This window comes from Hemitrygon akajei, chromosome 1 (genome assembly GCF_048418815.1).
Source record: "Hemitrygon akajei chromosome 1, sHemAka1.3, whole genome shotgun sequence".
NCBI classification, from domain to species: domain Eukaryota; kingdom Metazoa; phylum Chordata; class Chondrichthyes; order Myliobatiformes; family Dasyatidae; genus Hemitrygon; species Hemitrygon akajei.
Genome location: NC_133124.1, coordinates 152272701 through 152561058, shown reverse-complemented (window position 1 = coordinate 152561058; position 288358 = coordinate 152272701). Strand labels below are relative to the sequence as shown.

At 40.9% G+C, this 288358-nt stretch overlaps 1 protein-coding gene and 1 long non-coding RNA gene across 15 annotated transcripts; one reads left to right on the top strand and one right to left on the bottom strand.

The window, feature by feature from the left end:
• Nucleotides 1-74775: 74775 nt before the first annotated feature.
• Nucleotides 74776-283501, top strand: fam49bb (family with sequence similarity 49 member Bb). Of its 14 annotated transcripts, none has more exons than XM_073052946.1 (14): nucleotides 74782-74858; nucleotides 121826-121899; nucleotides 195696-195731; nucleotides 214004-214116; nucleotides 225073-225155; nucleotides 240457-240578; nucleotides 241275-241380; nucleotides 255765-255901; nucleotides 258581-258658; nucleotides 262607-262723; nucleotides 262810-262889; nucleotides 263678-263804; nucleotides 270634-270704; nucleotides 282752-283501. In XM_073052946.1, exons 5-14 carry the CDS (start codon nucleotides 225083-225085, stop codon nucleotides 282813-282815), a joined length of 975 nt encoding a protein of 324 aa, XP_072909047.1. In that variant the 5' UTR covers nucleotides 74782-74858; nucleotides 121826-121899; nucleotides 195696-195731; nucleotides 214004-214116; nucleotides 225073-225082; the 3' UTR covers nucleotides 282816-283501. The 14 variants fall into 14 exon arrangements, with proteins under 14 accessions (XP_072909010.1, XP_072909040.1, XP_072909047.1 ...); XM_073052892.1 differs by lacking the exon at nucleotides 225073-225155 and adding an exon at nucleotides 225707-225789 and having other exon boundaries at nucleotides 74787-74858; XM_073052896.1 differs by lacking the exons at nucleotides 74782-74858; nucleotides 225073-225155 and adding exons at nucleotides 101500-101628; nucleotides 225707-225789.
• Nucleotides 74801-101383, bottom strand: LOC140731469 (uncharacterized). The gene is made up of 4 exons (XR_012099846.1): nucleotides 101076-101383; nucleotides 80641-80779; nucleotides 76921-76994; nucleotides 74801-74995 (listed from the first exon to the last, which is right to left on the bottom strand). It is a non-coding gene; the product is annotated as an uncharacterized lncRNA (long non-coding RNA).
• Nucleotides 283502-288358: the final 4857 nt, after the last annotated feature.

Here is a 288358-nt window from a genome sequence, read left to right as displayed (position 1 = left end):
CCGGCTATGCTGTCCCTGGGTCACCTCTCGACCTCATGCTTGAATCTACTTGAACCCAATCTCAGAAGGAGAATGCAGGACAAACAGCTGAGGCAAATTGAGAGCTCCTCAAAGAAGGAGGTTCAATGTTTCACTCCTGGACTAGCAGTCCTGGCGAGGGACTACAGAGGTGATCAAATGTGGGTACTTGGAAAGATTAAGGACAGAACTCTCCTACGCAGTGGAGATTGTGTCCGATGTCAACTGGAGACAACACATAGATAGATAGATAGATACTTTATTCATCCCCATGGGGAAATTCAACTTTTTTTCCAATGTCCCATACACTTGTTGTAGCAAAACTAATAACATACAATACTTAACTCAGTAAAAAATATGATATGCATCTAAATCACTATCTCAAAAAGCATTAATAATAGCTTTTAAAAAGTTCTTAAGTCCTGGCGGTTGAATTGTAAAGCCTAATGGCATTGGGGAGTATTGACCTCTTCATCCTGTCTGAGGAGCATTGCATCGACAGTAACCTGTCGCTGAAACTGCTTCTCTGTCTCTGGATGGTGCTATGTAGAGGATGTTCAGAGTTTTCCATAATTGACCGTAGCCTACTCAGCGCCCTTCGCTCAGCTACCGATGTTAAACTCTCCAGTACTTTGCCCACGACAGAGCCCGCCTTCCTTACCAGCTTATTAAGACGTGAGGTGTCCCTCTTCTTAATGCTTCCTCCCCAACACGCCACCACAAAGAAGAGGGCGCTCTCCACAACTGACCTATAGAACATCTTCAGCATCTCACTACAGACATTGAATGACGCCAACCTTCTAAGGAAGTACAGTCGACTTCCTTCATCGATCAGTTTAGGAGAGCAGAGTAAATTATCAGAGACAAAAAGTGTCCAGAGCTGTCAGAACCACTTCCTGCAGCCCCCAGAGTCAACTCCTACAAGCACCACAGAGCAGGCCCCAGAACCTAAGATAGTTTCACCTGACAAGCAGAGTGATTTCCCCCTTGTCAGAAAAAATGTTATCCCACATGAATAAGAAATCCTTCACAGTGATTAAATCTTTAGGCCTGAATAAGACAATTTAAAATTTACTATGCTGTGGATGTCTATTTAGTAGTTTTATTACGGTGTATATAGTTGAGAAGCTTTCAATATTAAATTGGAGTTTATGGCTAAGCAGGGAGTTTATAGCTACAGGAATATTGTAGATGTATTGATTGATTAGGCATCCATTGTCTTTTACATGATTCATTATGTAAAAAGCACATGAGTGGTACACGTCTATTGCATGCCTCACTAATGAAAAAACTGCAGATCCGTGTTTCTGGCTCCCGTGGTTATCTTTTGATTAGTTTATGGAGTTAAAATCGTAAGAGATAGCTGTAGAGAAATGCCTGGTTAACATTTTCTGCCCCAGTTTATTCTTTATTCAGACTCCATAAAAGATTGTTTATAAAATGCATGATGTTGTTTTAACAAAGGCACTACACTTTCGGATTAGCCAAATGTACGACAAACAGTTTCTGCAGTTTCATGGAGTTGAAATAACCCCAGTTACAATCAGTACAAATCAGCTTCATTGATCGGTCCATGGAGACCTTTCCTAACATCTGAAAAGTTACGGTTTTAATAGAATTAAACAATTGATGTCTAAGTGTTTCTGAGAAATTCTGGTAAATCCACATTAAAGTGGCAGCATCTCCCCACAGAGAAAGTAAAAGAGCTCCATAAACACAAGAGATTCTGCAGATGCTGGACATCCAGAGCAACACACACACAATGCTGGAAGTAATCAGTAGGTCAAGCAGCATCTACAGAAAGGAATAAAGAGTTGACATTTTGGGCCAAGACTCTTCATCAGGACTACTAATTTGTGTGTGTTATTCTGGATTTCCAGGATCTGTAGAATCTCTTGTGCCTATGGCTGTCAATTTGTCTCAGCTATGTTCTCACGTTGATACTGACCATCTGTCAGTCACAGATCTTCCATCACAGTGCCTCTTTGCTCGAGGTTCCTTTCTAGCCAGCAGAGTGTCCTGCCGGAGTCTGATGGGATAATTAACACTTCTCTCTGGCTAATGCACAATATTTTATTTTAACTTAGAGATACAGCACAGTAACATGTTCTTCAGACCCAACGAGCCCACGCTGCCCAATTACACCCTGGAGACCAATGAACTCACATTTTTGCAATGTGGGAGGAAATCAGAGCACTTGGAGAAAACCTATCTGCTCACAGGAAACTACTTTAGAACAGAGATTAGGAGGGATTTCTTTATCCAGAGGGTGGAGAATCTGTGGAATTCATTGCCACAGGTGCCTATGGAGGCTAAGAGAAATCCCTCCATAAAAACTAAAATTAAAGCAAAAATTAAAGTAAACTTAATCTGCCATGTGGGAGAAAACTGCAGCATCTGGAGTTCCTAATAAAATCACAGGGAAACCGTGAAAACTCCACATGAACAGCAGAGAAGTTAGGGTTGAAACCCAGACCATTAGATCTGTGACTCGACAGCAATTCTGACAGGAGAAGTATTGATACGTACATGGATTTGGAGGGGAATGAAAGACTACGGTTCAGGTGCAAGTTGATGGGACTGGGCAGACTATCAGTTTGGTACAGACTAGATGGGCCAAAAAACCTCTTTCTGTGTTGTAATGCTCTATGACTCTGTACTGGTTGCACAGAATGCTAGTAGACGATTGTAGTAATGATTGATCACAGAAAGCTAGTAGGCGATCGTAATGATTGATCGCAGAATGCTAGTAGGCGATCATAATGATTGATCGCAGAATGCTAGTAGGCGATCATAATTAGGATTGATAAAAGAAGATGCTCTAGAAGGCAGAATCTGGAGCAAACTAAAATTGAAGTGCTGGAAGAAATCAACAGGTCAGGCAGCATCTGTGGAGGGAAATGGACAGTCAATGTTTTGGATGGAGACCTTTCATTTGGACTGAAAGAGTTCAGGAGTGGTACCAGAGTATGTTTGGACCAAAAATTGGTCCGTATAGCCAGTGAAGAGACAGGCCCATATCAGATAGGCCCAAAGGCCCATTTGAGTACCTGTGACTAGGTTTTGATTTGTAGAAAGTGAATTGTACATTGTGTTTTATAAGATTGTTTTAATATTTATATTTACTGTGTATTTTTATTGTGTTCACTGTTGTTTCTGTGTTTTTTTTGCTGCATTGGATCTGGAGTAACAATCATTTTGTTCTTCATTAAACATGTATACCGAAGAATGAGAATAAATGATTTTGAATCTTAAATCTAAAGCAAAGTTGTTCAGGGTAAGCACAGGGTCTGCCAAATAAATTGAAAATAAATATTTCCTCTTAATTAGGTAATTGAAAGATTTAAAAAGCCTTGCATTTGCACTGCTTTTATGTATGAGAGTGTTCCACAGCCAGTGATGAATCTCTGAAACATCACCATTATTATAACAGTCTAGTTCCTGCATACTTTGACAGATTTTCCAAAGGGAACCTCTTCCCAGTTGATCCCATTCTGAACAAACACTGACTTGCTGTATGCCTGGGACTTGATGCTGGCACGTGTCACTGTGTTCCATCACCGTACTTCTTATGGAGTTCAATGGCAGAACTCAAATATCCTGGGATGTCCCAGCAGGCTGTCTATTCAACTATTGCAAGAGAAGTTCAAAGCTTAGAATTTATTTCTGACCTTGCACTTTAATAAAAATGCAGGCACAGTGACTAGTAGACTAAATTTTTATCTGGATATGGGCAGAAATTTCAATAGTTGGCTACTTTCCTTTGGCTCAGACTTGTGCAGAGCTCTTGTTAAAGGCATCAGTTGACAAGCTACCCAGAGACTTTGTTAATTAACAACAGTGGTACTTAAACAAATTTAATATTCTTGTCAGCCAGTCAGCTGTCACTCATGGGAATTTAGAACACCACCAACTGCTGAACTGAGGGTGTCTCAGAATTTATGAGGGCAACCTGCAGGAGCATTTGTGGTCGGATGGTTGGCATATTTCTGTATATCTGTTGTTGGATATTATCCATCCAACTGAAGAAAATGTGGGTTGTAGCCAGATAGCTCTTTTTGGAATAATTCAATACTGTGTTCTCCTTTCGCCATTGCTGGCATATTGCAGACAGGCATTCAGGCATGGGAGAAAAACAGTGGTCACACTTGGGGAAGAACTGCACCCAAAACCACAATCGTCTAGGAAATTGAAAAAAAAACATTAAATGGTCTCCTTGATGCTGTTTTCTGAAATAGTCTGGTTATATTTTATCAATAAAATTTTAACACCCTCCCAAATCTCATGCAGACATGTATAAGGTGTTGCTTTTTGGGAGGACAGACTCAGCGAATGGCAGGGAATGGATGAACGTGGTCTAATAGAGAGACCTGGAAAGACAGATACATAATTCCTTGTAGGTGACGATACAAGTAGATAGGGTCTTAAAGAGAGCTTTTGCCATATTGAACTTATTAAAAATCAGAGTACTGAGCATGAGGGGTGATTGATAAGTTCATGGCCTAAGGTAGAAGGAGTCAATTTTAGAAAATCTAGCACATTTATTTTTCAACATAGTTCCGTCCTACATTTACACACTTAGTCCAGCAGTCATGGAGCACACGGATCTTGGGCCTCCAGAAAGTGTCCACAGATGGGTGATTGATAAGTTCATTATTAACTTCAAACTTTCTGCATCATCACTCAAAGAGTTGAACTGCACGTGCATGTAACGAGAGCTGTATAACTCATCTCCTTCTACCTTAGGCCATGAACTTATCAATCATCCCTGATGAGTTATTAACTCATGAGATTGATTAACAAGATCAGTGCCCATGGTGTTACAGGAAAGCTGTTAGCATGGATAGAGTGGCTGACTGGCAGGAGGCAAAGAGTGGGAATAAAGTGGGCCTATTCTGTAGGATTGGTGTTGGGACTGCTTCTTTTCTTGTTATATGTCAATGATTTGGATGAAGGAATTGGTGGCTTTGTGGCCAAGTTTGTGGATGATACAAAGATTCAATGAAGGGGAAGGTAGTGTTGAAGAAGCACGGTATTATGCATTTGGTGAAAGGATTAAAGGAACGTATTATTTTCTCAATGGATAGAACATTCAAAAATCAGAGATGCAAGGGGATTTGAGTTGAAATGGTGGTGAGGAAGGCAAAAGCAATGTTAGCATTCATTCTGAGAGGACTGGAATACAAAAGCAAGGATGTAAGGCTTGGTCAGACCACACCTGGAGTTTTGTGTCTAAAAAAAGGTGTGCTGGCATTGGAGAGGTTCCAGATGAAGTTCACAAGAGATATCCCAGGATTGAAAGGGTTAACATATGAGAGCATTTGATGGCTCCAGGCCTGTACTCACCGGAGTTTAAAAGAATGAACGGGGATCTTATTGAGACCTATCAAATATTGAAAGGCCTAGATAGAGTGTATGTGGAGGTGATGTTTCCTGTAGCAGAGGAGACTAAGACCAGATGGCATAGTCTTATAATAGAAGGATGTCCATTTAGAACAGAGATGAGGAAAAATTTCTTTAGCCAGAGAGTGGTAAACCTATGGGATTCAGACAGTGGTAAATCTATGTGATTCATTGTATCTATGGGAATATTTGGGATTCAGAGAGTGGTGAATCTGTAGGATTCAGAGAGTGGTAAATCTATAGGCCAAGTTATTGAGTATACTTAAGGCAGAAGTTGATAGGTTCTTGATTAATCAGGGCATCAAAGTATACAGGGAGAAGGCAGGAGAATGGGGTTGAGAGGGATATGAATCAGCCATGGTGGAATGGTGGAGCAGGCTCGATGGGCCAAATGGCCTAATTCTGCTCCTATGTTTGAAGGTCTTATGGTCTAAGGTGTTGGTGAAGCCTAAGTTTTGTGTATTGAGTGCAGATCTGGTCACCTACCTAAAGGAAAGATATCACTAAAATTGAAAGAATACAGAGAAAATTTACAAAGATGCTGCCAGGACTTGAGCACTTAGTTATAGGGAAAAGTTGAAAAGGTTAGGACTTTATTCCCTAGAGCATAGAAGAACAAGGGAAGATTTGATAGAGACATGCAAAACTCTGAATGGTGTAGATAAGATAAATGCAAGCAGGTGTTCTCCACTGGGGTTGGGTGATACTAGAACTAGAGGTCATAGGGTTAGGGTGAAAGGAGAAATATTTAAGGGGAACGTGAGGGAAACTCCTTCACTCAGAGGCTGGTGAGATGTGTCAGTGGAAGTGATGGATGTGGATCTGACTGCAACATTTAAGAGATGTTTGGATAAGTACATGGATGGGAGGGGTACGGAAGCTTGGAAGCTTTGGTTTGAGTGCAAGTTGATTGAAATAGGTGGAATAACAGTTCAGCATGATCTAGATGGGCTGAAGGGTCTGTTTCTATGCTGTACTGCTCATGACTCTAATATTTTTAAACTACAGATAAAATACTTTCTAGTTCAGCTAGTTCCACTGCTTCATTTAGGAAGGCTCAAGACAACTGATGGTCAACACTTGTTGGACAAGAATTGACAGCAAATAGTGAAAGCTTACTATTGCTAGCAAAAAAAACCCATTTTATTTAGATTTAACGTTCGTAGTGAAGATTAAATAGAGAAAAATGTTTTCTTCTATTCAGCTCAGCAGTTCAGCAAATTAAAGGTGGTTACAGTTCTTACACCTAGTCGGCCAAAGGATAATTTTCAGAAACACTTAGTTTGAAACAATGAAACAGTGAAAAATACTGAAAGTAAACCTACGTTCGAAGTAAACCACAAAAGAGAATTTGTGTTTACCAAGCTGATAAAAAGCTGCAGCCATTAACATTCTAAACTCAAATATCTGTCCTTATTTGTGGACATACCACACAGTGCCCAGATCCTTCAGTCTCCATTATGGATTCTGGGCCTATTAATATGTCTCACCACAGCTGATGCTGCACAAGGAATTCTTCAGTCATTGAAAACTTGCATGCAAGCAGGTGCTGGATTCAGGTCTTGGTGTCCACTAAGCAAAATAGTTAGCATGGTTTATTTCTGGCCTTCTTTTTGCTAACCAGTCAGATATTTTGCTTGTAATACCAGCCAAGTCTGCTGGGAACTAAGTATGATAGCCCCAAAACCAGAGGTGAGGTATTTAGTCTGATATAGGCAACATGCCAACATGTCTGCTAATTAAAATGATTATTGTAAAAGCCAGCAGGAGTTTGCTGTTGACGGGCAGCAAGTGGAACTAAAACTGTGAGGGTCCAGCGTCATTTCAAAACTAGCTATGCAACTTAAAGCTGACCTGCACCTCTTAAAGAGGAAGTGTACTGTGGCTGCAGCTGATGGTAGGAGTCACTGTGAACCCTGTGGAAAAAATAGTAATGCAACAATAGCACAAGAGATTCTGCAGATGCTGCAAATCCAAAGTCACACACACAAAATGCTGGAGGAACTCAGCAGGTCAGGCAGCATCTATGGCGATGAATAAACTGTCAACTTTTGGGTGAAACCCTTAAGTAGTGTAAAATGAGAGCAAAAAGAGTGAGGTAGTGTTCATGGGTTTATTGTCCATTCAGAAATATGATGTGGCTGACTCTGGATCTGGGTCATAAAATGTTGAGTGGGTGTCTTTGGGCTCCTCCCTGATGGAAGTACTGAGAAGAGTCATAGACTACTAAAGCTCAGAAACAGGCCCTTCAGCCCATCTAGTCTGTGCCAAACTATTAGTCTACATAGTCCTGTCGACCTGCATCTGGACCATAACCCTCCATACTTGTCCCATCCACGTACTTATCCAAACCCACTTCAACCCACAGCTCATTCCACATTCTCAGCACTCTCTGAGTGAAGAAACTCCCCTTCATGTTCCTCTTAAACATTTCACCTTTCACCCTTAACCCATGAGTTCGAGTTGTAATCCCACCCAATCTCAGTGGAAAACGCCTGCTTGCATTTACTCTATAATAATTTGATAATCATAATCATAACCCCCTCATAATTTAATAATCAAATGTCTCCTCATTCTCCTACACTCCAGTGAATAAAGTACTAACCAATTCAACCTTTCCTTATAACTCAGGTCCTTAAGTCCCAGCAACATATTTGTAAATATTCTCTGAACTCTTTCAATCTTATTGATATCTTTCCTGTAGGTAAGAGACCAGACCCACACACAGTACCCCAATTAAGAGGGCATGTCCTGGCTGATGGAGGTCCTTAATAAGAGATGCAGCCTTTTGAAGATGTTGTTGTTATTGGGGAGCTTAGTGCCCATGATGGAGCTGGCTGTGATTGCAACTCTCTGCAGCTTTTCCTGATCCTGTGCAGTGGACCCGCCACACCAGACAGTAATGCAATGAGTTAGAATCCTGAATGATGAATGGTGGAGCCAAATAGCCTACTTCGACCATCAGGCTCCTGAACAGATGTGGAGAAGTTCACTCACCTCAACAATTAACTAATTTCACAACCTATAGACTCACTTTCAAGGACTCTACAACTCATGTTCTCAATAATGTTTATTACTTCCAGATTCAGATTCAGAGTCAGAATCAGGTTTATTATCATGTGACGAGAAATTTGTTAACTTAGCAGCAGCAGTTCAATGTAATATATAATCTAGAAGGAAAAAACTAAAATAATAATAAATAAACAAGTCAATCTTATTCAGTATACTTTATGCAATACACATAAAACTAGATTAAAATTTGCGCAAAAAACAGAAATACTATATATTTTTAAAAAGTGAGGTAGTGTTCAATGTCCATTTAGGAATCAGCTGGCAAAGAGGAAGAAGCTGTTCCCGAATCAGTGAGTGTGTGCCTTCAGGCTTCTGTACCTCCTACCTGATGGTAACAGTGAGAAAAGGGCATGCCTTGGGTGCTGGAGGTCCTTAATAATGGGCACTGCCTTTCTGAGATGCCCCTCCTTGAAGATGTCTTGGGTACTGTGTAGGATAGTGCCCAAGATGGAGCTGACAAAATTTACAACCCTTTGCAGCTTCTTTTGGTCCTGTGCAGTAGCACCCCCGCCCCATATCAGACAGTGATGCAGCCTGTCAGAATGCTCTCCACGGTACATCTATCAAAGTTTTTGAGTGTATTTGTTGACATGCTAAATCTTTTCAAACTCCTGATAAAGTATAGCCGCTGTCTTTCCTTCTTTATGACTACATCGGTATGTTGGGACCAGGTTAGATCCTCAGATATATTGACACCCAGGAACTTGAAGCTGCTCACTCTCTCCACTTCTGATCCCTCTATGAGGATTGGTATGTATTCCTTCATCTTACCCTTCCTGAAGTCCACAATTAGCTCTTTCGTCTTACTGACGTTGATTGCCAGGTTGTTGCTGGGGCACCACTCCACTAGTTGGCATATCTCACTCCTGTACCCCCTCTCATCTCCATCTCAAATTCTACCAACAATGGTTGTATCATCAGTAAATTTATAGATGGTATTTGAGCTATGCCTAGCCACACAGTCATGGGCATAGAGAGAGTAGAGCAGTGGGCTAAGCACACACCCCTGAGGTGCACCAGTGTTGATCATCAGCAAGGAGGAGTTATTATCACCAATCTGCATAGATTGTGGTCTTCCGGTTAGGAAGTCAAGGATCCAATTGCAGAGGGAGGTACAGAGGTCCAGGTTCTGCAACATTTCAATCAGGATTGTGGGAATGATGGTATTAAATGCTCAGCTATAGTCAATGAACAACATCCTGACATAGGTGCTTGTGTTGTCCAGGTGGTCTAAAGCCTTGTGAAGAGCCATCAAGATTGTGTCTGCCATTGACCTATTGTGGCGATAGGCAAATTGTAGTGGGTCCGGGTCCTTGCTGAGGCAGAAATTCAGTCTAGTCATGACCACCCTCTCAAAGCATTTCATCACTGTCGACGTGAGTGCTACCAGGCGACAGTCATTAAGGCAGCCCACATTATTCTTCTTTGGCACTGGTATAATTGTTGCCTTTTTGAAGCAAGTGGGAACTTCCATCCGTAGCAGTGAGAGGTTGAAAATGTCCTTGAATACTCCCACCAGTTGGTTGGCACAGTTTTCAGAACCTTACCAGGTACTCCATCGGGACTTTCTGCCTTGCGAGGGTTCACTCTCTTTAAAGACAGTCTAACATCGGCCTTTGAGACAGAGATCACAGGGTCATCAGGTGCAGCAGGGATCTTCACAGTTGTAGTTATGTTCTCCCTTTCAAGGCGTGCATAGAAGGCATTGAGTTCATCTGGTAGTGAAGCATCACTGCCATTCATACTATTGGGTTTCACTTTGTAGGAAGCAATGTCTTGTAGACGCTACCAGAGTTGCCGTGCATCCGATGTCGCTTCCTCCAACCTCATTCGAAATTGTCTCTTCACTCTTGAAATAGCCCTCCGCAAATCATACCTGGTTTTCTGGTACAGGCCTGGGTTTCCAGACTTGAATGCCACAGATCTAGCCTTCAGCTGATGACGTTCCTGGTTCATCCATGGCTTTTGGTTTGGGAATGTACAGTAAGTCTTTGTAGGCACACACTCATCCACACAGGTTTTAATGAAGTCAGTAACAACTGCAGCATATTCATCCAGGTTCGAAGATGAATCCCTGAATACAGTCCACTCCACCGATTCAAAGCAGTCCTGTAGGCCCTCCTGTGCTTCCCTTGTCCAAACCTTCTGGTCCTCACTACCAGTGCAGCAGTCTTCAGTCTCTGCCTATACTCAGGGAGTAGAAGTACAGCCAGGTGATCAGACTTCCCAAAGTGAGGGCGTGGAATAGCACAGTAGGCATCCTTGATGGTGGTGTAACAATGGTCCAGTGTGTTGTTTCCTCTGGTATTGCAAGCGATCTGTTGATGGTAGTTGCTTAGTGAGTTTTTCAGACTGGCCTGGTTAAAATCTCCCAAAATGATGGTGAAGGCATTAGGATGCGTTGTTTCGTGCATGTTGATTCCACTGCTCAGATCGTCTAAAGCCTGACTGACATTGGCCTGAGGTGGAATGTAAACTGTTACCAGAATGACTCCAGAGAACTCCTGTGGTAGGTAAAAAGGACGGCACTTTACTGCTAGATATTCTAGGTCTGGTGAGCAGAATTGGGACAGCACTGATATATTTGTGCACCAAGAAGAGTTGATCATGAGGCATACTCCCCCACCTCTGCATTTGAGAGACTCTATAGATCTACCCTGATGGTGTATAGTAGACCCATCAATCTGAATTGCTGCATCTGGTATGGAAGGAGTTAACTAGGATTCCCTGAAACAAAGGACACATGGTCCTACTGTCCCTCCGATTCAGCACCCTGGCTCTGAGATCATCGATTATATTCACCAGAGACTGCACGTTTACTTGCAAGATAGTCGGTACTGAGAGTTTAAAACCCCATTTCCTTAAACACACTTGTAAACCCCAATCTACAGCCACGTTTCCTCCGTGGGTGTTTCTGTCCACAGTCAGAGTTGTTTCCATCAATTTTAAGCATCAATAGTTCATTTTAATGCATTAAGACATCTTTGTTGACTGTACTGACCTTGGAAGCAGTTGAGCTTTTTAGCTGTATCAAGCTGAAACGGGAATATTTAATCGTATCCATTGAGAGTACCGCTGCTACTCAAGTCGCCCCTAGGCGTAATTAGGAAGTAATTTTGTATTAATATAATTTTATGCTTTTCTCAGCTCAGGTTGGTAAAACCTGAGGTACAGGCATAGCCAAGCACACTCACTTCTCAATTGCTAGGAATTTTTGGACTATTCTAGTGGTGTTTACTATTGTGGCTTTCTGGAGATTTACATAGATATCACTGTGTAGGCCTAATTGTTTAATGCTATTGTGTAGTGACTTTGGGATGGTACTGGTTGTAGATATTGCTGTTGGGACAATGTATACCTTGTGCTGTAGAGTGGAGATATGGTTCTACCAAAGAAGGTGTAGGGTGCTCCTTCCCAACTCTAGCCTGACCCCTTGGGCGAAGTGTAACATCTGCTTAGCCCCTCAATAGGCACATGTGAAGCCATGGGAGCAGGTGGTGGCTGGTCGTATGAGCAGCCGGTGCCTATCACAAGACCAGGTTATGCAACCACTGGTGCCAGGCAGACAATCTCTGAAGAGTGTCGATAATGTCTGGGGTTACCCATCTTGTAAAGACACTGCCCAGAAGAAGGCAATGGCAAACCACCTCTGTAGAAACATTTGACAAGAACAACCATGTTCACCATGATCTCCTACGCCATACGAAATGGCACATGACAATAACACCCTGTTCATGTTCTATAGTCTTTCAATTCTCGCTTTTAATTCAGCATATTTTTGGTGTTTTTCACTTCATTGATTTCTGTATGTTCTGTGTGTTTGGAAAGGCGATATCTATTAAGTAAGTTGTTCTTGCTTGTTTACCCTGTAACTTTATATCCGGATGGTTATTTTGGAGTGTCCTATCTGTAACAATGAATCAGTCACAATATAATTTGTGGGAGTCGGACTCTAAAACCAGATCAGGCTTGTATTTATAGTAAGGTATGATGTCTTTTATAAATTTGTATTTTAAAGCAAGATTTGGTGAATGAAGCCTGCCATCTGATTGTGGCTGTGGAAGTAATCAGACTGCGTTAAACTGCTGCAGGATCCTGTAACGTGTTGGATGATTTCTTGTTTCTCTTGGCATTTTCTGTGTTTATCATCTTGACTTTTTTGGTCTTTTATTATGTATTCTGATTTTTTTGGTGTTGTTTTCCGGTCCTCTATTGCCGGAAAGAACCATTCTGTTTCTGGGAAGAAGTCTCCAGCTCTGAGCCAGGTGATTCTTCCTTGTCAATATCTAGCCTGCTCAGACCATGGGGATGTTTCCATGGAGGGTCATGCTCTTCCACTGGTTAACCTTTTCTTCAATAGTGATAATGTCTTCATTTCTCTGGGTTGTGCTTTCATCTAAGTTTGGTGGTATGTACTTCCTATCAGAATTGCATCTGCTCCCCTGGATCCTGTTTTCATTGATAAAAATATATCCTTACAAGTTTTATCTGATTTGTGTAAATTTTTTATGTATGTTATTCCGTCCTGATTCTGTCATAGCTAAGTGTTAACCTAAGTGTGTTCAAGTGTACATAAAGTTTTAAAATTGTTTTGAAAATTTGTCATTTCAGTTCTTATTTCTATTTGTAAATCTACCAGTTTGGTTTCGGATCAAGGTATCATGCCAAAAGAATATGTTAATATAGGTATAGCAAAAGTGTTTATTGTCTTTGTTATATTTTTACTATTGAACTCTGGAGCCTTGAAGTAAATTCTGTCGGAAGTTTCCCTTTATGATTTATTTTGTTTGTCTGTTGATATCCCAGATACTTACACGCTGCATGGGTTATATTGTGTTCTGTCGCTCTGCTTTTCACTCTATAGCACCTTCCTTTATGTTTACTATTCTGCACTTATTTAGTTCAAGGTTCATGTCTATATCTAATTAGTTTGACTATTTGAATTAATTGCTTTAGCATTACTAATGAAGGAGTGTATAATTTCAAATTGTCTATGTGTAACAGGTGTGATGGTATAATTCATTTGGTTGTTTCTGATTTGAAAGCCGATTTTTGTCTGATGCAGTAACTTAGAGAGTGGGTTTAAAGCTAGACAGAACCATAGTGGGTAGGGAAATTAGCCCCTGGCAATGCCTTGGTGCATTTTGAATATGGTGGTCATTCCTTTTTGGTTGTGGGTGATTATAGTTCACCAATGCTTCATCAGGTGTTGCAGATATTTCACAAGTATTGGGTGTAGTTTACATATATTAAGAACTTTGGGACAGAATCAAGTGTTTCATGATAACCAATGTAACAACATGAAGGATTTCTGCTTTTCCACTAGGCTTGATTTAGAATTACAGAATCTATTATCAGTTGTCCGTTACATCCCTTCATACCCTTACGGCACCCTCTCTGCTCTTCTGTAGGTATATTGTGGTTATCTCAGTGAGTGGTGATTAGTTATGAGATGCATGGTGTTACAATTTTATATATAGTTTGTAAGCAAGTGATAGAACAATAGTTTGGTGATTTCCTCTTTGGGTAAGAGACATGTTTTACATTGTCAAAAAATCAGGCACTTTTTTAGGATTTAAGAAAATTTTTGATAGGTATTAATAAGCACAGATAAAGGTAAATAAATTTTATATATCAGTGATTATGAATATTATCACTGACAGTCCTTTTTCAGTTGTGGGTATCTTTTATAACTATTTTAATCAAATCCATTGTAACTTCAGGTGTCTGCATTTTTTCAATTGTGTGAGTAAGTTCTTTTCTCTCCCTAATCCAGCTTGCTTCTCGATTGTGCATCTGTTTGACCAGATATTAGACCAAATGTTCATTATCTCTGTGTTTGTTGGTAATTCTGTGCTCAGATTGCTGACATTTTGCTGCAACAAATTTAATTTTAATGTCCTGTATAAATCTTTTACATTGTTTCTGAACTGATAATTCTCTTTCCTCAGGCCTTTTGGGTTGCTATTTAGTCTGGCTTTGTATGACCAAGGTTTTGGTTTAGTGTATCTTTTGTTAGTTTGATCATATCTTGTATGGACCTTTTATTTCCCTAGTGTCTCCCTAACTTTCCTCTTAACCTTCTTGTTTGGGTTATCTGTTTTATACTCCATTAGGTGGGCTACTTCTGCTCTTAAGTCTTCAGTTTTGCTTCTTAATCTCTTCTACCATTTCAATGTTCTCATTTCATTACTCAGTTTTGGGTTTATATTAGTGAGTGTCTTTATTTTGGTGCAATTGCACTGGACTGCTGTAAATGCTGCACAGTATGTTATTGTGTGTAGTTCTTCAAATGTTTCAAGTTTTCCTGAATATTGTGGTAATATAATATTGTTGACAGTATTAACAATTTTTGCAAATATTGATGATGTTTTGGTATGTAGGGTCTTTTTGTTGGTTCAATACCCATATATTCTGTTAGTGTGCTGTTAAATGTTTGTTTAATTTTGTCTGTGTTCAGCTTTGTCATCTGTATTCTACAGAGGCTCTAGCTCTGTGTTGTTGCTATTACTGTCAGGTTGTGGAGCAGTTGTTAAAGTAATTCTATTTTCATCAGCGCTTCAGGGGGTTACATCTTCATATTTTCTTGCATAGCATTGTTGTGGTTTTTAGGTTGGTATCTTTCTAGCTCTTGTGCAACTTCATGTTTAACTTGGTTTAACATGTCCTGAGGGATTAAGTTATTTTTTTACTATCACTTCACATTGGTCAGCTATTCATTGTGCATTTACTTACATGAAGGGATATTGTGCTATAAACTGTTGATGAAGTTCGTTCTTGTATCCTGTCATATCAGTCTCAAGTTCTGTTACTTGGTAAATTACATACATTTTGAATGTGTTAACTTCTAGTGGCCATTTCATGTGACCACTGCTTGAGTGGTCTCGGTTGTAAGTGGACTGCTTCCCTGACAAGCCCTTGCAGCAGTCACAGCTTGAGGAGTTGGTGGGCTCCTTTGGATGTTGGCTTTCTTATTTTCAGGCTTTCCAGTACCTGCCATCCTATTCACCCTAGCAGCATGAGCTCCAGGTATGTTCTGGCAATCCCCAGGCAGTGGCCGTATCATGGGCCTCCCTCCATTTCAAAAACGAAAGGGTATAGATTTTTATGTGTAGAGCTAAGTTTTGGTTTCAGCCACCCCCTAACATAGAGAAATGCTGACCAGAACACCGCCCCATCTGGGTACAGATGTGCCTGGATTTGTTTCCGTTTTGGTCACAGCTGGTATTTTATTTCCCACCTGCCCTGCATATCTGCAGAGTTTTTCCCAATTCACCACCTGGAAATACACATGACAGGAGATGGAAAACCACTCACGGGAAATAACGTTATTAATAATAATGTAATTATACTTTGTATTATTATTTATCATTATTTTTATTCTTTGTATTTGCATAGTTGTCTCCTTTTGCATATTAGTTTTTTGTCAATCTTTGTGTGTAGTTTTTGCATCAATTCTATTGTACTTCTTTGCATCCATTGTGAATGCCTGCAAGAACATGAATCTCAGGGTAGTGTCTGGTGAAACTCCAAAGTGGAGTTTCAATTATCTGATGCATGGTCCAGGTCAGGGAATATATTTTTAGATGCCTTTTCGCCAAACTCACACACCACAATATACTAGTCAGTCCGTCGCTCAGTTAGCAACCATTTCACTCACATGCATATACTTAGCACGGCTGCAACCTCACACCCACATTTCACAGCTGCACTAGCTCTGAACTTTCAGCCATGAAAACTTATCATCATATCAGGTTGCAGGACATATTTGCTTTTGTCTTGCAGGCAAAGTGACAGCAGATAATTTCCCCGGAACATACTGATGCAATTCTACACTGCCATCGTGGAGAACGTCCTCACATTACACATTACTGTCTGAATTGTTGCAGCACCCTCTCACAATATATGAAAATGTCTGTGAAAGGTCATTGGCTGCAGTCTACCCTCTTCCCACAGGACCTATATGTGTCCAGGACAGAGAAGGGGCAAGAAGATCATTCTATCTACCCAGCAAACTCCATCTTCAAAATCACCCTGTTGAAAAGTGCTTTATGGCTATTTAAACAAAATTTCACACCATCTTAATAGTTTCTTCCCCATTCTTGATAGCCCTCCCCACCCATTGCCTCAGTCACTGCTCTGTAAACATTTTAAACCACTTTATATAATGCTGCTTACATTGTAAATACATGCTAGTATGTATGTACTTATGCATATATTTCCAAATCCATGCCTCAATTGCTAACTTAATTTTATTTAATTCTGTCAGTCCTGATGAAGAGCCTCAGCCAGAAAGGTTTACTCTTCATTCCTCTCCATAGATGCTGCCTCATCTGCTCACTTCCCCCAGCATTTTGTGTGTATTACTCTGGATTACTGACATAAGCAGAATCTTTTGTGATTTAAACACAGTGCCAATAAAAAGTATTCACCCCCTAGGAAGTTATCATCTTTTATAGTTTTACAAGACTGAATCACAACGAATTTAATTTGACCTTTTTGACACTGATCAACAGAAAAGATTCTTTCAGGTCTAAGTGAAAACAAGTTTCTATTAATTGGCCTAAATTTATTACATATATTAAACACAAAATAATTGATTGCATAATTACTCTCCCCCTTCAAGTCAGTATTTAGTAGATGCATCTTTGGCAGCAATTACAGCCTGTCTCTATCAGCTTTGCACATCTGGACACTGCAATTTTTCCCCATTCTTCTTTACAAAACTGCTCAAACTCTGTCAGATTGCATGGAGATCACGAGTAAACAGCCTTTTTTAAGTCCAGTCTCAAATTCTCAATTGGTTTGAGGTCTGGACTCTGACTTGCACACTCCAGGACATTAACTTTGTTGTTTTTAAGCCATTCCTGTGTAGCTTTGGGTCATTTTCTTGTTGGGTCATTGTTATGCTAGGGGTCATTGTCTTGCTGGAAAACAAATCTTCTCCCAAGTCACAGTTCTCTTGCAGAATGCATCAGGTTTTCCTCCAGGATTTCCTTGTATTTTGTTGCATTCATTTTACCCTCTACCTTCACAAGCCATCCAGGGCTTGCTGCAGTGAAGCATCCCCACAGCATGATGCAGCCACCACCATGCTTCACAGTAGGGACGGTGTGTTTTTGATGGTGTTGATGCACCATCAATAACTCACTCTGAGACGTAAGAAGCGAGGTATCGGCTTTTATTGACTGGAAGAATGAACAACACTACACCCCGGAGAATGAGGCCAGGCATCAGGCCTCAATCGCCTTTATACAGGGGTCTGTGGGAGGAGCCACAGAAGCAGTCAGCAGGGGTCTGTGGGAGGAGCCACAGAAGCAGTCAGCAGGGGTCTGTGGGAGGAGCCACAGGAGCAGTCAGACAGGTATATGTAGTTCACCACAGATGTGCAGTCCTTGGCTTATGCCAGACTTAGCATTTAGTCTGATGGCCAAAAAGCTCAATTTTGGTTTCATCAGACCTTAGAACCTTCTTCCAGCTGACTTCAGAGTCTCCCACGTGCCTTCTGGAAAACTCTAGACCAGATTTCATGTGAGTTTTTTTCAACAGTGGCTTTTTCTTTGCCACTCTCCCATAAAGCTGCGACTGGTGAATCACCCGGGCAACAGTTGTATGTGCAGTCTCTTCCATCTCAGCCACTGAAGCTTGTAACTCCTCCAGAATTGTCATAGGTCTCTTGGTGACCTCCCTCACTAGTCCCCTTCTTGCACAGTCACTCAGTTTTTGAGGACAGCCTGCTTAAGGCAGATTTACAGCTGTGCCATATTCTTTCAATTTCTTGATGGTTGACTTAACTACTCCAAGATATATTCAGTGACCTGGAAATTCCCTTGTATCCAAATCCTGACTTGTGCTTTTTAATAACCTTTTTGCAGAGATGCTTGGGGTGTTCTTTTGTCCTCATGGTGTAGTTTTTGCCGGGATACTGACTCACCAGCAGTTGAACCTTCCAGATACAGGTGTATTTTTACTACAATCAATTGAAACACCTTGCCTGCACACAGGAGATCTCCATTTAACTAATTATGTGACTTGTAAAACCAAATAGCTGCACCAGTGATGATTTGGTGTGTCCTATTAAGGGGGGGGGGGGTGAATACATGCAATAAATGTGTTTTATATTTGTAATTAATTTAGATCACTTTGCAGACATCTGTTTTCACTTTGGCACAAAATAAGTACTTTTCTGTTGATCGGTGTCCTAAAAAGCTAAATTAAATCCACTGTAATTCAAAGGTATAAAACAATAAAACATGAAAACTTCTAAGGGGGGGGGTGTGAATTCTTTTTGTAGGCACTGTATAGTTGAGAGGCATTCTTTATTGAATTGTAGTTTGTAGCTAAGCAGGGAAGAGTGCTGTACATTAAATATTACATTAATATTTGCATAATCTTGTATATATTGTTTGATTAAGCATTCTTGATTGTTTAAATCATTACAAGTGATCCACGCACATCTCACTAAAAGCAACATGAAGTTAGACTCACATTTTGGACTTCCTTTAAATTAGTTTAATGTATTGAAGTTACAAAATATAACTATAACCTCCTTCATAATTGCATCAATATATTGGGCCCAGGATAGACCTTGAAGACAATGACACCCAGGAACCTAAAACTGCTCACTCTTTCTGCTCACTCAGGATAGGGAGTTTGTAGAGTGCCTAAGGGATGCATTCTTGGAACAGCTTGTACGAGAGCCGACCAGGGACAAGGCTATTCTGGATTTAGTGTTGTGTAATGAACAGGATTTGATAAGCGACCTTGAAGTAAAGGAGCCATTAGGAGGTAGTGATCATAATATGGTAAGTTTTTATCTGCAATTTGAGAAGGATAAGGGCAGCTTGGAGGTGTCAGTGTTGCAGTTGAACAAAGGAAACTATGGAGCCATGAGGGAGGAACTGGCCAGTTAACTGGACGGATATCCTAGCAGAAAAGACAGTGGAACAGCAATGGTAGGTATTCTTGGGAATAGTGCACAAGGTGCAAAATCAGTTCATCCCCCGGAGAAGGAAGGATTCAAAGGGGGGAAAGGGGCCACAGTGGTTGACAAAGGAAGTCAGAGATTGCATAGCATTAAAAAAAAGGAAGTATGACAGAGCTAAGGTGAGTGGGAGGACAGATGATTGGGAAATTTTTAAGGAACAACAGAACTTAACTAAAAAGGCAATACAGGGAGAAAAAATGAGGTACGAACACAAGCTAGCCAGGAATATAAAGGAGGATAGCAAAAGCTTTTTTAGGTATGTGAAGAGAAAGAAGATAGTTAAGAACAATGTTGGGCCCTTGAAGAATGAATTGGGTGAAATTGTTATGGGAAACAGAGAAATGGCAGAAGAATTTAATAAGTACTTTAGATCTGTCTTCACTAAGGAAGACACAGGCAATCTCCCAGATGTATGGATGAGCCAAGGACATAGGGTAACAGAGGAAATGAAACAGATTGACATCAGGAAGGAAACGTTGTTGAGTAGACATGGGAATGAAGGCTGACAAATCCCCAGGTCCAGATGGTCTGCACCCTAGGGTACTAAAGGAGGTGGCCCTGGAAATTGCGGGTGCATTGGTAATCATTTTCCAATGTTCCTTAGATTCAGGATCAGTTCCTGAGGATTGGAGAATGGCTAATGTTATCCCACTTTTTAAGAAAGGAGGGAGGGAGAAAACAGAGAACTATTGACCTGTCAGCCTAACATCAGTAATGGGGAAGATGCTAGCAGTGATAGGATTGGGCCGAGCCAGCATGGATTAACCAAGGGCAAATCATGCTTGACTAATCTATTGGAGTTTTTCGAGGATGTAACCAGGAAGTTAGACAAGGGAGATCCAGTGGATGTAGTGTACCTCGATTTTCAGAAGGCATTTGATAAGGTCCCACATAGGAGATTGGTGGGTAAAATCAAAGCTCATGGCATTGGGGGGAAGACATTGACATGGATAGAAAACTGGTTGGCAGATAGAAAGCAAAGGGTAGCGGTGAATGGGTGTTTCTCGGAATGGCAGGTGGTGACTAGTGGGGTGCCACAGGGCTCGGTATTGGGACCACAGCTGTTTACGATTTACGTCAACGATTTAGATGAAGGCATTGAGAATAACATCAGCAAGTTTGCTGATGATACTAAGCTGGGTGGCAGTGTGACATGTGATGAGGATGTTAGGAGAATTCAGGGTGACTTGGATAGGCTGGGTGAGTGGGCAGATACTTGGCAGATGACGTTTAATGTGAATAAGTGTGAGGTTATCCACTTTGGGAGGAAGAACAGGAAGGCAAATTATTATCTGAACGGTGTAAAGTTAGGTAAGGGAGAAATACAAAGAGATCTAGGAGTCCTTGTTCATCAGTCACTGAAGGTGAATGAGCAAGTGCAGCAGGCAGTGAAGAAGGCTAATGGAATGTTGGCCTTTATTACAAAGGGAATTGAGTACAAGAGCAAGGAAATCCTCTTGCATTTGTACAGGGCCCTGGTGAGACCACACCTGGAGTATTGTGTACAGTTTTGGTCTCCAGGGTTAAGGAAGGACATCCTGGCTGTAGAGGAAGTGCAGCGTAGATTCATAAGGTTAATTCCTGGGATGTCAGGACTGTCTTACGCAGAGAGGTTAGAGAGACTGGGCTTGTACATGCTGGAATTAAGGAGATTGAGAGGGGATCTGATTGCAAGATTATTAAGATTATTAAGGGATTGGACAAGATAGAGGCAGGAAAAATGCTGACTACTCCTAATCATATTATCCCTCTCCAAATGTTCATAAATCCTGTCTCTCAGGAACTTCTCCATCAACTTACCAACCACTGAGGTAAGACTCACTAGTCTATAATTTCCTGGGCTATCTCTACTCCCTTTCTTGAATAAGGGAACAACATTCGCAAACCTCCAATCCTCTAGAACCTCTCCTGTCCTCTTTGACAATGCAAAAATCATTGCCAGAGGCTCAGCAATCTTCTCCCTTGCTTCCCACAGCAGCCTATGGTACATCTTGTCTGGTCCCGGTGACTTATCCAACTTGATGCTTTCCAAAAGCTCCAGCACATCCTCTTTCTTAATATCTACATGCTCAAACTTTTCAGTCCGCTGTCTGTCATCCCTACAATGGCCAATATCCTTTTTTGTATTCAATACTGAAGCAAAGTACTCATTATGAACCTCTGCTATCTCCTCCGGTTCCATGCACACTTTTCCAACTGTCACGCTTGATTGGTCCTATTCTCTCATGTCTTATCCTCTTGCTCTTCACATACTTGTAGAATGTCTTAGGGTTTTCCTTAATCCTGTCCGCCAAGGCCTTCTCATGGCCTCTTCTGGCTCTCCTAATTTCTTTCTTAAGCTCCTTCCTGCTAGCCTTATAATCTTCTAGATCTCTATCATTACCTAGTTTTTTGAACCTTTCGTAAGCTCTTCTTTTCTTCTTGACTAGATTTACAACAGCCTTTGTACACCACAGTCCCCGTACACTACCTTAACTTCCCTGTCTCATTGGAACGTACCTATGCAGAACTCCACACAAATATCCGCTGAACATTTGCCACATTTCTTCCATACATTTCCCTGAGAACATTTGTTCCCAATTTATGCTTCCAAGTTCCTGCCTGATAGCTTCATATTTCTCCTTACTCCAATTAAACACTGTCCTAACTTGTCTGTTCCTATCCCTCTCCAATGCTATGGTAAAGGAGATAGAATTGTGATCACTATCTCCAAAATGCTCTCCCACTGAGAGATCTGACACCTGACCAGGTTCATTTCCCAATACCAAATCAAGTACAGCCTCTCCTCTTGTAGGCTTATCTACATATTGTGTCAAGAAACCTTCCTGAACACACCTAACAAACTCTACCCCATCTAAACCCCTCACTCTAGGGAGATGCCAATCAATATTTGGGAAATTAAAATCTCCCACCATGACAACCCTGTTATTATTACACTTTTGCAGAATCTGCCTCCCTATCTGGTCCTCGATGTCCCTGTTACTATTGGGAGGTCTGTAGAAACACCCAGTAGAGTTATTGACCCCTTCCTGTTCCTAACTTCCACCCACAGAGACTCGGTAGACAATCCCTCCATGACTTCCTCCTTTTCTGCAGCCATGACACTATCTCTGATCAGCAGTGCCACGCCCCCACCTCTTTTGCCTCCCTCCCTGTCCTTTCTGAAACATCTATAGCCTGGCACTCGAAGTAACCATTCTTGCCCCTGAGCCATCCAAGTCTCTGTAATGGCCACAACATCATAGCTCCAAGTACTGATCCATGCTCTAAGCTCATCTGCTTTGTTCATAATACTTCTTGCATTAAAATAGACACATCTCAAACCATCGGTCTGAGCGCATCCCTTCTCTATCACCTGCCGATCCTCCCTCACGCACTGTCTCCAAGCTTTCTCTATTTGTGAGCCAACCTCCTCTTCCCCAGTCTCTTCAGTTCAGTTCCCACACCCCAGCAATCCTAGTTTAAACTCTCCCCATTAGCCTTAGCAAACCTCCCCGCCAGGATATTGGTCCCCCTGGAATTCAAGTGCAACCCGTCCTTTTTTTTTACAGGTGACACCTGCCACAGAAGAGGTCCTAATGATCCAGAAATCTGAATCCCTGTCCCCTGCTCCAATACCTCAGCCACGCATTTATCCTCCACCTCATCCTATTCCATACTCACTGTCACGTGGCACAGGCAGTAATCCCAAGATAACTACCTTTGAGGTCCTGCTTTACAACTTCCTTCCTAACTCCCTGGAGTCTGTTTTCAGGACATCCTCCTTTTTCCTGCATATGTTATTTGTACCTAAATGTACCACGACTTCTGGCTGTTCTCCTTCCCACTTCAGGATATCGTGAACACGATCAGAAACATCCCGGACCCTGGCACCTGGGAGGCAAACTACTATCCGTGCTTCTTTCCTGCATCCACAGACTCACCTGTCTGACCCCCTAACTATCGAGTCCCCTATTACTGCTGCCTTCTTCCTTTCCCTGCCCTTCTGAGCCCCAAGGACAGACTCTGTGCACTGTTGCTTCCCCCAGATAGGCCACCTCCCCCAACAGTACTCAAGCAGGAGTACTTATTGTCAATGAGTACAGCCACAGAGGTACTCTCTAGTACCTGACTATCATGACTGTTACCCACTTATCTGTGTCCTGAGACCCTGGAGTGACTACCTGCCTATAGCTCCTCTCTATCACCTCCTCACTCTCCCTGACCAGACGAAGGTCATCGAGCTGCATCTCCAGTTCCCTAACGCGGTCCCTAAGGAGCTGCAGCTCGACACACCTGGTTCAGATGTGGCCGTTGGGGAGGCTGGGAGTCTCCTGGACTTCTCACATCTGACACCGAACACAGAAAACTGTCCTCACACACATACTTCCTGTCTGTAATCTACACGGATAACCTACCTCACCTCGACCGCTAATGCTGAAGTCCCATTGAGCCAAAGTCTTCCTACTCTGCCTCCCTCTATTCAATGCCCGCTCTATAAAGCTGTCCCTTTTTAAACTCGTCTCGCTGTTCTCACTGGCTGACGTCCATGTGCTTATGCAGTCGTGCCCCTATCAAACAGCTGAAGAAATAACCGTCTCCTTTTAAACTCTTCATTAGGCGATGTCCATGCGCATGCGCAGACATGCCCCGATCTCCTTTAATGAACTGCTGATTTCTGCACTTGTATGGGTTTTAATGGAGCTCAGTCATTTCAGGTCAAATGAAGTAGTGATCCGGTAAGGTGGATAGATCAGTAACACATCCTGCTCTGGTCTCTTCCCCCATTTAGCTACTGGCGACAGATGTTGATTGTTGAGTTGAGTACGATGGAGGGATTGCATATTGATGGGTTCTCGGACGGGCTGTGGTCGCTTATGCAGGATCCAAATCCTCTAGTGCATTGTGGGCAAGAGTTAAGTTATGGGTGACTCTGACTTCTTTTATTTATATATATTTTTTATTAAATATTTAAGAGAATTGCATACAATGAATAGAATGATAGAATAATGAAAATTAATATTAGCCCTCCCCCTCCCCTTAACATCCCTATCTAAAAAAAAGAAAAAAAAAGAAAGAAAGAAAGAAAGAAGAAACAAAGAAGAATTGCCTGGATATCGGAGGATCCCCACATGCACCATGGAGTTCAAAATAACTTTAGTATATATCTTTATTTTTTCCCCCCAAATAACTAATAGTTTTATCTTCAAAGGACCTATATATTTAATCCTATCTTTTGTAGATAGGGGTGCCAAATTTTCAAAAATATATCATATTCATTTCTTCAATTATAAGTAATTTTTTCAAGTGGAATGCAGCTATATATTTCATTATTCCAATGGTCCATAGTTAAGTATGAATCTGATTTCCAAGTAACTGCAATAGCTTTTTTGGCTACTGCCAATGCAATTTTTGTAATTTTTTTCTGATATTTATTCAATATAGGTTTCAGTATTATCCCTTCAATATTGCCTAATAAAAATAATGTTGGGCTATGTGGAAGCTGTATTCCAATAATTTGTTCCAGTACAAGTCTTAGATTTATCCAAAAAGTTTGAATTTTAAAACAAGACCAAGTAGAGTGTAAAAAAGTACCGATTTCTTGATTACATTGGAAACATTGGTCAGATAAATTTGGATTTAATCTATTTATTTTTTGTGGTGTAATATATAATTGATGTAAAAAATTGTATTGTACTAATCTAAGTCAGACATTTATTGTATTTGTCATACTATCAAGACATAGTCTTGACCAATTTTTTTCATCAATTTTAATATTCAAATCAGTTTCCCATTTTTGTCTTGACTTATGAATTCCTGGTTTAATTGTCTGTTTTTGAATCAAATTATACATACAAGATGTAAATTTTTTAATTTTTGAATTAAAGCTTCTATTTCATTAGGTTTTGGCATTAACATTGTTTGACCCAGTTTTTCTCTTAAATAGGCCTTTAATTGAAAATAACAGAAAAGAGTGTTATTTGATATTTTATATTTATTCTTTAATTGATCAAATGACATCAATATACCTCCTTCAAAACAGTCACCTATATATCTGATCCCTTTTTGAAACCAGTTATATAAAAGTTGATTATCCATTGTAAAAGGAATGTCTATTTTGAATTAGGGTTCTCTTTGCTAATAAAGATTTCTTTATCTCATCATCCACATTTACCTTATTCCATAAATCGATCAAATGTCTTAATATAAGAGATTCTTTCTTTTCCCGTATCCATTTGGATTCCCATTTATATATAAAATCTTCTGATATATTTTCTCTTATCTTATCTAACTCTATTCTAATCCATGCTGGTTTTTCTTCATCAAAAAAAGATGCAATAAATCTAAGTTGATTTGCTTTATAATAATTCTTAAAATTTGGGAGTTGTAACCCTCCTAGGTCAAATCTACATGTCAATTTTTCCAACAATATTCTTGACATCTTACCTTTCCAAAGAAACTTCCTCACACATTTATTCAACTTGAAAAAACTCCTGGGGCAGTTGTATTGGTAATGTTTGGAATAAATATTGTAATCTGGGAAATATATTCATTTTTACAGCATTAACTCTACCTACTAATGTTATTGGTAACATCATCCATTTATCAAGATCCTCTTGAATTTGTTTCAATAATGGCAAATAATTTAATTTATATAAATTCTTTATATCATTATCGACTTTTATACCTAAATATTTTATACCATTTATTGGCCATCTAAATTGAGATACTAATCAACATTGACTATAATCTCCTTTAGTAAGGGGTAAAATTTCACTTTTATCCCAGTTTACTTTATACCCTGATATTTTCCCATATTCTTCCAATCTAAAAGATAGTTTATGCAATGAATGCAATGGGTTTGTTAGATAAATCAGAACATCATCAGCAAATAAATTAATCTTATATTCCTCCTGGTTAACTCTGAAGCCCATAATATCTGAATCGGTTCTAATTAATTCAGCTAATGGTTCTATCGCCAATACAAATAGGGCAGGTGATAATGGACAGCCTTGTCTAGTTGACCTTGTTAACTGGAATGATGTTGAAATTTGACCATTTGTCACTACTTTAGCTTTGGAACTAGTATTTAAGGTTTTAATCCAGTTTATAAAAGATTTTCCTAACCCATATTTTTCCAGTACCTTAAATAAAAAGTTCCATTCCAATCTATCAAATGCTTTTTCTGCATCCAAAGCAACTGCCACACTCATTTCCTCCTTCTTTTGTGCCAAATGAATTATGCTAAGTAACCGAGTTACATTATCTGCCAATTGTCTATTTTTAATAAAGCCTGTTTGATCCATTTGTATTAATTTTGGTAAATATTTAGATAATCTATTAGATAAAATTTTTGCTATTATTTTATAATCCGTATTCAACAAAGAGATAGGTCTATATGATGTTGGTTTTAAAGGATCTCTATCTTTTTTTGGCAATACTATTAAGATCGCTGTCGAAAAAGATTGTGGAAGTTTATGTGTTCTCTCTGCTTGATATGTTAACTCCATAAAGGGAGGGATTAATAAATCTTTAAATTTTTTATAAAATTCAGGCGGAAAACCATCTTCTCCTGGAGATTTATTACTCTGGAGTGATCCTAGAACTTCTTCAATCTCTTTTAATGTAAAGAACATATCTAATCCTTTCTGTTCTTCCGAATTCAATTTTGGAAGAGTTATTTGTGATAAAACATTTTCTATCTCAGCAACCTCATTTTGTGATTCCGATTGATATAATTCAGAATAAAATTTTTTAAAGGTTTCATTAATTTCTAAAGGTTTATAAGTAATTTTATTTGCACTTGTTCTAATTGCATTTATTGTTTTGGAAGCCTGTTCTGTTTTCAACTGCCAAGCAAGAATCTTGTGTGATCTTTCACCTAATTCATAATATCTCTGTTTAGTTCTCATAATTGCTTTTTCTGTTCGGAATGTCTGGAGCGTATTATATTGTAACTTCTTATTGACAAGTTGAATTCGTTTTTCTTTTGTCATATATCTTTGAGATTCTTTTTCTAATTTTGTAATCTCTTTTTCTAATTGATCTATTTCTACCATATATTTCTTCTTAATTTTAGAAATATAACTTATTATCTGGCCCCTCAAATATGCTTTCATCGCTTCCCATAATATAAATTTATCTTAAACTGAATGTGAGTTTGTATCCAAAAAAAATTGGATCTGTTTTTCCATAAAATCACAAAAATCTTGACGTTTTAATAAAATTGAATTAAATCTCCATCTGTAAATCAGTTCCTCCTTATCCATCATTATCATTGTCATTATCAAGGGGGAATGATCTGACAGTATTCTCGCTTTATATTCCACACTTTTCACTCTATCCTGAATATTCATTGATAATAGGAAAAAATCAATCCTTGAATAAGTTTTATGTCTATTTGAATAAAATGAATAATCTCTTTCTCTTGGATTAATTCTTCTCCATATATCAATCAAATTTAAGTCTTTCATCAATGATAAAATTAGCTTTATTACTTTTGATTTTGTAGCAACCTTAGTTGACCTATCTAGAACTGGGTCTAGACAAAAGTTAAAGTCTCCACCTATTAATATTTTATCGTGTGCGTTGGCCAAATTCAAAAAAGCTTCTTGTATGAATTTTGCATCATTTTCATTTGGTGCATAAATATTCATAAGAGTCCATAATTCTGAAAAGATTTGACAATGTATAATCACATATCTCCCCGCAGAATCAATTAGTACATTTTGTATTTTAATTGGTAAGGTTTTATTAACCAAAATTGCAACTCCCCTCGACTTTGAATTAAATGAAGCTGCAATAACACTTCCAACCCAATCTCTCTTTAATTTCTGATGTTCTATCTCTGTTAAATGTGTTTCCAGCAAAAAAGCTATATCTACTTTCATTTTCTTAATATATGTTAAAACTCTTTTTCTTTTCACCAGTCCATTAAGCCCATTAACATTAAAACTTTAAAAAATGAGTAAATTAGTCATTTCATAATACCTTGGGGAATCTCTTTAAAATTCTCCATGTTGCTATGTGTCTCCCCCCCCCCCCCCCCAATCATCCAGGCAAAAAAAGAAAAATAGAAGAACGATAGATAGTAAAGAAAAAGATAGCAAAATACCCCCCTACTAATGTTGTGAATGAATAGAAACACAGCATTACCCCTCTCCGTTTTACGGGTCATGGCAATCACCATGATTACACACGTGAATCCCGCAGCAATCGATCAGAAGCTCCTCCAGCTCCCCCGTAACAAAAAAAGATATATATAAGTGAAGAAAAAGATAATTAATATCTCTACTCCCAATTAATATTCCTCAACTTTTTTTTATCTTTCTCCCCTTCTATCATATACTTAAAGTATATTTGTATATTCTTCTACTCTTAAATATACATCAAATCTGATTCCTATCTCAGTCTTCATCTTTAATCCATTTCACTTCCATAATTCTTTACCGCGTCTCGCGAATATTAAGAAGTTCATGTACAAACTCCTCCGCTTTCCGATGATCAGTAAAAAATCTTTCTCCGTCATCCAAAAAGATTATCAGTGTTGCTGGGTAGCTCAGTATAAATCTACAACCCTTTTCCCATAAGATTTTTTTCACTGGGTTAAATTCCTTCCTCGTCTTCAAAAGGTTGTAACTTATATCAGGATAGAAAAGAACTCTTTTCCCTTCTATCATCAATGGCTTATTTCTCTTTCTGGCACCTTGAGCAGCTGCCTTCAAGATCGTTTCTTTATCTTGATATCTTAAGCATTTTATCAAGATTGATTGTGAATTTTGATCTTGTTGGGGCTTTGGTCTTAAAGCTCTATGAACCCTTTCAATTTCAATTAACTGACTTCCTTCTTCCATTTCCAAGATTTCCGGGATCCATTTTTGAAAGAATTTTATTGGATCTTCTTCCTCTATACCTTCTTTAAGACCAACAATCTTAATATTGTTTCGTCTGCTAAAATTTACAAGTACATCTACTTTTTCCAACAACCGTTTTCATTCTGATGTCCAGGCAAGGATATTATCTTCCATCTTGTCCACTCTTTCAGTAGTGTCTCCCGTTTTTTCTTCCAACTTTTTAACTTTCTTATCTGTTTTCTTTTGTTTTTCCACCACCTTATCAAGCGTAATCTTCATATTTTTAACATCTGTTTTTATTACTTTTAATGCTTTTAATTCATGCATTATTTGTATCAGGGCTTTTCTTATGTCTCCAGAAAGTCTTCCACCTTTAATTTCTTCCTGTTCTTCTTCTCCTTCATCTATTTCCTCATCTGTGTTTTCCAGGGAGTCTGATTCTACTTCCGGTTCACTTTCACTTTCACTTCCAGTCGCAGCTGGAACTTGTAGTTTTGTTTGCACCTGTTTGCACATACCCGTTTCTTCACGCATGTGCAGTTCCTGTTGTTTCTTCGTAGAGACTGTTGATGCTGCCGCAGTTTCCTGTTCTGCATCGTCGGAGGCGACGTGTACTTCACCGGGAAGAGATCCAACTTGAGTACGAGGTTCCATCATAATGGTCAGGCTCCTTTCTTTACCAGCTTGCACTGTCTTCAAAGTAGTAGTTCTCTTCTGTTTCTGTTTAGGAGACATATCTAAAGATAGTCCCGAGTTGTTTATAAGTAGTTTTTAGAAAGTATTTATTAACTCTTCTTCACTTAAACTTTATTTTACTAGTTTTTACGGGAAAGCTGGATTTCCACATCTCGATCCTACATCATCACGTGACGTCCCCCCGACTCTGACTTCTCATCTGTTTTTCTCCAGTCCTGCTGACGGATGTTGGCCTGAAACGTCGACTGTGCTCTTTTCCATAGATGCTGCCTGACCCGCTGAGCTCCCCCGCACTGTGTGTGTCCTGGGCTAGGGTTAGTGGTTGGGTCTTTTGGATGGGTGTTCTTCCCTTTGGCAGCGAGTACATGTTCTCTGCAGCACAGCAGAGGTTGTTCTCAAACAGAACAGCTCCTTCTTGAACAAATTTCCTCCAGATGTATCTATTGAGATCAATGTCCTTCTAGTTTTTGGATGTAATGTTGAATTTCTTCAGGCTCATTTTGATGTTATCATTGAAGTGTTTCCTTTTCCCACAAGGGGCTCGTAGATCTTCCTTCATCTGGGATTGAAGGAACTGTTTGCGGAGAAGTGAGTTCAGCATCTGGATGATATGTTCATAAAACACAGGAACAGAATTAGGCCATTTGGCCCATTGCGTCTACTTCATCATTCCATCATAGCTGATTTATTATCCTTCTCAACTCCATACCCTTGCCTTCTGCCCATAACCTTTGACACCATTACTAACCAGTACCTATCAATCTCTGCTTTAAATACACTCAGTGACTTGGCCTCCACTGGCAATAAATTCCACAGATTCACCACCCTCTAGTGACCTATCCATTGAAGTTGGTGTTGCTTTATCGTGGTGGGAATGCTGCCCATGTTAGCCTCCTCCTGTACTCTGGTCTTCCTGGCTGAACAGTACAAGATGATGATATCCTTACAGTACTCCTCCTGCTTGCACCTCATTTCTCTCCAACCCGCAAAATGACCCTGCAGCAATTGTGAAAAAGGTTCTCTGCCTGCAACGTCAACTCTTTATTCCTTTTCTTAGATGCTGCCTGATCTGCTGGGGCTCCTTCACCATTTTCTATGTTTTGCTCCGGATTTCCCACACCTTGTGTTTATAATGAGCAAAGTAATCCTTCCTTTGCTTTTGGAGTGCTATTGTGGTCTAGCAATGGTGGATTTTAGTGTCAACTTCCCTTAATGAGCCACAGACAGTTCACACTTTGTTCCTCGTGCAAGTTCAATCAGAATTTCTCTTTGTATTCACTGCCTCTACGAGGCTTCCCATTGAGAGCACTCATCACCCAACCACCACCCCCCTCCACCTTCCTCATTGAAAAAACTCATTCTCCCGGCCATAAAGGGTATGTGTATGAATGCCACTTGTCTGTGAGCTTTGTACAGAAACTTGGAATTAAGACAAAATTGCTAAACATCTGTCACTCGACTACCAATGGATGTTCACGCTTTTAAAACACAAATCAAAGCACTAGATCCTTTTTCCCACAAATCATTTGTATAAAGTCAGTTTAGTTGACGTGAAATCCAGTTGGCACTTCCTTTAAACAATGCTGGCTGGTTGCTGAAGACATAGTTAGCTTAATGTACTTAAGAGAGAGTAATATTTTATATTATTTAGAGATACAGTGCAGTAACTGGCACAGAATTACATGTGACCAGTTAACCTGCTAACCGGTACGTCTTTGGAACACCAAAGGAAACCCATGTGGTCACGGAGAACATGCAGACAGTCGCTAGGGAGTTAACATCAAAAGTAGCAGAGTAGCTCTCATCTCCTCCGTTTCCCAATCAGCCGTTCACACCCGTCTTCCCGCCACTTTAACAGTGATAGAGTTCCTCATGTCCTTATCTACCACCCCATGAGCCTCCATATTCAACACATTATCCTCCGCAATTTCCGCCATCTTTAAAGGGATCCTCCCACTAAACGTATCTTTACCTCCCCCTCTCTTTCCGCTTTCCGCAGAGATAATTTCCTCTGTAATTCCCTTGTCCATTCATCCCTCCCCACTAACCTTCCTTCCGACACGTAGACCTGCTCCTCCGTCATGTCCATTCAGGGCCCCAAACAGTCCTTCCAGGTGAGGCAACACTTTACCTGCCAATCTGCTGGAGTTGTCTATTGTTTCTGGTGCTCTCAATGTGGCCTCCTCTACATTGGTGAGACCTGTCATAAATTGAAAAACTGCTTCGTTGAGCACCTCTTCTCCTTCCACCAAAAGTGGAATTTCTGGTGGTCAAACATTTTAACTCCAATTCTCACTCCCATTCCAATATGTTGGTCCATGGCCTCCTCTTGTGCCAAGATAAGACCACATAGGGTGAAGGAGCAACACCTTTTATTCTATCTGCGTAGCCTCCAATCTGATGGCATGAATATCAATTTCTCCTTCTAGTAAAAAAAATTCTCTTCTCCTTGCTTCTTCCATTCTCCACTCTGGCCTTTTATGTCTTCTCACTTGCCTATCACTTCCCCCTAGGTCCCCTCTTCCTTTTCTTCTCCTGTGATCCACTCTCCTCTCCTGTCAGACTCCTTCTTCTCCAGTCCATTACCTTTTCAACCAGCCTGGGTTCACCTGTTACCTTCCAGTCATCCTCCTTTCCCTCTCCCCACCTTTTTATTCTGTCATCTTCCCCCTTCATTTTCAGTGCTGAAGAAGGGTCCCAGCCTGAAGTATTGACTGCCTAACCTGCTGAGTTTCTCCAGCAGTTTGTGTGTTTGCTCCAGAGTTTTCTCAAATTGGCAGTGAATGCTGATTTACAACACAACCTATCTACTCTCTATGCTTCTGTCAGCTTCGCATTCAGATTTAGATTTTTTATCACAGGTGAAATGTGCCGTTTGCGTTAACAACCAACAACAAAGGATGTGCTGGGGCTCTGCCCTCAAATGTCACTGCACACGCTCTGGTCCAATGTAGCATGCCCACAGTGTTTGGTGGAACAACACAGAACAAGTCCCTTTCCTCCCTCCCACACTAGCCAGGCACAGACAGTTCTCCAAGTCCAGGAGAGGCCTTCTGGCCTCCTGATCTCCTATCTCCAGTTCTCAGGCTTCAGCCATCAGGCTCTGACGTCCAGACTTCAAATCGATCTTCGGACTTCAATCTTCAGAATCAACCTCTTGACTAGTTGATGACAGGACCATGAACTCTAGGCCTTGGAATGCAGGCTCACTGATGCATCAGCCCTTGTGCCTTCTGCTTGCACATATATCCAATCCCAGGAAGCACCAAACTGGACAGCTATGGATGTCCTTTGTCACATGTCAATCTTGCTGGCTTTTGAGCACAGGGCAGAGGTCTGTCCTTCGTCCCATATCCACGTTACTAGCCTTCAAGCAAACTGGAGGCTGCGACTACAGATATCCTTCATCACCATCCATGTCACTAGTTATCAAGTGTGGAGCGAAGGCCCAGATACCAGCCTGACCTTCAACTCCTCCATATTCCTGGACCTTAAACCTAACCTGATTCCTAACTACCCTCTCTGTCCCCAAAGCCATGCCTGCCAACGTAAAATACAACCTTGCTGAACCACAGTCCTGACAGATACCAGAGCTTGACACCATCTACACTGGAAGACCATCAGCCATCAGACAATGACCGTCACCAAGTGCAATTTGCACTTGCTAGTGTTTATAAGTATATCAGTTGCTATTTTATGGCTGGAATTCCATAATAATGGCCAAATTATGATCCTGATTTTTACATTCAAATATTTCATGAAGATTAGTGGGAGCAGGTTAGGAAAATAAACCTGTCTTTGTCTATGGGTTTTTATCTTCTGGTAAGCAGTGGACTCCATTGAGATTGACCATAAGACCATAAAATATAGGAGCAGGATTAGGCCATTCAGCATATCGAATCTGCTCTGCCATTTCATGGGTTGTAAATTTAGTCAGCTCCATTTTGGTCAGCCTATAAGGTACCCAGGACATCTTCAGGGAGCAGTGTCTCAGAAAGGCAGCGTCCATTATTAAGGCCCTCCAGCACCCAGGACATGCCCTTTTTCACTGCTACCATCAGGTAGGAGGTACAGAAGCCTGAAGGCACACACTCAGCGATTCAGGAACAGCTTCCTCCCCTCTGCCATCCAATTCCTAAATAAATATTGAACCCTTGGACTCTACCTCACTTTAATATACAGTGTTTCTGTTTTTTGCACGATTTTTAATCTATTCAATATATGTATACTGAATAAGATTTATTTATTTATTATTTTTCTTTCTTCTGTATCATGTACTGCATCGAACTGCTGCTGCTAAGTTAACAAATTTCACGTCACATGCTGGTGATAATAAACCTGATTCTGATTCATGGCTGATCCATTTTCCCTGTCAGCCACATTTTCCTGCCTTCTCTCTATAACCTTTCATGCCCTGACTAGTCTCGTGCCAATTAACCTCCACGTTATATAGATTGACCTGGACTCCACAACCACCTGTGGCAGTAATTCCATAGGTTCACCACCCTCTGGCTGAAATACTTCCTCCTTATCTCCCTTCTAAATGGACACCCTCTATTCTGAGGCTGTGCTCTCTGTTCCAAGATTCCCTGACTATAGGAAGCATCCTTTCCACATCCACTCTATCTAAGTCTTTCAACATTCAATAGGTCTTAATAAGATCCTTCCTCAATCTTTTAAATTCTAGCGAGTGCAGGCCCAGAGCCATCAAAAGCTCCTCATACGATAGCCTTTTGATTCCCAGAATTTTTCTCATGAACCTCCTTTGAACTCTCTCCAATGTCAGCCCATCCTTATTTAGATAAGGGGCCCATAACTGCTCACAATATCCAAGTGAGGCCTCACCAGTGCCTTATAAAACATCAGTATTACATCTGCAAACACAAGTAAGTCTGCAGATGCTGGAAATTCAAGCAACACACACAAAATGCTGGTGGAACTCAGCAGGCCAGGCAGCATCTATAGGGAGAAGCACTGTCGACGTTTTGGGCCGAGACCCTTCATTAGTCCTGACAAAGGGTCTCGGCCCGAAACATCGACAGTGCTTCTTCCTATAGGTGCTGCCTGGCCTGCTGTGTTAAATCAGCATTTTGTGTGTGTTGTCAGTATTACATCCTTGCTTTTATATTCTAGTCCTCTCAAAATGAATGCTAACCTCGCATTTGCCTTCCTCACCTCTGACCGAATCTGCAATTTAATCTTCAGGGAATCATGCAGAACTCTGAAGTACCCTGAGACCTCAACCTTTGCAATTGAATCCCAACCACTGAAGTTGGGCTAATGGGCCCATAATTTCCTTTCTTCTGCATCCCTCCCTACTTGAAGAGTGGAGTGACATTTGCAATTTTCCAGTCCTCCAGAACCATGCCAGACTATTGAACGTTGAAAGATCGTTATCAATGCCTCCACAATCTCCCCAGCCACCTTTTTCAGAACCCTGGGATGTGGTGCATCTGGTCCAAATGACTTCTCTACCTTCAGACCTTTTAGTTTCCCAAGCACCTTCTCTCCAGTAATAGCAACTACTCTCACTTCTGCCCCTTGGCTCTCTTGAACTAGTATACTAGTACACTGCTAGTGTCCTCCACAGTGAAGACAGGTGCAAAGTACTTTAGTTCGTCACCATTTCCTTGTCCCCGTTACTACCTCTCCAGCACTGCCAACCAGCCAGTGCTCTATCCATGCTAATATCTTTCCTATAATACAATAGGCTCTTATCTTGCTAAGCAGTTTGTGAACTCTATCCACAAGGATTCTACATCTTCTAATCCTATTTCACCTCTTTCTAAGGATTTGACTTGTTTTTAACCAAGAGTCACCCTTTCAATACAATCTGTATCCTTGGATGTTAAGTTCCCAAATATGACCTTCTTTTAGGTATGACTCAACGATGCTGATATCGTACCTGTTTTTCTCTAACTGCACTGCAAGATCATCTACTTTATTCTGTATACTGTGTGCATTCAAATGCAATGCTTTCAGTCCTGTTTTCATTGCCCTTTTAGTTTTTGTCCCGTTACACTGTAGCTCATCTCACAGACTACAATTTTAGAACATAGAACATGGAGTAGTACAGTATAGGAATACTATTGTGCCAAACCAGCTAAAAAATAAATTTTAAAAACCTGAAAACTAATCACTCCTACCAACTCTATATCCCTCCATCTTCCTCATATACATGTGCCTGTTTAAACGTCTCTTAAATGCCTCTAATGTATTGATGCTTTGCTGCACACTTAAGCGCTCGGTAGAGGGGTGCAGATGTTTTTTTGCTAGGGGGGGTCATTGCTTTGCAGTTGCTTTGCATGGGAGGGGGAGCAGGGGGGCTTTGGGGTTCTAACATTTAACTATCATTCATTCTTTGGGGCACTCCTCTGTTTTCATGGATGGTTGTGAAGAAAAGGAATTTCAGGATGTATATTGTATACATAATTCTGACATTAAATGTACCTTTGAAACCTATTGTAGTTGCCTCCACCACCATACGAGGCACAGCATTCCAGGCATCCACTACTCTTTGAGTAAAAAACTCACCCGTCTCATTCCCCTTGAACCTCCCCCTCTCACCTTCAATGCAACCCCTCTGGTTTGAGGCATTCCAACCCTGGGAAAAGGATACTCCCTGTCTGCTCTCTCCATGCTACTCATAACCTTATAGATAGATCGATAGATACTTCATTGATCCCAAAAGAAATTACAGTAGCATTACAAGTGCACACATGTACAAACATTTTGAGAGAAGTATAGAATAAAAATAAGTTAACTTAAAAGTAAGATCTACAAGATTACAAGAGCACTTCATGGCAATGGGTTACCTCATTACTGAGCCTGATGGCTGAGGGTGAGAATGACTACATACAGCGCTCTTTGGAGCAGCACAGTTGTCTCAGTCTATTACTGAAAGTGCCTCTCTGTTCAGCCAAGGTAACATGCAGAGGGTGAGAAACATCGCCCAGAATTGCCAGGATTTTCTGTGGTGTTCTTTGTTCTACCACAGACTCCAGTGAGTCCAGTTTGACTCCTATGACAGAGCCAGCCTTTCTAATCAGTTCATTGAGCCTGTTGGCATCACCCATGTTGATGCCATTGCCGCAGCACATCACCTTGTAGAAGATTGTCCTGGTGACAACTGACTGGTAGAACATGTGAAGGAGAGGCCTGCATACTCCAAAGGACCTCAGTCTCCTCAGGAAGTTGAGGTGACTCTGGTGTCTATCATCCTCTATCAGATCTCCCTTCAGGTTCTGCCACTCCAGAGAAAACAATCCAAGTTTTTCCAGCTTCTCCTCCTAGCACGTGCCCGCTAAGCCAGGCAGCATCCTGGTAAACCTCTTCTATACCCTTTCCAAACCCTCCACATCCTTCCTACAATGGTGCGACCAGAACTATACGTAATACTCTAGATATGCCTAACCAGAGTTCTATAAAGTTTCAACATAACCTCTTGACATTTGAACTCTGTGCTTCGACTAATAAAAGCAAGCATTCCATAAGCCTTCTTCACCACCCTATCGGCCAGTGTGGCCACTCTTAAGGAGCTTGGACCCCAAAATCTCTCTGCTCAGCAACGCTGTCTCCTCGCATTTGCCCTACCACGGTGCGCACCTCACATTAAACTAAGTTAAATTCCACCTGCCATTTCTCTACCCGTACCTCCAACTGGTGCAAAGCGATTTAGGAGTCTTCATGCAAGATTCCCAGATAATTAATCTATAGGTTGAGTCTGTGGTTAAGAAGGCAAGTGCAAAGTTGGTATTTATTTCAAGGGAAATGGAATATAAAAACAAGGAGATAATGCTCAGTCTTTGTAAGACACTAGTCAGGCAGCACTTGGAGTATTGTCAACATCTTTGGGCCCCAGATCTCAGAAAGGATGTGTTGTCATTGGAGAGAGTCTAGAGGAGGATCACAAGGATGATTCCAGGAATGAAGAGGTTAACAAATGAGGAACACTTGGCAGCTTTGGGCCTGTACTCACTGGAATTTAGGAGAGTGAGGTGGGGGTCTCGATAGGGTGGATGTGGAGAGGATGTATCCTATGATCGAGGTGTCCAAAACTAGAGAGCACAGCCTCAAAATTGAGGGGCAACACTTTAGAACAGAGGTAAGGAGGAATTCTTTTTTTAGTCAGAGAGTGGTGAATCTGTGGAATGCTCTGCCACAGACTGCAGTGGAGGCCATGTCCATGGGTATACTTAAAGCGAAAATTGATAGTTTCTTGATTGTCACGGCATCAAAGGATATGGCGAGAAGGCAGGGTTGAGTGGGATTCAGGGTCAACCATGATGGAATAGTGGAGCAGACTCAATGGGCTGAATGGCTTAATTTTGCTCCTATGTCTTATGCTCTAACTGATCTACATTATGCTGTATTCTTTGCCAGTCTTCTACACTATCCACAACTCCATCAATCTTGGTATCATCCGCAGACTTACTAACCCATCCATCTACATTTTCATCCCGGTGTTTTATATACCTCACAAACAGCAGAGGTCCCATCACAGATCCCTGTGGAACATCACCAATTACAGACCTCCAACTTGAGTAAGTCCCAGCGACCACTGCCCTCTGCCTTCTGTGTGCAAGCCAGTTCTGAATCCAAACAGCCAGCTCAAAGCAGACCCTTGCAACTTAATCATCTGAATTAGCCTCCCATGAAGGATTTTGTCCAACACCTTACTAAAGTCCACGTAGACAACATCCACTGCTTTATCTTCATCAATCACCTTGTCAAAACACTCAATCATGTCTTGCCCTGCATTTAGCCATGCTAGCTCTCCTTAAATAGGCCTTAGGGTTTCAAATGCTCATATGTCCTATCCCTCAAGAATTTTCTCCAGCAATTTCCCTACAACTGATGTGAGATTTACATCCAGGGTTTTCCCTTGTTCCCTTCTTAAATGGAGGCATGACATTAGCACTTGCCAGTCCTTCGGGACCTCTCCTGTGCCTAGAGAGTACACAAAAATACTGGTCAAGGGCCCAGCAATCTCATCTCTTGCCTCCCTCAATAACCTGGAGTAAATCTCATCAGACCCTGGGAACTTATCGACTTTAATACTCATTAGGAGACTCAAAACTTCCTCCTCCTTGACCTCTAAATACCCTAATATATTTATGCACACGGCACCGATCTCCTGGTCCTCCATATTCTTTTCCTTGGTAAATACTGAAGCAAAGTACCCATTAAGTACCTCACTCACACTCTCTGCAACCAAGCAAATGTTCCTCTCTTTATCACTGAGTGGTTCTACCCTCTCCCTAGTTATCTCTACTCTTGGTATACATAGAGAATGCCTTGGGATTCACCTCAATCCTACTTGCTAAGGACTTTTCATGGCCTCTCCTGGCTTTCCTAATTCCCTTCTTTAGTTCTTTTCTGGCTTCTTTATACTCCTCATGTGTTTTGTTTGATCCTAACTTCCAAAGCTTTGTGTACTTTTCCTCAACACCTCTCCAGACGTTCAAGTTTCTCTCATCTTTCCATCTCCATTCTTCCTTCTAACAGGAACATACCTTTCATGTACTCTGTGCAATTGATCTTTAAACACCCTCCATATATCTGATGTGGAGTTACCAGAGAAAAAGGTGCTCCCAATTAACTTTCCTTAGTTCCTACCTAATGCCGTCGTAATTTTCCCTACTCCAGTTTAAAACTCTCCCACAAGCATCATGCCTATCCTTATCTATAACTATCCTGAAAGTTAAGGAGTTGTAGTCTCTGTTCCATAACTGTTCACCCACTGAAATGTCAGTCACCTGGCCAGGCTCATTACCCAACACCAGGTCCAGTACGTCCCCTCCTCTCATTGGATCATCTGCATACCGATTTAATAGACCCTCCTGGATACACTTAACAAATTCTGTCCCACCTAAACCCCTTACACTAACTAAGAAGGTCCCAGTTTATATTAGGGAAGGTGAAATCCCCCATGACAACAACCCTATTAATTTTATACATTTCCTTGCTGTGCTTACATATCTGTTTCTCAATGTCCTGGTGGTTATTTGGGGGTCTGTAGTACAATCTCATCAGTGTGATTGCACCCTTCCTATTCCTGAGTTTCACATGAATGGACTCAGCATCCGACCCTCCATTATGTCTTCCCTGAGTGCAGGATTACGTCCATTATCTCCATTATGTCCCGGATTAGTAGTGCAAATCCACGCCCCGTCCCCCACCAACTTTTACCTCCTCCTCCATCTTTTCATTAATCACCCATTTAGAAACATAGAAACACAGAAAACCTACAGCACAATACAGGCCCTTCGGCCCACAGAGTTGTGCTGAACATGTCCCTACTTAGAAATTACAAGGATTTTCTAAGCTCCATGTACCTATCCAAAAGTCTCTTAAAAGACCCTATCGTATCCGCCTCCACCACCATTGCCAGCAGCCCATTCTATGCACTCACCACTCTCTGAGTAAAAAACTTACCCCTGACATCTCCTCTGTACCTACTCCCCAGCACCTTAAACCTGTGTCCTCTTGTGGCAACCATTTCAGCCCTGGGAAGAAGCCTCTGACTATCCACACGATCCCCTCTCTCAACCAAGTTTCAGTAATGGCCACAACATCACAGTTCCACGTACTGATCCATGCTCTAAGTTCATCATCTTTACCCATAATACTCCCAGCATTAAAATACACACACTTCAAACTATCTGACCCATCTTACATGTTATTTTGATTTTACCTATCAATACTTTCTCTAACATCTACCTTTCTGTCTCATCCCTCACTTACTGACCTGATGCTCTGGTTCCCAGCTCCCTGAAAAACTCGTTTAAATTTTCCCGAGTAGCACCAGCAAACCTCCTGGCCAGGATATTGGTTTCCCTCCGTTAAGGAGCAAGCTGTCCCTCTTGTACAAGTCACCCCTTCCCTAAAAAAGGTTCCGATGATCAAAGAACTTGAAAAGCTGCCCCCTGCACCAGCTTCTCAGAGACTCATTCATATGCACTATTAGCCCATTCCTGCCTGCATGAGCCAGTGGCACAGGGAGAAATCTACAGATTGCTTCCTCGGCAGTCCTTCTCTTCAGCCTTTTACCTAACTCTATATACTCAGTACACAGGACCTCTTCCCCTTTCCTGCCCATGTCATTGGTGCCAATATGCACCACGACCCCTGGCAGTCCACCTTTCCACTTGAGAATATCCTGCAGCCACTCTGATACGTCCTGACCATAGCACTGGGGAGGCAACACACCTTCCTGCCTGTCCCCCTATTGAATCCCCTACAAGTACTGCACAGCCTGAGTTTAGCCTCAGAGCCACCAGCCTGGCTGCTGACATGCCCTGAGGGGTCATCCCCACCCCCAGCAGTATCCAAAGGGGTATACTTGTTGCTGAGGAGAATGGCCACAGGGTAACCCTGCACTGACTGTCTAATCCCCTTAGCTGTCCCGGTGGTCACCCATCTACTGTCCGAAGGGTGTGACCACCTCTTCAAAAGTCTCATCTATAAAGTCTTTAACCTCTTAGATGATCCAGAGTACATCCAACTTTTGTCCTATCATTTGCCAGTCTGACTGCACTCTGCATCTTGTTGTATAGCAACTATCCCATCCTCAGCCCCAGTGCTCTGGTTCCCATCCCCCTGCCAATTCAGTTTAAACCCTCCCCAAGAGCTCGAGCACAACTGCCCACAAAGATATTGGTTCCCTCTTGTGTTCAGGTGTAAGTTTGACAGTTTATAGTGATTGTTTGGGGCAGAAAAGTGAGTTAGGGCTCAGACGATGGTCTAGGGCCAGGGACCTGGTGTAGTTTTCCTGTCACTAAACCCGAACCTGACCCCAGCTGGCCTCTCTGTCTCCAAAACCATCCTTACAAACATAAAAAAACTGAATCTGCCATTACAACAACCCAGTCCATCACAGGCAAAGACCTCCCCACCACTGAGCACATTTACAAGTGAATAAAGTCCTAACCTATTCCCTCCATTGTTTTACCAGTGATAGAGTGGGAGGGATTAAAGAGGGACGGGTGGCATTACGAATTAGGAAAATGTCACAAGAAAGAACCAACCATCATTAAGGACCTCAACCGTCCAGGCCATGCTCTCTTCTCACTGCTGCCCTTGGGCAGGAGATACAGAAGCCTTGGGTCCACATCATTAGGTTCAGGAACAGTTATTACCCTACACCCTGAACAGGCGTGGATAGCTTCACTCACCTCCACACTGAAATGATTCCACAATCTATGGACTCACATTCGAGGATTCTACAACTCATATTCCCAATACTACTTATTATCTATTTGCACAATTCGTCTTCTTTTGGACGTTGGTTGTTTGCCAGTTGTTGTGTATGTATAGTTTTTCATAAATTCTATTACATTTATTTATGTTGCTGTAAATGTCTGCAAGAAAATGAATCTCAATGTGGTGTATAGTACAATACATTGAGTGGCCACTTCATTATGTAAACTTCCTTGTTAATCCAAATATCTAATCAGCCAATCATGTGGCAGCAACTCAACGGATGCAGACATGGTCAAGCAGTTCAGTTACTGTTCAGACCAAACATCAGATCGGGAAAGAAATGTAATCTAAGAGTGTTTGATCGTACAATACTGATGCCACACAAGGTGGTCTGAGATCTCAGAAAAGGTTGAGCTCCTGGGATTTTCACATACAACAGACTCTAGAATTTACAGGGAATAGTGCAAAAACCAAAATATAACATCCAGTGAGCAGCAGTTCTGTGGGTGAAAACACCTTGTTCATGGGAGAGGTCAGAGGAGAAAGGCCGGAGCTGACAGGAAGGTGACGGTAACTCAAATAATCACATGTTACAACATAAAAGTATGAGATATAATTAAAGAAGTGGGTTCTTCAGCCTTTCAAGTCTGAAACAGAATTCTGGCTGGTTGCATTACTGTCTGGTGTGCTGGGGACAATAAACAGCCACGGAAAAAGCTATAGAGAATTGTAAATTCAGCCAGCTCCATACTGGGCACCTGTCTCCCCGTCATCGAGGACACCTTCACCAGGCAGAGCCCACCTTCACCACTGAGACCACGCGCTCTCCTCGTCACTACCATTACGACAGAGATATGAGTCTGCCACCGTCACCACTGAGGGCACGCGCTCTCCTCGTCACTACCATTACGACAGAGATAGTGTGAGGACACGCACTCACAAAGGAAGGTCAGCTACACCCATCCACCATCAGATTTCTGAACAGACAATGAATCCTTCAACACCACCTCACTCTTTTTGAAATACTTGTTTAATTTATATATTTTATTTATATTTATAATCAATAATATATTTTATGTATAGCACTGCTGCAGAAAAACAAATTTCACAACATATGTCACTGAAGGTTTACAAGATGGCAGGTACAGAGTTATGTCTGGGGCAGCCAGAAAGCACCAACATCAATTCCAAAGAACAGCCATTGCTATGAACTAGATATTGGAGATGGAATCAAATGAACAGCCAGCCTGGCAGAAAGCAACAGACTACACAGGTCACAATGAGAGAGGGTGTCCTATATTATATAAACAGATGTGACCTCAGGAAAACTATTGAAGAGGCTTTCTTAACCAGAAGCAGTTGTGCAGATATTGAGCCCAGGAGAAGCCACACCAGCACAGCAGTTATCATGATGTTGTTACAGCTTGGGGCGTTGCAGAGTTCAGAGTTCGGTTCTGGTGCCATTCTGTAAGGAGTCTCTGTACGTCCTCCCCGTGGAAAGTGTGGGTTTCTCCAGGTCCTCTAGTTTCCTCCCACACTCCAAAGGTGAACTGGTCATTGTAAATTGTCCTGTGATTAGGTTAGGGTTAATTGGATTTGTCAGATGTTGCTTGGGTGGGGCAGCTTGAAGGGTCAAAGGGGACTGCATCGCTAAATAAATGAATAGGAGGAGCACTCCCAGTTGGTGCCAGAGGCAGGAGTGTGCTCCATCGACTTAAGTACACAGAAAGCTCTGAGAATGTAGAGATATTTTTATTTTCTGTTCCTTTTTATTTTCATCATTAAGGTAGGTATGTCACATATAATTTGTGTAATGTTGTACTACATCCCTTTAAGGATCATAGCATGTGACCAAGTGCCCAATGTCTGTGGCAACAATTGCATCAGTGTAGAACTGTGTGGAACAAAGCCAGAGAAGGGATAATGTCCCTCACTGTAGACTTTTTTTCCACTTAATAGAGTGCCCTTAGTGTTGGATTGAATCACTGACTGTTTTTCAATCTCTTAAAGAGAACTATTGAGACAAATTATTTCATCAATAAACTTTCGTCCATCACTAGGACAGAAGTGGGAATGTTCAGTGATTATTGAACAGGGTTCAATTTCATTCACAACTCAGATTATGTAGCAGTCCCTTGACAACATTTTGGTAAGTGGTATTTAACTCTTGTGACACACCAATGCTGGCCATTGACTATCACCCACCAAGTCTCACCATTTCCCTTTAACTGCCTGGAGAACTGAATTTCAGAGCTGTATACTTTGATAATGAATTAACCTTTGAAACTTTAAACTATCAAAGATAATACCATCAATAAAGTTTCCCATTATCAAAGTCCTCCCTTGTAAGCAGGGCAAATACTCAGCCCTGTGTTGCTTTAGGGAAGAAAGCATCAATGGTTGCAAAAGGGGCACACAGTGTTCACAAGTACACTGTACTTGAGACCCTTCACATTTCAGATTCCGACATATTTATCACATGTAAATTCGAATCTACTGTACAGTGAAATGAGCCGTTTGTATTAACAAACAACACAATGGGGGCATTCCTCAATTGTCAACACACATTTGTGGCAACATGCCATGCCCACAATGCTCAGCACAACAACACAGAACACAACAAGCAACAAAAAAACAGCAGTGAAACAAACAGCCCTCCTACACAGCCACCCAGGCCTCCGACCCCAGGACAGGCGAGCTCCGGCCTCAGACTCACAGACACTGGCCTTCGACTTCCCCATGGACAGGGATCCTGCCATCAAGCCCCAACAACTTGACTTCCAATTGGCCTTCGGGCTTGGATCCTTGGTATCAACCCCAGGACAGACTGATTATGACAAATAAGGATCCTGGATGAGAACCCCAAACACAATCATCGGACTCATCAATAACAGAGCCTGAAACACCAGGCCTTGAATCCATTCTCGCTGATTTGCATACCTTGGGGGGGAGGGGTCACTAGCCTTCGTTCCTCCTACCCGCACAGAGCTTCGATCCCAGTACCCATTAACAACTTGCTGACCCTGGGATGAGGTGGGCACCAGCTCTGACCCTCACTGGTCTGCCAGCCCGACATCCAACTGTGGACACATCAAACACGGAGGGTCAGACTCCAGTCAGGCCGTTAATTCCCCCACATCCCCATCCCTAAATCCTAACCTGGCCTTCAGTATCCCACTGTCCTCAAAGCCATCGTTTTGGATGGACGCTGCAGCTCAGCGCCATTGCGACCGGACAATTGACCGTTTTAAATTGACATTGGTAACTATGATTTATTTGCACAATGCTTCTTTGATTTTATAGAAATAGGATTTTGTTTAAGTATAGACACAAAAGATTCTGCAGATGCTGGAAGTCTTGAGGAAGACAGGAGGTCCGGCAGCATCTGTGAAAAAGAACTAACAGTCGATGTTTCGGGCCCAGACCCTTCATCAGTACTGGAGAGGAGGTGAGGGCGAAGGTGAGTGGGCAGGGGAGGGGAGAGAAGCTGGGAGAGAATAGGTGAAAGAGCTAAAGGGCTGGAGAGGGACGAATCTGATACGAGAGGAAAGTGGAGGAGGAGGGGCACCAGAGGGAAATGATAGGCGGTTGAGGAGAAGAGAATGGAAAAAGAGAGAACATGGAGGGGGAGAAATTACTGTAAGTTAGAGAAATCTATGTTTTGTTGAAGTATCCATCCCTGTAATTGTAGTGCACATTACACTGAATTCAGAGAATCCTTCACAAAGGAGGCTCTTGCTACTAACCAGGGGTTAACTCAGTGACAAGCATACAGGTTCAATTAAAATGAGCATAAGCAGTTTCTGGAGAACAATTTCATCACCCAGAAACAATTAATTCCTCAAACAACTGGACATATGGGGAGGCAGTTACACCTAAGGTGCAGGATGCAGATAACTGGGTGACCATCAGGAGGGGGAATGGGGGATAAGCAACCAGAGCAGGGTTGAAAATCCTCACTTCACTTACTCCTGGATTTTCAATATCCTCATTAGTATTATTCCAGTCAATAACTTAGCCTCAAGTCAAGTGGTAGTATATTTTTCTCTCTAGGAGAGCCTACAGTCACGGTAGTTGTTGATTTGTGGTGGACGAGCTGGGGAGAAGGGTCTGTTTCGGTGCCGTGTTTTTCAATGACTGCAAGAGAACATGGCCTGGGTAATGGATGCCACTTCATATAGATGTGAGGGTTTTCCCCGTGATGGACTGGGCTGTATCCACTGCATTTTGTTGGCTTTTCTGTTTCCACGTCAGGCTGTGATGTATCCAACCAGGATACTCTCCACCGTGCATTTATAGAAGCTTGTAAAAGTTTAGGGGATATGATGAATCTGCACAGAAAGTAGAGGCACTGCCACGCCTTCTCTATAACGATACTTGTCTGCTGCTCCCAGGACAGGTCCTCGGAATGTGACGTTTCTGACCCCTCCTCCTATAGCGTTTCGTTTGCTGACATTGAGTGAACTAGGGTGTTTCTCTTTAGATCAAAGGAGACGAGAAGCGCTTGAACAGAGATGTTCAAGATGACAAGAGGCATAGATTGAGTGGATAGCCAGAGACTTCTTCCTGGGCAAAAATGAAGGGGCAAAATTTTAAGGTCAAAAACAAGAGAAAATCTGCAGATGCTGGAAATCTGAGCAACACACACAAAATGCTAGAGGAACTCAGCAGGCCAGGCAGTATCTATGGAAAAAAGTACCGTTGACATTTTGTTAAGGTAACTGGAGGGATGTATGGGGGGGGGGGGGAATCAAAGTTAACTTTTTTATTACACAGAGAGTGGTGGGTGCATCGAATGGCCTACTAGAGGTGGTGATAGGGCATTTGAGAGACTCCTAGATAGGCATATGAATGATAGAAAAATAGAGGGCTATGTAGGAGAGAAGGGTTAGATTAATCTTAGAGCAGGTTAAAAGATTGGCACAGCATCTTGGACAAAAGGGTCTGCACTGTGCTGTAATGTTCTAAGTTCTATTTACTGCTTGAACACTTCATATTCCTTATCTATAATCCTTTATTCAAAACTAATTCATTATTCTTTGCTTTTAACTTTTATAGTCTTTTGTTTTGTTCATATTTCCTTCGACATACAGGGTCCCAAAAAAATTGCATGATCCATCCGGGTAACCTCCAATCTGATGGTATCAATTTCTCTAATTTCTGATAATTTCCCCCCCTTCTCAGTTTTTCTATTCCCCATTCTGCCTCTTCTCTTCCCCTTTCACATGTCTTCAACTGCCCATAACCTTCCTCTGGTGCCCCTCCCCCTTCCCTTTCTGTCATGGTCCACTCTCCTCCCTATCAGATTCCTCCATCAGCCCTCTACCTATCACCTCCCAGTTTCTCACCGCATTCCTCTCCCCTGCAGTTATACCTTCCCTGTCACCTGGTTTCACCAATTACCTGCTGGCTTGTACTTCCTCCACTTTCGTATTCTGGCATCTTCCCCCTTCCTTTCGCGTCCTGGTGAAGGGTCTCAGCCCAAAAGGCTGACTGTTTATTCCTACAGCATAGTTACTGCCTGATCTTCTGAGTTCCTCCAGCACTTTCTATGTGTGTGACTCAGGATTTTCCACATCTGCAGAATCACTTGTCTTGATAAAATGTGACGAACTGCAGTGAGAGGGGAGTTGCCGAGCCTAATCCAGCCTCAATGTGTAATTCCATTTTAGGATGTGTATGAAACCATAAGGGGCAGAGATGAGGGCAAATGTGGGCAGCACGATAGTGTAGTGCTGAGCATTCTATTACACACTGCCTGTGACCCGCTGTCAATTCCTGTCGCTGTCTCTAACAAGTTCCCCAGGACTGTGCAGGTTACCTTTGGGTGCTTTGGTTCCCTACCATCTTCCAAAGATGTGCAGATGGAATGGGAATGGGAAGTGGAATTAAAATGGGTGGCCACCGGGAGCCAAGCAACTACGCTCCGTCAGTCAGAAAAAGAGGGACCTCCCAGTGGTCACCCATTTTAATTCCACTTCCCATTCCCACTGCAACATGTCGGTCCATGGCCTCCTCTACTGTCGTGATGAGGCCACACTTAGGTTGGAGGAGCAACACCTTATATTCCGTCTGGGTAGCCTCCAACCAGGTGGTGTGAACCTCGATTTATCAGACTTCTGGTAATGCCCCCCACCCTTCCTTCTCTATTCCCCATTCCCATTTCCCTCTCTCATCTTATCTCCTTACCTGCCTATCACCCCCTCAGGTGCTTCACCCCCTTTTCTTTCTTCCATGACTTCTGTCAGATTCCCTCTTCTCCAGCCCTGTATCTCTTTCACCAATCTACTTCCTTACCCCACCCCAGGTTTCACCTATCACCTCATGCTTCTCCCTCCCCTCCCCCCCACCCTTTTACTCTGACTCCTCATCTTTTACCTCCAGTCCTGATGAAGGGTCCCAGCCCGAAACGTCGACTGTGCTCTTTTCCATAGCTGCTGCCCGGGCTTGCCATCTTCTTGCTGCTACTATCAGGTACGAAGTACACAAGGGTTGAAGTTCAAAAACAGCTATTTCCCTCAACCATTTGGTTATTAAACTAATTGGCATATTTATGTTTCCCCAGTGAATCTTACTTATATGATTATATGAAGACAATGCCCAGAAGAAGGCAATGGCAAACCACTTCTGTAGAAAAATTTGCCAAGAACAATCATGGTCAAGGAAAGATCATGATCACCCACATCATATGACATGGCACACTATGAATGAACCATATCATCTATATACAGGTGATTGATCAGTGAGTTTTCCAGTAATTATGGTACAGTTGCTTTTGCGTTTTTCTGGAAGCTTCTTAGTTTGCTGTAACAGTTGTCATGCCACTTGAACCTGGCTATTTTACAGGTTAATTATTATCACTGGAATTTTGTTATCTCCAGTCAGAGTATGAGACAACCATCACTGCTTTTTCATTTGCTTTTCTTTGTTCTCTCAGCTCTCCCTTTGTTCATTCTTCGTTCTTATAACATTTAATAAAATTGCATATTTCTACAGATGTACCATGGAGAGTATTCTAACTGGTTGCATCACCATCTAGTATGGAGGTGCAAATAAACAGGATCAGAAAAAGCTGTTGAGGGAGATAAACTCGCCAGCTCCATCATGGGCCCCAGCATTGAGGACATCTTCAAAAGGTGATGCCTCAAAAAGGCAGTGTAATGAAAGACCTTGCAAGGATGGTTAGGACCCAAATGCTGGAGTATCTGAGGCAAGGATCGAGACATGGTACAAAACTGGAACAAGAAATGAGCACTAAACAAGATGCTAGATGACATCTCTAGTTCAACTTATGATTGAGCACTGAGCCTCCATCAGGTGCTCCTTAAATACCAAAATCCTGGCTCCAAAACATGGTAGCCAGTTTGTGGAATGGTCCTGAATCCTTAAAGGGGCTATTCCAGCTATCCATACTCCAGAGGGTCAGAGCGTCGACATTCCAGAAGCTGGCTGGTTGGGTGCCTATCGCAACCCTACGGTCAACTCCTAACAGCCTGGCTGCTTGAAGAGATGGTGTTGTTAGCCATGGATGAGTGCCAGATGCAAGAATTCATGTTCAGGAACACAGTGCCTCTCTTCGGATCGGTATCCTTCTCGGTCTGCGAGGTACTGGCGAACACCCTGAACTGTTCGTGAGTCCAAAATACTTCTTACTGTGAAGATCTGTTCCCCATTGATAAACCTGAGTGGTGGCAGGGCTTATCATGGTCGAGCTAAGAGGCTGCTGCCGACAGGTTTTAACTTGGAGCTATGGAAAGTGGGATTAATCTGCAGGGTTTTGGGGAGCTGCAGGATGAAAGCAACCAGGTTTACATTTTTGAGGACTTTGAAGGGTTCAATGAACTTAGGTGCCAACTTTCTAGACTCTACCCAGAGAGGCAAATTCTGAGTGGACAACCAGGCCTGTTGCCCAGGCAGCAACGCATGCCCCGTCTTCTCCCTTGGTTAGCCTTGATTTCCGCCATTCAGGTAGAGGCTAGCAAAATCTAGTCCATCTCTGCTTGCAGCTTCAGCTGCAGGAACCCCAGCCTCTGCTTCCTGCTCCTGAAAGAGTGCCGGAGAATACCCAGACTGGCATTTGAACTGTGTGCCGATTGCTGTAAGGTGCTGTGGGCAACTTCTGCCCGTGTCAAATGGTCGCACCAATCATCAGGTCAGTACGTTCATTCCAAATCTTGGTTGATCTGTCTGACCATTGGATGAAACCCAGACAAAAAACTCACTGTTGCCCCAATCCTCTTACAGAATGCCCTCCAGAAACGTGATGCGAATTGTCAACCACAATCCATGGCAATCTCAATCAGGAATCCATGGGTCCTGAAGACCTGGTACGAGACAATCTTGGGCATCTCCGTCGCAGATGGTAGCCTGTCCAAGGCAGTGAGTTTGCAGGCATTCAAAAACCAATTGACAATTACCATGATGATGGTCTTCCTCTTGGATGGTAGAAGAACCATGACAAGGTCCATGGAGGTGTGTGCCCATGGTCCATCTGTAACCAGTAGAGGGTGGAGGAATCCTTGAAGTTGGGTACAGGGCTCTTGTTCTGAGTGCACACCTCACATGCCTGCAGATTGTTGAACCTCTTTTGCCATTCCAGGCCACCAATATCTTCTCTTGATGAACATAATGGTTCTGGCAATTCTCAGGGGAGCAATCACTTTCGATGTTGGAGTACCTGTGGCCTGATGGAACCTGGGATAAACAGACATGCTGGAGGACAGTTCACAGGAGTACCTGGGCCTTGTAAACACGTTTGTTGATTCCCCAATGGATTGGTGCTATCACCTTGGCCTGGGCAAAATGTGCAGCGACCTCGACTCTAACACTGGAACCTCTCATTGGCGGAGAGTCTAGTACAGCCAACTTTCATGGGCTTGACAGGATCTTGAGCTGAAGATGGGCTGATCATGGTCCAAGGTCAGGAAGTGAAACTGCTATGCATTGAGACTAGGCTGGTGCTAGCCCTCCTTGACGTCATGGAGTAGTCCCATTTTCGCTCTGCCAGATGATTATCGAGATGAATGGACTGGTCGATCAGAACCTCTTAGTCCTCTGCTGGCTCTCCCAAGGTGAGGATGTCCTTCCGAGGCTCGGCTGGCTGTTCTCCTGGCTCTCCCAAGGCGAGGTATCCTGCCGAGGCTCAGCTGGCTGTTGTCCTGGCTCTCCCAGGGCGAGGTATCCTGCTGAGGCTCAGCTGGCTGTTGTCCTGGCTCTCCCAGGGCGAGGTATCCTGCTGAGGCTCAGCTGGCTGTTGTCCTGGCTCTCCCAGGGCGAGGTATCCTGCTGAGGCTCAGCTGGCTGTTGTCCTGGCTCTCCCAGGGCGAGGTATCCTGCCGAGGCTCAGCTGGCTGTTCTCCTGGCTCTCCCAGGGCGAGGTATCCTGCTGAGGCTCAGCTGGCTGTTGTCCTGGCTCTCCCAGGGCGAGGTATCCTGCTGAGGCTCAGCTGGCTGTTGTCCTGGCTCTCCCAGGGCGAGGTATCCTGCCGAGGCTCAGCTGGCTGTTCTCCTGGCTCTCCCAAGGTGAGGGTGTCCTTCTGAGGCTCAGCTGGCTGTTCTCCTGGCTCTCCCAAGGCGAGGTATCCTGCTGAGGCTCGGCTGGCTGTTCTCCTGGCTCTCCCAAGGTGAGGGTGTCCTTCTGAGGCTCGGCTGGCTGTTCTCCTGGCTCTCCCAAGGTGAGGGTGTCCTTCTGAGGCTCGGCTGGCTGTTCTCCTGGCTCTCCCAGGGCGAGGATGTCCTGCCGAGGCCTGGCTGGCTGCGGCGGACTGATGCTATGCTTTCCTCGTGACAGCCCCGAATTCCTCCGAATCCCAGCAAATCTCAGACCTTCGTTGCCAGTGAGCGGTGGCTCAGGCAAGGGCTCTCCCAGTCAAGTGAAAGACAATTCTGCGCTCCGAAGGGAACCTGGATGGCTGGAGCAAGGAAGCCGCAGCAAGAACCCCGGTCACTATTGAATCTCTCCGTGGTCAGAAGATATTCTGGCTCTGCAGAGTGACAAACAGCCTGGCCCGAACGACTCTGGCTTCCTCCTTGAGAAAGCTGACAAGTGGCAACCTGGAGGCGGTGTATGTACAGGCTCTATCTGGAAGTCTTCTCACTATGGTTGGCCACAGCTATCGAAAGACTCTGATACCCCACTGGATCCACATTGGCTCAATCGTACTGTGACAAGAGACTTAGGCAAGGATGGTTAGGACTGAAGTGCTGGAGCATCCGAGTCAAGGATCATGGCACAGTGTGAAACTGGATCGAGAAGTGGGCACTAAATGAGATGCTAGACCACAACTCTAGTTGAGCTTACAACTGAGCACTGAACTTCCATTCAGGTGTTCCTTAAATACTGAAATCCAGGCACCAAAAAATGGCAACCAACTAACATCAGCTATCCATACTCCAGAGAGTGAGTCCGAGCGTCTAAACCACAGAATCTGGCGTGGTTGGGTGCGCATGGAAATAGGTGGCTTCCATCATTAGAGCCCCACCCCCATCTCTCAGGACATGTCCTTTTCTCATTGCTACCATCAGAGTGGAGGTACAGGAGCCTGAAGACACACACTCAATGTTTTAGAAACACCTTCATTCCCTCTGGCAACAGAGCTCTGAATGCACAATGATGCAACCCATGAACAGTACTTCACTATATTTCTTGCTCTCTTTCTTATTAAAATTTATCATTTTTATTTCTTGAATTGTACTACTGCTACAAAACAACAAATGCCAGAGATAATAAATCTGATTCTGAATCTGAATTGTTTAGCAATAAGTTTTATGCCTCATTATTGACTTGAAAAAACCTTTGGATCACAAATGCATCAGGATGCAACAGTAGGAATGACATTACAATTTATAACCATATATAACCATATAACAATCACAGCACGGAAACAGGCCATTCCGGCCCTCCTAGTCCATGCCGAACTCTTAATCTCACCTAGTCCCACCTACCCGCACTCAGCCCATAACCCTCCACTCCTTTCCTGTCCATATACCTATCCAATTTTACCTTAAATGACACAACTGAACTGGCCTCTACTACTTCTACAGGAAGCTCATTCCACACAGCTATCACTCTCTGAGTAAAGAAATACCCCCTCGTGTTTCCCTTAAACTTTTGCCCCCTAACTCTCAAATCATGTCCTCTCGTTTGAATCTCCCCTACTCTCAATGGAAACAGCCTATTCACGTCAACTCTATCTATCCCTCTCAACATTTTAAATACCTCGATCAAATCCCCCCTCAACCTTCTACGCTCCAATGAATAGAGACCTAACTTGTTCAACCTTTCTCTGTAACTTAAGTGCTGAAACCCAGGTAACATCCTAGTAAATCGTCTCTGCACTCTCTCTAATTTATTGATATCTTTCCTATAATTCGGTGACCAGAACTGTACACAATATTCCAAATTTGGCCTTACCAATGCCTTGTACAATTTTAACATTACATCCCAACTTCTGTACTCAATGCTCTGATTTATAAAGGCCAGCATTCCAAAAGCCTTCTTCACCACCCTATCTACATGAGACTCCACCTTCAGGGAACTATGCACTGTTATTCCTAGATCTCTCTGTTCCACTGCATTCCTCAATGCCCTACCATTTACCCTGTATGTTCTATTTGGATTATTCCTGCCAAAATGTAGAACCTCACACTTCTCAGCATTAAACTCCATCTGCCAACGTTCAGCCCATTCTTCTAACCGGCATAAATCTCCCTGCAAGCTTTGAAAACCCACCTCATTATCCACAACACCTCCTACCTTAGTATCATCAGCATACTTACTAATCCAATTTACCACCCCATCATCCAGATCATTTATGTATATTACAAACAACATTGGGCCCAAAACAGATCCCTGAGGCACCCCGCTAGTCACCGGCCTCCATCCCGATAAACAATTATCCACCACTACTCTCTGGCATCTCCCATCTAGCCACTGTTGAATCCATTTTATTACTCCAGCATTAATACCTAACGACTGAACCTTCTTAACTAACCTTCCATGTGGAACTTTGTCAAAGGCCTTGCTGAAGTCCATATAGACTACACCCACTGCCTTACCCTCGTCAACATTCCTCGTAACTACTTCAAAAAATTCAATAAGGTTTGTCAAACATGACCTTCCACGCACAAATCCATGCTGGCTACTCCTAATCAGATCCTATCTATCCAGATAATTATAAATACTATCTCTAAGAATACTTTCCATTAATTTACCCACCACTGATGTCAAACTGACAGGTCTATAATTGTCAGGCTTACTTCTAGAACCCTTTTTAAACAATGGAACCACATGAGCAATACGCCAATCCTCCGGCACAATCCCCGTTTCTAATGACATCTGAAAGATCTCCGTCAGCGCTCCTGCTATCTCTACACAAACTTCCCTCAAGGTCCTGGGGAATATCCGGTCAGGACCCGGAGATTTATCCACTTTTAAATTTCTTAAAAGCGCCAGTACTTCCACCTCTTTAATTGTCATAGGTTCCATAACTTCCTTACTTGTTTCCCATACCTTACACCATTCAATATCCTTCTCCTTAGTGAATACCGAATATCCATAGTGAATACTGTGAGATATGATTCAAAAAACTAGGTAATGATAGAGATCTAGAAGATGATAATGCTAACAGGAAGGAGCTTAAGAATGACATTAGGAGAGCCAAAAGGGGCCATCAGAAGGACTTGATGGGCAGGATTAAGGAAAACCCCAAGGCATTCTACAAGTATGTGAAGAGCAAGAGGATAAGACGTGAGAGAATAGGACCAATCAAGTGTGACAGTGGAAAAGAACGTATGGAACCAGAGGAGATAGTGGAGGTACTTAATGAATACTTTGTTTCAGTATTCACTACGGAAAAGGATCTTGGTGATTGTAGGGATGACTTACAGCGGACTGAAAAGCTTGAGCATGTAGATATTTAGGAAGAAGATGTGCTGGAGCTTTTGGAAAGCATCAAGTTGGATAAGTCACCGGGACCAGATGAGATGTACCCTAGGCTACTGTGGGACACAAGGGAGGAGATTGCTGAGCCTCTGGCAATGATCTTTGCATCATCAATGGGAATGGGAGAGCTTTCGGAGGATTGGAGGGTTATGGATGTTGTTCCCTTATTCAGGAAAGGGAGTAGGGATAGCCCAGGAAATTATAGACCAGTGAGGTCTTATTTCAGTGGTTGCTAAGTTGATGGAAAAGTTATTGTGAGGCAGGATTTATGAACATTTGGAGAGGTGTAATATGATTAGGAACAGTCAACATGACTTTGTCAAGGGTAGGTTGTGCCTTATGAGCCTGATTGAATTTTTTGAGGATGTGACTAAACAAATTGATGAAGGAAGAGCAGTAGATGTAGTGTATATGGATTTCAGCAAGGCATTTGATAAGGTACCCCATGCAAGGCTTATTGAGAAAGTAAGGAGGCATGGGATCCAAGGGGACATTGCTTTGTGGATCCAGAATTGGCTTGCCCACAGAGGGCAAAGAGTGATTGTAGATGGGTCATATTCTGCATGGAGGTCGGTCACCAGTGGAGTGCCTCGGGGATCTGTTTTGGGACCCCTACTCATTGTGATTTTTTTTTAAAATTTTTTTAAAAACTTTTTTTATTGTGTTTTTCAATAGTTACAGAATAAAAGTGTGTGTAAAAGAAAATATGTGTTACCCTTAACCCCTCCCCCCTAACATCCCTATGAAAGAAAAAAGAAAGAAAGAAAGAAAAAAAAAAGGAATGCCTGGATATTGGAAGAACCCCACATGCTCCATGGAGTTTGTAATAACTTTAGTATATATATTTATTTCTTTCCCCAAGTAACCAATTATTTCATCTTCGGAGCGCCTATATATTTAATCCTGTCTTTTGTAAATAAGGGCACCAAATTTTCAAAAATGTTTCATATTTATCTCTTAAATTATAAGTAATTTTTTCAAGTGGAATACAGCCATAAATTTCTTTCTTCCAACAATCTATACTTAAATATGTATCCGATTTCCAAGTAACTGCAATAGCTTTTTTGGCTACTGCCAATGCAATTTTTATAAATTCTTTCTGATATTTATTCAATTTGGATATCGGTTTTATCCCTTCAATATCACCTAGTAAAAGTAATATTGGATTATGTGGAAGTTGTATTCCAATAATTTGTTCCAGTAAAACTCTTAAATTTGTCCAAAAAGGTTGAATTTTAGAACAAGACCAAGTAGAATGTAAAAAAGTACCAATTTCTATAAGTGACCTGGATGAGGAAGTGAAGGGATAGGTTAGTAAATTTGCTGATGACACAAAGGTTGGGGGTGTTGTGGATAGTGTGAAGGGCTGTCAGAGGTTACAGCGGGACATCAATCAGATGCAAAACTGGGCTGAGAAGTGGCAGATGGAGTTCAACCCAGATAAGTGTGAAGTGGTTCATTTTGGTAGGTCAAATATGATGGCAGAATATAGTATTAATGGTAAGACTCTTGGCAGTGTGGAGGATCAGAGGGATCTTGGAGACCGAGTCCATAGGACTCTCAAAGCAGCTGCACAGGTTGACTCTGTGGTTCATCAACCATGGGATTGAGTTTAAGAGCCGAGAGGTAATGTTGCAGCTATATAGGACCCTGGTCAGACCCCACTTGGAGTACTGTGCTCAGTTCTGGTCGCCTCACTACAGGAAGGATGTGGAAACTATAGAAAGGGTGCAGAGAAGATTAACGAGGATGTTGCCTGGATTGGGGTACATCCCGTACGAGAATAGTTTGAGTGAATTTTGGCCTTTCTCCTTGAGGCAATGGAGGATGAGAGGTGACCTTATAGAAGTGTATAAGATGATGAGAGGCATGGATTGTGTGGATAGTCAGAGGCTTTTTCCCAGGGCTGGAATGGCTAGCATGGGAGGGCACAGGTTTAAGGTGCTTGGAAGTAGGTACAGAGGGGATGTCAGGGGTAAGTTTTTTACACAGAGAGTGATGAGTGTGTGGAATGGGCTGCTGGCAACGGTGGTGGAGGCGGATACAATAGGGTCTTTTCAGAGACTCTTGGATAGGTACACAGAGCTGATAAAATAGATGGCTGTGGGTAACCCTAGGCGATTTCTAAAGTAAGTACATGTTTGGCACAGTATTGTGGGCCGAAGGGCCTGTATTGTGCTGTAGGTTTTCTATGTTTTCTATGGTGGTTGTTCATTGTATCTGACAATGACAGGAAACCTATGAGGGAGAGTTTTTAAAGTGGAAAAGCTGTTGCACTCTCTCAACCTCAGAAGTAAGGGCCCAGTGGTATGAACAAGCATCAAAAACTGAGGTCTTCCTTGACTGGCTGCAGTGGATGACCATGATGTCTTCTGTGCCTTCTCACGCCCTTTGCTCTCCATGGAGCATTGCAGCTCCACCTACATGAACATTGCACCAGCGCAGTCTGCTGGAGCTGACTTCACATGTTCCGAGCTCAAAGCAAAATTTATAATCAGAGTACATACATGTCACCACATATAACCCTGAGATTCCTTAAACTGTGGGCATACTTAGCTAATCTGTAGAACAGGATCAATGAACAGCCAATTATGCAAATGCAAATATAAATAAATAGCAATGAATAATGAGTATGAAACAATAAGATAAAGAGTCTTTAAAGTGAGAGTATCAGCTGTGGAACACCAGAAATGAAATGAATGTAATTATTCCCTGTTGTTCAAGAGCCTGATGGTTGAGCGATCGTAACTGTTCTTGAACCTGGCGGTACGAGTCCTGAGGCTCTTGTACCTTCTACCTGATGACAGCAGCGAGTGAAGCGCATGGCCTGGATGGTGAGGATCTTTGAGGATGGATGCTGCTTTTCTATGGCAACGTTTCATGTAGATGTGCTCAGTGGTTGGGAGGGCTTTACCTGTGATGTACTGGGCCGAATCCACTATCTTTTGTAGGATTTTCCGTTCAAAGGTATTTGTATTCCCATTCCAGACAACAACGCAGCCAGTCAGCAACATCTATAGAAGTTTGTCAAGGTTTTTCATAACACATGGAACCTCTGCAGACTCCTGAAGATGTAGGGGCACTGTCATTCTTTCTTCCCAATAATATTTATATAATAGGTCCAGGATAGGTCCTCTGAGATAGTGACACCCAGGAATTTAGAGTTACTGACTCTTAGCACCTCTGATCTTCCAATGATTACAGGCTCATGGAACTCTGGTTTCCGTCTCCTGAAGTCTACAATCAGTTCCTTGGTCTTGCTGACACTGAGTGAGAGGTTGTTGTTATTATACCACTCAGCCAGATTTTCAGTCTCCCTCCTGTATGCTGATTCATCAGCCCCTTTGATACAGCCCACAACAGTGGTTCATCAGCAAACTTGTATAGGTTGTGGAAGCTGTATTTAGCCACACAATCATCCGTGTAAAGCGAGTAGAGCAGGGGGCTGACCTGTGGCACACCTCTGCTGATGGAGTTTGTGGAGGAGATGTTTTTGCCAATCCGAACTGACTGGGGTCTGCAAGTGAGGAAATCCGGGATCCAATTGCATAAGGAGGTATTGAGGGCCAGGACTTGGAGTTTACTGAGTAGTTTTGAGAAGATGATGGTATTAATTGCTGAGCTGTTATCAATAAGGCATGTCGCTATCTCACCAGGGTATGATGCACCTGTTGAAATGGTGTACTGGGATGTGGCTGCTGTCACATGCCATGTGCGAGTGAAACCAGAAGTAGTAAGATCATACAGCTTAACGTGTGGCTAAGGAGTTGCTGCAGGAGGGAGGGCTTCAGTTTATGGATCACTGGGCTCTCTTCTAGGGAAGGTGGGACCTGTACAGAAGGGACATTTTGCACCTAAACCGGACAGAATCATCAGACACTGTACTCACACATTATGATCCATATTGTCCTGGAAGATTCACTGAGATCTCACTTCGACAATCTGTGGCAGGCACCTGCTTCAAGCAGGCTTTAATTATACCGGTGCCCAAGAAGAGCGTGGTTACCTGCCTCAATGACTATTGTCCAGTAGCACTTACATCCACCGTGATGAAGTGTTTTGAGAGGTTAATGATGAACCATATCAACTGCTGCCTGAGAAGTGACTTGAATCCACTTCCATCTGCCTACTGGCACAACAGATGCCATTTCATTGGCTCTTCACTCAACCCTGGAATATCTGGACAGCAAAGATTTAAACATCAGGATGCTCTTTACCAACTGCAGCTCAGCAATAACTTTGACTAACTTCTATATATGCGTGGTGGAGAGTCCAGTACCTTGAGAAAGTATTCAGCCCTACAACTATTTTCACAGTTTACTATCTCATTTCTAAATTTAAAATATATTGTTGGATTTTCTTTTTAGCTAATCCACAAAACATTGTACATTAAATCAAAAGAAAACAATCCAAACCTGTCAACATCTTACTACGAATTAAAAAAACAAAATTGTGAGAATGAAAGAGTATTTATACTTCTTGTAATTGCTACACTAACTTTCCTCAGGTACAATTATCTTATCAACTCACTCAATCTGTTGATGTAAAAAAAATTGGATGATCGCCCTTTTTCAATTAATTAAGAACAAACACCCCTCTCTCTGTAAGGTCCAACAGTATGGTAGATTTTTAACAGACCAAACCAAAGTGAAGACAAAAGTGCATTCAAGGCAAGTCAAGGAAATGCTAATAGAGAAGCATAAATCTGGAGAAGAGTACAAGACCACCTTAAAGGCACTGAATATACCTCAGAGCTCAATACAGTCTGTCATGAAACCATAGCCACACTGCCTGGGTCAGCCTGCCGTCTGAAGTTAGTCACTGAAGAAGAATGGCACTTGTAAGAGAGGCTGCTCTGATGCCAGCAGTTACTCTGAGTGAGCTGCAGACATCAGTGACTGCAACTGGAGAGAAGTTCATGGCTCCACACTCTCTAAGGTCTTGCACGAAAAGGGTATTTATGGAAGAGTAGCAAGGAAGAAGGCCTGTGTGGAAGAAGATTTGTGGTGAGATGAGAACAAAGTGTAACTTTCTGTCCTCAAAACTAAGTGGTATATGTGGTGCAAATCTAATTCTGCACATCAGCCAGGTAACACCATCCCTACTGTAAAGTATGGTGGAGGTAGCATTATGCTGTGGGGATGCTTTTTAGCAGCAGGGACTGGAAATCTAGTTAGGATTGATGGGTATCTGAATGCTACTAAATTCAGAGAGATCTTGGATAAAAAAAAATCTGCTAGCCTCTGCCAGAAAGCTGAAACTGGGAAGAAAGTTAATATCTTCAGCAGAACAACAACCCAAAACACACTGCCAGAGCAACCATGGGGTGCGTTAAATGAAGAAAACTGATGTCCAGTTAGAATCAATAGACAATAGACAGTAGGTGCAGGAGTAGGCCATTTGGCCCTTCAAGCCAGCACTGCCATTCACTGTGATCGTGGCTGATCATCCACAATCAGTACCCCGTTCTTGCCTTCTCTCCATATCCCTTGACTCCGCTATCTTTAAGAGCTCTATCTAACTCTTTCTTGAAAGCATCCAGAGAATTGGCCTCCACTGCCTTCTGAGGCACAGCATTCCACAGATCCACAACTCTCTGGGTGAAAAAGTTTTTCCTCAACTCCATTCTAAATGGCCTACCCCTTATTCTTAAACTGTGGCCTCTGGTTCTGGACTCCCCCAACATCAGGAACATGTTTCCTGCCTCTAGTGTGTCCAATCCCTTAATAATCTTATATGTTTCAATCAGATCCCCTCTCATCCTTCTAAATTCCAGTGTATACAAGCCCAATCGCTCCAATCTTTCAACATATGACAGTCCTGCCATCCTGAGAATTAACCTCGTGAACCTACGTTGCACTCCCTCAATAGCAAGAATGTCCTTCCACAAATTTGGAGACCAAAACTGAACACAATACTCCAGGTGTGGTCTCACCAGGGCCCTGTGAAACTGCAGAAGGACCTCTTTGCCCCTATACTCAACTCCCCTTGCTATGAAGGCCAACATGCCATTAGCTTTCTTCACTGCCTACTGTACCCGAATGCTTACTTTCAGTGACTGATGAACAAGGACACCTAGATCTCTTTGTACTTCCTCTTTTCCTAACTTGACATCATTCAGATAGTAATCTGCCTTCCTGTTCTTGTCACCAAAGTGGATAACCTCACATTTATCCACATTAAACTGCATCTGCCATGGATCTGCCCCTCACCCAACCTGTCCAAGTCATCCTGCATTCTCATAACATCCTCCTCACATTTCACACTGCCACCCAGCTTTGTGTCATCTGCAAATTTGCTAATGTTACTTTTAATCCCTTCATCTAAATCATTAATGTATATTGTAAATAGCTGCAGTCCCAGCACCGAGCCTTGCAGTACCCCACTAGTCACTGCCTACCACTCTGAAAGGGACCCATTAATCCCTACTCTTTGTTTCCTGTCTGCCAACCAATTTTCTATCCATGTCAGTACCCCCTAATTTTGCCCACTAATCTCCTATGTGGGACCTTATCAAAGGCTTTCTGAAAGTCCAGGTACACTATACCCACTGGCTCTCCCTTGTCCATTTTCATAGTTACATCCTCAAAAAATTCCAGAAGATTAGTCAAGCATGATTTCCCCTTCGTAAATCCATGCTGACTTGGACTGATCCTGTTACTGCTATCCAAATGTGCCGCTATTTCATCTTTTATAATTGACTCCAGCATCTTCCCCACCACTGATGTCAGGCTAACTGGTCTATAATTCCCTGTTTTCTCTCTTCCTCCTTTCTTAAAAAGTGGGATAACATTAGCTACCCTCCAATCCACAGGAACTGATCCTGAATCTATAGAACATTGGAAAATGATTACAAATGCGTCCATGATTTCTAGAGCCACCTCCCTAAGTACCCTGGGATGCAGACCATCAGGTCCTGGGGATTTATCAGCCTTCAGTCCCATCAGTCTACCCAACACCATTTTCTGCCTAATGTGACTTTCCTTCAGTTCCTCCGTTACCCTAGGTCCTCTGGCCAATATTACACCTGGGATATTGTTTGTGTCTTCCCTAGTGAAGACAGATCCAAAGTACCTGTTCAACTCGTCTGCCATTTCCTTGTTCCCCATAATAAATTCACCTGTTTCTGTCTTCAAGGGCCCAACTTTGGTCTTAACTAATTTTTTCCTCTTCACATACCTAAAGAAGCTTTTGCTATCCTCCTTTATATTCTTGGCTAGCTTACCTTTATACCTCATCTTTTCTCCCCGTATTGCCTTTTTAGTTATCTTCTGTTGCTCTTTAAAAGTTTCCCAATCCTCTGGCTTCCCGCTCATCTTTGCTACGTTATAATTCTTCTCTTTTATTTTTATACTGTTCTTGACTTTCCTTGTCAGCCACGGTCACCCCCTACTCCCCTTAGAATCTTTCTTCCTCTTTGGAATGAACTGATCCTGCACCTTCTGTATTATTCCCAGAAATACCTGCCATTGTTGTTCCACTGTCATCGCTGCTAGGGTATCCTTCCAGTCAACTTTTGCCAGCTCCTCCCTCATGGCTCCATAGTCCCTTTTGTTCAACTGTAATACTGACACTTCCGATTTTCCCTTTTCCCTCTCAAATTGTAGATTAATACTTATCATATTATGGTCACTACCTCCTAATGGCTCCTTTACCTCAAGTTCCCTTATCAAATCTGGTTCATTACACAGCACTAAATCCAGAATTGCATTCTCCTGGTAGGCTCCAGTACAAGCTGCTCTAAGAATCCATCTCGGTGGCACTCCACAAACTCCCTTTCTTGGGGTCCAGTACCAACCTGATTTTCCCAGTCTACCTGCATGTTGAAATCCCCCGTAACAACTGTAGCATTATCTTTGCGACATGCCAATTTTAACACTTGATTCACATTGCACCCTATATCCAGGCTACCGTTTGGGGGCCTGTAGATAACTCCCATTAGGGTCTTTTTGCCCTTACAATTTCTCAGTTCTATCCATACTGGCTCTACATCTCCTGATTCTATGTCACCCCTTGCAATTTCATTCCTCACCAGCAGAGCCACCCCACCTGTCTGTCCTTTCAATAGGACACATACCCTTGAATATTCATTTCCCAGCCCTGGTCCTCTTGCAGTCATGTATCCGTTACTCCTACAACATCATACTTGCCAATTTCCAACGGAGCCAGTTTCCATCCTGAGCTTAACCCGATCAAACATCTCTGGCAAGATTGCTGTCTGCTGCTCTCCCCAACTAACCTGGCACAGCTTGAGTAACTTTGCAAGGAGGAATGAGCAAATCTTGTTCCATCACATTGTGCAGAGCTAATCGAGACTTATCCAAAAAAACTACTGGCTGTAATAGTGACAAGAGGTGGTAAACTAAGTACTGAGCAAGGGGGGAATGAATACTTTGGAACTGCTGACTTTTCAGATTTTGAACTTTTAGTTTTTCCTGCTTTACAACCTTCCCTGTTTTTTGAGTTTTACTGTGAAAAAAAGGAGCATGTGATGCACAAATAAAAATTCTCAGTTAAATTGATCAAAATCCCTGGCTGTAATACTCATTTATGTGAACAAAGGACTGGGGCTGAATGCTTTTACAAAGCACTGTATATCGTCTGACTACATCACAGCCTGGTATGGAAACACCAACGCCCTTGAATGGAAAATTCACAGAAAGTAATAGATATTGCTCAGTCCATCGCGAGTAAAATCCTCCCCATCATTGAGCACATCTACACGAATCATTGATGCAGGAAAGCAGCATCTTTCATCAGAGATCCCCATCATACAGGTCATGCTTTGTCTTGCTGCTACCATCAGGAAGAAGATACAGGAACCTCACACCATCAGGTTCAGGAACAGTTATTACCCCTTAACCATCAGGCTCCTGAACCAGAGTTGGTATCTTCACTCAATTTCACTTGCCCCATCACTGAAATGTTCCCACAATCTACAGTTTCAAAGATTCTTCATCTCATGTTCTCAATATTTATTATTATTGTAATTTTTGTTTTTCTCAGCTCAAGCTGGTAAAACCTGAGGTTCAGGCACAGCCAAGCACATTCACTTCTCAATTGCTAGGAACTTTCAGACTATTGTACTGGTGTTTAGTGTTGTGGCTTTCTGAAGATTTACATAGATATCACTGCGCGGCCCTAATTGTTTAATGCTGTTGTATGGTGACTTTGGGATGGTACCAGTTGTAGATATTATGATCAGGGCATTGTATACCTTGTTCACAACCTAAAGTCTTTTAATTTCCTCTTTTAATTCAGGTATTTCTGGTGATTTTCCCTTATTGATTTCTGTAAGTTATGTGTTTGGAGTGGCGATATTTATTAAATAATTAGTTCTTGCTTGTTTATCCTGTATTATTATATCCGGACGGTTATTATGGATTGTCCTGTCTGTAATAACAGATCAGTTGTAATATAATTTGTGGGAGTCGGACTCTAAAACTGGATCAGGCTTGTATTTATAGTAAGGTATGGCATCTTTATGAGTTTGTATTTTAAAGCAAGATTTTGGTGAATATTTGACACTTGACTGTGCCTGTTTGGATAATCTGCTGCAATGTGTTGGATTGTTTCTAGCTTCTCTTGGCATTTTCTGCATTTAACATCTTGAATTTGTCGGTCTTTTATTATGTATTTTTAAAAATACTATAATTTACTTTTTCTTAGCTCAAGCTAGTAAAACCAGAGGTATGGGCATAGCTGAGCAGGCACATTTCTTAACTGCTGGGAACTTCCAGAGTATTTTAGTGATAGATAGATAGATAGATAGATAGATAGATACTTTATTCATCCCCATGGGGAAATTCAACATTTTTTCCAATGTCCCATACACTTGTTGTAGCAAAAACTCATTACATACAATACTTAACTCAGTAATAATATGATATGCATCTAAATCACTAACTCAAAAAGCATTAATAATAGCTTTAAAAAAAAAGTTCTTAAGTCCTGGCAGTTGAATTGTAAAGCCTAATGGCATTGGGGAGTATTGACCTCTTCATCCTGTCTGAGGAGCATTGCATCGACAGTAACCTGTCGCTGAAACTGCTTCTCTGTCTCTGGATGGTGCTATGTAGAGGATGTTCAGGGTTTTCCATAATTGACCGTAGCCTACTCAGCGCCCTTCGCTCAGCTACCGATGTTAAACTCTCCAGTACTTTGCCCACGACAGAGCCCGCCTTCCTTATCAGCTTATTAAGACGTGAGGCGTCCTTCTTCTTAATGCTTCCTCCCCAACACGCCACCACAAAGAAGAGGGCGCTCTCAACAACTGACCTATAGAACATCATCAGCATCTCACTGCAGACATTGAATGACGCCAACCTTCTAAGGAAGTACAGTCGACTCTGTGCCTTCCTGCACAAGGCATCTGTGTTCAGTATTGTAGTTTTTCTAAAGATTTGCATAGATATCACTGTGGAACCCTAACTGTTCACTGCTGTTGTGTGGTGACTTTGGGATGATACCAATTGTAGATATTACTCTCAGGACAAAGTATACCCTGTTCACATCTCAAAGTCTTTCAATTTCCTCTTTTAATTCAGCATAATTCTGATCTTTTTCACTTTGATTTCTGCCTGTCGTGTGTTTGGAACGGTGATAGCTATTAAGTAAGTTGCTCTTACTTGTTTGTCCTGTGATATCGTATCCGGATGGCCAGATGGGTTTTGTGCTTCTGTACTTCTGTATTATATCTGTAATAACAGATCAGTTGTAATATAATTTGTGGGACTCTGACTCTGAAACTGGATCAGGCTTGTATTTATAGTAAAGAATGGTGTCCTTAATGAGTTTGTATTTTAAAGATTTTGGTGAAGGATGTTTGCCATTTATTGTGCCCGTGTAAGTAATCAGACTGAGTTAAACTGCTGCAGAATCCTACAATGTGTTAGATTGTTTCTAGTTTCTCTTGGCACTTTCTGCATTTATCATCTTACATTTGTTTATCTATTATTCTGTATTTTTGATATTTTTTGTGTTAACCACCTGGTTCTGTATTGCCAGAAGGAACCCCTGTGTTTCTGAGAAGAAGTCTCCAACCCTGAGCCCGGTGTTCGTCACTTCCTTGTTGACACCTAGTCTGCTCAGACCGTGGGGATGTCTTCCATGGCAGGTTACTCTTCCATTTTTCTTCAATAGTGATAATTTCATGATTTTTCTGGGTTGTGCTTTCATTTAAGTTTAATTATTGCATATGCTCGCCTGTTTTCACTGATGGAAATATATCCTTAGGAGCTCTATCTGACTGATGTGTAGATTTTTAATGTCTGTTATTTATCTTCCTCGTTCTGACCTAGGTAGCGTTAATTTAAGTGTGTTCAAATGTACATAATGTTTTCTGAAATTTGTCATTCCAGGTCTTATTTTTCTTTGTAAATTTTTGGTTTTGAACCAAGATATTATGCCAAGAGAATATTATCATTATTATTACTTGCTTTCCTCTCCTTTCTGCTTTTGCAGTTTGTTGGCTTTTGCACACTGGATGTCTGCCCTGTTGCTGCGGTCTTTCATTGATTCTGTTATGGTTATTGGATTTATTCAGTATGCCTGCAAGAAAATAGAACATAGAACATCCAAACACTAATCCCTCCTACCTACACAATGTCCATATCCCTCCATCTTCCTTACATCCATGTGCCTAACCAAACGCCTCTTAAAAGCCTCTGATGTATTTGCCTCTATGACCATGCCAGAAATGCACAACACTGTGTGAAAAATTTACCCTTCACATCCCCCTTGAACCTACCTGCTCTCGCCTTCAATGCATACCCTTTGGTATTAGACATTTCAAGCCTGGGAAACAGATACCCTCCATCCACTCTGTCTACGCCTCTCATAATCTTGTAAACCTCTATCAGATCGACCCTCAGCCTCTGGCACTCCAGAAAAAAACAAGCCAAGTTTATCCAACCTTTAGAGGGCACATGCCCTCTAAACCAAGCAGCATCCTGGTAAACCTCTTCTACGAACTCTCCAAAGCCTCCACGTCCTTCCTATAGTGTGGCAACCAGAACTGTATGCAATACTCCAGATGTGGCCTAACCTGAGTTTTATAAAGTTGCAAAATAACCTCCTGACTTCTGATCTCAATCAATCACCCAATCCTCATCAATCTTTCTCGTCATCTTGTCATAAGAACATAAGAAATAGATGTAGGAGTTGGCCATCTGGCCCGTCGAGCCTGCTCTGCCATTCAAAAAGATCTGACTATGAACTCATCTCCACCTACCTGCCTTTTCCCTATAACCCTTAATTTCCCTACTATGCAAAATCTATCCAACCTTGTCTTAAATATATTTATTGAGATAGCCTCCACTGTTTCATTGGGCAGATAAATCCACAGATTCACAACTCTCTGGGGAAAGCAGTTCCACCTCATCTCCGTCTGAAATCTACTCTCCTGAATTTTGAGGCAATGTCCCCTAGTTCTAGTCTCACCTACCAGTGGAAACAACCTTCCTGCCTCTATCTTATCTATCCCTTTCATAATTTTAAATGTTTCTATAAGATCTCCTCTCATTCTTCTGAATTCCAGAGAGTACATCCCAAGTGACTCAATCTCTCCTCATAGTCTAACCTCATCATCTCTGGAATCAACCTGGTGAACCTCCTCTGCATTGTCTCCAAAGCCAGTATATCCTTCCTCAAGTAAGGAGACCGGAACTGCACGCAGTACTCCAGGTGTGGCCTCATCTGTATCCTGTGCAGTTGTAATATAACCTCTCTGCTCTTAAATTCAATCCCTTTAGCAATGAAGGCCCACATCCCATTTGCCTTCTTAATAGCCTGCTGCATCTGAAAACCAACCTTTTGTGATTCATGCGCAAGCACTCCCAAGTCCCTCTGCACAGCAGCACGCTGCAATCTTTTACCATTTAAATAATAACCTGCTTTTTCATTTTTCCTTCCAAAGTGGATGACCTCGCATTTACCATCATTGTACTCCATCTGCCAGACCCTTGCCCACTCACTTAACCTATCTATATATCTCTGCAGGCTTTTCATATCTTCTGCACAATTTGCTTTTCCACTCAATTTAGTATAATCAGCAAACTTAGATACACAACACTCGGTCCCCTTGTGGGCCCAGCACTGACCCCTGTGGCATGCCGCTCACCACTGATTGCCAACCAGAGTAACACCCATGTATCCCAACTCTCTGCTTTCTATTAGTTAACCAATCCTCTATCCATGCTAATCCATTGCCCCCAACTCTATGCATCCTTATCTTATGGATAAGTCTTTTATGCTGCACCTTATCGAAAGCCTTCTGGAAATCCAAGTAAATAACATCCATTTGTTGCCTCCTAACCACTGCGCTCATTACCGTAGATTCCGGATTTTAAGCCGCTATTTTTTTCCCACATTTTGAACAGCTTTGAACTTTGCGGCCTTTAATCCGGAGCGGCTAATACATGATTTTTTTCATGCCACCTCGTAAACATTTTGCCTCATAACAGTAGACCAATAAAATTGATGAGTAGTTCACAGAGGTCCAATGAAATTGTACGAGAAATCAAGCGCACTTTCACAATTAAATTATTGTAAATCAGTCATTTGTACTCACCCTCATCAACATGGAAAACACTCGAAGCATTGTGCTGCCTTATGGCAGTTATTTAGTTTATAATATTTTCGCTTAGTAATTCATTTTCTAGTTAAAGTTAGAAGAGTTTTAACTATATTTGTTTTCTGTACTACATCGCGGGATGCTATGACGTCACACCCGGTTTCGCGGTGTCTTGTGGGAAAAATGCCGTTTGCGATAAACGGAAAAGTGGGGGTCGAGCGGCGGAGCGGCATTAGATCTGAGCGAAACGCTGCTTTTAAGTTAAAGGCGATCAATAACTTTTCCTGGTAGGCTGCAGTATATATATTTTTTACCAGTCGTTAGGAGATATTGGAATGTTGTTCAGTAAAGAAGTATACGCAACGTATATTTAAAAGTAGCCGCGTTACGGGCACGGTTCGAAAAAAAGCATTTGCAATATGTATTTGTTTTTGTTACCATATGGATTTAATTAAAAGTTAAAAAATCCTCACGTGTAATATCTTTCTGTGTAAATATCTCATATTACAACGTGGGACACCTGCGGCCGAAAATCCGGTGCGGCCTAAAATCCGGTGCGGCCTTTACAATTAAAAAATTGATTTTATTTCTAAAATTAGAGCCAGCGGCTTTTAATCAGGTGCGCTCTGTAGTCCGGAATCTACGGTATATCCTCAAAGAACTCCAGTAAATTTGTCAAACAGGACCTGCCTTTGCTGAATCCATTCTTTGTCTGCCTGATGGATCCATTTCTTTCCAGATGCCGTACAATTTCTTCTTTAATGATAGCTTCAAGCATTTTCCTCTTTAGTGATAGCCATTGTATCCAGGTCCTCACCTCCCATCACATCCATAACATATCTCTTTGGCATGCTGGACATGTCCTCCATGAAGACCGACACAAAATAGTCATTCAAAGCCTCTGCCATTTCCTCATTACCCAATATCAATTCCCCCTTCTCGTCCTCCTACATTCACTTTAGCCACCCTTTTCCGCTTTATATAATTATAAGAACTTTTATACTATCCTCTCATAACTGCCTCGACCAACTTGATTCACCCAGTCTATGTGTGAGTTAAAGTCCCCACGATAACTGCTGTTCCATTCTTATGTGCCTCAGATATTTCTCTGTTTATTCCCCGTGCCACTGTAATACCATAGAACCATAGAACCATAGAACACTACAGCACAGTACAGGCCCTTCAGCCCTCCATGTTGTACTGACCCATATAATCCTTAAAAAAAAGTACTAAACCCACACTACCCCATAACCCTCCATTTTTCTTTCATCTATGTGCCTGTCCAAGAGGCTCTTAAATACCCCTAATGTTTTAGCCTCCACCACCATCCCTGGCAAGTCATTCCAGGCACTCACAACCCTCTGTGTAAAAAACTTACCCCTGATGTCTCCCCTAAACTTCCCTCCCTTAATTTTGTACATATGCCCTCTGGTGTTTGCTATTGGTGCCCTGGGAAACAGGTACTGACTATCCACCTTATCTATGCCTCTCATAATCTTGTAGACCTCTATCAAGTCCCCTCCCATTCTTCTACGCTCCAAAGAGAAAAGTCCCAGCTCTGCTAACCTTGCTTCATATGACAATGTTATATGTAGTGTTATTATTCGGTGACCATTAGACAACTCTCACCAGTGATTTTTTCCGTTTATTATTCCTAATCTCTACTCAGATGGATTCAACATTCTGCTCCTCAGATCTTATATTGTCTCTCACTATCACCCTGATGTCATCTTGAATTAAGAGCGCTACCCCATCCCCTTACCTCCCTGCCTATCCTTCCGTATTGACTGATATCCTTGGATTGATTCGCAATCCTCTCCACCCTGCAACCATGTAATGGGCACTAAATCATAACCCCTTGAACTGACTTGAGCCACAAGTTCACTGACCTTGTTTCAAATACTGCTGCATTCAAATAAAGTGCCGTTACACTCATTGTGCTTTCAAAATTTTGTGATCTTTTACTCTTTTGCACCTGACTTTTCTTCACTCCACTCTTACTTTTCTCTTTTTTATGTTTTGCTTATCCACACTTTTCTTCATTACTTTACTTCTCCAATCTGTTGAATCCACCCCCTACTATTTAGTTTAAAGCCCACCCATAGTCCTAGTTATGCGATTTGCTGGGATCCAGGTCCCATCATGGTTCAGGTGCAGCCTGTCCCAATGGTACAGTTCCCTCCTTCCCCAATACTGGTGCCAATTTCCCATGAACTCAACCCACTTCTCCCACACCAAAAACTCAATCAAGTTGGTAAGGCACAACCTGCCATAAATAAAGCCATGGCTCTCCCTAATTAGGTCATGGGTTTCACTCACTGAACAGCCAGTCATCTGGCCAAGCCCATTACCCAAATCCAGGTCCAGTGCATCCCAATTAACTGGAACTCATTGTATAACAGAATCGATGAAAAGCTACTCACAAACAAATACAGAAAAACAGCCAATATGAAAATCAAGACAAACTACAATTACAGAAATAAATAAATAGGTAAATAACCCTGAGGACATGAGTTCTCAGGTGTGGAATTAGTTTAGAGCTGAGGTGAGTGAAGTTGTTGTGGAAAAAATACCTCAGGAGCAGCAGACAGAATATTTCTTGTCTTGCTTCTCCTTTTTCGCCTAAGATTCCTTTTTGGATCCTGCTCTTCTAGGCCTCCCCCTTTCAGCTCGGAGACTAGATTGAGGATCCCATCCTTGTCGCCAAACTGTTGTGGAAAAAAATCTCAGGAGCAGCAGACAGAATAGATCAGGCCAACTCAGAGAATTATTTCAGACTAAAGGGTTTTATTACATGATATCATGGAGAGTCCAGACTCCGAAAGCAGAGCTTCGCTTTCTATTCTGTCCGCTGCTCCTCAGATTTTTTTTCCACAAACAGAAGTTATCCATGCTGGTTCAGGAGCCTGATAGTGGATAACTGTTCCTGACTTCCTGCCCAATGGCGGTAGCCTCCTGTACCTTCTACCTGCAACTTGAAGCCTCATCAGTAGACCCATCTCTGGAGGACAGGTTACTCATCACACATTCACCTTACTCTGTAATAACCACAGCAGACACATTTGTAACAAGCTGAGATCAGGTTGCATTTAGTTTAAAATTTCACCCTTCCTTTCTTCCTCTGCCATGCATCATGAGAATTAAAATCTTTAACTGTGGAATAAACATAGATCATAGAACATCACAGCATACTACAGGCCCTTCAGCCCACACCTGCCCCTACACGTCCTCCCTCACCACCATTCAGGGCCCCAGACACTCCTTCCAGGTGAGGCGACACTTCACCTGTGAGTCGGCTGGTGTGGTATACTGCGTCCGGTGCTCCCGGTGTGGCCTTTTATATATTGGTGAGACCCGACGCAGACAGGGAGACCGTTTCACTGAACACCTATGCTCGGTCCGCCAGAGAAAGCAGGATCTCCCAGTGGCCACACATTTTAATTCCACGTCCCATTCCCATTCTGATATGTCTATCAATGGCCTCCTCTACTGTCAAGATGAAGCCACACTCAGGTTGGAGGAACAACACCTTATATCCTGTCTGGGTAGCCTCCAACCTGCTGGCATGAATATTGATCTCTCTAACTTGCGTTAATGCCCCTCCTCCCCTTCTTCCCCCCTCCCTTTTTTTCTCTCTCTGCCCATCACTCTTTGCCTGCTCTCCATCTCCCTCTGGTGCTTCCCTCCTCCTTTCTTTCTCCCCAGGCCTCCCATCCCATGATCCTTTCCATTCTCCAGCTCTGTATCCCTTTTGCCAATCACGTTTCCAGCTCTTAGCTTCATCCCTCCCCCTCCTGTCTTCTCCTATCATTTCGAATTTCCCCTTCCTCCTCCTACTTTCAAATCTCTTACTATCTCTGCTTTCAGTTAGTCCTGACGAAGGGTCTCGGCCCGAAACGTCGACAGCGCTTCTTTCTCTCAATGCAGCCTGGCCTGCTGCATTCCACCAGCATTTTGTGAATAATGTCTATGGAGTTCCTTTTTCCTAAAAATATATCTGCAAATTAGAAGAAATTGTATTGCAGTTCCCAATTAATTTCTCGGATATGTACAGCAATCTTTGGAGCTGTAGGGTTGCTAGAAGCCTATCATCTTGGAAAAGAAACTTCATCTTTATAAAGTTTATTGAGTAATAGAATTATCACAATAAATAGATATAATACCAGAAATGCCCAAACACCATTTTGTGGAACAGTGAAAACCCCTGGAAGAGGACTGGAATGATGGAGCCATGGATTTATTTGGATTATCAACCCCCGTTAAGTATTACTATTAATTGTAGGTTCTTGATTTATTGACCCAACGATGTTTCTTGTGGGAGGGTTTTAACTCTTTCAAGGTTCTGAGTGAGTAGATAGCTCCTAACTAAATAACTGAAACTTCCAACTTCTGCCTTATTTCCATTTTTTGCCCAATCATAATTGGCGTGTAGCAGCCTGTGTGACGCCATTACAGCTCGGAGTATTCTGGAGTTCCGAATACAGTTCCAGCATTTTGTCTGTTCACCCTGTGGGCTTCATCCAGGTACTCTGGCTTTTGCCCACAGTCCAAAGAAGTAGCGGTTAGTAGGTCATTGTAAATTGTCCTGTGATTAGGCCAGTGGTGGGTTACTGAATGGTGTGGCTTGATGGGCCAGAATGGCCTGTATCTCTGAAGTCAATCCTCACCGCACCGGTCTGAATGCATCCTTTTCATCGTTCCCGCTAAGCTATTTACATTTGCAAGGAGCTCTGCCACAAGAAAGCAGCACCCATCTCTCTTCTCACCACTACCTTTGGACATGAGCCATTGGTCCCACAGCACTGGGTTCAGGAACAGTTCATCAGGATCCTGAGCCAGCGTGGACTTCACTCACCTCAAAGCTGAACTGACTCCACAACTCACGGACGCAGAAAAATCTGCAGATGCTGGAAATCTGAGCAACACACACAAAATGCTGCAAGAATTCAGCAGGCCAGGCTCCATCTATGGAAAAAAGTAGAGTCAACATTTTGGGCCAAAACCCTTTGGCAAGACAGGGTTTTGGCCCAGAATGTCAACTGTACTCTTCTCCATAGATGCTGCCTGGCCTGTTGAGTTCCTCCAGCATTTTGTGCCTGGTGACCTATATGTACTCTGATAATAAATGAACTTTGACTTTGCATTGCTTATCTGTTTTCAACCTCCCCGCAAAGGCTGGAAGCCGGAAACCAACATCTAGGTTAACAGATCGTCTCAAAAAAAAAATCGTCGTTGTGTAACACCGAATAAGGCTAACATTTTAACTATGTAATCTGCTAATGGCCAATTACGTGAGGCGTTCTGGAATTGTGTCATACCTGCTAATGAGGCGGGGAGGGGGAGGTTCACCAAAATGTAACTGTAGTTGAGAGCTGTGAATAGGAAGCGGCGTTGCAATATCTTCTGCCGCAGCAGATATAAAGCATTTGCTCAATTCCTTTACACCCTGCATGGAGCAATTGGTTTCCGAGCTTTCAAACATTAGTGCAGGAACCATCACCGCCCACCTCGCACCAAATTCCAATATTACTCACAACGCCTCTTGAAATCACACTCCTCCGAAACAGCCCTCTCACGTGAACATGACTTTATTCCACTAGTACCTCACCCAGGAATAGTGCTCACTCGCTGCTCGTGTGTGGAGCTGCGTTTTCCAAAAAGAAACAATTAAGATTGTTTTTCATGTTCTCGGAGTGGGAACTAGGGTGATATCTGGCAACGCAAGCTCGTTATTTCGCTAAATCATGTTCCCCTTTCTCACATGTGGAAGAGAGCCGCGTGATTGTGAAAGCCCGTCTAGATTAGCTTGTATTTACGTTATTCGGTCGAGGTTTTTTTTGTTTAAAAATCACCTTCTACTCGACCTCACAATGAATGCTACTGTTTGTCTTGCAGGTCATGATGCGATGCATGTATGAATTGAACGCATTTGCAAACAAAACCTCCTTTGCAAAATGATTCCATTTTAGTCATTTACTGCTCCAGCCGGTGTTATAAACCTGAAGCAAATGACGTGCAATTGACCAACCCGGAAGTAACAGTTCTTGCCTGAAACTGCCTTCACTTGAAGAGTACTTCCCGTTTTCACAAACTGTACGCATTTTCTCCCCTCCTCGTCCTTCTTGCAAGGTACAGTGTGAACGTTTTATTTATTTCCCGATAGCGAAGACAAGAAAATGTCCAGATTCCGCTTTACTTTTGGTTATTGTTGCTTATTAGAACGTGCTGCTTGCTTTGGAACCAATTTGAGATGGAATTACTCGCACCTGGGGAGGAAATTAAATTAAATTAGATTACTGCAAGCGACGGTGAAGGGAAGTGGGCAAGAGCCAATATTTTTTATATATAGTACATTCGTGTCGTCTTTTAGTGGTGACATTTAGTATTGGTCGTGCTGCAGATGTGTCTGAGAATGATCCTGATTGGAATATATTTCTCTCTGATTGGTAGTAATTCAGCTCTTGGTGAATGAGAAATATTCACAGACGAAAGGATAGGCAGCTGCGAGGATGACACTTCCTCCGGGTCCAAAAGCCCGCCCTGTGATAGCCATTATTTTTGGATGCCGTTCTCTTTTCTATCGTGCAAGTCACCTTTGCAATAATTTGAGAAACTGTCTAGCGTACAAAATGGACAAGTTGTTTAATATTTTCTACCACAGTGTGAATAAGTTTTGACTATTTGTCTTCCATTTTGCATACATTAACCTTTTTGCGTGTTATGTGACATTTGGCAAATGAGAAATCTGTGCTTTCAAGCTTGTGTGGCGTTAGATTTAGTTTCAAATGAGCTTTTGGTGCTTGTCATTTATGGCAAAGAATCGTGTTTTGCAGAGTTTTGCTGTTTTCCAAACAAAAAATGTCGTTAATTTAGCATATTTATTTATTCCTTTAATTCAAAGTCAAACGTGCACTTACAGAGTTCTGAAATATGCCTTTGGTTTCAAGATGAAACTTGCTGGAACCTGTGTAGATCTTGGTTGAATTGGCAAGGAGGAAGGGATTCAAGCCATAATGAATGAAAGCACAAAATGCTCCAAATCATCTTTTGGGAATTTGCATGACTAGTCCAAAGGTAATTCTGGCAGGATCATATCGAAATTAACATCCACGTGACAGATCTCGGTAAGAAAGGATAGGTCGGATATGTGACTATTAAGTTAATGTTACACTTGCATTTAATATTAACAAGAAGTATGTGCAGGCCAAAGGGCCTCTTTCTGAGCTGTGGGTTTTTATAATTAATGGCTTTTAATATCTATGCCATCTTGCAAATCAGAAACATGTTTGTTCTTTCTGTTTCTGTAGTAGTGTGGAGGAACAGAGGGATATTGGTGGAAGTCCACAAGTCCCTCAAAGATGCTGTGACTGTGTGATTTAGAAAGCGTATGGTGGCATTCATTAGACGGGGAATTGAATTCGAGAACTGAGATAATGTTGGAGATCTGTTGGTTAGAATATTGTGTTCAGTTCTGGTCACCTTGTTAAGGGAAGGAAGTGAAAGCTTTAGAGGGGGTACAGAGGAGATGTAGCAGGACACTGTCCAGATTAGAGTGCATGTCCTATAGGCCAAGTGAGCTTGGGCTTTTCTCTTTAGAGTGAAGGAAGACGAGAGATACAGGTGTCCTCCGCTTTACGAATGTTCGCCTTGCGCCACTTGGCTTTTACCTACATTAGTAACCTGTTTTTGCACTACAAAGAGGATTTTCGCTTTTACGAGAATTTTTCCCATATAAATTAATGGTTCTTCGCTTTATGCCATTTCGGCTTAAGAAAGGTTTCATAGGAATGCACTACCTTTGTAAAGGGGTGGGGGCACACCTGTATACAAAATGAAAATGATAGATTGGACAGGCAGTACCTTTTGCTCAGAGTGGAAATGGCTAGTACAAGTGGGTATCATTTTAAGGTAATTGGAGGAAAGTATAGGGGGATGTCAGAGATACTGTAGGTTTTTTTTACATGGAGTGGTGAATATGTTTGCGCTGGTTTGGTTTGGGGGGGGTGTTCATAGAGGCAGATACATAAGAGCTATTTAAGAGACTCTTAGACAGGCACATGGATGATGGAAAAATGGAGGGAAGGGCAAGATTGATCTTGGAATAGGCTAAATTGTCAGCATATTGTCATGGGCCAAAGCGGGTTCCTGGACTGGCGCGAATAACTTCACTCAGCGCAGCTTGTATACTCACTCTCAAGGACTCCGACTTCGTCATGTATGGATTTTCATAGATTCTATTGCATTTCTTTATTTTCCTGTGGGTTCCTACAAGAAAGTAAATCACAAGGTTGTATATAGTATATATCCTTCAGTAATAAATTTACTTTGACCTTTGAACATTGTAGATTATAAGTGATTTATAATCCAGTTTGAAAGGAAAAAGGATTTGGGAACAAAGTGAAATAAAGCCTATTTAAACCAGATGTTAAAGAACAGGGGCAGGAACAGCCTGTATGTCTCCTCCTCCCCACGCTTTCTCTGTCAGATTAGCCAGGATCTTATTTATGACATGAGCTCCAATTTATTGCCTGATTCCTGTGTTCCAAAAATCTGTCTCTGCATTTGGTACACTTGATGTGCTGTGGGTCAGCACAACATGATGGGCCAAAGGGCCTGTACTGTTCTGCATTCTACGCCACAAGCCATTGCAGTCTTAGTGTCAGCAGCAACAACCTTGATGCAATCTGTCTTTTTTTCATTAACCATGGGAAGTTCATTCTCCTTCTTTTGTGAATAGGTATTTTTAAAAGGGGGACAAGTTCAAAGGTGCACAGGAGGGGCCTTGACTGCATGGAGCCTAAGATTTCTCACTGCATGAACCTTAATGACGAGGAGAGAGAAGATGGCTGGATGGAGTAGAGAAACTTTATCATAAAACATACATAAACAAAGACTGACAATCAACCAATGTGCAAAAGAAGATGCGGGGGCATAACTTTAACCAACTCTGATCAATCTAACCCTTCCCTCCCAAATAACACCCTTTTTCTCTTTCATCGAAGTATCTGCTTCCAACTTACAATTTTTAAGCTTGGTTGTCTGAAAATACAAAATCACTTTGAATGCTTCCCTCTTAAAGAGTGGAGTGACATTGAAAATTTTCATTCCTCCAGAACCGTTCCAGGTTCTTGAAAGACCATTATTAATTGAAAGACCACAACTTCTTCAGCTATCTCTTTCAGAACGCCGGGGAGTATTCTGTTTGGCCCAAGTGACTTGCCTACCTTCAGTCCTTTCAGCTTCACAAGCACCTTCTCCTTAGTAATAGCAGCTACACTCACTTTGCCTCTGACCCTCGAGTTTCTGCCATACTTCTAGTGTCTTCCACAGTGAAGACTGACACAAAGTATTTACTAAGTTCATCTGCCATTTATTTGTTCTGTATTACTACTTCAGTGGTCCAATATCACTCTCGCCTCTTTTACTCTTTATATGTCTGAAAAAAACCTTTAGAATTCTCTTTCATATTGTTGGCTAGCTTACCTTCATGTTTAATCTTTTCTCTACTTACAGCTTTTTAAATTGCCTTCTATTGTTTTTAAAAGCCACCCAATTCTCCAATTTCTCACTAATTTTTGCAATATGATTGTCTTCTCTTTTGCTTTTATGCTGACTTTGACCTCTCTTGTCTCCTCCCTTTACAATATTTCATCTTTGGGATGTATCTGTCCTGTGCCTTACAAATTGCACTGAGAAAGTCCAGCCATTACTGCTCTGCCATCATCCCTGCTAGTGTCCCCTTACAGTCAGATTTGGCCAGTTCCCCTCTTATGCCTCTGTAATTCCTTTTACTCAACTTTATCTTCCCCATCTCAAACTGCAGAGTGAATTCTATCTTGTTATGATGATTCTGTCCCAAAGGTTCCTTTACCTTAAGCTCCCTAATGAGATCAAAAGACATAGGAGCAGAATTAGGCCATTCAGCCCATCGAGTCCGCTGTCATTTCATCACAGCTGATCACGGATCCAATTCAACACCTGCCCCCTCACCATATCCCTCGATGCCCCGAATCTATCAACTTCAGCTTTGAACATGCCCACGGACTTGGCCCCAACGCAGTCTGTGGCAGAGCATTCCACAGATTCTCCTCTTTAAATAAAAAGAATTTCTGACTCATAGCACATAAATTTACTTAAGTTCTAAATGGTCACCCCTCAATTTTGAGGTTATGCCCTCAGGTTCTGGATATCCCCTCCAGAGGTAACATACTCTATATAACCACCTTATCTAGTCTTTTCAACATTCAGTATATTTTAATGAGATACCCCTTCATTTTTCTAAATTCCAGTGAGTACAGGCCCAAAGTTGCCAAATGCTCCTCATATATTAACCACTTAATTCCTGGAATCATTCTCATGATCCTCCTCTGGACTCTCTCCAATGACAATACATCCTTTTTGAGATATGGGGCCCAAAACTGTTGACAATACTCCAAGTGCAGCCTGACTAGTGTTAATAAAGCTTCAGTGTTATCTTGTTTTATGTTCTATTCCCCTTGAAATAGATGTCAACATTGCATTTCCTGCCTTTACCACAATCTCAACCTGAGAATTAACCTTTTAAGAGTTTTGCTTGAAGGTTCCTAAGTCCCTTTGCACCTCTTCAGTTGAATCTTCTCCCATTTAGATAATCATTTGCATTATTGTTCATTTTATGAAAATGCATTATCATACATTTCCAGTACTGTATTCCATCTGTCACTTTTTTGCCATTCTTCAAATTTGTCTTAAGTCCTACTGCAATTACATTGCCTCCTCAGCACTACCTACCCTTCCACCTATCTTCATTTCATCTGCAGACTTTGCCACAAAGCCATTAATTCTACTATTTAAATCATTGACAAACAATGTGAAAAGTAGCAGTTCCAATACTGACCCTTGAGGAACCCCACTAGTCACTGGCAGCCAACCAGAAAAGGCCCCCTTTATCCCACTCGCTGCCTCTGGCCTGTCAGCCATTCCTCTATCCATGCCAGTATCCTTCTTGTAAAACCATCGGATTTTAACTTGTTATGCAGCCACATGTGAGGCACCTTATCAAATGCCTCCTGAAAATCCAAGTAAATGAAATTCACTGCTTCCTTCTTTGCCCACCCTGCTTGCTACTTCCTTGAAGAACTTTAACAGGTTTGTCAGGAAAGATTTCCCCTTACAGAAACCATGCTGGCTTTGACTTATTTTATCATTAGTCTCCAAGTATCCCGAAACCTTGTCCTTAATAGTGGACTCCAACACTTTCCCAACCACCGGTTAGGGTAACTGGCCTATAATTTCCTCTGTTTATTTTCCTCCCTTAAAGGGTGGAGTGACATTTGCAATCGTCCAGTCCTCTGGGACCGTGCCAGAATCATGTGATTCTTGAAAGATTATGACCAACTCATCTGTTATCTCTTCAGCAACCTCCCTCAGGACTCTGGGATGTAGTCCATCTGGTCCAGGTGACTGATCCACCTTAAGACCTTTCAGTTTGTCTGGCACTTTTTCCTTTGTAATAGCAATGGCACTCACTCTTGCTCCCTGACACTCATGAACCTTTGGCACACTGCTAGGGTCTTCCACAGTGAAGACTGAAGCAAAATACTTATTAAGTTCATCTGCCATTTCTCTGTCCCCCATTTCTACTCCATCAGCATCATTTTCCAGTGGTCCAATATCCACTCTCACCTCCCTTTTATTCTCTATGTTACTGGAAAAAAAACTTCGTGTCCTGCTTCAGATTATTGACTAGTTTGCCCTCATATTTAATCTTTTCCTTTCTTATAGCTAATGAAATCTGGTTCATTACATAACACCCAAGCCAGAACTGCCTTCCCCCTAGTGGGCTCCACCACAAGATGCTTTAAAAAGCCATCTCATTGGCATTCTACCTCCATGACCTGGATGAACACGTTGACATCGTGTGGAGGCTTACATGCTTTGAAGACTTCATCAGGCAATGGCAGCTCAAGGCCACTCATAATGGAAGAGCTGTGGATGAGATGCCAGATAAAGACCAATCCAACCTCGGTTCCCAAATGAACAGACTCGTGTCTGCTCCTCCTGGGTCGCACCTGAAATAGAAGTGTGTATACCATGAGAAACAACACCAATAATAGGCATTCTACAAATTCTTTCTCAAGGATCAACCTGGTTTTCTCAATCTAACTGCATATTGAAAATCACCCTGACTATCTTAACATTGGCTTTATTACATGTATTTTCTATCTCTTGTTATAATTTATATCCCACATCCTAAATGTTGGAGGAGTGAGATGTGATGAATCAATTTTTTGATCCTTAAGAACCATGGAAGAAAATTGATACCTTCTAAATGGCTTGTTTCTTGATTCCATCCTGACATAAATTTGGGGATCGCTTTGTCAAACACCTTTGCTTCATCAACAACAAGCAGGATTTCCTGGTGACCAACCATTTTAATTCCAATCCACGTGCCTATTTTGACATGTCAATCCATGGCTGCCTCTACAACACAATGAAGCCAGTCTTCCGATGGAGGAACTCGTATTCCTTTCGGGTACCTCTAACCTCACGGCTTGAACATTAATTTTTCAAACTTATGGTAAATTCTCCTCTTCATCCATTCCCCATTCTGGCTCCTCTCTTGCCTCTTCTCTTCTCACCTATCACCTTCCCCTGAGGCTCCTCGCCATTCTCCTATGATTCACTCTCCTCTCCTATCAATTGCCTCCTCCTTTAGCTCCTTACTTTTGCACGTATCGCCTCCCAGCTTCTCACTTCATCCCACTCCCCCACCCACCTGACTTCACCCATCACCTTCGAGCTTGTACTCTTTCCCCTCCCCACAGTCTTATTCTGGTTTTTCTCCCTTCCAGTCCTAATGAAAGGTATCGGCCTGAAGCGTTAACTGTTGATTCCTTTCTGTAGAGTAAGCTGTTGAGTTCCTCCAGGATTTAGTGTGTTACTCTGGATTTACAGCATTTGCAGAATGTTCCATTAATTTTCAGTTCTTTTGATCTTGTGCACTAATAAGCTTTCTATTCTTTTGGAAAGCAAAAACATAAGCTTGGTTTGGAAATTCAAAGCCTGCTCTGCTTGGAATTTTCATGACTTTGTACACATTTTAGAATAAAGTTCTATTTTTATTAGTTAGTATTTTCTTATAATTCATGTTTAGGATTTGGAATCTGAATTTTTATCCTACATTTTAAGAGGGTTCATCAAACGGGAGCATAAATAACAACAGGAATAATTTTTATTGGCAGTGGCTCTGCAGAGAACAGAACTAATAAAAATTCATGGACATTTCAGGAGAACAGAATTGAAAAAGCAAGGATGTAATACTGAGGCATTATGAGGCATTGTTCAGACTGCATTTGGATTATGGTGAGCAGTTTTGGGCCCCTTATCTAAGAAAAGATGTTCTGGCATTACAGACGGTTCATAAGAATGATCCTGGGAATGAAAGGGTTAAGATATTAGGAGCATTTAATGGCTCTGGGTTGTACTCACCTGAGTTTAGAAGAAACCTATCAAATATGGAAAGCCCTACTAGATATGGTGGAATTGGACAGGATATTTCCTATAGCCTCAGAATAGAGCGATGTCCCTTTAAAACAGAGATGAGTAGGAATTTTGTTAGCCAGAGGGTGTTGAATCAGTGGAATTCATTGTATAGATGGCCAATGAGGCCAAGTCATTGGGTATATTTAAATTAGTGGATGATATGTTCTTGATTCGTAAGGGTATCAAAGTTTATGGGAAGAAGGGACGAGAACAGGGTTGAGATGGATTATCAATCAACCATGATTGAATGATGGAGCAGACTCAGTGGGCTAATTCTGCTACCATGCTTTATGGTCGAAATGACACAATATAAAGACAAATAAGTTTTTAACTGCAGGGTTGTCCATGTTTCTATGTTGACAAATAACACCTTTAATGCAATTTGGGCTTGTGTCGTTGAAGCACAGTAGAAGAGCTTAGAAGTAAAAGCATTTCTAGAAGGAAATAGCAGAGCATGGCCTACATGAGAGGGGGAAGGAAGAGAGGGCAAGTGGCGGGTGGGCAGGAGCATCCAGTCCTCAGCCAGGGGGGCTCTGGTGGTGCTGATAGAGGGTTTCTTCTCTGTGATTGTGGTGCTGGATCCCCACTGTCATTTCAAAGTTCAATGTTAATTTATTATCAATGTATGTCACCATAAACTACCTTGAAATTCATTTTCTTACAGGCTTTCACAGTAGAATAAAGAAATACAATTGCATCACTGAAAAACTACACACAAAGACTGACCATCACCCTAATGCAAAGGACAATCTGCGCTTAAATAAATAATTTGGAGACCATGGGTTGTAGAGTCCTTGACTGTGAGTCCATAGGTTGGTTGTTTGCCAGTTGGCTGTTGTCAGAGCCTCTGATGCCCACTGGTCCAGTTCAGCCACACCCACACCCCTTCCCCCATGCACAACGACACATCATTGCTCACACCTCTTTCGTACAGCAATAAAGTTATATATTGAGATAATAACTAGAAGAATTCATGGTCATGATGAGGAGCCTGGCACATAAGGAGTAGTTCAAGTTTATTGTCATTCAACCATACACATGTATACAGCCAAATGAAACATCATGCCTCTGGGGACAAGGTATAAAACACAGGACATACAGCCACACACAGCATGTATAGTAATGATCCAGGATTTCTACCTGATAAGAAACAATAGGGTCTTTTAAAAGACTCCTGGACAGGTATATGGAGCTCAGAAAAATAGAGGGCTATGGGTAACCCTAGGTAATTTCTCAGGTAAGGACGTGGTCAGCACAGCTTTGTGGGCAGAAGGGCCTGTATTGTGCTGTAGGTTTTCTATGTTTGTAATAAAGGAATTTAAACAAGATTAGAATCATCCAGCTATACAGGCCCTTCAGCCCAACTCATTAATACTCACCAAGTTGCCTAAATTGTTTAAAACTTTTAATTCAAATTATAAGTTTCCCATTCAAGGCTGATGGGTTGTGGATTTGCAGTAATTGCTGAGAATTCTAATAATGGGAAATTTCTGTGTTAAGAAGATGATAGAAGCTGGACTGCTTTTTGCCAAGAGGTACACACTCAGTGGTCACTTTGTTAGGTACAGGAGTGGGACCCAATGTACAATGTATCGTCTGGTAATCTGCTACTGTGGCCTATCTACTTCAAAGTTTGATGCATTCAGAGATGCTCTTCTGCATACCACTATTGTAACGTGCGGTTACCTGAGATACAGTCACCTTCCTGTCAGCTTGAACCTCTCTCATTAACAAGGAATTTTCACCCACAAGACTGCCGCTCGTTGGACGTTTTTGTTTCTTGCACCATTCCCTATAAATTCTAGAGACTGTTGTGCATGACAATCTCAGGAAATCCTCAGCTTCTTGGATATTCAAACTACCCTCTCTGACACCAACAATCATTCCATGGTGAAAGTCACTTGGATCATATTTCTTCCTCATTCTGATGTTTGCTCTGAAAAACAATTGAACCTCTTAAGCATGTCTGCATGCTATTGTGCATTGAGATGCTGCCACACGATTGGCGGATTAGATATTTGCATTAATGCGTGTGCGTACCTATAAAGTGGCCACTCAGTGTAAATAAGACAGACACCAGTGTATCTTGCAGAAAGGAATGTTGTTTAATTTGAAGAGGAAAATGTGAGATAAGTAGAATAAATGATCAACTAAAAGTTAGACTGGACATACTTGATCAGATGCAGTTAGCAGGAATAAAATACCAATGTAAATTTATTTGTGTTATTTCATCCTGATGCTGTTCAATTCAGATTTATTTATCACATGTATGTTGAAACCTAGAGTGAAATGTATTATTTGTATTACCAACCAACCAAACCTGCATTCCGGTGCCAACGTAGCATGCCCATAATGTGAAAGACATGTCATGAAAATTAGAGCATTTGTAAATAAATCATTGGAATTGGGTGAAAAGAAATTTAAATTCCAGTAAATAATTTTGAAAAATATCAAAAGTCTTGAATATTTATGACACCAATACAGTTTACAGAATTCTCCTGTGCTTGAACTGATCTGTGAGCTAAGATGAGGAGGTGAATACTTAATGCAAAATTACAATGAAAGTCAATAAAATTACAATAAAGAAAAGTTTGTAAAACTTCTGTTGAGGGTTAATGTGCCATTGTTATTTATTAGGTCAGAGGCCACTTTATTAGGTACAGGAGGGTCATGACCTCCTGTTGCTGTAGCCCATCCACTGCAAAATTCAATCTGTGCATCGAGAGATGCTCTTCTGCACGCCACTGTTGTAGCACATGGTTACTTGAGTTTCTGTTGCTTTCTTGTCAATTTGAACCAGCCTAGCCATTCCCCTCTGTCCTCTCTTAACAAGGCAGTTTTGTCCACAGAACTGCCGCTCACTGGATGTTTTTTTTCAATTTTCAGACCATTCTCTGTACACGAGCTACCATCTGACATGGTAAATGCGGGCACACTCTTAAGTTTTAAGAATAAATTGGATAGATACATGGATGGGAGATGTCTGGAGGGTTATGGACTGGGTGCAGGTCAATGGGACTAGCGGAATAAAGTTTAGGCACAGACTAGAGGGGCCAAATGGCCTGTTTTCTATGCTGTAGTGTTCTATGGTTCTACTTTAGAGAATGTTATGTGTGAAAATTGGATGAGCTCAGCAGTTTCTGAGATACTCAAACCACCCCATCTGGCACCAACAATCATTCCACAGTCAAAATCACTTCAATCGCATCTCTTCCCCTTTCTGATATTTGGTCTGAACAACTGAACTTCTTGACTATGTCTGCATGCTTTTATGCATTGAGTTGCTGCCACATGATTGACTGAATAGATATTTTGTTTAACAAACACGTGTATTGGCGTTCCTAATAAACTAGCCACTAAGTATAGAATGGCATGCAAAGTTTGGGCACCCCGGTCAAAATTTCTGTTACTGTGAATAGCTAAGCGAGTAAAAGATGACCTGATTTCTAAAAGGCATAAAGTTAAAGATGACACATTTCTTTAATATTTTAAGCAAGATTACTTTTTTATTTCAATCTTTTACAGTTTCAAAATAACAAAAAGGAAAAGGGCCAGAAGCAAAAGTTTGGGCACCCTGCATAGTCAGTACTTAACACCCCCTTTAGCAAGTATCACAGCTTGTGAACGCTTTCTGTAGCCAGCTAAGAGTCTTTCAATTCTTGTTTGGGGGATTTTTGCCCATTCTTCCTTGCAAAAGGCTTCGAGTTCTGAGAGATTCTTGGGCCGTCTTGCATGCACTGCTCTTTTGAAGTCTATCCACAGATTTTCAATTATGTTTAGGTCAGGGGACTGTGAGGGCCATGGCAAAACCTTCAGCTTGTGCCTCGAGGTAGTATTTTGAGGTATGTTTAGGATCATTATCCTGTTGTAGAAGCCATCCTCTTTTCATCTTCAGCTTTTTTTAAAAACAGACGGTGTGATGTTTGCTTCCAGAATTTGCTGGTATTTATTTGAATTCATTCTTCCCTCTACCAGTGAAATGTTCCCTGTGCCATTGGCTGCAACACAAGCCCAAAGCATGATTGATCTACCCCCGTGCTTAACAGTTGGAGAGGTGTTCTTTTCATGAAATACTGCACCCTTTTTTCTCCAAACCTACCTTTGCTCATTGCGGCCAAAAAGTCCTATTTTAACTTCATCAGTCTACAGGACTTGTTTCCAAAATGCATCAGGCTTGTTTAGATGTTGCATTGCAAACTTCTGATGCTGAATTTTGTGGTGAGGATGCAGGAAAGGTTTTCTTCAGATGACTCTTCCATGAAGGTCATATTTGTGCAGGTGTTGCTGCACAGTAGAACAGTGCACCACCACTCCAGAGTCTGCTAAATCTTCCTGAAGATCTCTTGCAGTCAAACGGGGGTTTTGACTTGCTTTTCTAGCAATCGTACGAGCAGTTCTCTCGGAAAGTTTTCTTGGTCTTCCAGACCTCAACTTGACCTCCACCGTTCCTGTTAACTGCCATTTCTTAATTACATTACGAACTGAGGAAACGGCTCCCTTAAAACGCTTTGCTATCTTTTAATAGCCTTCTCCTGCTTTGTGGGCATCGTTTATTTTAATTTTCAGAGTGCTAGGCAGCTTCTTAGAGGAGCCCATGGCTGCAGATTGTTGGGACAAGGTTTGAGGAGTCAGGGTATTTAGAAAGCTTTGAAATTGGCATCACCTGGCCTTTCCTAATGATGACTGTGAATAAGCCATAGCCCGAACAAGGTAATTAAGGTCTGAGACCTTGGTAAAGGTTGTCTGAGAGCTCAGATCTCTTGGGGTGTCCAAACTTTTGCATGGTGCTTCTTTCCTTTTTTTCACTCAAAAGTTGTACAAAACAGAAATAATACACTAATCTTGCTTAAAAGAATGTTTCATCTTTAACTTTATAACTTTTGGAGATCAGTTTATCTTCTCACTTAACTATTCACAGTAACAGAAATTTTGACCAGTGGTGCCCAAACTTTTGCATGCCATTGTATATGTTTATGGCAAATAGGTTTCTTCTATCTCAATGCAGAGTGATAATTAACAAATATAGCTATTATTTTTGCTATTAAAAACTAATATTTTGTTCTTGGGATACACAGACCAGGTACTATGATAACCATAACAGCAGCTTCAGTCTGCATCTGATTGCAGCCATTTGCTCTTGTCTCTCTGTGGTTCTCCTCTGCAATGTTACAAGTTTGCTCTCTCATTTCTCTGTTTCTGATGAAAGGTCCTTGATCTGAAATGTTGATTCTGTTTGTCTCTCCTCTGATACTAATTGACCTGCTGAGGACTTCCAGCATTGGCTGTTCTCGTTTCAGATTTCCAGCATCTGTTGTAATTGGCTTCACATACTACTGTGGCCGCCTTTGTCTTGTTCTGTTTCACTGGTTGCTCATTAGAACACTCTTGGTCAATTTCATCTGAACCCTTCACTCAAAAGTTACCTAAATTTATTTTCCGATGACTCAACTAGGCTGAGCAATACACTTGGCAATTTTACGCCATGGCAAATGAATCTACTATCCAGCATGTCTTTGGGATTTTGGAGAAAATCAGTACTGCTGGAGGACTCCTGCACAGTCACAGGGAGAATGGACAAGCTCTACACAGTGCTAGAGTTCAGCATTAAATCCATGCCTCTGGAGTAATGCAGCAATACTTCTACCATTTGCCATTCTCTTAATAGTTGAGTGATATGCTTAACTTCCCAACCTAAAGAAACCGTTCCTGAATTGGAAAGATTTTTTTTTGAAAGAAGCTTAACAACCTAAAGTGCTGAAATGCCCTACAAGTCAGATGGCATGTTTAGAGAGAGCAGGCCTGAGCTAAAGTGTCAGATTTAAAATACAAAGTAAATTTATTATTGAAGTATGTAAATGTCTCCTGAGATTCATGACTATGAGTTGTAAAATTATAATTAGTGCTTCCAAAATGTTCTTAACTTACATAGAACTTAGATCAGTACAGTGCAGGTACAGGCCTGTTACCCACAATGTTGTGCCAAACCAATTAAATTAGTAATCAAATAGCCAACTAAACGAATCCCCTCTGCCTACAGAATGTATGTATCCTTTCATTTCTCTTGCATTCATATGACTATCTGAACATCTCTGAAGACTCTTGTGTACCTGCCTCTACCACCTCCCCATGCAGTGTATTCGGGGCACCCACCACTCTCTGTGTAAAAACAAACTTGCACCACACACCTGCTTTGAAATGATTCCCTGTCACCCTAATTACATGCCCTCTAGTATTAGACATTTCATCCTGGGAGAAAAGTGCTGTCTTCTCTGTCTATGCCTCTGACTTTGATATCTGGGTGTACTGGTGTAATAGCAACATTTAAAAGACATTTGGATAATTGAAGGAAAAGTTGGAGAGTCTGAACTGTGAGTCTTAATTTCTTTTTTTTTACCTTAAGTGAGACAAACTCATGACATGGTAGTATCACAAAGTAGGAAATTCACTTATTTTTACATATACAGTAACCTGTAATGAATTACTAAACCAAGAATGCTTAATCAGCAACATATTTACAAGATTACTTAAATATTAGTGAAATATTAAATACACAGGAGGGACAGGGCAATGGTCGGGATGGATGAGTTGGGCCAAAGGACCTGTTTCTGTGCTGTGTGACTCTGAGCTGGAAAAATTTTGTGCATGCTGTTGCTAGCAGAACAAAGAAGGAAAGAAATACATATTGATAAACTAATTTTTTTAAGGTTGTGGTTTATATAAACGCTTTGCAGCCACATGTTCTGTATTCACACTCTTCCACTGGGTAAGGCTCTCTATCAGATGAAAATTAATTACTTAATAATTAGAAATTCTGTTTATCAAACTGTGCACATCCTTGGTTTGGTGTTGTGGGAATTGCAGGCATTAGTGTCCTTGTCCACTTCATCAAATAACAAACTAAGCTGCTTGGAGAGGTTAAAGTACTGAGGATTTGAAAGACCATTTTTATTGGGGAAGATTAATCAAATTGTCTGAAAAGTAAAATAAGTACCATAAAAATTAAAGCAAAATCAAACTGAGTAATTTGAATGATAATATTTTTGTAATTGTATTTGTTGGGCTATTAAGATCTACTTTTTTAATAGAAGTTTAACTGGTTTAGTTCCTGTCCCCTATATAGATTTTGACCAGTGGAATAATGTATGTCTGTATTGTAATGTGACATTTAAGTCTATGCATGCAGAATGCCTGTTGTACGATTAAGACATGCATTAGATGCAGTATTTCTCTAAGAATACCCCACTTCTGACATTTGATGACTTTTGGGAGAGGTGTGGAGGATTCTAGTCCAGGTGCAGAATAATAGTTAGGCATGAACTAGATGGCCCGAAGGTCCTGTTTCTGTGCTGTGCTGGTTTACTTTAATATATCATGGTTTACCATGATATACGTTAAGATGAATCAGGGAAAGCACTGTTTCTGCTTCTTTAGGCAAAGTTACAGTACTGAAATGGCATTTGGCCTAATCAGTCTGTACTGGTAATTGGTATTGTATGGCATGGATATGAGCCCTCTGGCACACCATGGCCATGCTGACCCTCCTGCCAATCTGCATGAATCTTATTTGCTCACGTTACATTCCAAAGGACTGGAAAATTACAAATGTCACTCTACTTGTCAAAAGGGAGGGAGGCAGAAGAAAAATTATTGGCAAGTGACATCAGTGCTTGGGAAGATGTTGGAGTTGATTGTGAAGGATGAGGTTTCAGGGTACTTGGAGGCACATGATAAAATGGGCTCAAGTCATCATGGTTTTCTGAAGGGAAAATTTTGCCGGACAGATCTGTTGGAATTCACTGAAGAAGTAAAAAGCAGGATAGACGAAGGAGAATCAGTGGATGTTGTGTACTTGTATTTTCAGGTGTTTGACAAGGTGCCACACACGAGGCTGATTAAGATAAAAGCCCATGGTATTACAGGATAGATATTACCATGGATAGAACAGTGGCTGATTGGCAGGAGGCAAAGAGTGGGAATGAAGGGGACCTTTTCTGATTGGCTGCTGGTGACTAGTGTTGTTCCATCGGGGTCGGTGTTAGAACCACGTCTTTTTACATAATATGTCAATAATTTGAATGCTGGAATTGATGGCTTTGTGGCCAAGTGTGCAGACTATGTGAAGCATAGATGGAGGAGCAGCTGGGTTTGAGGAAGCAGGGAAACAGGAAGCAGAAAGACTTTGACAGATTAGGAGAATGGAGAAAAATGTGGCAGATGGAATACAATGTCAGGAGTGTATGGTCATACACTTCAGTGGAAGGAATAAAAGGGGGAAAAATTGAATGGGGGGGGGGGGGAAATTGAAAAATCCAATGAGCAAAGGGACTTGGGAGTCATTCTGCAGGATTCCCTAAAGGTTAACTTGCAGGTTCAGTCTGTGGTGAGGAAGTCAAATGCAATGTTAGCTTTCATTTCAAGAGGACTAGAATATAAAAACAAGGATGAGGTTTTACAAGGCACTGGTGAGTATTGAGAACAAATTCTGGCCCCTTATTTAAGAGAAGATATGCTGACATTGGAGAGGGTTTAGAGAAGGTTTACTAAAATGATTCCGGGAATGAAAGGCTTATCATGTGAGGATTGTTTGTTGGCTCTGGGTTTTATAATTACTGGAATTTAGAAGAAAGATGAGGGGGTGGGGAGCGGGGAAGAAATCTCATTGAACCTTTCAAATCTTGAAAGGCCTAGATAGAGTGGATGTGGAAAGGATGTTTCCTATACAAAGTACAAAGCTAATTTATTATCAAAGTATGTATAATATATACAACCTGAAGATCCATTTCCTTACAGGCAGTCATGAAACAAAGACACGCAATAGAACCCATTTTAAAAAAAAAGATCACCAAACATCCAATGTGCAGAGGAAAAACAAATTGTACAAACGATATAAGTAATCAAATAACATTCAGAAGTGAAGTTCACAAAAGCGAATCAACAGCCACAAAGCCAGTCATCACTGCAGCCAATTCAGGAGCCCGTTAGTTGCAGACCACAGTCTCAGTTCAGCACAGGGATGAGTAATCCTTGCGAAGCAGCAAGCTGAACCAATCCAACCCTCGCCCTCAGCCCTGACATCCTGTCCTTTTCGATCTGGCCTGGAGCTTAAATAGTCCAAACCTTGGGTTGCTCCTTGCTCTCAGATCCAGGCCCTACCACTCTGATACGTTCTCTGGCCTGGGCTCTGCCACCTCAATTCAGCCTGTACCCAACTTAAATCAATCAAACCTCAGGTCTTTGCTCGCTCTTTGGCCCGGGCCAAAGTTCGCTGATGACACGGCCATAGTGGGGTGTGTCAGGAATGGACAGGAGGAGGAGTATAGGAAACTGATACAGGACTTTGTGATATGGTGCAACTCAAACTACCTGCGTCTCAATATCACCAAGACCAAGGAGATGGTGGTGGACTTTAGGAGATCTAGGCCTCATATGGAGCCAGTGATCATTAATGGAGAATGTGTGGAGCAGGTTAAGACCTACAAGTATCTGGGAGTACAGTTAGACGAGAAGCTTGACTGGACTGCCAACACAGATGCCTTGTGCAGGAAGGCACAGAGTCGAATGTACTTCCTAAGAAGGTTGGCGTCATTCAATGTCTGTAGTGAGATGCTGAAGATGTTCTATAGGTCAGTTGTGGAGAGCGCCCTCTTCTTTGTGGTGGCGTGTTGGGGAGGAAGCATTAAGAAGAGGGACGCCTCACGTCTTAATAAGCTGGTAAGGAAGGCGGGCTCTGTCGTGGGCAAAGTACTGGAGAGTTTAACATCGGTAGCTGAGCGAAGGGCGCTGAGTAGGCTACGGTCAATTATGGATAACTCTGAACATCCTCTACATAGCACCATCCAGAGACAGAGAAGCAGTTTCAGCGACAGGTTACTATCGATGCAATGCTCCTCCGACAGGATGAAGAGGTCAATACTCCCCAATGCCATTAGGCTTTACAATTCTACCGCCAGGACTTAAGAACTTTTTAAAAGCTATTATTAATGCTTTTTGAGATGGTGATTTAGATGCATATCATATTTTTTTTACTGAGCTAAGTATTGTATGTAATTAGTTTTGCTACAACAAGTGTATGGGACATTGGAAAAAAAGTTGAATTTCCCCATGGGGATGAATAAAGTATCTATCTATCTATCTCAACTCTGCTTCACCTCGGTTCTGCCCCATTGGATTGCTCCAGCGAGGGCTGAACATTGGCTTGTTCCCCGCTCTCAGTCCCAGGCCCACCGCCTCGATTCGGCCCATACACGGCATGCCGCAACAGTCCTGCACCTTGGAGCCTTCAGTTCACACTGCAAAAATGCCAATTTATTAAGGCAGTTCAAGAACTGAACTCTGAAAGGGAAGTTACAGGCTATTGATCACAGTGATCATACAGCGGGAGAGTCCAGGACCAGAGGGCACAATGTTACAATAGAGGGATGTCCATTTAGAACAGAAATGAGGAATTTCTTTAGCCAAAGGCTGGTAAATCTGTGGAATTTGTATTTATCACATGTACATCTAAACATACTCTGAAATGCATATATATACCTTACTTTAGGTGACCCTTCACCAGTCTATTCACTGGATAACCACTCTGGAGAATCTCTTCTCCACTTTCTCCAGAACAACCACCTGGAATGTGGCAGACAGAACTGCACCCAATACTCCAAGTGCTGTTTAATGAGTGTTTAGTAAATGGCAGAATAACATACAAAATTTTATATTCTGTATCCTGACCAGTGAAGGCAAACATGCCTGCTGTAGCCTTGGGCGGCCTTCTTTAGACGATGGAGCAGGTGGATTTGTCGCCAAGTTTGCAGATGACAAGAAGATTGGTAGAGGGGCAATTAGGGTTGAGGAAACGTAGGCTGTAGAAGGACTTGCAGTTTAGAAGAATGGGCAAATGAAATACCTTGTTGGAAAATGCATTGTCATACACTGTGGTAGTAGAAATAAATGTGCAGATTATTTTCTAAATGGGGAGAAAATCCAAAAATCTGAGATGTATAGGGACTGGGGAGTCCTTGTGCAGGACACCCTAAAGGTTAACTTGCAGGTAGAGTCGGTGATGAGGAGGGCAAATGCAATGTTAGCATTCATTTCAAGCGGACGAGAATATAAGAGCAGGGATGTGATGCTGAGGCTTTATAAGGCACTGGTGAGGCCTTACCTTGAGTATTGTGAATAGTTTTGGGCTCCTCATCTGTGAAAAGATATGCTGGCATTAGAGAGGGTTCAAAGGAGGTTCAGAAGGATGATTTCTGGAATGAAACAGTTATCATACAAGGGAAGTTTGAAAGCCCTGGGTCTGTACTTGCAGGAACTTAGAAGGTGGGGGGCAAGATTTCATTGAAACCTTTTGAATGTTGAAAGGCCTAGCCATGGTAGATGCGGAAAGGATGTTTCCTAAGGTGGAAGAGTCTAGGACAAGAGGGTACAGCCTTGGGATAGAGGCTATTTAAAACAGAGGTACAGAAACTTTTTTAGCCAGAGGGTAGTGAACTTGTGGAATTTATTACCACAGGCAGCTGTGGAGGCCAGGTTGTTGTGTGCATTTAAGGCAGAGCTTGATAGGTTCTTGATTGGACACAGTATCAGAGGTTGCAGGGAGAAGGCTGGGGAGTGGGGCTGAGGAGGGGAGAATCAGCCATGATTGAATGGTGGAGCAGACTCAGTGGGCCAAATGGCTTAACTCTGCTCGTATGTCTCATGGTCTTACTATCCATAACACCACCAACTTCCTTCAACTTGCTGATCGCACTTCTACATTTGCATCCAAATGGTTTATAAATGTCACAAATAATAAGGGCCCCAGCACTGATCCCTATATTACACCACTGTCATAGACTTCCAATCTGTAAAGCACTACCTCTACTTGCTGTTGCCAAGCCAGTTTTGGATTCAATTAGCTATCTTACCTTAGATCCCATTTGCCTTAACATTCTGGACCAGCCCACCATGTAAGACCCTGTCAGATGTCTCACTGAAGTTCATACCGAATCTGCATCCTCTTTATCAATTTTCTAAGCTAGCTCCTCAAAAAAAAAGGAGTCAAATTAGTGACACACACAAATTGCTGTAGGAACTCAGCATCTCTGCAGTCAAAGTTTTGGGCCAAGACCCTCATGAGGACTGGAAAGGAAGAGGGAAGAAGAAGATAGAATAAGAAGGTTGAGGGAGGGGATGGAGCACAAGCTGGCAGATGAGGGGAGTGGGGCAGGGGAATAAAGTGAGAAGTTGGGGGGGGGGGAATAGGTGGCTGGAGTAAAGTGCTGAAGAGGAAAGAATCTGATAGGGGGAGAGTGGATGATTGGAGAAAGTAAAGGAGGAGGGGCATCTGAGGAGGTCGATGGGCAGCTGAGGAGAAGAGAATGGGTAAGGGGGAGCCAGAATGGGGAATGAAAAAAGAGAGGGGGGGGGGATATTGCCAGAAGTTAGAGAAAACAAATTATTGATGTATTAGTTCCCATGCACAAAGCAACACTGACTATAACTGATCAAGCCCTGCCTTTCTAAATGTGCACAAATCATATTGTTTAGGATCTTCTTCACTGGCTCCAAGCATAGTTCCCTTCATCCCTTTCCCCAACCCCAATCTTCCCTTCACCGTGATTCCCATTGTCTGACCACTGCCCTGCCTTCTGCTGCTCCTGCCACCTGGCTTCGGAACTCTCTGCCAAATCCCTCCCCAGCAATTGCCTCACCCTTTCAGATCCAAGGCCTCTCCTTCCTCAACCAAGGGTACTTGAAAGCCACCATTCCCCAAAGGCAAACAGAAGTTGGCATAAGGTCTGTGCTGTGCTTTAATTTTGTTAAAAACTGTTCCAGAAATGAGTTGAGTATAAAATACATCTGCCATGACTCTTCCCCCCTCATCCCCATCAAAAGTAGAGTGTTAACTCAGGGGGCTTCCCTTTGAGTGAGGTCAAACCTGTGCTGTCTAGACGTTGGATGCCCAGTTAAATTTAGTTCTCACCCCACAGAGCAACTGGATTTCTCGAAGGACAGAGGCAATATCCTATGACTTCCAAATTGCCACTTTTGCCTTGCACCCATACTGGAATATGCTGGCCCTGAACTCGTTCTTACTCTCTTGTAAAAGACTCCCATTTATCAGCTGGTATTTTATCTGTAGACATCTGCTCCCAATTTACTTTTGTTTGATCCTCTAATGATATTTGTAATCAGCCTTCCTCTAATTTGAGCAACAATCGTATCCATTCCCATAAGTACAGAGTTATGATCGCCATAAACAAAATGTTATCCCACTGACATTTGTATCATCTGCCCAGTTTAATTTCCTGAGGTAATGTCACAAGATAGTGCCTAGACTCTCTACATATCATCTCAAAACTTTCTCTGACACCCTTAATAAATTAACTCCCATCTAATTTCCCTGCACTCAGGAAGTCCCAGTCAATATTGGGAAAGTTTAAAACCCCTCTACAATAACCCTTTTGCTCTTAAAATTGTTTTTACGATTTGCTTACAAATCTATTCTGTTGATTGTGTGGAGGTCTACAGTACAATGTTAACAAAGTGATCGCACTTTTCTCATTCCCTCATGGGTTAGCCATTTTTGCCCTGGGAAAAAGCCTCTGACTATCCACACGATCAATGCCTCTCATCATCATATACACCTCTATCAGGTCACCTCTCATCCTTTGCCGCTCCGATGAGAAACGGCCAAGTTCACTCAACCTACTCTCATAAGGCATGCTCCCCAATCCAGGCAACATCCTTGTAAATCTCCTCTGCACCCTATCTATAGTTTCCACATCCTTCCTGTAGTGAGGTGACCAGAACTGAGCACAGTACTCCAAGTGGGTTCTGACCGGGTCCTATATATCTGCAATATTACCTCTCGGCTCTTAAACACAATCCCATGGTTGATGAAGGCCAATGCACTGTATGCCTTCTTAACCACAAAGTCAACCTTCTTGGCAGCTTTGAGTGTCCTATAGACTGGGACCCCAAGATCCCTCCGATCCTCCACACTGCCAAGAGTCTAGCCATTAATACTATATTCTGCCGTCATCTTTGACCTACCAAAGTGAACCACTTCACACTTACCTGGGTTGAACTCCATCTGCCACTTCTCAGCCCAGTTTTGCATCCTATCGATGTCCTGCTGTAACCTCTGACAGCTCTCCACACTATCCACAACACCTCCAACCTTTGTGCTGTAAGCAAAGTCCCCTTAGATCCCATATTTTCTCAATAAGCCTTGCACGGGGCACCTTATCAAATGCCTTGCTGAAATCCATATACACTACATCTACTACTCTACCTTCATCAATGTGTTTAGTCACATCCTCAAAAAACTCAATCAGGCTCGTAAGGCATGAACTGCCTTTGACAAAGCCATGCTGACAGTTCCTAATCATATTATGCCTCTCGAAATGTTCATAAATCCTGCTTTTCAGGATCTTCTCCATCAACTTACCAACCACTGAAGTAAGACTCACTGGTCTATAATTTCCTGGGCTGTCTGTACTTCCTTTCTTGAATAAGGGAACAACATCTGGAAACCTCCAATCCTCTGGACCTTCCCCTGTCCCCATTGATGATGCAAAGATCATTGCCAGAGGCTCAGTAATCTCCTCCCTCATCTCCCACAGTAGCCTGGGGTTTATCTCATCCAGACCCAGTGACTTATCTAACAATGCTTTCCAAAAGCTCCAGCACATCCTCTTTCTTAATGTCTATATGTTCAAGATCTTCAGTCTGCTGTAAGTCATCCTGACAATCACCAAGGTCCTTTTCTGTAGTGAATACTGAACCAAAGTATTCATTAAGTACCTCTGCTATTTCCTCTGGTTCCATACACACTTTTCCATTGTCACACTTGATTGGTCCTATTCTCTCACATCTTATCCTCTTGCTCTTCACACACTTTAGAATGCCTTGGGGTTTTCCGTAATCCTGCTCACTAAGGCCTTCTCATGGCCCCTTCTGACTCTCCTAATTTCATTCTTAAGCTCTTTCCTGCTAGCCTTATAATTTTCTAGATCTCTACCATTACCTAGTTTTTTGAACCTTTTGTAAGCTTTTCTTCTTCGTTAGATTTTCAACTGCCTTTGTACACCACGGTTCCTGTACCCTGCTATCCTTTCCCTGTCTCATTGGAAGTTACCTATGCAGAACACCATGCAAGTGTCCCCTGAACATTTGTCACATTTCTTCCATACATTTCCTGGAGAACATCCGTTCCCAATTTATGATTCCAAGTTCCTGCCTGATAGCCTCATATTTCCCCTTACTCCAATTAAACACTTTCCTAACTTGTCTGTTCCTATCCCTCTCCAATGCTATGGTAAAGGAGATAGAATTGTGATCACTATCTCCAAAATGCTCTCCCACTGAGAGACCTGACACCTGACCAGGTTCATTTCCCAATACCAGATCAAGTACAGCCTCTCCTCTTGTAGGCTGATCTACATATTGTGTCAGGAAACCTTCCTGAACACACCTAATAAATTCCATCCCATCTAAACCTCTTGCTCTAAGGACATGCCAATCAATATTTGGGAAATTAAAATCTCCCACCATGACAACCCTGTTATTTTTACACCTTTGCAGAATCTGACCCTATCTGCTCCTCAAGCCATATGGCCATAAGTAGAGAAGTTGGAAATGGGCAAAGTGCGAACCCTGCATAATAACCTCACTTAATGGCTTGGAATAGGGTAGCGTATTCTCCAGTATTGCCGGCGGAACACTATGACTGCGTCAGTTCTGCCACTGCCTGTGACTGTGTGGGGTTCCCCTCAGTGATTGGGTTTCCTCCCTTATTCCAGAGACTTTTGGTTAGGGTTGGTGTGTTCTGGGTATGCTCTGTTGTTGCTGGACATGTGGCAACACTTGACCCCAGCACAATTTCACTGATTTGATATGAGTCAAATGACACATTTCACTGTATATTTTGAGGTACATGTGACAAATAAAGCTAATCTAATTTACTCTACTTCATCTAACCTGACAATGTTGGAATTATTCCTTCATCTGCACTTTAACCATCAACCACTTTTTAATGTTGAGATGCAAATAATCAATTTATTCAGAATGTTTACATTTGAAGATGTGAATGGATTACCAGTACACACACAGTCGGGCTTTGAAAGCTGTCAAATGGGTGGCATGGTGGTATAGATCTATTACAGCACCAGCAGCCCGGTTCATTATCCGCTGCAGGAGGAGCATCTGCAGCTTCAATGTTCTACTCAAGACAGTGTGGGTTTCCTCTGGATGTTTTTATTTCCTCCTACATTCTGATGACGAATGGGTTAATTGGTCACATGGATTAATTGGGTGGTGGGGGTCATTGGGCTGGACGTGCCTGTTACTGTGCTGTCTCTCTAATCAGAAGTGTGATACCAACATCTCTTCTGCATTTCTGTCTGTCATATCCATCCTGGAATATTGTTGCCTGTCCTGTCCTTCCAATAGTTGTGTTTCCATTGTTGAAGTAACTTCATAATTCCATTCTTTAACATCATCTGACTCACTTGTCTTTGCATTATCCTGGGAATGAAGGGGTTAATATATGAGAAGCAGTGGATGGCTCTGGACCTACAGTTTAGAAGACTGTTGGCGGGGGGGGGGGGGGGAGGTGGTGATTGGGTGGATCTAATTGAAACCTATCAAATATTGAAAGGCATAGATCGAGTAGACATGGGGAAGATGTTTCTTATAGAGGGCGAGTTGAGAACCAGAGGGAACTGCCTCAGACTAGATGGGTGTCCCTTTAGAATAGAGGTGAGGAGAAATTTCTTTAGCTGGAGAGTGGTGAATCTGTGGAATTCATTGCCATGGACAACTGTGGAGGCCAAGTCATTGGGGATATTTAAAGTGGAGGTTGATAGGTTCTTGATTAGTAAAGGTATCAAAGGTTACAGGGAGAAGACAGGAGAATGGGGTTCAGAGGAATAATAAATCAGCCATGATGGAATGATGGAGCAGACTCAATGGACTGAATGCCCTAATTATGTTCCTATGCTTTTTGGTCTTATGGCTTTCTGGTCTTGTGTATTGAAGGAAATTCACTAGAGCCTCCCAATTCTCCCTAACCTGCCTCTGTCTGATCAATCCACTGGAATTACCTGATATCTCCAAGTGTTCACAGCACCTCCTCCTACTATAATGTATTAGCCATGCATTCATCTGTCTGAACTTCCTATTTCTGTCTAGAGCTCTCAATGCCTCAGTAAAGCAGCCAACATAAACAAGGACCTGTACTACCCTGGTCGTTCTTTCTCCTACCCCCCACTATAAGACATAGGAGCAGAATTAGGCTATTCTATCATGGCTTATTTATTAAACCACTCATCCCCACTCTCTTGCCCTGTTCCCATAACTTTTGATGCCTCACTAATTAAGAACCCATCAACCTCCTCTTTAAATATCCCCAGTGACTTGTTCTCCATAGCAATCCATGGCAATGAATTCCACAGATATGCAGGATGTCATCCTTTTTTTTTTGCTAATGTCATTAGTACCAATGTGTCCATGACCTCTGATTTTCCCCTACAGAATTGTCCTGTTAGTTTTTCCTCTTTTCTTTGTCACCATGACTTAACTAGCTTTGCTGCTAACCTCAATTTTTCTTGTCACAGTAACTTCCACTTTTGTGGTACTAAGCTTTTTCTTGAATACCTTATTGTATTATTAGCAGCGATATTCTCAATTTTGGAGACTCAACAAATTTGTGAAATAATTTCAAATCAAACTGAATCTGAATCAGTTTATCACTGATATGTTGTGAAATTGTTTGCAGCAGCAGTGCAGTGCAATACATGGACTATAAATTAAGAGTAAGAAATGTATATAAAGAAGAGCAAAAAATGAAGAAAAATACTGAGGCAGTGTTCATGGCTTCATGGACTGTTCAGAAACCTGATGTCAGAGGGGGGAGAAGCTGTTCTTAAAATGTTGTCTGTCCTTGGGCTCCTGTGCCTCTGCCCTGATGGTAGTAATGAGCAAAATGGATTGTCCTAGGTGTTGAGGGTCCTTTAGATGGGATGATGCCTTATTGAGGCATTGCCTTTTAGAAGTTCTTCTGTTGTGAGGAGGCTATTCCCCATGATGGAGCTGGCTGAGTTTACAACTCTTTTTCCAATCTGTGCAGTGGCACCTCCATTACAGACAGTGACACAACCAGTTTGAATGCTCTCCATGGTACAACTGTAGAAATTTGCTAGAGACTTTGGCGACATACTAAATCTCCTCAAACTCCTAATGAATATATAGTATAATCAACTATTAATTTCAATTACCTCAACTACTGCAGTCTTCAGTCTTAGCTTTTTTTTAAACAAAGATTCCCGTCTCTGTTGATATGTTATACTCTTTTAATGCAAATTTACGTATTGATTTTTATTTTTGGACCTTGGTGAGTATCTCCAAGTCATTTCTGTAATAAGCAGATCAGAGCTGTGCATCATTCTTTAAGAATGGCCTAACTATGGCGTTAAAGAAGTTTCACGTAACTTCTTAAAATTAAAATTCTATTCATTTTTTGGGTCTTGTTAACTTGCATTACTCTGATAAATGATTTTTGTGCCTTATTCCAGCTAGCCAGCCTTTAGATTTTCCTTAATCTTCCTACTAAATTGTATAACTTGGCAAATTAACGTCAACTGAAATAAATGTCATTTCTGAAGCTTGTCGCCAATTTATTGTTGGTCACCAGTATCATGTTTAGTGTATTGTCACAATTATGCAGATCTAGGTCAGTAGGATTGGTGGCTGTGGAAATGCCTAGCTCTGTCTAGTTCATGCACCTTTGCCGTTTTGCACCCTTGCAATTGTGTGTTGCATCTCTTTTTGAAGTATTCTCACCTTGCATTTTTCATATTTCCCATTGAATTCCTGTCTTGGTCACCCAGGTGGAGCCATTGGGGATGCTCGGCCATGTGGTTAGAAATTGTACTGGACAACAATTCCACTGTCACTGATGGCCAACAGAAACTTGTGCATTCATAGGCTTGTGCTGCCAGATCCGAATTCAGCATCTCTGAACATCTGTCCTGGGCCCAGCATATTGATGCAATTACGGGGGAGGAGGGAGGGAGGGGAGAAGGGGGGCGACTACGAGTGGAGGAGTGGGGAGTGTGGAGATTTGGGAGGGCAATGTGAGAAGGTGGCATTTAGGAGGGAGGGGGAACTGTGGGGAGGGAGCAGGTGTGTCCGCCTGCGCGCTCACTCAGAGACGCGTGAGGCCTGCACCGCGCAAATGAGCGGGAGCGCGCCGGCGGCGTGCGGGGGGTACGGCCGTGTCTGAGGCAGCGGCGCGGTTAACGGCGGAGGCGGCGGCGGCGGTGGCGGCGGCCCGAGGATTTTGGGACCGGGGCAGCGGGAGGATGAGGCGTCTGCGATAGAGCTTGGGTCGCAGGTAAAAGAGAGCGGCCGGCGCGGCCTCTCCATCGCTTCAGAGCCGGGGTGGTGGGTGTGTGTTGGCGGTGAGGGGAGGGCGGCGGGAGCTTCAGAACAGCCGGCGGGCTTGCTTGTGTCCCCGGTGAGGGGTGAGCTCGCTAGGTGCGGGATGGCAAGGGGTGATGGGGCCGGGGGAACGCCGACCGGCGCGGCGTTTTCATTGTGAACGGCGGTTGAAGCAGCGGCTCAGCTCTTTGTGGGCTGATGGAAGGGGAGGAGGGTGGGAACTCGTCACTCAGCCGAGGGTTGTTGGTGGTGGGGCGGGGTGGTTCTGGCGAGAAGGAGAGTGATTCCTGGCTTAGGGCTGAAAGAGACCCTGGGTGTGGGGGTAATGGTTCGGGTGGTCAGGAGGCAGAAGGTGATGAACAGGGGAAGAAGGGATGAGGGGGAGAGGAAGGAGCTGGGTGCAGGAGCGTGTGGGGGCAGTCGGAGAGGGACAAGCTGGGGGCAGGAGGGGGAGATAGAGAATTGAGTGTGTGTAGGAGGAGGGATTGGTAGAGGAAGTGAGGGTGGAGCATGTGAATGGATGAGAAGAAGGTGGAGGATGTTAGTGCAGGAGGGTGCGGTGGGGGTGTGGATTTGAACTGGGAAAGGGAGTGTGATGGGGTAGACAAATTTGGGGAATGGGGCAAATGGTAGTCAAGAAAGAGAGGACTGGGGGGGTACTAGTGGTTGAAGGAGAGGTGGACAGTCTGCAGGAAGGCAGATAGGGGGGAGAAAGGGAAGGGGGCAGATGGTCATTGTGAGATGGAGATGGGTGAGTGGTGGCCCAGAGTGGGGAGGAAAGATTGGACCATCAGGATTGGAGAATGGGGGAGGTGCAAGAGGAGATGAGGGCAGGACGGAGAATGGGAGGGGAGTGTGAGAGGAGGAGAAGGCAGGATTGGAGGGGGGAGGAGGCAGGTGGGTTGTTAGGGGAAGGAGGATGGTGGGAGTTATTGAATTGCACTTATTTCTTACATCCTGCGTGCACATGAGGAGTAAAAATCCTTATGTTATGTCTCTGTCTAAATGTGTAATTTGTAGTAATTTGTAATAAATAATATGTGCAACAGGATAGTCAATATAGCATAGAAATACAAACAAATAGTGTGTAGGCTGCCTCATTATTATTTAAGGCCAATCAATGTAGCATTGTCAGCAAATTTAATTAGCAGATTGGAGATGTGGGTGGTGACAGTCATGGGTATAAGAGTAAAGGAGGGGGCTTAGGATATAACCCTGAGGGGCTCCTGTTTTGAGGGTCAAAGGGGCAGAGATGAGGGAGCCCACTCTTACCACCTGCTGGCATTCTGACAGAGTCCAGGATCCAGCTGCACAAGGCAGGGTGAAGGCCGAGATCTCTGAGCTTCTTGTCAAGGCTGGAAGGAATTATGGTGTTGAATGCTGAATTGTAGTCCAAGAACAGCATTCTTACATAAGCATCCTTCTTCTCCAGGCGTGTAGGGACAGTGTGTAGATCTGTGGCTGTTGCATCATCTGCTGATCGGTTGTGTCGGTAAGTGAATAGTGGGGGGGGGGGGGGGGGTCCAGTATGTGTGGTAGCCAGCTGCAGGTGTATTCCTTGACCGGTTTCTCAAAGTATTTGCTTATTCATGAGGGGAGTGTGACAGAACACTAGTCATTCAGACATGTTATCTTGGTCTTTTTAGGTATAGGAACGATGGTGGATGTTTTGAAGCAGGAGGGCACTCTACACTGGGAGAGGGAGAGATTAAAAATGTCTGTAAACACACCTGCCAGTTGTGCTGCGCACATCCTGAGTACTCATCCTGGGATGCCGTCCAGTCCCGTAGCCTTGTGACTGTCCACTTGTTGGAAACACCTGTATCCTTCAGTCTCAGAGATGACCAAGGTGTAGGTTGCATCGGTGGCTCTTCTCGGGCTCAGTGTTGGCAACATTGAACAGAGCGTAAAAAGATTTAGCTCATCTGGGAGAGGGGCAGCACCACTGTGCTTAGCTTTGAAGTCTGTGATGGTGTGCAGACCTTGCCAATAAGCTGCTTGTGTTGTTGGTGGAGAGTTGTGTCTGGAGGTAGGAGTTGGAGAGGAAAGGTGCATGAAACTTGCTGCTTCTGTGAGTGTTGGCAAAAATACTGATGGCAGCGAGAAGGCAGCTACTTTCTGCAATTGTGAACTTTCATACCAATTTCTTTTGGCGACTGGTTTATTTCCTCGGGGTTAGGCAGAAATTTTGAGCAGAAAACAAGGATTCAATATTCTTTGTCTATTTAACAGCCTTTGGACCACTGCCTGAACCACGTGGATATCTGCACAGGGTTATAGGGACAGCAAAATTAATGTGGGTAAAGATAGCTTACTTTTGTGGGGTAGGGGCATAACCACTAGGAAAAGAGAGTGGGACAGACTTCATTTGAAAACCAATCACAAAAACATAAGTGATAGAAGCAGAGTGATAGAAGTAATTCAGTTCTCCTGTGTGTTTTGCTCTGCTGTTTCATAAGGTCGTGTTTGATATTTTGTTTCACTATTCCCATTTCTGTATTCCTTTTATGTCTTACAAATATATCAGTGCTCTATCTGAAATGTAGTCTGGTTTTAAACAAAATTGGGTTCAGGTGAGAGGTATATATTTTTGATAGAGCCAAAATAGCAGAGTGGTATAGTAATGATAAGAGAGTGATGGGGATAGGTGAAACATTATGTTAATTATTCAGCAAGAAGTGAGTACAGTTGGAAAAATAGGAAAGACATTTAAGACTATGTTGAAATGGCAAAACACTGGAATAAGTGGGAATGATCTAATATCCATTAGGGACGCACTCAGTGGCCACCTTATTAGGTACACCTACACTCTTGCTCTTTAATGCAAATGTCTAATCAGCTGATCATGTTGCAGGAGCTCAATACATAAAAGCATCAGACATGGTCAAGAGGTTCAACTGTTCAGACCAAACATGGAAAAGAAATGTGATCTAAGTAACTTCGACTGTGGAATGTTTGTTGGTACCAGATAGAGTGGTTTGAGTATCTCAGAAACTGCTGATTTCTGGGATTTTCAGGCACAGCAATCTTTAGAGTTTACAGGGAATGTTGCGAAAAGTGAAAAGAAAATCCAGTGAGTGACAGTTCTATGGGTGAAAATGCCTTGGAAAAAAAAGAGAGGCAGAGGAGAAATGCCAGACTGGTTTAAACTGACAGGAAGGTGATAGTAACTCAAATAGTCATGCATTGCAATGGTAGTATTGCAGAAGAGCATCTCTGAAGTCATAGCATGTTCAATCTTGAAGTGGATGGGCTTCAGCCCTAGAACATTACAAACATGCACTTATTGGCCAATTTATTAGGTACAGGAGTGGCCATGAGAGGCAGCATGATAAAGGAGATATGTAGGTTGTTATTAAAGAATAAACGGGACAGTGTGCAAATTTAGGACTTCAGAGAATAGAGTTCCTGTTCAAGTTGTCTGTTTTATGATTCCACGGGCAAATTTGTTTGCAACCTTACAGGCAACAACTTCAAAGGTAGATGTGCTGTAGTTCAAGGTTATTGTCATTGAACTGCACTCATATACAGCTAGATGAAATACTGCTCCTCCGGGACCATGGTGGAAGATGCAGTACATACAGCAAATCTAATAATATTAGCACAATAATATTACCAGATAATTAAAGATGCATTCTCATTTTCACACCTCCTATCCGTCTTCTCCCCTTTCCCCTATTCACACTGAGGGCAGTCTATCATTTGACAAATAATAAAATCTTCAATCTTTTACAAAAATTGAGGCAAATCAAAATGGCAAGAGCTATCTTGAGAATGAGTTCATGGAATAGATTTGAGTCTGTTTCCAAGAACAGTGCATTTTATAACCAATCGGGGAGCAGTCTATTTTAGGTCTGAACATGTGCAGCAATGCAGGATTAGTTGGTAATCTCGTAGTAAAGGATAGCTTTTGGAAAGATTGTTAATTATATAAAAGATTTTCATATTTAGTTTGAGAGTGAAAAACGTAAGCTCAATGGTATCATAAATTTACTTCGAACTTTTAAAAGTTTTTACATAAGTATATGGCTAAAGTAGATTGGGAAATTTAGATTTTTAACAGTAAGTATGTAGTGACAAGCTTAAAGAAAAGTTCATAATATTCAAGGAATATATACCTTATTGAAAATTAAGGGGCTGAATTGCCTAGTCTGCTGCTTTGGACTTGCCTCCTGTGATTCTTGTCAGCTTTCACTTTTTCTGTATGCAGAGGTTTGAATGAGCTGACATTCAAAACTGCTGGCTAGAAGTCAGCACTATTTGATCCAGAAATTCTGTGGGGTGGGGGGAGTGATCAATGCACTAGCAAATTAAAAGAAAGAGCTTATTAAGTAATAAATGAGAGTGGTAGAACTGAAACTTGGCTGGATTTTAGGGACCAGTAAAGGATGATACAGGGGGAAATGGAATATGTGTGCCAAATGGCAAGGAGTATAAAAATGGATTGAGAACTTCAGAGAGTAAGTGAAGTGAAAAGTTGAAAATATGCATTTCCTGGTAGCTGATGTTAAACAAATATCTTGTATCTATCTTAACAGTACAATACAATAAAAGTATTCCTAAAGTAGTAGGTAACTAATGAGAGGTGAAGAATTGTCAGAGGGATACAGCTACATCTCTAGGAGTATTTGACAAGTTTTTAAAAAACCTTATTCTTAGCACAGTGTTATTTTTTACAGCATAAATTGTATGAAATGGTATGTTGACACTTTTCCACCAACTGTACCTGGAGTTGTTTGTAAATTTTTAAGTTTAGCTCATCACATGCTATGTATTAAATTAATTACTATGATTTTTTTTCTTTCTCAGTATTCTGCAAAAGCTAGATGATTTTGGCTCTTCTGCCTGAAAATCATGTGATTTCAAATGTTGCAATGTGTTGAATAATAGAGATTGACAGGGACAGGATAAAGATTCTTAACTTTCATAGTGCATTTTTCTCCATTGCTAGTGTTGTAGGGGAAAAAACTGGAAAATGAGCAGGGTTGAAATTTACAATTTAAACTCTTGATTCCCTATAGATGGGTTGATTCATATGTGAAGTACATTTGAAAACAATTACCTGTAAACTAATCTGAGTGTTTTTCTCTAGAAATACATTTTTTTTAAAAATTGTCTTTTCTAAATGTTTTGGCTTGAAGCTTGGCAATACATAATTCAAATAAAATTTGCAGGCACTTGAGGGTCTTCTACCCTATCCTATCAGATTACACCTTTATCTCTCACCTATAAACTTCCCAGCTCTTTACTTCATCCCTCCCCCTCTCCTGGTTTCACCTAACGCCTACTTATCTTGTACTTCTTCCTTCCTTACCCCCCACCTTTTTGCTCTAACTTCTCATCTTTTTTTTTCAGTCTTGATGAAGGGTCTCAGTGTGAAACATTGACTATTTACTCTTTTCCATTGATGCTGTGTGACTTCTGAGTTCCTCCAGCATTTTGTGTGTGTTGTTTGGATTTCCAGCATCTACAAATTTTCTTGTCAATGTACTTGAGATTACTGTGGAGAAATAGTGAGAATGTTGGTCTTAAATTGAATTGACTTTATTACTTACATCGTTTCTATACATTATGAGTAAAAATCTTTACGTTATGTCTTTGTCTAAATGTGCAATTTATAAATAGTATATACAGCAGGACAGTCAATATAACATAGAAGTACAATTGTATCAGCATGAATTAATCAGTCTAATATCCTGGTGGAAGAAGCTGTCCTGACCTGTTGGTCCTGGCTTTAATGCTCCAGTAACGTTTCCCAAATGTTAGCAGCTGGAACTGTTTTTGGTTGGGGTGACTCGGGTCCCCAATGATCCTTCGGGCCCGTTTTACGCTCCTGTCTCTGGAAATGTCCTGTGTAGTGGGAAGTTCACGTTTACAGATGCGCTGGGCTGTCCACACCACTCTCTGCAGAGTCCTGCGATTGAGGGAAGTGCAGTTCCCATACCAGGCAGTAATACAGGAAGTCAGAATGTTCTCAGTTGTGCCCCTGTAAAAAGTTCTTAATAAGATTTGGGGCCCATACCTAACTTTTTCCACCTCAGACAGTTGAAGGAAGAGCTGTTGTGCCATTTTCACCACACAGCCAGTATGCACAGACTATGTGAGATCCTCGGTGATGTGTATGTCGAGGAACTTAAAGCTGTTCACCCTCTCAACCCCAGATCCATTGATATAGGGGTTAGCGTGTCTCCGTTCTTCCTGTAGTCCAAACTAGCTCCTTTGTTTTTTGTGACATTGAGGGAGAGGTTGTTTTCTTGACACCATTGTGTCAGGGTGATGTCTTCTTCATTGTCGGCTGACTGGTTATTCTTTGAGATTGGATCAATCAGTGTAGTATTGTCAGCTAATTGAATTAGCAGATTGGAGCTGTGGGTGGTGAAACAGTCATGGGTATACAGAGGCAAAAGGAGGGAGCTTAGGACACAGCCCTGGGGGGCTCCTGTGTTGAGGGTTAGAAGGGCAGAGAAGAGGGAGCCCACTCTACCACCTGCCGGCAATCTGACAGGAACTCCAGTATCCAGCTATATAAGGCAGGATGAAGGCTGAGGGTGAAGAAGCTCTGAGATTCTTGTCAAGGCTGAAGGGAATTATGGTGTAGAATGGTAAAAACAGCATTCTCACATAAACTATGTGGCTATTGCGTCATCTGTGGATTGGTTGTGTCAGTAGGTGAATTGTAGGGGTTCCAGTGTGGGTGGTAGCATGCTGCAGTTGTAGTCCTTGACCAGCATCTCAAAGCATTTGCTTATTATTGAGGTGAGTGTGACAGGATGCCAGTTCAGACATGTTACCTTGGTCTTTTTAGGTATAGGAACAATAGTGGATGTTTTGAAGCAGGAGGGAGTCTACACAGGGAGAGGGAGAGATTAAAAATGTCTCTAAACACACCTGCCATTTGTGCCATGCACTCTGAGTACCCGGCCTGGGATGCTGTCTGGTCCTGCAGCCTTGCGACTGTCTACCCGTTGGAAATACCTGTGAACTTCAGCCTCGTAGATGATTAAGGTGCAGGTCTCTTTGGCAGCACTCCTCAGGGGCTCAGTGTTGGCGATTTTAAATTGAACGTAAAAAAAAAAGATTTAGCTCATCTGGGAGAGAGGCAGCGATGTTGGAAACGCCACTGCATTTAGCTTTGAAGTCTGCAATAGTGTGCCGACCTTGCCATAAGCTGCGTGTGCAAGAGATGTTGGAATGGCTTTGTAGAAAGGTCTTGGTTGATTTTTACGTAGAGGTGTATTTAATTATGGTCCTTGGTAATGTGAAGTGCTGATCTTTGAAGGATAGATTATTAAATTGAAGAACATAATAGGCTTTAGGTACCTGGAATTTATATTATAAATGTAGATTTTGAGGAGTTTAATTGAGAGTTTTGAAATAGAAGTAAGATCTGATACATGTGGGCAGCAACTTTTGAATTAGATTAGGATGTGGATGTACTGTCAATGGGTGGTATTGTTATTGATCTCAGTCACCTGGATCTGTTTAATTATCATTGACTTCAGAGAAATTCTTCCTAAAATGGCTTTTAAAAAAATATATCTTTTGCCTTGTATGAGGTTTGCTGGATGGATTAGCACCTTGGCAGATCATTTTGATTTTGAAGGTTACACATTTTATATTGACTGCTAATAATTTATTAATCAGCTTTTTTTTTAAATCAAAGGGTGTCATCTTATTTGTTGTTCAGGTCAGTATCTTCTAGATGTCTGAATTGTAAATCCACTTGGACTAAGGTGTTAACTGTCCTGTGCTATCACCTGTGGGATCATCAATTGATCTGTCACCTGTCTTCAGGAGTTTCGGCCCACTTATGATCAAGACTCGAGGTGGTGGGCCAGCAGTGCTAAAGCACCACCTCCCACTGGTGAGCTTAACAACTTGGCATCTGCCTCTATCAGAGTTGTTGGTCACTTCCAACAGATAGTCTACTCTTCAGGTGTCTATGCAACTACTGAAGAGTTTGCAAAAGATGGATTGACTGTCTGACTATCTGTCCCTCTGGATGTACTTGGTTCACACCCATGATGATCCTGTCTCTGCTGCCTCAGCTACAACCCTGCTGGTTGACTTGATCTCTCGTCTTGTGAAGCCAAGGTCACGCAGCCACTTCGGGAAAGTGAACGCAATAAAGCCACAGCAACCTACTTCAGATGGATAGCATGAGACCTTCCACCCTCTGTCTCTGCACTGTGATCTTAATTCTGCATCCTTGGTTAGCTCGCTCTCATGGGCTTCATCGATGTTGTCTTCCCAGGGGACTGTGAGTTCACCAATAACCACTTCTCTACTGGTGTCAGACCATACGATTATATCTGGACGTAATGTGGTGAAAGCTATTTGCTCCAGGAAACTGCCTTTCCCATCCAGGTTGGTCTTGGCACACCAATCATTGGCTGAAGAAAGTATGCTTGATTGTGGGCTTGCACTGTACACCCTTGACTTGGAGCCTACTTTCACAAATTATATGCGATGTTCTGTGCACCATGGGGCATGAGATAAGTTGTATTGCAGTACTCTCTGCTCAATCACTTCTGTTACAACTTTGAGAACATTTAATGATATTTTATTAATTGTGAAGTAGTTCAACTGCATTAGTTTGTATTTTCAATTCTTTTTCAAGTCCTCTGCAGTAAAATCTTTCTCTGGGCTGTTTTTGGTACTTAATATCAAACAATTTGAATAAGTTTGTGTATATATATTGTCTTGTGAATTTTCAAGTCATCTGAAGACACTTTGAGAATACTTTGTCGTGCAAAGTGCAATCTGTATTAAAATAATAATTTTTTTGCTCAACTTTCACATCCAGTAATATTATAGCCAAGTAATCAGTTACTAATGTTGATTTATCAAGTGAATGGGAAAAGATGAAGGTTAACTCCTCAGCTGATTAGAGCTTTGGAACTTTTTGCATCCACCTGAGCAGACAGATCATGTCTTGTTAACACCTCATACAAAAGCAGTGCAGAACTGCCTCAATGAAGTCTTAGACTAGATTTTGTTTTTCAAAAAGTATGACTTACTGTTAAAACTTCTACTTAATAGATTTAAATGTCATTCTCATTACAGGAATACCTGTGTTAGTAGGAGTTTGTGTTTCTAGAAAATGGGCTATATCACAATTTTCCATATTGCAAAGCTATTTCATCTGTGTGTGCATGAAGTACGAGTTGGATAGAGATTTGTGAACTCTGTAAGGGCAAATTTCTGCAACCCAATGCTGTAACATGGGGGTCACCTGTGCATGAGATGTATCTTAATTAATACGATACTCTTAGTTAATATGTGGAATCTGTGTAGAGCTGCAGTACCCAATTGTGCATTCTCTCTTCGAAATCCATTTTTTCAATTGTGTACGCTGTTAGAGGCCTTCTGGTTTAAGCTGATTAACTAGTTGTTTAACCCACCTTGGTGATATATATCACATAGGTGATCATATTCTTCAGTAATGTAAATCAGTCCGAGATCTTTCTGTCTAGGATAGTGAAAGTTTGATCTGGGTGAATAGGTTGATGTGACTTTGGACAGAAGCTTGTAATCCATATTAAGCAATGAGAAGAATTGCATTTTCTGATCTCTTTCACTTCCTCTATCTGCTTGGAAATGAGGGTGATGATGTTCTTCCCTGTGGATTGCAACATCCTACCAGCTGGATGAATGGCAAGGCGTACTTTCATGAAGCTCAGACTGATCCAGTACAACTGAGCCAAATGCAACTCAACTAGTGCGCTGTTGCTTCTCAGGGTTTTTTTTTGCTTGGAAGGAGCCAATAGACTGTAGAAGGCTATGTTGGTTTGTGAAGGCAATAATGATCCATTCTCTTCTTTAAGGCTATCAAGTTTTGAACTTCCTTTTTGAAAGTTTTGGAAGAAATGTCGGTGTGAAAGTTCAAAGTAAATTTATTATTAAAGTACATATGTCACCATCACCCTGAGATTCATTTTGTTGTGGGCATAATCAATATATCTATAGAATAATAACCATTAGGGAATCAATGAAAGAGCCCTCAACTAGGGCATTCAGCTGGAGTGCAGAAGACAACAAACACTGTAAGTACAAAAAGAGTAAACAATAAAACTAAACCAATAAGTATTGAGAACATGAGATGAAGAGTCCCTGAAAGTGAGTCTATTGGTTGTGGGAACATTTCAATGATGAGGCAGGTGAAATTGAGTGAAATTATCCCCTTTGGTTCAAAAGCCTGATTGCTGTAGGGTAATAACTGTTTCTGAACCTCGTGATGTGAGTCCTGAAGCTTTTGTACCACCCTCCTGATGGCAGTAGTGAGAAGAGAGCATGTCCTCAGTGGCAGGAGTCCCTGATGATGGATGCTGTATCATCATCTCATGTAGATGTGTTCAATGTTTGGAAGAGCTTTAACCATAAGATATAGGAGCAGAATTAGGCCATTCAGCCCATCGAGTCTGCTCCACCATTCCATCATGGCTGATCCTGGATCCCACTCATGGACTTGGCCTCCTCTGCAGTCTGTGGCAGAGCATTCCACAGATTCACTACTCTCTGGCCTATAAAAAAAAATCTTTCTTAGTTCTGTCCTAAAAAGTCGCCCTTCAATTTTGAGGCTGTACCCTCTAGTTCTGGATACCCCACCAAAAGAAACATCCTTTCCACATCCACCTTATCTAGTCCTTTCAACATTCGGTAGGCTTCAAAGAGGTCCCCCTGCATTCTTCTATTCCAGTGAGGACAGACCCAAAGCTGCCAAACGCTACTCGTATGTTAACCCTTTCATTCTCAGAATCATCCTTGTGATCCTCCTCTGGACTCTCTCCAATGACAACACATCCTTTCTGAGATATGGGGCCAAAAACTGTTGACAATATTTCAAGTACGGCATGACTAGGGTCCATAGAACACTACAGCACAGTACAGGCCCTTCAGCCCTTCATGTCGTGTCGACCCATATAATCCTTAAAAAAAGAAGTACTAAACCCACACTACCCCATAACCCTCCATCTTATAAAGCCTGGGTCTTATAAAGCCTCATAATTATCTCCTTGTTTTTATATTCCCCTTGAAATAAATGCCAACATTGCATTTGTCTTCGCTTTCTTTAACACAGACTCAACTTGTAAAATAACATTCTGGGTTTCTTGCACGAGGATTCCCAAGTCCCTTTCCACTGATATTTGAACCTTCTCCCCATTTACAGAATAGTCTGCACTATTGTTCCTTTTTCCAAAATGCATTATCATGCATTTCCCAACACAATTCCATCAGCTACTTTTTAGCCCATTCTTCTAATTTGTTTAAGTCCTGCTGTAATCGTATTGCTTCTTAAGCACTACCTACCTCTCCACCTATCTTTGTATCATCCACAAGTTTTGCCTGGAAGCCATCAATTCGATTATTAAACTCATTGACAAACAATGTGAAAAGTAGAGGTCCCAATATTGGCCCCTGAGGAACACTACTAGACACTGGCAGCCAACCAGAAAAGGTCCCCCTTATTCCCACTTGCTGCCTCTTACCTGTTAGCCATTCCTCTTTCCATGCCAGTATCTTTCCTATAACGCCATAGGATTTTAACTTGTTAAGCAGCCTCATGTGTGGCACCTTATCAAATGCCTCCTGAAAATCCAAGTAAGTGACATCTACTGCCTCTCCTTTGTCCACCCTGCTTGTTACTTCCTCAAATAACTCTTAACAGATTTTTCAGGCAAGATTTCCCTTAACAGGAATCATGCTGACTCTGACTTGTTTTATCATTAGTCTCCAGGTACCCTGAAACCTCATCCTTAATACTAGACTCCAACACTTTCCCAACCATTGAGGTTAGGCTAACTGGCCTATTATTTTCTTTCTTTTGCCTTCCTCCCTTCTTAAAGGGTGGAGTGACATTTGCAATCTTCCAGTCTTCCGGGACCATGCCAGAACCAAGTGATTCTTGAAAGATCATGACCAATGTATCCATTACCTCTTCAGCAAATTCTCTCAGGATTCTGGAAAGTAGTCCATTTGGTCCAGGTTGAGACCTTTCAATTTGCCTGGCACTTCTTCCCTTGTAAAAGCAATGGCACTCACTCCTGCTCCCTGACACTCATGGACCTCTGGCACACTGCTAGTGGCTTCCACAGTGAAGACTGTTGCAAAGTACTTATTAAATTCATCTGCCATTTTTTTTGTCTCCCATTACTACCTCATCAGCATAATTTTCCTGTGATGGGTGTGATAGACTAGGCTATAGCCACTACTTTCTGTAGGATTTTCTGATCAAAGCATTGGTGTTTCTGTACCAGGCTGTGATGCAGCCTGTCAGTTTTCTTTCCATCTATAGAAGTTTGTCTAAATGAACTCAGCAGGCTGGGTAGCATCTATGAAAAAGAGTAAGCATTCGACTTTTCAGGCCAATTCCCTTCTTCAGTTCTGGATGAAGTACTAACGAGGGGTCTTGGCCCAAAACATTGACTGTTTACTCTTTTACATAGATGCTGCCTGGTCTGCTGAGTTCCTCCAGCATTTTGTGTGCATTGTTTTGATTTCCAGCATCTGGAGTTTTTCCTCTTGTTTGAAGTTTATCAAAATTTTAGATGTGCTAACTCCTGAGGAAGTAGAGGCATGACTGCTTCTTCTTCGTAAGTGTACTTAAGTTCTGGACAGGTTCTCCAGAATAATAACACCTAAGAATTTAGTTGCTAATCCTCACCTCCTCTGATCCTCCGATGAGGACTAGCTCATGGACCTCTAGTTTCCTTCTCCTGAAGCTTTCTTCCTTCTTGAAGCAGATGGGTACCTCAGAATGCTGAATCAAGAGGTTAGAGGTCTCTGAACGCTCCAACCAGTCGATCACAGATTTTTCGTACCTTCTCAGCTATTCCGTCTGGGTCAGATGCTTTTTGTGGGTTCACCCTCCTGAAGGCTGCTCGTATGTTGGCCTCAGACTGAAATCATGGGATCCTTGTGAGCTGAGTGTGTTCGTGATTGTCCTTCCATGTTTTGATCATCAAAGTGTGTATAAAAAGCATTGAGGTCATCTGGAAGTGAAGCCCTGCTTCCTCCAATGTCGATTGATTTAACTTTATAAGAGGTGATAGTATTCACGTCTTGCCACAAATGTCAAGCATCCTTCATTGATTTCAGATTTGCTCCGGAATTTCCACTTTGCTCATGAGAAGACTTTCCAGAATCGTACCTGGACCTCTTATAATTTTCTTGGTTACTAGACATGAATGCCTCCTGATCTGCCTCTCAGCAGATTTCAGATCTCATGGTTCACCTGGGGATTCTAACTACGGAAGACACTGAATGATTTTGTGAGGATCATGGATGCGAATTCTCTGGGTAAATAGAATGGAAAACATTTAACCATTAGGTTTCCCAAGTTGGGGTACATGCATTCGACAAAACTGCCACATTGGAGCACCACTGAGAGTTTATCATGAAGCACACACGTCCTCTTGCCTTTTATAAATTAGCAGTTTGGTTCATTCTGTAAACCGAGAAGCCTTCAGATTTGATTGCTGTATCCTGTGTTCCTGGAGAAAGACACATATCAGTCAAGCGTAGAATAGAACTGGCTTTCATTTCCCTCTGACACAGTGATCTTGTCATCAGGTTCTCAGTTTTGTTCTTCAGCTACTGCAGGCCTCAACCTTCTGCATTACAGGCTGACTTGTAGTCTCCCTCCCCTTGCCTCATTTCTGGCCATGATGATGAAACTTTGTCCTCTTAAAGGCGCTGTACCTGTTTGGTATGTGGAGTTATTCAGACAATCGAGAGATCTGAAGATTATTGTTGATTTAAGAGTATATTGCTCAGAGGGAAGATAAGGATGTATATTGGAACACTGGAAAACGATGCTGAGAGGTAGTAGTGGAGAACAAGGAAATGGCAGATGAACTGAATAAGTATTTTACATCAGTCTTCACTGTGGAAGATACTAGCAGTTTGGTGGAAGTTCCAGGTATCAGGAGTCATGAAGTGTGTGAAGTTACCATAACTAGAGAAACTGATAACTGAAAGGTCTGAAGGTAGATAAGTCACCTGGACTAGATGGTGTACACTCCAGAGTTTTGAAAGAGGTGGCTGAAGAGGTTGTGGAGGCATTAGGAATGATCTTTCAAGAATCACTAGATTCTGGAATGATTCCGGAAGACTGGAAAATTGCAAGTGTCACTCCACTGTTCAAGAAGGGAGAGAGGCAGAAGAAGGGAAACTATAGGCCAGTTAATCTGACCTCAGTGGTGGGAAGATGTTGGAGTTGGTTATTAAGGGTGAGGTCTCAGGATGCTTGGAGGCACATGATAAAATAGGCCGTAATCAGCATGGTTTCCTCAAGGGAAAATGTTGCCTGACAAATCTGTTGGAATTCTTTGAAGAAATAACAAGCAGGATAGACAAAGGAGAATCAGTTGATATTAGAAATGTAGAAAACCTACAGCACAATACAAGCCCTTTGGCCCACAAGGTTGTGCCGAACATGTCCCTACCCTAGAAATTACTAGGCTTACCCATAGCTCTCTATTTTGCAAAGCTCCATGTACCTATCCGAAAGTCTCTTAAAAAAAACCCTATCGTATCCGCCTCCACCACCGTTGCCGGCAGCCCATTCCACGCACTCACCACTCTTTGTTTTTTTTAAAAAAAAACACTTGACCCTGACATCTCTGTACCTACTCCCCAACACCTTAAACCTGTGTCCTCTTGTGGCAACCATTTCAGCCCTGGGGGAAAAAACCTCTGACTATCCACACTGACTATCCACTCTCAACATCTTATACACCTCTATCAGGTCACCTCTCATCCTCCGTCACTCCAAGGAGAAAATTCCGGGTTCACTCAACCTATTCTCGTAAGGCATGCTCCCCAATCCAGGCAACATCCTTGTAAATCTCCTCTGTACCCTTTCTATGGCTTCCACATCCTTCCTGTAGTGAGGCGACCAAAACTGAGCACGGTACTCCAAGTGGGGTCTGACCAGGGTCCTATATAGCTGCAACATTACCTCTCAACTCCTAAATTTAATTCCACGATTGATGAAGACCAATACACCGTACGCCTTCTTAATCACCAAGTCAACCTGTGCAGCTGCTTTGAGTGTCCTATGCACTGGGACCCCAAGATCCCTCTGATCCTCCATGCTGCCAAGAGTCTTACCATTAATACTATATTCTGCCATCATATTTGACCTACCAAAATGAACCACTTCACACTGATCTGGGTTGAACTCCATCTGCCCCTTCTCAGCCCAGTATTGCATCCTGTCAATGTCCTGCTGACAGCCCTCCATACTATCCACAACACCTCCAACCTTAGTGTCATCAGCAAACATAGTAACCCATCCCTCTACTTCCTTGTTTATAAAAAAATCACATAAAAATCACGAAGAATAAGGATCCCAGAACAGATCCCTGAGGCGCTCCACTGGTGACCGACCTCCATGCAGAATATGACCTGTCTACAACCACTCTTTGCCTTCTGTGGGCAAGCCAGTTCTGGATCCACAAAGCAAGGTCCCCTTGGATCCCATGCCTCCTTACTTTCTCAATAAGCCTTGCATGGGGTACTTTATCAAATGCCTTGCAGAAATCCATATACACTACATCTACTGCTCTTCTTTCATCAATACTTTTAGTTACATCCTCAAAAAATTCAGTCAGGCTCGTAAGGCACGACCTGCCCTTGACAAAGCCATGTTGACTACTCCTAATCATATTATACCTCTCCAAATGTTCATAAATCCTGCCTCTCAGGATCTTCTCCACCAACTTACCAACCACTGAAGTAAGACTCACTGGTCCATAATTTCTTGGTCTATCTCTACTCCCTTTCTTGAATAAAGAAACAACATTCGCAACTCTCCGATCCTCTGGAACCTCTCACGTCCCTGTTGATGTTGCAAAGATCATCGCCAGAGGTTCAGCAATCTCCCTAGCCTCCTACAGAAGCCTGGGGTACATCTCATCCGGGCGCGGCGACTTATCCAACTTGATGCTTTCCAAAAGCTCCAGCACATCCTCTTTGTTAATATCTACATGCTCAAGGTTTTCAATCTGCTGCAAGTTGTCACTATTATCACCAAGAGCCTTTTCCATAGTGAATACTGAAGTAAAGTATTCATTAAGTACCTCTGCTATTTCCTCTGGTTCCATACACACTTTCTCAGTGTCACATTTTATAGGTCCTATTCTTTCACGTCTTATCCTCCTGCTCTTCACATACTTGTAGAATGCCTTGGGGTTTTCCTTAATGCTGCCCGCCGAGGCCTTCTCATGGCCCTTTCTGGCTCTCCTAATTTCCTCCTTTAGCTCCTTCCTGTTAGCCTTATAATCTTCTAGATCTCTAACATTATCTAGCTCTCTGAGCCTTTTGTAAGCTTTTCTTCTTGACTAGATTTATTACAGCCTATGTATACCACGGTTCCTGCACTCTACCATAACTTCCCTGTCTCATTGGTACGTACCTATGCACAACTTCACACAAATATTCCCTGAACATTTGCCACATTTCTTCCGTACTTTTCCTTGAACATCTGTTTCCAATTTAAGCTTCCAATTTCCTGTCTGATAGCCTCATAATTCCCCTTACTCCAATTAAACGCTTTTCTAACTTGTTTGTTCCTATTTCTTTCCAATGGTATGGTAAAGGAGATAGAATTATGATCCATATCTCCAAAATGTTCTCCCACTGAGAGATCTGACACCTGATCAGGTTCATTTCCCAATACCAAATCAAGTACAGCCTCTCCTCTTGTAGGCTTATCTACATATTGTGTCAAGAAACCTTCCTGAACACACCTAACAAACTCCACTCCATCTAAACCCCTTGCTTTTGGGAGATGCCAATGTATATATAGGAAATTAAAATCTCCCACTACGACAACTCTTATTATTACACTTTTCCAGGATCTGTTTCCCTATCTGCTTCTCGATATCCGTGTTACAACTGGGCGGCCTATAAAAACACCCAGTAAAGTTATTGACTTCTTCCTGTTCCTAATCTCCACCCACGGAGATTCCGTAGACAATCCCTACATGGCGTCCACCTTTTTTGCAGCCATTACACTATCTCTGATAAACAGTGCTACCTGTTTTGCCTCCTTCCCTGTCCCTTCTGAAACACTTAAAACCCGGCACTTGAAGTAACCATTCCTGTCCCTGAGCCATCCAAATCTCTGTAATGGCCACCACCTCATATCTCCAAGTATTGATCCATGCTCTAAGCTCATCTGCTTTGTTCACAACACTCCTTGCGTTCAAATAGATACATCTCAAACCTTCTCTATCACCTTCATATCCTCCCTCACATGCTGTCTCCTGTCTTTCTCTATTTGAGAGCTAGATGCCTCTTCCCCAGCCTCTTCAGTTTGGCACCTGAGAACATTTCTATCGCATACAAACCTTTGATTTCTGTCCACACAAGCAGTCCCTGCACAACCTTGATCCTCCTGCACCTCACTATCTGCGCTAACACTCTGGTTCCCCTCCCCCTGTAAATCTAATTTAAACCCCCAGAGCAGCACTAGCTAACCTACCCACAAGGATGTTAGTCCCCTTCCAGTTCAGGTGCAAACTGTCCGGTCGGAACAGGTCCCACCTTCCCTGGAACAAAGCCCAGTTGTCCAGAAGCATGAACCCTCCCTCCTGCACCATCTCCTTAGCCATGTATTTAGCTGCATTATCTTCCTATTTCTGGCCTCACTAGCACGTGGCATGGGTAGCAGTCCTGAGAGTGCAACCTTGGAGGTCCTGTCCTTCAACTTTGCACCTAACTCCCTAAATTCTCTTTGCAGGACCTCCTCCTCCTTCCTATCCACGTCATTGGTCCCTACATGGACCATGACATCTGGCTTCTCACCCTCCATTCTGAGAATACTGAGAACTGGATCCGAGATATCGCGGACCCTGGCACCAGGGAGGCAACAGACCATCCAAGATTCTCGATCTCACCCACAGAAACTCTTATCTGTCCCCCTAACTATCGAATCCCCTATCACTACTGCTCTCCTCTTTTCCCTCCTTCCTTTTTTGAGCTGAAGGTCCATATTGTGTACTGGGGTTTTCAGAAGGCTATTGACAAGTACCATCCGAGGCTGCTTTAAAAGCTACAAGTCCATGGTATTACCGGAAAGATTCTAATGTATACAGCTTCGCTTGATTGGCAGTAGTTTCTTGATTCTTGATTGGTCAGGGCATGAAGGGATACTGGGAGAAAGCAGGTGATTGGGGCTGAGAGGAGAATTGGATCAGCCATGATGGTGCAGCCTCGATGGTCCAAATGACCTTTTTGCTCCTATATCTTATGGTCTTATGATCTCCAGTGCCATCTTGAAATAGATAAGTGTATGTGTATGTGTTTATATGTACAGTGGCATGCAAAGGTTTGTGCACCCCGGTCAAAATTTCTGTTATGGTGAATAGTTAACTGAGTAGAAGATGAACTGATCTCCAAAAGTCATAAAGTTAAAGATGAAACATTCTTTTCAACATTTTAAGCAAGATTAGTGTATTATTTTTGTTTTGTACAATTTTAGAGTGAAAAAAAGGAAATGAGCACCATGCAAAAGTTTGGGCACCCCAAGAGATTTGAGCTCTCAGATAACTCTTACCAAAACGTCTTCAGGTAGCTGTTTCCTCAGTTCGTAATGTAATTAAAAAATGGCAGTCAACAGGAACAGTGGAGGTTAAGTTGAGGTCTGGAAGACCAAGAAAACTTTCCGAGAGAACTGCTCGTATGATTGCTAGAAAGGCAAATCAAAACCCCCCGTTTGTCTGCAAAAGACCTTCAGGAAGATTTAGCAGACTCTGGAGTGGTGGTGCACTGTTCTACTGTGCATCGACACCTGCACAAATATGACCTTCATGGAAGAGTCATCTGAATAAAACCTTTCCTGCATCCTCACCACAAAATTCAGCGTCAGAAGTTTGCAAAGGAACATCTAAACAAGCCTGATGCAGTTTGGAAACATGTCCTGTGGATGGATGAAGTTAAAATAGAACCTTTTGGCCGCAATGAGCAGAAGTATGTTTGGAGAAAAAAGGGTGCAGAATTTCATGAAAAGAACACATCAACTGTTAAGCGCGGGGTTGGATCGATCATGCTTTGGGTTTGTGTTGCAGCCAGTGGCACAGGGAACATTTCACTGGTAGAGGGAAGAATGAATTCAATGAAATACCAGCAAATTCTGGAAGCAAACATCTCACCATCTGTTTAAAAAAAAAAAGCTGAAGATGAAAAGAGGATGGCTTCTATAACAGGATAATGATCCTAAACATACCTCAAAATCCACAATGGACTACCTCAAGAGGGGCAAGCTGAAGGTTTTGCCATGGCCCTCATAGTCCCCAACCTAAACATCATCGAAAGTCTGTGGATAGACCTCAAAAGAGCAGTGCATGCAAGACGGCCTAAGAATTGCACAGAACTAGAAGCCTTTTGCAAGGAGGAATGGGCAAAAATCCCCCAAATAAGAATTGAAAGATTCTTAGCTGGCTACAGAAAGCGTTTACAAGCTGTGATACTTGCCAAAGGGGGTGTTCCTAAGTACTGTTATCTCTACATAGGTGACTGGGTTGAAGTCACTGCCTAGACCATATATGTCAAACTCAAGGCCCGCAGGCCAAATCCGGCCCGCGGTGGAATTATCTTTGGCCTGCGAGATAATATCTAATTACTATTAAAGCTGGCCCCAGTAATCGAAGCGCCTATGGCGTATGATATGGCTAATGCTGAGTTTATTCAGGTACCAGGTTTTCAGGGTTTTTAGTGTTTATTCGGCAGTCTTGCTCGGCAGTCTTCTTCATAAGAAATGGAATTTGTAAAGTGAAACACTTTGTAGTTATAGCAGAGACTGAGACACATGAGAGCAGGCTGAAAAAACGGAGGCAACGAAAGCTGCGTTCGCATGCGTCCGACTGATCCGGCCCGCATGAAGCTGCATTTTGCTCAATCCGGCCCGTGACCTAAAATGAGTTTGACACCCCTGGCCTAGACTGACTGACTGCCAGTCACCCCTTGACTTCAATGTTGGTGAGATTGTTTGTCCTAGAAGAACGCCCAGGGTGGAGGAGAGATGTTTATGCTCACTTCTGGTATGAGATGCAAATATTAAATGGTTCTTTAATATGATAAGATAAACTCTTGACCTTATAATGTACCTTATTATGATCTTGCACTTTCTCGTTGACCTGCAGTACACTTTCTCTGTAATTGTCCTTGAAAGTGAGTCAGAAGGTGAAGAAGGTTGTGGAATCAGTTCAGAGTTGAGGTGAGTGAAGTTATTTACGCTAGTTCAGTAGTCTGCTGGTTGTAGAATAATAACACTTCCTGTGCCTGGTGGTGTGCGACTCTAGGCTCCTGTAATGTGCTGCTAAAATTTTGAAAGTAGAGCCATTTTGTGAGTTCAGTTATGTGTAATTGAAAGATGCTTTTTTTCCTCCCCCCCCCACCCCCAAAAAATAGTCAAGTTAGAAGCAATTGCAATTTTCATTTTAGTAAAGTGCACAATATGTGAAAATAGAAATGCTACAATTTTGTATTTTGGGGGTTTTCTTGCTTCCTCTTGTACTTGGTGAGCTTCCTTATTTTTGCAAGACCAAGATTTGCAGTGAGGTCACTTTTATATAAATGAGGAAGTTGAGTGCTTCAAACCAGCTTCCACTCTGTGCTACAGTAGCCGTGTTTGCACAGTTTTCTTTGATTGTCGCAGAAATAATTGGTACAATTTGACAGTTTTTGTCAGTGCTGAATTTCGATTTCCAATTTCAGGTTAGTAAAATATTATGAAACTTATGCTATTTAATACCGCTTGAGAATTGCAAATTTTCTATTTTGCATTGTTATCATTTGTAATCATTTAGTTGAACTAGTTGATTTGGGTCTGTACGTTTAATTGTTGATCTGGTTAAGATTGATTACTGTACTCTTAATTTACATGGGAGAGTTAATAGTATTTGTAAACCAATATCAAGCAGAGAATTGATCAGATTTTATAATCAAGAACAATCTCTTGTAATTCAGTTTGTTTTAAGACTCTGTTGCTTTTTTATTGTATCAGAAAATGTGATGTTTTGTGCTTCCTTACTTCTACTAAATCATGGTTTCCTGATCAGCCCAATTCTCTCATTGTACTGCATCAATTTTTTCAGCAATTCAGTTGACTTGCTGTGATATTACTATTTTAAAAAAAACCTGACTTTGACCTATTTTCTATTGGATTAAACATTTATATAGAGAAATGTAATTGTCACCGTTAAGCCTGAGTGAAGTAAATCACATATAGTAAATCAGCATAAAATGTAAATACAAATAAACATATATGCTCGTATTAAGTTTAAATTCATAAGCCTTTCATCTTTGATCAAAACTCCATGTTAACCCTTCCCTACCTTCAATACTGATTTAATTTTATAAGATTTATATGAGTCGATACTATTTTCAGAGCATGCTCAATGCAAACATTATCTTCAACTGGCAGTAGATATTTTAAATCTTGTGTCAGGCTGTGTTACTTTCAACAAAAAAATAAAGTCGTAAATTATAAAGTTCCATGTCAGTTTTGAAAAAAATTTCAGAATTACAGATTTTTATTCATTGAAAAGTGGGAAAGTTTAGACCTTAGTATGCTAAGTTATATCTTCAGTGTCTGGTATTTCATTTGATTGAGAATATATCTTGAGAAGTAGGAAGCATGATTGGACGAAGAGGGCAATGGAGAGGAGAGAGGAAGTTAAGGGATAAGTAAAGAGGACTGAAATATTGTAGCAGTTTGTGAGACAAAACTTATGTAGATGTTGCTTTCTGAACCACACCAAAGAAAATTTCTTTTGCATTCAAAGTTTTATTTTAAATTTAACATGTTGTTGGGATTATAACGCTCTACTGTGAAATCTTTACAGTGTTTAAGTTCTAAGTGCAGCATTATTCAATCTTAAGAAGAAATTTCTCTCAAGGATCTCAAAAAGTACTCACTTCTGGTGATCAGAAGTTTTTAGTAATACAGAGCAGTAAATTCAATTTATTTTGCAATGGTAATAATAAACAATGCAGCTTCTATTTTTATTCCATTTTAGTTTTTTCTTAAATCAATAGCTTTGAACAAGAAGATGTGGCAAATTCAGTGTATTCTGGTTAATTGGGACATATCGGGACCAGTACATTTTGACCCAATTAAGTGGCTTCCCCAATTAGCTGGTTTAATGGAAATAGTTAAAAAGATATAAAAGAAAGTCAATCTACCTTTACAAATTATGTACGTATTTAAATGAACATCTGAATAAATTAGAACACCGCCAATGGTACTACAGTACTATAAAACTGTATTAGCTCCTAATAGTTATTGATGGAGGAATTAATCCAGTGTATGCTATTGTGTTCTTTTGATCTGTAAATGAACAAAATCAGTGTAGACATCTAGTGTAGGTAGTGGACTGCCTCATTCAATCCTTTTGACGATTGCATCCTCCAAAACTTTCATTGTAACATTGTATCGACAAGATGATTGTCAATACCTTCAAATTCTTCATTGTGTATTCAACTACCTGAAGTAGTGAAATTGTTTCATTTTTCACTCTCTGGCTTTTCTGGTATCTCCAAGCCTGAATGCCTGAAATTACAGAGCAAAACAGTTCTGAACAGTCTTGCTGCTTACTGTTTATTTCTCATCAGTTATCAGTGACAATGACAAAAATCATTGCTTTTTGAACTCAGATACACACAACTGACGAAGGGTCTCGGCCCAAAACGTTGGCTGCTCATTTCAACGGATGCTGCCCGATCTGCTGAGTTCATCCAGCTTGTTTGTACGTGCTATTTAAAAACTGTTCTGAGCATGGTGTAGTGTCTAACAGCCATGTATGTGCACATAACTGATGCTAGTTAGAAACTGCTTGGCACTATTCTCCTTCCCTAATTAAGTAGCATAGTGTTCCAATAAAAGAAAGGAATCCTGGCTATTTTCTCGATTAGTTTTTGTTCTTTAAGAGTTATTCCAAATAAGTAGCTACCCATTTAACTAATGGTCCAAATAAGTGGAATGAACTGTACGTACATTTAAAAAAATAGAAGTTAACTTGTTTGTCAACTATATACAGTTGTTATAGTTATATAGATATAACTTGACAAGGTTCCACACAGTAGGCTTACTCAGAAAGTCAGAAGGCATGGGATCCAGGGAAGTTTGGCCAGGTGTATTCAGAATTGGCTTGCCTGCAGAAGGCAGAGGGTCATGGTGGAGGGAGTACATTCGGATTGGAGAGTTGTGACTAGTGGTGTCCCACAAGAATCTGTTCTGGGACCTCTACTTTTCGTGATTTTTATTAACGACCTGGATGTGGGGGTAGAAGGGTGGGTTGGCAAGTTTGCAGACGACACAAAGGTTGGTGGTGTTGTGGATAGTGTAGAGGATTGTTGAAGATTGCAGAGAGACATTGATAGGATGCAGAAGTGGGCTGAGAAGTGGCAGATGGAGTTCAACCCAGAGAAGTGTGAGGTGGTACACTTTGGAAGGACAAACTCCAAGGCAGAGTACAAAGTAAATGGCAGGATACTTGGTAGTGTGGAGGAGCAGAGGGATCTGGGGGTACATGTCCACAGATCCCTGAAAGTTGCCTCACAGGTAGATAGGGTAGTTAAGAAAGCTTATGCAGTGTTAGCTTTCATAAGTTGAGGGATAGAGTTTAAGAGACATGATGTAATGATGCAGCGCTATAAAACTCTGGTTAGGCCACACTTGGAGTACCGTGTCCAGTATTGGAAAGGGTACAGAGGAGATTTACCAGGATGCTGCCTGGTTTAGAGAGTATGGATTATGATCAGAGATTAACTGAGCTAGAACTTTACTCTTTGGAGAGAAGGAGGATGAGAGGAGACATGATAGAGGTGTACAAGACATTAAGAGGAATAGACAGAGTGGACAGCCAGCACTTCTTCCCCAGGGCACCACTGCTCAGTACAAGAGGACATGGCTTTAAGGTAAGGGGAGGGAAGTTCAAGGGGGATATTAGAGGAAGGTTTTTTATTCAGAGAGTGGTTGGTGCGTGGAATGCACTGCCTGAGTCGGTGGTGGAGGTAGATATACTAGTGAAGTTTAAGAGACTACTAGACAGATATATGGAGGAATTTAAGGTTGGGGGTTATATGGGAAGCAGGGTTTGAGGGTCGGCACAACATTGTGGGCCGAAGGGCCTGTAATGTGCTGTACTATTCTATGTTCTATATATTAAATGTAATTCTGAAGCTGTGTGATCACATGTTATCAGATAGATTGAAACTTTGTAGCTTTTAATTTTACTGGTAGAGATGATATGTAATATTCAAAATGACATTGCCATGTATTTCCATGAATGGCTTGGACTTAACATCCAAGTAATGTCCAAGCATTTATTATTGCCCAGCTGATTTTTTTTTAAAAATTGTGAGTTTCAGCATAATGATAGCTTGCACATGATTATAAAATACACTAGACATCTGACCTTTAATTGAATTGTCACTTATGGTATATTGCACAGCAATGCTGATGAAAGAAGACATGGCCGAGTTGAATCTCCCTCTCTCCTAAGCAGAGTAGTGACAGACATTTTTCAGGATGGCCTATTCCCAAAGAAATATAATAAGTCACCATCCACAAAATCCTCATTAGAGTTGATTTTGATATTGCAAATATTCATTGAAAATCTTGTTGCTGAAATTATTGTTCAATCAGAGATTTGGTTATGCAGTTGTACTCAACTAGCAATTGTGCAATTTAAAAAATTTATACCAAACTGCATGTTGCTGGCATCAAAAGTAATTCAACAATACTATAAAGAGTTAAATGGAAAAAATATGCCCATGTTCAACACTGAACATTGAGTCAAATGTACACCCAGTGGCCAGTTTAGCCCTGTACCTAAGAAAGTGGCCACTGAGTGTATGTTTGTGGTCTTACACTGGTGTAGCCCATCCACCTTAAGGTTCAATGTGTTGTGCAGTCAGAGATGCTCTTCTGCACACTGTTGTTGTAAGGCATGGTTATTTGAATTACTGTCACCTTCCTGTCAGCTTGAACTAGTTTGACCATTCTCCTCTGACCTCTCTCAAGGCATTTTCGCCCACAGAACTGCTGCTCACAGGATGTTTATTGTTTGTCACACCATTTTCTGTACACTCTAGAGACTGCTGTGTATGAAAATCCCAAGAGTTTGAAATAAACCACCCCTTCTGGCACTAACAATCATTCACAGTCAAAGTCACTTAGATCATATTTCTTCCCCATTCTAATGTTTGATCTGAACAACAACTGAACCTTTTGACCATGTCTGCATGCTTTTGTGCATTGAGTTGCTGCCACGTCTGATTATATCTGATTAGATATTTGCATTAGTAAGCAAGTGCACAGGTGTACCTAATAACATGGCTTCTAGTGTGTATCTGGAGAACGTGATAAATAGTTTGAGGATTAGGATAGATTTTCAAATCATAATAAGTTCCAGAATATAGGGAGAAAATCCTCGATGTGTGGCCATGTAATTTAAGGCACTGGAGGGTTAGGGGAAGGAAAAAAGTAATTGGTCTCATGTCATTTTGGCGTGGGTAGGAGGGTGCGTTTTGCTTTTGAATTTTCTCCCCTTCCACCCATTGCATGACTGTACATTTCCCGACATTGTTTCCACCTGCCACTTCTTTGCTGGGTCTGTCTGAGTCCTGTAGCCTCTCTGCTTCCTCAACACTACATGCCTCTTCACCTATTCTGTATCATCCGCAAACCTTGCCACAAAGCCAATAATTTCATCATCCAAATCATTGACATATAACATCCCAACACTAGTCACTGATAGCTAATCAGAAAAGGATCCCTTTATTCCCACTCTTTACCTCCTGCCAATCAGCTAATGCTCTATCCATGCTAGAGCATTAATACCATGATACCTTGGGCTCTTATCTTGTTTAGCAGTCTCATGTGCGGCAGCTTGTCAAAGGCCTTCTGAAAACTGAAGTACACAACATACACTGATTTTCCTTTGTCTAACCTGCTTGTTATTTCTTCAAAGAATTGCAACAGATTTGTCAGGCAAGAATTTCCTTAAGGGGGCATGGTGAGGAAAAAGTTCTTTTGAAGACCCTGACCTGGAATTTCACACTGAGTAAGGTTCTTTGGGACCCGCTGTACGGGTTTCACGACTGGCCATTATTCGGCACACCAAAGGTGTGACCGAAGAGGTTTGCTCGCCTTTGGAGGACTGAGATTTTGTGGCTCTGAAGACGGGGATCGGAGGTCAGTGTTCAGGCAGGAGATCGGTGTATTGTGGGAATCGGAAGATCTAAGGCTGTGTGTCTGGAGACCTGACATCTTTGGGCACAGAGCTCGGAAAAAGCGATGCAACGGACTTGTGTAAACCAACGAGTTGATTGTTATGTCTGCCCACTCACTGTGAAACGAAGACACCACTTCCTCCCTTATTAGGGAGAGAGAGCCAGTGGTATGTCGAATACTGGGTCAACGAGGAGTCTTTGGTGTACTGTAGTCTGTGTCTTTGCTATTGCTTTGCGCATACTTGAGTGCTCGGTGGTGGGTGCCGATTTTTTTTGCTGGTGGGGGGAGGGGTGATCATTGTTGCTGCTTATGCCAGGAGGGAGGGGAGCTGGCGGGGACTTTGGGGTTCAAACATTTAACTGTCATTTATTCTTTGTTTTTTGTGGATGGTTGTGAAGAAAAAGCATTTCATGATATACAATGGCATGCAAAAGTTTGGGCACCCCGGTCAAAATTTCTGTTACTGTGAATAGTTAACTGAGTAGAAGGTGAACTGATCTCCAAAAGTCATAAAGTTAAAGATGAAACATTCTTTTAAGCAAGATTAGTTGTATTATTTTTGTTTTGTACAATTTTAGAGTGGGGAAAAAAAGGAAAGGAGCATCATGCAAAAGTTTGGGCACCCCAAGAGATTTGAGCTCTCAGATAACTTTTACCAAGGTCTCAGACCTTAATTAGCTTGTTAGGGCTATTGTTTGTTCACAGTCATCATTAGGAAAGGCCAGGTTATGTAAATTTAAAATTTGGTAGGTCAAATATGATAGCAGAATGTAGTATTGTTGGTAGGACTCTTGGCAGTGTGGAGGATCAGAGGGATCTTGGGGTCCGAGTCCATGGGACACTCAAAGCAGCTGCGCAGGTTGACTGTGGTTGGGAGGGCGTATGGTGTATTGGCCTTCATCAACCGTGGAATTGAATTTAGGAGTTGAGAGGTAATGTTGCAGCTATATAGGACCCTGGTCAGACCCCACTTGGAGTACTGTGCTCAGTTCTGGTTGCCTCACCACAGGAAGGATGTGGAAACCATAGAAAGGGTGCGGAGGAGATTTACAAGGATGTTGCCTGGATTGAGGAGCATGCCTTATGAGAATAGGTTGAGTGAACTCGGCCTTTTCTCCTTGGAGTGACGGAGGATGAGGGTTAGGTGTATAAGATGATGAGAGGCATTGATCGCGTGAATCGTTAGAGGCTTTTTCCCAGGGCCGAAATGGTTGCCACAAGAGGGCACAGGTTTAAGGTGCTTGGGAGTATGTACAGAGGAGATGTCAGGGGTAAGTTTTTTACTCAGAGAGTGGTGAGTGCGAGGAATGGGCTGCTGGTAATGGTGGTGGAGGCGGATACGAAAGGGTCTTTTAAGAGACTTTTGGATAAGTACATAGAGCTTTGAAAAGTAGAGAGCTATGGGTAAGCCTAGTAATTTCTAAGGTAGGGACATGTTCGGCACAACTTTGTGGGCTGAAGGGCCTGTATTGTGCTGTAGGTTTTCTATGTTTCTATGAAACCATGCTGACTTTGGCCTCTTTTATCATGTGCTATCATGTACCTTGGTTAGAATTCAAGAAAGGAGTCTTCATGAGTTGGAATTGTTGTGAATGGCATCATTAATTTATTGGTTCTTGTGGTCGTCCATAAATTTTGAATGCATTGATGAAGGTACAGTTGCTCTAGCTTCTAATGTAGGGAAGTTAAAGGGTTAATTATTTGCAGAGTATTTCAGTTAATTTAGACTTCTCAAATGTGTCCATGGCATAAAACATAAATACAGATATGTCTTGTACCTAATAAAGTGTCCACTGAGTGTACGTTCATGATCTTCTGCTATTTTAACCTATCCACTTCAAGGTTTGATGAGTTGTGCATTCAGAGGTGCTCTTCTGTACACCACTGACGTGTGGTTACTGTTGCCTTCCTATCAGCTTGAACAAGTCTGGCTATTCTGGTCAACGCTAGAGATTGTTACGCTTGAAAATGCCATGAGATCAGCTGTTTCTCAGATGCTCCAATCACCCCGTCTGGCACCAGCAATCATTCCACAGTCAGTTACTTGGGTCACAGTTCTTTCCCATTCTGATGTTTGGTCTGAAAAACAACAAACTCTTGACTATGCATGTTTTTATGCATTGTGTTACTATCACACAATTAACTAATTAGATATTTGCTTTAATGAGCAGGTGTCCCTAATAAGGTGGCCACTGAGTGTATATGCCTCATGTAGTTTTGCTAGTTTTTGGATGACACTTTTGTGTTTTTCTGTTTTACTTTGTTCATCTGACCTCACTTGTACCTTACAAGATGAAACAGGGACATATTATGTGAGTGATGCTTTTGACCTACCCACAGTTCTTGTGGTACAGTGATGACTCATAATAGGCTTAAAACTTTTAAGGATTTTTGATTGGAGGATTTCAAAAAAACTTGCAAGGTTTTTTTTTTAACTCATGAAACATGAGTTTATTGTTTGTTTATTTTCTCTACATAGCGCTTGTAGTATGATGATAAAGTGGCAGTGTTTTTCTTCAATGATTTTGTTTCTGCTCAATCATTAGCTCGAGGAGCAAGCTATATAATGAAATGGCATTTAGTGTTCTGCACAATAAAATTATAAAATGTTTAACTATATCCAGTTAAATATTTAACTGATATCCTATATAGATAAGATTAAGATCCCTTGTTACAATTTGTGAGTCAGTCTTTAAAGTTTTAAGTTTTAACTTCCATGGAATGGTGAAAATAGATTATTTTCAGTTAGTCTCATTATAACTTTAAGAAAATAGTACCAAAGTATCCAAATAAATTTTCAAGTTTAGGTAAGGAAGAGAGCTGGTCTCAGTGGGAGTGGTTCCTAAAAATGCTACATTTTTGCACCCATTTACTCTTAAGTTTGAACAGGGAAAATAAACCAAGATGCCTGCTGTTGCCTCGGAGCTCTCAACCTTTAGTTGTGGATTAAATTGGACTTGGTTGTGATATGATTTTGTGGCCTGTTGATATTTGCTCTTTTGATTTTAAATGAAAACTAGACAACGGGGTAACCCTTTGGGGCACCCTTTGAGAGAAGGGTAGTGAAGTCTGATGTGACCAGAATGAACATTAAATTTTCCTGAATGCTTTTGGTATCACTTTGCTTTGGAAATTGAAGAAAACCTCAGTTTATTAAATAAGAACGACGCATAGCAAGACAAATATAGCTGGCTCCTCATTTAACGAAGGACATTTTTGACGGCATCATTTCGGGTTGATCTGCTACTCTTGTGTCTCTCGTTGTCATTCTGGAGACGTGCAGTCCTTTCACCCGCCGTCTCTTCATCTCTTCTGCTGTTTGTTGTTTGTATCTGATCCTGGAGACGTGCATTTCTCTGCTCCTTTGTCTCTTCCTCTCTCCTCCTCCTGTGCCTGTTTTTTGTCATTCTGGAGATGTGCAGCCCTTTCATCCCCTGTCTCTTTTTCTCTCATCTTTTTTGCCCTGACTCTTTGATCCTGGAGTCTTGCAGCCCTGACCTCATCCGATTCTTGTTCTTTCCCTCTCCTTTCTGCTTCCCAACGACGTTTGGCATCATCTCTTGACCATAATGTCCCCCTTCTCTTTCCACGTGGCATAATTAGGCTGACCATATTTTTTTTACCCTAATGCTGGATAGAAGATACAAAGCAGTAACACCAAAGCCTCCAGGATGCTGATTATCCTTGATGATGTGGTTGGCACTCTCCTAAATGGATGTGATATAGTCACCACTGTCCTTTGACTGCAGCAAAGGGTTTGATGGGTGTCTCGAAGTACGTCATTACAATAAGATTTAATTATCTCTTACTGATGGGTGGCAGTTAGATCTGTCCCAATCCTGCGCATGCTGATGGTGTTTAGCAGAATGTGACCACTCGAAATAGAGCTGCTCTGCCCTTTTGCTCCGGTTGTTGTCGCTGCTGTGAGCATCGTAAGGCGCTGCTGAGGTTGGCCGTGCGCATGCGTCGTGGTGTCGCGTCACAGTATCCATCATGGCTGACATTGGCGCTCAGGTGAAAGCGGGGCTGTTGATTTTGGTGAGTGAGCAATTTTATATGAATATATAACCCTGAACTTTACCTGCATTCTGTAAGTTAGTGCATTTTATAGACAATAGAGAATAGGTGCAGAAGTAGACCATTTGGCCCTTCGAGCCTGCACCACCATTTTAAGTCGATTTAGCCAAAAATAGTGCCGCTGTAATGCACCGTTTGCACTAATTGGAGGTCACAAACAGACAAACAGAGCATGAGAGATTTAGTAGTATATAGATTGCTATGAATTGCACGCTACTGGTTCACCTAATCTGCTGTGGAATATATGCCAATAAGGAGATAAACCCTTGAAAGAAAATCTGAAGGGTTTCTGTGAGATGTGCGCACGCGTGTGCACATCATGCATGTGTGCGTATAGATGGAAATATATATGTGAGCGTATATATGTATGTACATGTGTGTGTATATATACAAGTGTATGTGTGTGTGTATATGTGTGTGTGTGTATGTATGTATACAGTGACATGCAAAAGTTTGGACACCCCTGGTCAAAATTTCTGTTACTGTGAATAGCTAAGCGAGTAAAGATGAAATGATTTCCAAAATGCATAAAGTTTAAAGATGACACATCCCTTTAATATTTTAAACAAGAAAACATTTTTATTTCCATATTTTACAGTTTCAAAATAACAAAAAAACGAGAAAGGCCCGAAGCAAAAGTTTAGGCATCCTGCATGGCAGTGCTTAGTAACACCCCCTTTGGCAAGTATCTCAGCTTATAAATGCTTTTTCTAGCTATCTAAGAGTCTTTCAATTCTTGTTTGGGGGATTTTTGCCCATTCTTCCTTGCAAAAGACTTCTAGTTCTGTTCATTATCCTGTTGTAGAAGCTATCCTCTTTTCATCTACGGCGTTTTTACAGACGGCGTGATGTTTGCTTCCAGAATTTGCTGGTATTTAATTGATTTCATTCTTCCCTCTACCAGCAAATGTTTCCCGTGCCACTGGCTGCAACACAAGCCCAAAGCATGATTGATCCACCCCCGTGCTTAACAGTTGGAGAGGTGTTCGTTTCATGAAATTCTGCACCCTTTTTTCTCCAAACTTACCTTTGCTCATTGCGGCCAAAATTCAGCATCAGAAGTTTGCAAAGGAACATGTAAACAAGCCTGATGTGGAAATGAGTCTTGTGGAATGAAGTTAAAATAGAACTTTTTGGCCACAATGAGGAAAGGTATGTTTGGAGAAAAAAGGGTGCAGAGTTTCATGAAAAGAAGACCTCTCCATCTGTAAAGCACCGGGTTGGATCGATCATACTTTGGGCTTGTGTTGCAGCCAGTGGCACAGGGAACATTTCACTGGTAGAGGGAAAAATGAATTCAATGAAATACTAGCAAATTCTGGAAGCAGACATGACACCGACTGTAAAAAAAAAAAGCTGAAGATGAAAAGAGGATGGCTTCTACAACAGGATAATGATCCTAATCACGCCTCAAAATCCACAATGGACTACCCCAAGAGGCACAAGCTGAAGGTTTTGCCATGGCCCTCACAGTCCCTCGACCTAAAGATCATCGGGAATCTGTGGACAGAGCTCAAAAGAGCTGAGCATTCAAGACGGCCCAAGAATCTCACAGAACTTAGAAGCCTTTTGCAAGGAAGAATGAGCGAAAATCCTCCAAACAAGAATTGACTCTTTAGTGGCTAGAAAAAGCATTTACAAGCTTTGATACTTGCCAAAGGGGGTGTTACTAAGATTTGACCATGCAGGATGCCGAAACTTTTGCTTCGGACGCTTTTCCTTTTTTGTTATTTTGAAACTGTAAAAGATGGAAATATAAAAGTAATCTTGCTTTAAAATATTAAAGTAATGTGTCATCTTTAACTTTATGCCTTTTGGAAATCAGGTCATCTTTTACTCACTTAGCTATTCACAGTAACAAACATTTTGACCAGGGGTGCCCAAACTTTTGCATGCCACTGTGTGTGTGTGTTGTGTGAGTGTGTGTGTGTGTGTGTGTATCTGTTTGTGTGTGTTTGTATGTTTGTGTATGTGTCTATGAATATGTGTGTGTGTGTGTGTCTGTGTGTTTTTATATGTGTGTGTTTATATAAATGCTTCAAGGATTAACTTTAGTTTTTAAATGGTGCAGGTTTCAGCTACTGCCTAGAAAGTTCGTTGAAAAGTCAGTGTCAGTGTTGAAAATTCTTTCATTTTTCTAACTGGTATATTTTTTTCATTTCTATTTTCAAAAGTTAATTCTTCCATTCATGTAATAGATTGATGTGGAACATGGTCATTCTGATGGTAGCTTCACTAGTATGCTAAATTTTCAGATCTTTGGCCTTTCTAAATGGTGAAATGTGCTGGGAGTCCTTGAAAATACTGCATTCATGTTACACATCAATCTAATGAAGGGAAAGACTTCATCCTGAAAGTAGCCGGGGTTGGCTTTAGCTTCTCAGCCTGTAAGTAAGTAGTGTTAATGAACAAAAAATGAAAGCTCTTTTATATTCTGCTGGACAATTTGAATTTTTAGCAAAGCAACGTTTATGTTCAGTTCTTTTTAATATTCATGCTGAGGAACTAGTCTTCATAGAACCATAGAAAATTGCAGTACAGAAAAAAGGCCCTTCTGCCCATCTAGTCCATGCTGAACCATCTGAACTGTCCAGTCTCATCAAGCTGCACCCACACCTCAGCCCTCCATACCCTTCCTATCCATGTACTTATCCAAACTTCTCTTAAATGTTGAGATTGAAATCGCATCCAATGACAGCTTATTCCACACACTGGGTGAAGAATTTTCCTCTATGTTCCCCTTAAATGTTTCACCTTTCATCCTACCTCAGTGGAAAAGGCCTGCTTGCGTTTACCCTAACTACACCCTTCATAATTTTTTTAAACCTCAATCAAAACTCCCCTCAATCTTCTACATTCTAGGGAATAAAGTTCTAACCTATTTGTTCTTTACCGATCCCTGCGGCACTCCATTAGTCACAGGCTTCCAGTCACAGTGGCAACCATCTACTACCACTCTCTGGCTTCTCATGCAAAGGTCCTTCAATCCCAGCAACATTCTTGTAAATTTTCTCTGTACTCTTTCAATCTTATTTACATCTTTTCTGTAGGTAGGTGACCAAAACTGAACACAATACTCCAAATTAGGATCCAATGTCTTATTCATATTTAACATAATATCCCAACACCTGAATTCAGTTCTTTGATCTATGAAGGTCAATGTGCCAAAAGCTTTCTCTATGACCCTATCTACCTATGATGCTGCTTTCAGTGAATTATGGATCTGTATTCCCAGACCCCTTTATTCTACTACTCTACCGTTCACTATGTAAGACCTACCCTGGTTGCTCCTCCCAAAGTTCAACACCTCACATTTATGTGCATTAAATTCCGTCTCCCATTTTTATGGCTGGTCCAGGTCATGCTTCAAACTTTGATAGTCTTTCTTGCTGTCCACAAAACCCCTGGTCTGGTATTACCAGCAAATTTGCTGATCCAGTTAACACATTATCATCCAGGTTGTAGATGTAGCTAACAAACAACAATGGACCCAGCACCAATCCCTGTGGCACTCCACTAGTCATAGGCTTCCAGTCAGAGAGGCAACCATCTATTATCACTCCCTGGCTTCTCCCCACAAAGCCAGTGTCTAATGCAGTTTACTAATTTGTTTTGAATGCCGAGCAACTGAACTTTCTTGTCCAACTTTACATGTGGGGCCTTGCTGATGTCCATGTAACAAACATCCACTGCCTTGTCTTCATCAACTTTCCTGGTAACTTCCTTGAAAAACTCTATAAGATTGATTAGACATGACCTACCATGCACAAAACCATGCTGACTATTCCTAATCAGTCCCTGTTTATCCAAATACTCATATATCCAGTCCCTTAGAATACCTTCCAGTAACTTTCGCACTACTGATATCAGGCTCTCCCCAGCCTAAAATTTCCTGTTTTATTCTTAGAGCCTTTCTTAAATGGCGGAACAATATTAGCTATCTGCCAATTCTCTGGTATTTTACCTGTCGCTAAAGATGATTTAAATATCTCTGCTAGGGCCCTGGTCTGAGGGAACACATTTTCAGGTCCTGGGGATTTGTCCTCCCTAATTTGCCTCAAGACAGTAAACACATCCTCCCTTGTAATCTTTATATGGTCCATGACCTTGCTGCCGCTGTAGGCATATATAAGCTTTGTACTCTCAAAATTTCACTTTTAAAGGCTCCCATTTCCCAAGAACATTTTGTCAGAAAGCAGTCTGTCCCCATCTAAAATGCTGGAGGAATTGAGACCCTTTGGCAGTACGTTGATTGTACTTTTTTCCCATAGATGCTGCCTGGCCTGCTGAGTTCACCTCATAAAGCCTCACTGGTAAGTTGTTCGGTTTGTCCTGGCTGAGAACTGCCGTGACAATTTCCCTGGGTCGTAATGGCACCCCTCCCACTCTAAAACAATGGAACCCTGGAACACTGAGCTGTCAGTCCTGTCCTTCCTGCAACCAAGTCTCACAAATGGCTACAATATCATAATTCCATGTGTTGATCCATGCCCTGAGTTCATCTGCTTTTTCGATGATACTTGCATTGAAACATACACAACTCAGAACATAGTTCCTCCATGTTCAACTTTTTGATTCCTGACTTCTTTGTCTTAGTCTCAAGAATATCTGTCTTCACAACCACTCCACTATCTGTTCCAGCACTCTGGTATCCATCCTCCTACAATTCTAGTTTAAACCTCTTCCCCATCCCCCCTCTGCTGTGCAGTACTGGAAAATCTTCCTGCTAGGATATTAGTCTCCCTCTAGGTTATGTGAAAACTGTCCCCTCTGTACAGGTCCCACCTTCCCTGGAGCAGAGCCCAATGATCCAAAAATCTGAAGACCTCCTTTCTACACCAATTCCTTGGCCATCTGTTAAACTGTATGATTTTCCTATTTCTAGTCTCACTAGCATGTGGCATGGGTAGCAATCCTGCGATCACAACTCTGGATGTCCTGTCTTTAACTTGACACCTAACTTCCTGAACTCAGCATGCAGAACCTAGTCCCTCTTCCTACCTATGTCATTGGTACCTATATGCACCACAACCTCTGGCTGCTCAGCCATCCACTTAAGAGTGCTGAGGAACTGATTTGAGATGCCTTGGACCCTAGCACCCAGGGGACAAATCATCTAGGAATCTCATTCTCATCCACAGAACCTCCTGTCTAAGAACATAAGACATAGGAGCAGAGTTAGGTCATTCAGCCCACTGAGTCTGCTCTGCCATTCTATTATGGCTGATTTTTGGATCCCACTCAACCCCAAACACTTGCCTTCTTGCCATATCCTTTGATGTCCTGACCAATCTGGAAACTATCAACTTACGATTTAAATATCCCATGCACTTGCCCTCCACCACAGTCTGTGACAGAGCATTCCACGGATTCACTACACTCTGGCAAAAAAACTTCCTCCTTACCTCTGTTCTAAAAAGTTGCCCCTCAGTTTGAGGCTGTGCCCTCTAGTTCTGGATACCTCCACTATAGGAGACATCCTCTCCACACCCACATGATCTAATCCTTTCAACATTCATTAGATTTTAATGAGATCCCCCTGTATTCTCTAAATTCCAGTGAATACAGATCCAAAGCTGCCAAATGCTCCTCATTTGTTAACCACTTCATTCCCGGAATCATCCTTGTGATCCTCCCCTGGACTCTCTCCAATGACAACACATCCTTTCTGAGATATGGGGCCCAAACCTGTTGACGATACTCCAATTGCGGCCTGACCTCAGCATTAACGCCTTGCTTTTATATTATGTTCCCCTTCAAATAAATGCTAACGTTGCATTTGCCTTCTTTACTACAGACTCAACTTGCAAATTAACCTTTTAGGAGTCTTGCACAAGAACCCTGAAGTCCCTTTGCACCTCTGATATTTGAATTTTCTCCCCATTTAGATAATAGTCTGCACTATTGTTCCTTTTACCAACATGTATTATGATACATTTCCCAACTGTCCCATCTGTCCCTTTTTTTTGCTCATGCTTCCAATTTGTCTAAGTCTTGCTGCAGTTGAATTGCTTCCTCAGCACTACCTACCCCTCCACCTATCAAGTCAAGTGACTTTTATTATCATTTCGACCATAGCTACTGGTACAGTACATAGTAAAAATGAGACAATGTTTTTCAGGACCATGGTGTTACATGACACAGTTCAAAAACTAGACTGAACTACGTTAAAGAAAAACAACAACACAGAGAAAGCTACACTAGACTACAGACCTACACAGGACTGCATAAAGTGCACAAAAACAGTGCAGACATTACAATAAATAATAAACAGGACAATAGGGCAAGGTGTCAGTCCAGGCTTCGGGTATTGAGGAGTCTGATGGCTTGGGGGAAGAAACTGTTACATAGTCTGGCCGTGAGAGCCCGAATGCTTCGGAGCCTTTTCCCAGATGGTAGGATGGAGAAGAAATTGTATCATCTGCAGACTTTGCCACAAAGCCGCCAATTCCATTATTCAAATCATTGACAAACAATGAGAAAAGTCATGGTTGCAATATTGACCCCAGAGGAAAACCGCTACTCACTAGCAGCCAACCAGAAAAGGCCCCTTTTTTCCCCACTTACTGCCTCCATTCTGTTAGCCATTCCCGTATCCATGCCAGCATCTTTCTTGTAATGTCATAGGATTTTGTCTTGTTAAGCAGCCTTATGCAGCACCTTATGAAATGTATTCTGAAAATCCAAGTAAATGACATCCACTGCCAGTGTCCTCCAATGCATCTGGGCAAGCTCCTTTCTCATCCTTCTGAAATTCCCTTCATTCCATTGTAATACTAATACATGTGACTTATGCTTCTCCCTCTCAAGATGCAGTATGAATTCAACCATATTATGATCACTGTCTCCTCAGGGTTCCTTTATGTTAAGCTCCCTAATAAGATCTAGGTTATTATACAGCACCCAATCTAAGAAACCCTTTCTCCTAGTCAGCTCAAACACAAGCTTCTCTAAAAAGCCATCACGTAGGCATTCAATAAATTCCCTCTCTTGCAATCTGACATCAACCTGATTTTCCCAATTCTTGCATTATTAATGTCCCCATTTACAATTGTGACATTACCCTTATTTCACGCCTTTTCCAGCTCCCCTTGCAGTCTCAACCCCACATCCTGACTACTATTTGGAGGCCTATATGTGATTCCTATAATTTTTTTACCCTTGCAGTTTCTTAATTCCGCCCACTAAGATTCAACATTCTATGTCACCTCTTTCTAAAGATGTATTTACATCCCTTACCAACGGAGCCACACCACTGCCTATGCCTTCCTGTCTGTCCTTTCAATACAAAGTATATCCTTTGACGTTAAGGTTGCAACTATGGCCTTTTTTCAGCCGCAACTCAATGATGCCCACGGTGTCATGCTAATCAATTGCTAATTGCGCTACGATTTCACCCACCTTACTTTGAATGATACTCGCATTTAAATACAGCATCTTCAGTCCTGCAATCTTTGCCCTTTTGAATTTTGCCTTTGTGGTACAATTTAACTCTTTGCTCTGTTCTCATTTGTACCCAATCATTGGCTTGTCCTTCCTTACATTCATGTTACACCCATCATCTACTTGTACACCTGCTGGCTCATCCTTAGCTCTATCATACTGTTTCCCGTCCCCCCGCCATATTAGCTTTAACCACTCCCAACAGCTCTAGTAAACCATATTGGTCCTCCTCGGATTCAAGTCAAGTCGTCACTTTTTATCGTCATTTTGACCATAACTGCTGGTACAGTACACAGTAAAAATGAGACAACATTTTTCAGGACCATGGTGCTAAATGAGCAATACTAAAACTACACTGAACTACGTAAACCAACTCAAAAACTACACTAGACTACAGACCTACCCAGGACTGCATAAAGTGCACAGAACAGTGCAGGCATTGCAGTAAATAATAAACAAGACAATAGGCACAGCAAAGGTCAGTAGGTAGGTAGTGCGATGGCTTGGGGGAAAATCTGTTACATAAATAAACAGCTGAATGGCGGCGTACAGGATTCTGTCCGTTTCTGTACTCCCGCCGAGTATTTCATTGCCACGGATGTAGTCCAATTTAATGTTCATTGGAGAGCAGAATGGACAGGAGAGCCGGCTGGCTAGGGCTTGCTTTTTTCCTGGCACGGACTCCTGTTCATTTGCTTCGCTTCTGCTTTCTTGTACACTACTTATGACGTCCCCACCTCCGGCATCAGGCAACTCGAGGACTGCAGGCCCGATTCCCTCAGCAAGCAGACATTGGAGAGCAGAATGGACAAGAGGGCCGGCTGGCTGGCAAGTGCAACCCATCCCTTTTGTATAGGTCACACCTGCCCCAGAAGAGATCCCAATTATCCAGAAATCTGAATCCCTGTCCCTGCTCCAGAGACATGACTGCTGTGACTTTTCTCTGCTAGGTCATTTCTCTCCCCCACCCAAACAGTATCCAAAGTGGTATACCTGTTGTTGAAGGGAATGGCCACAGGGGTACTCTGCACTGGTTGCTTATTCCCTTTCACCTTCCTGACTGTCACCAAGTTTCCTGTGTCCTGCACCTTTGATGTAACAACGTCTTTATATGTCCTTTCTATCACTCCCTCAGCCTCCTGAATGATCTGGAGTTCATCTAGTTCCAGCTTCAACTCCTTAACATGAGTGTTAGAAGCTGCAACTAGATGCACTGCTTTTAAGTGAAATCGTCAGGAACACTGGAGGTCTCCATGCCTTCCCACATCCCACAAGAGGAGCATTTAACTATTCTGCCTGGCGTCTCTACTCTTCTACTTGCAATTAAAAAGAAGGAAACAATCAATAAATTGAAAAAAAAATCTTACAGCCTTCCCTCACTTCAGCCTTGCCCCTCCTTTCTGAAACCTCAAATCCCCACTCTAACACTGCCCACTGCAATAAAGGCTGCTCAGTTTGCCCATGCTTTATTTTTATTTGCCCTTGCTAATGGATCTTGATTTCAGATTTGCTGCTGTTCAAACGTGAAGTGCTGCTTTTTAATGCACATTTGCTGGCTATGTGAGTCCCCTCCTCTTTCACTCCTGATCTCTGATTTGCTGCTGTTCACTCTGTTTCACTTCAAAGACTATAATAGTGTGCAACTGATGTATTTTCTTTCATCTTTCACCATTGTAGGTCCTTTGTTTAATTTTCACTCTTCAAATTGATGTTTGACTGATCAACTTCTGAATTGTCGTGCTATTGTGTTCGGTGTTCTCTTTTCATTCTTATTTATGGAACCCTGCAGAGGATAAATGTATAGAATTCACTCGCTCGTTTTGTTATTAAAACAAGCTTTTTCACTCGTACTGAACTCTTAACTCAGTTTCTGGTCATGTGCAGATCTCAATTGCAGAACTCATACTTGTTGAGTGATTCATAATACCACTTCATCAAGGTGTTTTACTTGCTATGCCTTTGAAATGTAGTTAAAACACACATGTAGCAGTAGTTTGAATTCCAGCCAGGGAGGATCAAATTTATACTGTGAAGCTAATTCATGGCCGGAACGTGAATTTGCTTGTTTAGTTGATTGCTTCATACTCAGATACATTCAGAGTGCTGAACTATCTCCAAAATAGTAGACTTTTCCAAGAGATTGAAGTGGGTTGGGAGAATATCTGTTCTTCAAATTTCAGTGCTAAAAGATTCAATGTTCAGCGATCAACTAGAAGTTCACAAGCTAATTTCATGAGTGGGTGCTGATGGATCAATATTCAGCAATGGATCAATCAGTCCATTATTTTGTTTTTTTTTGTCTCAGCAATAATTGCTTTGAAATCTAACCTAAACGTTTGAAGTTCTTTGTAAGTACTGCTGGCCATGTAAAACTATGGCTATTTACATTATAAGACCGTAAGACAAAGGAGTAGCATTTGGCCATTCAAGTCTACTCCACCATGTCAGATTTATGACAGACAGACAGACAGACATACTTTATTGATCCTGAGGGAAATTGGGTTTTGTTACAGTCGCACCAACCAAGAACAGTGTAGAAATATAGCAATATAAAACCATAAATAATTAAATAATAATAAGTAAATAATGCCAAGTGGAATTAGTCCAGGACCAGCCTATTGGCTCAGGGTGTCTGACACTCCGAGGGAGGAGTTGTAAAGTTTGATGGCCACAGGTAGGAATCAAGCCTATTTACTAGTCAAGACTGTGCTTTAACTATACCCAATGTTTTGGCCTCCCCAGCCATCTGGGAATTAATTTCACAGATTCATGACCCACTGGCTCAAGAAATTCCTCATCTCTGTTCTAACAGGATTTTTTCTATTCTGAGGCTGTAACTTCTGGTCGTAGAACTATGTTTTCTACATCCACTCTATCCAGGTCATAGGTTTACTTTGAAAATAGCTATTGTTAGATCATTGATATTCCCAATCTGTCCAAACATTATTCATTAATTTTATAATCATCTGGCTACCAATCCACCAAGAAAAACTGAAGATGCAAAGGCTGCACCTTATACACATAGTCATAGAAACAGAAGGCTTGTAATGATAGTCAGTGTGATTGAAAAGTGAAGTGATACACACGTCACCACGTGTGTGTGTGTGTGTAGTGTGTTTGCAGGGTGGGGTTGGTGGGGAGTTAGGATGCAATCTGCTCAGGAGAGAGCAGAGAGTAGGAGGAAGGGATAATAGAAAAATTAAAGGTGAAAGGTCAATTAAACTAATTGAAACATTAGGCACTGCTGTTCTAAAAGTATGTTAAATGACTTGATTGAAGCATGTATTTGGAGATTCTACCTGGTTCAGCCGTAAGCAAACAAGTTTCCAATTAAACAGAGTTAGTAACAATCCTCAAATTATTATTTTCTGTTGTTGAACGTACTAAGAGTTAAAACCAGGGTGACCAATGATAAATCATCAAATATCCCATTGGAATTTGGGGAAACTTGATTACCTGCTTCAAAATCTACTCTGATTTCAGAAATCTAGTTCTTAATTTTTGGGCATGAGAACTTCGGTTGCTGTTGAGAAGAGAGTTGACTTCTGGATTTGAAGGAATGACTGTAGTTATATATAGAAGAAGGGATAAAAAAACATGGAATTTGAAATATTATGTACAACTTTCAAAATAAAATTATCTATGCCTATAGATTTTTGATGACTCGAGCTCTTCTGTAATGTGACGTGTTTTTGAAAGGTAATGTGATTATTCTGTTGATTTCCCTTATGGCTCTCAAGATGTTCTCACACGCTTCAGTTCATTTTATTCATGATTAACGATGAATGCAAATGTGCTGCTAAATTTGAAGATATTGTAAAAAGTTTACTTTCACAAATGTACAATATTTTTTAGTTACTATTTGAAGAACTGCCACAAGTTGCACAAAGGCAGATGGGCTCAAGTATATTGAGGGATATGCTTTTCAAATGTAACATGGCATATTTGAGTGTATTGAAAAGGAATAACAAGCTGCAGATAGTGAAAATTTGTAAACCTAAGTGAAATGCTGGAGATGCTCAGCACATGGGGCAGCTTCTGAGGTGAGAGATACGAGGGTTGATTGATATGTTCATGGCCTAAGTTAGGAGTCAATTTTAGAAAACCTAGCACATTTATTTTTCAACATAGTCCCCTCCTACATTTACACACTTAGTCCAGCGGTCGTGGAGCATACGGATCTTGGACCTCCAGAAAGTGTCCACAGATGGGTGATTGATAAGTTCATGGCCCACGGTAGAAGTGGATGAGTTATACAGCTCTTGTTACATGCACATGCAGGTCAACTCTTTGAGTGATTATGCAGAAAGCTTGAAGTTAATAACTCATCTCCTTCTACGTTAGGCCACAAACTTATCAATCACCCGATGAGTTATTAACTTCAAACTTTCTGTATAATTCCTCAAAGAGTTGAACTGCATGTGCATATAAAGAGAGCTGTATAACTCATTTCCTTCTACCTCAGGCCACAAACTTATCAATCACCCATGCTATGGACACTTTCTGGAGGTCCAAGATCTGTATGCTCCATGATCGCTGGACTAAGTGTGTAAATGGTAAATGTAGGAGGGGACTATGTTGAAAAATAAATGCGCCAGGTTTTCTAAAATTGACTCCTCCTACCTTAGGCCACGAACTTATCAATCACCCCTCGTACATTAAACATTTCCATTGCATGACTATCATCATAGCTAGATGAGTGAGAAAGCATATATGTTTTATGTTGTGGAAAGAATGAAGGGATGAAGAGAAACATTGTTCAGGTGACTGAATTGCGGGCAGTGCTATTTAAATGAGGGTGATCTATCTGCAGGAGATTAATAGAAGAAGAATGGAGATGGTAGAGAAAGGAGAAGAAAACATACTGGGACTGTGGTTTGCAGAACATTGTTATTTGAAGTTAAAATAAAAAATAATGCTGACAATACTCAGCAGATCAGATGAGCATACTGGGAGAAAATTTGATGTATGGTTGGATCATCTAATATTAGAAAGCAAACAGAAAATGCTGATTATCTGGTATTATTAATTCGATGTTGAATCCAAAGGACTTCACCAGGCTTAGAAGGAAGATTAGTTGTTCCTTGAGCTTGCATTGCAATTCTGAGAGGTGATCTCACATACAGTATGTAATGAACAGAAGTTAATGAAAAATAGAAAAACAATACATAAAGCAAAAAGATGAAGACCTCGATTGTGTATTGAAAGAATAGATTCATTAGTGTCAGAGTGAACATGTGTAGCTTAACGGAATGCTAATCATGAAACAAAGATCTATCATGACAGAGAAAATTGAAGATATTCAGCAGGCTGGTTGCAGAAATTTAAGAAAAGGCATGACATTACATTTTTAAAGATATAAAAAATTTTAAAGAATACAGTCCTGATCACGAAGCAGCAGAGAAATTCATTGATAAGTTTTGAAGATTGTTGCTGATGAAATTCATAACACCAGTACAAGTCAACAATACTGATTGTTTTCATTCCTTACATAGAACTTAAAAGAAGTAACAAATACAGGTGGAGAATGAAAGACTGCTATTGTTTGTTATTGTTCAACAGCAGGTTCAGGTATTGTCCTGATGCTGCTGGACTACTTTTGTTACCCTGCACACTTTGTATTTTCATTCATGTAATGGTGTGTAATGATTTTTCCTGTTAAATACATATATGTGATGAACAAATGAAAGACCAACTCTGCTTACCGGTAACACACAAATTCACAGTTGCAAATGATGACGATCCTAAGCTATCTCATTATATATTCCAAAATCTGAAATTGGAAGCACTTAAAGCCCTAAGCATTTTGGCAAGGGACACTAAACCTGTATGATTTGGGGAACCAGCACTTCATCTTCAGCGACACACACAAATTGGTGTAAGTACTCAACAGATCAGTTCACTGTTTATTCATTTATGTAGATGGTGTCTGACCTGCTAAGCTCCTCTAGCATTTTGTGTGAGTTGCTTTGGGTTTCCAGCATCTGCAGATTTTCTTGTGTTTATTATTACGTAAGATCATAAGATATAAGAGCAGAATTAGCCCATCGAGTCTGCTCCACCGTTTCATCATGGCTGATCCACTTTTCCTCTCAGCCCCAGTCTCCTGCCTTCTCCCTGTATCCCTTCATGCCCTGACCATTCAAGAATCTATCAACCTCTGCTTTAAATACATACAGACTTGGCCTCCTCAGCTAACTGTTGCAACAAATTCCACAGATTCACCACTCTCTGGCTAAGTAAATTCTTAAACATCTCAGTTCTAAAAGGATGGCCATCTATTCTGAGGCTGTGTCCTCTGAATAGACTTACACACCATAGGAAACATTCTTTCCACATCCATTATATCAAGACTTTTAAACATTTGATAGTTTTCAATGAAGTTGCCCCTCATTCTTCTGAAATCTAGTGAATGCAGGTCCAAAGCCATCAAACGCTCTTCATATAACAAGCCGTTCAATCCTGCAATCATTTTCATGAACCTCTTTTGAACCTTCTTCAGTGTCTGCTCATCCTTTCTAAGATAAAGAGCCCAAAACTTCTCTCAGTACTCCAAGTGAGGCCTCACCGTATAAAGTCTCAACATCACATCCTTGCATTTATATTTTAATTCTCTTGAAATGAATGCTAACATCACTTTTGCCTTCCTCACCACTAACTCAATCTGTAAATTAACCTTCAGGAAGTTCTGCATAAGGTCTGCCAAGTCCCTTTGCACCTCAGATTTTTGAATTTTCTTACCATTTAGAAAATAGTCGGCACCTTCTTTTCTTCCACCAAAGTGTATGACCATACACTTCCTGACACTATTCCATCTACCACTCCTTTGCCCATTCTTTTAATCTAAATACTTCTGTAGCCTCTTTAATTCCTCAAAAAGTCATTGAATTATAATGTGAAACGAAATGGACCCCACACAGACCACCTGGGGAAAACCAGTAGTCACCGGCAGACAACCAGAAAAGGCTCTCCTTATTTCCACTCTCCTGCCAGACAGCCATTGCTTTATTCATGTGTGGCACCTTGTCAAAAGCCTTCTAAAAATCTAAGTACGCAACATCAACTGATTCTCATTTGCTTATCCTGCTTGTTATTTCTTCAAAGAATTCCAACAAGTTTGTCAGGCAAAATTTTCCCCTGAGGAAACAATGCAGACTACAGCCTATGATGCCTTCAAGTACATGTACATGTGCCTCCAAGTACTGTATCCCGAAACCACATCGTTAACAGTTGGCTCCAACATCTTCTCAACCACTGACATTAGGCTAACTGGCTTGTGTTTTCCTTTCTTCTGCTGTCCTCCTTTTTGAAGAGTGGAGTGACATTTGTAATTTTCCAGTCTTCTGGAACCATTCCAGAATCTAGAGATTATTACTAATGCCCCCACAATTCATTGTAAGGATCCCCATGAAAGGAGTGCTAAGTGATTGCAACAACTGGCGTGGCATCAGACTTTTGTCAGTGCCCAGCAAGATTCTCACTGAAGTTATTGTCCAGTGGATTACAGGTGCTTTTGATGTGTGCCTGAGGAAGGAGCAAGCTGGCTTTAGGAAGAACAGAGGCTGCGTCAATCAGATCTTCACACTGTGTAACATCACAGAGCAGTACACAAAGTGACAGAGACAACTGTATGTATTTTCATGGACTTTGAAAAGGCTTTTGATAGCATCCACAGGAAAAGCCTCAAATGTGATCCTTTCCAAAATTGTCCACCTTTATTCAGAGTTTTTATGCTAACTTCACCTGCACAGTTAGGGACAGCAACATGAGCTTTGAAGTCAAGACAGGAGTCAAGCAAGGCTATGTGATGTTGGTGGTATTGTTTAACCTGGTGACTTACTGGGTTATGAGGTAAACAATGAAAGCTAACCAGAGAGACATTAGGTTGACTCTATTCATTACTTTGGAAGACCATGATTTTACAGATGACCTTGAATTGCTATCGCATACACACTAGCACATGCAGGAGAAAACTCGGAGCTTATGTACCTTTGGTGGACAGACCGGAGTCAGCCAGAGAAATACTGAGACCTTAACCCTCAAAGTGGAGTCTCCTCCTCCTCCAAGCCATATGGCGTCGACTTACCCAGTACTGGCAGATTCACCTACCAGTGCAGCATCATTTAGCAGGATGGTGGGACCAAGGACGTCATCCTGTGCAGACTCAGCAAAGCTAGAAATGTCTTCAGAGCACTCAGCAGCATATGGGGATCTGTCCACATTAAATGAAGCTGAACCATAGCTGTGTTCTGCCCATACTCTTGTCTGGGTCAGACTGCTGGCTCATGACAAAGAGTGACCTTACCAAGTTGTCTCCATTTCACACCACGAGCCTCTGGAAGATCCTCTGTATCTTCTGGCCAAGGAAGAACTCCAACTACACCCAGCTTCCCAGTGTTATCAAGAGGACATGGCCCCATTCATCATGAGAAAGCATTGAAGATGGATTGGGCATGTGATGAGAAGAGAGGGCCAATCCATCATCAAGACAGCACTTCACTGTATTCCTGAAGGGCAAAGGAAATGCAGTAGACCAAAGGCAACAGCTCTGAACTTCAGAAGCAGAATTGAAGACCCTAAACCACACCTGCAGCACAAGCTGTTCAAGGACATACAGAGATTGAGGACCTTCATTTCTGCCTTAAGTGCCAGTAGTCATAATGGGTAGTAAATAAATAAGTATTTCATTTACTCTGTGGTGATTTAATGGATTCTAATTTGTTTTTCTGCATGTTGGCCTTATATTTTTCTAGTACCTACAAGCATTTAAAAAAAAATAATGATGGTGATTTCAATAGCCTCTTGTAATGAATTTGAAACTTCTCGGAAATCTTTCACTGTGAGCACCTTTGTACATCCAAGATCTTAATGTGTTTTTCAAAAAGAAACATTTACTTATTTACTGATCTGTGGAAAAGTAAAACTTTCATAATTTTGGCCATTTTTGTTGTAGCTTTTCTGCTGAAATGAATATCCCTCAGATTTTTAAAGCTGCTTTTATAAGCACTGTGCTGTACTTTTCTGATGTAATTCTAATGAAGATCTGGAATCTTTTCGTGTCTGCCTTTTACTTTAGCTTGAACTATGCAAGTATAATTGTGAGTGGGTCAAGAAAACCGCAGATGTGGGAAATTCAAAACAAAAACAGAAAAGCACCATCAATTGTGAAACTGATGGGATAAACACAAGAACAGTTCTGATATGGGGTCCTTGATGTGAAATGTCATCTCTGGTTTTCTCTTGCAGTGATGCTCCATGACCTGCGGAGTATTTCTATGAGTTTTGTTTTTGTTTATAAATTGTTTGTTAATTTAGTCTGAGTGCTTCTGTACTTCCAGTTATAAACTTCCAAAAGATATTAAAAACAAGTCTCAATGTAACACATGCAATTAATACCACAAGATTCAGTTCATTTCTCTTTCCTAAAATGTCACTTCATTAAGTTACATGTCTGCAGATATGTTTTTTTCTGTGTAAACTTTCAGTCTTGATGCTATATTTCCTATTTCCAGTCAGTAGGTATCAACATCATTGTTACTTCCGTTATCTGAAGGCTTCAGAAGAGTTAGATTGGTTTAGGCCGTTATTATTTATGACCTTTGTGATTTCAGTATGAGCAGTTCCTTTATTTTCAGTTTTACAACTTTATTCGTCAATTTCCCTAAGTTTTTTTTGTTGATTATCTTGCAGTTCTTTTGAAAACTGCTTCAAGCCCTTCGTTCATGGCTGAACCAAGTCAGTTGCCTTCCTTTTCCTTGTTCTCGTATTTTTATAGTTTGTCATTAAGGTTAAAAAAAAGCTGTGATCTCAAACCGTCACTGCCTTGCTGCCATACTCAATCATGTCTTCAGGAGTAAACCCAGAGGAGAAATCTAGTCCTACGTTGACTTCAGTGCTGAGTGGCAGCTTCTGCAGCAACACCTGTAGCAAACTATCATTCTCTGCTGTTCCTTTGGGTTTATCAGCTGAACGGAGAGGGGAGCTTGCTGCATGGTAATAGCTTGCTCTCCATATTGTACTGTCCTACTGCCCTGGTTGGCATACTGGCTGGTGTTTCATGTAGACAGCTAGGAGGCAACATCAGTGGTAGACCTTGATCAACAAAGGGCCTCCTCCTGCTGCTTATTCCTTTTTGAATCCATATACTACTAAAATTCTCATGCTCTGTTTGTCTGTTTATGACCTCCAGTTAGCTCAAATGGTGTATTACAGCGGCACTTTTTTTGACTAAATGGACTTAAAGTGCGCTAACTTACAGAATGCATGCAAAGTTCAGGGTTACATATTCGTATAAAATTGCTCACTGGTCAGTCAACAGGCCCCGCTTTCCACAATCTGAGCTGATTCCTGAAACTGCGACACGACACCACGACGCATGTGCACGGCCAGCCTAAACAGAGCCTCACGATGCTCACAGAGCCGATTCCACCTTTCATGGAAACCGTGACGTGACACCACGACGCATGTGCGCGGCCAGCCTAAACAGAGCCTCACAATGCTCACGGAGCCGATTCCACCTTTCATGGAAACCGCGACGCATGGGCCAGCCTCAGCAGCGCCTCATGATGCTTACAGCAGCGACACCAACCACAGAAAAAGGGCAGGGCTATCACATCCATTTAGGAGAGCGCCAACCACATCATCAAGGATAATCAGCATCCTGGAGGCTTTGGTGTTACTGCTTCATATCTTCTATCCAGCGTTAGGGTAAAAAAAAATGGACAGCCTAATTACGGTGCGTGGAAAGAGAAGGGGGACGTTATGGTCAAGAGATGACGCCAAACGTCGTCAGGAGCGGCAAATGCCACTCATTTTCCAACAGAATTCCTTGATTTGGTCAAACTCTCTGGATTGCCACCACATAAACTGGAATTGAAGAGGGGATCTCTGATCATTTCAATGAGGAACATGGATCCACCAGAGCTTTGCAATGGAACGCAAATGATGGTGGAAGAACTGCACGACAGTCTCATCGTAGCAAAGACAAACATTGGTGCGTTCAAAAATGACATTGTTATATCCCAAGAATTATTCTCAATTTATCAGAAGGGGAAGATGTCCCTCTTCAGCGGAGCCAGTTCCCGATACAGTCATGCTTTGCTATGACTATACATAAGGCTCAAGGCCAAACCACGGAGAATGTGTTGATTTATTTGGAGAAACCAGTATTCCAGCATGGTCAGATGTATGTGGCTTTAAGCTGAGGAAAAAGAAATGAAAACGTTAGAGTATTCTTGAAAGATGACAGATCAACCAGAAATGTTGTCATCAAAAGTGACCTTTGTTAAACGAGGAGGAGCTATATTTGTTTTGCTACGCATCTTTCTTCTTTAATTTCCAAAGCACATCACATCAGATTGCACTACCTTTCTCTCAAAGGGTGCCCCAATGGGTCACCCGGTTGCCTAGTTTTTAACTATAATTTAAAAAAAAACCTTGAAAACCCTTGAAAAAAAATTTGAATGAAATTTATGGTATTACATAATAGGCAACTTTTTCAAATTATTCAAATTATCTACTGTATTTCTTAAAGCTGGGAAGTTGAGAAAATGTGTATGTTTTAGGGAATCATAATATTCATGCTCTGAAACGAGACAGATTTCCATGATCCAAGCTCAGACAAGACTTAAAAAGGAAGTAGGCTTTTTAATGCTGCTGTAATAGGAACTTAAGTAATGTCAGGATCACTATTGTATTCTTTTGCAGCTCCCTTTCTTTCTATATGTCATACTGTAAGCCTTTTGTTTGGGGAAAAAAACCTGCTGTGTATAGCATTGGCATTATTTTCCAGGACTTGAAAACTTGCAGAGCTGTGTCCCAGAAAGCTTTTTTTTTGTTTCTCTGTAGATGCCCCAATTAACTAAAGTGGTTTCTTTCATAGAGCTTGTTTTTCTGTTTCTTGTGCACCTCCAGGCATTGATCTCACCTGCTTCCTTAATCAAATGTGAGCAGTGCAGGGCTGCAGTCATTTTTGCTGAGGCTTCACTGTCTTTAATTTTGGCATTATTATCATCCTGATTTTGGTGGATATTTGTTTCCATAAGACATAGGAGCAAATTAGGCCATCTGGCCCATCGAGTCTGTTCCACCATTCACTCATTGCTGATCCTCTTTTTTTTCTTTAGTCTCCTCCTCAGCCCCAGTTCTCGGCCTTCTCCCCGTAACCTTTGATGCCATGTCCAATCAAGAACTTATCAACCTCTGCCTTAAATACACCCAATGATTTGGCCTCCACAGCTGCATGTAGCAACAAATTCCACAAATTCACTTAAAGAAATTTCTCTGTTTTGAAAGGGTGTCCCTCTATCCTGAGGCTTTGCCCTCTTGTCTTAGACTCTCCCACCTTGGAAAACATCCTTTCCACATCTACTCTGTCTAGGCCTTTCAACATTCGAAAGGATTCAATGAGATCCCCCTCATCCTTCTGAATTCTAGATGACCCAGAGCCATCAAACATTCTTCGAATGATAACCCATTCATTCCTGGAATCATCCTCTTGAACCTGGTGTGGACCATCTCCAATGCCAGCACATCTTTTCTAAAATAAGGGGCCCAAAACTGTTCACAACACTCAAGTTGAGGCCTCACCAATGCCTTATAAATCCTCAGCACCTTATCCTTGCTCTTGTATTCTAGACCTCTGAAATGAATGCTAACATGGCATTTGCCTTCCTCACCACTGACTTGACCTGCAAGTTAACCTTTACGGTGCTCTGCATGAGGATTCTCAAGTCCCTTTGCATCTCAGATTTTTGGATTTTCTCTCCAGTTAGAAAATAGTTCGCACATTTTTTCTACTACCAAAGTGCATGACCAACCATTTCCAACATTGTATTTCATTTGCAACTTTCTTGCCCATTCTCCTAATCTGTCCAAGTCCTTCTGCATTCTGCCTGTTTTCTCAACACTTAACTGCCCCTCCACCAATCTTTGTATCATCTGCAAACTTGGCAACAAAGCCATCTATTCCATCACCTAAATCATTTATATAACCATATAACAATTACAGCATGGAAACAGGCCATCTTGGCCCTTCTAGTCCGTACCGAACGCTTACTCTCACCTAGTCCCACTGACCCCCACTCAGCCCATAACCCTCCATTCCTTTCCTGTCCATATACCTATCCAATTTTGCTTTAAATGACAATACTGAACCTGCCTCTACCACTTCTACTGGAAGCTCATTCCACACAGCTACCGCTCTCTGAGTAAAGAAATTCCCCCTCGTGTTACCCTTAAACTTTTGCCCCCTAAGTCTCAACTCATGTCCTCTTGTTTGAATCTCCCCTACTCTCAATGGAAAAAGCCTATCCACGTCATCTCTATCTATCCCCCTCATAATTTTAAATACCTCTATCAAGACCCCCTCAACCTTCTACGCTCCCAAGAATAAAGACCTAGCTTGTTCAATCTTTCCCTGTAACTTAGGTGCTGAAACCCAGGTAACATTCTAGTAAATCTTCTCTGTACTCTCTCTATTTTGTTGACATCTTTCTTATAATTCAGTGACCAGAACTGTACACAGTACTCCAAATTCGGCCTTAACCAATGCCTTGTGCAATTTTAACATTACATCCCAACTCCTATACTCAATGCTCTGATTTATAAAGTCCAACATACCAAAAGCTTTCTTCACCACCCTATCCACATGAGATTCCGCCTTCAGGGAACTATGCACTATTATTCCCAGATCACTCTGTTCTACTGCATTCTTCAATGCCCTACCATTTACCATGTATGTCCTATTTGGATTATTCCTACCAAACTGTAGCACCTCACACTTATCAGCATTAAACTCCATCTGCCATCGTTCAGCCCACTCTTCTAACTGGCCTAAATCTCTCTGCGAGCTTTGAAAACCTACTTCATTATCCACAACGCCACCTACCTTAGTATCATCTGCATACTTACTAATCCAATTTACCACCCCATCATCCAGATCATTAATGTACATGTCAAACAACATTGGACCCAGTACAGATCCCTGAGGCACACCACTAGTTACCGGCCTCCAACCTGACAAACAGTTATCCACCACTACTCTCTGGCATCTCCCATCCAGCCACTGTTGAATCCATTTTACTACTTCAATATTAATACCTAATGATTGAACCTTCCTAACTAACCTTCTGTGCAGAACCTTGTCAAAGGCCTTACTGAAGTCCATATAGACAACATCCACTGCTTTACCCTCGTCAACTTTCCTCGTAACCTCTTCGAAAAATTCAATAAGATTTGTCAAACACAACCTTCCACGCACAAATCCATGTTGACTGGTCCTAATCAGACCCTGTCTATCCAGATAATTATATATACCATCTCTAAGAATACTTTCCATTAATTTACCCACCACTGACGTCAAACTGACAGGCCTATAATTGCTAGGTTTACTCTTAGAACCCTTTTAAAATAATGGAACCACATGAGCAATAAGACAATCCTCCGGCACCATCCCCGTTTCTAATGACATTTGAAGTATTTCTGTCAGAGCCCCTGCTATTTCTGCACTAACCTCCCTCAAGGTCCTAGGGAATGTCCTGTCAGGACCCAGAGATTTATCCACTTTTATATTCCTTAAAAGCGCTAGTACTTCCTTCTCTTTAATTGTCATACTTTCCATAACTTCCCTACTTGTTTCCATTACCTTACACAATTCAATATCCTTCTCCTTAGTGAATACCGAAGAAAAGAAATTGTTCAAAATATCCCCTATCTCCTTCAGCTCCACATATAGCTGTCCACTCTGATTCTCTAAGGGACCAATTTTATCCCTCACTCTCCTTTTGCTATTAATATAACTGTAGAAACCCTTAGGATTTATTTTCACCTTACTTGCCAAAGCAACCTCGTATCTTTTAGCTTTTCTAATTTCTTTCTTAAGATTCTTCTTACATTCTTTATATTCCTCGAGCACCTCATTTACTCCATGCTCCCTATATTTATTGTAGATATCTCTCTTTTTCCTAACCAAGTTTCCAATATCCCTTGAAAACTATGGCTCTCTCAAACTTTAAACTTTCCTTTCAACCTAACAGGAACATAAAGATTCTGTACCCTCAAAATTTCACCTTTAAATGACCTCCATTTCTCTATTACATCCTTCCCATAAAACAAATTGTTCCAATCCACTCCTAAATCCTTTCCCATCTCCTCAAAGTTAGCCTTTCTCCAATCAAAAATCTCAACCCTGGGTCCAGTCCTATCCTTCTCCATAATTATATTGAAACTAATGGCATTGTGATCACTTGACCCGAAGTGCTCCCCAACACATACCTCCGTCACCTGACCTATTTCATTCCCTAACAGAAGATCCAACACTCCCCTTCTCTATATATAGCATAAAAAGAAGTGACACTGACCCCTGTGGACCAGCACTAGTCACCTTCTACCAATCAGCCAAATGCTCTAACCATGTTAGTAACTCTTCTGTAATACCATGGGCTCTTAATTTGGTAAGCATCCTCGTGTGGCATTGTGTCAAAGGCCTTATGGAAGTCCAAGTATGCAATGTCCACTGCATTTTCTTTGCTATCCTACTTTTAATTTCCTCAGAGAATTCCAGCAGGTTCGTAAGACAGGATTTTCCCTTAAGGAAACCATGCTGACTTTGTCCTATCTTGTCCTGTTTCACCAAGTACTCCTATCACCTCATCCTTAACAATTGACTCCAACATCTTCCCAACCACCGAGGTCAGGCTAACTGGTCTATAATTTCCTTTCTGCTGCCTTCCTCCTTTCTTAAAGAGTGGAGTGACACTTGCAGTTTTCCAGTCCTCTGGCACCTTGCCAGAGTCCAATGATTTTTGAAAGATTATTTCTAATGCTACCACAATCTCTAACGCTACCTCTTTCAGAACCTTAGGATGCAGTTCATCTGGACTGGGTGACTTATGTACCTTTGGGTCTTTCAGCTTTTTGAGCAGCTTCTCTTTTGTAATAGTAATTGCATCCACTTCTCTTCCGTGACACACTACAACATCAGGCAACACGAGTGAATCTGCAGATGCTGGAAATAAATAAAAACACAAAATGCTGGCAGAACTCAGCAGGCGAGACAGCATCTATGGGAGGAGGTAGTGACGACGTTTCGGGCCGAAACCCTTCATCAGGAGTGAAGTAACATGGGATGGTCGAGGGGGGATAAGAAGTGGGGGGAGGGATGAAGTAGAGAGCTGGGAAGTGATTGGCTGGAGGGAAATGGACTAGGGGGAAGGTGGAGAATTATGGGAAATAAAAGAGAAAGAAAGGCAAGGCTGGGGGGAGATTATAGTGAGGGGGGGAAAAGAGAGAGAAAGAGAACCAGACTAAAATAATAGATAGGGATGGGGGTAAGGGGGGGGGGCAGGGGTTTCAACGGATCTGTGGCCACACACTTCAATTCCACAGACCACTCCCATTCCAACATGTCTGTCCACAGCCTCCTCTACCGTCAAGATGAGGCCACATGCAGGTCGATGGAGCAATACCTTATCTCCCGCCTAGGTAACCTCCTACCTGCCGGCATGAACATTCAATTCACAGACCTCCGTTGATACCCCTGCCCCCCCTTCCCCCACTTCTTATCCCACCTCGACCATCCCATGTTACTTCACTCCTGATGAAAGGTTTCGGCCCGAAACCTCGTCACCACCTCCTCCCATAGATACTGTCTGGCCTGCTGAGTTCTGCCAGCATTTTGTGTTTTTACAACACCAGGCACATTGCTAGTGTCTTCTACAGTGCAAACTGATGTAAAATACTCAATTAGTTCATCAGCCATCTCCCTTTCCCCCATTATTATTTCTCCTGCCTCCTTTTCTAGTGGTACTATATCTACTCTCATTTCTCTTTTATTTTTAGCATACTTGAAAAATCTTTTAATATCCACTTGGATACTATTTACTAGCCATCTGTCATAATTCATCTTTTCTATGCTGTTCTGTTGAGCAATAACTAGGTCTGCACATTACCTCCCTCTGATGCCCCTCCTCCTCTTTCACTTTCTCCACTTTCTTCACTCTCCCCTCCTATCCAAATTCCTCCTCTTTCATCACTTTACCTTTTCCATGTCCCCCTCACCTGGTTTCAACTATAACCTGTCAGCTTGTACTCTTTCCCTCTCCCCCCACATTCTTATTCTGGCTTCTTTCCCCTTCTTTTGTCGTTCTGATGAGGGATCTCAGCCCAAAAACATGAACTCTTCATTCTTCTCCATAGATGCTGCCTGACTTGGTGTGTTGCTCCAGTATTTGTGTGTATTGTTCTGCTCTGAGTTTCCAGCATCTGCAGAATCTCATTTTTATAGTTTGCTGCTTCATCTGAGAGTCTGTTAGCATCCTGCAGGTTCACTGCTCAACCAGACAATATCAGTTCTGTTCCTTCACGTGATGTAATCTTCACAAACCACTCTACCACATATTCTGAGTCCATTCAGAGCATTATTGCCCAATGGTTGCCATGGTGGCATTGCAGTTAGTGCAATGCTGTTTCAGCTCAGGACGTCAAGAGTTTAATTTCGATGTCATCTGTAAGGAGTATATATGTCCTCCCTGTGGAATGCCTGTGTCTTCTTCGTTTTCCTCCCACATTCCAAAGATGTACTGGATAGTAGGTCATTGTCTCTCTATGTCAGTAAGACGCAAATGTTGATTGTGGACTTCAGGAAGGGTAAGACGAAGGAGCACATATCAATCCTCATGGAGTGGTCAGAAGTGGAGAGAGTGAGCAGCTTCAAGTTCCTGGGTGTCAAGATCTCTGAGGATTCAACATATCGTTGTAGTTATAAAGAAGGCAAGACAATGACTATACTTCATTAGGAGTTTGAAGAGTTCTGGCATGTCAGCAAATATACTCAAGAACTTCTATAGATGTACCATGGAGAGCATTCTAACAGGCTGCATCACTGTCTGGTATGGGGGCTGCTGCACAAGACAGAAAGAAGCTGCAGAGGGTTATAAATCTAGTTAGCTCCTTCTTGGGCACTAGCCTACAAAGTACCCAGGACATCTTTAAGGAGCAGTGTCCATTATTAAGGACCTCCAGCACCCAGGGCATGCCCTTTTCTCACTGTTTACCCTCAGGTAGGAGGTACAGAAGCCTGAAGGCACACACTTCATGATTCAGGAACAGCTTCTTCCTCTCTGCCATCCGATTCCTAAATGGGCATTGAACCCTCGGACACTACCTCATTTTTTAAAATATGCAGTATTTCTGTTTTTTGCACTTTTTTTAATCCATTCAATATATTTATACTGTAATTGATTTATTTATTATTATTTTTACTTTACATTTTTTGCTCTTCTATATTATGTACTGCTGCTGCTAAGTTAACAAATTTCACATCACATGCTGGTGATAATAAGCCTGATTCTAATTCTGAATCTAAATTGTCCCATGTTTAGGCTCTGGTTAAATTGGGTTGCTGGGTGGTGTGACTCGAAGGGCCGTAAGGGTCTATTCCGTGTTGTATCTGAATAAATGCCAGCAAATAAATGTTATAAATGCATTCACCGCTTTCTACTTTTAAGTTGGATTGTTTGAAGTGATGTTGGAATTTATGTTGCAAAAGCATTATCTGAACATACCCTGAATGCTGGAGTATGTAGGAGCTGATTACTTCAACTGCTTTCTGTATTTACAGCTTTACATTTAGTTACTGAACTAATGCCCTTGCCTCAAAATCAGGCACTTTATTTTCCTGCAGCTATTTTTCATTGTGTAAAAAGGATCAGGGATCGACTTTATTCACCATATACATTTACATGTATTAGGAGTTTGCTGTGGTGTGTTGGGGACAGGCTGTGACATGCAACAAAAAACAACATTCAACAATTATACAAGAATAGAGTTATATAAAATAAGTTTAAAAGTTAAAATATGGTGGATATGGAATAAGCTGTGCATAGCCGCATAAATACCAGCAGATATTTACAATGTAAACAACATTATAAAAAGAGGGTTGTGGTGGGATTAGATAAACTGGGAGAAGAAACTTTTAAGATGGCATGAAGTTTTTGTTTTAATAGCCCTATTTCAATTTCCAGAAGGGAGCTTTTCAAAAAGGCTTTTGCTGTGTGGGCAATGTCCATAATAATTTTTTCTGCAGTGATGGTTGGCTGAAGCCAATGACCTTTTCTGCTGACCTGACAGTTTTCGTATATTGTGAAAGAAAGTGGCACCAAACCAGAAGTAATGGCTGATGTGAGGATGCTCTCTATGGTGGTGGTGTAGATTATATTGGAATCAGTTAGTTTTTCCAGAAAGAAATAATCATTGAAAATGTTTTTCTTTAGTTTCTTCTAGTAATTATATTACTTCGGTGTGATCAGATTTGACACTTGCCTATTGTGCGCCAGACACTTCGATTGTAAGGTGGACTTAATTGGTTTGGTGATCTTTCCTGCCTTTTGCAGGCCAATTGCTGGTACATGATTTGACTATGTGCCCTATTGCTAGACATTGGTTCCCTCGTCTCTCTGCCCATTTCCTGTACCATGTCTTCTTCCTCTCAATATCACTTTGTGTCTCTTAGAAACAGACAGACAAACAGACCAGTCTCTCTATACCTTCTCCCCCCCTCCATGTAGCCATTGTGTATGCTCCCTCCAGAAGTCTGTTCCTCTCTGCCTGTCCTCGCTATCTCCCAGTACATCTCTGGCTTATGCCCTTCTCGTAAACTTAACATGGCTCTAGCAGGTTACTGCTCAGATTCCTGCACTCCAATGAGAACTAACCGAGCCCATTCAATCTACCAGAGACTCTTCTTTCCTGGTAATACTCGTTAATCTCTTCTGCACTTTCTCTGGTGTGACCACATATTTCTTGTAGTGTGGAGACCAGGAGTGTACAGAATACAAGTGTGGTCTAACCAATACTTTGCACTTCAGCATGATGTACCAACTGTTGTACTTAATGACTTCACCTATGAAGGCAAGAATACTGACTGCCTTATTTACCACCTTATCAATTGGTGTCGCCATTTTCAGGAACCTATCAACTTATCCCATGGACTATATCAATGCTCCTAAAATCTCTTGTTGTTTACTGTATATGTCTTGCCGCCTCTCCATGGATACGTGGGTCTATCATTTTTTTGTCAACACACTTGCTAATTAGATCATCTACATTCTCATCCAAGTGATGAGCAGTCAATGTCCCAGCATTGATTCCTACTGATTACCACTGTTAAGACTTCTAGATAGAAAAGTAATCCTTTGTCTCCCAACCCTGAGACAATTTTGGATCCACAAGTCCCATGTGCTGTAACCTTTTGGACCAGCCTTCCATGCAGAATCTTGTCAAAAGCTTTGCTGAATTCTAGGTATGCTACATTTATTATCTTGGCTTCAATTTTCATGTTGATTGCTCTTTTTTAAAAGGTTTGCCAGCTGAAAAAGAATGTTATAACTTGTGCCACTCTCTTAACTGCTGGTTAGTACAGTAACCACTGTGCTTTTACCCCTAGGGCAGGAAAGCACACCCCTGTTCTGCTTGTGTACTGTTGCTTGATGTGGGAGAGTGTTAAAGTCAGTGAATGGAGATATGTGAGAGATGGGAATGTTTTTTGTTAGAAAAGACTCACCACATGAGTATGTTAGTTTATTTTTACTGATTGTATGCATTGACAGAAGAGCTACACTATGTGATTCAGCATTGTAAGCATTCAGACTTGGAAATGACGGATTCATTAACATTATTTGTTCAGAAAAGTTAACACCATACAGCAAAAATTGTATCTTTCACAAGTGCTCAAAAATAGTAATTTTTGTTAAGGATATGTTGTTGTGAACGATAAAATGAGTGTAGAGCTATTGCATCTTATTTTCAGAATATTTGGTTGAATTAATCCTAAATCTTGATAGACTATTTTGAGAGAATTGGAATTGAGAGGTCTTTTTAGTTATGTGATTGTGGATTATTGAAATTACAATAATGTGGAAATAGCCAAGCAGAAGGGAGGAAATACGAAAGCATTAAGAAAGACTGCATGGATGGACTCGATGGCTCAGTGGTTAAAATGTTTGCATATTGTACAATACTGTCAGATTGGAGCTTTGGTAGCTTTGAGTAGCATGAAAAGTTGTGCAGTTAGTGGCCCACAAAAATGCATATTTCCTCAGCTGATGGTTATGCAGCAAATGTAAGTATATTTTTGCTGAGATGCTGTGTGAAAGCTCACTAGTAGAATATAAATAAGTTGCTATTTAAAATCAGTTTCCATTCAAATTCTGCAACAAGATTAGCAAAGAGAATTTGAAAAAGCGTCCGGAAGTATCGCCTACATGCAGGGTTAGCGGTGCATGATGTGGCAATTTGAGAGGAAGTGTGGCATTCTTCTTTGTCAGCACCCAGCTTTGTTAATAAACCTGTCCAAATAAGGCAAAAATAGGAACTCTAAAGAGAGACATCACTTGTCTTTCATTAATGTTAAGCTAATGATAGCATTTAACACTGATGGATACAGCAGTTGTAAGTATTTGAATGTATCTGCTCTTTAATTACATTTACAAGTCCAGATAGAATTCTTCATCTAGCATTTAATAATTAACATTTTGCATTATGGTACACAGTGGTTATACTAAGGATTAGTCTTTTATTAATTCTTCAGAGGTAGCTTTGACTTAAGTTAGATTTAATTTTATGCAAACACTTCGGTGAATTAAATTTTGGATTATTTTGTCAAGAGTTACAGGTGTCATTTGTGAATATAACAATTGATGATTTGATTTGCTCGCTTAAGCAGTATCTTTAAACATTTTTTTGTATTTTTGTCAATTGTGTAGATATAGTAGTTTACCAGTGTATACATGTTCATATTGTGCTTGCTGTGTGTACTGCATATTTTAGTTTAGTTAGTAATTTGTTTCAATTAAATGTATGTGATCAATTGAAGCCTTGAAAGGGTTCTTTAGACAACTTGTATGGGGCAACAGGATTTCTTGTGGAGACAGATTTTTACTGATTTACATTACATTGGGCAAAAAGCTGCGTGATGCAGATTTGGGACGGGGTAGTGAAACACCCCACAACTTGAACTTCTATGTCAAAGTCCCAATTCCCAGCTTTGGTAGATGATTTTCTCACAACAGGAAAATAAAATTAAAGCTTTCATCAATGAATTCAGAAAACAAACATTCACAGCTTGTGTTGTGAAAACGGACGAGTTTTGATGAGAGGCCATAATCCTGTAATAACAACATCTCAGGTTTTCCCTGTTCAAGGATGCTGCCTGATTCGCTGGGTATTTCTTGCATTCTGTTTTACTTCTGATTTCCGGCAACTGTAGTAGTGATCTGAATATCACAGTTATAACATTGTTCTTCTTCTCCCTCTCTTTTTACTCTCATTTCAAAATGTATATCTACTCTAGACAGATTATGAGCAATTAGTAAATGTTCACCGTTTTCTCTTGGCCTCTGCCAACACTATTTGCATCGCGGTTTACTCAATTGTGAAGATTCTGTATTATCTATGCTCCTCCCCTGGTCTACCATGTTGTTTTTGAACTTTTTCTAGTTCTGATGAAAAGTAATTGACCTGAAGCTTTAACTGTTTTTCTCTAGACAGATGTTGTATGTACGATATTTCAAGTATTTTGTTGTGTTTTGTAAAACATAAAGTTTGACTAAATTATGAGCTGTCTGTGAAATTTGTGCTTGCTCCCTATAGACATATAGACAAGGTTCAGTGGTTAACAATAACCCGGTGACAGAAGTCACAAAGACCCATTTGTTTCTCTTTGAAACCTCAGTAGCTTGTACAACTGATTTTGAGAAACCCCCGGTGAATTTGTTAGTCACTTATTCCTGGTTATCAAACATTTTTAATGAAATATCTTGTATATCTAAATTTGATTTGAGCTTTTATGATTTACTTAACCTCATGCCACCACATAGACTTGTCTTACTGAAATGTCTAAGCCAGCTTGATTTTTTTTCCCTAATTTGCTTCTCTGATGACTTTGTTCCGGGCCAGAGTAGATGGATTTAATCGGCATGTGATTATAATAGATTGCAGCGATTCAAGCTGATACTGGATGCCTAAAATAGAATTATCCCGACCTCGAGCACTGACAGTCTTGATCATCATCAGTATAGATAAATATTTTTTGAAAGAAAACAATTAGAAGGGGATAAGTATTAAAGTTTGGATTTAATTTTGATATAGTTATGCAGTATAGCCTGCCAGTGTTGTAGTTGTATCTGCACCGGACATTGAGGCGAGTGGACCCATGGCTGAATCCGGCTGGCTCCCTGCACATTTTCCATCTGTGCTGGGTTGTGTGTCGAGCTAGCAACTCAGCCTTGTAAGAAACAGACAAATGCTAAAGAAACAGCAACATCAACGCCTGATGTATCACACAGCGCGGACAGGAACAATAATGGCTAAATAAGATCCTAATTATAATTAATGGAGCTAATTTGCAAAGTCGTGAAAAACCATTATAGCTGAATGCTCTGGTGCACTAAGAAGGTCCATTTTGGTTTTCTAAATTGCTGTTCACAAAACAGCTTCTCATATGTATATCAATTCTCCACTACCTGTATTGTGGAAGCAAGCAGCATTTCTATTACATATAAAAAGTAAATTCAGGAGTAAAATAGAGAAACAGAATGTAGAATGTATAGTACAAGAACAGGCCCTTTGGCCCTCAATGTTGTGCTAAAAAGTAACTTTAAAAAAAACCCAAAACTAATCCCTCCTACCTGCACGATGTCTATGTCCATATAAGTAACAGTATACGCTCAATGATGTTCCCTTGCCTGTTGAGTTCCTCCAGCATTTTATCTCCTCTTGTTTGTAAAGAAGTAACAAACTGTGAATATATTATGTTCTCAGACTGCTAGAAGCAGCAAATAATTTGATTGCAATACAGCTTTTCATGCAGGTTTATTGAGTGAGATATATTTTATTTTCATTGTAACAACTTGACATTTCCTGTTCTGTTACTTCCTGCTTATTGTTTGGCCAATTTTAAACTCAAAGTTTGCAAAGGCAGTTTTTAATAAATTGAGATATCAATGTTTGTACTAAAATGCCTTGGTGATAAGTAGCCTTCTGAATCATTTTAATCTTTCTGTAACAAGTTACAATATTGTTAATGAACCAGTGGCAATAACTTCCCTTTTCCTTTCACTTGAGCTTGCACAAATAATTTTGATTAAGTATCCTTTGATGTTCTTTTCCCTGAATTATGGAATATTTAGGTATCACAGTCAAGTTTAAGTTTATTGCCGTAAGCATACATCCATAGGGTATAAATGCCATGGAAATTAGCTTTTGCCACACATTACACACGGGTATTTAAGAGCCTCTTGGACAGGCACATGGATGAAAGAAAAATGGAGGGTTATGGGGTAGTGTGGGTTTAGTACTTTTTTTAAGGATTATATGGGTCGGCACAACATGGAGGGCTGAAGGGCCTGTACTGTGCTGTAGTGTTCTATGGTTCTATTACATTACAATAATGACAAACACATTAATATTAAATGAAGCAAAATAATGTATGTGTGCAAAAATATGTTATGAAATTGTAAAGCGCTTGTTTTTACTAGTTGAAAAGTGCTTGTCTTTACTAGTTACACACACAAAATGCTGGTGGAACGCAGCAGGCCAGGCAGCATCCATAGGAAGAAGTACAGTCGACGTTTTGGGCCGAGACCCTTTGTCAGGACTCGTGTGTGTTGCTTGAATTTCTAGCATCTGCAGATTTCTTCGTGTTTGTGTCTTTACCAGACAAAATAAAAAATGGGTAATTTTTGATTTAAAAAGGTCCTATTCAGCTTTTTATTTTAATTAACAAGATGAGAAGGATGTGAGATTAGCATTTTTGCTAAGTACTTGAAATGGTAAGTAATTTAGCCTAAATCCTTTAAATACGGCTTATAAGGTCCTATGATACCAGGCATCCACAAACTAAATTGCATAAAGACATTTACAGAACAATGAAGACAGTTGATTGACTTATACAATGTCGTACACCCTTGTGCAATACCTGCTTTTCTTTGAAATGACATTCCATTTGAATCTTGGGAATAGAATGCCACTCAAGCAGGCTGCTCTTCCCTGATTGATGTTGCAGTGCTCAGTCAGGCAAGTGGAGAAAATTCTATCATACTCCTGACTTGTGCCTGGTGGATGATGGAAGGGCTTTGAGGTGTTTTGGGGGAGGGAATGATGTATCATGCAGATCTGCTTCACAGAACTCCCCAACCCTGATGCTGTTTGTATAGAATTTGCATGTTCTCCCAATTACTTATACACTGAGTAAGAATGACATTGGAGTAGCAAGTGTCGTGCCAATCACAGTGCACGCCTGGGAACTTGTAGAGCAGCAAACATATAGGCCTCCCGAGATGAAAAACATACTCACTCAAAAGCCGCGCGAAAATGATCTCTTCCACGCGTTGGAGGATTCACCACGCAATCAATGGGTCTTTTGCGCACTTGCCACGTTCTCACAAAGGGATCACTTCATGTGAATGTTTGTGTTTCGTCAGTTAATTGGCCAATGTAAATAGTCGCTAATGTGCAGATGAATCTTAGAATCTGGAGGAAATGGAATGTGCGATTGAAATTGAATGCTTCATAGTAGAGACTTGATGAACTAAGCTGCATGATTAACTCTCCATATTAAGCCTCTGATGAGGTCTTGTTACCACAGTATTTGGGTATTTGCTTAGTTGAGTTTGCAATGATTCTGTGGTAATAACATTGAATATCAAGGGTAGTGGCTGGACCATCTACCTGCCACCATGCTGGAATAAGACTTGGGCTTTGCAGCATCCAGACTTGGGCTTATTTGTTGACTGAAGACTTGTGAATTGAATTAAATCAAAAAATCAATGAATTATCAGCTCCTGAACTTACGGACTGAATTTCATCAATGAGGCATAGGATGATGCCCTATGGATCTTCTGCAGATTTTCTCTTGCTGTGATGCCCTGCAGCTGCTATGTTTGACTTCCAACAACTGCAGATTTTTAACTATGGTTCTAATCACTGTCTATTGAGTTCTTTTTTGCCAGGGCTACTTATTCCTATACATAGTCAATACATCTTTGGTGTCAGGAGAAGTCACCTTCAATTTATCAGTGGGATTTAGCTGTTTGGATCAATGCTGTAATGAACTTGGTACAGAATAGTTTTGGTGATACCCAAAGGTGCCATCTGCAAGCATGCTATTGGAGAACAGGTTGTTACCGGGTAGTAAAGGCAGTCCTCAGGTTATGAATGAGTTCTGTTCCTGAGTCCATCTTTAAGTTGGATTTGTACACAAGTTGGAACAGGTACATTCAGTATTATTTAGCGTCAGTTAGCCAAACGATTGTCTTCATATATAGTATATATTTTACCTTTCTATGCATATAAAACACTTAAGAAACGTATATTTCAATAATTAAACCACTAAGTTGCTTAGTAATAACTGCAGCTTTCATCAGGGCAGGGCCTTTCACATGTCCCAATATTCTCACTTTATCCTTTACCTGTACCCTTTAAAATTGTTCCGATCGTTGACCGACAGTAGCCTGAAGCTTTTCCAATGACCGATGGCGTTTCACCTCCTTCCATTTGCTGTATTATTTCCACCTTAATTTCAATCATGATCGCTTTCCGTTAATGGAACAGAAAACTGCGGATTTTATGTTCTTTCGCTGAGCAGCAGTGAACCGTCTGATTGGCCTATCAGAGTTCTCTTTAGGAACTGGTTGACTTGATCACCATTTCTGATCTGGCTATTGTTCACAATCACACTTAATAAAAAAAATATTCTTTGTTCTTTGAAAGAACATATTTTATGTTCTTTCGCTGAGCAGCAGTGAACCGTCTGATTGGCCTATCAGAGTTCTCTTTAGGAACTGGTTGACTTGATCACCATTTCTGATCTGGCTATTGTTCACAATCACACTTAATAAAAAAAATCAGCAGCCGTGGGCGGCAGATCTTCTGCTGCTCCAGGTCTTAAAGTCCACCTGCACTGAGAAAGGTTAAATGGGACAAGTGATGCTGACTGGAAAAGGGGGGTTAGGGTGAATCTTGTTAAGAAACATTTAAGCCAAATACAAAGTTCCACAGTGTTAACGGCAATGACTTAAAATGGTGGACGGCGTTGTGATCCGACTTAAAGTGGTGGACAATGTTCTCCTCCTTCCATTCGTAAGTACGAGTTGTCTGCAAGTCAGACGTTTGTAACTCGGGGACTGCCGGTATTGTCAACAATATTTTCCATTCTTGATGTTTAGAACAGACAAGGTGGTAACTAGCTAGGATGAATTAGTCCTGTTTTTGTGAACAAGATGTACCTTGGAAATTTTTCAAGTTGTATGATGGGTTTCATTATGGTAACTGTACTGGAATAACTTGTGAGGAGGTGCAACTACTTTTAGGAGTGTAGACCTTCAGATAATGTGCGGTTCCACGGCCTTTCCTGTATCCAGTGCTGTGTGTGTGGAGTGAATCAAAATGTCTAAAGTCTCTGTGACAACAAAGATCTGGGGAGAATTCCTAGAGAGATCCGTGATCCAGCATTGGTTCAATATATCATTGAAGTATATAGATACTTCAGCCTTGTCAGTAACATGCAAGTGGTGGGCTTTGTCATTGATGAGGATGGGAATGTACTTGGTATCAGTTCTAACAGTTAACTGTTTTATTGTCCACCATTTATGACTAGCTACAGTGTGCCGGGATTGTCGGGTTTTGATCTCATATGTTGACTGTGCTGTTATTAGCTTTATCTGTTACATGTTTTTTGTGCTGTTAACACTTCACCAGGTTGGCACCTTGCTTTTAGAAATGCCTGATGCTGCTCCTAACTTTTGACTCTTCATGAAACCAGAGTTCATTGTAAAAGTAGAGCGAGGGATGTACTAGGCCACAAGGTTGCACATTGCAGTGATCAATGTTCTGTTATTGATTGTTCACAGTGCTTCACATGATGCCCAATTCAGATTGAAAACAATCCTATTTAGTGCTACACAGCAATTAAAGGTATCATTGTTCACTTTTGTCTGTGTATTGGTGAGGACAAGGCCCGATAGTTATATTCCTCCATTATCCGTTTGCTCCCATGCTGTTATAGATCTAGTCTGGCAAGCATGACCCTATGCTTTAATGAGTTTATAAGAGCAGAATTAGGCCATTAGGCCATTGATCATGGCTGATCTATTTCCCTCCCAATTCCCTTTTCCTATCTTCTCCCTGTAACATTTCATGCCCTGACATCAAGAATCTATCAACTTCTGTCTTAAGTACACTCATTGGCCTGGCCTCCACAGCTATTTATGGCAATGAATTCCACAGTATAGCTTTATAGGATAGATTTCCCAATTTGCTACTAGTCACTAGATGTTTGTAAGGCAGGCTAGGGATGTATTCATGCATCCTGAAACATTTTGATATTTTTTTCACAAAGTGTGAACTACTGTTCACTAATATGCACTGCTTCTCCTGTGGAGGAAACTTTGTATTTGTATGCATTATGTAATTCAGTGTTTTCCTAAGGTTTTTACATTGTTTGCTGTAGGGTCCTAGAGGTTTAGAGAAGATGGAAACCTGCTTTTTAATTTAACTTTGCATTTAATTTTAACTGTTTAAACTTGAGTTTGGTTCCTTGGAATCTAACTTTGGCATAGCTGAAGTGAGGGGAGCAAATTTATTTACTTATATGCTTTAATTGGCTGGTATAAACCTGTTTTATCCCCAATTCAAGCCTCTGGCGATATTTAGATCATAAGACAGGAGCAAAATTAGGCCATTTGGACCATTGATCCTGCTCTGCCAGGGTCAGGGCTGATTTATTTCCTCTCAAATCCATTCTCCTGTCTTCTCTTGGAATCTTTGATGTCGTTACTAACCAAGAACCTAGCAACCTCCTATTTAAATACACCCAATTACTTGGCTTCCACAGTTGTCTTTAGCACTGATTTCCCCAAATTCACCATCCTCTGCCTAAAGAAATTACTCGTCATCTCTTTTTCTAAAGGGACACCCTTCTCTGAGGCTATGCCCTCTGGTCCTTGACTCTCCCACTGTAGAAAACATCCTCTTCACACCCACTTGATCTAAGCCTTTCAATGTTCAGTAGGTTTCAATGAGATCCTCCTCATTCTTCTAAACTCGAGCAAGTGCAGGGCCAGAGCCATCAAATGCTCTTCATATGTCAGTCCATTCATTCCCAGGATCATTCTTGTGAACCTCATTTGGATGCTTCTCCAATGGCAGTACAGTCGGCCCTCCTTATCTGCAGGGGATTGGTTCTGGGACCCCCCGCGGATACCAAAATTCACGGATGCTCAAGTCCCTTATTTAACATTTATCAGTGCGGTGGTCTTTAGGACCCAGCAGAACCCTGGACTTTATTTAACATGTCTCCGTGATGTGGACATTAGGACCTGGCAGCGCAGCTCTGAATCCGCAGTGTTTCTGTTCACGAAAATAATCACAATCGTGATTGAAAATAAGGTGGAAGTAATAAAGCGGTCACAAAGAGGTGAAACACCATCGGTCATTGGAAAAGCGTTAGGCTACAGTCGGTCAACAATCGGAACAATTTTAATGGAGAATGTGAAAGGCCCTGCCCCAATGAAAGCTACAATTATTACTAAGTAACGCAGTGGTTAAATTATTGAAATACGTATGTTTCTTAAGTGTTTTATATGCGTGGAAAGGTAAAATATGTACTATATACTAAGAAAAATGTTTGACTAACTGATGCTAAATAATACCGGATGTACCTGTTCAGACTTCAAATCCAACTTAAAGACAGACTCCGGAATGGAACTCATTCATAACCTGTGGACTGCCTGTACTTTTAAGTCATTTCTAGATTACTTATAATACCTAATACAATGTAAATGATATATAAATAGTTGTTACACTGTATTGTTTAGGGAATAATGACAAGAGAAAATAGTCTGTACATGATCAAGCAACGAGCGCTGGAGAACTTCCGGGTTTTCCGGATCCGCGGTTGGTTGAATCCGCGCATACGGAATCCATGGATAAGGAGGGCCGACTGTATATCCTTCCTTAAATAATAGCCCCAAAACTGCTTCCAATACTCCAAATGTGGTCTGACCAATGCCTGATGAAGCATTCGACAGGGTTATGAGTAATCTGCTTTTGTAGAATAAGTAAGTGTGTGTGTATTTATATATATATATATATATATATATATAATATATAATTTACACACATATTTAGGTAAATTCTTTTTCTCATTTGATTGAAGATAGTTTCTGTCACTTTTGCTCTGCAACTATTTGTGTTGCTTCTGCAAAACTGCCCCTTGTTTTTCCCCATTTCCTGTAAGTTTTTACTTTTGCTGCTTTGTTTGCAAAGCAGATGTTTCAAAGAGTAAACTTAAAAATTGACAAATTAGGAAGTGGCCAATGAGCAATCCTCATTTGACTGCATATGTAATATTGGATTCACTTTTTGATTTGCTGAATGAAAAGTAGAGTGGCTGTTGTTTTTAACATGGCATCACCTGTTTCACTAGCTACTAAGCAAATTTCTCTCAATACTCAACTGAAGAAGGCATGTTTTTCTTGTTTCTGCTATCAGTATTTTACTGTATATTTAAAAATATTGTTCAAATGCAAACTCCTTCTCCATGAAAAGTTTCAATGTAATGCCTTTAACATAAAGTATCACAAGATATGAAATTTAACACAGTCCAAATTTGATGATGTTAGGACAGATGGTCCATGTGTATTCATCACTGCCTCAGTTTAACTTCTAAAAGCTTTGACTCTAACTTTTTATTTCCTTGATTTAACTTTACAGCATTTCCTGATTGACATTTCACCTTCTGCATTCTCGTCATTGTTAACATTTTCCATTATTTTTAGTTGCTTCAACAATGTGGTTGAGTTTTGCTTTGTTTAATCAATATTCAAGAGTGAAAGAGGATCTAGTGCTTTCTGGTGTAGATGACAAAGTAACTAATTGGGTAAAGGTATCTATTTTAATTGAAGATTTGATGACAAAATCAAACCAAATGGATACACCTCCTGTGCTTCTTGATGCAGCTTTCCACCATGCACCCCATGTGGCTGATGTACACTGCTCTGCATTCACAGGAAATCCTGTAAACTAGTGGTCACCGACATTTTTAAGCCCAAGATCCCCTACCTCGGCCTTAGTGAAAGGCAAGATCAACCCCAGATCGATTAGTTACACGCATGTGCAACAGGGCAGAAAAGACCTGGGGGGGGTTGTGGTGTTAAACACGACCGGAATACAGCGATACCCGAAGCAGGTTCCTTATGTCCAGTCTATTCCACAATTTAGTTTTCGCGGCTCTCGGCACTTAGCTTCTGTCCCGCTTGCTCACCGTTTTTTCCGCTGAAAGAGCTCAGTGGGTTTGTCTTTAAGTGCAGGGTGCTTGGACTCAGGGTAACGAAGCAGTTTTGACGGCTTCATTGCCTCATTTGACAGCCTCCGGGCCCGAACTCCAGCCTCCTGCCCATCCGCCTCCAGACGCCTTGGTCAGGTGTGGCTGGTCGTGGCTGGGGTGAGAGGACAAGGTCAGGGTCGGAGGTCCCTGTGGCAGGGCCGTGGCGGTCGCAGTCTGGAGAGAGCGACCGAGCGAGGAGTGCGACAGGACGCGCGCCAATCCCCTTTGTATGTTCTATCGGCCGACAAAAGTTTGTTTCAGTAGATCGCAGCAAGGTAGCTGTTCTGCTACTTACAAAACACTGAGCCCGAACTAGGTCGTCTGCGAATATTTTAGTACCGGGTTCCCCATGAACATTCGGTGTGGTAAACAGGTTTAGAAGCGGTGCCCATCTGTCCATACTCCAGGCCAGTGGCAGCGGCACTTCTCGCTGGCTGTGTGAGGCGGCCGGTTACCCGAGGCCAACAAGTAATCCCTGGCGCAAGGGTATCACTGCGTTTAGGCGACTGATGACCTCGCGTAGGTTCAAGTTCGACAGTGGCCGTGACAGGGAATGAGGAAAGGTGCAGCTGACTTATATTGTTTCCTCGCGGCCCGGTGGTTGGGGACCACTGAAGTACACTGTGCAGTGCGGGGGAGCTACACGCATGCGCACTGGGCAGAAAGAACGGAACTAAGACCCCGCAACCCGGAAACAATCTTATCCTGAGTCCCGGGTAATTATTGAACCACATAAGCTGCGATTTGAGTTTCCTGACGGGTTTGTAGATAGTATTTTTGGTGGTATCAGAACATTGCATTTGCAGTGGCCATAGGATTGACTTTGGCACAAAGCTACTTTTGGGACCATCTGGTGAAGGAAGCCATTGAAATAAAATGAGAGGAAAAGAATTTTAATAAAGACGAAGGTCTTGCTCTAAGGAAGAACTGGAATTTGATTCTAAACAAGGTGTGGCAGTGGAAATATGATTGGATAAGGACTAACCAATCAGGAAGGATGGGTGACAGTATGAATACCACCGGACTAGACATGATCAGACATCATCCCTGATGAAGGTGGCAGAGTTGGTCATCAAAACATTGGTTAAAATCGCCTGTACCTGGCTAGAAGTTCAAATCAATGTCTAGTGAACAGTTAACCACAAAACATACTGCTGTAACATTCTTCCGTTAACTAATTGAAATTTATCCTGGCCTATGATCTTTTACTTTGTGACCGTATTTTAAAAATGTAGAATGAAATAGGATTTTCCTCTGTGGCTTTGCTTAATTAGTGAATATCTTAATGCTCCAGAGTTCAAGCTGAGTTGTTGCATCTGGGTTTTTTTTGTGGAAAAGGTGGGTAAAATACTTATGGTACAATTGAATGTGAAAGTAGATTAGGATTTGTGAACTGTTGAAAATTTTGTACAATAATGTAGCTCCTGTTAATCTTTTGTGGTGAATATATTAATACTTTTGCTTGAAAAAGATGCCTTGTTAGGAGAGAAAAATGAGTTTTCTGCATATGAAACTGAGAAGGGGATTTAAAAAAACTTTACTTGTCAACTGCTACAGTAATAGATTGGACAGTTGCATTCATTCTCTGAAAGCGCGTATGTGTTGAAAGGTTTTTTTATATCAGAATATCACTTTGAGTGAGGTGAAGTTCCTTCTGGTCCATGCTAAATGCAGTGAAACATGTATTTTAAACCTCTTTATACTGTACATTCAAATGTTGTTTGGAGTCATTCCAGTAATATTGTCTTGGTCCAGGAGATAACGAATGTCGGATATTGGTTCTCTCTTTAGTATTTCTTATCTGTGTTTACATAATTGGTGCGGAAGAGCTTTGGCCTAAATCAGAACATTATCTGGAAAAGTAATTTAGGATTTATTTTTGGTATTTACTGATTTTTGAACTTGTTCCAGTTATTTTTAGGTTGTATGTATTGTTGTATGATTTACCAAAATTGTTACAGTACCATACTGATTGTCACAGGAGATACGCGAGTTCAAACCAGTTTGTTGCAGAGTTTATACTCAGTTGTTTCAGATAGAATTCATGAATATAAATTAAACTACAGGGTTTTAATAAATTCCTCCTGACCTTAATGTGCAACGTAACCTGCTCTAGTGATTTGTGAATTGAAATGCAGGACTGTGATTAACTGTTAACATCACCCTTAAGACATACCCTGATGTATTTGACGTGCTTTTCCTTCAGTACTACCCTTGGTTTATGAGATTGAGAGAACATTCTGATATTGCAGAAACAAATGTGTATGTCATATAGGTTTGAAATTCAATGTGGTATTGCATTGTTATGTAAACAAAAGAGGCCCTGAAGACTCTTGCCTCAAAACATTAGCTCTTTGTTCCTCTTCATAGATGCTGCTTGATCTTCTGACCTCTAGCATTTTGTGTGTGTTGGAATGTAATGATATTGGACTGAAAAATGCCAAAATTTCATGGAAATAGTTAAAAAGGAACAAAAACACAAGTTAATTTTAATTGTGTGATAAGTTATGTATTTAAATGAATACAAAACAAATTAGAGCACTACAAAAACACTGCAGTACTATAAAACTGTGTACTAGTTGCTCATAGTGATCAATGGAGCAATTGTACGCTGCCGTGTCCTTTTAATTGACTGTAAATGAACAAAATCAGTACAGATACCTCGTGTAGGTAATGGACTGCCTTCCTACAATGCTTTAGACTGATTGCATCCTCCAAATTTTTATCTTCACTGTAACATTCAAGATGATTGTTGATACCTTCAAATTCTTCCCAGTTCCTAATTTGCTGAAGTTGTAAGATCGTTTAATTTTCACTTCCGGCTGTTTCTGGCATTTCAAAGCCTGAATGCTTGAAACCATGGTGAACAAAACAGTTCGGAATTGTCTTGCCAGCTGTCAGTGACAAAAATCACCGCTTTTTGAACACAAATATAACTGACACTATTTAAAAGCTGTTTGCTCTAGGCAGGGTGTAGTGTCTAACATCCAAGCAAGTGCACGTGACTGATGCTAGTTAGAAATTGTTTGCCAAGAAACCTTTGTATAAAATTAATGCAAAATCTGTTGTGTCCTCCCTTACTTTCCAGTCCTGATGAAGGGTCTTGGCCTGAAATATTAACTGTTTGTTTATTCCATGGATGCTGTCTGACTTGCCAGTTCCTCCAGCATCTTATTTGTGTTGCTTTGGATTTCTAGCATCTCCATAATTTCTCGTGTTTGTTAATGCAAACTAAGTGTTTAATGTCCTGTACCATGACTCTGCATGTGATATAAACATAATAACATATAAAATAAAATCAAGAGGGAATTTGAAGTTTATTGTTGGATTGGAATACATAGCTGCTTTGCCATGTAGTAAAATCATAGCTGATCTTGTAACAGTGCTATTATATCTTCATCCTCTGAACACTCAATATATCAGTCCGTATCTTAAATATACTGAGTGGCTGATCCTGCACAGCTCCTTTGAGCAGAGAATTTCAAAGATGGATAGTCTCTATGTCAAGAAATGTGTTCTCATCCTAGTCCTGAATTTTGAGATGGTGACTTATAGTTCTGTACAATAGCCAGAGGAAAATCCTTGCCCCAACTCTTCAAAACCTATAACATTTTTGTTTGTTTAAATTTTAGATTTTTTTTGTAATTTATTTTTTATTGAAGTTCATCATCAAACAACCATTTCCATAAGATGTATTTCAGATACTGTACATATATCATATATTCATATTTGCCACAAATCTCATAATATTTATCTGAGGTACACACTTATAGAGAAAAGAGGAAAGAAAGTACAAGCAAAAGGAGAAGACTGTACAAGTAGGGAGTGATTTTTTTTTTAACAACATATTCATTGATTTGTGAGAATAAAACCAAGCCTATGAGGCGTTATGTAGGTAATCTATTTTTCCCAACATGAATCAAATTGTTCCAACTTATGACTAACAAATGCTGTTATCTTCTCCATTTTGTAAATGTCCATTGTAACTTCCATCCATGCATTTAAGCTTGGGCTCTCCTGTGATAACCATTTCCTGGTAAGAGCCTTTTTACCAGCCACCAGCAGTACATTAATTAAATATTTATCTCTTTTCAACCATTCTTGAGGTATATACCCAAAATATATGGTCTTACTTTCTAAGGGTATTTCACATTTTAAAATGTAGGGCATTGTGTATCCCACTCCAGTAGTCTTTGATAATGGGACAATCCCAGAAAATATGATAATGGTTTGCATTTTGATTTCCACAATTTCTCCAGCAAACAGGGAGGTTACTATCATAATGGGATTTCTGAGAGGGTGTAATAAAATATCAAGTTTTTCCATCCAAACCCCCTCCATTTCTGTGAACTGGTACACTTCCATTGATACCTCCATATTATTGTCCATTCTTCCTCAGATGTAATTATCCTTCCTTCTCCCATCTTGTTTTAATGTATGAAGTTGAATGTGTTTTAAGGTTTGACAAACCCTTATACACACTTGAAATGATTCTACTACCATTATCTGAATTATATGCTTTTCTAAATAGCTCTATCAAACATGTACTTGCCTTGGTTACATTTTTAACCCTCTTATTAACATACTGTCGCTTCTGCAAATACTGATAAATGTCCATTTCACCCATGAGTTATCAATAGTATTTATGTAACTTTGTAGGTTGTTATCAGCCAAAATTGCCTGTATGGGGATGGAAAGTATCCTCTCTTCAATATTTTTCCATTGAGCGTCATATGATGGGTTACACCAGCATATCACAGCTCTCAACTGGGCCGCAAAATAATAATCTCTAAGAGAAGGTTGGCCCCATTTCCCCCCCCCCCCCCCTTTTCCTTGGCTAATTGCAAAGTTTTGAGACAAACTCTAGGTCTTTTACCTTGCCGTATATATCTTGATAACATTTTGTTGCATTCATTGAATTGATTTTGGTTAATCTCTATTGGTAGGTCTGAAAGAGATATAATAGTCTGGGCAGTATATTCATTTTAATGGATTCAATCCTTGAACTGAGACTAAAAAAAGGAATTAGGTTCCATCTTGTTATATCTTCCTTAATTTTTTATATATATAAGTGGATAATTGCATTCTGATAATTTTGCCAAATCTTTTAGTATAATGATATTCGAAATCTTTGAAAGACTCTGTTTGCCATGTCCAGGGGTATCTACTTTCAGTTTCTCTTGGTGTGCTATAGTTATATGAAAGTAATTGAGTTTTATCTATGTTAATCTTGTATCCTGATAATTGACCATATTGTTCAAAGGATTGCATCAGTTTAGGTAAAGAGTATGTTGGTTGCCCTAGATGTATCAAAATGTCATCCGTGTAGCAGTCCAGTTTATGCTCTGTCCCTTTAATAGTAATTCCCCTGATATCTTCATTTTGTCTGATGTATTGAGCTAATGGTTCCAGATATGTGAGAGTAAGCATTCGGCATGGACTAGAAGGGCCAAGATGGCCTGTTTCTGTGCTGTAATTGTTATATGGTTATATAATGTGAAGAGTAGCGGTGACCATGCATAACCCTGTCTCGTGCCCCTTTCTTGAATTTCACTTAGCTTATTTTTTATCGCTTTTGTTCTTTGATCCCTAATTCAATGAATTATATTTTTTGCTATGTTTTTCTTCAGTTTCCACGCCAGTATTTTCATAGATTTAGATCCACTTTCATAGTGTCTCTGTTTCAGAAACATTAATTTTTTCCCGATTTCTTGTGTAGCCAAACTATTAATTTCATTCCTAATTTTTAAAATTTCCTCTAATGTATCCTGTGCCAAACTCGATTTGTGTTTTTTCTTCGAGTTCCTTCAGCTTATTTTGTAATTCCTCTACTGTTTTATTCCTTATTTTTTCTCTTATATGAAGATATCACTATAATTTTCCCTCTTAAGATAGCCTTCAGAGTATCCCATAGAATGGGAGGTGAAACCTCTCCATTATCATTGAATTCTAAATAAAGACCAATTTCTTTTTTAATTTGTTCTTCAAAGTAGAGATCATTGAGTAGACTTGAATTTAGTTTCTGTTTGGTTTGGTTGTAGGTCAAAATCAACAGATAAATATATCTGTCACTTACAGATATGGTCACTTACATCTATTGTCCCAATTCCACAGGTGTTTATTTTGTCTTTGTCTTTTCCAAATGTTATGAAATAGTCTATTCTTTGTATATACAGAATGGGGAGCAGAATAATGAGTGTAATCCCTTCTGTCGGGGGAAAAAGTCCCTCTGTATATCAATTAGACCAACATCCTCAAAAAGTGTGTTAACTTTCTTATGTAAGGACTGTTTCATGGATTTTTGTATTGGAAGAGTCTAAGTTTGGTTGTAATTGTAAATTTAAGTCTCCTCCACATATCAGGAGACCTTCTGTTTCCATTACCATAATATTAGTAATTTTCTGGAAGAAACTAATATCACTTCCTGGGGGTGCATATATATTCAATAGAGTAGCTGAATTTCAGTCTATATTCCCCCTTACCCTCCTTATCTCCCATTTTGAATACATTTTCAAAATGTAGCTTTCTTGAGATGAGAATAGCAACTCCTCTCATATGTCCTGATTTATATGAGGAGAAAAACAAACTAGTGAAGCTCATTCTCTTTAGTTTTCCATGCTCATTATCACTTGTGAGTTTCCTGTAAATGTACTACATGGGCTTATTCTTTCTTCATTTTTGATGGAATTTTACTACGTTTGATTGGATTTAACAGCCCATTAACATTAAAAGAAATAAATTTTACCTTGTCCTTAGCCATGTGTATTTATCTGTCAGTATATCATTGAAATTAGCAGAATAGAGGTTAATCGATCCACTCCCTGAACAAATAAGAACCAAGAAATGCGAATGGGAAAAAAAATAATGGAAGTGTGATTCCAAGGCTGAGGTCTCTAGTGGATGACCATGGGTTGAGCTAGAGGAAACGTCTAGCCGTGGGGGATAGCCTGTCCTCCCTGTGAGTTGAGGGTCCCCACTGCAGTACCCATAAAAGTAAGCGAAAAAGATCTATGTCCATTACACAGAAAAGACTTCCCTGTATATTCCTCCCATGTATATATTCTCATTTAAGTGGTGAAAAAGAAGTGAATGAGTGAATAAAAAATAAAATAATTGAGTAATATAAAATCCACATTGTAATATGTACTACTTGAGATAATTATAGCACCGTCTATCTATGCTTCTGTTTAGCTTATCAACACTTTTGAAATTAGTCAGACCTTATGGCTCTTCTGGAGGGGTTGAGGTCTGTCTTCTGAAAACTCACAGTCTCTTCCTGATATTCTTCTCTTGCCCTCCTCCCGTCCCCTGCTTTCTCGATTCTCTCACTATTTCCCAAGCAGAGCGGGATAGCTGCTCAGCCGGGCTTTCCCTCGGTTTGATCACGCTGACGGGTAACCCTCTGTCCTTCACGTCTGAGTCGCCTCTTCCACTGTCTGATACAGCCGCGACCTGTCTTCATAAAACACTGGCAGTTTAGCAGGGTACGGGGTCTGGAAGCTAATCTTTCTTTGCTTTAATACTCGCTTCGCTTCAGAATATTCCTTACATTTTGCAGGACTGCTGAGGGTAATCTTGATCAAAATATATTAATTTCCCATTTTAAAAATACTTTTTTTTCCCAGGCCCTGCACAGAATCTCTGCTTTGGTTTTGTACCGAAGGAATCTGATTACAATTGACCGTGGCTTATCTTCCCTGTCTCCAGAAGGCCTCGGGACAAGTGCGCGGTATGCTCTCTCATTGTCAAGTTCTGTAGTTGGGGGTATCTCCAGCATGTCCTGTAGTAACTTATCTACAAACTCCACCATAGCCAACCCCTCTGCTCCTTCGGGAACATTATATATCCTGATATTCTTGCATTATGGCCTTCCTTCTTGGTCGAGTAGTTGATTTTCTTGTTGATTTAAAACTTTTATCATCTTACTTAGTATCCGTTCCACGTTTTGAATGCGATCTTCCAACTTTTCAATTCGTGTCTCTGCCACCACTATTTTTTGATTAACGTTGGTAAGCTCTGACTTGATATCATTCTGTTGCTGTTTTATGTCTTTTTGGAATTCCAGTATCTCTTCCAGAACTTTTACTAAATTTGCCACTTTGCCTGAATGAGGCCCAGCGTCAGCCTCGCCACCACGCGCACGTGTAGGAGAGCCGCTCATTGCGCCCACCCCCGTCCACAGGCTCCGCAGTGATGCTTTTTTTATCTCCATTCCTTTTCCCCATTCTTGCTCCCCTTACCAGTTCAGATATTTTTAAGAGATCTTGTATTTGGCGGATTAACGGGACAAAATAAACATTTTTCTGGAGGAGCTATTAAATAATAATATTATATTAGTAATAGGCTGCCATTCTGGACGATGACATCACCAGAGCCCTTAAAATTTGGATTCTACTGTTCATTCCCAGGTAGTTCAATTTTTTTTCCCCTTATAGATATAGGTCTCATAGATATCCTAACGAGTCTTTTCATATCCTTTCTTAGCTGTTCTGTTTTTAACCTCATCTAATTTAGCTCTAATATTAATATCGGGTCTTTTTATGTTTTATTTTATCAATTGAACTCTTTCCTCTAGTCTTGAAGACAATGCAATTTCTAGCTCTGACAGTTCCCTTTTAATTACTTCTGATAATTATCTACACAGTTAATTTGGGCAGGATTCATGAATGCCTTAGAAACATAGAAAACCTACAGCACAATACAGGCCCTTCGGCCCATAAAGCCGTGCCGAACATGTCTTTACCTTAGAAATTACCTAGGGTTACCCATAGCCCTCTATTTTTCTAAGCTCCATGTACCTAGCCAGGAGTCTCTTAAAAAGACTTTATCGTATCTGCCTCCCTTACCGTTGCTGGCAGCCTATTCCATACACTCATCACTCTCTATGTAAAAAAAAACTTACCCCTGACATCTCCTCTGTACCTACTTTCAAGCACCTTAAAACTGTGTCCTCTTGTGCTAGCCATTTCAGCCCTGGGAAAAAGCTCTGATTATCCACACATCAATGCCTCTCATCATTTTCTATAAAATTCTTCAACACTGAACCTGAGTGTATTTGTTGTTTGCCAAATACTTGATGTTTTTGGGCAGTGGAGACCAACTCAGTATATTTATCTCAATGTGCTGAGTACCCCTCCACCCACCGGGGTCTCCGCCCTAAATGTCGACTATTTATTCCCTTCCATAAATGCTGCCTGACCTGCTGTGTTCCTGTAGCATTTTATGTGTGTTGCTCTGGATTTCTGCAGAATCTCCTGTGTTTATGTAAGAGGTAGCTAAAAATAACATCAGTTTTAATGGTTGCTTATTTATATTTCCCTATTTATCCGTAATACAACTCCAACTCATTTTCACAGCTCAGAGGGTGCTGAATAGCCCACTCCTGTTCCTATTCTTAAGTTCTGTGGTGAATTACATCATTTCCTCTTAATGTTTTAACTTTGGATGCAGTATACTTGTATTTCCCAAAGTTCCAGTGATTTGATAGAAAGCACCTACTCCACCTTACTCTATCTAAAAAATAATTCCCAGCACTATGAAATTCAAAAAAAAATCTATTATAAATGTTACTGTTCACTTGTAGCTTTGTTTCATACCTTTGATACCTTGTTTCAAAGGTTTTCTGCATTTATATTCCAGATTTTCATTTTTATCTATTGGTATAAAGCTTTGTATTTAATGGTTCACTAGAGCTTCTTTTATTCTCCATTTTATCTGGCAAATGTTCTTTCAAATGAGCTTTCCCTGTCATTTTCATCAGAATCTTTAGTCTTTCCATCTAATCCAACTGTAGATAACTCCTGATCTACAAGCAAGTTAAAGGAGTGCCAGGGAATCTCATCATCATTATGTGCTGTCTTGAATAATGAAGGCAATCATGGTCAATGACTATGATTATTCTTGGCAAATTTTTCTACAGAAGTGGTTTGCCATTGCTGCCTTCTGGGCATTGTCTTCACAAAATGGGTGACCCCAGCCATTATCAGTATTCTTCAGAAATTGTCTGTCCGGGGCATAATCAGGACTTGTGATATGTATCAGTTGCTCATACGATCATCTGCTATTCAAATAAATTAAACACCAAAATGTTATTGTGTATATGTGGCTTTCTCAACTTTGCTTTATAAATTGTTGTCCTGCTTCAGCTACCTAGAGCACCTGGAGGAGAAGTTTTTATGCTGCAGTGGGAAATAGTAGTATCACTAAGAAACAGGAACATTTGAGCATGACAAGTTGCAAAAAAACCTTAGACTTGTTTATACACTATCCTTGACTTGTAAATATTGTTATCAATCTGGAAAAAAAGTTATGACAGATATCTATCAGAGTGGATTTTGGTTAATCAGAACCAGTACAGTTGGCCCATTGAAGAACTGCTCCAATTAGCCAAAGTTTGATGGAAGTAGTTAAAAAGCTATTTAAAAAAAAGGCAAACTACCGTTTAACTACGTATCAAGTTGTGCATTTAAATGAAATGCAAAATAAACAAGACCCCTATCAAAGCTACTACAATGCTATAAAACGGTATTAGTTCTTAATAGTTATCAACAGAGGAATATATTCAGTGTACGCTGATGTGTTCTTTTGATTGTAAATGACCAAGATCAGTGTAGATAATGGACTGCCTTCATACAATACTTTCAACCCTTCAAATCTTCATACCATATTTTGCACCCTCCAAATCTTCATTTAATTCTAAGATTCAAGATATATCAAAGACGATCAAGTCAATACCTTCAAATTCTCTGTAGTTCCTAACTTGTTGAAATAGTTAAATTGTTTCTTTTTCACTCCCGGCCATTTCTGACATCTCTCGTGCCTGCATGCTTGAAACAACAATGAGCAAAGCAGTTCTGAATTGTCTTACTATTTATTACTCACTACGTGTCAGTAAGAAAAATCACCTGCTTTTGAACACAAACTGCCACACAACATGTACGTGACTGACACTAGTTAGAAAATGTTTGGCACTAATCCTGCCTTATTAACCAATATAGTGTCCCAAATAAACAAAGGGAAACTCAGCTATTTTCTTGATATTGTATGTATGCATATGCGCATGCAGCCGTGGTAAAACTGATAGTGCCTTGAGAAGACCGGTTTGAGGAGGTGTTAAGGCGTAAGAAGGCCAACTACTTAGGAGCTGGTAGAACAGTGCCAGAGACAGGAGTGAAAGGCCTGTGAGCCTATAGACATGGGGTGCAAAGGTTTTGCTGGCTTCTCGCTGTGCACAACCTACTTTCTCTTTAACATAATGGGGCTGGAAAGAGAAGAGCCATAGTTATGGATCCGTGGAGATATATATGTATGTGTTTGTGTGTGTGAGCTCCAATAAACTGGCAATGAAGATCAAAAGACCATACTGCAGATTCTGTAACTCAAAAGCAAAGCAAAAGCTAAAAACATTTAGCAGATCCAGCAGTGTGGAAATTGAAACAGGGTTAAAGGCACTTCATTAGATTGTCTTTAACATGAAATGTTAATAATGCTACCTAATCTGTTAAATTTGTCTTTTTTTCCTGTTCTCATTAAATTAGTATTCCTTCTCCCTCCTTTCTGTTCTCTTTGTATGTTAAAATATTCTGATTTGTAATGCCACAGAATAGCTAGCAACCATTTGGAAATTTCCATCTGTTTAGAAACACTGTAGTGGTGGGAATTTACATAGGCTAGGCTGCACTTGGTCTTTGGTGGGAAATGTGGAATAATCTTTGTTTTAGTCCTCTGACTGTCTCCCTCAGTTCTTTTTTTTCTGCATTACATTGGTGACTGTCTATTTTTCCATTATGTTAATGATGCTTTGTGCCCTCATACAGGACTCAAAAATTTAATTTTTTGATGCCAGTTTCCACCATGTTCTCACCTTCCAGCTCTTCTCTTTCTGGATCTCTCTCTCCAACCTCCCCCCCCCCCCCCACCCCAGGCTCTCTCCTACCTCCCAGCTCCCTCCTGCCCTAGGAAGATTATTATATATTCACTTAGCCCAGAGGAACTCAATTTATTAATATACTCAACTCCTGATTGTGCAGCTAGTTTAACTGTTTACAAGTTAACAATGTGAAGCAAGGAAAAATGAAATCTAACTCAAAGTAAGTTTACTATCAAAGTACATACATGTCACCATATACAACCCTGAGGTTCATTTTTTGCAGGCGTACACAGTAAATCCAAGAAACCAATAGAATCAAGTAAAGACTGCACCCAACGTAATGGACAAACAGCCCATATGCAAAGGACAACAAACTCTACAAGTTCAAAACAAAAACAAAACAATAAATAGCAATAAATATTGATGAAGTGATGAAGATTCCTTGAAAGTGAGTCTATAGGTTATGGGAACTCTTCTCGTGATAAGAAGGTCACTAGTTTTGCGACTTCCTTCTCTAGCTGTGGTGGGCTGAATTTGGGTATGTGTGATAGCTAGGTGATCTTCTGATGCTTATAGATAGATAGATAGATACTTTATTCATCCCCATGGGGAAATTCAACTTTTTTTCCAATGTCCCATACTCTTGTTGTAGCAAAACTAATTACATACAATACTTAACTCAGTAAAAAATATGATATGCATCTAAATCACCATCTCAAAAAGCATTAATAATAGCTTTTAAAAAGTTCTTAAGTCCTGGCGGTAGAATTGTAAAGCCTAATGGCATTGGGGAGTATTGACCTCTTCATCCTGTCTGAGGAGCATTGCATCGATAGTAATCTGTCACTGAAACTGCTTCTCTGTCTCTGGATGGTGCTATGTAGAGGATGTAGAGGATTGCAGTTGGGAGCCATGTTGAGGTGGACAGTTTGCTCTTTTTAACGAGCTGGATTCCAGTTTGCACTGGAGATGTGAGATGCTGCAAGATGCCACTGAGCCTATGAGTCAGTGTCTTTGTTGGTGATTACCCTGGCCTGAGTTAGCATACTCCTGAAGACTGCGAAATTGTTGTGCCTACAAGTAAAAAATGCTCTGGTAAAACGTGGTGGATAGGATAGGGCACCTGAGGGCCTGGAGCAGGTTCTCACTGTGGTTGTGGAGAGAGGGAAGGACCTTAAAGTACCCATTTAAGGTACTTAAAGGGTACCTTAAAGTACCTTTAAGTATAAAGGTATGTACCCATTTCCTGCAGCTTGTTCAGGTGCATGCTCTTTGGATAGATCTGCAGCACAGTTAAAGCTGCTGCAGGCTTGCTTGGTACAGTGGAGGACGGGTAGTACTGGGCTTTGAAGAATACCCTTGATCGTTGTGGACATATGTTGCTGTGGTTATGTTGTTTTTGTATTATCTATTAGTCTTGATGGTAAGAGCCAGCTGTACTTTGTCGCCTAGTGTGAAGTCCACTTGTATAAAGCAGACTGACCAGAGGTTATTTGAAAAATTCCATTCTGATTAACATAAAGTAACTTACTGTGCTATTTAAATGAAATTGGTGTAAGTACTTTCTCTTAAGAAGATATCTGGCACAGTAAAATGAGATGGACAATAAGACAAAGGAGCAGAAGTATGAGATGAATGAGAAGAATGAGGGGAGATTTGATAGAGGTATATAAAATTATGATGGGTATAGATAGAGTGAATGCAAGCAGGCTTTTTCCACTGAGGCTAGGGGAGAAAAAAACCAGAGGACATGGGTTAAGGGTGAAGGGGGGAAAAGTTTAAAGGGGACATTAGGGGGACTTCTTCACACAGAGAGTGGTGGGAGTGTGGAATGAGCTGCCAGATGAAGTGGTAAATGCGGGCTCACTTTTAACATTTAAGAAAAACTTGGACAGGTACATGGATGAGAGCTGTATGGAGGGATATAGTTCAGGTGCAGGTCAGTGGGATTAGGCAGAAAAATGGTTCAGCACAGCCAAGAAAGGCCAAAAGGCCTGTTTCTGTGCTGTAATGTTCTATGGTTCCAAGTAGGCCATTCAGCCCATTGAATCTCTGCCATTCCATCATGGTTGATTTATTATCACCCTCAACCCCATCCTTTTGCATTTTTTGTAACTTTTGATGCCCTTAGTAATCAAGAACTCATTAAATTCTACTTTAAATATACCCAGTGACTTGGCCTCCACAATTATCTGTGGCAATGAATTCCACAGATTCACCACCCAATGGCTAAAGAAATTCCTCCTCATCTTCATTCTAAAAGAAGGATGTACCCTCTGATCCAGGACTCTCTTACTATAGGAAAATAGCAGAAAACAAATTAGCATGGCAACAAATGAAGCACAAAGCAGCAAATCTTTTCCTTGGGTAGTCGCTTGGGCTCCATGATGACTTGCTTCCTCAAATGTTCTGAGCTGCAGGAGTTGTTTATTTCTGCACTGATGTGTACTGCCCTCAAGTGTTTACATTGTGCTGTGGGAAATTGTGCTTTTGTGCTTCATTCTGAAATTTTCAACTGTTCAAAACAATATTGGAAGTCAGTGCAACACACAAAATGCTGGAGGAACTTTTTGGGGAAAAAAGTACAGTCAACGTTTTGGACAGGACAGCCGAAGGGTTTCGGCCCGAAATATCAACTATTTTTTTTCTGTAGATGCTGCCTGGCCTCCTGAGTTCCTCCAGTATTTTGTGTGTGTGTGTGTTGCTCAGAATTTCAGCATCTGTAGATTTTCTCTTGTTTGGAAGTCAGTATAAACTTGCAAGATTAATTTGGCCACAGTTCTGCAGATTGTCATTGTCTCCATGCTCAAAATATCTTTTGTGGACGATGATATACATACAAATGTAGTCTGAGTTTCATTTCTTGAAAATAAATTTCAGAAGCAAGTTGGAATTGATCGTGATATACCAAAATCAAACAGGTTTATTTTCACCTATTTTTGTGTAATGGTGGAGTTGTTGAGTAACCTGGATCATTTATCAGTTGGTCTGAACTTGATCCAAATCTAACCAAGGGAAACATTGGTCTAAAACCATGTTATTTAAGGATGCACTTCGCATTCAATAGGGAAAATGTTATTACTAAAACAGTTTTTTTTCAGTGAATAGATGCCAGTTGGTTCTGCTATGTGACTGGGAATCTATCCCATAGATTAGCTTACTTGCTCACTGAATGTTATTTATATCTATTGATCTTACCCTTCCTTAACCCAGCTCCCTTCAATGCAAACTCTGATTTCTGATTCTTCTAGACAAAGAACATTAGTTTGCCAAGGTCTGTGCTATCTGGATGCTTAAAAAAGCAGCAATCTTACAACTGACAAACTTTGTTCTGATGGGAAAATGTAGAAATAGTCCAGTGTATCTGAATGCTCAGCCATTTTGCATGCTGTACTCAAAAATCTGAGTAACCATAATATCCTTTTTGTATTAAAGTGAGCAGGACTGTGATATTCTGAATGTAATCACGCCAACTATTTGTATCGTGGCAGGGTTACTCATGATTTTGTTTCAACACTGATGCTTTAAAATATCACAACTTCTGATTTTCCTTGCTCACTAAACCTTGTCTCATTACTTTTGCCTTACTGAAATTATCTACAAATCTGCCAGTCAAATAAAGCAAGTGACTGATTCATAACTTGCTGTGTATTTTGATAGAATAAATCACTACCGCTAATTCATTAATTAAATCCTCGGGTAAGATGGCAGTTTGCTTGGACAGAGCATCCACCCTGGGTCTAATCAAAGGTATATTTATTTGTTCTTTACAATTGTGAGACTGCAGGACTATCTCATCAGCAAATTGCTCGGTAGTGATGGAGCTGGATGTATTGCATATCTTTGTTGCCTGGACTTGTTGCGTACCTTATGTTGAGTCGAGACGGTGTGCAGTTCGAGTGATTGTTTTGTACAATTGTATGACAATGGTAACATAGAATACTGCAAGTCCGGTTCACTGGTTAATTGGAGAGATCATTGGCATGGTTCTGGTGAGGACTAGGCCCAGACCATGGGATCGCCTGTTGCAGTTGCCCAGGGGAGGAATCATCGGAGGTGGTGTGGGATAGAGCAGAGGCCTCTGTGGGTATGCTGGTATGTTGGGGGCTGGCCCTTTCCTCTAGTGTTTGCTCAGTGGAGGAACAAACCGGATCAGGACAAACTAGTCTTGCCACTCAGGGACTTGGGTGGGCTATTTTTAAAAAAAAAATTTTGTGACTGTTTTTCTGCATTTGTAACCAGATGTGTTATTTATGCTATGTGCTATGTGCAATTTGTTTGTGCTGTTGGTAATGTATTTTGCAACTTGGGCCTGGAGGAACACTACTGCTCTTGACTATATTCATGTATGCTTGAATGATAATTAAAGTTGAATTTGAATAAGGTCAGAAACCAATCATCTAAAAGTAATCCAATCACACTGAGAAGTTTGCATGATTGGTAAGAGTTAGAGCACATAGTGTCTTATTTAATTAAGCAGCAATGTCAATTTGCATGTCTTTAGCACAGATAAAACTACAAGATATAGGAGCAGAATGAGGCCATTCAGCCCACTGAGTCTGCTTCACCATTCCATTTTGACTAATTTATTGTCCCACCCAATTCCTTTCTCCTGCCTTTGCCCCATAACCTTTGATGCCCTTACTAATAAAGAATCTATCAACTTCTGCTTTAAATATAGCAAAACACTTGGCCTCCACAGCCATCTGTGGCAGTGAATTCCACCGATTCACCCTCCTCTGACTAAAGAAATACTTCCTCATCTTTGTTTTAAAGAGATGTCCTATTCTGTACTGTGTCTTCTGGTCCTTGACTCCTCCACGATTGGAAACATCTTCTCCATGTCCACTCTATTTAGGCTTTTCAATATTTTATTGATTTCAATGATCTTCCCCCTTCATTCTTTTAAGTTCCAGCAAGTACAGGCCCAGAGCTACCAAATAAAAGCCTCTAATGTACTTGCCTCTACCACCATATGAAGCAGCATATTCCTTGCATCTACCACTCTATGAGTAAAAAGAAAACTTAACCCTCATATCCTCCTTGAACCTACCGCCGCTCACTTTCAATGCATGTCCTCTGGTATTAGACATGTCAGCTCTGGGAAACAGGTACTTTCTGTCCACTCTATCTCTGCCTCACATTATCTTATAAACCTCTATAAGATCCTGTTTCAGCCTCTGATGCTCCAGAGAAAACAACCCAAGTTTATCCAGCCTCTTGTGATATCACATGGCCTCTAAACCAGACAGCATCCCGGTGCAACATTTTCTGCACCCTCTTCAAAGCCTCATCATCCTTCTTTTAGAGTGGTGACCAGAACCCTCTGTAATACTCCAGATGTGGCCTCGCACAGGTTTGTAAAGTTACAACATAACCTCCTGACTTTTGAACTCAATGGCTCGACTAATGAAAGCAAGCATTCCATACTTCCAACACTTTTTTTTTATATTTGCCCTACTGAAATGCAACATCTCTCATTTATCTGGGTTTATCCATCTGCCATTTATCTGCCCATATCTGTAACTGGTCTATGTCGTGCTGCATTCTTTGCCGGTCTTCTATAATACCCACAACTCCACCAATCTTGGCATTATCCACAGATTTACCAACCCACCATCTACATTTTCATTTGGGTCATTTATATGCATTACAAACAGCAGATCCCTGTGGAACTCCGCCAATTGCAGACCTGCAGCCTGAATAAGTACCTTCAACTGCTATCCTCTGTCTTCTATGTTCAAGCCAGTTCTGAATCCAAACAGCCAGTTCGCCACAGATCCCATGCACCTTAATCTTCTGGATTAGCCTTCCATGAGCGTCTTTGTTAAATGCCTTACTAAAATCCATGTAGACAACATCCACTGCCCTACCTCCATCAGTCTCTCTTGTCACCTTGTCAGAAAACTCAGTGAAGTTAGTAAGGCACCCCTTGCCATGCACGAAGCCATGCTGGGTTTCCAAATGTTCATACACCTATCCCTAAAGAATTTTATCCAGCAAGTTCCCTACAAATGGATACTCATCGGCCTATAGTTCTCAAGATCTTTCCTTGTTCCCTTCTCCAATAGACATATACTCGCCATTTCTCTGGTTACCCATGGCTAGAGAGGACACAAAGATAATGGTCAAGGGCCCAACAATCTCGTCTCTTGCCTCCTTCAATAACCTGGGTAAATCCCATCTGGTGCTGGGGACTTAACCACTTTAATACTCCTTAGGAGGCCTAACACATCCTCCTCCTTGATCTCTAAACACCCTAACGTATTCATACATTAAGTACTGATCTTCTGGTCCTCCATATCCTTTTCCTTGATAAACGCTGAAGCAAAGTACCTTTTAAGTATCTCTCTCACATTCTTTGTATCCAAGCAAATGTTCCCCCTTTTTTTTCTTGACTGGTTCCACCCTCTTGCTACTTATCCTTTTACTCTTGATGTATGTATAGAAAGCCTTGGGATTCACCTTAATCCTACTTGCCAAGGACTTTTTAATGGTCTCTCCTGGTTTTTGTAATTCCCTTCTTTAGCTCTTTTCTGGCTTTTTTATACTCTCATGTGCTCCGTTTGAACCTGACTTCTGAAGCTTTACATACTGTTCTTTTTCTTCTTGACTAAATTCATCACTGCTCTGGACACCCAAGGTTCTCTTATCTTTCCATCCCTGTCCTTCCTTTTAACAGGAACATGTCTTTTCTGTACTCTGAGCAGTTGATCTTTAAACACCATTCACGTGTCTGATGTGGACTTGCCAGAGAAAAGGTGTTCCAGATTAATGCTGCTTACTTCCTGCCTAATGCCCTTCTAATTTGCCCTCCTGCAATTTAAAACTCTCCCAGAAGGACCTTATCTATAGCCATCCTGAAAGATCAGGAATTGTGGTCTTTGTTCCCTCACTGTTCATCCACTGAAAGATCTGTCACCTGGCCAGGCTCATTACCCAGCACTGTGTCCAGTATGGCCCCTCCTCATTGGACTGTCCACATACTAATTTAACCAACCTTCCTGGATATACTAAACAAATTCAGCGCCATCTAAACCCCTTGCATTAAGAAGGTTCCAGTTTATATTAGGGAAGTTGAAATCCTCCATGACAATAACCCTATTATTTTTACATATTTCCTTGCTCTGATTACATATCTGCTCCTCAACGTCCTGGTGGCTATTTGGGGATCAGTAGTACAATATCATTAGTGTGATTGCACCCTTCCTATTCCTGAGTTTCACAGAAATGGACTCAGTGTCTCACTCCTCCATTATGTCTCCTCTGAATGCAGCTGTGATATTGCCCATGATTAGTAGTTAAAATCCACCTATTTACCTCGTCCTCGTTCTCTTCTAAAACCTGGTACATTAATCCCTCATCCTTACTCCCCTCAACCAAGTTTACATTATAGCTACAACATTGTAGTTCCATGTACTGATCCAAGGTCATCACCTTTACTTCTAGCGTTAAAATAGACAGTCCGCATGCGCGAATTCAACCAACCGCAAATCGGAAAACCAGGAAGTGCTCTTCCAGCACTCGTTGCTCGAACATTGTTTGCCTCGCATCTTGTTCGTTTGCTACTTTGTTCCTGTGAAAAAATGGCTCCTAGAAAAACAATTACATGGTCAAAGCAATTCCTCAAAGGCTAAGAGGGTGCGTAAAGTGCTATGTAAAGCACTACAGCTTCAAGAACATAAAGATGACGGGAGAATCGGCGTCTCGTTCGTTCGCTGCTTGTTGTGAGCAAGAAGAACATGTACAGTTTTTTTCTTGTCAATATTCCCTAAATGTTACAGTATAACAACTATTTGCAAAGCATTTACATTGTATTAGGTATTATAAGTATTCTAGAGATGATTTAAAGTATTCGGAACGATGTGCGTAGGTTATATGCAAATACTATACCATTTTATATAAGGGACTTTAGCATCTGCGTTTTTTGGTATCCGCGGGAGATCCCGGAACCAATCCCTCGCGGATAAGGAGGGCTGACTGTACACACTTTAAACCATCTGACCAATTATACTTGTTATTTTGATTTTACCTTTCAATACTTTCTCTGACATTAACCTTCTGGTCTGATCCTTCCCTCCAGTTCCCCTCCAGTTCATGACCTGGGGCTCCAGTTCCTACCCTCTGCACAACTAGTTTAAACTCTCCCGAGTAGCACCAGCAAACATCCTGGGCAGGATATTGATTCCCCTCCAGTTCATATGCAACATGCCCTCTTGTACAGGTAACCCCTTCCCCAGGAAAGATTCCATTGATCCAAGAACTTGAAACCCTGTCCCTGCACCATTTCCACAGCCACTCATTCATTTGTGCTATTGCCCCATTCCTACCTGCACTAGCCTGTGGCACAGGGAGTGAATGCCTTATAAAGCCACAACATTACATTCCAGGCTGCTCAATGAATGCTAACTTAGCAATTTTCCTTCCTTGCCACTGACTCAACTGTTAGTCAATCTAGTCAGCTCCATCTTTGTACTAGCCTACAAAGTACCCAGGATATCTTAAGGGAGTGGTGTCTCAGCAAGGTAGCGTCCATTATTAAAGACCTCCAGCACCCAGGGCATGCCCTTTTCTCACTGTTACCATCAGGCAGGAGGTACAGAAGCCTGAAGGCACGCACTCAGTGATTAGGAACAGCCTTTTCCCCTCTGCCATCCAATTCCTAAATGGACATTGAATCTTTGGACACTACCTCACTTTGTTTTAATATACAATATTTCTGTTTTAGCACGCTTTTTGAAAACTATTCAATTAAGTAATTGATTTACTTGTTTATTATTTTATTTCATTATCTTTTTCTCTGCTAGATTATTTATTGCATTGAACTGCTGCTGCTAAGTTAACAAATTTCACGTCACATGCCGGTGATAATAAACCTGATTCTGATTCTGAACTGGCAAGTTAACCTTTAGGGAATCTTGGACAAGGACTCTCACATCCTGTAATTTCTGAATTTGCTCCCAATTTAGAAAATAGTTTTCCTGCGACCACCTCTTAGCAAGGCTCCAGATCAGAGGCATCAAATCTGGTGACCAAGAAAGTTGCGGGAGGTGTAGGCATGATTTCTGGAAAGCCATCTCACAAGCGAAGTGGAAATTCCAGGCAAAATGTGAATCAGTAAGGGATGCTCGATTCTTGTGGCAGGACTTCAATGCCATCACCTCCTACAAAGTTATATCAGGCAACATGGGAGACAGCAGGGCTTCCCTTCCAGATAAGCTCAATGTATTCTCTATTTGCTTTGACCATGAGAACATGGAGATTCCATCGCAAACCCCCACATCTCCAATGATCCTATGATCTTAGTCTCTGAAGCTAGTGTGGACTGCCTTCTACAGCTTAGCATTTAATGTCATCATCCCTCAATTAGTTAATAAGCTCCAAGGTTTTAACCTCAATACCTCCTTATGCAATTGGATTTTGTATGTCCTTACTTGTGGATCCCAGTCAGTTCAATTGGCAACAACGTCACCTCCGCTATTTTCAGCAGCACAGGTGCACCACAGGGCTGTATGTTTTGCCCCCTGCTCTACTCGCTTGTTACCTATGACTGTGTGGCTAAACACAGCTCCAATGCCATATTCAGGTCTGTTGATGATACAACTGTTGTGAGCCAAATCAAAGGTGTGATGAATCAGCATACAAGCAAGAGGAAGATTGAAAATCTGGCTGAGTTGTGTCATAACAACGTCTCATTCAATGTTAGCAAGACCAAGGAATTGATTAAGGACTCCAGAAGAAAACCAGAGGTCCATGAGCCAGTCCTCATTGGAAGATGAGAGGTGGAGAGCATTAGCAATATTAAATTCCTGGTTGACTTTGAACGGAAAAGCCTACAAAAGGTAGCGGTTTCGGCACAGTACATTGCTGGTAAAGCTCTCCCAGCTATTGAGCACATCTACATGAAATGCTGTCATAGGAAAGCAGCATCCATCATCAGAGATCCCCATGATGTTCTCTTCTCACTGCTGCCATTGGTAGAAGGTACAAGAGTCTCAGGATTCACACTACCAGGTTCAAGAACAACCATCAGGCTGAATAAAAGGGGATAATTACTTTCACTTGCCCCATCATTGAACTGTTTGTACATCCAATGATCTCACTTTAGGATTATTTGTTATTTATTGCTATTTTCTTATATTTGCATTTGCACGGTTTGTTGTCTTCTGCACTCTGTGTGATCTTCTATTGATCCTGTTACAGTTTCTGTTCTATATATTTGCTGAGTATGTCCCCATGAAAATGAATCTCAGGGTTGTATATAGTGACATAAATGTACTTTGATAATAAAATTCACTTTGAATTTTGAACGTGCCTTCTACCAAAGTGCATGACCAAATACTTATCTACATTGTTTTCCATCTGCCTCTTTATTGCCCATTCTCCTAATCGAAGTCCTTTTTCAGTTACCTTGCTTCCTCAACACTACCTAACACTATATGCCTCTTTATCTATCTTTGTATCGTTTGCAAACCTGACCACAGAGCCATCATTTCAATTCACCAAATCATTGACATTCCGGATTTTGTGAACTTCGCAAAGGCAGAAGAAAAATTAAACCCAAACTGCAAAAAAAAAAACAGAATTAGCAAATGTAACCAAAGACTTCATCAAACTAGCACGTTTTAAGGAGGCTCTTGAAAGAAAAGGACAGAGTGGAAGAGGCCAGTTCCGGAATTTGGGAGGGGGGATGGAGGCACAACAGCTATTGGTAAGGCAGAGGAAGAGAATCGGTGATGTGTAAGACCATAAGATATAGGAGCAAAAGTAGGCCATTTGGCCCATCGAGTCCGTCTGCCATTCAATAATGGGCTGATCCAATTCTTCAAGTCATTCCGTCTCCTCTGCCTTCTGTCCATACCCTTTGATTCCCTGGCTAAAAAAGAACCTATCTATCTCTGCCTTAAATGCACCCAATGACTTGGCCTTCTCAGCTGCTTGTGACAACAAATTTCACAGATTTACCACCCTCTGACTAAAGTCATTTCTCTGCATCTCTGCTCTAATCCTTCAATCCTGAAGTCATGCCCTCTTGTCCTAGACTCCCCTATCATGGGAAATAACTTTGCCATATCTAATCTGTTCAGGCCTTTTAACATTCGGAATGTTTCTATGAGATGCCCCCTCATTCTCCTGAACTCCAGGGAATACAGCCCAAGAGCTGCTAGACGTTCCTCATGTGGTAACCCTTTCATTCGTGGAATTATTCTCGTGAATCTTCTCTGAACCCTTTCCAATGTCAGTAATCCTTTCTAAAATAAGGAGCCCAAAACTGCACACAATACCCCATGTGTAGACTCATAAGTGCCTTATAGAGCCTCAACATCACATCCCTGCTCTTGTATTCTATACCTCTAGAAATGAATGCCAACATTGCATTTGCCTTCTTCACCACCAACTCAACGTGGAGGTTAACCTTTAGAGTATCCTGCACAAGAACTCCCAAGTCCCTTTGCATTTTTGCATTTTGAATTCTCTCCCCATCTAAATGATAGTCTGCCCGTTTATTTCTTCCATCAAAGTGCACAACTGTACACTTTCCAACATTGTATTTCATTTGCCACTTCTTTGCCCATTACCCTAAACTATCTAAGTCCCTCTGCAGGCTCTCTGTTTTCTCAATACTACCCGCTCCTCCACATATCTTTGTATTATTGGCAAATTTAGCCACAAATCCATTTATCCCATAGTCCACATACTGACCCCTGTGGAACTTCAGAGTTAACCGGCAGCCAGCCAGAATAGGATCCCTTTATTCCCACTCTCTGTTTTCTGCTGATCAGCCAATGCTCCACCCATGCTAGTAACTTCCCTGTAATTCCATGGGCTCTTACCTTGCTAAGCACCCTCGTGTGTGGCACCTTGTTAAAGGCCTTCTGAAAATCCAAGAACAGGATATCTATTGCATCTCCTTTGTCTACCCTGCTTGTAATTTCCTCAAAAAAACTGTAGTAGGTTAGTCGGAGAATTTTCCTTTCAGGAACCCATGCTGGCTTTGGCCTATCTTGTCATGTGCCTCCAGGAACACTGTAATCTTATCCCTAACATTCGATTCCAACAACTTCCTAACCACTGATGTCAGGCTAATAGGTCTATGTTTCCTTTCTGCTGCCTCCCAGCCCCTTAAATAGCGGAGTAACATTTTGCAATTTTCCAGTCATCTGGTACAATGCCAGAATCTATTGATTCATGAAAGATCATTGTTAATGCCTCCACAATCGCTCCAGCTACTTCCTTCAGAACCTGAGGGTGCATTCCATCAGGTCCAGGAGATTTATTGACCCTCAGACCATTAAGCTTCCTGAGCACCATCTCAGTCTTAATTTTCACTGCACATACTTCACTTCCCTGGCACTCTTGAATGTCCGGTATACTGCAGATGTCTTCCACTGTGAAGACTGATGCAAAATACGCATTATGCCATCTCTGTCTCTCATTGCAATATCTCCAGAGTAATTTTCTATTGGTCCTATATCTACTCTGGACTCTGTTTTTCCCTTTATATACTTGAAAAAGCTTTTAGTATCTTTTTTGATATCAGTCGCCAGCTTCCTTTCATAATTCATCTTTTCCTTCCTAATGACCTTCCTAATTTTCTTTTGCAAGTTTTTAAAAGCTTCCCAATCGTCTGTCTTCCCACTAGCTTTGGCTTCCTTGTATGCTCTTTCTTTTGCTTTTACTTTGGCTCTGACTTCATTTGTCAGCCACGGTAGTGTCCTTCCATTCGAAAATTTCTTCTTATTTGGCGAATAAAGATAATGAAGGGATGCTGAATGAAGAGAAGAAAAGAGTATTTAAAGTGAGTAATGAAAAGTAAAATACAAACAGTGAGATAATATCCTCAAAGTGCAAGTGAAAGCTCATTGAGACATTTATCGTTGAGTCAACAAATAGTTGTTTCAGCATTTATAAGTATGTTCTGAAAAGTGAGCGTTTGATTGGTAAACAACAAATCCAGGAACACAGATTAAACAAAACATTTCCTTTTATATATTATTCCAGAGTGGGAGTGAACACGTAAAGCAGCATTGGTTCTAGGTAAGTGCCTGTGCATTTTTTCAAGTATTACATAAAGTTAAAGTTTGTTGATTCTTTGTGTAAGATGATAAAGACAAAGCAATAGCAGTTTATCTCAAATTATTTGGATTTAAGCTTTTGATGAAAGATATAATTGGGGGATAGGAAGGAAATTTTCCAATTAATAGAACATAGAAGTGCCATTGTGTTATTGATTTTGAAAACAACATTTAAATGCTCAAATAACATTTATTATGATGCACTTCTTTCTCATTGGAATTGTCACAGTGGCCTATGTCTGAGCGGACATAATCAGAGAGGTGATCTTAAGGCTTTAGCTCTTTGAAGCTTCAGTGAAGAGAGGCTCCAGTCAGAGAAAGCATGTGTTATATTTGAATGTACGCAGTATAGGGAATAAGGTAAATGAACTTGCAGCACAGTTGCAGATTGGCAGGTATGATCTTGTAGGTGTCTCGGAATCATGGCTGGAAGATTATAGCTGGGAGCATAATGTCCAAGAATGCACATTGTATTGAAAGGATAGGGAGGAAGGCAGAAGGGGCAGCATTGCTTTGTTAGTAAAAAAATGAATTCAAATCATTAGAAAGCGGTGATACAGGGTCGCAAGTGGCAAGTATATGGCCTACAAGTTACAACAGGAGATACAAAATGCATGCCAAAAGGACATTGTTACAATAGTCATGGGGGACTTCAATATGCAGTTAGATTGGAAAAATCATGTTGGTACTGGACTACAAGAGTGGAAATTTCTAGAGTGCCTATGAGATGGCTTTTTAGAGTGGCTTGTGGTTGAACCCACTAAAGGATCAGCTATTCTGGATTGAATGCTGTGCAATGAACCAGAATGGATTAGAGAGCTTAAGGAAAAAGAACTCTGAAGGGCAAGAGATCATAATATGATCAAATTCACCCTGAAACTTGAGTATTACAGAGACATCAGAGAGGAGCTGGGCAGAATTGATTGGAAAAGACCATTGGCAGGGATGATGGCAGAGCAGCGATGGCTGGAATTTCTGGAAGCAACTGAAGGCACAGGATATACACATCCCAAAGAGGAAGAAGTATTCTAAAGGAAAGATGACATAACTGTGGTTAACAAGAGAAGTCAAAGCCAACATAAAAGCCAAAGAGAGAACATATACTAAAGCAAAGGTTGTGGGAAGTCAGAGGATTGGGAAGCTTTTAAAAACCAACAGAGGACAGCTTAAAAAAGTCATTAAGAAGATAAAGATAGAATAAAGTTAGAATAGTTAGCCAATAATATTAACGAGGATACCAAAAGTTTCTTCAGATATATTAAGTCTGAAAAAGAGGTGAGAGTAGATGTTGGACTGCTGGACAATTATACTATAATACGGAACAGCGAAATAGTGGATGAACTGAATAATTATTTTGCATCAATCTTCACTGTGTATGGTGGAAGTTCCCAGTGTCAGAGGGAATGAAGTGTGTGAAGTTACCATGACTAGAGAGAAGATTCTTGGGTATCTGAAAGGTCTGAAGGTAGATAAGTCACCTTGACCAGAGTTCTGAAAGAGTGGTGGCTGAAGAGATCGTGGAGGCATGAGTAATGATCTTTCAAGAATCAGTAGATTCTGGAATGGTTCCAGAAGACTGGAAAATTGTGAATGTCACCCCACTTTTCAAGAAGGGAGAGAAGCAGAAGAAAGGAAACGATAGGACAGTTAGTCTGATCTCAGTGGGGGAAGATTTGGAGTCGATTATCAATGTTGAGGCCTCACAGTACTTGGAGGCACATGAGACTAGTTTCCTCAAGGGAAAATTTTGCCTGACAAATCTGTTGGAATTGTCTGAAGAAGTATTAAATAGGATAGACAAAGGAAAATTGGTTGATGTATACTTGGAGTTTTAGAAGGCTTTTTGACTAAGTGTCACACACGAGGCTGTTTAACAAGTTATGGTATTACAGGAAAGATTCTAGCATGGATAAAAGAGTGACTTATTGGCATGAGGCAAAGCATGGGAATAAGGGGAGCCGTTTTTGACTGGCTGCTGGCAACTTGTGTTCCACAGGGGCTTGTGTTGGGACCAATTCTTTTTACGTTATATGTCAATGATTTGGATGATGGAATTGATTTCTTTGTTGCACAGTTTGCAGATGACGTGAAGATGGGAGGAGGGGCAGGTGGTTTTGAGGAAGTAGAGATACTACAGAAGGACTTAGATGGGTTTGGAGAATAGACAAAGAAATGACAGATGGAAGGCAGTGTTGGAAAATGTATGGTCAAGAAATGAAAGGGTTGACTAGTTTATGAACAAGAGGAAATCCAAAAAAACTGAGGTGCAAAGGGACTTGGGAGTCTGTGCAGGTTAATTTGGAACGTAAATGTAATGTTAATACTAATTTCAAAAAGATGTAATGTTAAGGCTTTATAAAGCACTGGTGAGGCCTCACTTGGAGTATTGTGACCAGTTTTGAGTTTGTGATCAGGATGTGCTGAAACTGGAGAGGGTGCGTGAATATGATCCCAGGATTGAATGGCTTTACATACAAAGAGGGTCTGTATCCACCAGAATTCAGAAGTGACATGTGATCTCATTAAAAACCTATCGAATGGTGATAGGTCTTGATAGAGTGGATGTGGAGAGGATGTTTCTTATGATGGGAGAGTCTGAGACCAGAGGACACAGCCTCAGAATAGAGGAGAGACCTTTTAGAACAGAGATGAAGAATTTCTTTAGCCAGAGAGTGGTGAATCTGTGGAATTCTTTGTTACAGGCAGCTGTGAGGCCTAATCTTTATGTATATATAAGGCAGAGGTTGATATATTCTTGAGTGGTCAGGGCATGAAGGGATACAGGCAGAAAGCAGGACATTGGGGCTGAGAGGAAAATTGGACTAGCCATGATGATGAAGCAGACTCGATGGGCTATCTGGCCATATTCTGCTCCTATATCTGATGGTCTTATGGAATCTCTGGAAAAGAAAGTTTGAAACATTCATTGCACTATGCTGAACAAACAGAAGGGTGATTGGAAACTTCCATTTTCCCATCAAAATGGATAATAATACTTGGTAATTAAATCGCAAACGAGAAAATCTGCAGATGCTGGAAAGCAACACACTCAAAATGCTGGAGGAAACCGGCTAGGCAGCATCTGTGGAAAGAAGTATGGTTGATGTTTTGGGCCAAAACCTTTTGGCAGAACTGGGAAAAAAAGCTGAGGAGTAGATTTAAAAGGTGGGGGGAGGGGAGAGAGAAACACCAGGTGAAACCTGCAGCGGGAGGGATGAAGTAAAGTGCTGGGAAGTTGATTGGTGAAAGAGACAACACCTCACTTCCCTTTCTCGATCTCACAGTCTCTATCTCTGGAGACAGCATCCACCAATGTCTATTACAAACCCACAGAATCTCACAGCTATCTGGACTACACCCTGCTACTTGTAAAAACACCAGCCTTTCTCTCAACTCCTCCATCTCTGCTGCATCTGCTCTCAGGATAAGGCTTTTCATTCTAGAATGTAGGAGATGTCCTCCTTTTTCAAAGAAAGCAGTTTCCCTTCCTGCACCATCAATGCTGCCCTTCCATTTCACGCACATCTGCTCTTACCCCATCCTTCCGCCTCCCTAACAGGGATAAGGTTCCTCTTGTCCTCACCTAGCATCTTACCAGCATCCGTGTCCAGCTCATAATTCTCTGAAACTTCCACCACCTCCAATGGGATCCCACCACCGAGCATATCTTTCCTTCCCCCACTTTCTGCTTTCTGCAGGGATCACTGCCTACGTGACTCTCTTGTCCATTTGTCCCTCCTCATTGATTTCCCTCCTGGCACTTATCCTTGCAAGCGGGATAATTGCTACACCTACCCCTACACCTCCCCCCTCACTGCCCTAAACAGTCCTCCTTGGTGAGGCAACACTTCACCTGTGAGTCTGTTGGGGTCATTTACTGCGTCTGGTGCTCCCGGTGTGGCCTCCTGATGTTGATTGGGAGTCCGCTTCGCCGAGCATCTACACTACCTGTCAGAACAAGCAGACTCTCCCAGTGACCACCCATTTTAATTACTCGTCCCATTCCCATTCTGTTATGTCCATCCATGACCTCCTCTACTGATGTGATGAAGCCACACTTAGGTTGGAGGAACAACACCTTATATTCCATTTGGGTAGCCTCCAACCTGATGACATGAACATTGATTTCTCAAACTTATGGTAATCCACCCCCCCTTCACAATTTCCCATCCCCTTTTCCCTCCCTCACCTTATCTCCTTGCCTGCCCATCGCTTTCCTCTGGTGTTCCTCCCTCCTTTTTCTTTCTTCCATGGCCTTTTGTCTCTTTCACCTATCAACTTCCCAGCTCTTTACTTCATTCCTCCTCCTCCAGGTTTCACCTATCACTGGTGTTGATGCCAGGTGATTATCCTAAGAGAATACCTAAGCATACCTAAGAGAAAGATGCAGTTTTAAAGGCAAAGAGCGGTCGCAACAAATATTGATTTGATTCCTTTTTTTGAGTTTACTGCTCTTTATAGCAATTTTTGAAATTTAGAAACTTTTCATTACTTTTGAAAGCATCTTCGATTTACAGTTGTTTTACTTGTGCCCAAGACTGTACTGCAGTGTCAATTTCAATTCAAATTGAAATAAACTTATTAGCAAAGTATGTAACCCTCTCCCTCTCCCAGTGTAGAGTGCCTTCCTGCTTCAAATTATCCACCAATGTCTCTGTACTAAAGAATACCAAGGTAACATGCCTGAACGACTGGTGTCCTGACACACTCACCTCAATAATAAGCAAATGCTTTGAGAGGCTGATCAAGGATTACATCTGCAGCTTGTTACCACCCAAATTGGATCCTCTACAATTCGCCTGCCGACACAACTGATGCAATAGCTACTGCTCTACATAACATGCTTACATATCTGGAGAAGAAGGATGCTTATGTGAGAATGCTGTTCTTGGACCATAGTTCCATCCAGGCTCGACAAGAAGCTCAGAGACCTTGGCCTTGACCCTGCCTTGTGCAGCTGGATCCTGGACTTCCTGTCAGATCGCCGGCAGGTGATAAGCGTGGGCTCCCTCACCTCCACCCCTCTGACTCTCAATACAGGAGCATCTCAGGGCTGTGTACTAAGTCCCCCTCTTTACTCCCTGTATACGCATGACTGTGTCACCCACAGCTCTAATCTGCTAATTAAATTTTCCGATGACACTGCATTGATTGGCCTTATCTCAAACAATAACGAGGTGGCCTACAGGGAAGAAGTCATCTCTCTGACACAGTGGTGTCAAGAAAATAACTTCTCCCTCAATGTCACAAAAGCAAAGGAGCTGATTGTGGATTACAGGAGGAATGCAGATGGGCTAATCCCAATTGACATCAATGGACCTGGGGTTGAGAGGGTAAACAGCTTTAAGTTCCTCGGCGTCCACATCACCAGGGACCTCACGTGCTCTGCACACACCAACTATGTGGTGAAAAAGGCACAACAGCGCCTCTTTCACCTCAGATGGTTGAGGAAGTTTGGTATGGGCCCCTAAACCCTAAGAACTTCCTACAGGGGCACAACTGGGAGCATCCTGACTGGCTGTATCACTGCCTGGTATGGGGACTGTACCTCCCTTAATCAAAGGACACTGCAGAGAGTGGTGTGGACAGCCCAGTGCATCTGTAGTTGTAAACTGTTTGTGATTCAGCATACTTACAAAAGACAGGTGTGTGGAAAGGATCATTGGGGACCTGAGTCACCCCCAACCACAATGTATTCCAGCTGCTACCATCCAGGAAATGGTACTGCAGCATAAAAGCCAGGACCAACAGGCTCCGGGACAGCTTTTCTCACTAGGCCATCAGACTGATTTAACTACGGTGATTTCAGTGTATTTACAGTTCTATTTATTATCAGTTATTATAAATTACTGTGATTGCTCATTTAGACGGAGATGTGACGTAAAGATTTTTACCCATGTATGTGAAGGATGTAAGAAATAAAGTCGATTCAATACAGTTGCAAGAAAAAGTTTGTGAACCCTTTGTAATTACCTGCTTTCTGCATTAATTACTCACCTTTTGGTCTGATCTTTATACTGAGTACACCATTTAAACAGTCTAGGTTCAAAAAAATCATGTGAACCTCTGGAGTAATGCCTTCTGCAGAAGCTATTTGGAGTCGGGTGTTCCAATCAATGAATGTTGAAGGAGGTGAAAAAGAATCCAAGGGCAACAGCAAAAGACCTGCAGAAATCTCTAGAACTTGCAAAAGTCACTGTACTTGTGTCCACTATAAGAAAAACACTGATCAAGAACACCACAGAGGAAACAACTTCTCTGCAAAAAAAAAACACATTGCTGCACATTCTTTAGGTTTGCAAAAGACCACAGTGTTCCACAGTGCTTCTGTGGACAGATGAGACAAAAGTTGAACATTTTTGGTGGAAATGCACACCGCTATGTTAGGAGGGAAAAAGGGAGTGCACACCAACATTAAAACCTCATTCCACCTGTGTAGCATGGTGGAAAGAGCATCATGGTTTGGGGACTGCTTTGTTGCCTCAGGGCCTTTACAGCTTGCAGTTGTTGAGGGAACAATGAGTTCAAAATTGTACCAAGACATTTTACAGGAGAAAGTCAGGGTAGCGGTCAATCTTCCGAAGCTTAACAGACGTTGGATGATGCAACAAGGCAATGATACGAAACACAAGAGTAAATCAGCCACAGATAGTTTAAAAGGAAGAAAGTTTGTGTTTTGGAATGGCCAAGTCGGAGTCCAGACTTCAACTCAATTGTGATGCTGTGGCATGACCTGAAGAGGGCTGTTCATGCAAGGCATCCCAGAAATATTGATGAATTGAAACAGTTTCATATGGAGGAATGGTCTAACATTCCTTCTTGTCATTGTGTAAGTCTCATCAGCAGCTACAAGAAACATTTGATGGAGGTTATTGCTTCTAAAGAAGTTACCAGTTATCAAATGCAAGGGTTCACATTCTTTTTCCAGTCTGAAGTAGGAATGATTAAACAATATGTTCAATAAAGACATGAAAAGCACAATTGTTTGTGTATCAAAGGATATGGTGAGAAGTATGGGGTTGACTGAGATCCAGTATCAGACATGATGGAATGAATGGTGGAGTAGACTCGATGGGCTGTATAGCCTAATTCTGCTCCAATGTCCTATAGTTTGTGTGTTATTAGTTTAGGCAGATTGTGTTTGTCTATTATGAAGATGAGGCCTCATTTCATGAGTAATTAATGCAATAAACCAGGTAATTGCAAGGAGTTTACAGACTTTTTCTTGCAGCTGTATATATCACCATATACTACCCTAAGATTCATTTTCCTGAAGGCATTCAAGTCAACTCAAAGTCAAGTCACTTTTTATTGTCATTTTGACCATAAACCGCTGGTTTAGTACGCAGTTAAAAAGAAACAGCATTCCTCCAGGACCATGGTGCTACACAAAACAACACTAGACTGTGAGACAACTCAAGGCTATACTAGACTACGTAAAAACAATACAAAAACTACAGTAGACTACAGACCTACATAGGACTACATAAAGTGCACAAAACAGTGCAGGGCAGTACAATAAATTAATTAATAAATAATAAACAAGATAATAGGCACAGTAAAGGACAAATTTTGATATAATAATAAATGATGTAGATGTCGGTTTAGACTCTGGGTATTGAGGAGTCTGATGACTTGGGGGAAGAAACTGTTGCACAGTCTGGTCTTGAGAGACCGAAAGCTTTGGTACCTTTTGCCAGATGGCAGGAGGGAGAAGAGATTGTATGAGGGGTGCGTGGGGTCCTTCACGATGCTGTTAGCTTTGCGGGTGCAGCGTGTGGTATAAATGTCTGTAATGGCGGGAAGAGAGACCCCGATGATCTTCTCAGCTGACCTCACTATCCGCTGTAGGGTCTTGCGATCTGAGATGGTGCAATTCCCGAACCAGGCAATACAGCTGCTCAGGATGCTCTCAATACATCCTCTGTAGAATGTGGTGAGGATGGGGGGTGGGAGATGGACTTTCCTCAGCCCTCGCAGAAAGCTGCTGGGCTTTCTTGGCTATGGAGCTGGTGTTGAGGGATCAGGTGAGATCCTCCACCAGATGAACACCAATAAATTTGGTGCTCTTAATGATCTCAACAGAGGAGCCGTCAATGTTCAGTGGAGAATGGTCCCTCCGTGCTCTCCTGAAGTCAACAACAATCTCTTTTGTTCATATTCAGAGACAGGTTATTGGCTCTGCTCCAGTCCGTTAGCTGCTGCACCTCCTCTCTGTATGCTGAATCATCGTTCTTGTTGATGAGACCCACTACGGTTGTGTCATTGGCGAACTTGATGATGTGGTTCGAGCTGTGTGTTGCAGCACAGTCGTGGATCAGCAGAATGAACAGCAGTGGACTGAGCACACAGCCCTAGGGGAGCCCCCGTGCGCAGTGTGATGGTTTTGGAGATGCTGCTCCCGATCCGGACTGACTGAGGTCTCCCAGTCAGGAAGTCTAGTATCCAGTTACAGAGGGAGGTGTTCAGGCCCAGTAGGCTCAGCTTTCCAATCAGTTTCTGAGGGGTGATAGTGTTGAATGCTGAACTGAAGTCTAAGAACAGCATTCGAACGTATGTGTCTTTTTTGTCCAGGTGGAGGGTGGTGCTGATAGCGTCGTCTGTTGAGCTGTTGGAATACAATAGAATTAATGAAAAGCTACACACAAAGATTGATGAACAACCAATGTGCAAAAGAAGGCAGACTGCGCAAATACAAAAAAAAACAAATAATAAATAATAAAGAATACTGAGGACATGAATTGTGGAGTCCTTGAAAGTGAGCCTAAAGGCTTTGGAATTAGTTCAGAGTTGACATAAGTGAAGTTAATCATACTGGTTCAGGAACCATTTAGTAGCTCTAGCTATTTGCTTCTTTTGAAAAGTTTTGACACAAATTTCCACTGTGTATTTCGATGTATGTATGCCAAATCTTTGAACTCTTGTGAAAAACTACTTTAAACCTCCATCAGTCTAAATACAGAAAATGCTACAGTTAGTTACAGGAGCTTCCTTGCTCAGTATTCTTTGCAGCATATTGTTGATTCTCTATTACATCTTTGGTGGTATCCTCTTATGGCAATTAGTCTTTTACTTTGTCGTTGCCTGCAAGGCCAACTTTTATTGTGCTCCACAAGTCCTCTGGATAAACTATCAATTAAATTATATTTTTACATGAATATTAAAAGAATCAGCATCTCCATTGCAGCAATCCTCACATGGCGTCACATCTTAGCATCTTCTGATTTTCCATCTATGTTCCCTATAATGAGTCCTTCTGATCACTGCAGACTGCTGGAAAATTCATGCTTAACCTTCTAGATTTGTCCTCTGGTCACTGTTAGCATCAATGCTGTCATAAAATTATTCCAAAGGAAATACTTTGTCAAAATTGTTCAGATGTTGCCTATTTTTGGGATATTGTCCTATATTTTCTAAAGTAAATGAAGAGTGTGTAATATATTTTGCGTGAAAATGGGAAGGAGGACTTCATTTTAGTCACTTTCAAATTGGTGTCATATTGTGACTATACCTTTTATACATACGCTGTAGTATAATATGTTATTCATAATGAAGTATTTTAAAAAGTATCAACTAACAACTTAAAAAATATTAAAATATATTTTACATTGTTCAGCTAATTATTTTTACACAAATTTAAATCAGTTCTTATAGTTTTTTTCTGGGGAGAATGTCAAAAACCAACAAGCTTTCATTTATCATTAACTTGACTGCCTCCTAGGGACAGTGCTATGTTTTGGCAAGCATCTGAGCTGTGGAAAAGGTCCCTAGAGATTATAATGGTATGAGCAATAGCTTTATTGTTATGTCATAATTTACAAGAACTTTTAGACTAGAATGCCCTCAATATAAATATGATATTTAGACAAACACAGAAAATCTGGCAGGGTGGTGTTAGAGGTAAATGCATTAGGGACATTTAAGAAGCATTTAGATAGGCACATAGGTGACAGAAAAATTGAAGGCTATGAAGGAGAGAAAGGTTAGATTTATCTTAGAGTACCGGTAGGTTAAAAAGTCAATACAACGTTGTGGCCTGAAGGTCTATACTGTGCTGTAAATGGCTGATGTTCTATGTTCATTTGTGGAGAGGAGAAGAGTTCATTGTTTGATGAAAGCTGAAAGATCTGACGTACCAAAATTGTCCAACATTTTCTGTTATTGGATGCAGGAGACCTGCACCAATTTCTTTTGTGTTTGGTAAACAATCACAAGATGTCATTTTGATGCACAGTTGTCATAACTGTTGTTATGTTCATTTACCACATTATTAGACAAATACTATTCTCAGTTGAAAGCAGATTTATTAAAACAATTGCTATTCAGCTCTATATGTCTACAGATGGTGAATTCACGTAATGAAAGTGCACTACATAGGTTGTATACAGTTCTTTTCTATGGATGGCAAAAAAATTGAATCTGATCATCAAATTCATCATTTTTAATATTCGTGGAGTGAGTTGGAGAATCAATATTCTCAAATCATGACAGATTGGAGATTTTCTTTGCCATACTACTCAAACTGATCTGGAAAATCTTACAGCATTTTAAAATGCTTTTAAATTTGGCTGTTTTAAAAAAAATTGGCAAATTTGAATAGCAATGACAGAGTTTGATAAATTCAGCTTGAAATGGGTTATTTGAATAAGTATATGGATAAGAAGGGGAGATAAAAAAAAGTTAACTGTCTTAGTTGTTAAGTCACTGTAAATATTTTAAACTTATTGAATGGTTTTCTGGTCGTGCATGTACAGAGTATTGTTGTTAACAGAGTAAAAGAATATATTGAGATCAATTGAAGGAATGCCCTTTGGTTTTCTTGCAGACAAGGCGATTGGCTTGATTTTAAGAGATTTGTTGAAGTCTCACCAGCAAGTGCCCTTAGCAAAAAATCTCATTGGTAAAGAATTTGATTTGGCTGCATGGCTGATTTTATGGGCAAGGAAATGTTTTTTGTGATGCATTAAATCTAATGCTAAAGATCAGAGACTCATTTCTGTGGTGTTCTTTGTGATTATTGCGATTATATTAATCAGATTTTGTTTCGGAATAAAAAGAAAATTGTAAGAAATTATTTTCTAAGAAAAAATTGAACATTAAGATTTGTTATAAAACTAGAAAATACTAGAAATAGTCAGCAGGTCAGGCAGCATCCACTTTAATATTTTAAATATTATACACTATGTGAAAGGAAAGGATAAAATCAAAATAAATATTTCTTCCTATATTTAAATTGACCTAGTATAGATGCCTATACATTGTCCTTAAATTTTCAACTGGTATAACATACTGAGATGTTCAAGTAGTGAAAATATTTTTATTCTTGATTTTGAGTGCCACTCATTGTAAATGATTGTAAGCTGTCAGAGACAAACCATGATCCAAATCATGTTTGTTGCTGATATAATAAATACCTAACGCTGACATTGCTAAAATCCCTGGTGTTGGCTTACATTCTCAATCTAGAATGCTGCACCCATGAAGCAGCAAAGTTTAGAAGGATGGAAAATGGAGCTCTAATCTGCATGGTGTCAGCTCCTTCTTGTGACTATTAAAATATGGTATAAGAATTGAAGCATTATTTCTGGATGTTTTTTTCATCTTGTATGGCATTCCATGCTTTCAGTTAATATGCTTACTTAACCCCAGTCTTCCTGTGAATTTTTTCTTATAGTTAAATATCTCCTAATTGCATTTGTTTTCCTAAGTCTTTCACTGTTGAATGTCAAATTGTACAAATTGAGTACAATAGCATAGAAACAGGCCTTTTGGTTCAGCTAGTCCCTGCTGAACTAATCTTATGCTTATTCCCATCTACCTGTTACCGGACCATATCATTCCAAACTTTCCACCCATGTGCTTTCCAAGCTTCTTACACATTAAGTCTCCAGTTCTAGTCTCACTCAACCTGAGGGGAAAAAGCCTGCTTTCATTCACACTATCTATAACCCTCACATTTTTGCATACATCTATAAGATCTCCCCTCATTCTCCAGGGAAAACCTAACCAACGTCAATCTTTCCTTGTAACTCAGGTCCTCAATTCCCACAACATCCTTGTAAAGTTTCTCTGCAGTCTTTCATGTTTATTGATAAATTTCCTGTAGGTAGGAACTTTGCACACAATATTCTAAATTTGACCTTACCATATCTCATGCAATTTTAGCATAACATCCCAACCCCTGTACTTAGTGCCTTGATTTACGAAGGTCTGTGTGCCAAAATCTCTCTTAATGACCCTGTCTGCCTGTGATGGCACCGTCAAGAAATTCTATATCTGTATTCCCAAGATCGATAGTGAGGTAGTAATGCCTAATGGCCTAATGCTGTTCCTATGTCTTATGGTCCTTTTGTTTTATGGTGCATCTCTGAGCCAACATTGACTGTGTAAGTCTTACCCTGGTTTGTCCTCCCAAAGTTCAACACCTCACACTTGTCTGCACTAAATTCCATCTGAGATTTTTCAGTCAATTTTTCTAGCTGATCAAGGTCATTCTGCAAGCTTTAATAGCCTTCCTTACTATCTATTACACCTCCAATCTTGGTCTGATCTACGAATTTGCTATTCACATTTATCACATTATCATGGAGATTATTAATATAGAAGATGAACAGCACTGATCCTTGCAGTATGCCAGTTTTGATAGGCAACCAGTCAGAGAGACAGCCATCTGCATCTGTCTGATTATTCCCACCAAGACACAGTTGGATTCAATTACTCAAAGATCTCTGTTGTTTTTGTGCAACTTCCCCGTCCATAATTTGTTTTTCCTCTTTGTTCTTTGTGAGTAGCACTTTGTTGGATTATATGGTTTTTGATCATGTAGTTTGAAATGACATACTTCGAGAATACTAGAATATAAAAGCAGCAATGCAATGCTGAAGTTTTGTAAGGCATTGGTCAGACCACACTTGGAATATTGTGAGCAGTTCTGAGCCTTTTATTTAAGAAAGGATATGCTAGCATTGGAAGAGGGGCCAGAGAAGGTTTAGGAGAATGATGCCAGGAATGCAAGGGTTAACTCTAGATCTGTACTCGCTGGAGTTTAGAAGAATGAAGGGGATCTCATTAAAACTTACTGAATATTGAAAAGCCTCGAGAGAGTGGATGCAGAGAATATGAGGGAGACTCCAGTCAGAGGGCCCAGCATCAGAATACAAGGTTGTTTCTTCAGAACAGATGAGGAGGAACTTCTTTAGCCAGAGGGTGGTGAATCTGTGGAATTCATTGCCATTGATGCGTGTGGAGGCCAAGTCACTGGGTATATTTAAAGAGGTTATTGATTAGTAAGAATGCCAAAGATTATGGGGAGAAGGCAGGAGAAGAGGGGTGATAAATAGGCCATGATGGAATGGCTGAACAGACTTGATGGGCCGTATGGCCTAATTCTGTTCCTAGAACTTGTGGTCCTATGGTCTTTGATTAAGGCATCTTTCTGTTAAAACCATAAAACACTTTTCAAAGCAAACTGGAGTCAATTTTGAGACAAAGTTGTTGAAATAGGGCTGTCTCTGTGGATAAACCTCAGTATATTGCTTTAGAGAAGGCAATGAACTGATCCAAATGCATGCTTGTAAAGGATGTTCCATAATTCATTTACACAGTGATGATCAAATACATGACTTTTTTAAAAATAGAATTCTTCAAAGTTTTTAAGTTTTTGCATACTATACACAACGACATTTAAAAAATCTATTCTTTAGCGTCAGAGTCATAGAGTACAGCACAGAAACAGTTCCTTCAGGCTATCTAGTCTATGCTGAACCATTTAAGCTACCTACTCCTGTCGATCTGCACCAGGACCACAGCCCTCCATACCCCTACCATCCATGTACCTATCCAAACTTTGCTTAAACAATGAAATCAAGCTTGCATGCACTATATGTGCTGGCAGCTCGTTGCACACTCTTATGATTCTCTGAGTGAAGAAGTTTCCCCTCATGTTCTCCTTAATCTTTTCACCTTTCACCCTTAACCCATGACATCTGGTCGTTGTCCCATCCAATCTCAGTGGAAAAATCCTACTTGCATTTAACCTATCTATACCCCTCATAATTTTGTATAACGCTATTAAATCTGCACTTAGTCTTCTACGTTCCAAGAAAAACATTCTTAACTATTCAGTCTTACCTAATAAGTCAGGTTCTCAGACCCAGCAACATCCTTGTAAATTTTCTTTGCACTCTTTCAGCCTTATTTACATTTTTCCTGTAGGTAGCTGACCAAAACTGCACACAGTACTCCAAATTAGGCCTCATCAATGTCTTGTACAACTTCAATGTAACATTGAAACTCCTGTACTCAGTACTTTCATTTATGAAGGCCAATGTGTCAAACGCTTTCTTTATGACCCTATTTACCTGTGGTGCAACTTTCCATGAATTATGGACCTGTATTCCCAGATCCCTTTGCTCTACTGCACTCCTCAGTGCCCTATTGTTCACTACGTAAGACCTCCCTTGGTTGGTCCTACTGAAGTACAACTCCTTGCACTTGTTTGTATTAAATTTCATCTGCCATTTTTCAGCCCATTTTCCAATTAATTCAGATCCCCCTGCAAGCTATGATAGCCTTCCTCGCTATCCACTAACCCCCACTCTTGGTGTCATTCACAAATTTGTTGATCCAGTTAACCATTTTATCATCCAGATCATTTGATACAGATTACAAACAACATTGGACCCAGCACCAATCCCTGTGGCACTCCACTAGTCAGAGGCCTGCAGTCAGAGAGGCTACCATCTACTACCACTCTCTGGCGTCACCCACAAAGCTAATGTCTAATCCAATTTACTAATTCATCTTGAATGCTAAGCAACGGAACCTTCTTGACCAAACTCCCATATGGGGGGGATCTTGTCAATTGCCTCACTAAAGTCCAATATCCACTGTCTTGTCTTCATCAACTTCCATTATAACTTCCTCAAAAAACTCAAGTTTGGTTAGACATGACCAACCATGCGCAAAGCCATGATAACTATCCTTAATCAGCCCATGTCTATCCAAATACTTGTATATCCGGTCCTTTAGAATACTTTACAATAACTTTCCCACTACTGATGTCAGATTCACCAGCATTTCCAAACATTCATTGCATTTTTGTATTTTCCTGTATTGAAGTTGATACATTTTGCTTTGTTTTTACTTCTATGATGGCTTAACTAGAGAGATAACCATATCCCTATGATTTACAAACAAGAGAAAATCTGCATATACTGGAAATCCAAGCAACACACACACAATGCAGATCAGGCAGCATCTATGGAAAAGAGTACAGTGGATGTTTCAGGCTGAGACCTTTCTGCAGGACTGGAGAAATAAAGCTGAGGAGTAGATTTCAAAGGTGGGGGAGGGGAGAGAATCACAAGGTGATAGATGAAACCTGAGGAGGGAGGAATAAAGTAAAGAGCTGGGAAGTTGATTGGTAAAAGAAATACAGGGCTGGAGAAGGGGGGAGTCTGATAGAAGAGAACATAAGGTCATGGAAGATAGAAAAAGGGGGAGGAGCACCAGAGGGAGGCGATGGGAAGGCAAGAATATAATATGAGAGAGAGAAAAAAGAGGATGGGGAATGTTGAAAGGTAGGGGGTGGGGTGGACGGCATTACTGGAAGTTTGAGAAAGCGATGTTCATGGCATCAGGTTGAAGACTACCCAGATGGAATATAAGGTGTTGTTCCTCTAACCTAAGTGTTGCTTCATCACAACAGTGGAGGAGGTCAGACAGACAGACATACTTTATTGATCCCGAGGGAAATTGGGTTTCGTTACAGCCGCACCACCAAGAATAGTGAAGAAATATAGCAATATAAAACCATAAATAATTAAATAATAATAAGTTAATTATGCCAAGTGGAAAAAATAAGTCCAGGACCAGCCTATTGGTTCAGGGTGTCTGACACTCCGAGGGAGGAGTTGTAAAGTTTGGTGGCCGCAGGTTGGAATGACTTCCTATGACGCTCAGTGTTACATCTCGGTGGAATGAGTCTCTGGCTGAATGTACTCCTGTGCCTAACCAGTACATTATGGAGTGGATGGGAGACATTGTCCAAGATGGCATGCAACTTGGACAGCATCCTCTTTTCAGACACCATTGTCAGAGAGTCCAGTTCCACCCCCACAACATCACTGGCCTTACGAATGAGTTTGTTGATTATGTTGGTGTCTGCTACCCTCAGCCTGCTGCCCCAGCACATAACAGCAAACATGATAGCACTGGCCACCACAGCCTCGTAGAAAATCCTTAGCATCGTCCGGCAGATGTTAAAGGACCTCAGTCTCCCCAGGAAGTAGAGACGGCTCTGACCCTTCTTGTAGACAGCCTCAGTGTTCTTTGACCAGGTAGTTTATTGTCAATTCGTATCCCTAGGTATTTGTAATCCTCCACCATGTCCACACTGGCCCCTTGGATGGAAACAGGGGTCACCGGTGCCTTAGCCCTCCTCAGGTCCACCACCAGCTCCTTAGTCTTTTTCACATTAAGCTGCAGATGATTCTGCTCGCACCATGTGACAAAGTTTCCCACCGTAGCCCTGTCCTCAGCCTCATCTCCCTTGCTGATGCATCCAACTATGGCAGAGTCATCAGAAAACTTCTGAAGATGGCAAGACTCTGTGGTGTAGTTGAAGTCCGAGGTGTAGGTGGTGAAGAGAAAGGGAGACAGGACAGTTTCCTGTGGAGCCCCAGTGCTGCTGACCACTCTGTCTGACACACAGTGTTGCAAGCGCACGTACTGTGGTCTGCCAGTCAGGTGATCAATAATCCATGACACCAGGGAAGCATCCACCTGCATCACTGTCAGCTTCTCACCCAGCAGAGCAGGGCAGATGGTGTTGAACACACTGGAGAAGTCAAAAAACATGACCCTCACAGTGCTCGCCGGCTTGTCCAGGTGGGCGTAGACACGGTTCAGCAGGTAGACGGTGGCATCCTCAACTCCTAGTCGGGGCTGATAGGTGAACTGGAGGGGGTCTAAGTGTGGCCTAACTATAGGCCGGAGCTGCTCTAGAACAAGTCTCTCCAGGGTCTTCATGATGTGGGAGGTCAATGCCACCGGTCTTTAGTCATTGGAGCCACTGGGGCATGGCGTCTTCGGTGCAGGAACGAGGCAGGACGTCTTCCACAGCACAGGAACCCTCTGTAGACTCAGGTCATGGATAGACATATCGAAATGGGAAGTGGAATTAAAATGGGTGGCCACTGGGAGCATAGGTGCTCGTCAAAGCAGTCTCCCAGTCTCACCGACATACAGGAGGCCGCACTGGACACAGTATATGATCCCAACAGACTCAGTTTAAGTGGTGCCTCACAGGGAAGGACTGTTTGGGGCCCTGAATGGTCGTGAAGGTGGAGGTGTAGGGACAGGTGTAGCATTTGTTCTGCTTGCAAGGTTAAGTGCCAGGAGGGAGATCAGTGGGGAGGGACGAATGGACAAGGGTGTTGTGTTGGGAGTGAGACCTGTGTAAAGCAGAAAGTGCAGTGGAGGGAAAGATGTGATTGGTGGTGGGACCTATGATTTACATTAGATGTATGTATATTGTACAAATATGTGATTAACTGACTTAAAGATAAGCATGGTAAAACTTACCTAGAAAATGAAAATGAGGAGTTTGCATTTATATAACACTATTCATGAATCCAGAAACTCAAATCATCAGAGCCAGTGAAGTACCTCATTAATTTTTTATTGTCAAGAATAACTAATTTCTGTGCCGAAGGGAAACACTCGACAGATCAGGCAGCATTTGTGGAGCGAGAGACATGGATAGCAACATGCTATTGAATCTTTCCCTGATTTCTGTGGAGCCTTCAGCGTTCTTAGTATGGTATGGCGATAACCCTCTCGTTATTGTTTAACCAGTGTATTTTAGTGGTTCAATATACTTTGTACTTTAAACTCAGAGTCCATTATGCTTTTTGAAATCATAAGGAAGAAACTTGCATCTTTTGTGTAGGGAAATTCCATTTGATCTTTCCAAGACTTATGGCATTTTGAGGAAGCTTTTGTGGTAATGATACCACTCGGTGTGACTGGCTCCCTGTTGTTAGAAAGAAAGAAGAGGATTTGGAGAAGATGAGAAAAGAAAAAAAACTACTGGGTTTTTATCAAAGCAGCAAACCTTAAAGAGGAAGTGACTTGATGCTAAATTACATAATTCAAATTATGCATAAGGAGTATTTTTTTTCTATCCTGAGTCTTACCCTTTTTAAAAAAAAATTTCCTTTATTTCCTTAGATGGCAATTCATGCTGAGGGCAGTCCTGTGGTATCTTGCTGAGCTGAACAAGTTGTGACTGGATGCTGTTGGAGTTATTTGCAACCCAAACATAACTGTACCCTTCCTGCTTGGTAAGAAAATTACAGCATGTAATACAATAACTTCTGTTCTACTTGAGGCTTTATAAAACAGTTCTAAATTTTGGTTATTGATATTGTCTTAAATCACTTGCAGTTAGTTACTACTGTACAGTGAACTCAGGTATTGCCTTGAAATGATAATTAAATTTAAAATTCTACTTCATATTCTATATGTCTTAAAATGTGAAATCTAAACCATGATTTGAGGAATGTTGTACTATTTTCTGTGTGTGGGCTTTCTTTCAATAATTATGCCTTGAAACTTACAACAGCTTTTGGAAATTGGCATGCACCCTGAAATTGGTTTGAGTGATTAAGAGTTCCCCCAACTGGCTGTGGTTGTTTTTATAGCCTTGCATTGTAATCAAGGGCAATCAATAACATTGATAAATTTCAGGTGTTTATCAGCTATGTTCCCTAAAATTATGCACCACTGCTGGTGATTTAGTGACCTCATGGGGCATGAACTGCAGTTAGTAATGTTATAATCCCTCTGGCAATCTTGTGTGCTTTGTTATTCCGTCCTCAAAATAAATTGTAATTGTAATGCTTCTGCTCAGTCTTATATTCCAGTCTTCACTCTGTATTCACTAAAATCTTTAAAATATTAATTTAATGTTTTACTTAGTAATACATACAAAATGCTGGAGGAACTCAGCAGGTCAGGCAACTTCTATGGAAATGAATAAACAGTCGATATTTCAGGCCAAGATCCTTCATCAGGAACAGTACAGTACTGATTGGAAAAGTCCATTTTCAAAGATTTCTTTTAAAGAGCTAGTGCAAGGACAATAGGCTGTAAGATTCCTGTCTCTGGATAATATTCTTTTGAGATATAGGCACCTGCACATGAGCCTGGAAGTCTCAGATTAAGCTGATATGGCAAATGTAGAGGCCGTTGAGGGTGGGGCACAAAGGACATGTCTTGTTCTAGATTTAGGGAACTAGGAAATGCTTGCTCCCTCCAGAGAAAAGTGTGAACAGATTCAAGATTTTAAAACTTTATTGTCGTTCTAACCGTACATCAGCTCTGCAGAGCAAAATGAGACAGCGTTTCCAAGGAGCAGTGCATTCATAATAAAACAAATGCAACACTAAATAATAAACATAACAATAAATAGTAAAACACAACAACCACATGTCAGTTAAAAACAAGTTATAAGTGTCCAGTGCAAGTTAAAAGTATCCAAAGCAGAGTCAGGTAGAGCAGCTATTTAGCAGTTTGACTGCCTGTGGGAGGAAGCTGTTTAGTAGTCGTGTGGTTTTAGTTTTGATGCTCCTGTAACGTTTATCTGATGGCAGAAGAACAAACAGTTCATGGAGAGGGTGTGAGGGGTCTTTAATGATGTACTGTGTCTTCTGGAGGTATCGACTCTGAAAGAGCTCTTGGACAGAAGGTAGGGAGACCCCAATAACCTTCTCTGCTCCCCTAACCACCCTCTGCAAGTCTTTTTTGTCGGCAGCACTGCAGCTGGAGTACCAGGTTGTGATGCAAAAGGTCAGCACACTCTCAACCACTCCTCTGTAGAATGTAGTTAAGATGTTAGTGGGGACTGATGTTTGTTAAAACTTCCTCAGAAAGTGCAATCCCTGCTGGGCTCGTTTCACAATCCCAGTGGTGTTCCTGGATCAGGTGAGATTGTCCGAGATCTGCACCCCAAGGAACTTGATGTTTTCCACTCTCTCCACTGTGGAGCCGCTGATGCTGAGGGGTGTGTGCTCAGGCTGAGACCGTCTGAAATCAACGATCATCTTCTTGGTTTTGGTGACATTAAGCATCAAGTTGTTGTCACTGCACCAGCTCTCTAGGTGTTTAACCTCCTCCCTGTACATTGTTTCATAATTTTTGCTGATGAGCCCCACCACTGTGGTATCATCAGCAAATTTAATGATCAGGTTCTCCTTGAATCTGGCTGCACAGTCATATGTTAGCAGTGTAAACAGCAATGGGCTAAGCACACAGCCTTGTGGGGATCCAGTGCTCAGAGTGATGGAGTCAGAGATGTTCCTGCCAACACGGACTGACTGTGGTCTCACTGTCAAGAAATCCAGAATCCAGTGACACATGGCAGTGTTAAGGCCAAGCAGCGACAGTTTCTCCACTAGTCTCTGCGGGATGATGGTATTGAACGCTGAACTGAAATCAATGTACAGGATTCTGGCATGTGTCTTTGTTGTCAAGAGAAAGATGGATCAAGAGAAAGGATTGGAAGGTGTAGCATAGGTGACATAGTACTGGAAGGTACAGAATCATTGTGGGTAGAACTAAGGAACTGCAGGGGTAAAAAAATTCTGACCAGAGTTATGTACAGACCACCCCACACACAATAGTAAAGATGTAGTCTACAAATTACAACGGGATATAGAAAATGCACGTCAAAAGGTCAATGTTACAAATGCTGATGGGGGATTTGAATATGCAGGTAGATTGGGAAAATCAGGTTGGTGCTGGATCCCAAGATGGGGAATTTCTAAAATGCCACTGAGATGGCTTTTTAGAGAAGTTTGTAGATGAACTCACAGGGCATCAGCTATTCTGGATTTGGTGTTGTGCAATGAACTGAATTGATTAGAGAGCTCAAGGTAAAGAAACCCTGAAGGGCCAGTGATCATAATATGATGGAATTCACCCTGCAATTTGTGAAGGAGCAGCTAATGTCAGATATATCAGTATTACAGTGGAGTAAAGGGAATTACAGAAGCATTAGTGAGGAGCTGGCCAAGCATCACACACAAAATGCTGGAGGAACTCAGCAGGCCAGGCAGCATCTAGGAAAAGAGTATGTCGATTGTACATTTTTCTTCAAAGCTGCCTGGCCCACTGAGTTCCTCCAGCATTTTGTGTATGTTGCTTGGATTTCCAGCATCTGCAGATTTTCTCTTGCTTGTGAGAAGCTGACCAAAACTGATTGGAAGACTAGCAGGATGACAGCGGAGCTGCAATGGCTGGAAATTCTGGGAGCAATTCAGAAGGCACAGGATATACACATCCCAAAGAAGTAGTGTGCTAAAGGCAGGGTGATGCAACTATGTCTGACAAGAGAAGTCAAAGCCAACATAAAAGCCACAGAGAGAGCTTATAACTGAAGAAAAATTAGTGTGAAGATAGAAGATTAGGAAGCTTGTAAAAACCAAATGAAGACAGCTAAAGAAAGAAAAGAGGAAACTAGCCAGTGATATTAAAGAGAATACCAAAAAGGTTCTTTGGATATATAAAGCGTAAACGAGAGGTGAGAGTAGGTACTGGATTGCTGGAAAATGTTGCTGGAGAGGTAGTGATGGGGGAAACAAGAAAATGGTGGATGAACTGAATAAATATTTTGCATGTCTTCACTATGGAAGATACAAGCAGAATGACAGAAGTTCAAAAGTGTCGGGGCCATTACTAGGTTCAAAGGTCCAATTTACTGTCAAAGAAATGTATACAATATACATTCTGAAATGCTTTTTCTTGGTAACCATCCACAAAAACAGAGGAGTGCTCCAAAGAATAAACGACAGTTAAATGTTAGAATCCCAAAGTCCACCCCAGCTCCCTTCCCTCCCGCGCGCAAGCAGCAGCAAGCAACCGGCAAAAAAAAACATTGGCACCCACTACCAAGCACTCAAGTGTGAGCAAAGCAATAGCAAAGACACAGACTTGCAGTTACCTCAAAGACTTTGCGGTTCACCCGGTATGCAACATACCACAGGATCTCTCTCTCTCTGTCTCTGTTTTCCCAGCGAGCAGGAAGGTACTAGGGAGAAGGTGCTTGAGAAACTGAAAGGTCTGAAGGTAGTCAAGTCACCCGGGTCAGATGGTGTACACTCCAGGGTTCTGAAAGAGGTAGCTGAAGAGATTGTAGAGCTAGATTGTAATGATATTTCAAGTATCAATGGATTCTAGCATGGTTTTTGAAGATTCAAAAATTACAAATGTCATTCTGCTCTTCAGGAAGGGAGAGAGGCTGAAGAAAGGATGAAAGATGTTGGAATTAATTGTTAAGGATGTGGTTTCAGTGTACTTGGAGGCACATGATAAAATAGGCCATAGTCACCATAGCTTTCTTAAAGGAAAATCTTGCCTGACAAATATTTTGGAGTTCTTTGAGGAAATAACAAGCAGGATAGACAAAGGGGAATTAGTGGATGTTATGTACTTGGATTTTCAGAAGCGCTTTGACTAGGTGCCACACATCTTATGATTTTAAAGGTGTGAACAGATGGATTTTCGAAAATAAAACTGCTTGATTTTTTCATTTGGAAAATGCCCCTGAGCATTTATGTCTTGATGTATGGTAAGCTAACAACCTGTAGGCTTCTTGAAGTCGTAATAAGTATTGACTTTTAATGAGACAACGCAAATAAAAACCCTTTTTTGTCTATCAGGGTAGGCCTCAAGTGTTTTTTGAAAGGACATGGGAGATGTTGGAAGATACAAGATACTGTCAATGCTGGAAATTTAGTATTCAACAAAAACTGCTGGAAATATTCAACAGATTAGATAGTAGCATTACAGTGCAAGACAAAAAAGACTTTAATTTACACTTAAAGATAATAAATAAATAGCGCAAAAAATAAATATTCATAAATCTGATGGCAGAGGGAAAGAATCTGTTCCTAAATCATGCAGTGTGGGTCTTCAGACTTCAATACCTCCTCTCTAATGGTAGAAATAAAAGCAGGGCATGTCTCTAGTCGTGAGGGTCCTTAATAATGGACAGCCTTCTTGAGGCACTTCCTCATGAAGATGTCCACTAATGCTATCTGTTGTTGCCCAGCTATCTAAAAATACTGTAAATAGATGTGTATGTTCTATTCCATTATTGAAATAAGTGTTATATGTGATGATATATTGCTGCTCTTAGGCACTTTAACTGAACTGGCAGGGATGTGGTTGTAGTGGCAAGTGTGTATTGGATCCACTGTAATTGGGTTACAGACTTCTAAACTTGTGGATCCATTAATCATTGCAATGGTAAATTAAAATTTAAAAAAATATGCAGTGGAAATCTGAAATAAAATCAGCAAGTGCTAGAATCAGAATCAGATTTATTATCCCAAATATTTTGTTAATGATTTTTGTTTATACTCAGTATCTGAGGCTTCTCGTTTAAGTGTCCAGCAATAATCAACCAGCATTGATGGATTCCAGTTGCCCTGATGCTGTTTCTCCATGACCGTAGTGTCTTGGCGAAACATTTCTCCATGCCCGTTACAGACAGTGCTAAGAATTCCAAATAAGAATGCAGAAAATGAATCTTTAGTGACATGTTGCACTTCATGGTTTTGTATGCTTGAAGCATGTTGTCAACAAACTGCACATAGTTTGGTGCTTGGTAGTTACCAAGAAAATTTTCAACAACTTACTTGAATGCCTTCCATGCAGTTTTCTCTGGCCTCACTAGAAGTTCTTCGAATTGCCTGCCCTTGATGACCTGTTTGATCAGTGGACCACCAGAAGTGCCTTGCTTAATCGTCATCAGTTATTCTGGGAAACATCTGTCTCAATTATCGAAATTCTTCACCTTCCTTGTTCGTTGCTTTCACAAAATTTTTCATAAGCTCCAGTTTTAGCTGAAGAGGAGCCAAAAATATCTTTGTTGTGTCTACAGGTGGCTTATATGCCACACATTTCTGCCCTAGAACCACTGCTTACAGAGTAGCTAATCCTTTTTAAGTAATGAGAGTCTTTAGCACGGTTGTTCCATTCACAAAGGAAACAACAGGACTTGGTGTATCCGAGCTGCTTTCCTAGCAGCAGCTCTATTACTTTCAGATCACTATAGATATTCCAGTTGTAGTTGCTATACTGTATGTGTTTCAACAAGACTACCAGATTTCAGTAGTTTTCTTTCACGTGTATGGCATAGTTGGTCTTGAAGGGTGAGCATTGCCGTTATGTAGCAGCACATCTTTCAGGCTTAACACTGAAGAATCAATTAAAAAAAAAATGGCATCGTTATAGGAAATGCTGGCAATCTAAAGTAGTGAAAAGCCCATTAGTCCAGAAACACAGATTATCAACTTGACCAAAGAATTGCACCAAATCTTCTTGGCAGCTACAAAAGACAGACTTTTGTGGCCTGTAGCATCAGATTCCATCCTTGTAGTCTTGAGCCCAGTATTTCTGCTTTGACTATGATATATCCAAGTCTCTGACTCGGGCATTTAACTCAGATTGAGTTATCAGATGAGGTTCACTCAACATAAAGGATCCAAGATCTGTTTCAGTGTCAGTGTCGTTTTCCATCCCTGGCCCATTCATCATGGCATCTTCATCTGCCTCCTCAAGATGCCATGTCTTTGGGGGCTTCAGTATTGGAAGACTATTGTCGTGTGGCACAGATCTCATGGCTGAAGGGAGATTGGAGTATTCAATGGATTTCTTGTTTTTAGTATTGAAACTAGACACTGATCAGCCAGAAGTAGCAGTCTGTCACATGATCCTTTTGCTTTCGCCATGTCATCAGGGCAGTGAGCGGCCTTGACTTATAAGTGCCTCTGAGCCAAACTCTAAGGTTGAGAGTACACATTGAGCGACAAATGTGTGGAGCCCAGGCTCTGTCTTGGTCAATTTTACACATGCTTACGGCTTTCTTAAAAGAGGAGTATGCTCTGTGTTTGAGATTTATGCATATACTTGCCACAAATGTAGCAGAAAGTATCGCGGCTATTGACTATCTCAAGCTAAGTGTAGGGTGATATTAGGTAGATAAGTATTGGGTAGTAGTGTGATCATTGAAGTTGAGTATGATATTCTGTTGGTAGGTCCTCAGATGGCTGTAGAGACCGATCCAGGATCCACATATTCTGGTGCAGTGTGGGCAAGAGTAAATGGTGGCTGTAGTTAGTGGTTGTCTATTGGTTGTTCAGTCTCCTTTCGCAGCTGATGCTTGTTCTAACTAGGCTTGTATGTTGATGGATTTAATTGATCCAAAGCCAGCAGGTTCCAGCACACAATTATAAACCTTAATGCTGTGCCTCTTGTATTTAGCTGATGAGTATTGGGTGTAAATATGTCTTCTCTCTGAATAGTTGATGTTACTCTAGTGTTTGCACTGTATCATTGCCAGTTTTATCCAAAGGCAGAATGACTGAGAGAGAAAACCTGTCTTCTTCTAAAGTAGGTAATTATTGTTATTTGCTAAGTTAGCAGATGTGAAATAAAATGGGAAAATGAGTATCTCTAGTTTAGTTTACAATGGTTAAGCATATAAAATTATTTTATACTGTCAGTAAACCTCATTTTCTGTGGTTTATTTAAAAGTCACCAAGGTAAACAGTTAAAAAAAATTCTTGGTAGCATATGGAAAACCATTTTAGATTTTAACTATATTATTCCTTCAAGGGCTGCATGCAGTTATTTTTATTCCAATGTGGCTTTAGAAAGTTGTTTCTTGTGATTTGAATATATTGTCTGTTTTTTAAAAAAAATTTAACAGTTATCCTTCCACTTTGAGCACAAACTTCACTAAAACTTGTGATTTTTGTATTTTCTCTGGTGCATGCTTGCACAGAGTAATGATTGAATGCATTTGCATTTGGCTCACTTTTAAATGCAGCATGCCAGTGCTGAAGCTTAGAAAAATGTGCACCTGAAAATTCGTCGTCTAAATGTTGAATATGGTCAACCCATCCAAGTTAATGAAGCAGAGAATTGCTTGCAGTTGTTAAAACAAACTAATATAAAAGAATTGGATTCACCACTGTGATTCATAAATTCAGAGGATGGAGAGATGACTCATACCACTGAAAGAATTGAATAGCATATGTGCAAATTAGGGACTGGAGCAGGCCACTTAGCCCATCAAGCCTGATCTATCAAGGGTGGCATAGTAGCATAGCGATTAGTGCAATGCTTTGCAGCACTAGCTGTAAGATTGGGGTTCAGTTCCTTCCACTGTGTGTATATTTGTACGTTCTGCCTGTGACTGTGTCAGTTTCTGCCCACATTCCAAAGATGTACGGTTAGGGTTAGTGAGTTGTGGACAATACTGTGTTGGTGCCAGAAGCATGACAACAGTTGAGTGCTGATCCCAGCATAATCCTTCAAATGTTATGTTGATGTAAAAGACTGTACATGAGAAATAAATCTAATCTTTAATCTCTAAAATATTTAATAAGACCTGATTGTAACCTCAACTCTGCATTCTGGTTGGCCTGCAGTAACCTCACAGTAAAATGGAGTATCAACCTTGATATTCAATATTTCTGCTTCTACCAACCTTTCAGGAAGAGTCAGTAACCTTTGGGTGAAAGAAAAATCGCCTCATCTGTCTTAAATGAGTGACCTCCAATATCTTTCAACAGAGACCCTAGTTGTAATTTTTCCCATAGGGAAGCATAAGCTCTGCATCCAACATGTCAAGACCCATCAGGATCTTCCAAGTTTCACTGAGAATCAGAATCAGATTTAATATCATTGATAGATGTTGTGAAATTTGTTGTAACAGTACAGTGCAATGCAAAAAACATTATATAAATTGCAGTAAGAAATAAATATTTAAAAAAAAATTAAATTGTGCAAAATGAGAGCAAGTATAATGTACTGGTGTTCATGGATTGGTCCATTGTTTATTCAGAAATCTGATGAAGGGATAGAAAAGGTTTCAGATTTCTTTTCCTTTATGGATGAGATAAAGGATCATTCTCAAGGCCAGGCTGGCTTTGAGAAGTTAACAAATCACAGTTAATATTACACTGGAAGCTCAGTTGTTGAAATATTACCTACTTAAAAGAATGTCGTCTAATATGCTGACCAGAATCTTACTGATTTAAAGCCAGAAATTCTGTCTGTGTTCAGTCACCCACTCTGAAGTAGGTCTTGGGTTTGAAACATCTGGCGAATTTCAGGTGCTTGTTGTTGTTACATTAAATCTCTGAATTCCCTATCTTCTGAACTATATCAACTTTATTCATAAAAAATCTCCAACAATGTATGAATACAGACCATTCAGCTCTTTAATTGCAAGTAATGTTAGTCCATTACTTAACACTGGCACCTTAGCAGCTATCATTCATTTACAATTTCCTATGGAGCCTTGTGAAAGTGTCCAGTATTACTGTGATCAGAATCAGAATAGCACAAAAATCAGAATAAGGTTTAATATCACCAGTGTAAGTCATGAAATATGTAGTTTTGCGGCAGTAGTGCAGTACATAATTAAAATCTATAAATTACAATAAATATATATTAAAAATAAATAAGCAGTGCAAAAAGAGAGAGGAGAAAATAGTGAGGTAGTGTTTGTGGGTTGATTGTCTATTCGGAAATCTGATGGCAGAGAAGAAGAAACAGTTCTTGAAATGTTGTTTGTGTGTCTTTAGGCTCCTGTAACACCTCCTTGATGGTAGCAATGAGAAAAGGACACGTCCTGGGTGGGTGGTGGCAGCCCTTAGTGATGGATGCCTCCTTTTAGAGGCATTGCCTATGGAAGTTGTCCTCGATGCTGAGGAGGCTAGTGCCCATGATGCAGCAGACTGAGTTTATAATTTTCTGCAGCTTTTTCTGATTTTGTGCAGTGGCCCCTCCATACCAGACAGCGATTCAACTAGTTGGAATGGTATATCTATTAACATTTGTTAGTGTCTTTGATGACATACAAAGTATCCTCAGGCTCCTAATAAAATAAAGCTGCTGACAAGCCTTCTTTGTAATGTCAGCGATGTTGACACCCAGAAACTTGAAGCTGCTCACCCTTTCCACTTCAGTGAGGACTGGTATGTGTTCCCCTTCCTGAAGTTCGCAATTAATTACTGACATTGAATGCCAGATTGTTATTACAACACCAATCAACCAACTGATGTATCTTGCTCCTGTACACCGCCTCATCACCATCTGAAATTCTGCCAACAATAGTTGTGTCTTTGGCAAGTTTATAGATAATGTTTGAGTTGTGCTTAGCCACACAGTCTTGGGTGTAGAGAGATTAGAGCAGTGGGCTAAGCATGCATTGTTGAGAACCCCAGTGTTGATTGTCCGTAAGGAGGAGATATTATTTCCGATCTGCACAGACTGTGGTCTCCCCTTGAGGAAGTCGAGGATCCAGTTGCAGCATGAGGTACTGAGGCCCAAGTTTTGAAATTTATTTGCTTAGAACTAAGGATATTATTGTGTTGAATGCTGAAGTGTTGTCAATAAATAGCAGCCTGATATAGGTATTGCTTTTCCCCAGCAATCAGCTTTATGCTAGGAAATCGACTTTTGTTAGCAGCCTCCGATCATTCTTTGCATAGGATTCAGACCCCATTGAATTTATTAGCAAGGAGAGGTCAGCTATTTAGTTTTATTCATTTTGCTTTTGTGCTATGAATTCTGAATAATTTTTAATTTTTACTTCCCCAGTTTTATTAGATTTTAAATGCCTCAGTATCAGAAATATTTTAAAAAGATGTAACCTTTCTAACTGCTTTAAAAAAAGGCAAATTTCCTTCGCCCAGTTTAGCCTGCTGTTGAACTTTATCATGGGCAGTGAAGTCTTGACAAGTCTGGGCTTTGCTGCCTAACTTGGCAGTGTGGTGGGCCCACCAAGATAAGCTGCTGCAGCCCAGGTAAGTGTAGGCATCTGTGATAGTAAGTAGTGCTTGCAGACAGGTTGCAGCTTGAAGCAGCCCAGTGTCTACACATTTTAATTTAAAAATGTAAGAAGAAAACAAGGATTTGAATGTTTGAACAGAATTCCTGTTAATTTCTGTTTTATGCAGTCTCTTATCACTGACTAATGTTATTTTTCTCTTTGATCTGCATTCTTAGCAGTTTAATTACTGTCATGAGGATTTATGTGAAGGATTTTCAGTGAAGAAACATATGATCATGTTGAGACCTTTTCTAGAAAGTATAATTTTGACTCAACAAATCCCTACCAAGCCCCACAGAGTGGGTGGAACCTCACGAACCAGCCTTAACTGAATCCAGGACCTGACTGAGAATTGTTGAAACTAAAAGATTTACTATTTTATTTTTAGGTTTGCTGACATGGGTAATCTGATTAAGGTGTTAACCAGAGACATAGACCACAATGCTTCACATTTTTTCTTGGATTTTGAAAGTAAGTTTGACCCTTCACAGCTGGTGTATACAAAATACGTTCTGTCTCACCAGAGTGAAGGACAGTGCAGGTATTAAAAATGCACGTAATGGCAGGATACTATCACTTAACAATGGTTGCATGACCTCTCCATTGTGGCTGCAAACTTCATCCCATGTGTTGCTTTTGAAAATCTTCTTTAATTTGCTTTTTTATAAAAGCTTTTTTTGTTAATTCCATTCACTGATTTTTCAGGTCCTTTTGTCAGGATGGCTGTTAATGCAGTTTTAACTCCTTCAGCTCCTCTGTGACTCCGGGGAAGGGGTTAAACGTTAGTGACATCTGGCACATGCCACTGCTTATAATGTAACCAAGAAAACCATGCAGCCTTTCTAGTTTAGACTGTGGCACAGCTGGTAAAATGCCTTACCTGTAGATTGTATATACCATGTGAAATGACAGTGGATTTTTATTATGTGGCTTGTAGCCTTCAAAAGGCTATTTTTCTGTTTGTCTCTCACTCTAGGCTGTTCTATATTTAGGGGAAAATATCTTCCTTCTTGTCTTGGCAGGTATCTTAACATGGGGAACCTTCTTAAAGTTTTGACATGCACAGATCTTGAGCAGGGGCCAAATTTTTTCCTTGACTTTGAAAGTGAGAATGATCTTTATTTTATATTCTTTTTACTGCCTGCAATAGACTGCATCTGTTTTCCATTGCATTTTAATTTAATGCATGCTTATGTTGTTTTTAATTGGTAAATCTGAAAAGGGCCAGAATTTTTTTCTCCAATCTGATTTGGTCACTAAATTCTTGTAGTTGAATGTCAGGATCAAAATACAGTGGATTTTAGTTAATTTGAACACATCGGGACCAGTACGCTTTCACCCTACTAAGTGGCTCTTCATTAAATAGTTAAAACGACAAGTTGCCATTGAACTGAGTAACAAATTATGTATTTAAATGAAATACAGTATAAATTAGAACACTATCAGAACTACATTACTACAGAAGTGTATTCGTTCTTAATAGCATTCAATGTATGCTGACGTGTTCTTTTGATTGACTGTAAATGAACAAAATCATCGCAGACTACTAGTGCAGGTAGTAGACTACCATCAAACAGAGTTTTGGACGATTATATTCTCCAAATCTTCATTTTAAGTGTAACATTCAAGATGATTGTTGATGCATTCAAATTTTTCATAGTTCCTAACTTGTTGACGTAGTGAAATCATTTCATTTTCACGACCAGCCATTTCTGGCATCACCAAGCCTGAATGCTTCAAACCACAGTGAGCAAAACAGCTCTTAGCTGTCTTGTGCTTATTACTCTTCAACTATAAGTGAACAGTGCTCATTGAACATAAACAGGCATGATACTATTTAAGAATTGGTTGTTCAAAGTGTGGTGTAGTGACTAATGACCACACGACATGCACGTGACTGATGCTAGTTAGAGACAGTTCACCAACAGACTCCTACCTCAGTTAAGTGGTTTAGTGTCCTAAATAAACAAAGAGAATCCCGGTTATTTTCTCAATCTGTTTTTGTTCTTTAAGAGTTGTCCCAAATAAGTAGCTGCCCCAATTAACCAATGGCCCAAAATAACTGGAATCCACTGTATATAATGTAATTGATGTGGCTGACTGGTGAATGTGGAGGGCTAAATTGTTGCTTTATTTTAAAGAAATTTGTTCTCTTTATGCATTGGAATAAAGAGAAAAGTTCTGTGTGCAGTTAATTTTTCTGCAAACCATATTTATAGAAATTCTGTTTATATTTTTATCTAATTTGTCTCATCAATCCATAATTTTAATTTTTTTTGGTATGGTACTATTAAATCTGTATTTAATGTCATTTTGGTATTTAATTAGGAATAGTTTTCTAGTTTCATGGAAGAACTAGATGGTGCCATCCTTTTGTAGATTTTATACACAATTCCATATCATGCAAGAGCAATGAAAAAGAAAACAAGTCTTTTTTTTGGGACATATGTAGTTCAAAGTCCAAAGTAAATTGGTGTAGGTCTCAACATGTCATCCAGTCAGTCTCATCTAATCATTTTCACTTGATTTAATTAGTCTTGCATCTTTGCAGCTTGGCTTGCAAAAACGTACAAAGCATGCTGTGCAAACAGCTGATATAAAATGCAATGCATATTAGCTTTGGAGCTTCATGCCTCTTTTTCCTTGTTGCTGATGTTTGTTTAAATGCTTCTTTGTAATCTTCCTGAACATAGAGTGTATACTGATGACTGCATTTGAATGCTTATTGCATCTACTTTAGAATATCTCTATTAAGTTTGTGGCAAAACATTGTGAAGTGCAGGCACCATGTAGTACACTTGGCAAAGGTAATTTGATGTAGATTTTACTCTTTGTCATTGTCTCTTTTGGGTCTCTAGTTGTGTCAATGAACCTGTTTCTGTGAAAAGTATTTTTGATAAATAAAGAAATTAAATGGAAGACACTCCCACAATTCGACGCCAAAACAATTATTTATACATGCTGAGTAGTTGTGCTCATTGGCAAAATATGTTTAGTTTATGACCTTTGCTGCTACATGATGTTCTGCCATATCTTAATGTTGAATTTGTAATGAATTTGATAGGGCTGATTTGGAACTTCTATTGGACAATATCTAAATGCTGAAGCAGGGGAGTCACATACTTTCTGTGATAGATGTATGAGCAGCTTCATTTTAATACATTGACTTAAAGGAGATGCTTTTCCAGTTGCATTTTGTTCTCTGAATTATTGTGGGAAAAATAATTTGCAGACCATCACTCACGTCTTTAACAGCATGGTGCTTGTACTTTTTATTTTGCAACATCAGTGATTTATAATAACCTTGTGAACTGTAGCAACATTGCTGCTTGTTTTCTGTAGATTTGTTTGTATCATAATTTATTGTTATGTTTAGGACTGGGATGAAAGAAAATTATTTATCTATGTTTAATAAGGAGTGGAACTAATTGTGCATTGATTGACATTGCTCTGAATTGTATTTTATGTTTTGCAATTACTGTTTACTCCAGGATAATTTCTATTGCAAACAGTCTTCACCAAATTTAAATACTATTTGCCTAATAAAATTTCAAATGTTCACTAGTCCATTAGTGCAGCATGTAGAAAGTAAGAAATAATGAGTTTTCATTGATTTCTCTCCATTTCTTTCCCACCAATCTGGCTGCACTGAAGGACAATCTTCTCTGCTCTGCTTGAATAATTTTGAAACTGCCCCACATAAACTCAAAATTTGTAATCCTAGATAGCTCTCGATCATACTTTTACAAAATTATGTTGTAGGGTTACACCAGTATTATTTGCTGATGAGTTAAATTTCATTAAGTAACATTGGAGGACAGATTCTACAGCAAAGATGGCAACAAATTGCATGTAATTGCTGAAATACTATTTTTGACGTATTCTTTTCAGAGGTGAGGCCCGCTATTCAAAAACTATATTAATAGTTTGGGCAAACTAATCTGACTTGCTGTGTACCTACATATTATTAAAATTTCTTCTATAGCAATATATACTGAAGATTTCTCTTTCGGAAGAATTGGGGTTGCAGGTGTCCAATAGGATATTAGAAGGATTACTGTTAGTTCCAGATTTGAACAGTGGATTGGATTTGTGAATCAATTGCATAATCAACTTGAGATCTGTAGGGGTTTTGTTTTACTTGACTGACCGCAATCATGCAGTCATTTACCCATACGCTATATTAACAAAGTATTCAAATGTTTGACTGCTCCACCCATTGAAGGATTAGCATGCTTTGTCGCTTCTTTTGCTTATGGAATCTAGCTTAAATACCTATTCCTTTGGAAGTATTATTGAGAATTTGAGAATCTGCTACACTTCTGAAACTTCAGCCCTCTCTGTTGCTATAAGGATAAGCCACATGGATATTACTCCGGAGTGTATTCACAGAAACATCTAAAAGTTTAATCAGATATATGCAAACATGAAAGAGCTCCAGAAAGTAAAATTCTGTTTGCATTTTACTGATTTCAAAGGTAAATTTTTAAGAGTTAAATTGCAAAGAAAATTTATTATCAAAGTATGTGTACTTTCTTGGGATTCGTTTCCTAGCAGGCATTCACAACGAAATACAATAGAATCAATGAAAAACTATACACAATGACCAACAACCAATGTGCAAAAGAAGACAAATTGTACAAATAAAAATAGATAAATAATTAATGCTGAGAACATGCATTGTAGAGTCCTTAAGAGAGTCCATAGGTTATGGAATCTGATGGAATCACAGGTTGTGAAAATCGTATAATACTAATTTAAAATATTTGTCTTCTTGGGGAGGTATGGTCTGTACAAAAGGGATGGGTTGCACCTGAATCCAAGGAGAAAACTAATATTCTTGTAGGTAAGTTTGCTGGAGTTGTTCAGGAGTGTTTAAATTAATTTGGTAGGGGGGGTGGGAACCGGAGTGTTAGGGCTGAGGATGGGACAGTTGGTCAACAAACAGAGCTTGTGTGTAATGAGATGGCTAGCAAAGATGGACTTATGATAGGGCAAAATTGCGGTCAACAGGATAAGCCACAATGTAAAAGGGGGACAAAATCAAAAAGGATGATGAGTACAAGACTGAAGGTGTTGTATTTGAATGCATTCAGCATACAGAATAAGGTAGATGAAATTGTAGCACAGTTATGGATTGGCATGTATGATGTTGTGGGCATCATTGAGTCATGGCTGAAAGAAGATTATAGCTGGGAACTTAACATCCAAGGGTACACATTGTATCAAAGGGACGGGAAGGTAGACAGAGGAGTGGTTCTGTTTGTTTAAAAAAATGAAATCAAATAATTAGAAGTGACAGGATCGGAAAGTGTAGATTTGTTGTGGGTCAATCTAAGAAGAAGCAAAGGTAGAAAGACCCTGATGGAAGTTACAGTACAGGCCTCCAAGCAGTAGCAAAGATGTGGATTACAAATTACAATGGGAGATAGAAAAGGCATATCAAAAGGGCAATGTTACGATAGTCAAGGGGTTTTCAATATGTAGGTAGATTAGGAAAATTAGGTTGGGGCTGGATCCCAAGAGAGGGAGTTTCTAAAATGTCTATGGGATGGCATTTTAGAGGAGCTTGTGGTGGACGCCACTAGGGAATCAGCTATTCTGCATTGGGTCTTGAGCAATGAACTGGAATTGATTGGAAAGCTTAAGGTAAAAGAACCATTAGAACACAGTGTGATCATAATATGATAGGATTCATCTTGCAATTTGAGAAGGAGAAGCTAAAGATAGATGTATCGATATTCCTGTGGAATAAAGGGAATTACAGAGCATGAGAGGGGAGCTGGCCAGTACTGATGGGAAGAGAACACTGGCAGGGATGAAAGCAGAGCAGTAATGGCTGGAATTTCTGGGAGCAATTTGAAAGGTGCAGGATAGATACATCCCAAAGCAGCAGTAGTAGTCTAGAGACAGGATGATGCAACCTTAGCTGACAAGAGAAGTTAAAGCCAACATAAAGCTAAAGAGAGGGCATATGAGTTTTTGCTACAACAAGTGTATGGGACATTGGAAAAAATGTTGAATTTCCCCATGGGGATGAATAAAGTATCTATCTATCTATCTATCTATCTATATAATAGAGCAAAAAATAGTGGGAAGTTAAGAGAATTGGGAAGCTTTTCAAAATCAGCAGACCGCAGCTAAAAAAAATCATAAAGAAGGTAAAGTTGGAATAGAAAAGTAAGCTAACCCGTAGTAATAAAGAGAATACCAAATGTTTCTTAAGATTTATGAAGAGTAAAAGAGAGATGAGAGTACATACCAGAGAGGTAGTAATAGGGGTCAACAAAATAGTGGATGAATTGATTAAGTATTTTGCATCAGTCTTCATTGTGGAAGGCACTAGCATTATGCTTGGGGGTTCAAGAGTGTCAAGAAGTGAGCGAAGTTGCTATTACTAGGGAGAAGGTGCTTGAGAATTGAAAGGTCTGAAAGTAGTTAAGTCACCTGGACCAGATGGTGTACACCCAGGGTTCTGAAGGAGGTGGCTGAAGGAATTGTGGTGGGATTAGTAATTATCTTTCAAAAATTAATGGATTTGAACATGGTTCTTAAGGACTGGAAAATTGCAAATGTCCCTCCACTCTTCAAGAAGGGAGAGAGGCAGAAGAAAGGAAATTACAGGCCAGTTAGTCTGAACTCAGTGGCTGGGAAGATATTGGAGTTGATTATTAAGGATGTGGTGTTGGGGTACTTGGAGGCACATGACAAAATGGGCCAAAGTCGGGATGGCTTCCTTAAGGGAAAATCTTGCCTGACAAATCTTTTGGAATTCTATGAAGAAATAACAAGCAGGATAGACAAGGGAGATTGGTGGATGTTGTGTAATCAGATTTTCGGAAGGCCTTTGACAAGGTGCCATACATGAGTCTGATTAACAAGTTATGAGCCCATGGTATTACAGGAAGAATACTAGCATGGATAAATCATTGATTGGCAGAGGGCAAAGAGTGAGAATAAAGGGAGTCTTTTCTGATTGGCTGCCGGTGACTAATGTCCACAGGTGTCAGAATGGTTGGGACAGTTTCTTTTTACATTATATATCAATGATTTGGATTGCTTTGTGGCCAAATTTGTGGATGATATGAAGATAGCTTGAGGGGGAGATGGTGTTGAGTAAGCAGAGAGGCTACAGAAGAGCTTAGACAGATTAGGAGAATGGGCAAAGAAATGGCAGATGGAATACAGTGTTGGGAAGTGTATGGTCATGCACTTCGGTAGGAGAAATAAAATGTGGACTGTTTTATAAATGGAGAGGAAGTTCAAATATCTGAGGTGCAAAGGGACTTGGGAGTCCTTATGCAGTATTCCCTAAAATTTAATTTGCTGTTGGTGGTGAGGAAGGCAAAAGCAATGTTAGCATTCATTTGAGAGGATTACAATGTTAAGGCTTTATAAGGAACTAGTGATGCCTCATTTGGAATATTGCGAGCAGTTTTGGGCCTCTTATCTAAGAAAGGATGTGCTTATGTTAGAGAGGGTTCAAAGAAGGTTCACAAAAATGAATACGGGGTTGAAAGGCTTTATCCGTATGGTGACCTTTTTATGGCTTTGGGCTTGTACTAACTGTAATTCAGTAGAATGAGGGGGAATCTTATTGAAACCTGTTGAATGCATCGATATAGTAGCTGTGGAGAGGATCTCTCCTATGGTGAGGGAGTCTAAGGCCAGAGGACACAGCATCAGAACAGAAGGGCATCCCTTTAGAACAGAGCTGAGAAGGAATTTCTTTAGCCAGAGAGTAGCGAATCTGTAGAATTCGTTGTCACAGGTGGCTGTGGAGGCCAAGTCAGCTATATTTACGTTATATCTACATTAATAGATTCCTGATTCTTGATACGGAGAGGAGGTGGAAGATTGGAGCTGGGAGGAAAGTAGATCAGCCATGATGAAAAAGATGAGACAAATTGCAGATGCTGGAAATCCAAGCAACACGCACAAAATGGTGAAGGAACTCAGAGGGAAGGCAGCATCTATGAAGAGTACAGTCGACATTTTGGGCCGAAACCCTTTGGCAGGACTGGAGAAAAAAGCTGAGAAGTAGAATTAAAAGGTGGGGGAGGGGAGAGAGAAACACAAGGCGATAGGTGAAACGTGGAGGGTGAGGGATGAAGTAAAGAGCTTGGGAAGTTAATTGATGGAAGAGACAGAAGACCATGGAAGAAAGAAAAGGGGAGAAGCAACACCAGAGGGAGGTGATTGTGGGCAAGGAGATAAGGTGAGAGAGTAAAAGTGGATGGGAAATGGTGAAGGGGGGGTATGTGAGCGATATAACCTGAAGTCTGAGAAATCGATGTTCAGCCCATCAGGTTGGAGGCAACCCAAATGGAATTCAAGGTGCTGTTTGTCCAACCTAAATGTGACCTCATCACGACAGTGAGGAGGCCATGGATGGATATAGGAAGTGGAATTAAAATGGGTGGCCACTGGGAGATGTTGCTTGTTCTGGCGGATGGACTGTAGATGCTCAGCAAAGCGGTCTCCCAATCTACATCAGGTCTTTTTAATATGACAAAAGAACTAAATGTGTTGACTCTTGCTGCGCTATTAGACTGGTTTATTAGTCTATTCAATTTGCATTATTTGACTATAATCCCTATATATAAATAAGACTAAAGTGATTTACAGAAATCTCTATTTTGTCCTTGTTCAGTATAGATGAGAAGTTGTATTTAATTTTGGCTTACAGCAGAATGATGCTTTATTCTGTATGTTAAATGCATATGTATTTCATAAACTTAGTGCAATGATTGTTCTTGTTTGCAATTAGACCTGAAACTGTCATTATTTGAATCTTATTATATCAGTTTGAAGAGTGTACAAGGCTGTGTGCTTAGCCCCTTGCTCTTTTGCTTTACACTTTGACCATGTGGCTAAGCACAGCTCCGATGCTATATTCAAGTTTACTAATGACACCAGTGTCATGGGGCAAATCAAAGGTGGCGATGAATCATCTTATAGGAAGAAGATTGAAAATCTGGCTGATTGGTGCCGTAACAACAACCATTGTCAGCAAGACCAAGAAGCTGATTATTGATAATAGGAGGAGGAAACCAGAGACCCCTCAGGCAGTCCTCATTGGAGGATCAGAGGTGGAGAGGGTCAGGAACTTTAAATTCCTCAGTGTTATTATTTTGGAGGACCTGTCCTGGGCCCAGCATGCAGTGCAATTACGAAAAAAGCACAGCACCACCTCTACTTAGTTAGGAGTTCGCAAAGACATCTAAATCATGACATCTAAATATTTGGCAAACGGGCAAAGCCTTCCACCATAGAGCACATCTTTATGAAGCATTATCGCAAAAAAAGCAGTATCTGTCATCAGGGACACCCACCATCCAGGACGTGCTGTCTTCTCGCTGTTGCTATCAGGAGGAAGGTACAGGAGCCTCAAGACTCTCACCACCAGGTTCAGGAGGAGTTATTACCCCTTAAACATCAGGCTCTTGAACCAAAAAGGATAACTTCATTCAACTTCACTTGTCCCATCATTGAGGTATTCTTACAATGTAAGGAATTACTTTCAAGGACTCTTGATCTCATGTTCTCGATATTTATTGATTATTTATTATTATAATTTTTTTTACTTGCCCAGTTCTTTTTGACTTTTGAACACGTTGGATGCCCAAGCTGGTATGGTCTTTCATTGATTCTATTATGGTTATTATTCTATTATGGATTTATTGAGTATGCCCATAAGAAATGAATCTCAGGGTTGTATATGGTGACATACAGTATATTTACTTTGATAATAAATTTACTTTGAGCTTAGATTCCTTTGTATGTTGTATTATATAGTTTTAATCTGCAGCTGCTTATTGTGCATATATTCTACAGACTTCTGCATTGTTTCTGACTGGTATTTTCATTGAAAATGTAAGAATCATTCTTGTGTAATCACAAAATCAAATTATTTGGTAAAATTTTTCAAAGTGCCAAAAAACATAATATCTGCTGTTCCAGTGGAGGTAACGTTTTCCCCAGAGTACTACATGTAAGCCAGTTGTTACTAACTTCGGTCAACAGCCCTATTGACTATCATTACTGTCATTCATGTTAATTGCATTAGCAACATTTGTTTTAAATTACAAAGGGCAATGTGCTTTCCATTTGCTTTTAATTTTATATCCATATTATGGGTGGTTATTTTTGAACAAAATATCATAATTGCAATTATGTACCTTAAAGTTATCCTTGTGTTGGTTATTGTCTTCTGTTAGCTGTTTAATTTTGGAGTGTTATTTACAGAAAACAATTATCAATCGAGACATTGAGCATTATTCCTACAATCCTATGATCAAAGGAACATCAGTTTTCTCTAAAGAAGGAAAATCTAATCTTTTAATAAAATTTCTGATGTAATGATTTACATTAATGATCCAGTAGAGTTCTTCATTGTGACTATGAATCTGCTAAAAAGTGACCAAGAATTATATTTGTTCAGTCAATGGAGCATTTACACTACTACATCATTTAAGTTACCCATTTACAAGAATGTTATTTGCAAAAAAGTGTTTCTTTTTTTCTGAAAGCCTTATGCCAATTCATAGGCAGTAGAGTGATAGATGGGTATATTTTGTTTAATATATTATGTTTTGAAATTTAGAAAAATACTACTTTAATAGAGCCTTGAATTCCTTTTAAAGTTGGTAAATTTATAAATGTCTTATTTGTGAACAACAGAATCTCAACAGTAAATAACTAAATGTTTGAGAAAAGCTACAAATAAAATTGGAAATACAAAGCAAGATTTACATCTAATGGCACATATTCCAATGTTGTGTGTCTTTACTAGACTTGGATTTGTGTGGAACTACATTCCACTGAAAATTTCAACATAAAATTTATATAATCATGTCTTGAGCCTCTCTGAAAGGTGGTTTCATTACAGCAGGAATAAAAGATTGCTTGACCTGTTCCAGAAGACTTGACAAATAAAAGTAACATAATTAGCAGGATTAGGAGCAAGTTGTATGACAACAATCATTGGCCAATTATATGTACCCAATAATATGGAAAGTCATAGTACTAAGCAAGATACAAACAAGGGCCGTAATTACAGGTTAATTTATGAACAGTGTTTTAGAACATAGAGCATCACAGCACAGTACAGGCTATTCAGCCTTTATGTTGTGCTGACCTTGTTAACTTACTGTAAAATCAATGTAACCCTTCCCTCCTACATAGTCATCTATTTTTCTGTCATCCATGTACCTATCTAAGAGTTACTTAAATGTCCATAATGTATTTGCTTCTACCACCATCCCTGGCAGTGCATTCCATGGACCTACCACTCTCTGTATGGAAAACCTACCTCTGACATCCTTATATTTTCTAAAAATGACAAAATTATGCTTCGTTATTTTGTCCCAAAAATGTTCCAAGTTAACTTTATGACCAAAGTGTGCACATGTAACCAAATGCCACCCTGGAATCCATTTTCTTGCAAGCTTGATGCCTGCCAGAGTTTTGACATAAATTTACTGATGGATAGATCTAGCTTAAGTATGTCTAGAAATGCGAGTTGTGATTCTGTCAATCCATGAAATGCATTTCTGATCACCCATATCTCACTTAGCACTCAAAGCACTATGCATTAAGCCATTGTGGCACTGCCTCAGTTCCTTGGTTACACTGCCAACTGGACAGCTGTTGTGCCAGTTTAATTTGCAGCCCATTGAGCTGATTTCTGCGTCATTGATAATTTCCTGCTGTGAAGTAATGCAGTTAATACTTCTAAGGTACAGTAACAATACCTGAATAAAAATAAAGACTTTGTATTTTGTAGATTAATTTTCATTTGAGGACAGTAGTTTCCTCACTGCATGTGCCACCTAATCAACTTTGAGGCTCAGGTTAACGTTGAGTCATTGAATCAAAGAGCATAAAAACAGGCCCTTTGGCCTATCTAGTCTGTGCCGAACTATTATACTGCCTAGAACTATTGACCTGCACTTGCACCACAGCCCTTCATACCTCTTCAATCCATGTACTTATCCAAACTTCTCTTACGAACAGAGATTTATTAGACAGGCAGATTAACTCCTTCATTGATACACCTTTAGGAAAAAGTTTGCATTGAGTATTAGTGTATTTTTCTTTTAATGTGCACACTAAGCAATCAAAATAAGGGGAAGATGGAAATGATTGGGATTATCCTATGAAGCTGGCAATTTATTGTTTTTCTCCATCTGCTGCAGACATGATTCAGGAAGTTTAAATTGAATGTATTTCAGAAAGATGTGAACAAGTAAACAAACAGTAAATCACTTAATATTAACTGCTCTTTTTATGGATACCATGCATTGGGGATTTTGTAAAAGTTCCAGCAAAAGACGTTTGGTTCTTCATTAACCTAGTAAATTATTGCACTTTAGAGTACTGATTTTTGATATACCTCAATTCTCTTTTTTTATTTCTTTGCAAAGAAACCATGACTGTTTAGACTAATGAGATTTTGAACTTAACAGCAGTACTGATATGAGCTCTGTTGAATTTCTACTGGATCATCTTGAGTTGCAAAATTTGTCTTGTACTATAATGTTTCAGACTTGGGTAATAGAGGAAACTCTAACCTCAATACAAATTAACTCCCCAAAAGATCAAACTTTTATGAACTATTGTAATTTTAGTTCCATCATAATAACTGCAAGCTTCAGTTTATAATTGCATCCTTGATATTAACCTTTCTAGCACTAGTTGCTATATTTACAAGTTTCATATTTAATCAAGATTTTAAGGAAAACACAACTATTATTTTGAAAAACATTAGTAAGCTCATGATATAGTAGATTTTCCTTTATGTTTAATCTCACATGATTTAAAATAATGTTTCATATGGAACTGTTGTGTTGAGATACAAGTTTGAGGTGAAACTATTGCCTATCTAATATACCCATTTATAAAATTTTCAATGAGAAAGATAGTTTTTTCCTCTTGAACATATTAAATATTTTACTCAGTAATGGCACATTCCTCCACCTGTCCTGTATCTACCAGCTATCTGATGGAAGATACATTTTACCAGAATGTGCTGTTTGCATGTAAATTCCTATTTTATACTTTACCTTGGATGTTTAAATCTTTACTTTTCCTACAGAAGAATGATGGTATTCATTAGATAAATGTTAATGAGTATCTAAACTTCAGCTTTCATCTTTCATTCAGTTCTCTGGTAACATTCAAATCCCAGATCAGATTAAGCTTTCTCTAAAAAAAATAAATTCTCAGATTTAAAGATGGTAATGCCATTTTTGCTAAATTTCTCCCTTTTACCTTAACTGCCATTGTGGATAAGATTACTAATTTTAGACTAGAAGGATTTCTGTGGAGCAGTATTCAACCAAGGATCTGGATGGTAACTAGGCAAGTGCACATTATCTGTATCGCAACGTCAGTTTGGACTGACTCTAAGTACACATCCAAAATTAAATTAATACTATTGTCAACTTGTATGAGATTGCTGTGTGTAATAAAAATAGCTGATCTGGTCTGAAGTATTTTGGTCAACATTTTAATGTAGATTTACTGTACACCTAAGGAAATGTGTTGCCATATTTGATCTTTAAGGTCAGTTAAATAATCCTACAACTTTTGCTTCATAATTTGTAATTCATGAAACCCAAATCTATCCTGTTCTTGGCACTATGTTAGCTGATTTTTAAAAACAGTTGACTTCTTCTCAGACATTTTTATCCACTTCTTTGTCTATTTTCGATGTTGAAACTGCTCGCAGAACACACACAAGCATCTGTTGCAAATACTGCCCCATCTCCACTTTTATTTCTTGGGTCATTTTGTAAGTTATAACCTCTTAATCTGTACCCTCAGACTTTGCTAGAATTTGAATCAGTCCAGTTTGGATTCTGTCCTTGCTAAAATATGAAGACAGCATTTACCAAAGTCACAATCAACATCCAGTGTTGTAACTGTGATTGTGAGAAATCATCCTAGTTGTTTCACCTGAGCACTGTCCTTGACATGGTTAACCAAAGCATTCTCAAACATTCGCCCTCCACTGTTTAGCTCATTAAAATTGTTTCTGCTCGTTTGGTGTTTGCCTGTTTAGTGCTTGCCAATTTGATTATAGTTACAGCAACTTTAGCAAGAACCAAAGGCTTCACCTTTATTTTCCTAAGAAGATTAATTCCTGACATAGTCCCAATGCTGATGATACTATCCTTCATTGATCCATCCCCTTCTTGATCTTTCCACTATCTGAAGTGTCACACTGCTTAATTAATTATCTCCCGAATGAGCTGTTGTTTCCCCGAGTTATACAGTAGCAAGACTACAACCATCATATTTGAATTTTGTGCAAACACTAATGTTGCTGCTAATTTCTTCAAACTCCTTGGAAGCTGACTCAGGCCTTGAATATATCTTCATCCTTGTTTGTTTATTTGGAGCTTTACTTGCCTGATTTTATTCTTCACTCTAATTTTAAGCCACAAACACTAACAATAGTTTCTGTTCCTGCTCTGATATTTTTACCTATAGCATCCTCTGAGGAAACATTTTTTAGCTTTTTCTTAATTTTATCGATATGTTGTTGCTCAGTAACATTATCCTGAAATATCATGGTCTACAGATGTGTGCTGACAAGATGTAATTCTTCCCTGTATGTACTTCATTTGGATTGTGCCAAGTTGTCAGTCCTGATAATCTAGTTTTATCTGATAATATCTGGGAAAGCACAAAAATCTTTCAGCTGAATGCTGGGATAACTGAATCCAATTTATTCTATTCTAATTAAATATTCTATTTCCTAGCCATTAATACCTTTTAGCTCTGAAGCTGAACGATGACTCTTTGCAATCTTTATCATATTAATCCAATGAGATGAGCTTTGAACCCCATGTTCATAGAATTAGGTACTTCCTCCTTGCTGTTGGAATGGCTTATTCATACCTTGGTTACCTTTAAGATTTTTTTGGCACTCCTGTTTGGCTTCCAAACTTCCACCCTCTGTAAACCTGAGATCAGCCTAAACCTGCTTCATGCACCTGAACACAAACCATGCCTTTGGCCAAGTTGTAAAACAATGTGTCAGTCTTTTAAAATTTTCACTCTTAATTCCAAATTCCTCCAAATCCTTTCCTTTTGCCATACAACATTCTGGGCTATCTACATGCCTATCATTTTGTCCTGTTAAACATTTGTGATTTTAGTGTGGCCACTGCTGATCATGCATTTAGCTACCATATGTCTTAGTTCTGAAATTCCCTATTTTTCTTCACTCCTTTCAATACACTCCTTCCTATCACCCCACTCAATAAGTTTTGGTCTTTTGTCATAATACCTCTTATGATGTGCTTAGGATATAATACTACTTTAAAATCAGAATATGAATATAATAATCGAAAATATAGTTAATCTCTGTACTTCAAATTTTAATTCTAATATTTAGGTTCATAAAGCATGCAAGCACTTATTACTCACCACTTAACGTTTTTCACATTTTGAGTTTGGTATTCAAGATGTGGACCAACAATTTATTTATCCTGAAATTATGGTTTGGATTAAGGTATTTAAATTTTAGTTTTACATAGAACACCTCCAATTCAAATCTTGGTTGTGATCTCAAATAAACATTAAAATGTGTACAAATTTATAGTGGAGCTCAGACTTCAGTAATCCAAATGGAAAATACACAGTTTTTTTTAACATTAACTTCACAGTATTATAAATACAACAATAGAGTTATACTTGTTTTAACCAGCTTTTTATATTTAATTCTGTTTATACTGAATACTTGCACCCTAATGTTCAGATGCACAGCCTACAGAAGCTGAAAGAGAAGTGTTTAATCAGGTGAATGTAGTGCTAAAGGATGCAGAGGGAATTCTGGATGATCTACAATCGTACAGAGGGGCAGGACATGAAATAAGAGAGGTATTCCTTTGCTTTTCATTTTTGCTTTGGTCAATAAATGCTTATAGCTCTGATGCTTATAGGTCTCATAACGCAAGATGTATAGAGGAAATTTAAATATAGTTTGGAATGTCTACTGATGTGCAGAAACAGTTCCTTTCTCAGCAATAGGCAAGCTCTAAAGTCAAATTCTACATCTGTCCCAGACTAAAGTAAGACTTTTATTTTGTGTAGGAGGATAAAGTCTCTTGGTTTATGTAATGCATTCACAACTGTAATGTATCCAAGACAGCGACTATTTTATTATATCATTTATTGTAAAGGAGAGAAGTAAACACTTTCTAAATAGCAATATGAGTAGTGTAACAACATTTACAAGAGCTTATATAAGCATGCTCAATTTTTCAGCTTGCCTGCTAAATTGTAAAGTGCATTACAGATAAGCTGAAAATGTTGCAATGCTTCTGTGCCACCCAGCCCAAGGTCTGAACTTCATCTGCCTGCAAACTCTGGTACAGAAAGCATTCATAAAATTCTCTTAAATTATGATAGATCTCTAGAAATATAGTGATCATGGAATAAACTCTTCTAAGCTATCTTAGTATTCCATCTTAGTTCTTGCACAGCCAATTTACTGATTGGCTTTTGTTCTGTTTTAAGATGATGAATGTAGTTATATTTCAATGGTGTAAAAGTAATAACTCTCTTTTATTAAAGGCAATACAGCATCCAAGTGATGAAAGTTTGCAAGAAAAAGCATGGAGTGCAGTATGTCCACTAGTAGGAAAGCTAAAGAAGTTCTACGAGTTCTCCCAGAGATTAGGTATAAAATTTTGCTTTGGATCATAAATGGGACTCAAAGTGGCACTTTATTAGTTTTCTTTGTTTCGTTATCAAATGGGATTTATTTGTCTTAACTCATTCAGAATAATAATGAGAAGAGTAAGATTGTGAACAAAATGATATATAGATTTGTGGACAAACAGTTAATAATTGGGACACATTGTAGTACATTTTGGCCCAATTATGCAGCTACCCTAATTAGCTGAAGTTTTATGGAAATAGTTAAAAGGATATTAAAAAGGCAAACATGAGTAACAGATTATACATTTAAATGAAATGCAGAGCAAATTAGTACACTACCAATACTATAAAGCTATTATTTTGTAATAGTTGCAGACAGAGAAATTCTTTCAATTTACTGTAAGTTAACAAAATCAGGACCGACACCTAGTAGAGATAATGGGCTGCCAAATACAATGCTTTCAATGATTGCATCCTCCAAATCTTCATTTTCATTGTACATTCAAGATGGTTGTTGATGCCTTCAAGTTCTTCATAATTCCTAATTCACTAGGTTCCTAGTGAAATCGTTTCATCTTCACTCCCAGCTGTTTCTGGAATCGCCAAGCCTAAATACTTGAAACTGCAGTGAACAAAACAGTTCTGAATTGTCTTAATGTTTATTTCTCGCCAACTATCAGTAATAAAAGTCACTGTTTTTTGAACACATACACATGCAACTGATTCTATTTAAAAACTGTTCACTCTAAGGACTGTGTAGTGTCTAATGATCATGCAAGGGCATGTGACTGACATTCAGCACCAGTCTCCTGCCCCAATTAAGTGGCACAATGTTCCAATTAAATAAAGGGAATCCCGGCTATTTTCTCAATTAGTTTTTGATTTTTAAGCATAGTTCCAAATAAGTGGCTGCCCTGATTAGTCGATAGCCCAGTTAACCAGAATCCATTGTATTGTCAAAGAAAATGCTCGCAATAAGGTGAAAGATCACGGAGTAGTAAATGATGAAAATGAACTGATTCATTTAAATGAGCCGTATTGTGGAAGGAAGCTCCAAAAAAGTTATTCACATATTTATAACTGTTGTACTCTTGCTCAAGATTGGGAATGTTTGTGTGCAGTGACACCTAATGGCTATCGTGGAGATGCAAGCACACCAAAATTCAACATTAAATGTCATTTCAAGCACCACCCACTGACATGCATGATAAATATTGCATGTATTTTATTAACTTGCTAGTGAATGGAATATTTAAAGTGTTTTGTATTCAGGAATGTAATATTGTATTTTCTGTTCAGGAATGTAATCAGTGTATATATGCAGCATGTTTAGAATTTAGCAGCAAATTTAGAATAATTTTGGATTTCAGGCATTAAACAAAAAACAATTATAACTTGTATCAAGAAATCAATTTTAGTCAAATCCCTGGCTTCTCCAGAGAAAATAGAAAAGAGCTTTTAGTTGATAATTATTTGTAGAAATTTGATTTAATAAAATTATTAATTAAGGTAAAAATACTTCATCTGTTAGTGAGTTTTGTGTGATGAATTATGAAGGTAAAATTAGGTCATAAGTTTAATGGGTAATGTGTAACCTAATTTGAAATAAAGCAAAGTTCTTTCACAGTGAAGGAAGAATTGAAATTAATAAGAAGCATGCCCTGAAAGCATGATTACACAAACAAGTCTCACCTCTTTCTAAGGATTTGATTTGATTTTTTTACTTTTCACATTGTCAATGATTTTGATAATGGAATTGATAGCTTTGTGGCATCAAAGTTTGCAGATGATATGAAGATAGGTGGAGAGGTAGGTAGTGCTATGGAAGCAATGCGATTGCAGCAGGGCCTAGACAAATTGGAAGAACAGACAAAAAAGTGGCAGATGAAAGATGGCAGAGTGTTGGGAAATATATGATAATGCATTTTGGTAAAAGGAACAATAGTGCAGACTGTTACCTAAATGGGGAGAAGGTTCAAACATCAGAGGTGTGATGGGACTCCCAGAAAGTTACTTTACAGGTTGAGTCTGTGGTAAAGAAGACAAATGCAATATCAGAATCAGGATCAGGTTTATTATCACTGGCATGTGATGTGAAATTTGTTAACTTAACAGCAGCAGTTCAATGCAATACATAATCTAGCAGAGAAAAAATAAATAAATAAAATAAAAATAATAAACAAGTAAATCACTTATGAATATTGAATAGATTTTTTTTAAATGTGGAAAAACAAATACTGTATATTTAAAACAGAAAGTGTTGTTGTGTCCAAGGGTTCAATGTCCATTCAGGAATCAGATGGCAGAGGGGAAGAAGCTGTTCCTGAATTGCTGAGTGTGTGCCTTCAGGCTTCTGTACCTCCTTCCTGATGGTAACAGTGAGAAAAGGGCATGCCCTGGGTGCTGGAGGTCTTTAATAATGGACGCTGCCTTTCTGAGACACCGCTCCCTAAAGGTGTCCTGGGTACTTTGTAGGCTAGTACCCAAGATGGAGCTGACTAGATTTACAACCTTCTGCAGCTTTTTTTGGTCCTGTGCAGTAGCCCCTCCATACCAGACAGTGATGCAGCCTGTCAGAATGCTCTCCACCGTACAACTATAGAAGTTTTTGAGTGTATTTGTTGACATGCCAAATCTCTTCCAACTCCGAATAAAGTATAGCTGCTGTCTTGCCGCCTTACTGCATCAATATATTGGGACCAGGTTAGAGCCTCTGAGATCTTGACACCCAGGAACTTGAAGCTGCTCACTCTCTCCACTTCTGATCCTTCTAAGAGGATTGGTATGTGTTCCTTCGTCTTGCCCTTCTGTTTATTTCAAGGGGAATAAAACATAAAATCAAGGAGATAATGCTGAACCTTTATAAACACTAGTCAGGTTGCACTTGGAGTATTGTCAACAGTTTTGGGCCCCATATCTCAGAAAGGATGTGTTGTCATTGGAGAGAGTCCAAAAGAGGTTCTCAAGGACGATTCCAGGAATGAATGGGTTAATATATATGAAGATTGTTTGGCAGCTAAGTTGAAACCTACCGAATGTTGAACGAACTAGATTGGGTGGATGTGGAAAGGATGTTTCAGAACTAGAGGGCATACCTCAAAATTGAGGGGCGACTCTTTAGAACAGAGGTAAGGAGGAATTTTTTTTAGCCAGAGAGTAGTAGATCTATGGAATGCTCTGCCACAGACTGCGGTGGAGGCCAAGTCTGCATGTAAATTTAAGGTGGAAGTTGATCATTTCCTGATGGGTCAGGGCATCAAAGGATATGGTTGTGTGGGGTTCAGTGGTATCCAGAATCAGCCATTATGGAATGGCAGAGCAGACTCAATGGGCTGAATGGCCTAATCTGCTCTTATCTCTTATGGTCTTCTGCAGACAGTCTGCTTCCTCAACACTACCTGCCCCTCCACCTAACTTCGTCTGCAAACTTGGCCACAAAGCCATCAATTCCTTCATCTAAATCATTGATATATACAGTAATGTGAAAAGAAACAGTCCCAACACTGCCCCGAGGTACACCACCAGTCACCAGCAGCTAATCAGAAAAGGCCCCTTTTATTCCCACTGTTTGCCTCCTGCCAGTTAACTGATCTATCCACGCTAGTATCTCTGCTGTAATACCATGAACTCTTACCTTGTTAAGCAGCCTCATGTGCAGTATCTTGCTTTCTGAAAATCGAAACAAATGCCATCCTCCCTCTCTGCCTCTCCCTTATTGAAGAATGGGGTGACGTTTGCAATTTTCCAGTCCTATTTTCTAGAATTTATTGATTTTGAAAGATCATTACTAATGCCTCCACAATCTATTCAGCTACCTTTTTCAACGCTTTGTGGTGTATTCAATCTGATGCAGGTGACTTGTCTACCTTCAGACTTTTCAGTTTCTCAAGCACCTTCATCTTAGTAACAGCAATGACACTCACTTCTGCCCCCGTCACTCGAAGTTCTTGCATTCTGCTAGTGTACTCCACAGGGAAGACTGACACAAAATACTTATTGAGTTCATCTGCCATTTCTTTGTCCCCCATTACTACCTCTCAAAAGTCATTTTCCAGTGCTCTAAAACCCACTTTCATCTCTATTTTATTCTTTATTTATCTGAAAAAAAATTGTATCCTTTTTTATATTATTTGCTAGCTTACCTTCATAATTCACCTTTTCCCTATTTATAGCTCTTTTAGTTGACCTGTTGGTTTATAAAGCTTCCAAATCCTCTAACTTCTCACTAATTTTTGCAATATTATATGCCCTCTCATTTGTGTTTATGCTGTCTTTGACTTCCCTTGTCAGCCGTGGTCCCTCATTCTCTCCCTTCAGGATACCACTTTATCTTTTTGATTTATCTTTTCTGCACCTTCTGAATTTTCCCCAGAAACACCAGCCATCATCCCTAATAGTGTTCAAAAAGGTTCAAAAGTTCACAGTAAATTTATTACATATATGTCAGCATATACAACCCAGAGATTCATTTTCTTGCAGGCATTCCCAATAAATGTATAATAGAATAATAACCACAGTAGAATCAATAAAAGATTGCATGCACTTGGGCATTCAATCAAAGTGCACAATACAATAATCTATGCAAATAACAAAAAGAAAATAATAATATTAATAAATAAGCAATAAATATTGAGAAAATGAGATGAAGAGTCTTTAAAAGCAAGTCCATTAGTTGTGGGAATATTTCCATGGTGGGGCATGTGAAGTTATCCCATGTGGTTCAAGAGCCTGATGGTTGAGGGAGAGTAACTGTTCCTGAACGTGGTGATATGAGACCTGTACCTTTTTCCCGATGGCAGCAGTGAGAAGATAGAGTGACCTGGATGGTGGGTACATCAGATGATAGATGCTGCTTTCCTGCAACAGTGCTACGTGTAGATGTGCTCAGTGCTGGGGAGGTGATGGACTGGGCTGTATTCACTACTTTTGTAGGATTTTCTGTTCAAGGACATTGGTGTTTCAGTACTACCTCTGGTGCAGCCAACCAATATATTCTGCATTACACATCTACAGAAGTTTGTCAGAATTTTAGGTGTCATGCAGTGTCTTGGCAAACTCCTAAGGAAGTAGAGGCACTGTCGTGCTTTCTTTGTAATTGCACTTATGTGCTGGGCCCAGGATAGGTCCTCTGAAATGATAAAACCAGGGAGTTTAAAGTTGCTTCTCCTCTGATAAGGACTGCCTCATGAACCTCTGACTTCCTTCTCCTGAAATCGATAATCAGCTCCTTGGTCTTGCTAACATTGAGTAAGAGGCCCCCTTCCAATCAACTTTGGCAATCTCATCTCTCATGCCTCTGTAATTTCCTTTACTCTATTGTAGTAGTGATACATCTGATTTTAGCTTCAACCTTTCAAATTGAAGATTGAATTCTATTGCATTATGATCATTGCCTTGTAAGGGTTCCTTTATCTCTCCATTCATATCTGAATCATTATGTAACAGCCAGTCTAGGATTGCTATTGCTCTCGTAGCTCAGTCACAAGCTGCTCTAAAAAGTCATCTCGTAAGCTTTCTACAAATTCCCTTTCTTGAGATCCAGCACCAACCTAATTTTCCCAATCTACCCACATAGTGAAATCCTCCATGATTATCACAACATTGTCACTTTTACATGCCTTTTCTATCTCCTATTGTAATTTGTACCTCACATCCTGGCTACTGTTCGGAAGCCTGTATATATCTTCCATCAGAGTTTTTTTACCCTTGCAGTTTTTTTTAACTCTATCCATAAGAATTCTACATCTTTTGATCCTATATCATCTCTTTCTAAGGATTTAATTTCATTTTTTACCAACAGAGCCATCCCAACCCCTCTGCCTATCAGCTAGTCCTTTTGATACAATGTTATCCTTGAATGTTAAACTCCCAACTAAGAATTTCTTTCAGCCACAACTCAGAGATGTCCACAACATCATACCTGCCAATCTATTTGCACTACAAAATCATCTGTTTAATTCCATACACTCCAAGCATTCAAAGATAATGCCTTTAGCACTCTTTTTGATTTCGGCCCCCGTTACACTTTAACTTGTCCTACTAACTGCAACTTTGCCCTATCATTGTATATCCTTCCTGACACACTGTATTTGGTTGTATACCAACTGCCCCATCCTCATCCCATCAATCCAGTAACTTTCCCGCTGCCAAATTAGTTTAAACCCTTTCCCATAACTCTAGCAAACTTGTCTGCAAGGATATTGCTGCCCCCTTAGTTCAGGTGTAACCCGGCCTTATTGTACAGGCCATTTCTTCACTAGAAGAGATCTCAATAATTCATAAATCTGGACCCCTGCATTCTGCATTAACTCTTTAGCCAGGCATTCATGTGTCAAATCACCTTATTCTTACCCTCACTGGCATGTGGCACAGGCAGCATTTCAGAGATAACTACCATGGAGATCCTTCTTTTCAGCTTTCTGTCTAACTCCCTATATTCTCTCTTCAGGACCTCCTCCCTTTTCCTAAAAAGAAGCTGTTCCTAAAATGTTGTATAGCTGTTCTGAAGATGTTATAAAACACACAGTGTATAAGTAACTGCTTTGGTGTGGCTGTATATACATAAGATTAGCTCATATACCTGGACTAATTCAGAAACAGATTCAGGTTTATTATCACTGCTATGTGATGTGAAATTTGTTAACTTAGCAGCAGTAGTTCAATGCAATATATAATCTATCAGAGAAAGAAAACAATAATAAATAAACAAGTAAATCAATTACGTATATTGAATAGATTTTTAAAAAGTGCAAAAACAGAAATACTGCATTTTTTTTTTAAAAGTGAGGTATTGTCCAAAGATTCAGTGTCCCTTTAGGAATCGGATGGCAGAGGGGAAGAAGCTGTTCCTGAATCAGTGAGTGTGTGCCTTCAGGCTTCTGTACCTCCTACCTGATGGTAACAGTGACAAAAGGGCATGCCCTGGGTACTGGGGGTTCTTGATAATGGACTCTGCCATTCTGAGACACCACTCCCTGAAGATGTCCTGGATACTTTGTAGGTTCGTACCCAAGATGGAGCTGACTAGATTTACAACCTTCTGCAGCTTCTTTCAGTCCTGTGCAGTAGCCCCTCCATACCAGACAGTGATGCAGCCTGTCAGAATGCTCTCCACGGTACAACTATAGAAGTTTTTGAGTGTATTTGTTGACATGCCAAATCTCTTGAAACTCCTAATAAAGTATAGCCGCTGTCTTGCCTTCTTTATAACTACATCGATATGTTGGGACCAGGTTAGATCCTCAGAGATCTTGACACCCAGGGACTTGAAGCTACTCACTCTCTGCTCTTCTGATCCCTCTATGAGGATTAGTATGTGTTCCTCTGTTTTACCCTTCCTGAAGTCCACAATCAGCTCTTTCGTCTTACTGACACTGAGTGCCAGGTTGTTGCTGCGGCACTATTCCACTAGTTGACATATCGCACTCCTGTACGCCCTCTCATCACCACCTGAGATTCTACCAACAATGGTTGAATTGTTAGCAAATTTATAGATGGTATTTGAGCTATGCCTAGCCTCACAGTCATGTGCATATAGAGAGGAGAGCAGTGGGCTAAACGCACAGTGTTGATTGTCAGCAAGGAGGATATATATCACCAATCCCCACAGATTGTGGTCTTCCAGTTAGGAAGTCGAGAATCCAATTGCAGAGGGAGGTACAGAGGTCCAGGTTCTGCAGCTTCTCAGTCAGGATTGTGGGAATGATGGTATTAAATGCTGAGCTATAGTGGATGAACAGCATCCTGATGTATGTGTTTGTGTTATCCAGGTGGTCTAAAGCTGTGTGGAGAGCCTTTAAAATTGTGTCTGCCGTATGAATATAAAGTGGAGCTAGGTGCAGGATTATCTGTACATAAGGTGACTGACAGGAAATGATAAAGTGACAAATGACTCTTAGCAAGAGGAATTCTTCTCGTAATAGCAGAAACTCCCTTTCTTTCTATTAACCTTCCTCCCACTAATGTCCATAGTGAGATCTTAGCGGAAATAAGCTTCTTCCTGTATCTCCTACCACTTCTAAAAAAAAAGGCAGATATAAATGATGAAATTCACCCAAGCCTTCATCATGCCAACATAGCCCTTAGCCACATGAGTGAATATGTTTTAAAATTAAGGGCTGAAACCTAGTGTGAAGTTTGTACTTTTCTGCTGCCTTGTATGCTTGTGAGACATGGACTACCTATGGCAAGTATCTCAAAGCATTGGAATAGCACTAGCAGTGCTGTCTTTGCAAGCTGCTCCAAAGTCCACTGATTGAGTAAGCCAATCAAAGTAAATTTCCCCTTTCAGGCCAGAATACCAGCATCAAAGCTCTAATTATACCCCGGTGTCTCCAATGGGCATATGGATGCCCAACAACATGCTCTAGACATGAACATTCAGCTGAGGTTAAATTGTGTTTCCTCTGAGGTTTGGTGAGACTAGAACTAAAGGTCATGGGTTAAGGGTGAAGGGTGAAATATTTAAAGGGAATATGAAAGGATAATGAGAACGTGGAATGAGCTGCTAGTAGAAATGCTGACGTGGGTTCAATTTCAACTTATCAAAGAAGTTTGGATCAATACATCGATGGGAGGAGTATGGAGGGCTTTGATCAAGGTGTAGATCACTGGGACTTGGCAGAATAATCATTCAGCACAGACTAGGTGGGGCAAAGGGCCTGTTTCTATACTGCAATGCTCTATGATTCCAACTCCAAGCTCCCATCACATCAACACTTACCTGATGGAGAATGGAACCAATATTGAGGGTGTTCGGAAGGCTTCCTTGGGAAAGGTTTTTAACATTTCCACTAGTTCATGGGAATCCTGGGCACATGACCATTCTATTTGGGGAAGCATTCGGAATGTCATTTGGAAAAACCTCAAGCCCCTTCATTGGGAGCATGCAGCTGCTCAGTTTAAATGGTGGAATGAATATATCACAAGTAAGAGAAAATCTGCAGATGCTGGAAACCAACACGCACACAAAATGCTGGAGGAACTCAGCAGGCCAGGCAGCATCTATAGAGAGAAATACAGTTGACGTTTTGGCCCAAAACGTCGACTGTACTTTTTTCTATAGATGCTGCCTGGCCTGCTGAGTTCCTCCAGCATTTTGTGTGTATTGAATGAATGTATCAGTTCTCAGATCATCCACTCACCTCCACTGAGCTCCTGATGCAGTAAAGTCTCTGTGTTCCCACATTGGATCTCACCAGTCACAAAAGTTCCCAAAGCACATATGGAAATAAGTCATCCTCAACCCCAAGAACACTTAGATGATGTTTTATTGTACTTTACTTAAACCTTGGGTGAATGGCATTATGAGGTGGTAACTGCAGTAAAGAGATAAAGACTTTAAGAAGTGATAACGGAGAAATAACATTCAATAAAATGTTTACATTCTGATAAATTGCTTTTCAGTGTGAAGATGTAGATCCTAAATAAAGCAAGATAAATTCCCCAGTATACATTACATTATTTATGTAAAGGGTTTTGTACATGTTGCACTTTTGGCGACACCACAAAGTAGCTTCACTTAAAAATGTATTTTTAGACTGTATAGTTGACTGACTCTAGAGCTGGTCATGAGTGATCTAGTAGCAATAGTTTTGTTCTAAGTAGGAGGCTAGAGTGTGCAAGTGCATGAAGTAGAGCACCAAAGGTTTAAAAAGGAGAGGAATTTTTCAATGCTCTGTTTTAAATCGAAGCAAGAGGCTGAGAGTGAAGGAATTCCGGAGGGAGGTCATTTTTCTTTTACACTGATTGGAGAAGGAGGCTAGACTGCGTAGGCACGTGACGTAGAGTGCCAAAGGTTAAAAAAAAGAGCACCATTTACAGCAGGCAGCGTTGAGAGTGAGCAGCGGAGTGAGAGTGAGCAGAGTGGGACGGCTTTGGCTCAACAGGCTTCGGCGTGAACAGGCAGAGGCGAGGGCAGGTTCCGGTAAGTTTTGTTCATTTAGAATAGAGAGAATGCCAGGCAGGATGTTAGAATGCTCCTCTTGCAGGATGTGCGAAGTCAGGGAGACCTCTGGTGTCTCTGACAACGACACCTGCAGGAAGTGTATCCAGCTGCAGCTCCTAACTAACCGTGTTAGGGAACTGGAACAGGAGCTGGATGACCTCCGGATCATTCGGGAGAATGAGAAGTTTATAGATAGTAGCTACAGGGAGGCAGTTACGCCAAAGGAGCAACGCACAGGTAATTGGATTACCGTCAGGTGAGGGAAGGGGAAAGGGCAGGCAGAGCAGGGCTCCCCTGTGGCCGTTCCCCTCAACAACAACAAGTATACCGATTTGGATACTGTTGGGGGGGGGGAATGACTTACCTGGGACAAGCTGTGGCAGCCTGATCTCTGGCACTGAGTCTGGTTCTGCAGTGCAGAAGGGAGGGGGGAAGAAGAGGAGAGCGGTAGTGATAGGGGATTCGATAGAGGTACAGACAGGAGGTTCTGTGGTCGTGACAGAGACTCCCTGGATGGTTTGTTGCCTCCCAGGTGCCAGGGTCAGGGATGTCTCTGATCGCGTGCACAGCATTCTGTAGTGGGAGGGTGAGCAGCCAGATGTCATGGTACACATCGGTACCAATGATATAGGAAGAAAGAGTGAGGAGGTTCTGAAGAGTGAGTATAGAGAGCTTGGTAGGAAATTAAAAAGCAAGACCTCGAGGGTGGTAATCTCAGGATTGCTACCAGTGCCACGTGCCAGTGAGGGTAAGTGTAGGATGCTCTGGAGGATGAACATGTGGCTGAGGAACTGGTGTAGGGGACAGGGTTTCAGATTTCAGAATCATTGGGACCTCTTCTTGGGCAGGTGGGACCTGTACAAAAGAGACAGGTTACACCTGAACTACAGGGGTCCAATATCCTTGCAGGGAGGTTTGTTAGTGCTATTGGGGAGGGTTTAAACTAGATTTGCAGGGGGATGGGAACCAGAGTGCCAGAGCTGATAGTGGAGCAGGGGTAAAAATAAATTATATTAAAAGTTCATGCAAAATCACAATAGAAGGGTTGTGTGTGGTGGTAATAATCTTCTGAGGTGTGTCTATTTCAGTGCGAGGAGTATTGTAGGGAAGGCTGACGAGCTGAGGGCGTGGATTGATAAATGGAATTGCGACGTTATAGCCATTAGTGAAACTTGGCTACAGGAGGGGCAGGACTGGCAGCTTAATGTTCCAGGGTTCTGATGTTTCAGATGTGATAGAGGCAGAGGGATGAAGGGTGGGGGTTGGCATTGCTAGTCAGGGAATATGTTACAGCAGTTCTCAGGCAGGGCAGATTAGAGGGCTTGTCTACCAAGGCCATATGGGTGGAGCTGAGAAACAGGAAAGGTATGACCATATTAATGGGGTTGTATTATAGACCACCCAATAGTCAGTGAGAATTGAAGGAGCAAACCTGCAGAGAGATAGCAGAGAACTACAGGAAACATAAAGTTGTGATAGTAGGGGATTTTAATTTTCCACATATTGATTGGGACTACCGTACTGTTAAAGGTCTAGATGAGTTAGAGTTTGTAAAATGTGTTCAGGAAAGTTTTCTAAATCAATATATAGAGGTACCAACTAACGAGGATCCAATATTAGATCTCCTATTAGGAAACGAGTTAGGACAGGTGACTGAAGTGTGTGTAGGGGAACACTTTGGTTCCAGTGATGATAACACCATTAGTTTCAATTTGATCATGGATAAAGATAGATCTCGTCCTCGGGTTGAGGTCCTAAACTGGAAAAAGGCCAAATTTGAAGAAATGAGAAAGGATCTAAAAAGCGTGGATTGGGACAGGTTGTTCTCTGGCAAGGATGTTGTTGGTAACTGGGAGGCCTTCAAAGGAGAAATGTTGAGAGTGCAGAGTTTGTATGTTCCTGTCAGGGTTAAAGGCAAAGTGAATAAGAATAAAGAACCTTGGTTTTTGAGGGATATTGGAACTCTGATAAAGAAGAAGAGAGAGATGTATGACATGTATAGGCAACAGGGAGGAAATAAAGTGCTTGAGGAGTATATTTAAAGTGCAAGAAAATACTTAAGAAAGAAATCAGGAGGGCTAAAAGAAAACATCAGGTTGCTTTGGCAGTCAAGGTGAAGGATAATCCTAAGAGCTTCTGCAGGTATATTAAGAGCTAAAGGATAGTAAGGGATAAAATTGGTCCTCTTGAAGATCAGAGTTGTCAGCTATGTATGGAACCAAAAGAAATGGAGGAGATCTTAAATGGTTTTTTTGTGTCTGTATTTCCTAAGGAAACTGGCATGGAGTCAATGGAAATAAGGCAAACAAGTAGTGAGGTCATGGAACCTATACAGATTGAAGAGGAGGAGGTGCTTGTTTTCTTGAGGCAAATCAGAGTAGATAAATCCCCAGGACTTGACAGGGTATTCCCTCGGACCTTGAAGGAGACTAGTGTTGAAATTGCAGGCGCCCTGGCAGATACATTTAAAATGTCGATATCTACGGGTGAGGTGCCGGATATGCTAGCTCATGTTGTTCCGTTGTTTAAAAAAGGCTCTAAAAGTAATCCAGGAAATTATAGGCCGGTAAGTTTGATGTTGGTAGTAGGTAAATTATTGGAAGGAGTACAAAGAGATAGGGTCTACAAGTATTTGGATAGACAGGGGCTTATTAGGGAGAGTCAACATGGCTTTGTGCGTGGTGGGTCATGTTTAACAAATCTATTAGAGTTTTTCGAGGAGGTTACCAGGAAAGTGGATGAAGGGAAGGCAGTGGATGTTGTCTGCATGGACTTCAGTAAGGTCTTTGACAAGGTCCCACATGGGAGGTTAGGAAGATTCAGTTGCTAGGTATACATGGTGAGGTAGTAAATTGGATTAGACATTAGCTCAATGGGAGAAGCCAGAGAGTGGTAGTGGAGAATTGCTTCTCTGAGTGGAGGCCTATGACTAGTGGTGTGCTACAGGGATCAGTGCTGGGTCCATTGTTATTTGTCATCTATATCTATGATCTGGATGATAATGTGGTAAATTAGATCAGCAAATTTGCTGATGATACAAAGATTGGAGGTGTAGTGGACAGTGAGGAAGGTTTTCAAAGCTTGTAGAGGGATTTGGACCAGCTGGAAAAATGGGGTGAAAAATGGCAGATGGAGTTTAATACAGACGAGTGTGAGGTATTGCACTTTGGAAGGACAAACCAAGGTAGAACATACAAGGTAAATGGTAGGACACTGAGGAGTGCAGTAGAACAGAGAGATCTGGGAGTACAGATACAAAATAGCCTAAAAGTGGCATCACAGGTAGATAGGGTAGTAAAGAGAGCTTCTGGTACATTGGCCTTTATAAATCAAAGTATTGAGTATAAGAGTTGGAATATTATGGTAAGGTAATATAAGGCATTAGTGAAGCCTAATTTGGAGTATTGTGTACAGTTTTGGTCCTCAAATTACAGGAAGGATATTAGTAAGGTTGAAAGAGTGCAGAGAAGGTTTACAAGGATGTTGCTGCGACTTGAGAAACTGAGTTACAGAGAAAGGTTGAATAGGTTAGGACTTTATTCCCTTGAGTGTAGAAGAATGAGGGGAGATTTGATAGAGGTATATAAAATGATGATGAGTATAGATTAGAGTGAATGCAAGCAGGCTTTTACCACTGAGGCTAATGGAGAAAAAAACAAGAGGACATGGGTTAAGGGTGAAGGGGGAAAAGTTTAAAAGGAATATGGGGGGGGCTTCTTCACACAAAGAGTGGTGGGAGTGTGGAATGAGCTGCCAGATGAAGTGGTAAATGTGGGCTCACTTTTGACATTTAAGAACAACTTGGACAGGTTCATGGATGAGAGGGGTTTGGAGGGATATGACCTGGGTGCAGGTCAGTGGGACACGGCAGAAAAATGGTTCGGCACAGCCAAGAAGGGCCAAAAGGCCTGTTTCTGTGCTGTAATGTTCTGTGGTTCTATGGTGAATAAGGAGTTTTGTGTGCATGCTCCGTATTTTTTTCTGGCCAGTAGTGTTAATTCCATTTGATATCTTGTAAATTATTGTACCTGGGGCAATGCCGTGAGTTAAATAAAAATGAAGCTGCAGCCTAGAATTCTATAGTATTTCTTCCCATCATGCTTGTTGTTATGTTTGTGTAGCCTGCATTCAGGAACAAATCAGCTTAAATTAAAATTGCCTACAAATACTCAACTGCAGATTTTCCTAAATCATTGGACATATTCATAGCAACAACATGATGTTGATTTCTAAGTATAATACAGTATTTACAGAAATTAATTAATGACTGAGATCTTAATAATTTAAATAAAAAGTCATTCCTCAGTGAAGGTACTTGTGAGCTTCAGAATTGAAGATCAGATATCATTCAGATTTTCACTTTGATGGATACTGATTTCTGCTCATTCACCTTCCTCCTTGTTTTGTGTAAGTAATCTTAGTGTTCATGCCAGTAATCCAAATATTCTTTCTTATAGAAGCAGCATTGCATGGCTTGTTGGGAGCACTGACCAGCACACCATACAGTCCGACACAACATCTTGAGCGGGAGCAGGCTCTTGCCAAGCAGTTTGCTGAGATACTTCATTTTACATTACGGTTTGATGAACTGAAGGTGAGCAAAGGTGTACAATGGTGCATCAGCAGTGTATACTATAGCAGTAATGTGATGTTGATAGGCTCATAGAACCATAGAACACTGCGGCACAGTACAAACCCTTCAGCCCTCCATCTTGTGCCAACCCATATAATCCTTAAAAAAAGTACTAAACCCACACTACCCCATAACCCTCCATTTTTCTTTCATCCATGTGCCTGTCCAAGAGGCTCTTAAATACCCCTAATGTTTTAGCCTCCACCACCATCCTTGGCAACTCATTCCAGGCACTCACAACCCTCTGTGTAAAAAAACTTACCCCTGATGTCTCCCCTAAACTTCCCTCCCTTAATTTTGTACCTATGCAATCTGGTGTTTGCTATTGGTGTCCTGGGAAACAGGTACTGACTATCCACCCTATCTATGCCTCTCATAATCTTGTAGACCTCTATCAAGTCCCCTCTCATTCTTCTGCGCTCCAAAGAGAAAAGTCCTAGCTCTCCATAGCTTCCACATCCTTCCTATAATGAGGTGACCAGAATTGAACACAATATAAACAATGTAACACAAAAGGGAATCATATTTGATTCCCTTTTCTGCCTGCTCCCCCTCTATGCACTTGTGGACATGCACATACAATTTTCATAGCCATAAATGCATGATCTCTATTTGGCTGATGTTAGAAACTTGAGATGGATCCCAGAGATTCCTGTTAGAAAAGATGGCTTCTACCACCTTCAAACTACGAGTCAAATAAAAACCTGAACCAGTGACTTTCTGTGCTCTTGTTGATAGCTTCTCCTCAGTTTCATGCCTCCATAATATATTGGGGATAGAACTGCTCCAAGCCAGCAAGCTACAACAAATAGGATTTCATGGAGAATCATGTATGCAGTCTCAACTATCTACAAATCTAGATTTGACCTATATTTACGATTTAGTTGAAAGAACTGGGTTGAGTGTAATAAAAAGTGCTAAACAGAACGAAGGTAAGTGAAAATTGAAGATGAAGAGTGCACAGAGTTAGCAAAAGGGAATAAATGGTAGGCAAATATTTGGCAGATGAAATGTAAAAGGGACACTGTAAGGTTATCTATTTGATAGGATTAATAGAAAATCAAACTATTGTTTAATTGTAGAGTTTATAGAGTTCTAGTTGTCCTCATACATAAAACTCAAATTACAACAGTAATTAGGGAAGAAAATGGTATGTTGATAAGACTATTACTTCAAGAGAGATGGACTATAAAAGTTGGGGAATTTTGGTACAATTGGTGACGTCTTTGATAATACCACGACTGGAGTCTTATGCCTATTTCTTCCTCTTGTCAAGGAGGGATTGATTTGTTCGAAAACTGTTCTGAGAGGTTCTCTAGGGTAGATGTTGGGATGATAAACGATTGAAAATGTTGGACGTATACTCATTGGAGTTTAGAAGGATGAGAACAGATATGAATGTGGAAGTTTCCAGTTGTAAGGGTATCCAAAACTAGGAAGCCCGACAGACAGTACTTAATAAAGAGACCACTGGGTGTATGTTGATGGTCTTGTGCTAATGTAGCCTATCCACTTCAAGGTTCAACATGTGCATTCAGAGATGCACTCTTGTGCACACAAATGTTGCAATGTGTGGTTATTTGATTTACTGTCACCTTCCTGTCAGCTTGAACCAGTTTGGCCATTGTCCTCTGCCTCTCTCATTATCAAGATGTTTTTGCCCCCAGAAATGCCACTCACTGGATTTTTTTTTTGTTTTTTGCATGATTTTCATGTAAACTCTAGAGACTGTTGTGCATGAAAGTCCCAGGAGATCAGCAGTTTCTGAGATACTCAAACCACCCCATCTGGCACCAAAATTATTTTACAGTCAAAGTCACTTAGCTCACATTTCTTACCCATTCTAATGTTTGGTCTGAACAACAATTGAATCTTGTGTCTGCATGCTTTTATAAATTGAGTTGGCTGATTAGCTATTTGCATTAATGAGCAGGTGTACCTAATAAAGTGGCCAGTAAGTGTACATTGAAGATAGAGATGGGGAAGAATTCACTTCAGTAAGCTGTGAACCTTTGGAATTCGCAGTTCCAGAGAGCTGTGCAGATTGTCATTGAATATACTCAGAACTAAGTTACAGATTTTTAAAATATATGAGAGATGGGCATTGTGGAAATGGAGTTAAGATCAAGGGCAGATTATCCATAATCTTACTCAGTGACTGAGTTGGCTCAAGGAGACACATGGTCTAGATCAGAACTTGTGTTCAGATGTTGGGTGGGAGGTTGGCAGTGTCATCAGTAGAGGGAAAAGTGGATGATGAAACAAGGGAAGGAAGAACCTATTGAATGCTATTCAATTAACAAGGCTTCGTAAAATATAATTACACCATCTCTAATCCTACATGGATTTTGCAAAGGTTTGGTCATAATAAAAAAATTCTAATGATTTTACAGGTTATTTTAACATTAAAATAAATGGTATTATTTCTTGAAATCTTTGGGCACAAATGTTTATGAAAATATTTCTTAATGTTGACTTTGACCATCACTGATGTTTTCTGGATATAACAATCACTTCTCAATGCATATGTATATTTTGTATAGATTTTATATATAAAATATTTTATATTAAATACATTTCAATTTTATATTATTGAATTTTAAGCAGGAAAAGCAAAATTAATTTCATTTAATTATACAGATGACAAATCCTGCTATACAGAATGATTTCAGCTACTACAGGAGAACTTTAAGTCGCATGAGGATCAACAATGTTCCAGTAAGTCAAATGTTTAGGATTTTCTGGCAAAAGAAAGCTGAAAGCAACTTTTGGGGTATGAAGAAGTGCTATTAAACTGGAGGTCCAGATATTGCTATACTGATTTCTTTCTCTACAAAGTGCACTTTTCTATTCTTCTTAAATCTAATCAGCAGAATTCGGTTGTGAACTAATGTGCAAACTCCTCTCACTGTTTGTATAATAAAACTGAAAATGTTATGCTCCTTTGCACTTTAACAAAGCCTCAATATGCTCTAATATTTTCCCTGACCATAAATAACTGTTTGCAGTATATTTGCATTCCTTTTCCACCTGATAAATAGGAAATTTTGAAATACTTGAGGCAGTTCAGATTTGTTTATGACATTTCACTTTTTAATCATGTGCATATTAGCATCTTCATTTACAGTTTATAAAATGTTCAAAAAGTTCATTAAAAATCACTTTTTTGCTATCTATTTTGATGTACTTGCAAATATTTGAGCATTATTGTTCACTTTAATTTTAAAGTTATAAAGCATAGGAGTTTATAGAGTTATAGAGCATATTCCTTTAAAGCTTTCCTATCCAGCTATCTGACTAATTGCTTTTAAACATCATTATATTTTCCTCTAAGAATTCCTTTGGCAGTTCATTTCAGATACCCGCCATCCTCTATACTGTATACAGAGTTTTCCCCTCAAGTCCCCTTTAAATTTTTCCCCCTTACCTTAAATCTGTGGCCTCTATTATTTGACTCTACTACTCTGTAGGTGGGGGGGGGGGGGGTGTGTTACTTACCATGGGGAAAAACAAAGACATTATCAATCTGCACTCCAAGGGAAACAGTCTCAGCCTACCCAGTGTCACCTGATAAAGGTTTCCTTCTTTCTATGGTGCTTTCAAGTTAGGCTTGAGAAGGTGAGAGTAAACACAGGTAAGTGAAGTACTACCATAGTGTTGGAATGGATAGGAAATGTTAGAAATTTAGTGATAAATTTCAGGATGCCAAATGACTTGGAGAAAACTTGTCTTGCACTTCTAGGTGTATTTGGTGAGTTGCTGCAGTGCACAGTGATGGCACTGTGTGTCTGGTACAAGGAGTGGTGAATATGTTCCAATGAAGTTAGAATAATGTTGTTAGCACCCTCTTGATGTGCTTAGATGATAAGCGAAACTCGGGGAAATGAAGATGTGATTCATTTGTTGCAGCATGCTCTGTCCTTTGACTTTATTTTGTAACCACAGTATTCTGAATCAGCTTTATTAACATATGTCATGAAATGTGTTGTTTTGCTGCAGCAGTACAGTGCAGTACATAAAATATACTATACATTTTATTAAGAAATGTAAATAGAAGAGAAATAAGTTGTACAATAAGAGAGCAAAAGTAGTGGGGTAGTGTTTATGGGTTGAATGTCTGTTTAGAAATCTGATGGTGGAGGGGAAGAAGTTGTTCCTAAAATGTTGATTGTGTGTCTTCAGGCTCCTGTACCTCCTCCCTGGTGGTAGTAATGAGAAAAGGGTATGTTCTGGGTGCCTTTAATGATGAAAGCCACCTTTTTGAGGCATATCTTTTGAAAATTTCTTTGATTTTGAAAAGGCTAGTGCCCACAATGGAGCTGGCTGAATTTACAACTCTGCTCAGCTTTTTCCAATCCTGTGTAGTGGCTTCTTCATAACAGATGATGCAACTATTGTGAATTCCCTCTATGGTACATCTGTAGAAACTTGCTAGAGTCATTTGTCACATACCAAATCTCCCCTAACTCATAATGAACTATGGCCGCTTTTATGCCCTCTTTGTAATTGATTCAGTAGGTTGGGCCAAGGATAGATCTTCAGCAATGTTGGCACCCAGGAGCTTGAAACTGCTCACCCTTTCCACCTTAATGAGAACTGATGTGTGTATTCCCTCGACTTGCCCTTCCTGAAGTCCACAATCAATTCCTTCGTCTCACTGATGTCGAGTGCAAAGTTGTTGATGCGACTATACTGAAGCAGACAATTTATCTCGTTCGTGTACATCATCACATCTGAGGTTCTGCCAGCAACAGTTGTGTCATTGGCAAATTTATAGATGGTGTTTGTCCCCAATGATGGTACTGCCTTCTTGAGGCATCACTTTTTGAAGATGTTCTCGATGGAGGAAGCTAGTGCCCATGGTCGTAAACTGGCTGTGCTTACAACCCTCTGGAGCTTTTCCAGTCTTGTGCGGTAGCCCCTCCATACTAGACAGTGATGCAACCAGCTAGAATGCTCTCCATGGTGCATCTGTAGAAACTAGTTAGAAGCTTTGTGTCATACCAAGTCTTAATGAAATACAGTCGGCCCTCCTTATCCGTGGGGGATTGGTTCCAAGACCCCCCGCGGATACCAAAAACGCGGATGCTCAAGTCCCTTGTTTAACCTGTCTGAGTGCGGTGGTCTTTAGGACCTGACGGTACAGCTCTGAATCCGCAGTGTTTCTGTTCACGAAAATAACCACGATCACGATTGAAAATTAGGTGGAAGTAATAAAGCGATCGGAAAGAGGTGAAACGCCATCAGTCATTGGAAAAGCGTTAGACTACAGTCGGTCAATGATTGGAACAATTTTAATGGAGCATGTGAAAGGCCCTGCCCCAATGAAAGCTACAATTATTACTAAGCAACACAGTGGTTTAATTATTGAAAGACATACGTTTCTTAAGTGTTTTATATGCATAGTAAGGTAAAATATGTACTATATACTAAGAAAAACGTTTGACTAACTGACGCTAAATCATACTGGATGTACCTGTTCCGACTTCAAATCCAAGTTAAAGACGGACTCAGGAACGGAACTCATTCATAACCCAGGAACTGCCTGTACTTTTAAGTCATTTCTAGATTACCTATAATACCCAATACAGCGTAAATGCTATGTAAATAGTTGTTAGACTATTGTTTAGGGAATAATGACAAGAAAAAATAGTCTGTACATGCTCAAACAACGAGTGCTGGAGAGAGAACTTCAGGGTTTTCCTGATCTGCTGTTGGTTGAATCTGCGCATGCGGAACCTGCAGATAAGGAGGGCCGACTATAACAGCTGTTGCGCTTTCTTCATGATTGCATCAATACGTTGGGCCTAGGATAGACTTTCAGAGATATTGACACCCAGGAACTTGAAACTGCTCACCCTTTCCACTGCCTACCCATTGATGAGGGCTGGTGTGTCTTTTCTCGACTTTCATTTCCTCAAGTCCACAATCAGTTCATTGGTCTTACTGATGTTGAGTACAAGACTGTTGCAAAACTACACAACCAGCCAATCTGTCACACTCCTGTATAACTCCACATTGCTATCTGAATATTTACGCAACTGATCCAGTTACACTTTGGTTCAAACTGATCACTCTCCCCACTATCATCTCTATGCTTCTTCCATACTTTTCCCACTATCCTACACCACTCCTCCCCCACACATATAAATGTGTGCAAACACATTAAACTAAACTATTTTCCTATTGTATCCTACCATCCTAAGAAAGAACTAATGCTACTTACCTATTTTTGGGCTGTTGTCCTGTACGTTAGATCATATGCTTATCCTCGGTAGCATTGCTTAAATGAGCTGATGGTCATGAAAACTCAAGATTTAGAAGAAATAGATAGTCTTTCTTGAGTCGGCAGTCTCATGACATAGAGAAATGTTTTCACTTGGAGGATTTTAAATTTTTGGAATTACGTACAGCAGGCTCCAGATACCTAGTCAATGAACATCAACACGAAACACAAGACAAAAAGGATTTTTGGAAACTAAGAGAATCAAAGCATGTAGCCATAGGGCAGGAAAATGGAATTCTATGGTAATGATCTTAGTGAATGGCAAAGTAGGTTCACTTATATATAGTGTACAGTTCTTTAGGTACTTGTGAATTCATGGTGATTTTAGTTGTTCAATGATTGCACTTATTAAACAAAGTTATGAACTCTTTTATTTGTAGGCAGAAGGAGAAAATGAAGTAAATAATGAATTGGCCAACAGAATGTCCTTGTTTTATGCTGAAGCGACTCCAATGTTAAAAACCTTGAGTGATGCCACAACAAAGTTTGTTTCAGATGTAAGTATATTGATGTAGCCTAACATGCAAAGAGTCTGATGTATATGTGAAAAATAAAGCTGATACTTTTTAAACATCTTTTGTAGAACAAGTCTCTACCTATAGAAAACACGACTGACTGCTTAAGCACAATGGCAAGTGTGTGCAGAGTTATGCTAGAGACACCGTGAGTAGGACATGTTTCTTATTGGTAATTATTTCAGAGAGATATTGCTATGGCCCATATCCCACTGACTAGACTAGGATGTTGTAGCAAATCAGCATTAAGTTAGAAATAGAAAGTAAAACAGCAGAGGAGGTATAGACTTATGAGCAAAAATGGGATGGAGGAAAAGAAAATGTGAATTTCTTTTTAAAATCTAACAATTTTATTAGATTGGTAATGATGCTTTTTTGACTTTTTAACAATTATCATTAAAGGGATAATTTAATCCATAGTTTTAAGTTCTAATCGTATAAAGCAAGTTTAAATGGCAATCTATATATAGGGCTAAAAAATTATTGAAAATAAAAGGGATACTAAGGGGCAGTTGTCTTGTGTGTGAAACAAGCAGGTTTAAGTCACCCAGCGAGTCCTGGAGATTAGTAATTCACACTAAATGTCTTCATCCCTTGTGCTCACTGCTCACTTAAAGCATTGATAAGTAGAATTTATTGATTCCAATTGTGTAATTTTATTTGGGGTGTTACAAATTGGCTATCAAATTCTTAGCATGAAGCAAATTACAATATTTAATGTAATTTAGCATGGCTGTCAGTGTTTCATTTGGAATCATGTAGTGAGCCTTATTCAATCCAGTCAACTTGGCGAGGTAAAGTAATTGGTTATATTAGCCAAAAAATTATTTCCACGATTACTGATGTGTTCGTAAGTGGTAATATGGCACTGTTTTTAAGTGAAACTGAACTTTAAAATCATAGAAATGCTTGTCTGGTTTATTTCTTTGTGTACAGGGAATACAAGAGCAGATTTGCAAATGAAGAAACAGTATCATTTTGTCTGAGGGTGATGGTAGGCGTTATCATTCTTTATGATCACGTGCATCCAGTTGGGGCATTTGCCAAAACATCTAAAATAGACGTGAGTTCAATCTGTTCATTCTGATTATATTGTCATGTATCTCTTCAAGCTGTTAGTTTCAAATCAACACACGTAAAATGTTGGAGGAACTTGGCAGGTCAGACAGAATCTATGGAAATGAATAAACTGTCAATATTTTGAACCGAGACCCTTCCTCAGGACTAGAGAGGAAGTGGGGATGAGGTAGTATCTGAATAAAAAAGTGGTGGGGGAAGGGAAGGAGGATAGCTAGAGGGTAGTAGATGATGCCAGGTGGGTGGGAAAGGCAAAGAGCTGGAAAGGAAGGAATCTGATTGGAAAGGAGTGTGGGCCGTGGGAGAAAGGGAAGATGGAGGGGCACCAGGGGGAGGTGAAAAACAGGTGAGAAGAAGTAAGAAGCCACAGTGACAAATGGAAGAAGAGGGAGGGGAAAAAACTTTTACCAGAAGGCGAAATCGATGTTCATGCTGTCAGGTTGAAAGCTACTCAGACAGAATATGAGGTGTTGCTCCTTCACCCTTAGTGTGGCTTCATCACAGCACAAGAGAAGACCATGGACCAACCTGTTGGAATAGGAATTAAGATGGTTGACCACTGGGAAATTCCACTTTTGGTGGATGGACCGAAGGTGCTCGACAAAGCAGTCCCCCAATTTACAATGGGTCTCACCGGTATAGATGAGGCCGCATCAGGAGCAACGGATACAATAGATTCACCAATGAAGGACTTTTTGGAGGCAAGAGAGGAGGTGAATGGGCAGGTGAAACACTTTGGCTGCTTGCAGGGATAAGTGCCGGGTTGGAGATTAGTGGGGAGCAGTGAGTGGACAAGGAAATCACGGAGGGAACAATCCCTGTGGAAAGTGGAGAATGTGTGGAGGGCGATGAGAGGTAAACGCGTGTTTGGTGGTAGAATCCCTTTGGAGATGTCAGATGTTGCGGAGAATGATGTGTTGGATGGAGAGGCTCATGGGGTGGTAGGTTACAACAGGAATAAGTCTCTCCCTGTTCAGGTGAGGTGAGCTTCAGACTGTAAATTGCACAGCTTTCAGCTCCAGCCCGGACTTCGAACATCAGCAACTTGGCCATGAGAATGCCTTGGCGAGCAGCATTAAGGAAAACCCCAAGGCATTTTACAAGTATATGAAGAGCAAGAGGATAAGAGGATGCCAGAGAGTAGTGGTTGATAACTGTTTGTCAAGTTGGAGGCTGGTGACTAGTGGTGTGCCTCAGGGATCTGTACTGGGTCCAATGTTGTTTGTCATGTACATTAATGATCTGGATGATGGGGTGGTAAATTGGATTAGTAAGTATGCAGATGATACTAAGATAGGTGGTGGTGTGGATAATGAAGTAGGTTTTCAAAGCTTGCAGAGAGATTTAAGCCAGTTAGAAGAGTGGGCTGAAAGATGGCAGATCGAGTTTAATGCCGATAATTGTGAGGTGCTATGTTTTGGTATGACTAATCAAAATAGGACATTCATGGTAAATGGTAGGGCATTGAGGAATGCAATAGAACAGAGTGATCTGGGAATAATGGTGCATAGTTCCCTGAAGGTGGAATCTTATGTGGATAGGGTGGTGAAGAAAGCTTTTGGTATGCTGGCCTTCATGAATCAGAGCATTAAGTATAGGAGTTGGGATGAAATGTTAAAATTGTACAAGGCATTGGTGAGGCCAAATTTGGAGTATTGTGTACAGTTCTGGTCACCGAATTACAGGAAATATGTCAACAAATCAGAGAGAGTACAGAGGAGCTTTACTAGAATGTTACCTGGGTTTCAGCACCTAAGTTACAGAGAAAGGTTGAACAAGTTAGGTCTTTATTCTTTGGAATATAGAAGGTTGACGGGGGACTTGATAGAGGTATTTAAAATTATGAGGGGGAATAGATAGGGTTGACGTGGATAGGCTTTTTCCATTGAGGGTAGGGAAGTTTCAAACAAGAGAACATGAGTTGAGAGTTAGGGGGCAAAAGTTTAGGGGTAACACTAGGGGGAACTTCTTTACTCAGAGAGTGGTAGCTGTGTGGAACAAGCTTCCAGTAGAAGTGGTAGAGGCAGGTTTGATATTGTCATTTAAAGTAAAATTGGATAGGTATATGGACAGAAAAGAAATGGAGAGTTATGGGCTGAGTGCAGGTCGGTGGGACTAGGTGAGAGTAAGCGTTCAGCACAGACTAGAAGGGCCGAGATGGCCTGTTTCCGTGCTGTAATTGTTATATGGTTATAAGACGTGAGGGAATAGGACCAATCAAGGGTGACAGTGGAAAAGTGTGTATGGAACCGGAGGAGATAGCGGAAGTACTTAATGAATGCTTTGTTTCAGTATTCACTACGGAAAAGGATCTTGGCGATTGTAGGGATGACTTACAGTGACTGAAAAGTTTGAGCACATAGACATTAGGAAAGAGGATGCGCTGGAGCTTTTGGAAAGCATCAGGTTAAGTCACCAGGACTGGAAGAGATATGACTGGAAGACTGGGAGAGGCTCCGGAGAATTGGTGGGTTGCAGATTTTGTTTCCTTATTCAAGAAAAGGAGTAGAGATAGTCCAGGAAATTATAGACCAGTGAGTCTTACTTCAGTGGTTGGTAAGTTGATGGAAAAGATTCTAAGAGGCAGGATTTATGAACATTTCGAGAGGCATAATATGATTAGGTATAGTCAGCATGGCTTTATCAAAGGTAGGTCATGCCTTATGAGCCTGATTGAATCTTTTGAGGAGGTGACTAAACACACTGATGAAGGTAGAACAGTAGATGTAGTGTATATGGATTTCAGCAAGGCATTTGATAAGGTACCCCATGCAAGGCTTATTGAGAAAGTAAGGAAGTATGGGGTCCAAGGGGACCTTGCTTTTTGGGTCCAAAATTGGGTTGCCCACAGAAGGCAAAGAGTAGTTGTAGAGGGGTATAATTCTGTATGGAGGTTGGTGACCAGTGGTGTGCCTCTGGGACCCCTTCTCTTCGTGATTTTTATAAATGACCTGAATGAGGAAGTGGAGAGATGGGTTAGTAAATTCGCTGATGGCACAAAGATTGGGGGTGTTGTGGATAGTGTGGAGAGCTGTCAGAGGTTACATTGGGACATCGATAGGATGCAAAACTGGGCAGAGAAGTGGCAGATGGAGTTCAACCAGGTGAGTGTGAGGTGGTTCGTTTTGGTAGGTCAAATATGATGGCAGAATGTAGTATTAATGATAAGACACTTGGCAGTGTGGAGGATCAGAGGGATCTTGGGGTCCATGTCTATAGAAGACTCAAAGCTGCAGCACAGGTTAACTGTGTGGTTAAGAAGACATACAGTGCATTGGCCTTCATCAACTGTGGGATTGAGTTCAAGAGCCAAGACATAATGTTACAGCTGTATTGGAACCTGGTCAGACCCCACCTGGAGTACTGTGTTCAGTTCTGGTTGCCTCACTGCAAGAAGGATGTGGAAGCCATAGAAAGGGTGCAGAGGAGATTTACAAGGACGTTGCCTGGATTGGGGAGCATGCCTTATGAGAATAGATTGAGTGAACTTGGTCTTTTCTCTTGGAAGTGACGGAGGATGAGAGGTGACCTGATAGAGGTGTATAAGATGATGAGAGGCATTGATCGTGTGGATAGTCAGAAGCCTTTTCCCCAGGGCTGAAATGGTTGCAACAAGAGGACACAGTTTTAAGGTGCTTGGAAGTAGGTACAGAGGAGATGTCAGGGGTAAGTTTTTTTTTTACACAGAGAGTGGTGAGTGCGTGGAATGGGCTGCCGGCGACGTGATGGAGGCGGATACGATAGGGTCTTTTAAGAGACTCCTGGATAGGTACATGGAGCTTAGAAAAAAAGAGGGCTATGGGTAACCCTAGGTAATTTCTAAAGTAAGTACGTGTTCAGCACAGCATTGTGGGCTGAAGGGCCTGCATTGTGCTGTAGTTTTCTATGTTTTTAACTTCAGGTTGAGACCTTCCTTGCTGCTGCTGGGCCCCTGGGCTCCCTTTCTCCATCATCACTCTTGGTCTCTCAGGCTCCACCATCACCATTGGGGTCCTCAGAGGCTCCATTTTAAACTTCCCTGAACACATCAACCTTCCCCCCCCCCCCCCCCCCCCACCTTTAATCCCTGCTCTGTCTTCACCATTTCTTCCAACCTTCCTCTCTTTGAGGCGGAATGTTCTGTCTTCAGCATGGGCCTTACTTTTGTCCACCTTTGCCCACATCTCAGTGAGTTTTGCATCCGCAACTCTTCTTTTATTGCTTTGGTCTCCAAGCCCATTTTTTTGACAAAAACCTCACCCTGCATTGATGACCCCCTTCTCCTGTCTCCAGTCCTCCTCTTCTTGAACACCCTGCTCTGGTTCTCTGCTTGATCTGGATCTTTTCATCTCTAATTGTCGATGAGACACCAACTATCTCAAGTTCAGCACTCCTCATTTCTTCTTCAACCTTATCCCTCCGTACACACTGTCCTCCACTCCCTCAGCACCATATCCCAACCTTACCATCAACCTGCAAACAAAAGGGGTGCTGTTGTAGTGTGGCGGACTGACTTCTACTTTGCTGAGGTCAGGTGGCAACTCTCAGACAGCTCCTCTTATCTGTTCCTTGAAGAGGACCCCACTTTGGATCATCAGAAAATTGTCTCCAATACTATCACTGACCTCCTCAACTCTGGAGAACTCCCATCCACTGCCACCAAACTTATAATTCCCCTCCCCTACACTGCTTGCTTCTACCTCTTACCCAAGATCCACAAACCTGACTTTCTCAGTAGGCCTATTGTCTCTGCCTGCTTCTGCCATGCTGAACTTGTGTTTTCATACCTCAACTTCATTCTCTCCTCCTTGGTTCGGTCCCTTCCCACTTATATCCATGACACTTCACATGCTCCGGATCTCTTCAACAACTTTCAACTCTCTGGCCTTGACTACCTCCTTTTCGCCATGGATGTCCATTCGCTATACATTTCTCTCCCCCATCAAGAAGGCCTTAATGCTCTCTGCTTCTTTCTCATCAAAAGAACCAACTAGTTCCCCTCCCACCACAATCTCCTGTCTGGCAGAGCTGGTCCTCACCCTCAACAATTTCTCCTTCATCTCCTCCCTCTTTCTCCAGACTCAAGGGGTAGCTATGGGCACTCACATGAGCCCCAGCTGTGCCTGTCTTTTTGTTGGCTACATAGAACAGTCCACGTTCCGTGAATGCTTCCCAACTCTTCCTTTGCTATCTGGATGATTGTGTTTGTGTTGCTTCATGCACCTAAGCTGAGCTCGTCAATTTCATCAACTTTGCCTCCACCCTGTCCTTAAATTCACTTGGTTCATTTGACACCTCCCTCCCCTTTCTTGAACTTTCTCTCTCCACCTCTGGAGACAAACTGTTAACTGACATCGCTTACAAACATACCAATTCCCTTGGCTCTCTTGACCCAATTTCCCTCGGGATCAATAAAGTATGTCTGTCTGTCTACCTCCTCCTACCCATCTCCTATAAAATTGCTGTTCCCTTTTCTCAGTTCCTTCATCTTTGCTGGATCTGTTCCCAGGATGAGGCTTTCCTTTCCAGGACTTCAGAGATGTCTTCCTTCAAAGAACAGGGTTTTTCACTTCCTCCACCAATGATGCTGCCCTCAACCATATCTCCATTTCCTGGGCATCTGTGCTCACCCCATCTTCCTGCTGCCTTAATAGGGATAGAGTTCCTCTTGTCCTAACCTGCCACTCTCACATGCCATCATTCTCTGCAACCTCTGCCATTCCAAAAGGATCCTACCACCTAACATATCTTTACCGTTCCAACACCCCCCCCCCCCCCCCACTTACACCCTCTTTGCTTTCCTCAGGAATTGCTCCATCCGTGTTTCCTTGTCCATTCATACCTCCCCACTAATCCTCCTCCTGGGACTTATCCCTGCAAGTGACCAAAGTGCTACAACTACCCATTCACCTCTTTCATCAACTCCGTTGAGGGCCCTAAACAATTCTACCAGTTGAGGAAGTATTTCATCTGTGAATCTTTTGGGGTTGCCTCTTGTATCTGGTACTTACAAAATGGTGGCCTCTACATTGGTGAGACCCATCATACATTGGGGAACTGCTTTGTCAAGCACCTCTGCTCCATCCTCCAAAAGTGTTATTTTCCATTGACCAACTATTTTAATTCCTATTCCCATTCCTGATCTGACATGTTGATCTATGGCCTCTTCTTGTGGCACAGTAAAGTCACTCTCAGGGCAAAGGCGCAACGCCTCATATTCCATATAAGTAGCCTCCAACCTCATGGCATGAACATCAATTTCTCATTCTGGCAAAATAAATTTTCCTTCCCCCTTCCGCCTTCCTCCTTCCTCGATTTTCCCACTCTGGCCTCTTATGCCTTCTACTCACCTACCTACTCCTTCCCCTGGTGCCCTGCCTTCTTCCTTTTCTCCTATGGTCCATTCTTCTCTCCTATTAGATTCCTTTCTCTTCTGCTCTTGACTTTTCCCACCCACTTAGTTTCATGTATCACCTACTAGCTATCCTCCTTACCCCCTCCCCACCATATTTTTATTCTGGCATCTACCCCCTTCCTTTCCAGTCCTGAAGAAGGATGTCGACCCGAAAAGTCAACTGTTTATTCATTTCCATAGATGCTACCTGACCTGTTGAGTTTCTGATGTGTTGCTTTGGATTTCCAGCATCTGCAGATTTTTTTGTGTTAATGTTAGTTTCACATATTGATTGTATTTGAGAACATTTACTACAGCTTGAATTACTGCCTGGTAGCCTCAGCAAAATTTTCTAATAGTAAAAGTGATATTCTAAATATGCTGAAATAACAAATTTACATCTTTAAAGAAACTAAAGGTTATACTCTTTCTATTTTTACAGATGAAAGGTTGCATAAAAGTCTTAAGGGATCAGCCTCCAAATAGTGTAGAAGGCCTTTTGAATGCTCTCAGGTAATTATAATTATTGCATTAAATATTACAGAGAAAGAAAGAAATGTAAATTGCAAACCACTTAGTAAGGAATTTTGAAGTTTTATACCAAGTGCACAGCACTCCCTGGAACACATAATTTCTTAATGTTAGAAGATCTGGAAGATCAGAATGGTAATCTATGTTTGGAGCCAGAAGAGATGGGGAAGATCTTGAATGGATTTTTTGCATCTGTGTTTATTTGGAAGATGGATGCAGGGTCTATAGAAGTGAGGCAAAGTAGTAGCAAGGTTATGGACCCTACACAGATTAGAGGAGGATGTGTTTGCTGTTTTGAGGCAAATTAGTGTGCATAAATCCCCAGGCCTGACAAGGTCTTCCCTTGGACCCTGTGGGAGGCAAGTGCAGAAATTGCAGGGGCTTGACCAGAGATATTTAAATCATCCTTAACAACAGGTGAGGTAGCCAAGGATTGGAGGATAGCTAAAGTTGTTCTGCTGTTTAAGAAAAGCTCTAAAAATAAACCCAGGAAATTATAGACAGGTGAGCTTGACATCAGTAGTTGGAAATTTATTGAAAGATATTCTAAGGGACCAGATATGAGTATATGGATAGACATGGACTGATTAGGGATAGTCAGCATGTCTTCGTAAGTGGCAGGTCATGCCTAACCAATCATCTAGAGTTTTTCGAGGAGATAACCAGAAATGTTGATGAAGGCAAGGCAGTGGATGTTGTCTACGTGGAATTTAGCAATGCATTTAACAAGGTCCCACATGGGAGGTTGGTCAAGAAGGGTCAGTCACTTGGCATTCAAGATGAAGTAATAAATTTGATTATACATTGGCATTGTGGGAGAAGCCAGAGAGTGGTAGTTGATGATTGCCTCTCTGCCTGGAGGCCTGTGTACAGTGAGGAAGACTATCACAGCTTGCAGTGGGATCTAGACTATCTGAAAAAATGGCAGATGGAATTTAATGCTGACAAGTGATAGGTGTTGCACTTTGGTAGGACTAACCAGGGCAGGCCTTACAAAGTGAACAGTAGGGCACTAAGGAGTATGGTAGAACAAAGGGATCTGGGAATACAGGTACATAATTCATTGAAAGTGGCATCACAGGATCGTAAAGAAAGCTTTTGGCACATTGGCCTTCATAAATCAATATATTGAATACAGGAGATGGGATGTTATGTTAAAATATGCTGAATTTGGAGTATTGTGTGCATTTTCAGTCAGCTACCTACAGGAAAAAAATGTAAATAAGGTTGAAAGAGTGCAGAGGAGAATTTACAAGGATGTTGCCAGGACTGGAAGACTTGAGTTAAAAGGAAAGATTAAATAGGTTAGGACTTAAACCTTTGGAACATAGGAGATTGAGAAAAGATTTGACTGATGTATACAAAATTATGAAGGGATATGCAAGCAGTCTTTTTCCACTGAGGCTGGGTGTTCAACTAGAAGTCAATGGTTAAGGGTGAAAGGTGAAAAGTTTAAGGGGAACATGGTGAGAGTGTAGAATGAGCTGCCAGCTCAAGTGGTGCATGCAAGCTCGATTTCAACATTTAAGTTTGGATCAGTACATGTATGTTAGAGATATGGAGGGCTTATGGTCCGGGTGCTGGTTGATGGGAGCAGTCAGTTTGAATGATTCAGCACAGACTAGATAGGCTGAAGGATCTGTTTCCTGTGCTGTATTTTTCTATGACCTTATGAACTTGTGCTTTATCTAAAGTAAGAAATTGTTGTAAAAGCAGTAGTGTACAATATTGCCAATTCTAAATCATGTAGAATTCATGCATTGCAATCATGAATTAAATATGTACACGGGAATGTATGCAGGGACTTAAATTTAACTACTTTGAGAAAGGTTTGTTAAACATTACATACATCCATGCAAGTGTAACTGTAGGCAACACTGTCTTTCATTATGTAATGCCATGTTACACACCGATTATTTACATTCAGCACCCCCAGACCCACCTACCATTTTGCATTTGTGTATCAGGCTTTCCAGTAACCAAAATTATTGAAGCATCTGTCCAATCATCAACTCTGTTTCTTTATCCATCCATCAATTGCATTCCTCTCTCTGGCAACTGAATTGGTTAAAGTGAGCCAATTAGTAACCTTCATGCCCCATTGAACCCAGAAATGAGCTTTTGAGTGAACATGAATTTAAGGGTGGCATAGTAGCGTAGTGATTAGTATAAAGCTATTACAGCACCAACGACCACCAGTGGGTTCAAGCCCTGCTATCTATAAGGAGTTTGTACAGTTTCCCCTGACCATGTTGGTTTCCTCCCACATTCCAAAGTTGTATAGGTTAGTAGGTTAATTGGTCACATGTCTGTAATTGGGTAGCATGGGCTCATTGGGCTGGAAAGGCTTTTTACTGTGCTGTATCTCCAGATAAATGTAAGAATAAATTGTCTTCATTATCATAATTCTCGTGTGCCTTCCTGATTGGTCTCTAATCTTTCACTCGCCATACGCCTGAGCCTTTCCATGTTCTGATAATAGTATGATGTATTGCTTTTGGAATAATCAGAAATGTGCAACAATTTTTATATGATATATTCCTTTTCAAAAAAACATACATTAAAAACAAATTTATGTTGTGACTGCCAATGCAAGGAGCGACTCAACATGTTAGCTAACAACCTGGATTTATTTAACATGTCAAAACAATTCATAGAGTCTAGTCACTGAAAAAAGACCAAGGATGTGCCAATTAGATCAAGAGTTATAATTTTGATCAAAATTTGATGATGTGGGCTGCCTTAATGTCTATTGCCCGGTAGCACTCACATCAACACTGATGAAATGCTTTGAGAGATTGGTCTTGACTAGGCTGAACTCCTGCCTCAGCAAGGACCTGGACCCATTGCAATTTTCCTATCACCACAATAGGTCAACAGCAGACGTAATCTCAATGGCTCTCCACACAGCTTTAGACCACCTGGATAACACAAACACCTACTGTTCATTGGGTGCTGTTCATTGACTATAGCTCAGCATTTAACACCATCATTCCCACAATCCTGATTGAGAAGTTGCAGAACCTGGGCCTCTGTACCTCCCTCTGCAATTGGATCCTCGACTTCCTAACTGGAAGACCACAATCCGTGCAGATTGGTGATAACATCTCCTCCTCACTGATGATCAACACTGGCGCACCTCAGGGGTGTGTTCTTAGCCCACTGCTCTACTCTATATGCACATGACTGTGAAGCTAGGCATAGTTCAAATACCATCTATAAATTTGCTGATGATACAACCATTGTTGGTAGAATCTCAGGTGGTGATGAGAGGGTGTACAAGAGTGAACTATATGCCAACTAGTGGAGTGGTGCCATAGCAACAACCTGGCGCTCAACGTCAGTAAGACAAAAGAGCTGATTGTGGACTTCAGGAAGGGTAAGACGAAGGAACACATACCAATCCTCATAGAGGGATCAGAATTGGAGAGAGTGAGCAGCTTCAAGTTCCTGGTTGTCAGGATCTCTGAGAATCTAACCTGGTCCCAACATATCGATAAAGTTATAAAGAAGGCAAGACAGCAGCTATACTTTATTAGGAGTTTGAAGAGATTTGGCATGTCAACAAATACACTCAAAAACTTCTATAGTTGTATGGTGGAGAGCATTCTGACAGGCTGCATCACTGTCTGGTATGGAGGGGCTACTGCACAGGACCGAAATAAGCTGCAGAAGGTTGCAAATGTAGTCGGCTCCATCTTGGGTACTAGTCTACAAAGTACCCAGGGCATCTTTAGGGAGCGGTGTCTCAGAAAGGCAGCGTCCATTATTCAGGACCTCCAGCACCCAGGGCATGCCCTTTTCTCACCGTTACCATCAGGTAGGAGGTCAGAAGCCTGAAGGCACACACTCAGTGATTCAGGAACAGCTTCTTCCTCTCTGCCATCTGATTCCTAAATGGACATTGTATCTTTGGACACTATCTCACTTTTAAAAAAATATATAGATTATTTCTGTTTCTGCACGTTTTAAAAAATCTGTTCAATATATATAATTGATTTATTTGTTTATTTATTATTTTATTTACTTTTTTTTCTCTGCGATATTCTGTATTTCATTGAACTACTGCTGCTAAGTAAACAAATTTCATGTCATGTGCCGGTGATAATAAACCTGATTCTGATTCTGAGAAGTAGGTTTTTAAGAAGAGGAAAATTTTAGCAGAGGTTGAGGGAATTCTAGAGTTTGGCATCTCTGTGCATGCTGAAGTGGAGTGGCAGGTCCATGAGAAACTAAACATGGGAAGCACAGCTTGCTTAACATGGTGGAGAAATTTACAGAAGGCTGAGTTCATGAATCAATTGAAGCACAAATAATTTTGAGTATTGTCAATTGCCAGCGATTGGGTATTCACAAGTCAGTGTAGCCAGCGAGAATTATGGGGTGGGGTGACTGAGCTTGGTGTAAAATAGGAGATGGTTGATAATGCTTTTAATTACCTAAGTGTATTGAGTGGAAGGAGTTAAGCTAGTCTGCAGAAGTTGGAAAATACTATAGCAGTGATAAAGCTTTGGGTCTGTACTTGCTTGAGTTTAGAAGAATGAAGGGGAATCTCTTTGAAACATATTGAAATTTGAGAGGTCTAGATAGAGTGGACGTGGAAAGGATGTTTCCTCTACTGGGGAGAGTACCAGAGAAGCCTCAGAATATGAGAATATCCCTATCGAACAAACATGAGGAAGAATTTATTTAACTACTGGGTGGTAAATCTGTGGAATTCATTGGCACAGACAGCTGTGAAGGCCAAGTCGTTGGGTATATTTAAAGCAAAAGTTGATAGGTTCTTGATTAGTAGATGTGTCAAAGGTTAAGAGGAGAAGGCAAGAAAATGGGGTTGAGAACGATAATAAATTAGCCATGATGGAATGGTAGAGCAGACTAATTCTGCTAATTAGTCTTACAGGTTCCAGTAGTTAGTTAGCTGACAAGTTCAGTGGGCAGGTGGTGATACGTGGATGTAGTTGAGACAAAGCAGAAACTCAACTTTTAGTAGAATAATAGGGAAGGTGTTTACTCCAGGGCAGTGTTTAAGGGGTTTGACAGAATCAGTGGCAAGCTATGGAGACTGTGGATAGACCAAAAGTTATGGCATTTACCTTGCCACTGTCTATTTGCAGGAACTGACAGGTCAGCTAGGCCAATATTTACGCAGCTGTGGAGAAGTCAAGAAAGTAGATTGTCATTTACATGACAAGCTTGTTGAGGTGACTCTTGCTAAAGATGCTGAGCTATGATTGAATAGGCAAGCATGGAACTGAGGAAATAATTCTCATGAACTAAACATTGGAGGAGATGTGCCACATCAAAAGCTGCAAAAAAAGATTAGAATAGGAATAATGTGCAAAAACACAGTCGCAGAATACAATTGGTTGATGCAGAATCATGACTGGAAGGGTTCAAATATGGAGATGTGCAAAGCTTTGGGAAGTGGCTACATGGTCAAGGACAAAGCAAAGATCAACAATTGATTATGTTATGTGCTTGTATATGAAAAACAATTGAATGATAAAAGTACATAGAATTTGCTGTATGGAAACTTGTCAGTGCCACGTTTGTGTCTTCTTCCAGATACTGCCTGACCCCATGAGTTCCTCAGCAGTTTGATTTTTTTGCTCCAGATTCCAACATAAGACCATAAGATGTAGGAGCAGGATTAAGCCATTTGGACTATTGAGTTTGCTCCATCACTTCTTCATGGCTGATCCAAATTTCCTTTCAGCCTCAATCTCCTGACTTCTCTCTGTATCCCTTCATGCCCTCACCAATCAAGAATCTATCAACCTCTGCCTTAAATCTACATAAACCCAATTTCCCTCGGGATCAATAAAGTATGTCTGTCTGTCTGTAAAGACTTGGCCTCCATAGCTGCCCATGGCAAAGAATTCCATAGATCACCACTCTCTGGCTAAGGAAATTCCTCAAAATCTATGTTCTAAAAGGATGCCCCTCTATTCTGAGGCTGTGGCATCTGGTCTTAGACTCCCCCACCATGGGAAACGTCGTCTCCACATCTAGTCTGTCAAGACCTTTTACCATTCGATAGGTTTCAATGAGGCCATCCCTCATTCTTCTGAATTCTAGTGAATATAGACCCAGAGCCATCAGATGCTCTTCAGATGACAAGCTGTTTAATACTAGAATCATTTTCATGAACCTCCTTTGAACCCTCCCCAGTGTCTGCACATCCTTTCTAAGACTAAAGCTACACACAATACTCCAAGTGAGGCCTTGTCGGTGTTTTATAAAGTCTCAACATTGGATTCTTGTTTTTATATTCTAGTCCTCTTGAAATGAATGCTAACATTGCATTTGCCTTCCTCACCACAGACTGAACCTACAAATTAACCTTTAGGGAATCCTGCAGAATGACTCCCAATACTTCCACCTCAGTATTTTTGTACTTTCTCAGCCCTTACATTTCTTCTACCAAAGTGCATGACCAGACACTTACCAGCACTATTCCTGCTATTTCTTTGTTCATTCTCCTAATCTGTTTAAGTCCTTCTGTAGCCTCTCTATTTCCTCAAAACTTCCTGCCCCTCCTCCCATCTTCATATTGTCTGCAAACTTTGCAACAAAGCCATCAATTCCATCATCCAAATCATTGATATATCACATAGAAAGAATCAGTCCCAACACAGACCCCTGTGGAACACCACTAGTCACTGACAGCCAACCAGAAAACACTCCTTTTAATCCCACTCTTTGCCCCTGCCAATGAGCCACTGCTTTATCCATGCTAGAATCTTTACTGTAATACCATTACTGTGAGTTGTTACATGCGTGGCACCTTGTCAAAGGCAGTCTGAAGATCCAGGTACACAATATCACCCAAATCTCCTTTATCTACCTTGCTTGTTATTTCCTCAAAGAATTCCAATAGATTTGTCAGGCAAGAATTTCTCTTGAGGAAACCATGATGACTACGGATTATTTTATCATGTGCCTCCAAGTACCCTGAGACCTCATCCTTAATAATCAATTGCAACATCTTCCCAACCAATCACTGAGGTCAGACCAATTGGCCTATAATATCCTTTCTTCTGCCTCTCTTCCTTCTTGAAGAGTGGAGTGGCATTTGCAATTTTCCAGTCCTCTAGAACCCTTCCAGAATCTAGTGATTCTTGAAAGATCATTACTAATGCCTGCACAATCTCTTCAGCCACCTCTTTCAGAACACTGGAGTGTACACCATCTGATCCAGGTGATGACCTTCAGACCTCTCAGTTTCCCAAAAACTTCTCTAGTTACGGTAACTTCACATACTTCATGACCCCAATATTCCAATATACCACCATTCTGCAGGTGTATTCCACAGTGAAGACTGATGCAAAATACTTATTCAGTTGGTCTGCCATTTTCTTGTCCCCCATTACTACCTCTCCAGCAGTCCGATATCCATTCCCACCTCTCTTTTACACTTCATGTATCTGAAGAAACTTTTGGTATCCTCTTTAATATTATCGACTAGCTTACTTTCGTATTCTATCTTTACGTTAATGACTTTTTTAGTTGCCTTCTGTTGGTCTTTAAAAGTTTCCCTATCCTCTAACTCTGCCGACATCCCTGCCAGTTTATTTTTCCTATCACTTCTATCAATTCTCTCATGTGTCTGTAATTCCCTTTACTCCACTGTAATACTGATACATCTGACTTTAGCTTCTTCTCACATTTCAGGGTGAATTCAATCATAGTATGGTCACTTACCCCTAAGAGTTCTTTTACCTTAGGGTTTCTAATCAATTCTGGTTCATCGCACAACTCCGAATCCAGAATAGCTGATCCCCAGTGGGCCCAACCACGAGCTGCTCTAAAAAGCCATCTCATAGGCATTCTAGAAACTCCTCCTCTTGGGATTCGGCAGCAGATTTCCCCATTCTACCTGCATATTGAAATCCCCACATAACTATTGTAACATTGCCCTTTCGGCATGCATTTTCTATCTCCCATTGTAATTAGTAGGAAAACATCCTTACTACTGTTTGGGAGTCTGCATACAACTCACATCAGGGTCTTAGCTCTATCCACAATGATTCAACACCTTTCAGCCCTATATCACCGCTTTCTAATGATTTTATTTTATTTTTTACTAACGGAGCAATGCCACCCCCTCTGCCTTCCTGTCTGTACTTTCATTACAAAAGGTATCCTTGAACATTAAGCTCCCAGCTATAATCTTCTTTCAGCTATAATTCACTGATACTTACAACATCATACCTGCTACTGTGCTACAAGTTCATCTACCTTATTCCGTATACTGTGTGCATTCAAATGTAATACCTTCATTCCTGTATTCATCTTTTCTTTTTTGTCTGATTTTTATGTTGCAACTCATCCTGTTGACTGTAATTTTTACCTATCAGCAGCCTCTCCTCACTATACATTGCCTCTGTTTGTAAACCGTCTACCTCATCTTCCGCACTATTATCACTATTATCCACCTTTTCTATGACATTTCTTGCATTGAAATATATGCAGCTAAGGGTAATAGTTGCACCATGCTCAACCTTTTCATTCCTAACTTTGTCTGATGTCTTACCAACATCTGCCATCAGAACCTCGTGTTCACCACTAACTGTTCTTGAACCTCGTGGTGCGAGTCCTGAAGCACTTGTGCCTTCTACCTGATGGCAGCAGCGAGAAGAGAGCCTGGCTTGGATGATGAGGATCTGTGATAATGAATGTTGCTTTCCTGTGGCAATGTTTCGTGTAGATGTGCTCAATGGTTGGGAGGGTTTTTACCCCATGATGTACTGGGCCAAATCCACACCTTTTGTAGGATTTTCTGCTCAAAGGCACTGGTGTTCTAAAGGCAGTGGCCCCTTTATTAGGTACAGGAATGGAATCCAGTGTGGTCTTCTGCTGCTGTAGTCCATCCACTTCAAGATTCGATAAGTTGTGCATTCAAAGATGCTCCTCTACGCACCACTTTTGTAACACATGTTATCTGAATTACTGTTAGCTTGAACCAGTCTGAACAACTCTAACCATGCCATCTGTTACCAGCAATCATTCTGTGGTCAAAGTCACTTGGTCATTTCTTCCATAGAACCATAGAACATTACAGCACAGAAACAGACCTCTTGGCCCTTCTTGGCTGTGCCGAACCATTTTTCTGCCGTGTCCCACTGACCTGCACCTGGGCCTTATCCCTCCAATCCCCTCTCATCCATATACGTGTCCAAGTTTTTCTTAAAAGTGAGCCCGCATTCACCATTTCATCTGGCAGCTCATTCCACACTCCCACCACTCTCTGCATGAAGAAGCCCCCCCTAATGTTCCCTTTAAACTTTTCACCCTTAACTCATGACCTCTGGTTTTTTTCTCCCCTAGCCTCACCCATTCAACCTTTCTCTGTAACTCAGTTTCTCAAGTCCCGGCAACATCCTTGTAAACCACCTCTGCACTCTTTCAACCCTTCCTGTAATTAGGTGACCAAAACTGCGCACAATATTCCAAATTCGGTCTCACCAATGTCTTATACAACTTCACCATAACATTTCCAACTCTTATACTCAATACTTTGATTTATAATGGCCAATGTACCAAAAGCTCTCTTTACGACCCTATCTACCTGTGACACCACTTTTAGGGAATTTTGTATCTGTACTCCCAGATCCCTCTGTTCTACTGCACTCCTCAGTGTCCTACCATTTACCTTGTATGTTCTACCTTGGTTTGACCTTCTGAAGTGCAATACCTCACACTTGTCCGTATTAAACTCCATCTGCCATTTTTCAGCCCGTTCTTCCAACTGGTCCAAATCCCTCTGCAAGCTGTGAAAACCTTCCTCACTATCCACTACACCTCCAATCTTTGTATCATCAGCAAATTTGCTGATCCAATTTGCCACATTATCATCTAGATCATTGATATAGATGACAAATAACAATGGACCCAGCACTGATCCCTGTGGCACACCACTAGTCACAGGCCTCCACTCAGACTAGCAATCCTCCACTACCACTCTCTGGCTTCTTCCATTGAGCCAATGTCTAATCCAATTTACTACCTCTCCATGTATACCTAGCGACTGAATCTTCCTAACTAACCTCCCATGCGGGACCTTGTCAAAGGCCTTACTGAAGTCCATATAGACAGCATCCACTGCCTTCCCTACATCCACTTCCCTGGTAACTTCCTCGAAAAACTCTAATAGATTGGTTAAACATGACCTACCACGCACAAAGCCATGCTGACTTTTTCTAATAAATCCCTGTCTATCCAAATACTTGTAGATCCTATCTCTTAGTATTCCTTCCAATAATTTACCTACTGCCGATGTTAAACTTACCAGCCTATAATTTCCCGGCTTACTTTTTGAGCTTTTTTTAAACAACGGAACTACATGAGCTATCCTCCAATCCTCCAGCACCTGACCTGTGGATATCGACATTTTAAATATTTCTGCCAGGGCCCCTGCAATTTCAACACTAGTTTCCTTCAAGGTCCGAGGGAATACCCTGTCACGTCCTGGAGATTTATTTACTCTGATTTGCCTCAAGATAGCAACCACCTCCTCCTCTTTATCCTCCTCTTTAATCTGTATAGGTTCCATGACCTCCCTACTTGTTTGCCTTATTTCCATAGACTCCATTCCAGTTTCCTTAGTAAATACAGATGCAAAAAAACCATTTAATATCTCTCCCATTTCTTTTGGTTCCATACATAGCCGACCACTCTAATCTTCAAGAGAACCAATTTTATCCCTTACTATCCTTTTGCTCTTAACATACCTGTAGAAGCTCTTAGGATTCCTTCACCCTGACTGCCAAAGCAACCTGATGTTTTCTTTTAGCCCTCCTGATTTCTTTCTTAAGTATTTTCTTACTCTTTTTATACTCCTCAAGCATCTTATTTCCTCCCTGTTGTCTATACATCTCTCTCTTCTTCTTGAGTTCCAATATCCCTCGAGAACCAAGGTTCCTTATTCATTTTGCCTTTAGCCCTGACAGGAACATACAAACTCTGCACTCTCAAAATTTCTCCTTACCAATCACATCCTTGCCAGAGAACAACCTGTCCCAATCTACACTTTTTAGATCCTTTCTCATTTCTTCAAATTTGGCCTTTTTCCAGTTTAGAACTTCAACCCGAGGACCAGATCTATTTTTATCCATGATCAAGTTGAAACTAATGGCGTTATGATCACTGGAACCAAAGTGTTTCCCTTCACACACTTCCATCACCTGCCCTAACTCATTTCCTAATAGGAGATCTAATATTGCATCCTCTCTAGTTGGTACATCTATATATTGATTTAGAAAACTTTCTTGAACACATCCCCATTCTGATGATTGGTCTGAACAACAACTGAATCTGTTGACCATGTCTGCATGTTTTCGTGTATTGAGTTGCTGCCACGTGATTGGCTGATATTTACATTAACAAGCAGGTGTACTTAATTATGTGGCCACTGGGTGAATACCATTGACCAGCTGCCAACAGTTTTGGCCCCCATATATCAGAAAGAATATGGTGTCATTGAGGAGAGTCCAAAGGAGGTTCACGGGGATAATTCCAGGAATGAAGGGGTTAACCTATGAGGAGCATTTGGCAGCTTTGGGCTTGTAGTCACTGGAATTTAGAAGAATGTGTGGGGATCTTATTGAAACCTACTGAATAGGACTAGATAGGGTGGATGTAAAGATGTTTCCTATGGTGGGTGTATCCAGAATTAGAGGACACAGCCTCAAAATTGAGGGGTGACCTTATAGAACAGAGGTAAGGAGGAATTTTTTTTAGCCAGGGAGTAGTAAATCTGTGGAATGCTCTGCCACAGACTGCAGTGGAAGCCAAGCCTGTGGGTATATTTAAGGCAGAAGTTGATAGTTTCCTGTTCAGTCAGGGCATCAAAGGGTATGGTGAGAAGGCAGGTGTATGGGGTTGAGTGGGATCCAAGATCAGCCATGATGGAATGGCTTAATTCTGGTCCTACGTCTTATGGACCACAAAATAATTATGTTCTTTCATCTGTAATAATTGCATTAATTGAAGCATTGTTTCAAAGCCAATGTTCTTCATTCTAGGTACACCACCAAGCATTTGAATGATGAGACTACCTCCAAGCAAATCAAGACAATGTTGCAATAAAGAATAGCAACAGAGCTGGCTACTTAAAACAGTATTCTGCCATGACTGAGATGCACAGATGTGTTTTTAATGTTTAAAAGACTGCAACTGCTTTTTTTTCTCTTTTTTTAAAAAATGTGTTCCTTCTCTTAAAACAAAATAGCTAAACTTTGTTTCTGTGCCAAACTCTCTCGATACATAAACAGTGCAAGAAGTGTTTACTCTGCTTGACATGTGGATGGATGAATGGAGCATATAGACAGCTACTATTCACAAGCTGGGTGTCTTTGTACATGTGAGGAGATTCCAGATCTTGGCCTAAGAGAGATGAAAATCTGTTCCATTTCTAATGATTAATATTTAATACTGCTTCTGCATGATAAGCTTTGTCATGCTGTGTAAAACTTTAAAAAATCATTTTCTATTGCAGCTTCATCATGCGCAGCCATTAAAAAATTGAACAAATGTTAAATTAACTATATAATGTTTTATTGCACAAAAAGGTACCTAGCACAACAGACTACAAGATACTATGTCTGTTTTGTTAATACTTCAGTTTGCATTGAATCATTTTGTACGAGTGTATGTAAGTTTAACATTCATTATACTAACGTTAAACCGTTATGTGTGCGTAACAGATGCGAATGCATGTACATGTGAAATCGGCAGCTGTGGATCAATAAAAATCAGCTTTTGTTTTTCTAAAACCTGACTAATGAGATTTGAACAGATATATTTTCTGGCTGTCACCTTACACTCTATTTACCAAGACCTATCCTTTTCAATTCAGAAGTTATATTTCAGCCCAACTACTATATCCATCATATATTTTAACATTTTATGGTTTTAAATAAAAATATATTCATTTAAAGTGACTGCTTATTTTCTACACAAAAATAACCTCAGAATCTGAACACACTCAAACATGAATTGGTTAAAAGTTCAGTCAGCAATAAAGTGTAGAATAAAATCAAAACTAAAAAGAATAAAATCAGATACTCACCAGGTCAGGCAGCGTAATCATAGAGCACTACAGTGCAGAAACAGGCCCTTTAGCCTATCTAGTCTGTGCTGAACTGTTATTGTTTAGTTGCATTCAACCTATTGCGCCTACTCCGCCTTCCATCATAGCCTATCCCAGATCTCACTCAACCCCATACGCCTGCCTTTTTGGCATAACCTTTGATGCCCTGACCAATCAGGAAACTAACAACATCAGCCTTGAGTACACCCACAGACTTGGCCTCCACTTCATTCTGTGACAGAGCAATCTACAGATTCACCACTCTCTGGCTAAAACAAAAAAATCCTCCTTACATCTATTCTAAAAGGTCACCCCTCAATTTTGAGGCTGCGTCCTCTAATTCTGGATACACCCACCATAGGAAACATCTTTACATCCACCCTATCTAGTCCTATCAACATTCAGTAGGTTTCAATAAGATCCCCACACATTCTTCTAAATTCCAGTGACTATAAGCCCAAAGCTGCCAAATGCTTCTCACAGGTTAACCCCTTCATTCCTGGAATTATCCCCGTGAACCTCCTTTGGACTCTCCCCAATGACACCATATCCTTTCTGATATATGGGGGCCAAAACTGTTGGTAGCTGGTCAATGGTATTCACCCAGTGGCCACATAATTAAGTACACCGGCTTGTTAATGTAAATATCAGCCAATCAACCTCTCCCAGGACTCTGGGATGTAGTCCACCTGGTCCAGGTTACTTATCCACCTTAAGACCTTTCAATTTGTCTAGCACCTTTTCCCTTTCTTTTCCTTTGTAATAGTAATGGCACTCACTCCTGCTCCCTGACACTCACGGACCTCTGGCACACTGTTAATGTCTCCCACAGTGAAGGCAGATGCAAAGTACCCATTAAGTTCATCTGCCAGTTCTTTGTTCCCCCCCATTACTACCTCACCAGCATCATTTTCCAGTAGTCCAATATCGACTCTCACCTCCCTTTTACTCTTTACATAACAGAATTTTTTTAGTATCCTGCTTTATATTATTGGCTAGTTTGCCATTATATTTCACATTTTCCCTTCTTACAGCTTTTTGAGTTGTTTTTGTTGGATTTTAAAAGCTTTCCAATCATCCAACTTCTCACTCACTTTTGCTACCTTATATGCCCTTTCCTTGGCTTTTATGCTGTCCTCGATTTTTCATGTCAGCCACGGTTGCCTAACCCTGCCATTTGAGAACTACTTCTGTAGGACGTGTCTATCCTGCGCCTTATGAACTATTCCCAGAATCTACAGCCATCTCTGTTCTGCTGTCATCCCTATCAGTATCCTCCTCCAATCCTCCTGGCCAAGCTCCTCTCTCATGCCTTTATAACTCACTTTATTCCATTGTGATACTGATACATGTGATTTATGCTTCTCCCTCTCAGAATGAAGTATGAGTTAGATCATAATTATGATCGCTGCCTCCTAAGGATTCCTTTACATTAAGCTCCCTAATAAGACCTGGGTTATTACACAACACCCAATCTAAGATAGCCTTTCCCTGAGTAGGCTCAAGCACAAGCTGCTCTAAAAAGCCATCTCGTAGGCATTCAACAAATTCCCTCTCCGACACCAACCTGATTTTTCCAGTCCCCCTGTATGTTGAAATCTCCAATTATAATTGTGTCATTACCCTTATTACATGCCTTTTCCAGCTCCCTTGCAATCTCAGCCCCACATCTTGGCTACTATTTGGAGGCTTATATATGACTCCAAGAATGTTTTTTTTTACCATTACAGTTCAACTCCACCCATAAAGATTCAACATTCTCTGACCCTATGTCATCTCTTTCTAAAGATGTAATTCCATCTCTTTCCGACAGAGCCAGACCACCACCTATGCCTTCCTGTCTGTCCTTTCGATGCAAAGTATATCCTTTGATGTTAAGCTTCCAAATATGGTCTTTTATCAGCCACGACTCAGTGATGCTCACAATGTCATACTGACCAATGTCTAATTTTGCCACGAGTTTGTGCACCTTATTCCAAATGCAGCATGTTCAGTCCTGCATTCTTTGCCCTTTTGAATTTTGCCACTGTGGTACAATTTAACTCTGGTCTGTTTGCATGTGTACCCAGTCACTGGTTTGTCCTTCTTTACATTCATCTTACCCATCATCCACTTGGACTTACCCACCAATATCCATCATTTCACTGGCAGTTCATTCCACATTTGTATCACCCTCAGAGATCTGTGGAAAGTGAAACTTGTCAAAAGATTAAAGATCATTTCATCAGAGTTGGAAAAACATGGAATCATGTTGCACTTAAGGAGGTGGTGTTGTGAGGAAAAGGATATTTCTGATGCAATGGAGACCAGATTGTCTGGTTGACAAAATTGCTTTCAGTGGTCATCTAGAAGAGGGAAATTAATGTTAATGGCTGATCTGTTTGTATAAGTATAAATAAGACCATAAGAAATTGGAGCAGAATTAGGCCATTCGGCCTATATTGGCCTATCCACCATTCTATCATGGCTGATTTATTATCCCCCCCCTTAAAACCCAGTATTCTGCTTTCTCCCTAAAACCTTTGATGACCTATTAAGAGGCTTTATCACTTGAAAGATACCTAATGACTTGTCCTCCACAGACATCATGGAAACTAATTACACAGATGCGCCATCCTTTGGCTAAAGAAATTCCTCCTCATCTCTGTTCTAAAGGAATGGCCTCTTATTCTGAGGCTCTGCCCCCTGGTCTGAGACTTCCTTACTATAGGAAACATGCTTCGCAGGCCCACTCTGTCTAGATGTTTAGTCGATAGGTTGTAATGAGATTCACCCCTCATTCTTCTAAACTCCAGCCAAACAGGCTCAGAGACATTAAACATTCCTCATATGTTACACTTTTCATTCCCGGGACATCCTTGTGAACCTCTGAACCCTCTGCAATGCCAACAAATCCTTTCTTAGATAAGGGGCCCAAAAATGCTCATCATATTCCAAGTGTGGTCTGACCAAGCCTCAGCATCACATCCTTGTTCTTATATTCTAGTCCTTTCAAAATAAATGCTAACATTGCATTTGCCTTTCTTACTACCTAGTCTACCTGCAAGTTAGACATAGGGGAATCCTGCACTAGTATTCCCAAGTCACTTTGCACCTCCAATTTCTGAATTTGTTCCTCATTTAGAAAATAGTCTATGCCAAGGATTCCCAACCCGTGCTCCACAGACCCCCCCTTGCTTAATGGTATTGGTCCATGGCATAAAAAAGGTTGCGTAGCCCTGGTCTATGCCCTTATGCCTTCTACTAAAGTGCAAAATCATACTGCATCATTGTACTGCCCTGCATTCATCTGCCACTTATTTGCTAATTCTTCTAATCTGCCCATAAGGCAATCAATTCTGTCAACAAAATCATTGAAATATAATGTGAAAACACAACCCACTATAGAACACCAACAGTCACCAGCAGCCAACCATTCTGCCAACTGGCTGAAAAGACCCCTTTTATTCGCACTCTTTGCCTTGTGCCAGTTAGCCAATCTTCTATCCATACTGGTATTTTTCCTGTGATACCATGGGCTCTTGCTAAGTAGCCTCATGTGTGATACCTTGTCAAAAGGCCTTCTGAAAATCCAAGTAAGCAGCATCTACTAACTTCCTTTGTCTTTCCTGTCTGTTTTGTAGTTTTGTGGTCTTTAGCTGCCAAGAAAATTTCAACAACATCCTTGAATACCTTCCATGCGATTTTCTCCAGTCCCTTTAGAAGTTCTTTGAATTACTGAAGTTATTTGAAACATTGATGACCTGTTTGATTTGTGGACCAGCAAAAATGCCATCCTTAATCTTGGCATCAGTTACTCTGGGAAACATCTGTCTCAAATATTGAAATCCTTCATGGATATTTTTGTGTCTGGTGACAGCAGATTCTTTCTTTACAGTCTTGAGCCTAGTAATTCTGCTTTTGCCGTAGACAAACCCAAGACTCTGACCAGGTCATTTAACTCAGACTGAGTTATCAGATGAGGCTCACTTGACATAAATGGTTCAACATCAGTTTCAGTATCAGTATTGTTTTCCATTCCTGACTCGTTCATCATGGCATTTTCATCTGCCTCCTCAGCCAGCTGGTGGTGCAATGGAATCAGCGCCAGACTCCGAAGTGAAGGCTCCCGAGTTCGAATCCAAGTCGGGCCACCCCCGAGCACGCTTTCCATCCGTGCCGAGCTAGCCACTTGGCCTTATAAAAAAAAACAAGGTCGAGTCAGGAACGTTCATATTGTGACCCGGTTAATCGGAAAGAAGACCAATCCTTACACCACATGCCACACAAGAATGGCTGACTGTCTAGTGCGACATGCTAAAAAAAAAATCTGCCTCCTCTAGACTCCATATCTCTGGTGGCTTTGGTATTGGAAAACTATCATCATGTGGCACGGGTCTTATAGCTAAAGGGAGATTGGGGTATTCAATAGTTTTCTTGCTTTTAGCAGTGAAACCAGACACGTCGGTCAGACAGAAGTAGCAGTCTGTCACATGATCCTTCTGCCCTTGCCATTCCATCGAGATTGCAAATGGCATTGACTTCTGAGTACCTCTGAGCC

What these genes read in the sequence shown, in the direction of transcription:
- fam49bb (XM_073052909.1), top strand. Translation starts at nt 225,717, where the DNA reads ATGGGGAACCTTCTTAAAGTTTTGACATGCACAGATCTTGAGCAGGGG. An exon ending in TTTTTTCCTTGACTTTGAAA is followed by an intron (nt 225,790 to 240,456) that starts GTGAGAATGATC and finishes CCTAATGTTCAG; the next exon opens with ATGCACAGCCTACAGAAGCT. An exon ending in CGAGTTCTCCCAGAGATTAG is followed by an intron (nt 241,381 to 255,764) that starts GTATAAAATTTT and finishes TCTTTCTTATAG; the next exon opens with AAGCAGCATTGCATGGCTTG.